This window comes from Muntiacus reevesi, chromosome 3 (genome assembly GCF_963930625.1).
Source record: "Muntiacus reevesi chromosome 3, mMunRee1.1, whole genome shotgun sequence".
Classification (NCBI taxonomy): Eukaryota; Metazoa; Chordata; class Mammalia; order Artiodactyla; family Cervidae; genus Muntiacus; species Muntiacus reevesi.
This window is the reverse complement of record NC_089251.1, coordinates 156605283-156893640: the sequence shown is the minus strand read 5'-3', so window position 1 is coordinate 156893640 and position 288358 is coordinate 156605283. Positions and strand designations below refer to the sequence as shown.

The window sequence follows — 288358 nt, the reverse complement described above, 5'->3', positions numbered from 1 at the left end:
TAGCTGTTCCCTGTGCTGTGCAATGTATTCTTATTGCCTATCTGTTTGATGCACCATAGCTAGCAACTCTTATGCACCACCCCATCTAGTCCCTTCTCCCCGTCTCTCCCCTCTGGTAATCACTAGTTTGTTCTCTATATCTCAGAGTCTGTTTCTATTTTTTTAATTAATTATTTTATTTTGATTGGAGGACAATTACTTTGCAACATTGTGATGGTCTTCGCCACGCATCACTATGAATCAGCCGTAGTTACACATGTGCCCCCTCCATCCTGAACCCCCTCCCACCCACCTCACCGGCCTGTCCCTCCAGGTTGTCACAGAGGACCAGCTTTGGGTGCCACGTTTCATACATCAAACTCACACTGGTTATCTATTTTGCATACAGTGATGCATATATTTCAATGCTCTTCTCTCAAATCATCCCCCCCTGTCCTTCTCCCACTGAGTCCAAAATTCTGTTCTTTACGTCCGCATCTCCTTTGCTGCCCTATACATAGGATCGTTGGTACCATCTTTTTAGATTCTGTATATGTGCATTGATATACAGTATTTGTCTTTCTCTTTCTGAGTTACTTCACTCTGTATAATAGGCTCTAGGTTCATCCACCTCATTAGAACTGACTCAGTTATATACTTTTTTATTTTCATATTTCACACAGAAGTGGTATTATACAGCATTTGTCTTTCTCTGATTTCACTAAGCAAAATACTCTCTAGGTCCATCCACGATGTTGTAAGTAGCAGAATTTGTTCTTTTTTAAGGCTGAGTAATATCTCATTGTGGGGTTCTCAGGTGGTGCTGGTGGTAAGGAACCCACATGCCAGTGCAGGAGACCTAAGAGACACAGGTTCAATCCCTGGGTCAGGATGATCCCCTGGAGAAGGAAATGGCAACCCACTCCAGTACTCTTGCCTGGAGAATTCCATGGACGGAGGAGCCTGGTGGGCTACAGTCCATGGGTTGCAAAGACTCAGACACGACTGAAATGACTTAGCACACTACATGCAGTATCCATTGTATATATGCACCACATCATTTTCCGTTTATCTGTTCATGGACACTTAGGTTGCTCCCATATCTTAGCTTCTGCAAATGATGTTGCTATGAACATTGGGGTGTATGTATATTTTTAAACTAATTTTTGTTTCTTTCAGATACATACCCTGGATTGGAATTGCTAGATCATACAGTAGCTCTAGTCTTAGTTTCTTGAGGAAATTTCATACTGTTTTCCACTGTGGTTGCACTAATTTGCATTCCCATTAACAGTTTGTGAGGGTTCTCTTTTCTCCACATTCTCTCCAACATTTGTTATTTGTGGTCTTTCTGATGATGGCCATAGGTATGAGGTGATACCTCACTGTGGTTTTGATCTGCATTTCTCTGTAATTAGCAAAGCTGAGCATCTTTTCATTTGCCTGTTGGCCATCAGTATGTCTTCTTTGGGACAGTATCTACTCAGGTCTTCTGCTCAATTTAAATCAGATTATTTTCTTGACTTTGAGTTATATGAGCTGTTTATATATTGTGGATATTAACCCCTTATTGGTCATATCATTTGCAAATATTTTCTCCCACTCAGTGGGTTGTCTTTTCTTTTTCTCAATTATTCCCTCTGCTGTGAAAAATCTAAGTTTGATTAGGTCCCATTTGTTTATTTTGGCTTTTGTTTCCTTTGCTTTAGGACACAGATCCAAAGAAATAATGCTACGATTTATTCAGTGAGTGTTCTGCTTATGTTCCTTCCAGGATTTTTATGGTTTCAGGTCTTACGTTTAGGTCTTTAATCCACTTTGAGTTTATTTTTCTATATGGTGCTAGAGAATATTCTCATTCTTTTACATGGAGTTGTCCAGTTTTCCCAGCACCACTTATTAAAGAGACCATCTTTCCTCCACTGTATATTGTTGCTTGCTTTGCTGTAGATTAATTGACCATAAATGCACAGATTTGTTTCTGGGCTCTCACACCTATTATGTTGATCTATGTATCTGTTTGTTTGTTTTATTTGGGGGGCAGTGCCTTACTGTTTTGAATTTTGTAGCTTTGTAGTATAATCTGAAGTCAGAGAGGGTGATGTCTCTAGCTTTGTTTTTTGTTTTGTTTTTTTTTTCCTTCAAGATTGTTTTCACAATTCAGGGCCTTTTGTGATTGCATATAACTTTTAAGATTATTTGTTCTAGTTCTGTTAAAAAAATGTCATGGGTATTTTGATAAGGGGTTAAATAAATCTGTAGAGTGTTTTGGGTAGTATGGACAGTTTAACAATATTATTTCTTTCAATCCAGGAACATGGGACATCTTTCCATTTCTTTACATTATTTCAAATTCCTTCATCCATGTTTTATCATTTTCAGAGTATAAGTATTTTACTCCCTTGGTTAAGGTTATGCATTATTTTATTCCATATTTTATTCTGTATGGTGTAATTTTAAATGAGTTTGTTTCCTTGCCTTCTCTTCCTGTTTGCTTATTATTAATATATAGGAAAGCAAGAGATTACTGTGCATTAATATTGTATCCTTAAACTTTACTGAAGTCTTTTATTAGTTTTAACAGTTTTCCAGCAAGACTTTAGGGTTTTCTGTATATAGTATCATGTCATCTGCAAGCAGTGACACTTTCATTTCTTCCCCTCCAATCTGGATACCTTCTGCCTTTTTTTCTTGTCTGATTACTGTGGTTAGGACTTCTAACAAATAAATCCCAAAGTCAGCAGAAGGAAGAAAATAATAATGATCAGATAGGACACAGATAAAGGAGAGACAAAAAACAGAAAGGATTGATGAAACACAGCACTGTTTTTTTTTTAAGATAAGCAAAATTGATGAACCTTAGCCAAGCTCATGAAAAAAAAGTGAGAGTACCCAAATAAAACAAAAATAAGAAATAAAAGGTGAAATAAAAGCCAATACCACAGATATAGAAAAAATCATAAAAGCATTCTACAGTTTTCTGCCAACAAATTGGACAGCCTGGAAAATGAACAAATTTCTAGAATCATACAACCTTCCAAAACTGAATCAGAAAGAAACAATCTGAACAGAGAAGTCACTAGTAATGAAATACATTTGTAATAAAAGAAAACGAACTCCCTGAAAAAAATAAAAGAAAAAGAACTCCCAGGCAGTTTCACAGGGTAATTCTACCATATGTGTAAAAAGAGCTAACACTTTTCCTTCTCAAACTAGTCCCCAAAAGCTGAAGAGGATGGAACACTCTCAGGTTTATCCTGTGAGTCCACCATTAACCTGATACCAAAACAAAACAAAGACAATACAAAAAAGGAAAATTACAGGTCAATACGTCTGATGACTATGGATACAAAAATTGTCAACAAAATATTAGCAACCTGAATTCAACAATATATAAAAAGCATAATACACATGATCAGGTGGGATTTATTCCAGGGGTTCAAGGATGATTCAGTATTCACAAATCAATTGAAATGATACACCGCATTAACAAAAGGAAGGATAAAAACCACATGATCATCTCAATAGTCTCAGAAAAGATATTTGACAAAAATTCAACATCCATTCATGATTAAAAACTCTCATCAAAGTGGATATACAAGGAACACATCTCAGCATTGACAACCCACAGCCGACACTGTACTCAATGGTGAAAAGTTGAAAGTATTCCTTCTAAATTAGGAAACAAGACAAGGATGCCCACTTGTGCTTGCTAAGCTGCTTTGTGACCAGGCGGAAGGTGGGCTGAGCTGTGTCCCCTGCTCAGGCTGGCCTTCCTCAAGCTGAAGGTCAGAGCAGATCACCTCTTATGATGAACAACTGTCCTCAGCCAATTCAGGGCGTGGTACATGGGAAAGAGCAGAGACCTCATCTCCCCAGTCAAGAAAACCAGACAAAGTTCCAGTCAGATGCTGGTCAGAGGGGTGGGAAGAGAAGAACCAGGAATACAGAGGCCTGGAGTGGGTGCCTAGCTTCATCCACACCTCCCCCATGAAGTGTATCTCATTTTGTTTCCCTTGCATTTTTTATCTATTCATTTTATTGGAGCATAATATCCTCTAGCTTCTTGATAAATGGTGCCTGGGCAGCAAAGTCTTTAAGAGTTGCATATCTTAAAATGTTTTTCTTCTATCCCAACACATGTTGGATCATTTTATTGGGTGTGGAGTTTAATGTTAGAAATTAATTTCCTTCAGAATCATGAAGTTGTTTCTTCATTTTCTTCTTACTTTCAGGTGTTTCTTTTAAGAAGCTCAAAGCTTTTGTGCCTGCTCGTTTTTCTTTGCCATTCCAGCATCTTCCTCTTGCTCCCAGGTGTTCTGAAGTCCAATTACATTTCATCAGTGTGGGCCTGGTCCATCCCCTGTGCTGAGGACGTGGTTAGACAACTTGCTTTCCATGTGGCAACTCCTATCTCACTTGCCTGGGAAACTTCTTCCAATTCCTTTGTTGCTATTTGTTTGTTTGTCTGTTTCCTTATTTTCTCTTTAACTCTTTTGGTTTGGATGTTGAATCTTCTGGGATAGTCTAATAACATTCTAATATTTTGCTCTAATATATCCCATCTTTAGTGATTTTTTTTAATGTTTCAAGTCTTCTGGTAAGTTTTTAATTTCTGCTGGCAATAGAAAGCCTTTTTTTCCTGAGTTTTTTTTTTCTGAATGTTCCTTTTTTATAACACTCTGTTCTTGGTTCAATAATGACAAGTTTCTTTTCCTTGTCTCAGCACAATTCCTGCTCCTTCCAGGTTGTGTTTTTCAACCTGTGCTTTGGGGTCTTGTCTCTCATGCTGAGGCTTCCCTTCAGTGCAATCCATCCTTGAGGTCTGTTCATAATGAGGACCAGGCAATGGAAAAGCTGGTCGGAGGTTCAGGGGGATGAGGGGCATGTACTATGTCTGAATTTACTGTAGGTTGAGCTAGTTGTTGGAAAGCACCTGATGTCACTCCAGTTCTCTATTGCTGGTGAGCAGAAAGCCTCCAAATTCCCTGCTTGTACCTATCAGCTGCCAACCTGGGGAGCTAAGTGGTGAAGGGCTGAGAGAGGAGGAATCCTCACACAGAAACCTCAACATGCAAGTGAGAACAGTTTTCAAAATGGTGATCGTGCCCTCAGTAGAACCTGGTGCCCCTTAGACGTCAAGGTTTCTGACGAGAGAAGGGCAGGGCGGGTGTCCAAAGACAGAGGAGACACAGGGACGTGGAGCAGCCTTTGGTTTTGTCTCAAGCCGTCTTTCCATCTTGCTGTGTTAAGGTGGGAAGCCCCCAGATCCAGAGGAGTCCGATGCTGCCCGGCCTGAGACTTTTGAGGATTCTGCTCCATGACTCACTGCTGCGTCGGGATTCTGTATCTGCTGAACCAGTTACCAACAGCCCAACTTCTCTCCATCTTCCAAAGTCTTATTGCTATTTTATCCACTCCTGTATATTTCATCCTTGTGGATTTTCTTTTTAAACAAAATTCCCATATCTTAGTTTGGTGTATTTTCACAAGGGATGAGACTTGAGATGATGTGTGTTTACAACCAGTCATCTCTAAGCTATAAATTGCTAATTCATATGTTTACATACAACTCTTAATACGTCTGGGGATTATTCTGGTATATATAAGGAAGATAATATTCCAACTTGATACAAACTAAACCTGACTTTCTCAAATCCCAGTTTTTGAAACATTTACCCTTTGCCACAGTAAGAACACGATGCTGCCATTATTATAAATTAAGGTATTAAGTCTGTTTAGGGCAATTTTAAGATTAGGTATCCCTTCATATTGATCTATAAGTCAATTATCACACCAGAGCATCCAGAACACACACACACAAGCTCACAGACGTTTACACACATGTGCACACACACTAGTTGGCTCGTGTGTCTTGGCAGGGTTGTCTGCAGGGAGGAAGGGGAGGTGGCAGGAGGAGCCCCTGTCACCAGAAGGCTATGCTGACCCACAGCTCACGTGGCTGCTCTCAGGAGTCGGCCTGGGTTTCTGAGGAGAGCAGACACAGTCTCCCGAGTATGGAAAAAGCACAGTGTGAACAGACTACCAACTACTGGTTCTCACGTCAGCCTCCAGCTACAGCTAAACAACTCGTGGGACGTCTCCCAGGACTTTGAGCACTGAAAGTGTTTGCAACAGCATGGCGTCTTTGGGCAAATACTCCAAGCCCAAATCCAGCACTTTATCAATGTTCAAGCACAGGCTTTGCCAAGCAAACAAAAAAATAAACACAAACATAAAAAATAAAAGTTAAGATAATTTCTTCTGACTAGACAAATCTGAAGATTCATGTTGTTAATACAGAAATGCTTCTAGTCATGATTAGTTGTAATATATTTTATGGTTTTCTTTGGATCAGAGAGGAGAAAAGAAAACACAAAAGGAACAGGAAATTTAAAATTATTTCCTATGGTCTAGGAGGAAGAAATTGCCTATGGCTGAGTTGGAGAGAAACTTCTCAAAACTGGATTTATTCTGCCAGACAGGGCTTTTGATTCTAAGCTGTCCTAAAGATATGGACAATCCAGAGAAGCACGCAACTCAAAGCAATGATTCAGGATAAGCTGGAAAGAGGCCTTTTAGTGAAGCCTAAAATATATGATTAAAAAGTAATTTAAGATAGTTAAGACCATGAGTAGTTTGGACAAGAGTAGGGAAATTTGAGTTTTAGTCCCAGAATCTGCTTTTAATTAGCTCTGTAACTTAGGGAATTAATTTCTCTTTCAAAGCCTTGGCTTCCTTATCTGAAACACGGAGGCCAATGCATACAATCCCCGAGGCTTCTTACAGCCCTGAATTCTGCAGTGGAAAGTTTAGGTCAGGACACTAAGGACACGCTGTTACAGGGAGGTCCCTGGGGTGAGTAACGGTCCGGAACATGGTACACAACGTGAGTGCACTGTTCTCATCCCTGCCTCGTGGAGCCTTTCCTTCATCCATCAAAGAGCTTCCGAAATGCAGACAGCTGATCCCTGCTTACATTTCTTAATTTTCGAGAGAGAAAGACGGAGAGGCAGCGGGATGGCCAGACCCCTCCCCCAAGTGTGAGGGAACCCAGGCCCTCCTGGAGTCTCCCCTGAGGCTCAGAGACCCTCCCGCTGCGCGCCACCTCCTCCCACTCCCCAGAATGAGGAGTGTGGCCAGAGGGCTGGAGAAGACTCCAGGTTTTATCAGCTGTGAACCCAGTTTGGGGAACTTGCTTATGAATTTCTAACATCGAGTATTTACCAAACAGGGTGAAGGGCATAGCAGGTGCGGCATTGGATTCAGAAGTGTAACCCACTTGTCCTACTATAAAGAATGGGGGCATGTGCTGTAAGGATATCAGGTGGCGCCTGAAGTCAGAGGGATGGAGCTGGGCGCTCTGTTTCCCGCACAGAGCCCGGGCAGACTCCACCCTCTGTCCCGTCTGGACCACTCTGTTCCCCACATGGGCAGACTTTGCCTCTCTTGTCCGTGTGGGAGATGTCAGATGCCACAGCTCCAAGTTTCCTCATCAGCCCTGATTCTCAGTTTCTGGAACCTGCAACCTGATGGGCCCACTTGGGTCAGAGGGCCAGAGCTGGCCCAATCAGCTGTAGCCACTGAGGGGTGGGGAGACCTCTGTTCCCTCAGACACAGCACTAAGATGGGAAGTTCTGAGAACCACAGAGCTCACAGGCCCAGGAAATCTTCCTGCAGAGACTGCCATGCAGAGAAGACTATATTTTACTCTTGAGGGGAAAATTCAACCACTTTTTAAAAAATATTTTCCCTGTTTAAAAGTATTTTTCTTTCCCCCAGGAAAACATTATGATAACTAGGAGAAACAATTCATCTAAAAATTCTCTGTATGCAAATCTTTATCCCAAATGTTTTGGCCACTCCAAAAATGTGTTATCTATTCATAAAACTATTTTGCATTTTCACTTTGGGAACTAGCTCGTGCTGAATGATTCGATGTCAGATTACTGGGAGGAGGGCGTGTGGCGGCTGGACGACAGAGGCAGGTAACCCAGCCTCCAGTCGGGCAAGTGTCCAGCGCTGGGCAGCGGCTGCACGTTCCCCAGGAGCCTGGGTTCTGGCCCCACAGGCAGGCCCACGGGGTCACGACCTGAAGGCGGACAGGCTTGGAAAGGAACAGTCGCTTCTCTCCCCGGTGGCCAGGCAGCGGCCAGCAGTCACCGGTCTAGAGCTGAAGCCCAGGGCCCACTGACGGGAGCTGTGTCAGCCAGCAGGTCACTGCCCAGCAGCAAGGAAGCGCCTCTCACATCAGCATAGGGCCTGCTCCCTCGCAGGTGGGGAGGACTCGCGTGCAGGAGGTCCGGGGCCCCAGGCAGGTCCCGCTCCTTCTCTGCTCAGCCGGGCCTGGAGGATAGCTGTGGCCTGGTGGGCCCTCCCCGAGGAGGCTTCTGGGCCTCCGAGCGGCAGAGACCACCGGATGGACACAGGGTGCCTGCAGACCCCCTCTCTGCTTCCTAAGAGGTCTTGTTCTTGCGTCTATAAGAGGTTTTGTTGCTGTTGTTATTTAGTTGCTCAGTCATGTCCAACTCTTTGTGACCCCATGGACTGTAACCCTCCAGGCTCCTCTGTCCATGGGATTCTCCAGGCAAGAGTACTGGAGTGGGTTGCCACTCCCTTCTCAAGGGGATATTCCCAGCCCAGGGATCGAACTCCTGTCTTCAGCATCTCCTTCACTGGCACTTCACCACTTCACTTCACTTTACCACTCAGATACCTGGGACACCACACAAGATTTTAAAGCACCCCGGATCCAGTGTCAGCCCAGCGACTCAGCCCCTTGAAATAAGGTGCCTCCTTTGTTCACGCTGTCCCCCAGGCACACAGTGGCAGCTGGGACAATCAAACTCAGGGCCTGACACACCAGTGGCCAGCTGGACAAGCGCCCCAGGGTCACGAGAGGAGCATAACCTCTTGTCCATGCTGCCCTGGTGGAGACCTGGGTTTCCCAACTCCACGAATAGCGTGAGACCGTTCTGTCTCCCGATGTTTCACTGACAACGGATGGCAGACACCTTTCTTTGACTGACGCATGTGAGCCCAGCCGGGAGGTGGGCCCGCCCAGCCCTTTTCTTGGTCTGCAGAGGAGCAGCGTGGTTACGAGATGCATTTTCATCCTGTGTCCCCCCACCCCTGGAAGTGGGGCTGCTTGGTGAGGGCATTCAGATCAAAACCATGGGGTGCGGGCTGAGCGTGCTCTGTTCCTGGGGCAGCATCTGTGACTGTCCAGCGGCCACGGGGCCCTCTGTCCAGGAAACGAGGCTGGTGCCTGCTGAAGGGTCATTATGAAGCTTGAGGGACAGTCTCACCCCACTGCAGGCTCAGTCCCCACACCTGAACTCGGCCGATGGGACTGGGGGGTGGAAGAGGCACCCACCACCGCTACGCGCTGTTTATCCATGAGTTAAACGCGTTTCCATGTGGCCCTTCATGTTCTTTCTCCCACGACTCTCAAGAAGCGATGACTTCGTCCAGGGTCAAGTTGGATTTTCTATCAAGGTGTCTGCTGTTTTCTGCCTTCTTTGCTCAAGTTCTCCCTGTAAATTTCTTAACAGGCCGTGCTTGGTGCTCTGCTCTTTTTCACATGAAAACTTGGGACTTGTACATATTCATGCCTAAATCTTCCCCCTGATCACATGACTAATCATGTCAGACACAAGCAACATTTCCCACTCAAGATCAGCTTGTGTTTTCTTCTCCACTTCAGGTTTTATGTGCTAATGTTTGTTTACCTTTCTGGCCCCATGGAATTTAGTCTGGATGTGAGGTTTAAGGACGTCCCTTGTGGCTCAGATGATAAAGAATCTGCCTGCCAATGCACGAGACCCAGGTTGGATCCTCTGAAGACCGGGATGGCTTTAAAACACAAGTCAGTTTTATTACCAACTCTTCAGCCACTTCCATTTTATTAGTGAAAATAAGCCGCTTTTCACTCACTGATCTGCAGTACCACTTCGATTCTATACCAAATCCCTGTATGTTCTGGGTATCTATCGAGACGTGTTTTCTGTTCCTTCAGTCATTGCTCTGGCAGAATCTTGCAGCTCTACTTCAGCACTTCTTAAAACGTGTGGCTGTCTGGCTGAGCCTACATGCCCTTCCATTTCAGGTTCAAGAGTTTAGCATATTTATTCTTCCCTATGAGCTATAGATTAATTTTGTCACCATTGCTTAAAAATTCATTAGGGATTTTATTTGAACTCTATAAAAATGTTATAGCCTCCTTTTAAAAATGCAAATATTTACATATTTTATGTCTTTTCCATTTATTCGGAGCTTCCTGATGAAAAGTTTTATATTTTCTTCCTAAAGAAACCTTACCTTAACACAGTCATTCCTAAGAATCTTTCTTTTTGTGAATAGAATCATTTTTATTATATCTTATGGTTATACAACTCTCTTCAGTTTTCCAATCACCTAATACCATTTTCTTTCTCTTGGGGATAGTCTTCCTCCGTGTCTCCTGTGCAATGTCACAAATCTCTGTCCATAGTTCATCAAGAACTCTATCAGATCTAGTCCCGTAAATCTACTTTTCACTTCCACTGTATAATTTTAAGGGATTTGATTTAGGTCATAACTGAATTGTCTAGTGGTTTTCCCTACTTCCTTCAATTTAAGTCTGAATTTGGCAATAAGAATTTCATGATCTGAACCACAGTCAGCACCTGGTCTTGTTTTTGCTGACTGTATAGAGCTTCTCCATCTTTGACTGCAAAGAATATAATCAATCTGATTCCAGTGTTGACCATCTAGTGATATCCATATGTAGAGTCTTCTCTTGTGTTGTTGGAAGAGGGTGTTTGCTATGACCAGTGCATTCTCTTGGTAGAACTCCATCAGCCTTTGCCCTACTTCATTCCGTACTCCAAGGCCAAATTTGCCTGTTATTCCAGGTGTTTCTTGACTTCCTACTTTTGCATTCCAGTCCCCTATAATGAAAAGGACATCTTTTTTGGGTGGTAATTCTAGAAGGTCTTGTAGGTCTTCATAGAACCATTCAACTTTAGCTTCTTCAGTCTTACTGGTCAGGGCATAGACTTGGATTATTGTGATACTGAATGGTTTGCCTTGGAGACAAACAGAGGTCATTCTGTCATTTTTGAGACTGTATCCAAGTACTGCATTTTGGACTCTTCTGTTGACTATGATGGCTACTCCATTTCTTCTAAGAGATTCCTGCCCACAGTAGTAGATATAGTGGTCATCTGAGTTAAATTCACCCATTCCAGTCCATTTTAGTTCGCTGATTCCTAAAATGTCAATGTTCACTCTTGCCATCTCCTGTTTGATCACTTCTAATTTGCCTTGATTCATGGACCTAATATTCCAGGTTCCTATGAAATATTGCTCTTTACAGCACTGGACCTTGTTTCCATCAGCAGTCACACCACAACTGGACAGAGGTTTGTGACATTGTACATCCCCAAGATGTACCATCCTCAAGAAAAAGAAATGCAAAAAGCAAAATGGCTGTCTGAGAAGGTCTTACAAATAGCTGTGAAAAGAAGAGAAGCCAAAAGCAAAGGAGAAAAGGAAAGATATATCCATTTGAATGCAGAGTTCCAAAGAATAGCAAGGAGAGATAAGAAAGCCTTCCTCAGTGATCAGTGCAAAGAAATAGAGGAAAACAATAGAATGGGAAAGAATAGAGAGGTCTTCAAGAAAATCAGAGTTACAAAGGGAACATTTCATGCAAAGATGGGCTCAATAAAGGAGAGAAATGGCATGGACCTAACAGAAGCAGAAGATATTAAGAAGAGGTAGCAAGAACACAGAAGAACTGTACAAAAAAGATCTTCAGGACCCAGATAATCACGATGGTGTGATCACTCACCTAGCCAGACATCCTGGAAAGGGAAGTCAAGTAGGCCTTAGGAAGCATCACTGTGAACAAAGCTAGTGGAAGTGTTGGAATTCCAGCTGAGTTCTTTCAAATCCTAAAAGATGATGCTGTCAAAGTGCTGCACGCAATATGCCAGCAAATTTGGAAAAGTCAGCAATGACCACAAAACTAGAAAAGGTCAGGTTTCATTCCAACCCTAAAAGGCAATGCCAAAGAATGCTCAAATTACCACACAATTGCACTCATCTCACATGCTAGCAAAGTAATGCTCAAAATTCTCCATGCCAGGCCTCAACAATATGTGAACCATGAACTTCCAGATGTTCAAGCTGGTTTTAGAAAAGGCCGAGGAACCAGAGATCAAATTGCCAGCATCATCTGGATCACTGAAAAAGCAAGAGAGTACCAGGAAAACATCATTTCTGCTTTACTGACTATGCCAAAGCCTTTGACTGTGTGGACCACAACAAACTGTGGAAAATTCTTCAAGAGATGGGAGTAACAGACCACCTGACCTGCCTCTTGAGAAATCTGTATGTAGGTCAGGAAGTAACAGTTAGAACTGGACACAGAACAACAGACTAGTCCCAGATAGGAAAAGGAGTACGTCAAGGCTGTATATTGTCACTCTGCTTATTTAACTTATATGCAGAGTACATCATGAGAAACACTGGGCTGGATGAAGCACAAGCTGGAATCAAGATTGCCAGGAGAAATATCAATAACTTCAGATATGCAGATGACACCACATTTATGGCAGAAAGTAACAACTAAAGAGCCTCTTGATGAAAGTGAAAGAGGAGAGTGAAAAAGTTGGCTTAAAGCTCAACATTCAGAAAACAAATATCGTGGCATCTGGTTCCATGACTTCATGGCAAATAGATGGAGAAACAGAGGAAACAGTGTCAGACTTTATTTTGGGGGGCTCCAAAATCACTGCAGATGGTGATTGCAGCCATGAAATTAAAAGATGCTTACCCCTTGGAAGAAAAGTTATGACCAACCTAGACAGCATATTAAAAAGCAGAGAAGTTACTTTGCCAACAAAGGTCCGTCTAGTCAAGGCTATGGTTTCTCCAGTGGTCATGTGTGGATGTGAGAGTTGAACTATAAAGAAAGCTGAGTGCTGAAGAATTGATGCTTTTGAACTGTGGTGTTGGAGAAGACTCTTGAGAATCCCTTGGACTGCAAGGAGATCCAACCAGTCCATCCTAAAGGAAATCAGTCCTGGTTGTTCATTGGAAGGACTGATGTTGAAGCTGAAACTCCAATACTTTGGCCATCTGATACAAAGAACTGAGTCATCTGAAATGACCCTGATATTGGGAAATAATGAAGGCAGGAAAAGGGGACAACAGATGGTGAGATGGTTGGATGGCATCACCGACTCAATGGACACGAGTTTGAGTAAACTCCAGGAATTGGTGATGGACAGGGAGGCCTGGCGTGCTGCAGTCCATGGGGTTGCAAAGAGTCGGACACGACTAAGCGACTGAACTGAACACCATTTTCAGTGTTGACAGCTTTGCTTTTCTTTTTTCCTGCACATACACATCACCTGCTTCCTTTGTTGGCCCACTGCTCTAAGTAAGTCTGCCTTTATTTCACTGCCTATAAGTGAATCTGCCTCCAGGGTTGCAATGGTAACAATGTCATCTGTGGGGTTCAGACTAATGTTCCCTATCAAGATGGCACCTGTTATTAAAAAGTCATCTAAATAAGAATATAAATATTTTTACAGCTAAATATTTGAGGCATAGAAAGATACTATGACTTTGATGTTCTCCAGAATGCAGAAAATTATTTCAAAAAAGTATTTCAAACTATTAATAAAATATAAAAAGATTCTTCAGCTAAAACAAAAAAACACTGCAATGTAAATGTAGCTAAATAATAAATGGCAGGTTTGGAGCAAAACTAATATTGTCCTGATTTATTATCATATGAGAGGCAGTACAAGCATCATTAGCGATGTTGGAGCCAGTGGGGGACACACTGGGGTCACTCCTCCATGCTGAGCAGGACAGCAGACACCCAAGGGGATGTGCGGCCCAGAGGCAGGGGATGCCCAGCCCGACGCGTGACATGGTGATGGAGCAAGAGCTTGGGCGCCTGTCCCTGGGTGGAGAAGGAGCTTCTCCAAAACTGATAAAAGAACACTTACAGCAAACATATTTTAACAAAAAGAAGGGGAAAAAATGTTTTCAACATCGTGACAAGAGAACAGCTAATTAATTGATTACATCAATCTAGCTGGCCTCCCTGCAGCCATGAATTCCAGGAGATAGAGGAATGACAGAAGCACGTCTAACTGTGGGCTGCCCACCAACTTGCTTCTAGATGGAAAGACAAAGAAAGAATTCACCAGCCATGTGGATGCAGGAAACAGTCACCAAAACATCCTCCCTGAATAAAAATCCTCGAGGAGGTGACTCTACATTGATAACATAACTGAAGGTAATGGAGCGTGAATTGGTGAATCTCTGGAGAGCTGCTGGACAGAATCTTAATGATACAGCACAAACACTTCCTTGGGTTAGCACTTCCACTCCTAACAGGGTCCCACAGGCAACACCTAAATGTATGTAACAGTCTTTCACTCTTGGCCATGGTGGGGGAACCACTGGTTTTTCCCTCCTATTTTTTTTTTTTTTTATTTTTTTTATTTTTTTTTTTTATTATTTTTTTTTTTTTAATATTATTTTATTAGTTGGAGGCCAATCACTTTACAACATTTCAGTGGGTTTTGTCATACATTGACATGAATCAGCCATATAGTTACATGTATTCCCCATCCCGATCCCCCCTCCCACCTCCCTCCCCACCCGACTCCTCAGGGTCCTCCCAGTGCACCAGGCCCGAGCACCTGACTCATGTATCCCACCTGGGCTGGTGGTCCGTTTCACCATAGATAATATACATGCTGTTCTTTCAAAACATCCCACCCTCACGTTCTCCCCCAGAGTTCAAAAGTCTGTTCTGTATTTCTGTGTCTCTTTTTCTGTTTTGCATATAGGGTTATCGCCACCATCTATCTAAATTCCGTATATATGTGTTAGTATACTGTAATGTTCTTTATCTTTCTGACTTACTTCACTCTGTATAATGGGCTCCAGTTTCATCCATCTCATTAGAACTGATTCAAATGAATTCTTTTTAACGGCTGAGTAATATTCCATGGTGTATATGTACCACAGCTTCCTTATCCATTCATCTGCTGATGGGCATCTAGGTTGCTTCCATGTCCTGGCTATTATAAACAGTGCTGCGATGAACATTGGGGTGCACGTGTCTCTTTCAGATCTGGATTCCTCAGTGTGTATGCCCAGAAGTGGTATTGCTGGGTCATATGGCAGTTCTATTTCCAGTTTTTTAAGAAATCTCCACACTGTTTTCCATAGTGGCTGTACTAGTTTGCATTCCCACCAACAGTGTAAGAGGGTTCCCTTTTCTCCACACCCTCTCCAGCATTTATTGCTTGTAGACTTTTGGATAGCAGCCATCCTGACTGGCGTGTAATGGTACCTCATTGTGGTTTTGATTTGCATTTCTCTGATGATGAGTGATGTTGGAAATAAAAGCAAAAACAAACAAATGGGACTTAATGAAAATTAAAAGCTTTTGCACAACAAAGGAAACTATAAGTAAGGTGAAAAGACAGCCCTCAGATTGGGAGAAAATAATAACAAATGAGGAAACAGACAAAGGATTAATCTCAAAAATATACAAGCAACTCCTGAAGCTCAATTCCAGAAAAATAAACGACCCAATCAAAAAATGGGCCAAAGAACTAAACAGACATTTCTCCAAAGAAGACATACAGATGGCTAACAAACACATGAAAAGATTTCCCTCCTATTTTAAATGATTGTAAAACTAGACGAATACTTAAATTATAAACATTATCAAAATCTTGCAAAAATAAACCAATAACCTTGAAGAATTTGGAAGAGTTGACAAAAAATAAAATAAAAACAAAAAACACAATTAGAGTAACAAAATTTCCCACAAAAACAACATTGGAAAGAGACAGCTTTGTGGATAATAGTAAACGCTTAGACTGGACTTCCTGAGGTGACTCTGGTAAAAGAGTCCACCTGCCAATGTAGGAGATGCAGGTTCAGTTCCTGGGTTGAGAAGATCCCCTGGAGAAGGAAATGACAACTCACTCCAGTATTTTTGCCTGGGAAATCCCATGGACAAAGCCTGGTGGTTTTAGTTCATGGGATCCAAAGAGTTGGACATGACTAAGCATGCATGCACACTAATGTTCATACTATTATGAGCATTCCTAGCATTTAGAAAATGTCCACAAAATCACAAAAATCCGTTTTTTGGAGTGAGTGTTACTCAGTTACCAAAACCTAAACAATTGCGAACACATTTAAGACTATTAAGATAATAATTTGAATTGGGGTATCAGTACATGACCAAAATTTATCTATATTAATATAGCAGACATTACTTTGACGACAAAGATCCGTTTTGTCAAAGCTATGGTTTTTCCAGTAGTCATCATGTATGGATGTGAGAGTTGGGACCATGAAGAAAACTGAACGTAAAAAAGTTGATGCTTCTGAGCTGTAGTGTTAGAGAAGACTCTTGAGAGTCCCTTGGTCTGCAAGCAGATCAAACCAGTCAATTCTAAAGAAAATCAATCCTGAATATTCATTAGAAGGACTGATGCTGAAGCTCCAATATTTTGACCACCTGATATGAAGGGCTGACTCCTTAGAAAAGACCCTGATGCCAGGAAAGACTGAAGATAGGAGGAGAAGGGTATGACAGAGGATGGCTGGATAGCATCACCTACACCATGGGCATGAATTTGAGCAAGCTCCAGGAGATGGTGAAGGACAGGGAAGCCTGGCGTGCTGCAGGCCATGGGGTCACAAAGAGTCGGACATGACTGAGCAACTGAAAAGCAACAACAATCTATATTTATACATGAATATCAACACATTAAGACAACGCTGGCCTATTCCGGGAAAAAAGGTGTTTGCTATTTTTAAAGTGTATTTATAGAATTTACAACCTATGATTATCTTGACAGCAAACAAAGAAGCATTTAACAAAATTCAAAATTGTAGTTCATTAAAATTATAAAGAAGGTATACTCCTAAATTGTTATGATTGACTGCCTCCAACAGGAACTTGCAATAGGCACGTGATCAGTTCCTGTTAACATAATTAATAAATTCATGGATATTTCAACGAATGGACAGACCTAGTTTTTTTGTTAATAAAATCTGATTCAAATTGTGGGATACTATCTTTTTTCTTCAAAAGTTTCTTATCCTAATAATCGGTGCCTATAGACCAAAGCTGCATAGTGTTATTTTTCTTAGTCAACACAAAACCATGTTGGTGTCATTTTATGTGGGGGGTGGGGGGGGAGGAAAAAGCAGAATCACTACTGTAAGTAAGTTTTATGTGTAGAGAGGTAGCCCTCTCTACCTCATCCTTCATCCAATTTCAAAACTTGGCCGTGTGTAAAGTTACCAGTCACCTCCTAGGACTCCTGGTGTTGGAAGTGAGATCCTAGCTCTCACTGAATTATGGGCTGGAAAAATCTGGTCTCCTTATGTGTTTTCCATGTGGTTAGCTGAAGCTTTCTCTGCTCCAGCACTGAGAAGGCCAGCACGTCTCCCTGGCGGTTTTAAAGATTTTATAAAGTGGAAAATATTTTGCATCCTGGACTATCAAACTAGAAAGAGTGAAAGATGCTGCTATCATGCTTAATGCTCATTTATTTTTCTGCATGTGGTAACCTCTTAAATTGATATGAATTCAGGGGTGTTGAAGTTTGCAACCTGACCACTTAAAAATAGAAAGGTGTATGTACTTCTTTGTTAATACTTTGAGGAAAATGCCTTCCCAACTTTGTTATAGTGATACCTCTTTCTCTGCATTCCATTATCTTCCCCATATGTTATGTGTCTTTTAGTAGAAAAAAGAAGTAGAAAAATTTAAATTAATCTTTCTCCCTACTGAGAAATAGAAGGAGGATGGAGTCATTCACAAACTGAAACCAAGCATGATAATTGCTGCTCTGGGGCTCTCAGACACAGGGCTTGCTGCTGTACGCTTCTTCACCAGCACCAAGAAAGTAATCAAAAGCTCTTACAGCCAGAGATCCATGAGTTTGTTTTGTTTTTTTTTCTTTTCATTTTTATCTCCAGTAGTTCAGTAACACAGCTAAGAGTTGTTAATAAAATGGTGGAGTAGATGGTCCTAATAATCCACTAAAACTCAAGGCTGAAATTAAATTTTCATCATTTCTAATGGCCTTCCAACTGAACCAAAACTTGGCAGGATTACCAAAACTACCCTTAAATTCTTCACTTCATCATGCTAAAGTTTTATTTTGTTTAATTTACCTTTTGGCCATTAGAAGTATAATTTTATTTTTCCTGAGGTCACTCACATGTTTGCTTAGCCTATTTGACTTGAGAGTTTGCAACAATGAAAACAAATTAAAGATAATAGTATGTTAATTCAGATTTGAATATAGCTTTATTAATATTATTTTACTCTGAGACGTGCACAATGTTTCAAAGATCTGATTTGAGGAAGGGTTCTTTACAATTGTTTTGCCAGATGGCAGCAGACTGAGGCAGAATGTAACGAATCAAGGCAGGTGGGGAGGAAAATTCTACCAAATATGGTTTTGCAAGAGACAGGTTTCAGAAGTGGAATTTATTTTCTAGGAAACTTTTGAGCAAAGTTAAATGAGTAGTAAGGAACTTGAAAATTTATATTTCCAGTCACTCAATCTTACAACATTTTGTTCAAGTAATATTTATTTTTATATCCACAAATACTTTCCGGTAAGGGGAAATTAGGTCCGAGTCCATACAGCCAATGTAATGAATGCATGAGCAATTTGCCAGGAAAGATGAGCACACAACACTGAAGATAGCTAGGCCCCTAAAGTTAGTGTGTTGAAATCAACCTATGACAAAGGAGGCAAGAATATATGATGAGGAAAAGATAGTCTCTTCAAGAAGTGGTGCTGGGGAAACTGGTCAGCTACATACAAAAGAATGAGATTAGAATGTGCTCCAATAGCATATGTAAACACACACATACACAAAAACCCTCAAAAAGAATTAAAGATCTAAATATAAGACTAGAAACCATAAAAAACCTAGAAGAAAACAAGGTAGAATGCTCTTCGACATAAATTATAATATTATTTTGGATCTGTCTCCTAAGGCAAAGGAAACAAAATCAAAAGAAAACAAACGAGACCAGGTTAAACTTGAAAGCTTTTGCACAGCAAAGGGAAACACTGACAAAATGAAAAGACAACACACTAAATGGGAGAAAACACTTGCATATAAATGACAGACAAAGGGTTAATAACCACAATATATAAATGGCTCATACAACTAAACATCAAAAAAAACCCCAAACAACCTGATTAAAAACTGGGCATAAGCTTCAATAGATAGTTTTCCAAAGAAGGCACAAAGATGGCCAACAGGCACATGAAAAGATGCTCAATATCAGTAATCATTAGAAAAATGCAAATCAAAACCACAATGAGATATTACCTCAAACCTGTCTGAATGGCCATCATCAAAAGATCACAAATAATAAGTGCTAGTGAGGATACAGAGAAAATGGAGCCCTTGTGTGTGTTAAAATGAATGTAAACTGGTGTAGCCACTGTGGAAACCAGTATTAAGATTGCTCAAAAGCTAAAAATAGAACTACCATTTGATCTAACAATTATAAACTTGGGTACATATCCAAAGAAACAAAAACACCAATTCAAAAGATACACGCACCCCAATATTTACAGCAGCACCATTTACAATACCCAAGCTATGCAAGCAACTTAAGTGTCCATCAGCAGATGAAAGGATAAAGGAGATGCAGTAAATAATGCTGTTTTTCATTCACTCAGTCATGTCCGACTCTTTGCAAACCCATGGACTACAGCACACCCGGCTTCCCTGTCCTTCACTATCTCCTAAAATTTGCTCAAACTCATGCCCATTGATTCAGTGATGACATCCAACCATCTCATCCTCTGTCGCCCCCTTCTCTTCCTACCCTCAATATTAAAAGCATCAGGGTCTTTCCCAATGAATTGGCTTTTCTTTTTTTTTTTTTGTTTTCCATTTATTTTTATTAGTTGTATATTATCTAGGGTGAAACAGATCACCAGCCCACGTTGGATGCATGAGACAAGTGCTCGGGCCTGGTGCACTTGGAAGACCCAGAGGGATCAGGTAGAGGGGGAGGTGGGAGGGGGGATCGGGTAGAGGGGGAGGTGGGAGGGGGGATCGGGATGGGGAATACATGTAAATCCATGGCTGATTCATGCCAATGAATCAGCTTTTCAAATTACGTGGCCAAAGCACTGGAGCTACTGCTTTAGCATCAGTCCTCCCAATGAATATTAAGGATTGATTTCCTTTAGTATTGACTGGTTCGATCTTGCAGTCCACAGGACTCTCAAGAGTCTTCTTCAGCACAATTCAAAAGCATCAATTCTTTGGCACTCTGCCATCTTTATGGTCCGGCTCTCACATCCGCACATGACCATTGGAAAAACCAATAGCTCTGACTATACAGACCTTGGTCAGCAAAGTAATGCTTTTTAATACATTATCTAAGTTTGTCACAGTACTTCTTCCAAGGAGCAACTGTTTTTTAATTTCATAGCTACAGCCACCATCTGCAGTGATTTTGGAACCCAAGAAAATAAAGTCTCTCACTGTTTCCATTGTTTCCCCATCTATCTGCCATGAAGTGATGGGACCAGAAGCCATGATCTTAGTTTTTTGAATGTTGAGCTTTAAGCCAACCTCTTCACTCTCCTCTTTCACCTTCATCAAGAGGCTCTTCAGTTCTTCTTTCCTTTCTGCTGCATTTTTGGTTCCTCTTTGCTTTTTTAGGCTGGTGTCATCTGCGTATGTGAGGTTACTGATATTTCTCCCAGCAATCTTGATTCCAGCCTATGCTTCATCCAGTGCATTATTTCACATGATGAACTCTACATGTAAGTTAAATAAGCAGGGTGACAACATACAGCCTAGATGTACTCCTTTCCCAATTTGGAACCAATCAGTTGTTCCATGTCCAGTTCTAACTGCTGCTTCTTGACCTGCATACAGGTATCTCAGGAGGCATGTAAGGTAGTCTGGTATTCCCATCTCTTGAAGAATTTTCCACAGTTTGTTGTGATCCACACAGTCAAAGATTTTAGCGTAGTCAATGAAACAAACAGATGTTTTACTGGAATTCCCTTGATTTTTCTATAATCCAACTGATGTTGGCAATTTGATCTCTGGTTCCTCTACCTTTTCTAAACCCAGTTTGAACATCTGGAAGTTCTCAGTTCACATATTGCTGAAGCCTAATTTGAAGGATTTTGAGCATTACCTTGCTAGCATGTGAAATGAGTGCAGTTGTGTTGTAGTTTGAGCATTTAGCATTGCCTTAATTTTGGATTGGAATGAAAACTGACTTTTTCCAGTCCTGTGGCCACTGCTGAATTTTCCAAATTTGCTGGCATATTGAGTGCAGCACTTTCACAGCATCATCTTTTAAAATTTGAAATAGCTCAGCTAGAATGTCATCACCTCCGCTAGCTTTGTTCATAGCGATGCTTCCTAAGGCCCAGTTGACTTTACACTCCAGAATGTCTGGCTCTAGGTTAGTGACCACATCATCATGGTTATATGGGTCATTAAGACCTTTTTTATACAGTTCTTCCATGTATTCTTGCCACCTCTTCTTAATATCTTCCGCTTCTATTAGGTCCATAGTGTTTTTGTCCTTTATTGGGCCCGTCTTTGCATGAAATGCTCCCTCGGTATCTCTAATTTTCTTGAAGAGATCTCTGGTCTTTCCCATTCTATTGTTTCCCCCTATTTCTTTGCATTGCTCACTTAAGGTTTTCTTCTCTCTCCTTGCTTTTCTTTGGGGAAATAAAATAATGTCATGTACAACTACATGCAGGGACCTGGAGGGTACTGTGCTAAATGAAATGTCAGGCAGCGAAAGACAAATACTGTATGATAACACTTATATGTGAAATTTAAAAAATAAAGCAAACAAATGAATATAACAAAACAGAAAGGGACACACAGCTATAGAGAACTAGCAATTTTTAAACAAACTAGAGAAGAGGGGAAGAGCAAGTTGGGGGGATGTGATTAAGAGATACAAAAACCACTATGTATAAGATAGATAAGCAACATGGATGTGTTGTATAGCACCAGGAATATAGCTATTATTCTGTAACATCTTTAAATAAAGTTTAATCTACAAAAACACTGAATCATTATGTTGTACATCTGAAACTAATACTGTAAATCAACTATACTCCAATTAAATAAATAAGTTAATTAATCAAATGTCTGTCAGAATTTTGACCTGAATTAACTGGGTCCAAGCGACTCTGGCTTTTGCAAAGTTAACATATTGTTCAGGGTCAGTGGACAAGGCTTGTCATTACCTCAGTGGAAGAAATGAGCTTTGAATAACTCACCTCTAAGTACAAGATCTGGTGTAGATTTTTAAAAGGTATTCTTTAGGAATTTCCTTACTTTGCAAAGTATATTTATTGTATTTGGTGCAATTTGTTGTTTATCAATTTTACCTAAATAAAGTTGTTGGAAACACAAACTCATTTGCTGAAACTAGTGAGTGGTAAGAAAAATTTTTGTATCTGTAGAACATACACTAGGGGGAAAAGTTGAGAAATAATTGTCTAAGCCTTCAAGTCAAGAACTAGAAAAGCAACACCAAATGAAACTGAAGAAAAGATAAAGGAAATCATAAAGTAAAGAGAAGAAGTCAACATATTATTAAAACATATTTTTGTCTGTGTTTTCACCTGCCTGTGGTCTATAAAACGCCTGAGAGTCTAGAGGACACACAAACTCCCAGAAATGACTGTTCCTTCGTGTTCTCATGGAAAGCTTGCTTTGCCTTCTCTTCTCAGACAGTTGATGCACACTGACCCAACTTGCAGAGTTGTAGCCAATTCCAGGATGTTTGAGCTAAAGACTGGTAATAAAAAAATGTAGGATTCTAGATATTGGGGAAACTTGTAACTAAATGGTTTGCTGACACTATAAATTACGGTACAATTAGTAAATAAAAAGTGGCAACTCTAGAATAAAAGAGCGGGGAAATTGAATTAATAAACTCTGTCATTAGAACAAGGTAAAAGTGGAGTAGGAAAGGGATGGAGGGGGAGTTTGGGGTTAGCAGATGCAAACTATTATATACAGAATGGATAAACAAGGTCCTGCTGGATAGCACAGGGAAGTATACTCAATATTCTGTAATAAAACATAATGGGAAAGAACACTTTTAAAAAAGAAAGTATAATTAACTGAATCACTTTGTTGTATAGCAGAAGTTAATATAACATTGTAAATCAACTATATCTCAGTTAAAAGAAACAAGGTAAAAATATCTTGATAAAGACAGAGCAAAATCAGAAATGTTGACTGAAAGCATGACCTTTCTTAAGAGGGAAATTTTTCTACTTTGTTAAGCAAGTGGCTACTAATCTCTCTCTTGCTCTTTCCACTCCCCTTACACACCATGTGCTCCTAGGACACAGATCTGATGTCTCTATTATTCTTAAATGATCTAATAAGGCCTCTCATGGAGCGACTGGTTCCAAATGTTGAGCAGGAGAATGCAAGATGACCCCAAACAGCCTTCTGTTAATTTTGTTTTGGTTGTTGCCACTGATGCTGAGGGGTAACTTTCAATAAGTCTGGAGATACTAAAGACATCATCTCTTTGAGGCCTTCAGTGACTTGAGGAAAACAAATGTTTACACTCAATTAAGCATTTGTGAAAAGCCATAAATTTGTGGTTATAATAGAAAATTGGTAGGTAATAGAAAATGTGCTAGAGAATGTCCCTTTGTCAAAAAAAATAAAGGATTAATCATGAAAACATATAATAATTAACTAAAGTATTTGGATATGATAGTAAGTCTCAGGAGGTGGGTTATAGGGGAATAGACATGTGATTATGATCCTGGACAAAACAGAACCACCCAGGTGGAGGAGAAACACACCCATCAGGGGAGATGAGGAAAACTGGTTCATTTCGGCCGCAGAAGCCTGGACATTGACACGCTAATGACATCCCAGAGCACAAGCTCCAAGCACTTCCTCCAGATGAAGATCCAGCTTTGCCAACACTGGTGGGGTTCAAACACCAGAAGAAACACATTCTGGCAAATACCCTCCAACCTGTACCTCATCCAAGGTCATCGGGAGGTCATTCAGAATGGTGGGAGGTCATCCGTGAGTATTAATGACAAACTTGTTCTTTTTTGACCTTTTAAACTTAGTCAATTCCCATGGTGATAGTACAGCTGGAGACAGTGGGGTCCTTACAGACATGCTCCTCTCAGTTCAATCAGCTTCTGAGACACTAGGGGCCAGGCAGACATGCTCCTCTCAATTCAGTCACCTTCTGGAGACAGTGGGGGCAATGCAGACATGCTTCACTCAGTCAGTCAGTTTCGGAGATAGTGGGGACCATACAGACATATTCCTCAGTTCAGTCAGCTTCTTCAGACAGTGAAGGCCATGCAGACATGCTCCTCTCAATTCAGTCAGCTTCTGAGACAGTGGGTCCATGCAGACATGATCCTCTCACTTCAGTCAGCTTCTGAGAGAGTAGGGGTCATGTAGACTTGCTCTTCTCAGTTCAGGCTGCTTTAGAGACAATTTGGGCCATGCAGACATGCTCTTCTCAGTTCAGTCAGCTTCTAGAGACAGTGGGTCCATGCAGACATGCTCCTCTCAGCTAAGTCACCTTCAGGAGAGAGTGGGGCCATGCAGACTTGCTCTTCCCAGTTCATTCTGCCTCTGGATACGGTGGGGTCCATGCACACATCCTATTCTCAGTTCAGTCAGCTTCTGGAGACAGGCAGGGCCTTGCAGACATGCCTCTATCAGTTCAGTCACATTCTGAGACAGTGGGGGCCATGCAAACATGCTCTGCTCAGTGCAGTCAGCTTGTGGAGATATTGGCGGGCATGCAGACAGGCTTTGCTCAGTCAGTCAGCTTGAGACAGTGGGGGCCATGAACACATGCTCCTCTCAGCTCAGTCAGGTTCTGGAGACTGTGGAACAGTGCAGACAAGCTCCCCTCAGTTCAGTCACCTTCTGAGACAGTGGGGCCATGAAGAAATGTTCCTCCCAGTTCAGTCAGCTTATGGAGACAGTGGGGGCCATGCAGACATTCTCCTCAGTTCAGTCAGCTTCAGGACAGAGTGGGGTAGTAAATGCAGAGATGCTCCTCTCTGTTCAGTCAGCTTCTGAGACAGTGCAGCCATGCAGACATGCTCCTCTCAGTTCAGTCGGATTCGTGAGACAGTGGGGCCATGCAGACATGCTCCTCTCAGTTCTGTCAGCTTCTATGATGTGGGTCCACGCAGACATACTCCTCTCAGTTCAGTCACCATCTGGAGATAGTGAAGGCCATGCAAATATGCTTGTCTCAGTTCAGTCAGCTTCTGAGAGGATGGGGCCATGCAGACGTGCTCCTCTCAGTTCTGTCAAGCTTCTACGATGGGGGTCCATGCAGACACACTCCTCTCAGTTCAGTCACCATCTGGAGACAGTGAAGGCCATGCAAATATGCTCGTCTCAGTTCAGTCAGCTTCTGAGAGGATGGGGCCATGCAGACATGCTCCTCTATGTTCAGTCACCATCTGGAGACAGTGAAGGCCATGCAAATGTGCTCGTCTCAGTTCAGTCAGCTTCTGAGAGGATGGGGCCATGCAGACATGCTCCTCTCACTTCAGTCAGCTTCTAAGAGGATGGGACCATGCAGACATGCTCCTCTACGTCCAGTAAGCTTCTGGTTACAGTATGGGCCATGCAAACATGCTCCTCTCAGTTCACTCAGGTTCTGAGACAGTGGGGTTGATGAAGACATGCTTCTCTCAGATCAGTCAGCTTCTGAGAGAGTGGGGGCCAAGCAGACAGGTTCCTCTCACTTCAGTCAGCTTCTGAGAATGTGGAGCAATGCAGACATGCTCCCTTCAGTTTAGTCAGCTTCTGGATACAGTGGAGTGATGCAGACATGTTCCTGTCAGTTGAGTCAGCTTCTGGAGACTGTGAGGGCAACACAAACATGATCCCCTCAGTTCAGTCACCTTTGGAGACAGTGGGGCCATGCAGACATGCTCCTCCCAGTTCAGTCAGCTTATGGAGACAGTGAGGCCAGTCTGCTCCTCTCAGTTCCATCAGCTTCTGGATATCGTGGGGGCCAGGCAGACATACTGCTCTCAGTTCAGTCACCTTCTGAGACAGTGGGTCCATGCAGACATGGTCCTCTCAGTTCGATCAGCTTCTGGATATAGTGGGGGCCAGGCAAACATGCTCCTCTTAGTTCAGTCAGCTTCTGAGACAGTGGAAGCCAGGCAGACATGCTCCTCTCCTTTACTCAGTTTTGAAGGCAGTGTGGGCCATGCAGACATGCTCCTCTTAGTTCAGTCAGCTTCTGAGACAGTGAGGGCCATTCAGAAATTCTCAATTCAGTGAAGTCAGGTTCTGGAAACAGAGGGCCATGTAAATATGCTCCTATCAGTTCAATCAGCTTCTGAGACAGTGGGGCCCATGCAGATATGCTCCTCTCAGTTCAGTCAGCTTCTGGATTCTGTGGGGGTGATGCAGAAAAGCTCCCCACAGGTCAGTCACCTTCCAAGTCAGTGGGCCCATGCAGACATGCTCCTCCCAGTTCAGTCAGCTTCTGGACACAGTGGGGGAAATTCAGACACACCCCTCTCAGTTCTGTCAGCTTCTGAGACAGTTGGGCCATGCAGATATGCTCCTCTTAGTTCAGTCAGCTTCTGAGACAAACTCAAACAGATTACATTGTCAAAGGCTTTGCATTTCGTTCACAAGTAACTTACTAGGTTAGCACGGTGGTGGTGTGGTGTTAGTCGCTCAGTTCAACTCTGTGCGACCCCATGAGCCATAGCCCACCAGGCTCCTCTGTCCTTGAAACTCTCCAGGCAAGAATACTGGAGTGATTTGCCATCCCCTTCTCCATGGGACCTTCCCTACCCAGGGATCGATCCCAGGTCTCTCACACTTCAGGCAGATTGTTTACCATCTTAGTCACTAGGGAAGTCCACTAGGTTAGGGTATGATTGTCAAAATGTGCTCCATGAAGACTGATTCTTGGTGATACTGACACATTACCCAAAATATTAATGATGGGCCCTACAGCCAAACATGTATGGGAAATTCTGGTTCAATACAAAAACAAACATGTATCACCTGGTTTCCAGGAAGATTCTTCAGCACTCGACCGTAACAATTTCACCTGAGGACCCAGAACAGGCGCAAGTGTGCAGCACGGGATGCTCTGTCTCTTGACGCATCTTCAGGGACTGCACAGAGTCCTAGTTATCTGCACACTTGGTGACTGTCCTAGACCCCCAACTGGTTCACAAAGTCTTCTCTGGGACTGATCCAAAGTCACTTTCATCCGTGATCAGTAACTCTTCATCACATGCAGAGGAAAGGAATCACCCATGGGTAGTGCTCGTAAGAGATAATCACTTATGATGGGATTACCAGATCTGTAACCCCAGGTTTCACTTACTTCACTCACTGTCAGCTCTGGAATTGCCAAAAACTAGATGATAATCAGGTACTAGTTTTATGATAACTCCAGCAAAGAAGTTTATATTACTACACTGATCTAAATTTAAATTGCCAAGTGTAAAATCCTACCTGCACCACCTCTTCTGTTAAACAGTTGAACAAGTGGCAGCCACAGGGGGGCAGGGTCCGAGAGGTGAACACAGGATAAGTCACAGGACCCACTGATGCTTGTCCAGAAGACCCAGGCATGGAGCCTTTTGGCAAAGGCCAGAGGTCAATGTTCTGAAGGAGAACAAAGTCAGAATGGGGCAGATACACTGTGACATCGATCCAGAGGCCTGATGGACAGCAGAAGATAGGGCGATGGAAGACAAATGGGCAATGACCAGATGAGCTGAGAGGTGGGATGTGGGTGCTGAAAGGACTCGGGATGTGGAATGCACGCACCTGCAATGGCTCTTTGTGTGGCCCTTTGCCAGCTCACACGGGAGTGCCATGTGCCTGAGAGTTCCTGACACTCAGCAGATACACTGGCCAAGGCTCCATAAAGCCACACTGAAATGACATTTTCAGAGAAGAGAGGAAGAAACGCCGCTCACTTTGTTACCAGTCATAATAAATCCACCTTTTCTTTTTTTTAAATCTACCTTTTCTTTTAGAGATTTTGAATTCTTCAAAGGTGTACACGCTGATGTAATTTTTTGGTTCAGTTGCTCAGTCATGTCTGACTCTGCAACCACATGGACTGCATCACACCAGGTTTCCCTGTCTATCACCAACTCCCGGAGCTTACTCAAACTCATGACCATCGAGTCCATGATGCCATCCAACCATCTCATCCTCTGTCGACCCCGTCTCCTCCTGCCTTCAATCTTTCCCAGCATCAGGGTCTTTTCAAATGAGTCAATTCTTCACATCAGGTGGCCAAAGTATTGGAGTTTCAGCTTCAGCATCAGTCCTTCCAATGAATATTCAGGACTAATTTCCTTTAGGATGGACTAGTTGGATCTCCTTGCAGTCCAAGGGACTCTCAAGAGTCTTCTCCAACACCACGGTTCAAAAGCATCAATTCTTTAGTGCTCAGCTTTCTTTATGGTCCAATTCTCATATCCATACACAACTACTGGAAAAACCATACATTTGATTAGGTGGACCTTTGTTGGCAAAATAATGTCTCTGCTTTTTAATATGATGTCTAGGGTGGTCATAGCTTTTCTTCCAAGGAGCAAGCATCTTTTAAAATCTCATGGCTGCAGTCACCATCTGCAGTGATTTTGGAGCCCAATAAAATAAAGTCTCTCACTGTTTCCATTGTTTCGCCATCTATTTGCCATGAAGTGATGGGACCAGATGCCACAATCTTAAATTTTTGAATGTTGAGTTTTAAGTCAAATTTTCACTTTCCTCTTGAGTTGCATCAAGAGGCTCCTTAGTTCTTTTTCACTTTCTGACATAAGCATGGTGTCATCTGCGTATCTGAGGTTATTGATATTTCTCCCAGCAATCTTGATTCCAGTCTGTGCTTCATCCAACCCAGCATTGTGCATGACATACTCTGCATATAAGTTAAATAAGCAGGGTGACTATATACATTAAGGGAAATAACTACCTTTCGTCAAGGAGGCTTGGGGACAAGAAATGCTTGGCCCAGGTGCACACACAAACATTTAGACCCAGGATAGGAGCAATGAGCATGGTTTTCTCTTTTCATGAGAGTGTTTGAGGAAAGGCAGCAAGACAAACCCTGACCAAGAATGAAAGTAAGAGTCAAAGAGCAACAAAATTAATATCTTGGAATACACACAATGGCTATTAAATAGCTATAAAAGTCCATGGAAAATAAATAAATGGAATTAATTAGCCTGTGCCTTTCACTTCGGATTTCATGAATTCCAATGTTCTAAGTTCCCAAGAGGACATGGTTACATACAGGCTCCAGGTTCAAGCAGAACCATGTGTGCCCTGAGTCACTGGGAAGAAGGGTAGACAGAAGTTGTGATTCCAGAGGCCTGCAGCCACCTACCCTCTGCTCCGTTGGAGCCAGCAGAGCACAGGTGGGAAGCGCTGCTGGCAGCCCACCAAGACCCCACCCGGTTCTCCTGGTCCACAGAGATTTTCCCTGATGCCCACACGGCAGAGGTGGTGGCCTCACACTCCAGCCTTGGGGCACATGGTAAGGCTCTGCCCTTGCAGTTGTTGGTGTGGGCAGGAGCATGTGGCCCAACTCCAGCCAATGAGTCATGAGGGAACAGTCCAGCGGAGGGACTTCAGAAGAGAAACACAAACAGAAAGAAACAGTTTTTTCTTCTCTTCTCAGTATTCTCAGGCCTGTGTCTTCTCATGGCTGAACACCACATGCTGCATGTTCCTACACCTGCTTGTTCTTGTGGTGCTTGCATGTGATGTCAAAAACTGCAATCTGTGCAAACTGCAAGCTGTGGAAGAGGAAAGATGAATAGGCAGGCTGGTAGCAGCACAGCAGGAAGCTGGGCAGACCCTGGGCACTGAGTAGGTGGCCGCCAGCTCTGTTCATTCAATTTAAAGCTACTGTACCACTAGGCTTATCGTCATGTGAAATAATGACTTTGATAATTTCTTTAAGTCATTTTTAGTTGTATTATATATTCTGTATTCAAAAACATGCTAACTGCTCAGAGTAAATCCAAGATTATATTTATAGCTGAAGATGAAAAAATTAGAGAGTATCGAAAATTTCTGCCACCACAAACATATGTAAGCCAGAAGCCATCCTTGAAGTAATCTAATAAGCATAAATATAATAAGAATAAATACAATAAAAATCTAGGTACCCATCATTCCACCCACCTCTATTGAATGTCATTTTATAATATTGTTTAGAGGTTTTACTATTGAAATATAAAATATTATAGATAGAACTCACATCCTAAGTTTTCTCTTCCCTGGAAAAGATAATAAAAATTGTATGAACAAGTATAAATAAGCTTTTCAATACAGATATAACTTTGATAAAATAACCTAAAAGAGAACTCCTAAAATCCCTCCAGAAGAGTATAATTATTATCATTCAACTAAGGCTAAAAGAACATAAACCACAAAGAGCAACTTTTTTATTTTTTTGCGTGAGAAATGATTGACATTGTGTTTGGGAGTGATTTTCTTGTTTCCTCTGTTGCTAACTCTAACAAGATCACCTTGACTCTAAGTTGTGCTTCCAAAGAGCTAATATACTCCTTTACCACCATCTGTAAAATATCTAGAATGCTTGAGGAAAGTATAAGTACATATATGGCATTTTTTTGTCATAATGCCATTGATCAACAAGATTAAATTTTGCATTATTTTGGCAAAGAACACTGTTTCAGGACTGGGGTCTAGGCTGTTGGAAGAAAATATGGCATATTATTATCACATTAAAAGTAAGTATAAATAGTTTACAAGAGAAAAAAAAAGCTGTTTAGCTGTTTAGAAATTCAAAAAATTTAAAACTGAACTAATTGAACTTCTAACATCAGATATAATTAACAGGTACTGAGAAACAGTTATTGAAAACCATTTTATGCTCAGATGACGTACGTAGGAATGTGATAACAAGAAATCAGGGAAGAAAATCATGGATGTGTTCAACCTTCAAGTATTATGGGAATAACACCAAGAAATGTTCACCGAACTGACCTTAGGTTTCTAAAGTTAACGCAAATATTTGAATTTGACCATCTCCCAACAATCAGTAGTTAGAAACAAATGTGCAGGCAGATTCTACCACTTCACAAGTGTACTTTCAATTTGTAAACCTTGGAAGTCCGAGAAACAAACAGCTATAGAAGCACAGGATGAACTAAAACCACGTCCGTGCCGCTGAGGACGGCTTCATCCAGCAGGCCTCATAATTCATGACCTGCAGAAGAACCTCCTCTAGCAACATGGTTTTTCTCTAAAGACCCTAACAGGGATTTGAGTGCGATCCCACAGGCTGCAGCTTGCCGAGGCATTACTGAGAACTACATCACACGCAAGTCAGGGCCGAGCTCCACTCCTGAGGATCTGTCCCCACACAGAGGAGGCGGGAGGGCCCGGCTGGAGTCCCTGAGCCAAGAGCCATTTGTGCTCAGGTTGTGGGATTTAGAGACTGCAGGTTGCTTTCCCAGCAAAATGAGGAATTGTTCCCAATTCCTCCATCTGGTGTGGAATTTCCACCATAAATATTGAATCCTCTCCAGCACTGCACATGGATAACACTCTGCTGTCATCAACAGCAGCTTGTCCAGAGGACACCTGGGAGAGGCTGAGTCAGTTGTCCCAGCTCAGCCCACTTTGTTGGTCATTTTATTGTTCAACAGTTTTTGAAGATTCAGGATGAAATACAATAAACTAGGAAACTGGGCAAGAATGAGAAACCATGGGAGGGAAAATGAAGAGAAGAGGGAAGGTCTTCTATTTAGATTCTAATGGAAACAAAGATTGGCTTTAACACACTGTTCCAAATGGCCCACGTGTCTCTCTCAGGCAAACCAATTCTGTGAACAACCTCAGCAGAAGTTACTACAACTTTTACACAAGACTTTTGTTTTAGCTCCCATTTCAGGAGGAACCCAGCAAACACTTTTCCTCTGGACTCTACCAGGCAGGAATCCCCTTTTCACCATCTGAGGTCTCCACTCAGTGAACGCCATGGCCTCTGCCAATTCTGAGCTCAGTGTGTGCATGCGTTACCTATTCTTGATGCGGGTCCGTCTCCCTAGCACACAGGGCCCCCCGTGCTCTGCTCCCTCATAATTACACTCTGGGTCCTGGGATAAGGCACTTCTCTGGAAACAGCCATCACTCACAGCTGATGCTCAAGAGCAACAAAAAACGCTTCTTCTGGCTTTGTTTTTCAAAGTGTTGGTAGTCTTCTCTGGTCTATGCACGCCTGGACGTCAGCAACGTTTGAAGGACTTTTGGAGGCTTCGGTGACCCCAACAGTTCCAGTAGTCTCCAAATACCTGCTATTTGTAACCCAAATGTTTGGAAGACACACAGTGTGGTGAATGCAGACAGGTGTTCAGGTGACCACTCACTAAATGATCAATCACGAGAACAGTCCTCTGCATCTTCCCCTGGACCAAAGAAGTGATGGGGCATCAATAGAATTAATATTTTCCTGTAATAATAACACTGCCAAAGTCTGAGTTAAAATTAATTCTTTAGGAACTGCCTAAACCTTCAATGCTTTGCTTAGTGTTTCTCCAATCAGAGTCAACAAGGGAAGAAGGGCAGTTGATGGAAGTCAAAGGACAGACAAGGACGCAACTTTGGGAACCTGGCTTCTACAGACAGGCTTTACCCAAATTCAACATATTACCAATTAACAGATATATTACCAATGTATAAGAATTCATTTTCCTTCAAGAGAAGTTGAAATGCTTACAGTTTTTGATCTGGCTGAGAAGACATATTTGAGTCAAAGCTTCCGGCATTGCCTGAGATTCAGTAGCCACTAACAGATGAGCAGTGAAGAATCGAACTCTGCCCCTGAAGAAATCTGGTCTTGGTCTTCAACTCCTGAGAGTGATCTGCAACTGTCTGGAGACTTGAGCTACACATGCAGTAACAAGATGGTGAAAGGTATGGGCCCCAGGGACTGCAGCAGGGGATTTATGGACAGATACACTGTGAGGACAGTTAGTCATGCCTATGAAACAGGGTCCCAGGAACAATTCCGCACACCGAGGCTGGGGTACTTCTGGTTGACTGGACATCACACACAGATGCCAGCAGAGTCCTGGTTCCACAGGGAGAAGGCAACAGAGATTCTCCTCAATGGTGCATCTCTTGGAACCCGTCCTACACACACCTTCCTGTGGTGGACCTTGGTCTGTGTTTTCTCTGCATTAAACCATAACTGTAAATATACAATTCTCAGCGAGTCCTTCTAGGGACTTGGTAAGCCTGATGGAGGTTTGTAGGACCTGAACTTGTAGCCAGTGTCAGAAGTGAGGGGACTGTGTCCTCTTGACTTCCTGGCTGTCTAAGCTCTTTGCATCAGGGTAAGGTTTTGGCTAAGTCAAACTGAATCATTTATCTGCTCGAAACCCTCAACGGTCTCCCATGTCACCCGACGTCCTCCCAGAGGCGTCACCACAAGTCCAAGCTACTCCCTTGCTGACAGGTCTTCTCTGAAACCACCCCCAACTCCCACATCTCTCTGCTGCAGCCCCGGGCCTTCCTGCTGCTCACTGACCACACAGAGCATTCCCAACCTGCCTTCTGCCGCAAGAGACAGAGGACGCCGTGACTCCTCCCACAGCATAGTAACACACACAGCTGCACCTGGGGGAAAGGGAGTCCTCGTGGAAACCCGTGAGGCTTGTGACTGGCAGAGAGCAGACTGTGAGAAATACACACTCTTGCCCCATTCCCACGACCCCTTATGCCTGCATCATGCCACATCCAAGGGTCCCCCTGTTCACTTCTGACAGAAGAAAAGTATTTCTCTCTGTGTGGATCTGCTCCGACAGGTAGAGGACAACACCACTTCCAGGCTTCCTACGTGCTTGGCACAGCGATGACCTTCTGGGATGAAAGGGGTATTGTGAATGCTGAGCAGCTGGAGGGGCTGAGAGCAGGGAGACACTGAAAGGGCCAGGTTTGCCACCCACTGATGACCCAAGAGTGGACGCAGCAGGAAAACCAGTGACGACACACCAGTATTTGTGGGGTGACACCCAGGAAGGAGATTTGGGTCAAAAAGGTTAGGAGTGACATCATCACACAGCAGGGCTTCAGTTTAGCTCACTCAGTTGTGTACTTTGCGACCCCATGGACTGCAGCACACCAGGTCTCCCTGTCCGTCACCAACTCCCAGAGTTTACCCAAATCCATGTCCATTGAGTTGGTGATGCCATCTAACCATCTCATCCTCTGTTGTCCCCTTCTCCTCCTGCCTTCAGTCTTTCCCAGCATCAGGGTCTTTTCAAATGAGTCAGTTCTTTGCATCAGGTGGCCAAAGTATTGGGAGTTTCAGCTCAGCATCAGTTCTTCCAATGAATACTCAGGACTGACTTCCTTGAGGATGGACTGGTTGGATCTCCTTGCAGTCCAAGGAACTCTCAAGAGTCTTCTCCAACACCACAGTTCAAAAGCATCAATTCTTCAGCACTCAGCTTTCTTTATAGTTCAACTCTCACATCCATACATGACTACTAGAAAAACCATAGCTTTGACTAGATGGACCTTTGTTGGCAAAGTAATGTCTATGCTTTTTAATATGCATCTAGGTTGGTCATAACTTTCCTTCCAAGAAGCAAGTGTCTTTGAATTTCATGACTGCAATCACCATCTGCAGTTATTTTGGAGCCCCAAAAAATAAAGTCTGTCACTGTTTCCCCATCTATTTGCCATGAAGTGATGGGACCAGATGCCATGATCTTAGTTTTCTGAATGTTGAGTTTTAAGCCAACTTTTTCACTCTTCTCTTTAACCTTCATCAAGAGGCTCTTTAGTTCTTCTTCGCTTTCTCCCATAAGTGTGGTGTCATCTGCATATCTGAGGTTATTGATATTTCTCCCAGCAATCTTGATTCCAGCTTGAGCTTCTTCCAGCTCAGCGTTTCTCATGATGTACTCTGCATATAAGTTAAATAAGCAGGGTGACAATATACAGCCTTGACGTACTCCTTTTCCTATTTGGAACCAGTCTGTTGTTTCATGTCCAGTTCTAACTGTTGCTTCCTGACCTGCATACAGATTTCTCAAGAGGCAGGTCAGCTGGTCTGGTATTCCCATCTCTTGAAGAATTTTACACAGTTCGCTGTGGTCCACACAGTCAAAGGCTTTGGCATAGTCAATAAAGCGGAAGTAGATGTTTTTCTGGAACTCTGTTGCTTTTTCGATGATCCAACAGATGTTGGCAATTTGATCTTTGGTTCCTCTGCCTTTTCTAAATCCAACTTGAACATCTGAAAGTTCATGGTTCACGTACTGCTGAAGCCTGGCTTGGAGAATTTTGAGCATTACTTTATTAGCATGTAAGATGAGTGCAATTGTGATAGTTTGAGCATTCTTTGGCACTGCTTCTCTTTGGGGTTGGAATGAAAACCGACCTTTTCCAGTCCTAGGGCTTAAGCGGGGCTTAAGTCAGAGCATTTATTACTGTGGAATCCAACTGAATGCCCATCATTTAAAGAACACCTGCTGAGGGTGTAAATTGTGAAATACACAGGGTCAGAGGACAATCTTCTAAGGGGCTGGGTACAAACTCCAGTCACACTGAGACAAAAGAAAGAGGAAGAAAGTGCTCTGACCCGTGCACCTCAAGTACAACTGAGTTCCGCATCCTCCTTCTCGAGACACTTTGCGTCTATGTATGTGACGCGTGTGCTGTGAGAACGTGCTAAGACGCTCCCCTTCTCATGCTGTCCTTGCACTGACATTTCCACCAAAACAAGGAGAAGGTGGTGCTCGGCATCTTGCTCTGGGAATGGAGGAGGACAGGAGTTTCTCCAGGCCTTTTTCAGTGTTACTCGACACTGTCATGTATATTACAATGTCATGAGTCACATCTTCACCAGGATTCACAAGACTCACTTCTACAGGCACCTTGTGGTACACTTTCCCCCAAGAGGCCTCCTAGATGAACCCCCCTCAACCATTCATGCACTGTGGGGTGATGAGGCCAAGCTCTGAGGGATTCTTTCTGTGTCACCTTCATCTGTAGGAAGATGATCTCATCAATCCAGGGAGGGCACATATTCCTCTTCTTCGAGTTTCACACAGAGAAGTCACTTACAAGAGTGGTGACCGATTCTAGTGGGTCACAGTGGGTATGGGAACCAACTTCTGAGAGTCTGGGCTATGGAACACTGTCTGTCTCACACATTAGCCTCCCTGCTTCCTCTGGGGACCCATCAGTCATGCTGGAAGCTCCAGCTCATAAGGAAAAGCTTACAGGCCCCTCACATAAACCAGAGGCACAAGGTTGTACATCCCAGGTCCAACTCCAGATACTACCTGATGGAACTATTAGAAGAATAAGGATGCCAGGCTTCCCTTCACCACTGATTCCTCCAAGGGGGTAGAAAATTCTCCTTTAAAAAACTGAAAGTAGCTATAGTCAGTTTGAGTTAAGATCACTTAGTTTTATTGCATAACCAAGCTTTAGAATAATTAAATTTTTGAGCAAATTTCAGCTTTGGAATTTTGACAAGCCTTCTGTTAACTGATTAAATATTAAGATTTGTCTTATTAATTATGTCTGTTTGAGCTGGATTATCAATTTGAAAATCAAGGAAACTGGCTTTGTCCTGAGTATACCAACTGAACTACACGTGAGATGCCCCTGGGAGCTACTGCCACAGAGCTGGAACTCAAACCAGTTTTGAAAACAAGCTTTCTCTGGAAATGCATTATCCTGAAGCATCTGTGGAAATACCTGCTGTAGCAAGGTGGACACGCCCATCCACCCCCGATTCCCATCTGAAAGCTGCATGACACTCTGCCTACTGAGCCTCAGTTTGGCTCCCATCGGTTTATTTTGGATCACAGACCCCTGGGTGAGAAGCCAAGCCCCGTGGTTATCTGTTACCAGATAAAGGTCCAGGTGTCACCAAACAATCCTGAGGAAATGAGAAGGCACATAGAGCTGGCCGCCAGGTGCAGGCCAGGCCAGCCTTACAGACCCAGGCACGCGGACGTTCCCGCGACACTCGGCCCAAACCCTGCAGCCGCGCCCCTGGGTTCCTCTGGCTCGGGGGTGGTCCAGCGGCTGGACCACGGAGGGGCCTGTGCCTGCAGACGCATCTCCTGACTCTCACCCCCATCCCTCTTCAACCCAAGGGAGCTTCCTGACAATTCGGAACCCAAAGCAGGAGAAGCCTGGGTGGGGTCGGGGGGAGAAGCAGGCATTCAACCTGAAGCAGCTGTATGTGGGGGAGTAGGCAGGCGGCCGCTGGGGGAGCTCTGCCCTCGGGGTCCCTTCCCCCGCGGAGGCCAGTGAGGCATTCGCCCGGCGGCTCCCACCCCCACGGCTCTCTGGGTCCTGGTTCTGGCGCGCCCCTCGGACAGCCCAGTGCCAGTGACAGAGTCCGCTCGGCTCCGCCTGAGCCTCCCCAGCGGCCCCACCTCACCGATGCGCCCTCCTCAGAAGCGCCCTTCCTAGACCTCCGGCCTCGCCACGCTCTCCCTGAAGCACTGGCTCCCCGGGGTGCCTGGAGGAGAGCCACCCTCCCGACACAGCACCACCTCCACCGCCACAGGAAGCACCTGCCTGGCTCGCGCCTGAGGTCGGCCTACCTCGCGAGGTGTCCCTGGCTGGACAAGGACGAGGCTGCGACTCCCGCAGCGGCACCGGTCAGAGCGCGCGCCCCAGACGTGCAGCACGTGCCGCGCGCACGCAGGCCCTCCGCCCCGCGCCACCGCATCTCCACTGAGGCCGCACTCCGACGGCCTTCCCACCAACCCCACCGCTTCCGCCCCACCGGGCTCTGCCTCCCACGTCTCGCGGGACCAGCCCTCCCGCCCTTTCCGGGCCCACTTCCGGTCTCTCAGCCGCTTCCGGCCCACAAGGATGTTGCTCTTTCCCGACGAACACCGCGGACGCCTGTGCTGCTCCAGCTCCCCTGGCTCGTTCGCGAGGCCTGGTTGGCGTCTGCCGAGGCCACAGCCCGCCGGCCCACCCGCGCCAGAGGGGCCGGTGGCAGGGTTTGCCCCGTGCCTGGCGGTGTCTGTCACCTGCCCTCAGCCCAGTGCCACGTGGGGCCCGGGTGGACCATCCTTGGACACTGGAGGGTGGTGACGCCAGCCTGCCAAGGGAACCGCCAGGCGCCGTGGGCCTGATGGAGCGGGCATCCAGGGTGGATGGGGCACACGGAGACCTGGATGCCCGGCCTGGAAGGTCGCAGGCCATTCGCACGGTGCCAGGGACAATACCTGGCTCTCCTCCTTCAAGAGTGGACCCTCATTAGAAGCCATTTAGCTCTGGTCTTCTAACAAGTAGCTGTGCAGAACTGCTGCCGTCCAGTTTTGAAGGAAGTTGCAGTGCTGCTGGTGGAAGCAAAGAGGGGTCCCAGAGGACGGGGTTGGGGGGGGCAGTGATAATGGCTCCTCGTCGCGAGCATCTGCACGGAGTGAATGTACAAGGGGCCTGGCGGGGGGTGGGGGGCAACCGCTCTGTGACTAGGAGAAGCAAGGTTCTCCTTCCACTGCAGGAACCTGTGGCTTTAAGTGCAGTCACCGCACTGGGAGGGAGTAGGAGGGCAATAGAGGGCAATGCAGAGGACAAAGGTCTGTGCCCCCAGGGCCTCCACACAGCGAGGAGTGGAGACCAAGGAGGCCCAAAGGGCAGTGCCGACTAAAGTTACTAGATGTTTTCTGGAATATCTGAGTCTAATCCCTGCCTTCAGTCTCTGCAGATACAAAACAGAAGACTGAATCATCTGGGTGAAGTCTTAGGGGAAAAATATAAAGTCATTCAGAAAGCATAACACTCTATTTTTTATTTATTTTTTGCTAAATATTTATATAGTGGAAGCTCCACCCCTTCCAGCATGTATTTTCTCCATCACATGGTGAGGAAGCCTCTCTCTTGCTCCATGTTCTGTCTCCTCTGATGTCCTTTGCACCTTCCCCTCCATGGGCTCATAGTCTATAAATGAACCAAACACAACAAGCCAAGGAAAGAAAGTTAAGTCATGTCAGAAGATTTAGAGAAACGTTTAGACTGCGCGACCATAACACAGTTCTGGACACTCTATACATCACCACCACTAGTGTCGAAGCTCTCAAGAAAGAGATGGGCAGCATGTCCCACACGCATATGATCACAGGGTCTCTTTCCCAAAGCACCTCCTGTGGCCTTTGTGCTATGGACACAGGTCAGGAAATCTGAGCTGCGTGGCTGACGCTCAGGCCTTCTCAGTTCACAGCGTGAGCAGCCGGGATCAGATGAAGCCCTCAGAAGGTGAACACGTTCATAACGTCACTGTTCTGCTCAGTGCTCCCTTAATTTAGCAGAGTGGCTCATGCCCGGCTGTGGGGTGCAGGGAGACAGGGAGGCTGGAAGAAGTCTGGTGTGCTGGCCAAGAGATGAGACAAGTTTCCGTAAGTGCTCCCAAGACTATTCTAGCTGGTATCAGAGCTGAGCAATGGTATGGGGCCAACTGTGTTTATGGGTCAAAACCAGTTTTCCAGACGAGTGACTTTCCTGCAAGTCATGTTTCAGGACCAGGTCCCTTCTGTCGCCTGGGTCCCCTGGTCTGAGTTACAGAAGGGCAGAAACAGGAGTTGTGTCCCTGGGGCTGTAGAAATCAGTCTGGGAGTGCGGTCACCCTACCATATCCTGGCCCAGATGCAGCTATGGGCTGCTCCCACCTTCAGGAGAGCTGGGGCTCAGAAAGGAGCGTGTGCCCAGGAGAACAGGAGGGACGGTGAGCATCAGGCTGTCTGCTGCAGGGCAGGAGCAGCTGAGAGGCCTGGGAAGAGGCTCAGTCACAAGCGTCGGCGTTTGGTTGGCTCACGGCAGTGAGAGGGGCCTGTGAGGCCAGACCGAGGACTCCTGTGGAGGCCACGCCAGCAGGATCTCTGGAGAACCGGATATGTTGTTGTCTGAGAGGAAGAGGGAGTTGAACATGGACCAGCCCTGCATCTGCATCCTCTGGGGCCTGGCAGGGGCTTGTTAAAGACCCACAGAAAGAATGGATGCCTGGGAGACAGTTCCTACAGAAACTCAGAGCTACCACAGGAGCGGGGACAGGAAATAGCTCAACAGCATGGGAGACGCTTGACTGACACTCCCAAACTAGCCTCCCAGCTCACTTCCGCCACAGAGCTGTCCCCATCTGCAGTAATTATTATAGACTCAAAAGAGTAGAAATGAGTCTTGTTAGTAGAACTATGAGCTCCATGATCAGCTGGGACAGTGTTTCTGGGTCCGGGGGAGGCTATTGCTGTGACATCATCGGTGGCTCCCCTGGAATGGGCATTCAGACACAAATGCAGAAGCTGAAGGCTTTGAAGGAGTCAGCCGCATACAAAGCACCAGGTCAGCCTTCCGTCTGTTTCTCCACCTGTGATGAGGACATTTATGCTAACTCTAAACAAAGACGCGGTACTGCATCTGAGCCTTTGCTGTCCCCAGTCACATCTGTCAGCGTGGGTTTCATGGGACGCCATTCTGTGTCCTCACAGTATGCTCTCCTGAGGCTAATAATTTAGATTCAGGTAACTGCCAAGATCACTGGAAAAAAAACACATCCACACGAGTCTGTAAGTATTCTCCACCCACCACCACCACGTCCAAGCCCAGGTTCTACCCTGTTCCCAGGTCACTCAAGATTTCATAACCCGCTGTCCTCCTGGAGCCTTGTTTGTGGCTCTGGGTGTTGGCAGCAGAGATGACCCCGATGGAGGCATCAGGGGCCCCCGGCTATGAATGGGCTTCCTGTGAACCTGGAGAAGCATTTCTGGGTATCCTGTTGGCCACCCAGCCCAGTGATCCTGCCCGAGCCCCAGAGACTGCCTGCGTCCCAGCTGCATTTGGGAAACCCAGGTCTGAGGTCAGGACCCTCAGGGGAGCAGCATATCCTCAGGGGAGGGCAGCCCTTGGTCTGCGGTGGTTTAGACTTTGCAGCTTTGAGGCAACGAGACTACGCCAGAGGTGACATCGAGGTTAAGGACCTGCACAGCAGCAGCCAGCCCTGGAGGGCAGGCGCCTTCCTGGGGTGAGGCCCCAGCACCACTGCCCCACCTTGTCTTCTGCCCCCCCTCCTCCGGGATAGTCGGGGCTAAAGGGAGCCAGAGGCCCCTGGCATCCAGTGGAGCCTGTTGCCTCCCGGCTCGCCCCGGTTCAGTCCTCCCTGTAGCCTCAGGTCAGGATTAGGTGCGTTGCTGCTTAGAAGGGGATTAGGCACCAAGGGAGGCCGGGATTGTCCCCATGAGCATCTTCAGATAGAGAACCCAAGCCTACCACGACTGGCCGGAGCTGGGAGGATGAAACAATGCCAAGTCACCATCAGAAGGGGAGCCATACGCTGACTCTAGCTTTGAGGCCTAGTTCTCAAGTTTCTAATGTTGCTGGCTTTGCCTCAATGCAGAGTGAATGGAAAACCTCAACGTGACTAAAGTGAGCCCATGCCTCCCTCTGCTATCGGGAAATCCCTAATACATGATTGTTGGAGATGTTTCTGGGGTCTCCGCTCTGCCTCATGACTACAAGCCTCAACCCTGGATCTGGGCTGCCCTGGTCCCACGTCCAGGTCTCAGGCCACAAGCCCCATCCTCAGGCTGTCTCCCTGGCTGTAAAATGGGGTCAGTAGCAGGCAGGAGGCCTGGACGAGGTCACTAGTGCACAGAGGCACGTTTTAAGTGGTGCCCAGCACTCGGCAGTACTGTCTGTCTGGTGTTAGGCACTGTTATTATTACAAATGGAAATTTAAAAACAAGCTTAGTCATCGGTGTGGAACCCTCCCTCCGCCACGAGTGAGACTCCAGGGCTGAGGCGGACTGTGCAGAGCGCAGCTCCCACGCCAGCCCCTGCACCTGCCTTTGGAAGCCGCCCTCCAGCCCAGTGGGGGTCTGGCCCAGGGCCTCCTGGCTGCAGCCAGAGGTGGGGCGGTGGACGCTTGCGGCCCCCGGGGCCCCGAGCAGTCCAGCAGTAGCAGGTGATGGCTGAACCCCTGACCTGGGTTGGGCAAGTGGAAAGTTTCACTTCCCTGAACTCATGAGCCCCCAAGTCCTCACACAGCGGGGTGGGTGCAAGGGAGAAGGTGGCAGTGTTGGGGCCCTCTCCCTCTGCTACCCACACTGCTCTCAAGTCCATTTTCATATGTGCGGCTTCACCGCGGGTGTGGTTTACTTATGAGCAGGCCCTGTCGTTTAGGGAAAAACCATGGAGTCTGAAGACCAGAGAGCCGGCCTCGCCCATGTGCGTGGTGGGACTGCGTGGAGTGCCGGGCTCAGGCCCCCGCTACTCAGCAAAGCAGAACTGAACAGCAGGCAGCTGCCCCGTGGAGCAGCCGGAGATGTAGGGTCGTGACGTCCAGCACAGGCCACGGGGGACGGAGCTGATTGAGGCTGTCAGGGTCCCAGGACAGGGAGGGCCTGGGGGCACCGGCTTGGGTGAGCTCTCAAGTGTGGGGCTCTCAGGTGCCGAGGGGCTGTGGGGACAAGGGTGACTGTTCAGGGACGGTGGTTCAGATCCCGGCCAGGCGGGTCAGGTGAGCCGCGAAGGCGGTGGGGAGGCCACAAGGAGGGTCTGGCTTCTGCCAGTGCCTCAGGCCCCCCCAGTTCCCACGCAGCCACAGCACAGAAACACCTGTCCGGTTGGCGTTCGGAGGCGACCCGGGGGACTCAGGAGCATCTACGTGGGCAAGGCGAGCAAAAGCTCGTTCCTCTGTTCTTTATATTCTGTGACCTTGAAAGAAAAGTTAAAACATTCACGATGTTCTTGAATGCTAATGAACGACTCTTCCAAAACTATCTTCTCCAACTTTAATGAAAACTTTAGTGTGTTCTTGTAGATATCACTCTTTTACATCAGGCTTTGTAAATAAATTGGCTATAGTGATCTGTTGACTCAGAATTTGTACTGAATCATTCTGATAATCACCATTGGTTAACAAACAACAGTCCTTGTTCTCCTGAACAGACAATTTATCATTTCCTCTAATTGACTGAATGTCCCATCTTGCCATTAAACAAAATTGGAAAAATTGATCTCATTAAAATAGACTTCAAGACAAAGAAGGACACTACATAATGATCAAAGGATCAATCCAAGAAGAAGATATAACAATTATAAATATATATGCACCCAACATAGGAGCACCGCAATATGTACGGCAAACACTAACGAGTATGAAAGAGGAAATTAATAGTAACACAATAATAGTGGGAGACTTTAATACCCCCACTCACAACCATGGATAGATCAACTAAACAGAAAATCAACAAGGAAACACAAACCTTAAATGATACAATGGACCAGCTAGACCTAATTGATATCTATAGGACATTTCACCCCAAAACAATCAACTTCACCTTTTTCTCAAGTGCACACGGAACCTTCTCCAGAATAGATCACATCCTGGGCCATAAATCTGGTCTTGGAAAATTCAAAAAAATTGACATCATTCCAGTCATCTTTTCTGACCACAGTGCAGTAAGATTAGATCTCAATTACAGGAAAAAAATTGTTAAAAATTCCAACATATGGAGGCTAAATAACACGCTTCTGAATAACCAACAAATCATAGAAGAAATCAAAAAAGAAATCAAAGTATGTATAGAAATAAATGAAAATGAAAACACAACAACCCAAAACCTATGGGACACTGTAAAAGCAGTGCTAAGGGGAAGGTTCATAGCATTACAGGCACACATCAAGAAACAAGAAAAAAGCCAAATAAATAACCTAACTCTACACCTAAAGCAATTAGAGAAGGAAGAAATGAAGAACCCCAGGGTTAGCAGAAGGAAAGAAATCTTAAAAATTAGGGCAGAAATAAATGCGAAAGAAACTAAAGAGACCATAGCAAAAATCAACAAAGCTAAAAGCTGGTTTTTTGAAAAAATAAACAAAATTGACAAACCATTAGCAAGACTCATTAAGAAACAAAGAGAGAAGAACCAAATTAACAAAATAAGAAATGAAAAGGGTGAGATCACAACAGACAACACTGAAATCCAAAGGATCATAAGAGACTACTACCAGCAGCTCTATGCCAATAAAATGGACAACTTGGATGAAATGGACAAATTCTTAGAAAAGTATAACTTTCCAAAACTGAACCAGGAAGAAATAGAAGATCTTAACAGAGTCATCACAAGCAAGGAAATCGAAACTGTAATCAGAAATCTTCCAGCAAACAAAAGCCCAGGACCAGATGGCTTCACAGCTGAATTCTACCAAAAATTTAGAGAAGAGCTAACACCTATCTTACTCAAACTCTTCCAGAAAATTGCAGAAGAAGGTAAACTTCCAAACTCATTCTATGAGGCCACCATCACCCTAATTCCAAAACCAGACAAAGATGCCACAAAAAAAGAAAACTACAGGCCAATATCACTGATGAACATAGATGCAAAAATCCTTAACAAAATTCTAGCAAACAGAATCCAACAACATATTAAAAAAATCATACACCATGACCAAGTGGGCTTTATCCCAGGAATGCAAGGATTCTTTAATATCCGCAAATCAATCAACGTAATACACCACATTAACAAATTGAAAGATAAAAACCATATGATTATCTCAATAGATGCAGAGAAAGCCTTTGACAAAATTCAACACTCATTTATGATTAAAACTCTCCAGAAAGCAGGAATAGAAGGAACATACCTCAACATAATAAAAGCTATATATGACAAACCCACAGCAAGCATCACCCTCAATGGTGAAAAATTGAAAGCATTTCCTCTGAAATCAGGAACAAGACAAGGATGCCCACTCTCACCACTACTATTCAACATAGTGTTGGAAGTTTTGGCCACAGCAATCAGAGCAGAAAAAGACATAAAAGGAATCCAGATAGGAAAAGAAGAAGTGAAACTCTCGCTGTTTGCAGATGACATGATCCTCTATATAGAAAAGCCTAAAGACTCTTCCAGAAAATTACTAGAGCTAATCAATGAATATAGTAAAGTTGCAGGATATAAAATTAACACACAGAAATCCCTTGCATTCCTATACACTAACAATGAAAAAACAGAAAGAGGAATTAAGGAAACAATACCATTCACCATTGCAACAAAAAGAATAAAATACTTAGGAGTATATCTACCTAAAGAAACAAAAGACCTATACATAGAAAACTATAAAACACTGATGAAAGAAATCAAAGAGGACACAAACAGATGGAGAAACATACCGTGCTCATGGATTGGAAGAATCAATATTATCAAAATGGCTATTCTACCCAAAGCAATCTATAGATTCAATGCAATCCCTATCAAGTTACCAACGGTATTTTTCACAGAACTAGAACAAATAATTTCACAATTTGTATGGAAATACAAAAAACCTCGAATAGCCAAAGTAATCTTGAGAAAGAAGAATGGAACTGGAGGAATCAACCTGCCTGACTTCAGACTCTACTACAAAGCCATAGTCATCAAGACAGTATGGTACTGGCACAAAGACAGAAATATGGATCAATGGAATAGAATAGAAAGCCCAGAGATAAATCCACGAACCTATGGACACCTCATCTTTGACAAAGGAGGCAAGGATATACAATGGAAAAAAGACAATCTCTTTAACAAGTGGTGCTGGGAAAACTGGTCAACCACTTGTAAAAGAATGAAACTAGAACACTTTCTAACACCATACACAAAAATAAACTCAAAATGGATTAAAGATCTAAATGTAAGACCAGAAACTATAAAACTCCTAGAGGAGAACATAGGCAAAACACTCTCCGACATAAATCACAGCAAGATCTTCTATGACCCACCTCCCAGAATATTGGAAATAAAAGCAAAAATAAACAAATGGGACCTAATGAAAATTAAAAGCTTTTGCACAACAAAGGAAACTATAAGTAAGGTGAAAAGACAGCCCTCAGATTGGGAGAAAATAATAACAAATGAGGAAACAGACAAAGGATTAATCTCAAAAATATACAAGCAACTCCTGAAGCTCAATTCCAGAAAAATAAACGACCCAATCAAAAAATGGGCCAAAGAACTAAACAGACATTTCTCCAAAGAAGACATACAGATGGCTAACAAACACATGAAAAGATGCTCAACATCACTCATCATCAGAGAAATGCAAATCAAAACCACAATGAGGTACCATTACACGCCAGTCAGGATGGCTGCTATCCAAAAGTCTACAAGCAATAAATGCTGGAGAGGGTGTGGAGAAAAGGGAACCCTCTTGCACTGTTGGTGGGAATGCAAACTAGTACAGCCACTATGGAAAACAGTGTGGAGATTTCTTAAAAAACTGGAAATAGAACTGCCATATGACCCAGCAATACCACTTCTAGGCATACACACTGAGGAATCCAGATCTGAAAGAGACACGTGCACCCCAATGTTCATTGCAGCACTGTTTACAATAGCCAGGACATGGAAGCAACCCAGATGCCCATCAGCAGATGAATGGATAAGGAAGCTGTGGTACATATACACCATGGAATATTACTCAGCCGTTAAAAAGAATTCATTTGAATCAGTTCTAATGAGATGGATGAAACTGGAGCCCATTATACAGAGTGAAGTAAGCCAGAAAGATAAAGATCATTACAGTATACTAACACATATATACGGAATTTAGATAGATGGTGGCGATAACCCTATATGCAAAACAGAAAAAGAGACACAGAAGTACAGAACAGACTTTTGAACTCTGGGGGAGAACGTGAGGGTGGGAGGTTTTGAAAGAAAAGCATGTATATTATCTATGGTGAAACGGACCACCAGCCCAGGTGGGATACATGAGTCAGGTGCTCGGGCCTGGTGCACTGGGAGGACCCTGAGGAGTCGGGTGGGGAGGGAGGTGGGAGGGGGGATCGGGATGGGGAATATGTGTAACTATATGGCTGATTCATGTCAATGTATGACAAAACCCACTGAAATGTTGTAAAGTGATTGGCCTCCAACTAATAAAATAATATTTAAAAAAAAAAAAAATAGACTTCAAATGTGCAATCATTTATGAACCTATCTTACTTTTTTTCTCTCATTGACATAGTTGAAATTTGAAGGTGCAAATGGGTTTCTATAATTCAGTGGATCTTTAAAGTTCAAGGATTTCAAAATAATGAAATTCTTCCCCATGAATACGCAGATGTTTCTCTATGAATTTTGTTCTTTTGGCTTCAAATTGTAACACCAACTACACCTGAGTGCAAAGTCATCTTTAACATTACTTTTCCAAAGCTGGACTTTTGCTTTACATTTGTGAACTTTTTCACTACATGTTAATACATTTCATTATCCACACTTTGAACCTCACATGTGTCAGTTAAGTGAACAATTTTTGTGTAAGACAATACTATCATAAACAAATCTGCAAATGATCTCTCACAAAATGTTGTGGTATTTTTTCCTTAATTCGTTCTTTTGTTTTAAAACATTTGGTTAAACTTCGTTAAGCAGTCAGGCATCTTAGAAATTCTAGAGTGGTCTTCAGATTTGGTTTCTTCTCATAAAGATAAAACTAGATGGACCAGTATGACTTGGATTTTACTAATTCACTATTTAGATAGCACTTGTAGTGTGGGAATTAGAGCTACAGGAATATTTTTTAATATACAGAGCTGCTTTCTGTAATTAAAACTGTGCACTCCTTGAACCTCAGGTTTCCAGAATGAACTCTTGGTTCTCAGCCTCCCACCTCCTCTGACTGCACCCACAGGACTCGTGGTCGGACAGATGCAGGTGGGGTTTCCATCGACCTCATCTGTTTCACACACTGCTTTTGATCCCCATCCAGATACTTGTTACGGTACTGCCTTCAGGACAAATTATGTTCTTCCAAGAATTTCTCTTCAGGGATTCTACTGGGGCTATCAACAATTACTAATGTCTACACACAGAATCATCCATCTGCAATTGGAGCATTTTGACTTGACAGTCATCTGGATTGGTCTTGTCTCCACGTTGTCAGATGTGAGCATCTCGAGAGCACGAAGGAGCCATCTCTTCAATCCCCTTCGCCTCACTGCACCCAATCATGATGACTTCTGCTGTGGCTGCTCAGTGGATAAGCTCGTTTCTAGCTCCTTAAATTCAGTTTGATAATCTTTTAACTAATCTCTTATAATAGGTTTATTTACTGAGACGTGGATGGAGAGGAGGTGAGGCCAAGCACAGAGGTGTCGGAAGGACTTCTCAGTCTGTAGCTAGTGTGAGTGAATGTGTGATGAGGCCACCAACAGAACAGAATCCTGAGAGACGCCAGCTGGAGACGACAGAGAACGAGTCCAGCTTATGATGTCAGTCTGAGTTGCTTCTGGGGTTGACAGATGGAAATATCCAATGGGCATTAAAGAAATGAAAATAAAAAGATCACAGGATATAGGTGATCTCTGAACACATCAGTTGGATATTGCACAAATATGTTATATGTACTTATTTTATATATATATATGTAATGTGCTACACATTTGCTAAAACAGCAAGACAGACTTTATCTGAACTACTGCAGTGGGGAGAGAAACCTCGGTACGGAACTGCATAGCATGGAAACAAAAGCCTTTGGGCCACACTGACCCCTGTGCCTGGCAGCGCCTGCAGGACTGCGGTTCTGAAGGGCCCGTGTAAGCAGCACACTCCTAGGGCCCAGCCCTGCCCCCTCTCACCTGAATGTCGTCCAGTCAGCCCTTTAGCATCAAAGGCTGAAGACATTAGGAAGAACAGGATGCAGGTGGAGGAGGGGAGTTTTCATGTGCAGACAGGAGAGTGGGGGCTAGGAGGATGTGGACAGAAAGGTGGACCCTGCAACCTAGAAAGGCATTCCTGGGACGGAGGAGAGGGACGCACACTCATGTCCATCCAGGACAGTTCTGTAAACGAATTGAGGGGCAGGCGATGTCACATGTGCGCCCATGTACACCCAACAGCCGAGAGGCACTGGGGCAGCGGAGAATGACGCAGATGATGCTGGCGCCAGAATGCCTCCCTGCAGTGCGTGTGCCAGGCCCCAGAGCAGTGTCCGGAGTGCACGGGAGCAGGAGGAGAGCTGCTGAATGAGGCAGCGGGCGACACAGCAGGGAGTCAGACCCAGTTTACTGCTAATACTGTTGTTCTATCACGTCCACTACCCAGCCCTTACTAGAAATAGGCACACACGTCTGCATCTGTCTTTTAAGAAACATTTTATTGAAACACACTATGTACAGTGGCGTGTTCGGTTCTGACAAATGCATTCACTCAAGGAACCCACGTGGGTGACAGAAGGCGTGTCTGCCACCCCAGAAGCTGCCTCTGTCCCTCCCCAGACAGGCCCGGATGCCATCAGACTTCTCCTGTCACAGGCTTCTTTGAATTCTTCTGGAACTTCCTGTAATTTGTCGTACACTGTGTACTCTTTTCTCTCTGGCTTCTTCCACTCCGGATAATAATAGTTGAGGTCCATCAATGTCACTGTGTGTGTCAGAAGTGAGCACCTCTATCAGTGAGAAGCGTGCCCTGTGGACACAGCCAGAGGGCCTCCACAAAGCTTCTGAGACATCCCATGCAAGGCATCCTGCGGACATGTATGTTTTCTCTCTGAGATGAATATCTGGAAGTGGAATTTCTGAGACACAGGGAAAATGTGTGTTTGACTTTTTTAAAAAGTGCCAAATATTTCCCTAAACCATTCCATTTTACACTTGATTGGTCGTATTTGAGAGTTATGGTCAGATCCTTGACAACACTTGTATTGTCAGTCTTTTTAAGTTACTGGCGTTCTAGTCCGTGTCTAGAAGCATCTCATTGCGGTTTTAACTGCTCTTCCCTGATGATTAATGGCATTGAGCAATTTTCCCTTTCACGCTGCCATCCGTGTATCTTCTTGAGGTGACTGTTGAACTACTCTGCCCATTTTTGGCTGTTTATCTCTTGCAATAAATTACAGTAGTTCTTTATGGACATGAATTTGAGCAAACTCCAGGAGATAGTGGATACAGAGGAGCCTGGCATGCTGCAGTCCATGGGGTTCCAGAGTCAGACATGACTTAGCGACTAAACAACACAGAGGTCCATTATGTTATGGAAACACAAGCTTCAGACGCGACTTAGCAACAGCAATGTAGTAATTCTGTGTGTTATGGAGACAAGCTTTTAGTATGATATATGTACTGTATCATATCCCATTCTGTGACTTGCCTATTGATTTTCCTAATGCTGTCTTTTGAAGATAAAATAGTTTTTCTCCATTCAGAAAGAAAAATGGTTACTTAGTTATCTCACCCCCAAATTTTCAAAGTATAGTTTTCTTTAAAACAACTAGAGCATGCTGAATGGATGCATTCCACATCTCTGAAAGAAACATGCTACTTTGCTTGTTTTGCAGTAGAAGGTAAATCAGTGTGGTTTCACTTAGGAAGGTTTCATTTTCATATTTTCTCACCTATCTGAGATGTGTTTCAGCCACCCAGGGCTTATTTACTATAGATGGAATGTTACTTGACACACCTGGGGCCTTGTCACAGCATCATGTCTGGCTCTCCAGGTCCAAAAGCAAAGTTTTGGTTCTTTAGTGGAAAGTTGAGCATTTTCGAGGTGGCTAGCAAATATCTGTAAACTACAAAAGCAGGGTCCTTCCTGGATAAGACGAGGCTGCTGGATGTTTGAGGACCATTCCGTAAAGAAAGGCTACAGCAGGAGGACAGGATACCAGACAGGTGGCGGTGGCAGCTTGAGAGTCGGGGTCAAATCTGAGACATTTCCAGGAAGATGCTTGGACGCAGGCTGTGGGCGCAGACCAGGGGCTGAGCGCTACCAGCAAAACCGCATCAGAGGACGGTGACGCTGAGCCCGCTGTAGGCCAAGCTCCAAGCGTGGAAAAGGTCTTTACTGAGGCTTGCGTTTCAGAGAGAAAAGTGTAGGAGCTGCACAGTCATTCTGTTACATTTTTGTAATTTTCCTTTTCTTCCTGCCAATAGTTTGTTTTGTTATCCAGATGGGTGACTACAAATTTAGTACATAGTGATTCAACTTGGAGCTTCTCTCTATAAACAGTTGCTACTGAAATTCAAGTGACATGCGACAGCCGTTAATGACCTCAGGGCCGTAGCCCGCGATATGCCCACAGCGGCTTGCAGTCTGCAGGCACCCAGGTCCCTGGGTGGACACCCCTGACCACCACGCTCCCTGAGAAAGGGGACAGATGTAGAGAAGAGGTGGTCACTCGGACGAAAAGAGCAGCAACCTCGCACCAATCTAGTCAATGCTGGTAATTTAATATGGTTCCATCTAATAGTACCAGCGCCAAGACTGCTGCCAGACATCTGAAAAGCGGTCCTTTCAAATGTTGAGTTGTCCGCACCCCACTTGAAACTCCCCTTCCAACTGAGGCATTTGTAGGTGTCAGCACGTCCCACAGATTTCATCCTTTCCACTGTTCATCCATCAACTGTTTGCAAAACACTAATAATAGAACCTTTATTATGAAAACACCCAGGCACCTTCCTCTCAAAGTCCAAACTCCAAAGTCACTTCTACTAATGAAAAGGAATGCACTCCCACATCTGAAAAGAATGCCTTTAAACAGAATGTCAAAAATGAGCAGAAACTGTTTATTCCAGAATTTGTTTAGACCACCCCCTCTGCGGCAAGGCTTGGGTGGACCACAATCACATTCTTGCTTTGTTGTTTAGAAAGATATGGTATGCCAAAAGTTGTGCAAACTCATGACATATGCCACATAACATGAGTCATTTTATCTTTCAAATACCGAAAAGGAACCTTAATAGCTATTGTGCACCAGTTCCAGCCTGTCAATAACCAGCACTGTGACTGGACCAGTCCTTGTGGTTCTTATTATGATTGCAAGACACCCCTCAGCACTAGCTATTGGGAAACTCGAAAACTAGAGGTCCGTTACTGATGGGACCTGGAAATTACATGGCATACCTGGTACCACACTGAGAGGTCAGGGCAAGGAGAGACAGACAGAGGGGGGAGGCAGAGAAGGGTCCTGTGGGGCTCTGAGTGGGGACCTGGGGTTTTCCTGGGCTCCCTCTTTAACAGTGGATTTAAACAGAAGAGCAGGAATTTAAAATGCAGGAAGAGAGAATAAATCAAGTGGTCCAATGACCAGTCACTGAAATCAAACAAGATCTTCCAAACAATGGCACCTCAGTGGGGGAGATGAGCTGGCCCTTTTCCCAGGAAGCCTTTCTTGAAGCTTGATGCCCACTTTGAGGTGGGAGTCTTGGCTATCCAAGCTCAAGTCAGGTACTTGCATTACAAAAAAGAAAAATCCAACCTGTTAGGCTCAACCCACCCTGTGATGCCAAGTCATCAGAATGAACTGTGAGGATGTGGAGCATCAGGTAGCTGATGCGTGAAGTCAGGGTTAAGGGGTGTTGCAACTCAGAAAGCATGGATCTGAACAGGACTTTAGTCACAAATCCTGTAATAATTACACACACAGTAGTCTGAAATTCGATCTATAACAACTGTGCCAAACTTGAAGGGTCCTGCAATAAAACTAAGTCAGTGACCTTGGGGGCCCAAGGAATCTGGTCAGAGATTTGGGTGACTTTGTAGAACACTTCACTGTCCTGGCCACCTGGTGCAAGTAGGTTTGAACCTGTTCTGAGTTGTTGGGTTGTCTCACTCTCATTGAACCCTCTCATGGTCCTGAGAGTAGGTCAGTTCAATCAGAGGTTGTGTCTCTTTTCAGGAAGTGGCGATGCAGGTGGATTCCTCACATTGGGCCTATGTGGTGCACATATCTGCCCAAGGTTTTTATTAATAAGTAATAAATTTTGAGTCAACTCTGGGAGTTAGTGATGGACAGGGAGGCCTGGAGTGCTCAGTCTATGTGGTCTCAAAGAGTCGGACACAACTGAGCGACTGAACCAAACTGACCTTAATAAGAAGCGCTTCCATGGAAACAAAGGAAGAACAAGGCTTAGTGACTGGAGCAGACAGCAGTCCCAGTTGTGGAGCTCTGAGGCCGCCAGTCACGGTTTCTAGATGTTGGGTTTGAAGCATCTTCAGACGGAGTGAGGCATGCAGGGGCAATCCGAGAGCCTCTCTCTGTTTGCAGCTTGAATGTCTCCGGGATCCTTCCGAGTGGCCACACAGCGACAGGCGTGGAAGTGCTGTGGCAACATGAGCTGCTGTGAATCCTCTAAGTTTACATCGAATTACCCAGCTTTAGCTTGCATGGCTTCAGGAAAAGCGCAGTTTTGGTTCTTAATGATGCCAAGTCAGAGGGTGGGAGACAAATTCGGAACATTAGTTTGGAGAGCTGAGGCCTGAGATTAGAGGAAACAGGGAGAATTTTGGGTCTAGTCTAGTTTACAGATCCAAAACCAAAACCTCAAATACAATGAACAGAACTAGAATCTGATATCCACAACTGTAGAGTAAACTTTCTACAGAAACACTTTTCCTTTCTATGATTGTCCCCATTTCTATTGAAGAAAAATAGTAAGACTAATTTGTTTACAAATTAAATGTAGTTTCAATAAATTGGCCTGATTATTTATATAAGTGCAGCAAGTATTCCAACTGACCAGTTTGGTTCTTCAAAGTCTGCTTTGCAGACTCTTCTCCAAAGGAATCTCAGATTGAATTTAAAGCCTCTGGAGGCTAGGAAGCCAAGAATTTACAGTTAGATTGTGTCTGTGATACTTACAGATCTGGGTTAATTTCTCTCTTCTCAAGTTCCCCCAAATATCCTGAGCTTCCTGTACCCACCCAGAAGTGACCTCTCTTACTCTCCTGATAAGGCTGCCAGGAACCCAGGAAACAAACTATCAGGCTGGCTTTGCAAACTGTCTGGTCATATCTGGGTCTGCCACATTCTCAACACTTTCTAGTCAGGTTTTGGTAATTAAACAATGCTTCCAAGTGTGTCCTGTTATAAGGAGACCGGGTTTCCCAGGCGGCACTAACAGTAAGGAACTCACCTCCCGATGCAGGAATAAGAGATCGAGGCTTCGATCCCTGGGTCGGGAAGATCACCGGGAAGAGGAAGCAGCAGCCCACTCCAGCATCTCTGCCTGGAGAATCCCAAGGACAGAGGAGCCTAGCAGGCCGGTCCACAGTGTCACAGAGGGTCGGACACGACCGCAGTGACTTAGCACACAAAGAGAACAGATTCTTACTCAACTTAACTATATTGCTGTAAAAATAAGAATACTTACTGAGGGTTTTCTAACTCTGGAGGGATCAGGTAGGGAGAAAAAAAGATAAATGTTTCATCTTTGTTCACAAAGTTATACTTTACCAAATCATTTGCTATAAGTCATAGTTTAAGAGATTTCTTTAAATCTGGAAAAATCAAAAGTTTAAAGAATCAAAAATATTCAAACAAAAAGTCACAAAATTATAATTATCCTCATTAGTTCATTCACTCCTATGTAATTAATTCTTGACACTGTCACCCCTCCATTTGACATGGCCATTATTATCTCAGCAGCAGCTTTTCCAAATTTACATTGTCCTACATTTTCCCTTGATAAATCTCCATGTTAGTGTTTTTCTTTAACATATTATTTAGCTATTACTATTGACATTAAATAATTTAAAATGTATTTTTCTTAAAGTCACATTTGATATACCTGCAATCAGGACTTTTGGAAAACTTTATATAAAAATGAAAGCAATATATAACAGAAACTAACATTTAGTATAAAAAGTCATACACAAAACTGGCATGTCAAAAATAATAGAATCTGGTGCACTATTGGTGGGAATGCAAAATAGTACCTGCTTTGAGGTTCCTCAAAAAATTAAACAAGAATTACCACATGATCCAGCAACTCCACTTCCAGGTGTTTATCCAAAAAAACTGGAAGCAAGATCTTAAACAGATACTTGGAAGCCAGTGTTCATAGCAGTGTGGCTCACGGTAGCTGAAGTGTGGAAGCAACCCACGTGTCCATCGATGGATGAACAAACAAAAAAATGTGGTCCATCCATGCAATGTAACAGTAGCATTCAGCCTTAAAATGGAAGAAACTCCTGACCTGCTACAACACAGATGGACCTTGAGCTCACTATGCTCAGCAGAATAAGCCACTTACAAAGGGGCAGAACTGTCTGATTCTACTTACACAACAAGGTCCCTGGAGGAGTCACATCATGGTTGAATGATAGGAATTGGAATGGTGGGTGCCACGACTGGGGGATGGCGGGAGTCAGAGTTTAGTGGAGACAGGACATCAGTTTTGCAAGAGGAAAAGCTCTGGAGATGGATGCTGGGGACGGCTGCACAGCAACGAGTTTGCAGTTAATACAGTAACTGTGAACTTAAAGATGGTGATTCTTGTTTCATGTATATTTTATCAGAATTAAGGATAATATAAAGAAGTTAAAAATTTAAATGAGGTAGCTGAAATTAAGAATATTAAATAAGATTCCATGAGCTCACTTTCCCATAGACTGCTTCATTTACTTATTTTAAACTAGTTTTAAGGTAATTTTAACAAAGAAGAACAGTATAGTTACCATAAATGGATTAAAATGTCTGGATAACTCTGAATGTTTGAAAAATTCAGATTACTTATTCTAAAATTTTGCTCCTTGGAAACTACAAGAAGCAGCATGTGGTCAATGAAACTGCAGTAGGGAGCCCAGGAAGTGAGCCCCGGGTGTTTCTGAGGAGCTGAGTCTCCAGGAAGCAGGGGGCGTGGGGGTGGGCGGGGGGCTCGGCGGGTTCCCAGCGGGATGGGGAACACTAGAGCTTCCTGGGCATTTCCACGCAGACTGCCTCCTGTGTTGCTGGGCGCTTGTATCTGGAAGAGTTCTAGAAGCATCCTGATTCTTCTGGGGCTCAAGAAAGGCTTGGTTCTGGGGTCTCCAGAGGCAGGCACATCTCTGAGGGATTATGTGAGGGTGACTGGATGCTGTCCCCACTGGACAGTCATCCGGTTGTGGCAGGAGCCCAGAAGCCAAGCTGGGTGTGAGGGTGGAGGCCCCAGCAGAGGTTGGCTCACCCAGCAAAGCTGGGGTGCGTCCACCAGAGGCCAGGGCTGAGGACCAGCACGGCTGCGTTCCCACCGACCCAGTGAAGCCTCCCTCTCCCCCTCCGCATCTGTCTCTCAGTCCCTCTCTCTCTCACCCTCCCCTCTCTGCAGAGACTAAACTATGAAAGAAATACTAGGTTATTTTTTATTGAAGAACATTCTGTTTTAACTTGACCAAATGCTGTGTAGAAGTGCTGGACGCCATTTCCATTTTCCAAGACGGGAAACCCCGTCAGGGAGTGGGCAGGCCGCCGCTGTGAGGGTGGCTCAGAGGGCGGGTGGCGCAGACACTGCCAGCCTCTCTCAGGACGAGGCCCCAGACTCAGGCCACGCTCTGGCCCAGGCGGTGCCCAGCCGTGGGTCAGCATCACTAGGCCTGAAACAGCTGAAGCTTGCCGTCCAAGGTGGCTGTGATGAGCTGCGGTGGAAATAAAACACATGTGACTTCCACCCCTTTTTATTACAAGAGAAACCTGTAGGAGAATCAGCTTATGGGGGACATTTTCCTTATTGATATTTTATAGACCACAGAGCAAAAGCGTCTATGTGTTCAGCACGTTCTGTGCTTAGGCTTGATTAATCCAAACTGCATTGCGGGGCCATTCTAACATTGTGAGTGCTGCAGTCAGAAGCAGTCCATCTATACCACCCAGAGGGGACAGTGCGCCCTGCTCAAGGTCCCATGGTCCCATCCAACCAGGAGAGCTCAGGGACCAGAGGCATCTGGTGGGCGGCCCGAGGTCACTGGGAGGAGGTGGCCCGTGGAGGGGCCGGAACACTATGGGCCGGTGCCCCAGCCCTCACCTGGCCTGCCTGGCACGGGCGGGAGGCTGAGTCAGGACCCAGGGCCGGGTGCCTGGCTGCCCCCTCCCCAAACCCCGCTCCTCCCTGGGGCTGTGTTTCCAGGGACAAATTCAGCAGAGGCCAGCCAGCCTTCTGCCCCGCGCCTGTGGGCTCCAACTGCCCACAGACTAGGGTGGGGCTGGGGGTGGGGTGGGTAACAGCACAGCCGAGGCTCAAGTCCAAGGCCAGGGCGCCGCTGGGGCTGGACTCTGCTGAGGCCACGTCGGTCTGGCCGCGGTGCGCTCACCATGTGCGCTCGCCATGAGCTCACGTGCCCTTCCGCCCCTCGTGCGCCCGGAGGCTCTCTTCCTGCTAGGAGGCCACCCTCACTGGGGTGGACCCCAGCCTGGGGCTCCTTCAGCCATTCCCACAAATTCAGCCACAGCGGGGCAGGGCTTCGCCACATGAACTTGGGGGGCGGGGGGGGCGGGGGGGGGGCGGGCGGAGCAGGGCACTGGGGTGGACCCCCACGCCGGCTTTCCGCTTCCCTTCTCCATCTCCCAACTCCGCGTCCACCCAGCCTGAGCCTCTGCGGAAACGAGTGCTGTGTGCTCTGACGAACCCGGCCGGGCCGACACAGTCAGAACCGAGAGCAAGTTGGACCAGACCGCGCGGGGCCCCGAGCTTCACCAAGGACACCCCCGGGGGTTGGAGCCCCGGTCTCACCGGGACAGCGGTGAGATTGCAGCAACAGGAAACTTGGGGGCCAAACACACGCGCCGGGGTCCCTGCGGAGCCTGAGCGGGGCCCCTGCCGGGAACCGCTGCCCGCCGAGAACCCAGCGCTCTGTCCCCGCTCCACGTGGCGCCGTGAGTCCAGGCCATGAGGCTGCCTGGAGGCCCCGGCCCCTCCCGAGCTCATGGACCCCTCCCAAGGCCCCGGCCCTGCTCCCGAGCTCACATGGCTCCTCCCAAGGTCACGGCCCCCAGGCCACGGCCCCCCTTCCGAGCTCCCGGCCCCCCTCCCGCGGTCAATGCCCACTCCCAGGCCCCGGCCGGCTTAGGTATTCTCATCACACCAGCACAGGCTCATCCCAGACCCCCAACTGTCTCTTTTCCCCAAAGGAAGTGGATTTTGTTATTTTAAACAATACAGTGGGGGGCTTCCCTGGTGGCCCAGGGGCTAAGCCTGCACTCTCAATAGGAGGCCCCTGGTTCAATCCCTGTTCCGAGAGCTAGAGCCCACATGCTGCAACTAAAGATCTCCAGTGTCACAGCTGAGGCCAGCGCAGCCTGAATAAGTACATATTTTAAAAATGACACGCGGATAGGGCTGCTTTCATCAACCTGATTAGAGAACAAATGAGTGAAGCAGTTTCCATGGAAAGGCTGGGGAAGCGCTATCGGTCCATGGCTTGAATACTCTGTCAGTAGAAGCGGATTTCCATGGCAGGGGCAGCAGGGGCCTGACTGGATGACCCTGAATGCATGGGCACTTCTGACCCTGCTGGGTGGGTGTTCCCTTTGCCAAGTGCCTTGACAGAGAACTGTTCTAACACTAGTGACCTCCACCTCGTCCAGCCAACAGTCACTCCCATGCGCATCGTGTATAGGCCTGCTACGCTGGCATTTCTAGGTGCCCTGCTGCTGCTGCTGTCGCTTCAGCCATGTCCGACTCCGTGCGACCCCAAAGACGGAAGCCCACCAGGCTCCCCTGTCCCTGGGATTCTCCAGGCAAGAACACTGGAGTGGGTTGCCATTTCCTTCTCCAGTGCATGAAAGTGAAAAGTGAAAGTGAAGTCGCTCAGTTGTGTCTGATTCTTAGCGACCCCATGGACTGCAGCCCACCAGGCTCCTCCGTCCATGGGATTTTCCAGGCAAGAGCACTGGAGTGGGGTGCCATTGCCTTCTCCGAGGTGCCCTGCAGCGGCCTTGAATCTGCACTGAAATCCTGTATTTAATGCACTGCTGTGTCTAACACCACCTGGATTTCACAGAGTAACTTCAAATCCAACAAAGGCATACTTGTCCTGCTGCAACACCCGTCTGTCTGTCAAGCGACATAAAATCTGGATCAGCCTTGGAGCCTTCTCTTCATCCATACACAAGCTGAGCATCTCACTGTGGCCGCCCTTCCCCCCTGCAGACGCCGCTGTGCTGGGCTGGTCCCGACCACTCCCCCAGCAACCAGGCCACCTGGGCCTCAGCTCGGGCCTCACGCGTCCACCCTGCTCCCGGTCCCTCTTCCTGAGTCAGCACAGCACGCCCTTCAGTGTTATGGTCAAGAATTGGAGCAACTCCACCAGCAGTCTCAAGCTCAAGTTGACTTTGACCTTGGCAAGTGTTCCTTGTGTTTACAGCCGTGTAACAAATACAGTGTCCAGTGTGGTGAGGCAGACGGGCCTTCAGAGTTCCCACAGGCACATGGGGTGCAGAAACTACACAAAACCCCTGATACCCCAGCCCTGGGACCAGAGGTGCTCTGGAGATGGTGCTGTGACCCAGCCCCGGGAGTCCTAGAATCAAAGGCAGGCCCACCAAGAAGCAAAGGCAGGGCCTCGAACCCCTCCTTACAGACACCCCATCTCAGCCAGCTCAGGACTTAAAGCACTGAACACTGAGCGGTGTGTGAAACCGAAACTGAATTCTCGTGGTCTGGAGGCTGGAAGACCAAGGACTGGTGATCGTAATAACCTGAACTGACGCTGACAGTCAGATTTGGGCCTGAGGATGTGAACTCTTTTAGAGGGACAAGTTAGTTCTTACCTCAAATAAAAGCTAAAAGGAAAATTTCACATTGGGGCAGAATTGCTATCATTCACAAGTCCCAAAATAAATTCATACTCGTGAGCATGTGTCAAATTTATTTTAAAATTTCTCTTGAATTGGATTATATCAGAGACAATGGGAAACCACACATATCTGGGATAAAAAAAAAAAAATAACTCAGTCTGCAAAACATGGCTACAAATCTCATACCAACAGCATCTTAGAACATTAATAATCCTTTCTTAGAACTCATCTTGAAACCATATAAACAATTTTCAGATAGCAGTAGCACTGCTATTTCCAGACTCCTGAACCATTAAGAAAAAGGAAAAGCAACAAAATTCAGTGGATAAATGTATGAAATCTTAATCACATGAATGTTGTTCAAGTTTGGCAGGAATTAACCTCTGGGTGTCTTTTTTCAGTAGTCATGGTGAGAGATGGACCATAAAGAAGGCTGAGCACTGAAAAATTGCTGCTTTCAAACTGTGGTGCTGGAGAAGACTCTTGAGAGTCCCTTGGACTGCAAGGAGATCCAACCAGTCCATCCTAAAGGAAATCAACCCTGAATATCCACTGGAAGGACTGATGCTGAAGTTGAAGCTCCAATACTTTGGCCAACTGATGTGAAGAGCTGACTCACTGGAAAAGACTGATGCTGGGAAAGACTGAAGGCAGGAGGAGAAGGGGACGACAGAGCATGAGCTGGCTGGACGGCATCACCGACTCGATGGACATGAGTTTGAGCAAGCTCTGGGAGAGAGTGGAGGACAGGGAAGCCTGGCGTGCGGCAGCCCACGGGGTTGCAAAGAGCAGGGCAGGACTGAGTGACTGACAGCCTCTGAATGTCAGGTCTCCTTGCACGTGGAACACACGCTTCATGAACCCCGGCGCCTGCACCGGTCCCTGAGGAGCAGGTGCCGTCAGGGGCCAAAGAGAGAAGAGGCGGCAGGGTGGGTGCGAGCATCACGGAAAGCAGAGCGACAGGAGGACAGCGCCTGACTGAGCCCCAGAGGACGCAGTTCAAAGGACGTGCGAACATGAGACGAGTCCCCTTGGAGCCAGGTGGCAAAGTGGAACCCAGAGTCAGGGAAAGGAAAACACTCCTGATTCACCTGCAGGGAAGACGGGGAAGTGGCCGTGAGAACTCAGAGGGGACACGAAGGACTCTTCTGGTTGCCAGGGACAGAAAACCAACTTGGACTAGCTCAACAGAAAGGCATTCTATTATGTGTCATGGGGTGTTTGATTTCACCTGAAGCAGGGGTATTGATTCTACCAGTGTGTGTTGCAAACCCGAGGGCAGTTAATGTGAAGGCTGTAACAAGTCTGAGGTTTTCCCAGGATGCATGAATGTATACAGTCGAGCAGGCAAGAAAATAAGGGCAAAAATGAAAAAAAGACAGATAGTCAGGGTGGTTAAGTTCATGAGGCACACTCTGTCAGCCTCAGGAAATCGCTGGTTTCTGCTTTTAAAAGGTGAGGGACTTGGACGGTCATATGGACACAGAAGGCAAGGGCTTGGGATCTCGGGAAGGGAGCTGGGACCGAGGAAGCTGAGTGTTTAAAGCTGAGTGAAGTGTGGACCAGAAAGACCACCCATATGCCCATGGAGACAAGGCTATCTTAGCTTGAGGTAAGGAAATCGCCTCCCAATCCATAACCACAGGGCTGCTCTTGCAGTTTTAGCTTATGCTACCTGACACGGGATGTCCAAGTGAAGACACTTACAAAAAATAAAAAAAGAAAATGTGGTCTTGGCTGGGAAGACCCAGAGCACTTCTCAGGGCAAACCAAGACCCTCTTCAACCATGCCTTCAACAAAACTCATGCAAGACCCTCAAGGATAAACTCTGATCATGGTCATCTTTGAATATTTACTGTCAAGTAGAGTTGGTGGACACAATAACCATCAGAAATGGAGTACAAAAACTTTATAGATAATAGAGTCATATCTTACACAGTCTTTAAGTCAATATGTTTAAAGTGACTAGAAACCTAATAAGGGTATACGGCACTGTAGTAAAGAATGGAAAGATTGAAAAGAACCAAAGTGAAACTAGAAGTAAAAGTAGTTACTGATGAGTTAGAGCTGGTGAGCTCAGTAAACTGGAAAACAGATATGAAGAAATCATTCAGAATGTGGCTCATAGAGTTGAAAGGATGAAAAATAAGAAAGAGTTTAGATGACAGGCTAAGTCTAATATTCATTTAATAGGAATTCCAGAAGAAGGGAACTCAAAGAGAAGGTAGAAGAGGGACTATTTGAAGGGATACTAACTATAATTAACCAGAATTAGGGGAAAATGTAATTGCCATTGATAGAACAAAGTGAGTTCTAAGGAAGTTCAATGATAATAAACCCACAGCTTACATTCAGTCTCCAGGATGGCACACACAATACAACATGCCCATGTCTACTCATAGAGACGTGAGGTCAGTTAGGGTTCAGTTCAGTTCAGTCGCTCAGTCGTGTCCAACTCTTTGCGACCCCATGAACCTCAGCACGCCAGGCCTCCCTGTCCATCACCAACTCCCAGAGTTTACCCAAACCCATGTCCATTGAGTCGGTGATGCCACCCAACCATCTCATCCTCTGTCGTCCCCTTCTCCTCCTGCCCTCAATCTTTTCCAGCATCAGGGTCTTTTCCAGTGAGTCAGCTCTTCACATCAGGTGGCCAAAGTATTGGAATTTCAGCTTCAGCGTCAGTCCTTCCAATGAACACCCAGGACTGATCTCTTCTAGGATGGACTGGTTGGATCTCCTTGCAGTCCAAGGGACTCTCAGGAGTCTTCTCCAACACACCACAGTTCAAAAGCATCAATTCTTTGGCACTCAGCTTTCTTTATAGTCCAACTCTCACATCCATACAGTTAGGGTGGGGTGAGGCAAAATCAAGAACACCAAAACACAGTGCTATGAGATGCAGCTAGAATCAAGCTTCACTTTTTCATATATTACTCATTTTTAAGTTTCAAGTATTACTGTCAGCTATTGGTCATTAATTTTTGTCATGGTGTTCATCACTGAAAATAACTCTTTAACTCTGATGAAAATAAATTCATCAAAATTTTTTGTCTACTGTTTTATATTTTCCAGGTTTTGTTTTAAAAGTCTTTCCCAAGCATAGGCCACAATGCCCTTTTCCTATAATTTATTGTACTTACTTATAGTTTTACCTTTCAAATTTAAATAGTTAAGTCATTAGATGTATGCATGTTTAAACAGAAAAAGCTTAATTTTTCTCAAAATAGGCAGTTTTTCCTTAAACATTGTACCAAATAATCTATCTTTTCCCCATAGTTTTGTGGTGTCATATTTAATAAAATTAAGTTCCCAAATATCTCTGAAATTTCTTATATATTCCTCTGGTTTTATTTCAGTTATTGAGCCAATAACATTGTTTTCATTTTTATGGTTTTGAAGTATTTCTCATTATCTAACAGGGAAAATATGAAGTTGACTGAGCCTTTTATGTGTCTTTTTTTTCCCAGTATATGTGTTTTGGTATAAGCTCATTGAGTGGTACTGGAATTTTGAGGCTGCAATAAATTGATAAATTAGTGAAGAATTGGCAACCTTATAATCTTAGGCTGTAACTTAAATTATGGAAGGATGTAAAATGCTATTTAGATCTTCTATGCAGTTTGTTAGCATTTCTAAATTTCTTCCATGATCATTTTTTTTGTGATTAAGCTCACAGATATTTTCAAGTGTTATCTGCTATATAAAGGAAATCTTATTTATAAGTTTTGTTAGTTATTATTGGTGTTTTGACCGATGTTACTAGTTATTACATTCAATAACCATGAAAAATCATATTAGTTCTAACAGCTTAATGATTCTACTGTATTATTTTTTCCAGTTAAGTGAATGAAATCATCTGCAAATATAAGATTTTTGTCTTTCTTCTTTCAAGCCCTTTCACTCTCATTTATTTGCCTTCCTTGTTTTATAAGACATGATCTCCAACATTATGTTAAAAGTTGTTGGAGTAGTTGCTCTTGTCATGTTCTTCATCATCAAGAGAATGCTTGTAAAATCCGTCCATTATATTTAGTATTTGCTCTGAGTTTTGCCACATAACTGATACTATTCTTACATTGCTAGAGTTCCTTTTAATCTTAAACAGCAGTGGATATAAATGTTCTTTCTGCATCTACTAAGGCAATACAAAATATTTTCTCTTATTCAAGTAGTGAATTAAGACCTTAGACCTTCTAATGTGGAGCCAATCTTGCATTTGGGAATAAATCTTAATCAAATTTTTAAGTTCACAGTGGAATTCAGTGGGTCATGTTTTATTAAGGATTCACAGAGATTTATTCATAACTGAAATGGGTCCATAATCACTTTTTGTTTTATATTCAGCTGGGGCTAAAATAATAAATATCCTACTCTCATTGTGAAACAAGTGGAATTCTTATACATTCATAGCTGCTGGGAATACCAAATTGCAGAGTCATGTGGAAAATGGTTTGGCAGTTTCTTATAAAGTAAAACATACGTTTAATATATGACCCAGAAATCTCAGATATAAGTATGGATCCATCCTAAAGGAAGTAAGTCCTGGGTGTTCATTGGAAGGACTGATGTTGAAGCTATAACTCCAATATTTTGGCCACCTGATGTGAAGAGCTGACTCATTTGAAAAGACCCTGATGTTGGGAAAGATTGAAGGCGGGAGGAGAAGGGGACGACAGAAGATGAGATGGCTGGATGGCATCACTGACTCAATGGACATGAGTTTGGGAAGGCTCAGGGAATTGGTGAGGGAAAGGGAGACCTGGCGTGCTGCGGTTCATGGGGTCACAGAGTCGGACACAACTACTGAAGAAAGATAAAAACATATGCCGGCCCAAAGAGCTGTTCATGAATGTTTCTGCAACTATATTCATAATAGACTAAAATTCAGACAACCAACATATCCACAACTGGTGAATGGGTATACAAAGTGTTTTAACCACACAGTGGAGCTAACTACTGGTAGATGATGCTTCCCTGGCGGCTCAGACGGTAAAGTGTCTGTCTGCAGTGCTGGAGACCCAGGTTCAATCCCTGGATTGGGAAGATCCCCTGGAGAAGGAAATGGCAACCCACTCCAGTATCCTTGCCTGGAAAATCCCATGGGCGGAGGCTCTTGGTAGCCTACAGTCCATGGGGTCACAAAGAGTCGGACATGACTGAGCGACTTCACTTCACTTTACTGGTAGGTGTGACAATATGAAGAAGTCTCAAAAAGCATTAGGCTAAATGGAAGAATCCATACACTGAACACACACTGTACTATTCAGTTTATTTGACTTTCTGAAGAGACACGCAGGGACAGAAGCTAGTGGGCCGGAGGGGAAGAGGGTGCCGGCTGCACAGCGGCTCAGGAGACCCTGAGTGAGAGGAACGTCATCCAACACTGTGTGGTGGGATTTGAGGAGCGAGATATTCTCTAGGCGTTTTAATGCCTGAAACATTAAAAAAGACTGATCTCACACCCTATGTGCATACAAGGGAGCAATCCTGCAAAAGGATAACTAACAACCAGCTGTGAAAAGAGTCGGGGTGCCACTCTCGCACATTCTAGCCGTAACTGGAGAAGACAGGAGCAAGAGGCCAGTGTCCCAGCCTGAAGCGCAGACTCGTGCTCACGCCGGGCACACACAGCTGTGACTGGTTCTCACGGTGCAGGCTGCTGAAATGCTGACGTTTCTACTCAGTACTTTCCCCGTGATCATGACCATCACATAGCCTCCGTGTGCCTCAACATCCCCTGAGGAGACAAGCTTTTCAGTGGTTCCTTTTTGTCACTGTTCCCACAGACTCTGACACTCGTTTCTTCATCCTCTGAGAACCATCTTCCACGTTTGCGACAAGCGGGGCAAATCGCACCACCCTGCCTACAACATTTTATTGTGTAAACGGATCTGAAAATAGCTGCTTTTCCCTAGACTCATGCTTCTCTAGAAGCTTCACTCTCTCCCTGTTCCCACATGAAGCGCACGGCCCGTGGAGGCAGAACGCAGCAGAGCTCGGGTCTGGGCGCAGGCTGGGTCCAGTGGTGGGGCGTGACCCTCGCGCTGTGCCCTCCTAGTGAGGCCACACAAGCTCGCCTGCCTCGGCATTCCCGTCCGGGCAACAGGGTCGTGCTAGCTAAGTCGCTCAGCTGAGTCCGACTCTGTGCAACCCTATGGACTGAAGCCTACTAGGCTCCTCTGTCCATGGGATGCTCCAGGCAGGAATCCTGGAGCGGACTGCCAGGCCCTGCTCCAGGGGATCTTCCCAAGCCAGGGATGGAGCCCGCGTCTCTTAGGTCTCCTGCATTGGCAGGCGGGTTCTTTACCACAAGTGCCACCTGGGAAGCCAGACAAGGACAAGGTTACATCATCCTGTCCACCCTGACTGTTCTGTCCATCACTGGGGGTGAGAACAGCTTCCACGTCAGAGACTCTGAGAACTAGGTATAGCAAAGTCTCTTGCTTTAGAATGTAAGTATCCCCTCCTCTGGGACACCCAGGACTGTCTCCCACACTTTGGTTCGCATGTGAGAGGCGCCATGGTGTGTACTGAGCTCCACGTCATGCCTGAAGGGAAGCATTTCAGAGAGAGGGGACGCCAGACTGCAAGCAGCAGGCGAGGCCTGCTCGGACACACTCTCAGCCCTCTGCTGACCCGTCAGAAGCTGGACGGGCCCTTCCGGCCTTCAGCTGCTGTGAGCGCTGCGATAACAGGGCCAACCTGCTTTTGGGGGGTGAACCCTGTGAGTGAGGTCCTAGGTTGACACTGGAACTAGGAGAAAGTGATGAATGAGAATAACCAAATGCAAGGCATAACCATCATGCCAATAAAATCTACGTTTCCAACGCTCTCTTCTCCTCCATGAATCCAGCCTAAGACACCACCTCTTTATGGTCTGCCTGTGTGGTTATCTACAAACCATCCTTTCGCTGGATGTCTTTCCTAAACATAAATCCCCAACTCTGAGCATCCTTGCAAAAAGAGGAAAAAATAAAAATTATTAAATTTATTCTGAGCAACGAGCATGAGTAAATCTCTGTTTCGATTATGCCTCATAGGTTGGAGTTTTAAGGACAATTAATGGAAAATGCCATAAAAGAAGCACATTTAGTCTAATTTGCTTAAAACTCTTAGATTTGAAAATGGCTCTGACAGCTGAACCCTTTCACTTCCAGAGACCCAAGGTCTGAGCTCCTCAGAAAACCCATCTCCACCTCCCAGCTGGAAGTGAGGGGCCCACAGGAACGCCGAAGCGGAGGTCCACCTTCCACGCCCCATGACGCGGGCCGGGGCGGGGATGTGCGGCTCATCACCACCACAGCTGACAGTGCAGACGCCAAGGGGGAGAGGCCCCAGCTCGTCGCTGGCGTGAGGAGAGGAAGGCATATCACAGTTCCATCGTGGGCCCTGGGTCCCTGCCTAATTGGAGCCCGGGTGTACCCGCGCCAGGATGGATCAGCTGCCAGGCCCTCCGGCACCGCCACTGTTTGTCTTTGGCTGAAGGAAGCCAGAAGGCGCTTGTTTGCATCCTTTGGGAGACCCTGTGGCAGACGAGGGGGCAGGTCTGAAATCTCCACAAAAAGTTTAGTGTTCAGCCTCATCCATCTAAAGAAGAAATTTAAAAATGACAACAGGCTTTCAAATGTTCTCTGAAGCAGAGTTTTAACATTATAGCCAATGATGTGCTATCCAGTTCCTCCAAATAGGACAGCTTACAAGGAGAGAGGAGCAGTGTGTGGAGGGCCTGTTCACAGTCGGCTGACCAGCCTCTCCTTAGGGGGCAGCGTCATGTGTCTGCTTTGATCGTTTCTAATCTAATTATGAGAACCCCCTCGTCCTGTGATATTTCTGGATTTTCTCGGGTAGCCAGCACAGAACCAAAAGGAGATCTCTGCAACTCTCTTCCCCTTTTTTAACCTTGTACAAAACCTTAGTGGCTAATGTAGAATAAAATGATAAGAAGACCAAGAACAAAGCAGTCTAATTGTCCACAGGCAGAGGAATGTGGCACATATATACGATGGAATGGTGCTCAGCCATAATAAAGAATGAAATGACGCCATCTGCAGCAGCATGAATGGACCTAGAATGTTCACTTCACACTAAGGGAAGGAAGTAAGCCAGACGGAGAAAGACGAACATTACACAGTATCACTTAGACAAGCACTCTAATGGGTGCAAACTACCGTCCATGAGACTTTCCTCGTGGCTCAGGCAGTAAAGAATCTGCCTGCAATGCAGGAGACCCGGGTTCAATTCCTGGGTGGGGAAGATGCCCTGGAGGAGAGATAGGCTACCCACTCCAGTGTTCTTGCCTGGAGAATCCCATGGAGAGAGGAGCCTGGCGGGCTACAGTCCAGGGAGTTGCAAGAGTCGGACACGACTGAAGTGACTTAGCATGCTTAAAGGAGACACAAGGAGACACGGGTTCGATCCCTGGGTGGGGAAGATCCCCTGGAGAAGGAAATGGCAACACACTCCAGTTTTCTTGCCTGAGAAATCCCATGGACAGAGGAGCCTGGTGGGCTACAGTCCAGGAGGTTGCAAGAGTCGGACATGACTGAGTGACTAAACCACCACCACCGTTTGTGACACAGGAGACACACACAGATGCAGAGGCACCGATAGCATCTGCTTTTGCATCAGTCCTTAACTTCCCTTCCTCGCCTTCTGAAGGAAGCACTCCAGCAAACTGACCTGGTTCTGGAGCTTAAGGGACGTCAATATCCTGACACTGTAAACTCCTGTTCAGAAGACACCTTTATGCCCATATTATTTTTTGCATCCCCTTAATCAAACCCTCCACAAATCCCTGCCTCTGCTTCTGTTTATACACCATCCTTAAGTTGGGTCACAGGATTTGGGAGGTGAAGGAAACCTTAAAAACACCAACTAGACTTTCCTCCAAGTCCCAAGGAAACTAACACGTCCCGTTTCTGGCACAAGGCATCTCCACCCGCTGTGAAGTCCCAGAGCTGGCCGGGAAAGGGGTCCCGCTGGGGCAGCTCCCCAGGCCTCCACCGCGCTGCTGTGAACCCCGCGACCCTACCCGGCTGGGAGGCTGCAGCCCCCGCCGAAACCTTCAGCAGCATCTCCACACAGGAGCTGTGCCTTCACAGAAGCAGTAAGTGCAAGGATTTCGTTTGGATTAAAGGCCTCAGACTGGCTCACATTTGAAAGTGCTGGCTTCAGGCCCTCTCAGCAGAGAAGAGCTCGAGCGGGCACGGGCGGCCCTCGCTGCCACCTGGATGGCCACCCCTGTGTCACGGGTTTCAGGAAAGCAATCCCCCGGCGGAGCATCGCCCTCTGCGGTGAGTGACCAGCCTCTCCTGCGGGCGCCGCAGCCGTCATCCTGACCATCCAGGCCTCACGCAGGGCCCTTGGCTCAGGTCACACTCCTGGTCGAGGAGCCCGGGGCTCCCGGGGTGGGTCTGGGCGGTGGTTTCTGAAATCTCTGCCGACAGCCCGCAGTGAGCCAGGGCCCAGCTCTGCGAAGGCTTGCATGCTGTCATCTCGTTACTTCTCCAGCGCCTCTAATCCAGGATAAACATTCCCACGTCCTTCCAGTTTGCCGAGGCCCACATGTGGAAATGTTTTGTGTGCGTCCTCTGGCTTCTTCCAGTGAACGTTCCCGTAACTCAGCCCCGGCCCCGCGCACCAGGGAGGGCTCTGACCTGGGGGGCTCCGTGGACAGGTCTGCCCGGGGTGTCTTCGCCCAGACGGCGCGGTGCTGAACGGCCGGCCCAGGGACTAGCTCGTCCTGGGCCGGCCCCTCGGCGCCTTCCGAGACCAGCCTGGAGCAGGGGCCATGAGCCGTGGGGCGCTCCACGGGACAGTCGGCAGCGGGACGTCCCCAGGACTCCAGCGGTCCTGTCCTCCCACCCGAAGCACCCCGGCATGGTTATTAGACCGAGTCTGACCCGGGAGCCAGGGGCTCCGGCGGGCCAGTGACAGTCTCCCTGTGATGGGCCAGGAACCCGCCACTTTCCACCCGGGGAGGCCCCCAGGGAGGGGGGCTATTAACAGGTGGGTTTGTCTCCAAGAGACTTCAGGGTCTGCAGAGCGAGGCCGAGGGGGACAGATCCTGCTGCTCAGGGTTGGCATGGAGGTGAGGGTGTGGAGTGATCTGACTGATTGGGGGGTCCTGCATATAAAGGGGATTAGGGTGCCAATGGGGGTGTGGGTGCAGAGGACCTAGATGTTGGAGGGTCTGGGTGCTGGAGGGGTCTGGGTGTGGGGGGATGGGAGGGGCCTGGGTGTGGGGGTGGGAGGAGTCTGAGTCTGGGGGAGTGGCAGGGGTCTGGGAGGGTTTCGGGTGGGGGCGTGGGAGGGGTCTGGGAGGTGGTCAGGTGTTGGGGTGGTGGGAGGGGTTTGGGGAGGGGGGAGTGAGGGTCTGGGGTGTGGGGTGGTGGAGGCTGCTCTGACTCTCAGGACGCGGGCTCAGGGTGCGCGTGCTTCCTGCTTGGAAGGAAAGGGTGCAGAAGTCTCTGGAGCCCACCCGCGGCGGGGGGTGACTGGCAGCTCAGTAGCCTGTGCAGATCCCGGCCCGTGCACCCACCCCACATCCCACACTTGCAGACGTGGCCACCCTGCGCCCCAGCCTCCCACGCAGATGCACAGACTTGCTTCAGTGTCTAGAAGACCCTGGGATGCCACCTTATCCGATGTCTCCAGAGAAGCAGAACTTCTCTCATGGGCCGGAATCTCCAGAGAGGGGAGCATGGTGACCTTGACCCACCTAAACTTCACCTATGTCAATGACAGGGTCCAAGTTCAGAAGTGGAACTTCCAAGTGGATGATCAACTTTATGGGCTGTTTCAAACTATCCCTACATCACTGGCCACACACACACACACACACAAAATGAACTGCTGCATAAAAACATTGGGCTGAGATAACTACCCACATATTTTAACAAGAGAATCTTCTGTCACACAACCCAAGAATTCTGTTTTTGTTTTGAAAAAACTTACTGAACCAGAGTCACTGGTAGGAGGTCCTGCTCCACAGTCCCGCACTTAGGTCCCAGCAAACATGGAAAGAGGAGAATGCAGAAACCAAACTCAGGGACAGAGCAGTGGAGAGAGAGAAAGGAGAGACTGACCATGCTTCTCAACCAAAAACACATCTGTAAATTAAAATTATAAACACATTTAAATTGAACCCTAAGGCAGAGAGTTGAATAACAGCTGGAAGATAAATGCATTCCAGGTCAATTTGAAATAAATAATAATGACAATTTAAAATATGTATGACTTATAATCCACAAAAAGATGAATGGACAATAGCCAAATGAAAACCAAGAAATCATTTTAAAATTGCAATGTAATATAAGAAGATAGATATACTAAAGAACATACTACAAATTTAAAAACACTAGAAAAAAATACAGAATACTGCCTGCTGAGACAAAACACATTTGAAAGAAGTTCATTAGAATATAATATTCAAGAACCATCCAAAATTCAGCTTAGAGAGACCAATTGATTTAAAAATATAAAAGATCAGTTAAGAATCATGGATAATACTTTAAGAGTTTCAAAAACATATTGTTGAAGTATGACAGAAATCAACACTATGTGTGAAGCAATTCTCCTTCAATTAAAAATAAATAAATTAAAAAAAACACGTCTGAGAGAATCCAGAACAAGCAATAAAGGCAATTTCAGAGAAACAATATTTAAGAGGTAAAAGATGGCAAATTCCTTATCAGCAGCATTAGCTATCCAGAAGCAATAATATTTCAAAGTGCTAATAATAAAATTAATGTTAATACTATATCAATCTAAAAATGCATACCGAGCTAACCTATCATTTAAGACTGATGGCAAAAACGAAGACATTTTCAGATATACAAAGAAAGAGATACTATCACTTTCAATACCTCACTGAAAAAAATGGTATTATGAAAAGCAGTCTTTCAGCAAGAGAAGGTAACCTAGAGGAAGAAATAAGACACAAGAAACAGATAGTCACAGAAAGCAGTCAAACTCGAGACAGCAACACAGCTCTCCACACGGCATCAGCCTCCTGAAATCTTCCTTCCCTTCCATGTAGAAATAGAGATGTGGAACAGCCTCGGACCTCCTCATTAAAGTGTATGCACCGTGTAACCAAGCGTGAAAATCACAGTGTATGCACCATGTAACCAAGCGTGTAAATCACAGTGTATGTACCATGTAACCAAGCGTGTAAATCACAGTGTATGCACCATATAACCAAGCATGTAAATCACAGTGTATGTACCATGTAACCAAGCATGTAAATCACAGTGTATGTACCATGTAACCAAGCATGTAAATCACAGTGTATGTACCATGTAACCAAGCATGTAAATTACAGCATATGTACCGTGTAACCAAGCATGTAAATTACAGTGTATGTACCGTGTAACCAAGCATGTAAATTGCCGGGAGCTGTTGTGGGAGATCCCACCCATGACGAGGTCATGAAGAAAATACCTGACACGCAAGGCCGTTCGGGATACAAGGGACCCTCCAGGTTGGCCCCGGCCTCTACCCCACCCTGTATCCTCCCCCCTTTTCTGCTGTTGTTCTTGTTTGCCCTGCTGCAGATTCTTGTGTTGCCTGCCGAGAGCTCTCCTGGTCCTCTTTTACTAAATAAAGATCAACTTAAAACCCTAATTAATAAATCTCCTGGACGCTGGTACCCTATGAAGGGGCCAGGGATGAAGGAAATGCTTCAGTTCAAACCCTTTTGCTGGCATTCTGGCTTGTTTGATAAATGTGTGCTCTCATTGCAAAAAATGCTCATGATTGTTCTAAACAGCCTAAGCACAGTATGCTAACAAAAGAAACCATTAAGCATAGGTCCCTCCGCAGGGTGAGAAAAGCTCCACAAATATTATAGCCACAAATGTGCCTAATAGAAAATAGTTTAGATAGAGATTAGCTGGAGACTTCCTGCAGGTGGTTAACTTTTAGACTAAGAGCCTGTTTTGTGCCGTATCTGCTGTTCTTGCAATCCTTTGCGTTTCTGTTCGCAATAATGTAATCCTATCTAGTTCCCATAGAGATGACGCCTAATAGAAAGAAAATAGATTAACCACAAAAAAGACAGGGTCGGCTACTGAAGTTGCTTAAAGTTACACCAGGTGTAAGCCATAAATTGTCAACAGGCCTGAAAGCCAAAAGATATTATACATAGAGATTAACCATAAAAAAGGCCCTAATAGGCACAGAGCCCTTTGGGGGGTGAGGAAGCCCTATTAGAGAATACAAAAAATATTGTTTTAAAAGTGGTTATTGGATCAACGTTTGATTGATGTTAATGTGCTGAGGTTGTGCAGTGGAAACTATTGTTAATATAGGTAAAGATCTAGAAAAATAAGAGTTTAGCCCTAGTGTAAAAACAATAAGATAATTGTTAATTTTAACCAGGAGTGCTAAACAGGGGATCCTTCACCAGAGCCACAGTCTTTGTGTGCTAAACTTTTTAGACAAATTTAGCTAAGAACTTCTGCAAAAAGACTGACCTTTGTGTTAACAGGATTGTATTTCTACTATGTTACAACCTGCTCTACCATGAGACTGCCACTTTTCTATTTTCTGCTAAGCTCAAGGCTAGAAGATAATGTACAAAAAAGCTATGGAAAAGACTCATAAACAAAAAAGTATGCAGGGAACACCTGGCTTCATGAAGGACAAGCTGATGTAATGTTAAACTAAGCCTGTATGCTTATCTGCCCCTTAGAAATGTACCAACTTAGGGTATAAAGGCTACGGTGAAAAATAAAGCAGGGCCAGACTGCTGCACATCCCGGTCTGGTGTCTTTCTCTCTCTTTCTCTCTCACTCGCTGACGCCGTCCATCCTGAGGGTTCCCCTGGATCCTGCTGGGGCTGGACCCCAACAGTAAATTACAGTGTATGTACCGTGTAACCAAGCATGTCAATCACAGTGTATGTACTGTGTAACCAAGCATGTAAATTACAGTGTATGTACCGTATAACCATCAGATCTTCTCATTAAAGTGTATGTACCGTGTAACCAAGCATGTAAATTACAGTGTATGTACTGTGTAACCAAGCATGTCAATCACAGTGTATGTACCATGTAACCAAGCATGTCAATCACAGTGTATGTACTGTGTAACCAAGCATGTAAATCACAGTATATGTACCGTGTAACCAAGCATGTAAATTACAGTGTATGTACTGTATAACCATCAGATCTTCTCATTTAAGTGTATGTACCGTGTAACCAAGCGTGTAAATTACAGTGTACGTACCGTATAACCATCAATCTTCTCATTTAAGTGTATGTACCATGTAACCAAGCGTGTAAATTACAGTGTATGTACCGTATAACCATCAGATCTTCTCATTTAAGTGTATGTACTATGTAACCAAGCGTGTAAATCATGGTGTATGTACCATGTAACCAAGCATGTAAATCAGTGTATGTACTGTATAACCATCAGATTTTCTCATTAAAGTGTATGTACCGTGTAACTAAGCAGGTAAATTACAGTGTATGTACCGTGTAACCAAGCATGTAAATAACAGTGTATGTACCATGTAACCAAGCATGTAAATCACAGTGTTGTACCATATAACCATCACATCTTCTCATTTAAGTGTATGTACCGTATAACCAAGCATGTAAATCACAGTGTATGTACAATATAACCAAGCATGTAAATTACAGTGTATGTATCACATAACCAAGCATGTAAATTACAGTTTATGTACAATATAACCATGGAGAAGGAAATGGCAACCCACTCCAGTACTCTTGCCTGGAGAATCCCATGGACAGAGGAGCCTGGTAGGCTACAGTCCACAGGGTTGCAAAGAGTCAGATACGACGGAGCGATTTCACTCACTGTATGCCAAGCATATAAATTACAATGTTAAGGGTAATAGTTAAAACAGGAACTACATCCTTCAGATTCCAACCAACACTGAGAAAAATATTTAAAAGTCAAACTTGCAGAGGCAGAAAGGGAAACAAAAGAATCAAAGTGCGATATGAAAAACAGCAAAATTCACTTGTAGATGGTTTTATATCAGTAGCCCAAAATATCATGAATGTAAATTCTCCAGTTAAAAGGCAGTAACTATGAACTTAAGAAACTCAGCTAGAGAGGTTGAAAGAAAACAGATGAGAAAATTATGCCACATAGTTATTAACGAGTACAAAGTTTGTCTAGTGCTGTTGATGTAAAAGAAAGCTAATTTAACTCCAAAAACATAAGTAGGGAATAAAATTTAATGAAAAATAACAATACAAAGCAAAATCCTTGGGAAGATCACAAGCTTTACATGCAAACTGCATCAGATGCCTAACACAGAAAACTGGAAGGGCTACAAGGAGACACTGAAGCAGCAGATTTTAACTCGCCCCCATCATAAATCCACAGATCAAAGGCAAATATATGTAAGTTTTAGAAGATCTGAAAAGAAGCATCAAATTTGGTCCAAAGGATAGGACGTAACAGATATTAAGCAGAATCCTGTACATATAATTCATGCATATTTCTTCCAGAAACACACGGACATCTTATGAAAACTGACTGGGAAGCCCACTATGCCAGGGGCTAGGTCCATATCAGACAGATCAGACCTTTGGAAATGATTCATTAGAAATCACATTTGGAAACATTAAAAAATGCATTCCTAAGTAATTCATTGACTACAAAGGAAACTGTTATAGAAATTTTTTATATAATTAAAAATTAACTAAAAGAAGTACTTCATGCCAAAACTGAAACAAAACTGGTGTTTGAGAAACCTGTAGCTTTAAATGTAAATGTTAAGAGAGAAAAAAAGTCTGAAATAAATAAGGGAAAGATTCAACACAATAAGCAATAAGCTTAGAAAAGTACAAATGAATGATACTAAACGTAGAAGGACAGGAAAAAAGACAAGAGCAAAAACTAAAGAATAAGTTAAGAAATCCAAGTGCGGCCAAAGGCTGCTCCGCCGAAATGACTAATGTTGCAGCGCCCTTCCCTGCAGCCCCACCTCGGATGGAGCAAGGACAGCGGCAAACATCCCTGAGACAGCAGCAGACGCCCGAGGTCAGCCCAGAAGGATCCGTCCCTCTGCCTCACGGTAGTTCCGTGAACTCCCTCGCTGCGAAGTCCCAAACTCCACCAGGGCTGGACACACTTCCTCTCCCACCAAATCGGAGAGAGTAACCACCACCTGTCTATTCTCGACTATGTCTGTGGTATACAGCATGCAGGTTCCTATGCCTTTAAAAGGAAAGCTTGCTAACAGGTGAGGCAAAATTCCAGGTTAAAATGGTCATAACAGGTTAAAAGTTCAGGTATGGAGGTACTGGCAGAAGTGTACTGATGTATAGATTTATTTTGAAATGCATCAAAAATCAGATGAGTGCACAAAGAGGAAGATAGATGGATAGTTATGAGATAAAGTAAATGTGGTAAAATATCAATCATAGAATCTAAATAGTGGGAATTCAACTGCTTCCTGCAAACTCTCTCAACTTTCATTATGTTAGAATAGATTCATAATAACATTGGACAGTGTAGCAGCCTCCGTCTTTGATGAAGGTATCTGGTTACCCACTCTTAAAATACTCTCAAAGCTTTGATGAAAATCAATTATTTTAGGCTTAGGGTTTCCATAAAAGAAATGAAAACTTTATCTTCTACTTTCTGTGTAATTTGCCACAGATCCTCAGATGGGGTCTGTCAACACAGACAGTATTACTTGGCTGTCACTCATCACAACAGTGCCACAGGGGTTCCATGTGACAATGACCACGCCACAGTGGAGCAGACTGTCCCGCGGCAACAAACAGTGATTATATAAAAGTGCGTCAACATTAGCTTTGTGAGTCAAATCACTGCGGGGGCTTCTTCATGTCCGGATAAGCTCTGGTTAGTTAAAAACCACGTGCTAATAGTCAGGATCCAGTGCCATTCGTGGGGTCTATCTGGAGGGAGGAGGAAGTTAATGTTGAGTGACTTCCCGGTGAACCCGCAGCCACCTGGATAAAATCACCACCCTGCAGGCTGGAGCAGCAGCAGTGACAGCCTCTCCCATAGATGGGCACACATGCTGGCCCCCCGCAGGACAGGGGCAGCTGACCCCCTTCTCAGCTCAGTTCACTTCAGTCGCTCAGTCGTGTCCAACTCTTTGTGACCCCATGGACTGCAGCACGCCAGGCTTCCCTGTCCATCACCAGCTCCTTGGAGCTTGCTCAAACTCATGTCCATCCATTCAGAGATGTCATCCAACCATCTCATCCTGTTGTTCCCTTCTCCTCTCACATTCGATCTTTCCCAGCATCAGGGTCTTTCGATGGGTTGGCTTTCGCATCATGTAGCCAAAGTATTGAAGCTTCAGCATCAATCAATATTCAGGACTGATTTCCTTTAGGACTGACTGCTTCGATTTGCCTGCAGTCCAAGGTACTCTCAAGAGTTTTCTTCAACACCACAGTTCAAAAGCATGAATTCTTCGGCTCTCAGCCTTCTTTATGGTCCAACTTTCACATCCATACATGACTACTGGAAGAACCATAGCCTTGACTAGACAGACCTTTGTTGGCAAAGTAATGGCTCTGTTTTTTAATATGCTGTCTAGGTTGGTCATAGCTTTTCTTCTAAGGAACAAGCGTCTTTTAATTTCATGGCTGCAGTCACCATCTGCAGTGATTTTGGAACCCCCCAAATAGTCTGTCACTGTTTCCACTGTTTCCCCATCTATTTGTCATGAGGTGAGGGGACTGGATGCTATGATCTTAGTTTCTTGAATGTTGAGTTTCAAGCAAGCTTTTTCACTCTCATCTTTCCCTTTCAAGAGGCTCTTTAGTTCCTCTTCACTTTCTGCCTTAAGGATGGCGTCATCTGCCTATCTGAGGTTGTTGATATTTCTCCCAGCAATCTTGTTTCCAGCTTGTGCTTCATCCAAACCAGCATTTCGCATGATGTACTCTGCATAAAAGCTAAATAAGCAGGGTGACAATATACAGCCTTAAATTACTCCTTTCCCAATGTGGAACCAGTTCATTGTTCCATGTCTGGTTCTAACTATTGCTTCTTGACCTGCATACAGATTTCTCAGGAGGCAGGTAAGATGGTCTGGTAGTCCCATCTCTTGAAGAATTTTCCAGTTTGTTGTGACCCACATAGTCAAAGACTTTAAGATAGTCAATGAATCAGAGACAGATGTTTTTTTGGAACTTTCTTGATTTTTCTATGATCCAACGGATGTTTGCAATTTAATCTCTGTTTCCTCTGCCTTTTTTAAATCCAGCTTGAACAGCTGGAAGTTCTTGGTTCATGTACTGTTGAAGCCAAACTTGGAGAATTTTGGGCATTACTTTGCTAGCATGAGAGATGAGTGCAATTGTGTGGTAGTTTGAACATTCTTTGGCATTGCCTTTCTTTGGGATTGAAATGAAAACTGACCTTTTCCAGTATTGTGGCCACTGCTGAGTTTTCCAAATTGGCTGGCATACTGAGTGCAGCACTTTCACAGCATCATCTTTTAGGATTTGAAATAGCTCAACTGGAATTCCATCACCTCCACTAGCTTTGTTCAATGATGTTTCATAAGGTCCACTTGACCTTGTATTCCAGGATGTCTGGCTCTAGGTGAGTGATCACACCATCGTGATTATCTGGGTCATGAAGATCTTTTTTGTACAGTTCTGTGTATTCTTGTCACCTCTTCTTAATATCTTCTGCTTCTGTTAAGTCCATACCGTTTCTGTCCTTTATTGTGCCCATCTTTGCGTGAAATGTTCCCTTGCTATCTCTGATTTTCTTGAAGAGATCTCTAGTCTTTCCCGTTCTGTTGTTTTCCTCTAGTTCCTTGCACTGATCACTGAGGAAGGCTTTCTTATCTCCCCTTGCTATTCTTTGGAATTCTGCATTCAGATGGGAATATCTTTCTTCTCCTCCTTTGCTCTTTGCTTCTCTTCTATTCTCAGCTATTTGTAAGGACTTATCAGACAACCATTTTGCCTTTTCACATTTATTCTTCTTGGAGATGGTCTTGATCACTGCCTCCTGTATGCACCTCCATCCACAGTTCTTCAGGCACTCTGTCTATCAAATCTAATCCTTTGAATCTATTTGTCACTTCCACTGTATAATCGTACGGGATCTGATTTAGGTCATACCCAAATGGTCTAGTGGTTTTCCCTACTTTCTTCAATTTAAGTCTGAATTTGGCAATACGGAGTCCATGATCTGAGCCACGGTCAGCTCCTGGTCTTGTTTTTGCTGACTGTATAGAAATTCTCCATTTTGGGCTGCAAAGAATATAATCAATTTCATTTCGGTGTCGACCATCTGGTGATGTCCATGTAGAGTCTTCTCTTGTGTTGTTGGAAGACGGGGTTGCTATGACCAGTGCGTTCTCTTGGCAGAACTCTGTTAGCCTTTGCCGTGCTTCATTCTGTACTCCAAGGCCAAATTTGCCTGCTACTCCAGGTATTGCCTGACTTCCTTTTTGCATTCCAATCCCCTATAATGAAGAGGACATCCTTTTTGGGTGTTATATCTAGAAGGTCTTATAGTCTTCATAGAACCATTCAACTTCAGCTTCTTCAGCATTACTGGTCGGGGCATAGACTTCGATTACTGTGATATTGAAGGGTTTGCCTTGGAAATGAGCAGAGATCATTCTGTCATTTTTGAGATTACACCCAAGTACTGCATTTCAGACTCTTCTGTTGACTATTAAGGCTACTCCATTTCTTCTAAGGGATTCTTACCCAGAGTAGTAGATGTAATGGTCATCTGAATTAAATTCACCCATTCCAGTCCATTTTAGTTCACTGATTTCTAAAATGTTTATGTTCACTCTTGCCATCTCCTGTTTGACCACTTCCAATATACCTTGATTCACGGACCTAACATTCCAGGTTCGTATGCAATATCGCTCTTTACAGCACTGGACTTCACGTCCACCACCATCGCATGCACAGTGGGTGTTGTTTTTGCTTTGGCTCCACCTCTTCACTCTTTCTGGAGCTCTTTCTCCACTCTGCCCCAGTGGCGTACTGGGCACTTACCAACCTGGGGAGTTCATCTTTCCAGATCATTTTTTTTTTTCCTTTTCATACTGTTCATGGGGTTCTGAAGGCAAGAATACTGAAGTGGTTTGCCATTCCTTTCTCCAGTGGACCTCATTTTGTGAGACCTCTCCACCATGATCCGTCCTTCTTGGGTGGCCCTACACGGCATGGGTCATAGTTTCATTGAGTTAGACAAGGCTGTGGTCCATGTGATCAGTTTGGTTAGTTTTCTGAAATTGTGGTTTTCATTCTGTCTGCCCTTTGATGGATAAGGATAAGAGATTTGTGAAAGCTTCCTGATGGAAGGGACTGCCTGTGGAGGAAACTGGGTCTTGCTCTGATGGGCAGTAAAGTAAATGGTAATCCAATTTCTATTGATGGGTGGGGCTGTGCTTCCTCCCTGTAGTTTGGCCTAAGGCCAGACTATGATGGGCCTAATAAGCCCTCCTTCAAAACTATGGTAGGGGTCATAAGCCCTCCTTATTTTAACACACAGCAGCTCCTAAGATGGTTGTATTCAGTGCCCCGACCCCGCAGCAGGCCACTGTCCACCCACACCTCTGCCGGAGACTCCTGGACACCCACAGGCAAGTCTGGCTCAGTCTCTTGTGGGGTCACTGCTCCTTTCTCCTGGGTCCTCGTGTGCACAAGGGTTTGTTTGTGCCCGCCAAGAGTCTGTTTCCCCAGTCCTGTGGAAGTTCTGTAATCAAATCCCACTGGCCTTCAAAGTCAAATTCCCTGGGGGTTGTCAGTCCCTTTGCAGGATCCCCAGGTTGGGAAATCTGTTGTGGGTCCTAGAATTTTCACAACAGTGCAAGAATTTCTTTGGTATGCTTGTTCTCCAGTTCGTGGGTCATCTGCTCGGTGGCTCTATGGTGGGGTAATGGCAACCTCCTCCAAGAGGACTGATGCCACAAGCCACGCCTCCCAGCTCTGCTGCAGCCAGAGCCCCTGTCCCCATGGAAGGCCACTGCTGACCCATGCCTCCATGGGAGACACTCAAAGGCAGGTCTGGCTCAGTCTTCTTTGAGCCCTCCGAGGATCTCTGGTGGGTATGAGGTCTGATTCTAAATGTGATTTCACCCATCCTACCATCTTGCTGGGGTCTCTCCTCTGGCCTTGGATGTGGGGTATCTTTTTTTGGTGGGATCCCACATTCTCATGTTGATGGTTGTTCAAACCCCCTTCTGGACGCAGGCAAACAGGACTTGGACCATCTGAGTGACTGACGGGTTGTCGGCAGAACTGAGACTCAACCCCAAGTGGACAGCCAGTGTGCCCCGGACCAGAAGCCATGACCATTGCTCATAAGCTTGTAGGAAAGGCAGGTCTCTGGCCCACCCGGAGCCACTGAATTAGAGCTGCCTCTTCCTGATCCCAGGTGCTTGCAAGGTGCTGACATCCGAGAAGTGCTGGCAGACCCAGCCCCTTAACCAAGCCACCAGAAATGGTGTGTGAGCAGAACCAGCTGGCAAAGCTGACTCAATAGGACCGCAGGCCCACCCCCGGAGCCTGGATTCAGGAGGACTGGGTGGGAGAGGTGGGTAGGAAGAGCCTGCATCTAATAAGTTCACTCCCATGGGAACGGCATGCTGTCAAACTGCTGCTCTGCAGCACTGCCTCCCAACACGGCCTCAGGTGCTGTGCGTATGTGTCGGACAAAAGTGCTACTGACAGTGTCCCAACTGTTAAACCGATGGACGATGCTTCCAGAAATTAACTCCATGGTGCACATTTGCACTTGTATATAACACTATCTTGTTTTCAGTGGAATTGCAATTTCTCTGCAAATGTGCGGTATTTCATCTGACCTAAAAATTGAAATGCTGCACCTTTACAAGCTGAACCTGGGGGACATCCAAGCACTAATTTTTCCATTTTAATCAGGATTCCTTTGCTTGGAGAAGACTGGCACACGTCAGGACACGGGTAATCTCCAGGAAGACGACCGTCAGAATGCACGTAATGATCCTGTGTGCTGTCACAACCCTCTGCCTACACAGCACCGAGCAACTGCAAGCTCTCACGGTTCACACGCTGACGGGACCTGAAGGAAGCGATCAGAAGAGAGAGTCCAGGGGCCCTGCTGGTGCCTTGCTGCTGTTCTGTCGCTCAGTCGTGTTTGACTCTTTGCGACCCCGTGAACGGAAGCACGCCAGGCCTCCCTGTCCTTCACCATCTCCTGGAGTTTGCTCAAATCCATGTCCATTGAGTCCGTGATGCCATCCAACCATCTCATCCTCTGTCATCCCTTTCTCCTCCTGCCTTAAAGCTTTCCTAGCATCAGGGTCTTTTCTAATGAGTCAGTTCTTCACATCAGGTGGCCAAAGTGTTGGAGTTTCAGCTTCAGCATCAGTCCTTCCAATGAATATTCAGGACTGATCTCCTTTAGGATGGACTGGTTGGATCTCCTTGCAGTCCAAGGGACTCTCAAGAGTCTTCTCCAACACCACAGTTCAAAAGCACCAGTTCTACAGTGCTCAGCTTTCTTTATGGTCCAGCTCTCACATTCACACATGACTACTGAAAAAACCATAGCTTTGACTAGATGGACCTTTGTTGGCAAAGTAATATCTCTGCTTTTTAATATGCTGCCTAGGCTTGTCATAGCCTTTCTTCCAAGGAGCGAGCGTCTTTTAACTTGGTACCTATCTTAATGGAATTTTAATTTGGAATTAAATGGAATTTTAATTTGGTGCCTATTTTAACAGTAAAGAGTAAGTAACTTTTCCAAGTGTCTGAATTTACCATCTCTAACTCCTGCCTCCCCTTGTAACTACTGAAGCTCAAAGATGACAAAACGTTGTGCCATATGAAGAGCAAGCCTGCCTGAATGAAGGAGAGATGCAGAGATTCCAAGAATTAAAAGAAGCAATAGGATCAGTGAATTTGCAGAATCATGTTCACAGGACAAGAATGCAGCTGGTACAGGTAAAGATAGGCAAAGTAGGTAAAAACACAGCTATTACGGGCTAGCTGTATACCTACAGTTACCATCTTCAAAAAGTACACCTCTTTCATACTAAAGAATCCATCTGCAGTGCAGGAGACCTGGGTTCAGTCCCTGAGTAGGAAGATCCCCTGGAGAAGGGAAAGGCTACCCACTCCAGTATTCTGGCCTGGAGGATTCCACAGACTATACAGTCCATGGGGTCGCAAAGAGTTGGACACTACTGAGTGACTCTCACTTCACTTCACACTAAATCTTGTGGTACCTGCATCAGTTGATTGTTCAGAAGTGGAGTGAATACCATGGGTCAGGGGTGTTCCTTCTACCTGGGACACACCAGGAGAGAACCAGATGCTAGCACACGTGGGATGGCGGGATGAGGAGAGCCATTAACAAACTGAGTTCTTTAGGTCATGGTTGACTGCAGCAGCCGCAGAAACGGGCGCTCAGCAAACAAGCTTGCAGAAGACTGTTAGGTTTGACTCGAGGGTGTTTATAGGTGAGGACGCTGTGGCCACGTCAGCAGGTGACTAACAACAAGGAGGGTGGCCTCGAGACCTTTCCTCAGCTCCTGACGCGTCCACAAGCGCCACTGATGATATCTGCTCAAATGCTGTTGATTTAAGAGGCCAGTAATTCAAAGTGACCCAAGGATTAGTAATTCAAAGTGACTGAAGGGTTAGTCAGTAGTCGGCATGGAACAGCTACAGGTGAGACTATTTCAAAAGAAGTGGAGAGAACACGGATTCAGGACGAGCTGAAGTGGAATCCACAAAGTCGTGTCACAGCTGACGGTGGTGAAACGTGTGGAGGGAAAGACAACACCTCTGAGAACGTGAGGTGTGTGATGCTCGGGGCGCTTTGCCAGCAGGGACTCTGCAAAGGTGCGGCGAGCTACGCCATCTCCGCGAAGTGCGGTGCTGATGGGGGATTTACCAGCCTGGTTTCCTGACCGTCCGCGGGGCGATGGAGTCTGGGGGAGACACAAGCTGAGCACTGACTTCCTCCCGGTAACAGCTCAGCAGCGGAGCTTTGCCTGTGAAGCTTTAGAGCAGCTATTGAGCTCACAGTGCAGACAGTTTTCTGAATGAGAACTGCTTCCCACCATGTTCATCAAACCCTGAAGGACTGTGCAATTAGCTTGATACTGGGTCTTAATAAATCTAGCCTGAAATTACAGGGCAAAACAACACTTACAGGCCAAAGTTATGCTGCGCTAAAGTCATTCTGATGACAACAGACGCCCGCATCAAGTGACAGAGAGCCCGTCTGCTCCCTGCTGTCAGAGTCCCAACACCCACCGAGACAGCGCTCCGCTCCCGTAGGCTTGAAGCAGAGAGACTTCCTAAGCTCAGCCCATAGTAGCAGCCCCAGCACTGTTTTTCAGGCCTCAGTGCCAGGGCAGGAGAAATTTCCACATTTCAAAGTCCATTCAGCTGCATGTGAAGAGTTCCTGCCTAACCTTCAACTGAAGGTGATTAATCTGCTCACTTAATGAAACATTAACAGACAAATATCAAGAGTAAAATCTAATGGAATTCTATGACTACTTGCCAAGCGATGAATATGCTCAATTAAAAGCAAATGCTTGTGGGTTGATATCAGTGTTTGGTAATACCTATCTGGGTGAAAAGACATTTTTAAAGATGAAATACGTAGAATTTCATAATAGATAAGCATTAACAGATGAACATTTGCAATTAATTTTGATATAAGGAATGTTAACTTTGAACTCCACATTAAAAAAAATATTATGCCTCCCCAAAATCTTATTTGATTCTTCTCATCTGCAGATCCTGTATTACAACAAAAACTGCACTCAGTTTTACAATTATATTTTGAAAGTCACTGGTGAAAACACTGCTGAGATCTATTTCCTTTCTTCTTATATAAGTACCTACATAACATCCTCAGTTCTCCTCCTGGCTCACACCTAAAATATTTTCTTTCTGGCCCTTTATCAAAAAAAGTTTTCTAACCTTTGCTCTAGATATCACCTTAGTCCCCAAATTATACTTGGCGTGTTTAGGTAACGCCTCTATCTGTCATCATCATCTGTGTGGATGAATGGATAGATGGATAACTTCCTGTTTTGCAGTCTTAACACAATGATCCATGACTGTTAGTTTACTGCTGTCAGTGAAAGGGACGTGGAGCCGTTCTGAAAGGCCAATGCTGGGAAAAGCAGGCCCTGGTCAGGGTTCCCCACACCCACATGACTACAGGTGGCAGTTTCCATTATTTATTACAAGGGCTTTCCAATCCAAACTACAGCGAAAACAGCTTTGCTGAGCACACACAAAACATTACGCTAGCTCATTCTACACAGAGAAGCAGCAGGAGTAACACAATACACATTGTAAGACTGCCCTTCCAACGGCGGCTCAGATGGTAAAGAATCTGCCTGCAATGCAGGAGACCCAGGTTGGATCTCTGGGTCAGGAAGATCCCCTGGAGAAGGAAATGGCAACCCACTCCAGTGTTCCTGCCTAGAGAATCCCATGGACAGAGGAGCCTGTCTCCTCTGGGGGTCATGGGGTCACGAAGAGTTGGACACGACTGAGCGACTAACACCTGCACTTCACTTTCCAATGGCAACAGCTCGTGGTTTTGTCAAACTGCAATGTCTTCTCATCAAATGTGAAAAATCTACACCCAGAACACTTGAAAATGTAGTTAAGTATGGTTAATCCACCCAAATAACTAAGTCTACTTTTTTCTAACCCAATACTTTGCCTTTAGACAACAGAATGGTATTTCAGCTTAAAATGTAACTGAAGTAAATTCCTAAATAAAATTTAACTGTTGTAATGTTTAAAGAGCTCCTCACCCTGAAGTCAGCAACCCAGCAAAATGTCATTACCCCCAGGTCTACAAAGGGAACTTTTCTTTAAGAAACTGAAAATAGAAATGCAAACACAAGTGGATTCTCTACTCTCAGCTGCTCAAACTTCCAATGGGAGTTTGAGACAACTTTATAAATAGCCATTTCTGCTGTAATATATCATTGTTAAGTTAACAAAGCAAGACACTCTGTTGCTTCAGTCTTTAAAAATTATGACATTATCCAACACTAATTCTTCTACTCCTGGCTGCTTATTTTCCCTGACAGAAGACAAGAGCAAATATCAAGTTTTAGTCATTAGCAGTTCGCACCCAATTTTCAACTGTGGCTTAAACAAAAAACAACAACAACAAAACTAACAGGAAGCTTTCACAATAAAGGAGTTACACTATCTTTCTGAAACCAGCAATTTCACGGAATCACTACCCAAGAGTCAAGCCACTGGGGGTCTTTTAGTTGCTCTGGCCAAGGCGTCTATAAGAAGTATTGTTGTTGTTGTTTAGTCCCTCAGTCATGTCCGACTCTTTGTGACCCCATGGACTGTAGCCCACCAGGCTCCTCTGTCCATGGGATTCTCCAGGCAGAGTACTGGAGTGTGTTGCCATTTACTTCTCCAGGGGATCTTCAACCCAGGGATTGAACCTGCATTTCCTGCATTGGTAGGTGGATACCTTACCTGCTGAGCCACCAGGAGACCCATGAGAGGTTTTATGTAAGGCACTAGCTTTGTGTTCTGCTTCACAAAGTCAATCAATTGTTTAGATTGTTTTAATATAGGAAAGACAGAGTCAAAGAAGAGAAAGTCCACAAAATAGAAGCATAATCACAGATCCCAAAGGAACTTCAAATTGTGTTATTCCTGTTAGCTGCTCTATTTCAGAGGAAGCTAAAATTAGTAAGGCAAAGAAGTGTGTAATATAGCTAACAAGAGACCACCAAGAAATCATACTGGCTTTCCAGACTACACAAAAGCAGATTTTAATTATGTTATTTAAAACTCGTTTAAAGGCAGCAAACATGAGCATTGCAACATTGCAATGCAACAGAACCATCTGTCTATTTTTGCCTTTTTATATACTGGATATAAAGACTCGAACTGCCTTTGATTTTATATTGACAGAAGGTCACATTCACTGTTTCAAGAGAAAATATGGAACAATCAGTGTCTGCCTAGTAAGCCTGATATAGTCTCTTCCTCTTAAAGTACATTATGAGATAGGAACGAGACCATGTAAAGAACTAAGAAACGAGAATGCTAAAATACGGACAAAATCACCACCAACTCTGAAGAAAGTGGAAGAAGACTGAGAAAATATACCTTCACAAAATAAAGAATGTTAATAAATACAAAAAGATGTTCTGATTGTTTACTGTTGTCTTACAAGCTACCCCCAAACTTAGCTGTTTGAAATAATGCCCGCTTTCTCATATTTCATGGTCCTCAGGGCCGATGCGCAGACGCTCCCACAGATGGAGCAGGACGGGATGGGCTTCGCGGGTCTCGGAGAGCACGTGCACCTGGTGCTCACGGCTCGCTGGTGGACACCGCAGTCAGAGCGCACAGATTCGTAAGGAAGGGACGGACACTCACCTCTTCTTGAAAGAGGCATCAAACAACCTGTAGCCATGTTCTACAATTCTAGATTCAGAACCCACTGTTCATTCCCTGATTAGAATTTGTCCACTTTGACATATGCATACATATTCAGAGACAGCAACTTTCAGAAAATAACCAGGCCTAAGTAGGAGTAGGTAAGAATAGAATATTATACTTTGATCAGTACATTACTTATAAATGAGGTTCTAAAGGACTATCTCTAACAGTGAAAGGCAAATGAGAAAAGGAAAGAAATGCCCATCTGAATGCAGACTTCCAAAGAGGAGCAAGGAGAAATAAGAAAGCCTTCCTCAGTGATCAACACAAAGAAATAGAGGAAAACAATAGAATGGGAAAGACTAGGGATCTCTTCAAGATAATTAGAGATACCAAGGAAACATTTCATGCAAAGATGGGCTCAATAAAAGACAGAAATGGTAGGGACCTAACAGAAGCAGAAGATATTAAGAAAAGGTGAGAAGAATGCACAGAAAAACTATACAAAAAAAGATCTTAATGATCCAAATAACCACAATGGTGTGATCACTCACCTAGAGCCAGACATCCTGGAGTCTGAAGTCAAGTGGGCCTTAGGAAGCATCACTACAAAGCTAATGGAGATGATGGAATTCCAGCTGAGCTATTCCAGCTGATCCTAAGATCAGCTGTGAAAGTGCTATACTCAGTATGCCAGCAAATGTGGAAAACTCAGCAATGGCCACAGGACTAGAAAAAGTCAGTTTTCATTCTAATCCCAAAGAAAGGCAATGCCAAAGAATGTTCAAACCACTGCACAATTGCATTCATCTCTCATGCTAGCAAAGTAATGCTCAAAATTCTCCAAGTGAGACTTCAAGAGTATGTGAACCGAGGACTTCCAGATGTTCAACTAGATTTAGAAAAGGCAGAGGAATCAGAGATCAAATTGCAAACATACACTGGATCATAGAAAAAGCAAGAGAATTCCAGAAAAACATCTATTTCTGTTTCATTCACTACACCAAAGCCTTTGACTGTGTGGATCACAACAAACTGTGAAAAATTCTTCAAGAGATGGGACTATCAGACCAGTGTACCTGCCTCCTGAGAAATCTGTATGCAGGTCATGAAGCTACAGTTAGGAAAAAAAAAAAAGAAGAAGAAGCTACAGCTAGAACTGGACATGGAATAACGAACTGGTTCCACACTGGGCTCCAAAATCACTTTACTCTCTTGGGCACTTTACTTTCCTTATGCCTTACATAAAATCAAAATCACTGCAGATGGTGACTGCAGCTGTGAAATTAAAAGATGCTTGCTCCTTGGAAGAAAAGCTATGACCAACCTAGACAGCATATTAAAAAGCAGAGACATTACCAACAAAGGTCCGTCTAGTCAAAGCTATGGTTTTTCCAGTAGTCATGTATGGATGTGAGAGTTGGAATACAAAGAAAGCTGAGCGTTGAAGAATTGATGCTTTTGAACTGTGGTGTTGGAGAAGACTCTTGAGAGTCCCTTGAACTGCAGTGAGAGAAAACCAGTCCATCCTAGAGGAAATCAACCCTGAATATTCATTGGAAGGACTGATGCTGAAGCTGAAACTCCAACACTTTGGCCACCTGATGCAAAGAGCTGACTCATTGGAAAAGACCCTGATGCTGGAAGGGATTGAAGGCAGGAGAAGAAGGGGACGACAGAGGATGAGATGGTTGGATGGCATCACCAACTCAATGGACATGGGTTTGAGAAATCTCCAGGAGTTAGTGATGAACCGGGAGGCCTGGCGTGCTGCAGTCCACGGGGCCACAAAGAGTCGGACACGACTGAGCCACTGAACTGAACTGATCTTTAACAGCCAATGTGGTAGAAACGGAGTCAGTCGTTCATCTGCGGAACTTCTTACCGTACACCAAGGGCCAGTCCCACTTGCTGGTCCTGTCTAGGAGATGCAGACGCAGCAGGAGAGAAGCTGGGCATTGTCTCTGACTCACCTCTGAGGGAAATCAGGAGCCCAAGAGCACCGGGGCGCACCAGCGCCCGCAGAGTCCTGCCCAGGAGCTGCTGACTGCCACCTCGGGTCTCCCTGACAGATATCTGATGAAGACCTGAAGGCCAGCTGGCAATCCACACTCTCTGATAGCTGAAAAATTCCAGGTCTAGATAAGACTCATTTATTTCAGGCTGAATAAAGAGAAAGAACAGTAAAATCAACACCTTCACAAAGAAAAAATTCTATACACACCCACTCAGTTGTGGACATAAAATTTTTAAATGCAAAATAAAAATATAATCCAAATATATTCCTCAGTGTATTAAAAATCAATACATTAAGACCAAGTAGGGTTTAATCTAACAAAACAAAAAGAAATTATCATTTCAATAATGCAGAAAGAGCGTCTGTTAAAATTTAGCATCCAGGTCTTCCCTGGTAGAGCAGTGGATAAGAATCCAACTGCCAATGCAGGGAACGGTTTCAGTCCCTGGTCCAGGGAGATCCCACATGCCACAGAGCAACTACGCCCATGCTTCACCACTACTGAGTCCACTCCTTAGAGCCTTCAGGCCACAACTACTGAGCCCACACACCTAGAGCCTGCGCCCTACAACCAGAGGGGCCGCTGCAGTGAGAAGCCCGTGTGCTGCAATGAAGAGCAGTCCCCACTTGCCACAACTAGAGGAAGCCTAAGCACGGCAATGTACAGAACCCAGTGTAGCCAAAAGAAAATAAACAAAAGAATTTTTTTTTAAGTTAGCATCAGTTCAGTTCAGTTCAATTCAATCGCTCAGTCATGTCCGACTCTGCAACCCCATGGACTGCAGCACGCCAGGCCTCCCTGTCTATCACCAACTCCTGGAGTTTGCTCAAACTCATCTCCATCAAGCTGGTGATGCCATCCAGTCATCTCATTCTCTGTCGTCCCCTTCTCCTCCTGCCCCCAATCCCTCCCAGCATCAGGGTCTTCTCCAATGAGTCAGCTCTTCGCACCAGGTGGCCAAAGTACTGGAGTTTCAGCTTCAGCATCAGTCCTTCCAATGAACACCCAGGACTGATTTCCTTTAGGATGGACTGGTTGGATCTCCTTGCAGTCCAACGGACTCTCAAGAGTCTTCTCCAACACCACAGTTCAAAAGCATCAATTCTTCGGCACTCAGCTTTCTTTATAGTCCACTCTCACATCCATACATAACTACTGGAAAAACCATAGCCTTGACTAGACAGACCTTTGTTGGCAAAGTAATATCTCTGCTTTTTAATATGCTATCTAAGTTGGTCATAACTTTCCTTCCAAGGAGTAAGCGTCTTTTAATTTCATGGCTGCAGTCACCATCTGCAGTGATTTTGGAGCCCAGAAAAATAAAGTTAGCCACTGTTTCCACTGTTTCCCCATCTATTTCCCATGAAGTGATGGGACCGGATGCCATGAACTTAGTTTTCTGAATGTTTAGTTTTAAGCCAACTTTTTCACTCTCCTCTTTCACTTTCATCAAGAGGCTTTTTAGTTCTTCTTCACTTTCTTCTGTCATAAGGGTGGTGTCATCTGCATCTCTGAAGTTATTGATATTTCTCCCAGCAATCTTGATTCCAGCTTGTGCTTCTTCCAGCCCAGTGTTTCTCATGATGTACTCTGCATATAAGTTAAATAAGCAGGGTGACAATATACAGCCTTGACGTACTCCTTTTCCTATTTGGAACCAGTCTGTTGTTCCATGTCCAGTTCTAACTGTTGCTTCCTGACCTGCATACAGGCTTCTCAAGAGGCAGATCAGGTGGTCTGGTATTCCCATCTCTGTCATAATTTTCCACAGTTTACTGTGATCCACACAGTCAAAGGCTTTGGCATAGTCAATAAAGCAGAAATAGATGTTTTTCTGGAGCTCTCCTGCTTTTTCGATGATCCAGTGGATGTTGGAATTTGACCTCTGTTTCCTCTGCCTTTTCTAAAACCAGCTTGAACATCTGGAAGTTCACGGTTCACGTACTGCTGAAGCCTGGCTTGGAGAATTTTGAGCATTGCTTTACTAGTGTGTGAGATGAGTGCAACTGTGCAGTAGTTTGAGCATTTTTTGGCATGGAGCAGTGGCTGCAACTGTGCAGGAGCAGCCGAAAGGAGCTACCCCACGTCCAAGGTCAGGGGCGGTGGCTGAGAAGAGCTACCCCATATCCAAGGACAGGGGCAGCAGCCGAGAGGAGCTACCCCATGTCCAAGGTAAGGAGCAGCAGCTGCGCTTTGCTGGAGCAGCCGTGAAGAGATGCCCCACGTCCAAGGTAAGAGAAACCCAGGTAAGACGGTAGGTGCTGAGAGAGGGCATCAGAGGGCAGACAGACTGAAACCACAATCACAGACAACTAGCCAATCTGATCACATGGACCACAGCTTGTCTAACTCGATGAAACTAAGCCATGCCGTGTGGGGCCACCCAAGACGGTCGGGTCATGGTGGCGAGGTCTGACAGAATGTGGTCCCCTGGAGAAGGGAATGGCAAACCACTTCAGTATTCTTGCCTTGAGAACCCCATGAACAGTACAATTTAGCATCCATTCTTAGCAAACAAGTAAAAGGGAACTTCATTTGACAAAGAGTAATTTTTAAAAGCAAAGATAATTTCAAAAAGCTACAACAAACATCAAACTTGATGAAATGCTGAAAGCTTTCTCTGAAAGATTGGGAAAAAGATCTCACCACTTACATTCAACATTTTGATAGAGGATTTAACCAGTGTAGTAGAAAACAACAATAGATAAAAGTAGTGATGAGATTTTAAAGAAAGAAATAAAACTGTCATCATTCAAACATTATGTGTAATAAGAAATAAAACCCTTATTAGTCATAGATTATATGATGCTGAAGAACAGAATCTACTAATATATTTTATAATAAAATGGTTGCCATGATTTCTGAATATGAAATCAATATAGAAAAATCAATTGTATTTCCACATATGAACAAAAATATTAAAAATAAACTTTTAAAGACGTATTTTGAATAGCATCTGAAATGTCAGGTATCTAAAATAAAGTTAACAAAAAGTATGTAAGACATTTTACACAGAAATTTATAAAACACTGAGATAAAATCTAAATAAATAGAAAGGAATGGCAGGTTCTTGGATCAGAAGAATTAATATTGTCAAGATGTCTCCCCAACTAACCTATTAATTCAATTTCAGTTCAGTTCAATTCAGTCTCTCAGTTGTGTCCAACTCCTTGCAACCCCAAGGACTGCAACACGTCAGGCTTCCCTGTCCATCACCAATTCCCAGAGCTTGCTCAAACTCATGTGTGTTGAGTTGGTGATGCCATCCAACCATCTCATCCTCTGTCATCCCCTTCTCCTCCCGACTTCAATCTTTGCCAGCATCAGGATCTTTTCCAATGAGTTAGTTCTTCACATCAGGTGGCCGAAGTACTGGAGTTTTGGCTTCAGCATCAGTCCTTCCAATGAATATTCAGGACTGATTTCCTTTAGGATTGACTGGTTGGATCTCCTTGCAGTTCAAGGGACTCTCAAGAGTCTTCTCCAACACCACAGTTCAAAAGCATCAATTCTTCAATGCTCAGCTTCCTTTATGGTCCAACTCTCACATCCAGGCAAATTTCCCACAGGCATCTTTTGTGTAGTTTAATAATATAATTTAAAATTCATGTTAAAATGAAAGTGACAAATCATACCCAAGACAGTTTTGGGACTTCCCTGGCAGTCCAGTGGTTAAGACTCTGCACTTTCACTGCAGGGAGTGTGGGTTCAATCCCTGGTCAGGGAACTAAGATCCTCAAGCCCCTTGTCATGGCCCAAACAGTAAAGAAAAAATACAAGCATATGCCCTTCACTTCCTGTCCTAGTTGCCTAAATGCAGAAGTCTGTCCACATGTGTAATGAGAGATGTGTGGCAAGGCAGCCTCATTCGTAATAATCAAAACAAAGGATAAAGACTGCAAGCCGTGTATTTCAGAAACAAGGAATATACATGTTTTGGGGGTGCATGTTTTTAAATCTAAAACTAAATCCAAGGGGGTGATGATCACAAAAGTTAGAATACCAAATATATTTTTGGAGAAACGGACACAGAACCTACTGGCACAGTGGTCAATGGTAAGTCACTGTGGTGCACGCACTTGTTTTATACACAGGGCTTCAATATATTATATTTCACAGCTACAAGAAGAGTGGGAAGAGTAATAAAAATGCAACCAAACCTCTCAGTGAAACGAGACAGTACTTACACACAGCGGGGAAACTCAAGCCAGTAACAGAAAGCTTAGCTTTTATACCTGCAACGCCTCTGTTGTTAGAAACCTATTGTCTTATAGTTCTGCCACATCCCAAATGTCATGCTTTAGTTAAACAAGAATGCTTGCTACCACCACACCGATATGACAGTACTTGGGAATGTTATCTAATAAAATACTGGAATAAAATAAAATAAGGAGCATACATTTGGAAATTAAGTGTCAAAATTATTAGTATTTCCACAAGAGTGTTTACTTAAAAAATCAAGGATGCCATGTGAATAAAAATATTCAGTGAAAGAATCATCTGCAAATTGACAGCTTTTTTCATGCTAACAGTATATTCTTAAGAAATATAATAGAAAAAATAGACTTCATGGACTATTTCAGTATCATAAAATAAACACAAATATGCTTATATGTTTACTATATACTTATCTACGTCTTTGGCCACCTGATGTGAAGAGTCGACTCATTGGAAAAGACCCTGAAGCTGGGGAAGATTGAAGGCAGGAGGAGAAGGGGACGACAGATGATGAGACGGTTGGATGGCATCACCGACTCGATGGACATGAGTCTGAGTAAACTCCAGGAGACGGTGAAGGACAGGGAAACCTGATGTACTGCAGTTCATGGGGTTGCAAAGAGTTGGACATGACTGAGCGACTGAACAAGAAAATTATAAGCATCTTAAATAAATAAAATAAAAGTAAATAAAGAATAAACTTAAAATTTGTGAAAGTGTATATATTTTAAATAACTTACAAAGAGACACAAAAGCAGGAAAGCATATCAAGTTTTTGAATGAAATCTTCAAAATTATACGGTTCTCAGTTCACTGAAAATTGATCTATGAATTGAATGTAATCCAAGTCAAGACCTAAATATGAATAAATAACTCTGACATTCAGCTGAAGAAATAAATCACAAGAGTAACTCAGACGGAGATAGCAAAGAGATAAGAAACTTGAACTTCTGTCCCTCCATAAAGGCAGTGAAAAGTTGGCATGAGAGGACAGAATTAGTTTTTTTTTTTCCAGAAGTCTGAGAATTAATCAGAGGTTGCAGGCACCATAAAAGCATTTACTCAAGAGAAGAGCCAAATCTCAGTAGGAACCACAAGATTTCTGGGGTTTGACTCACCTCAGACCCACTCCCCACCCCTTGCTCAGTGGCAGCCACGACAGTGATCCGCTGCACGTCCTGTACTCGATGGGGCAGAGCAGACCTCGTATGTAAGAATCTGAATCACTTATTTTGACCTATGTGACGTCTCCCTGGAAGCCTGGCTCCAAAGCCTTGCCTCTGCTTTACCGGAGGCAGTCTGATCCAGGGTGGAAGCAGATGTCCACAGCTGACACAGGCCAGCACTTTCATTGCTGCTGCCTGGGCCATAGGTGACATTTGGAGCAAGCATTCACAAACGAAAAGCCTTGGGGGGAAAGGCTGGAAAATGGGACACTGTAGGAGCCGCAGCAGCTCTGCGTGGTCCTGGGGACTGAGCACTCCGTGAGCTCACCCGGCGCCGGGTACAGGCTCAGGAAAGGTTCAGAAAGCACCCAGTTCTCACCCGTGGCTGGCCGTGAGGTTCAGTGAAGGGGTGGTGGGTAGCACAGAGCCGTGTGCTGCTTGGCTGCATGTGGAAGATGTGTACACGTGTACACACACACACACACACACACACACACACACTCCTCCTCTTCAAAGACAGGAAAATCATTTGGTTCCAGACATTTAAGGAAATCCTGTTTAATCATTAGTTGACAACTAGGTCAACTGGCTGGAGACGTCACTGGCCATAAATGACAAATAATACATACATAATTTTCACTCAGAAGGCCAGCAAAAGACAGATAAAGATGCCTGCTGTGAGGAGCAATGTAAAACCATCCCGGGAAATGGAGAGAATCTGGTTTCTAGAGGGATCATGTTACAATGTTCATGTAAGCCATTTTCAACAACAACAAAAGAGTGAGTCTTGCAAGGACACAATAAAGAATGACCTACTCACGGAAAAAGGAGGCGGAGAGAAACTGTCCCCAAGGAAGCACACACGGGACTCTGCAGACAGAGACTTTCAATAGGTCCAAGAAGCAAAAGGAAAAGAAACTATGCCTAAAGGGCTACAGGAAAGTTTGAGGATAGGGTCTCACCAAACAGAGAATATCAATAAAGAGTGAGAAATTGTAAAGAGAAATTCTGATGTTGAAAAGGACAATACCAATATGAAAAACCCAGAGGGACTCAATAGCAACTGACATAGGCAGAAGAAGCCACCAACTTTAAGCTAGGGCACAGCAGACAGAACGTGGACACAACAGAGTGTCCACCCGAGGACTGGAAGGACCAAAGCGAAGAAAAAGGGACAGAGCCTCAGAAACCTGTGGGCACCATCAGGTACACCAACACACACACACACACACACACACACACACACGGAGCCCCAGAGGAGAGGAAAGAAAGAGGCAGAAAGAATATTTCAAGAAATAATGGCTGGAAAATCCCCACATCTGATGAAAACCATTATTCCACATATTCAAGAAGTTCAACAAACTTCACATGGAATAAACTCACATATCCACACCTAGACAGATGAAACTATCCAAAGATAAAAATAAATCTTGAAAGCAGCATGTGAAGACCTACTACACCAAACTGGGCACCCATGTACGGGAAGTTGATGCCAACATCAAAGCTGAATGCCAGAAAAATGAGAGTAAAAGCCAGTATTTGCAACAGGATCTCACTTTCCTGTGTATATGCTCATGTGTATGTGTTACATACACACATGCATGGAAATGACCCCAAACATGCCAACAGCGGTTCGCTTTGGGTGTGAGCACCGAATGACTGAGTTGTTGTTTTTTCCTTTTCTTTGTTCTCTTTGTTTAATTAGTGTATATTTTCTATTTTCCAAAATAATATATATTGTTCCTTTAAAAGTGGAAATGCATTAAGAGGTGATATCAGTTCTTAGGTAAAACAAATAATTCCACCAACATAATATCTCTGGGTATCCGTATGTTAAATGTTTCATAAAATGATTTCATATTCTACAAATTCTGAGAATAGAGCCTTCTATTCATTATGGGCAAACCACACTCGTTAAACCAGAGCAGTGAGCCATCTTTTAATTTCACTCTGGCATGTCCTTCAGTAGGTAAACCAAAGTGGTGAGTTTTGGACAAAGCCTGTTGATATGGGCCCCATAATTCAGGGAGGTTACCACCAGCACATTTTCAATGAAGTCTGCGAGCTTTGTATGTGGAAAATTTTGTTATTATACCTTTTCCTTTGGCATTCTCTGTTCTTAAATAACACTTATCCCTGAATGCAAAAAGAGAGTTGCCATATTTTTATTGTTCACAGACCGTTAGCACCGTGCCATGACTAGTAATAATAGAATTATGTGTAATAGGAATCCTATGTGTTGAGGACAACTGCAGCACTGCAACTTATTTAAAGATAGAGTTTTCAAGCCGGGCTTGTAAATCATTTACAGAGGAGCGGAGCGGGGCTGAAGCTGCCGTCCAACCGCACATTCCTCAGCCGTGAGCGGAGTGGGGGCGGCGCGGAGCGGGCGCAGAGCCCGCCGCCAGAGCGTCAGGAGCTGAGCTCGCCCTCGCCAGATATTAGATCAACAACCATTAAACATAACGCGAACCACCTTCCGCGGCCAGGGCTCAACAGCTGCGCGCACAAACAGCTACAAATACGCCCCGGGAGGCTCGGGCCCAGCCCGCCCCCGGCCCGCAGCAGGGCGCCTCGCCCCGCGCCTCGGGCGCCACGGGGCCGCGTTCCTGCGCCCATGGACGGGCATGTTCGCTCCCCGTGAACCGCACGCACGCTGGTCCCCTCGCCGGCCTCACGGCACACCTCCCCGCGTGGCGTCTGGGGGAAGCAAGTGGCCCAGCGCGGCAGAAGCCCAGGCCGGGCTCTGGGGTGGGGTCTGTGGCTCGCTCGTCCCTCGCGTGGGGACCGGCCCGGCCTGTGTGACCCTGGGGTTCCCTGCTGGCGGAGAGCAGCTCTGTCCTGAAGGAGGCCAGAGGTCACACCTCCCCGGTCCCGTTACCGCCCCTTCCGCCTACTCTGTGAATCCGATAGAAATAATACATCAGTTACTGAAAGGGTGAATTTTAAATTCTATGATTACAGAATTACTTTTCTGAGATGCGTCACAAACCTCCCTAAAGCACATCACACACACACACACACACACACACACACACATGCAGACATACACCCACACATGACCTTTGCAACGCACACCAAATCCCGCTGCGTTCACACACACACACACACACACACACACACACACATGCAGACATACACCCACACATGACCTTTGCAACGCACACCAAATCCCGCTGCGTTCATCAGCGGCCCTGACACTGCCCAGTGTTACCTTGGTTCTTTGACATTTACTGTCTGTGTTTTTCCCTAGATTAAGTTTCAGTGACGACAAGGATCCATCACCCTATCCATTACTGTTCATGACACTCGATAATTCTGATCGAACGAATGCATGACCGGGTTACACCTGATACATAAAATTATGTTCTCTTTACTGTTTCAATAAAAGGGGGTTGCTGCTGGTTCCCTTGGGTCAGTTTTCACACCCTCATCTTTACACATTTATATGAGAGTTAGGAAGCAATGATTTTTTTCTGCAGTTAACAGTGACCTTCAGCCTTCGTACATTTTCCTGCTCAAGCCCATTTTGCCGCTTCCCTCCTTGGATCAACAGAGACCATCTCAACGTTACAGCTTAGCAGGAAGACAAGCATGTAACACACCACGTCGTGAAGCCCTTGGCCCTCCAGTGAGTCTCAGTTCTAACAGAGGCAGACAGAGTAAGATCCCGGGTCACCTCCGAGCTGTGGGAGACACACCAGGGACGCTCTCCGGCCCCCCGTGCAACCCCACGTGCGTGGCATCACGCACACATGCACTCGCTCAGCAGCGACTCTGGTCTGTCTCCCCTGAAGGACCTCTGTCATGTTTCCTCACTGTTAAGCGCCTTCTGAAGACCTTCCCCACCTTGGGGAACCCACCACCTGTCACGTCTCGCATCGGCCGTGAAGCCCAGGAGGCAGGCAGGCCCCCAGCGCCCTGCTCAGGGGGTGCAGCCCTGCCTCGGTGCAGGCGTCACAGGAGACATCAGTCTGGATGTCAGCAGCAGCTGGGAGCAGTGCTCATCACCAAGTCTGGTCTATTTTCCTATTTTTATTCCTATTTTCACGAACTGAGGATTTAACTCCATGGCCAACCCTTCAGCAGAACACCCAAGCTTGCACAGTAATTATACTCAATTACTTTAAATTTTGTCAACTTTAGTGATATGAAATTCACAGCTTTACATGTTTTCAGTTTTTGATGTGATAAATGTGTTTTTGTCAAGGTAGATGAATAGAGTATGTGCTTTTTACAGTTTAACTAAAGTAAGAATTTCAGGCTCTTACTTCTGACAATGCCTTCAACCTAGGCCCCCAGGACCAGGAAACGTCAGGAAAAACAGATGTCAAGGATGAAGGTTCACCTTGAAGGACAGTCATCACTGGATCTGTATCACCACTGGGCCATCTAACTGTTGATACCAATTCAGTAAATATTTTTGAGCATCTGTGTATCTGCCAAATAACATGCTAGAGTCTAGGGCTATAGAGTTCACAGGGGATGACAGCATGGAACAGAAACAGGAAAGGAAGTTCACAGGTCTTTAAAGGATCTGGGAGACAGGGCATAAGCCCCACCCAGGAGAAGATGGGATCCCAGGGGAGGTCGGGTCTTGAAGGACAAGTAAGAATTAGAGGAGGGAGACAAGTGGAGAGAACTTTTCCAGAAAGAAGAGCTGGCCCAGGGCGGGGGCACAGCCGCGTGAGCGCACAGCCTGTGAAAGGGGGCGGGATTCAGCACGCTGGGCAAAGACTTTTGGAGGAAAAGCACATGAGGCTAGAGAAGCAAGTGACAGACATATGCGAGCTTTAGATCCACGCCCAGGAGCAACAGTTGTGGCTAAACAGGAACTCATGGAGAATCCGCCTACATCCAGAGAAAGGTCCCCGAGAGAGTGACGCCAAGTGGAGTCCAGGGGTTTCCTACAGACGGCAGGCTCCCATGCTCAGAGACAGAAAAGCCAGAAGCAAACGGTGTGTGCTGAGATTCCACACCTGGGCATCCCAGAGGGAAGAATGTTCACAGCGCCACATGGGCAGGAGAGGCCTTGGGTCCCGTCTGTTACAATGACACTCGCGGGAGATGACACCCCAGAGCACTGGTAATGGGCCACCCGCTGGCAGTGAGTCTCCAGGTTGACTGTTCACGTGTGCAAGTTTGTGCTTCCCGTCTAACTGCCCCAACGGAACCTCAGGGACAGGATATATCCACGTGCTTCAGGAGAAACATGAACACAGTGTAGGAGTGGGCATCCTTCCCTCTCCCTAATCTTAGGGGGAAGGCATCCCGTCTTTCAAAGCCAGCAGTGATGTTGGCTGGGAGTCTTTCACAGATGGATTTCTATCATTTTGAAGTTCTTCTGTTGCTTGACTCATTCATTAATGGCTGTTACATTTTGTCAAATGATTTTTCTGTGCCTATTGAGATGATCATACATTTTCTTTATTGACATAATGTACTATGATACATTAATTTACTTTTTTTTATTAAGCCAACCTTGCATTCCTGGGATAAATCTCAATTGATAATGGTGTGTAGCTTTTTATGTATATGTCTGGATTTGATTTCCTAGTAATTTGTTGAGAATTTTTGTGTCTATATTCATAACAGATATTGGTCTTAGTTTTCTGTTCTTTTGATTTTTTTTAAATCAGAGTCTAGTACTGATCTCATTGAATGAGTCATGCTGTGTTCCCTGTAATTTCCTGGAAAATTCTGTGAAGAAGTGGCATTAATTCTTCTTTAAATGTCTAGTAAGAGTTACCAGTGAAGCCATCTTGTCCTGGATTTGCTTTGTGGAAAGTTTTAAATCTATTATTATAATTTAATCTTGTTATAAGTCTACTAAAATTTTCTATTTTTTCTTGAGTCACTAATTTGTCTTTTATAGGAATGTTTCCATTTCAACCAAGGTATATACATTAATGATACAGCATCTCATTGTGAGGTAGGCAGAGATGTCTCCAGTTCCACTTCTGATTTCAGTCATTTGAGTCTTCTCTCCTTTTTCTTCATCAGTTTTAGCTCTTATCATAAGTTCAACCCTTGATAATTTCTTGTATTCTAACATCTGGATACATAAATTTCTCATCCAAGTAAAATTTGGAATTATTTGTATTTTCTACTCATCTATAAGAATGTTTTAATGTAAAAGATATCTATTAATATATTTTTAATTTTTGTGAACTATTTAAAGTATAATTTTATAAGATAACTCACCTAAAAATTAAGATAGCTAATCATACACAGGTAAAATTCTAAATTATACTGAAAGGCTACCATACTGTGGGAAAAACATCCATCTAGGATTCTAGAGACCTCTATAACATGTGTTCTGCCATGAACTAGCTCTATAATTTTCAATAAATCACCTCTTTTCTTTAGGCTACAAATGGAATACCATACCTGGCAGGACTGTAGCTAATGCATTCCCATCAGTGGTGGAGAGCTTGAGGTGAGGCAAATAAACCCTGTTCGGAACTGAAGTCTGAGCCCGGGTCCCCTGCATGCCAAGCATGATGGATGCAACAGTGCCCATGTGCCCTTCTCATGGGATTCACAGGTGGCTCAGTGGTAAAGAACTCACCTGCAATGCAGGAGACCTGGGTTCAATCCCTGGGTTGGGAAGTTCCCCTGGAGAAGGGACAGGCTACCCACTCCAGTATTCTGGCCTGGAGAATCCCATGAACAGGGGAGTCTGACAGGCTACAGTCCATGGGGTCGCAAAGAGTCAGACACAACTGAGCAACTAAACCACCACCACCATGCTCTTTTCATTATTTTCTTTAAAGCTCAAAGATTTCTTTTACTTAAAATTAGGTTTCCTTGGGTCTGACAATTAAAAGACATGAGAGTCATACAGGAGACCAAGAACTATTTCAAATTCTTAAATTCAGCAACAGGGGGAAAAAACAGACTCATCCATCAGAAGTTCTTTTTTCTTCCTTTCTTTTATAATCTGACATAAATCACAAAAACCAAAGGCAAAATTTAAAAGCAATACAATATTCTCCAGTAGTTCACCTTATCCTTGGAAATAAGACTTATTAACTGTTATCCAGATGTGTTTAACATAGCTTAAAACAACTGTGCTCTGGTTTTAAACTGTAGGGTAATAATTTAACAATGTTCTATCTGCCTGAAACAAGACCACCCACACTTGAGAAATTTCCATCTTTCTTGAAGTCTGTATAACACAGAACTTGGCAAGCGAGGAAACGGCAGTAAGGAAGGCCAAGGCGAGGTCCGAAGAAGGCACTTTTCTATACAGAGTATGAACTGCTGATGATAAATAGAAGTGACTATTGTTCAGTTTTCATGCCCAGCACATCCACATCGGGACAGCTGCTTCCAGCAGGAAACACGGCACAATTCCAGACCTGTCTCCAGTTAACCCAATACCTTCCCCATACACTTTCAGCTGAGGAGTCGGGACCAACAACCGCACACAAGAGACCACGCGACAGAAGTGCGTCCTGAGGTTGCCAGCGTGCCTGCGAGCCTCCATCTCCGGAAAAGATTAGAGCACCTTTGTGTGCCAGTAACAAAAACAGACTCAAAAGAGTGAAAGTGAAGCCTGCACAAACAGTTCAAATGAGGGTGGACGAGGATTCTTCTCTTGGGAGATTCTCTTGGGTCCTGCATCAGGACCACACCTGCTGTGTGCTCGGGGGACAGCAGAGCAGCCAGGCCCCACACACCCTCTCAAGCCTGCATGTTCGCCATGACCCTGCTCACACCTGCACGGAGCACCTTGGCTCCAGCCGCGGTTGCTATTGATCTGGGTACGTTTCTTTATATCTGAGCATCCTGTTTAAGTGGGCTCCCCAGGTGGCTCAGATGGTAAAGAATCTGCCTGCAATGCAGAAGACCTGTGTTTGATCCCTGGGTCGGGAAGATCCCCTGGAGAAGGGAATGGTAATCCACTCCAGTATCCTGGCCTGGAGAATCCCATGGACAGTGGGGCCTGGCGGGCTACACTCCATGGGGTCGCAAAGAGTCAGACACAAATGAGCAACTAACACTATATCCCATTTTAAGTATGGAACTAATAATGCAGGTGACAGAGACCACTTAAAAATGAAGGAAAATGCTACAGAAAAGACTGCTCTTTCAATTCCAGCTGACCGCCCCAAGATGCTTGATGGCACACATCAGACAGCAAGGATTCATCATGCTCCCGAGACAAGCCACGCGGAGGCCTCTGGACACCGAGGAGTGGCGTGAAGACATTGATCAGATGTTTAAGCTGCGCCCACGGATCGGGGCTCTCCCCTGGGACGAGACTTCACTACGGATGTCAAGGACGCAGCCCTCGGGAGGCGGGAGAGGAGTGGACTTGGGGGCCGAGCCACCCTGACCAGCCCTCCAGTCCCCACCTCCTCTCCTCTCCTCTCCCCGGCTCTCGGCAAAGGCAGGGTCAGGTCACCCAGAGGGGAAAGGAGGGCCTCCGTCTCACGCCTCAGCCCGCAGGCATTTTCTAGGGAGCCGCAGCTCGCTGATCCACAGGGTGGAGATTTAACGAACACGCAGCCCTAACCCAGGGTCATCCTGCTAAATGCACCATAGAGGTCAGGGCTGTCTTCCCAGCAAACAGCGGGAACCTCTGTACCAGGAGGCGGCTGTCACCTTAGTAACAGAGGCTGTCACCTTGGTAATAGAGGCGGTCCAGGTCACCTGCTTCTTTCTCCCCTGTGGCCCCGCGTGATCCTAGTGGCTGAGAGAGAAACACAAACCAGGCCAGCCGCCCCGAAGTCTTCCCCGCCACTACACGAGGCAGGTGAGGCGCAGCCCTCTCCTCCATGTGGCTTGGATTCTGTGCGGAGGGGCAGCCAGAAAGAGCGTGGACATGAGCGTAGACTGTGAAACGGCAAAAGGACTGAGGGCAAGGGCCAAGGTCGTTGGTCAGAGGAAGGCTCTCTGCAGGTGTGACCAGAGAACTGGGGTCCTCGAGACAAGAAGCTGTTGATGGAAAATTCAGGGAAATCACTGTCATCGAGGAGAAAAGCAGGGCCCAAATCCTGAAGCAGAACAGCTCTGAGTGGAACAGAGACATCTGGGGAGAGACACGTGCCTGCAGGGGCGGACCCTGGGCGAGGAGGGTGGGTGCGGCGCCTCGGGCAGAGGTAGGCGCCGTCCTGGGGGCGGGCAGGAAAGTGACCCCGCTGGTCTGTTTCAGGGACATGTCTGGCCGCCAGTGAGAAGGGGTAGAAGAGGGGCGTGGTCCCGGAGAGAGAACAGGGTCTGCATGAAGAGTGGACGGATGTGACTTGTGGGTCAAGACTGTGGCCAGGGTGTGTAATCACACCCCAACAAAGCATGGGGCTAAACACATGGCCAAGAGTCCTCATCTCCTGAGGATGTTATACGTAGTGAGGTGGTCACCACTGAGGCACTCCTTGCCAGAGGCATCCTTCCTGATAAATGGAGAGGATGCTGGGGTCCGGGGCTAAACAAGAGCGTTACAGCTGTTGAAAACAGGAGGACGTGGAGATCCACTATGCACTGAACAGACGCCTGACCTTCTCCACAGGCCTGCGGGCTTGGAACCACTCGCCCACACCGGGCCCCAGAGCCGCTCCAAGTGAGCCCTCTGCCTAGAACAGCAGGAGACTTCTGAACAAAATGTACTCTTTTTAAGACACTTTAATCGGTAGAAAGGATCCATTTATCTGGCAGTTTGGAAGTTCTTTGCTACACTGAGCTAAAAATAAATTTTTCTGAAACTTCCAACCCTGGGACCTGGTTCAGTAACGTGGAAACCGAGAAGCAAGTGGACTCTTCCTACACGAAAACTCTATAAAGACTGAAGGGCAGCTGTCAGCTCAAACTGACCCTTCAAATCGTACCTTAAAACCACAAGGAGATGTTTTCCTCATAACAGTTCTTTTCCTATTCCTCCTCCCCTTTCTTTCCCCAAGTCCAGGTGCTCTTAGCCTCCTTCTGGGCTTGATCACTCAGTCGTGTCCAACTCTTTGCGACCCCGTGGACAGCAGTCCACCAGGCTCCTCTGTCCGTGGGATTCTCTAAGGCAAGAATCCTGCAGTAGGTAGCCATTCCCTCCTCCAGGGGATCTTCCCAACACAGGGATCGAACCCACGGCTCCCACATTGCAGGTGAATTCTTTATTGACTGAGCTACCAAGGAAGCTCTTCTAGGACCTTGCAATTTCAATTGAAGCCCCTCTTCTCACTGGTTTGTTCACACTGTCCACATACTGAATAAGTCCTAAATATATTCAGTAATAGTTCTCAATCTGTTTTCCTCTTCAATATATAGTGAATGACATTATTTCTATCATATGATCCCATTAAATTACAAGTACAAAGTTAATGCTTAGGCTTTGTATGTGAGCTTGTCCCCACCCACTGCCTAAAGGCCAGGCCTGCACTTCATTTGTTCACAGTTAACAGGACAGCAACTGACCCAACAAGAATACTCCATACAGACAGGAAGCAATAATTGAAAATAAAAGTGCTGTGGTCAGTTCTGTCAGTGTTTCATGTTAATTGAAGTGTCCCAAATACTGAACTTCTTTCTTGCTCTAAGAATCATGCTCAACATTTGCCAGAATCCCTTTAACACACACATAAAAATCACATTAATGTGACATTCATGGTGACGATGTACAGGATTCAGTGTCTTTGCTCAAAATCCACAGCTGTTCACCTCAGCTCTCCCCACCCATGGGTATGTATAGGGGGTGTGGGTGTGTCGGAGGTGTGGGTGTGTGAGTGATGGGGGTGTCGGTGTGTGAGTGATGGGGGTAAGGGTGTGTGAGTGACGGAGGTGTGGGTGTGTGTGTGTGTGACGGGGGTGTGTGTGAGTGTGACGATAGGTGTGTGAGTGATAGGGGTGTGTGTGTGATGGGGGTGTGTGTGTGTGACGATAGGTGTGTGAGTGATGGGGGAGTGTGTGTGTGTGTGACGGGGGTGTGGGTGTGTGACGATAGGTGTGTGAGTGATAGGGGTGTGTGTGTGATGGGGGTGTGTGTGTGTGACGATAGGTGTGTGAGTGACGGGGGGTGTGTGTGTGTGACGGGGGGGTGTGTGTGACGATAGGTGTGTGAGTGACGGGGGTTGTGTGTGTGTGACGGGGGTGTGGGTGTGTGAGGATGTGTGTGTGTTTGCTCTCATCTCCTGAGTCCTCTCTGCCCCCAACTTTCTTGATCCCACTCACAACATCAGCGTTAAGGTTTTGGTTAGAAAATAAAAGTATAACTACCAAAAAAGTTGAACAGATAAATTCTTAAAAGTTTAAAATGCTTCTGTTCACTTTATGGGCCAGTACGCTGTCTGTGCAGTATTTTCTGAATGCAATTTTATGTGAAATGAAGTTGACATACAACTTCCTCACAGCGCCACACATCCAGGCAGCAGCTCAATCCTGACCTGGTCCTCAGCCCTGCGGGCCTCAGTAATGTCACCTTCAAGAGCTGTTTCTCAGCAGGAATCCACTGAAACCATGAGTCTGTTTTTTAAGTATCTTAAGACCAGACACGTCCTCAAGCCGCTTGGTAGTGAACGCCCGTGCCTGTGCCCACGGCTGTGTGCTGAAGGTGAGGCGTGGGCACCAGGCCCGCACGTGTCCATCCTGCTCAGCAGGGGCACTGGGAATGAAGCAGGGGAAGAGTTACAACCAATCTAGACAGCATATTAAAAAGCAGAGACATTACTTTGCCAATAAAGGTCTGTCTAATCAAAGCTATGGTCTTTCCAGTAGTCATGTATAGATGTGAGAGATGAACGGTGAAGAAAGCTAAGTGCTGAAGAACTGATGCTTTTGAACTGTGGTGTTGGAGAAGACTCTTGAGAGTCCGTTGGACTGCAAGGAGATCCAACCTGTCCATCCTAAAGGGGATCAGTCCTGGGTGTTCATTGGAAGGACTGATGCTGAAGCTGAAACTCCAATACTTTGGCCACCTCACACAAAGAATTGACTCATTGGAAAAGACCCTGATGCTGGGAAAGATTGAAGGCAGGAGGAGAAGGGGACGAAAGAGGATGAGATGGTTGGATGGCATCACGGACTCAATGGGCAGGTGATGGACAGTTTGAGTAAACTCCGGGAGTTGGTGATGGACAGAGAGGCCTGGCCTGCCATGATTCATGGGGTCACAAAGAGTCAGACACGACTGAGTGACTGAACTGAAGAAAGATCTCACTAAACTCCATGAAGACCTCTTCCCTCCTAGTTCAAACACATCCTATGAAACAAGAAGCGGCTTTGGGCCTCAGGGCCCCAGCACCTCCTCTCCGGCCAGAGCTTCACGGCGGTGGCGCTGTCCCCGTGGGCGCTGAGCAGAGTGCTGAATGCACCCGCGTCTCCTCCGCCCCTGAGAAGCTGGAGAAACGTCCAAACTCACACGGAACCCCTTCTCTTTGGGGATTTCACTGAGCTCCACTACATCTTAAAAAGCAAGACAGCAGGAGTGCTTTCTCAAATCAGAGAATAAAAGGGTTTTTTCCTTCGTTTAAAATTTATTGGCGTGTCACTTATTCACAGTGTTGTGTTAGTTTCAGGCGTACAGCAAGGGAGTCAGTATTACACACACCCGTCTACTCCCTTTCCTAGATAGTCTTGGCAACTTCTAAACTGATTGGAGGAGACTCTGTTTCATGTAAACCAGACTCTGTAACTGGTTTAGGTGCTCACTGAAACATTTACAGAAGGTAAACTTTCAGGTGAGCGCAAAGCCGAGTGGCCGCCGCCCGAGCCTCTGCCCCACTGGCCACTGGAGGAAGACAGGACGCCCACAAGTCTCTTCGCGTTTGCACACAGTCTCCGCTGTTTTTATGTGGGGACAAGTTAAACAGGGCGCATACTAGACAATTCTACACAAAATAAAACAGTGGGGGAAATGGGAAATCCCAGCCGCGCCCGGGCTGGCGTGGCCCTTCACACTGTTGTGGAAGGTCCATGAGGACCCACTTTCCTGCGTGAGGTTATTTCATCAGGAACAAACCAGGACCGCAAACGTCTAAACCACAGGGGCCCACAAGGTTCTCATCCTCCCCGTCATTACTCAGTCAGAGGGCAGGCACCCTGCCTCCACCGCCTACATGCATCTGTGCACCCCACCCCATCTCCCCCTCCTGGAGGGTCTGTGCCCCCAGCCCACCCCCACCTCCTGCATCTGCTTCCCTGCACCTGGCAGTCTATGCCCCCACCCCCACCTCCTGCACCTGGAGGGTCTATGCCCCCAGCCCACCCCCACCTCCTGCACCTGGAGGGTCTGTGCCCCCAGCTCACCCCCACCTCCTGGCGGGTCTGTGCCCCCAGCCCACCCCCACCTCCTGGCGGGTCTGTGCCCCCAGCCCACCCCCACCTCCTGTGACGATCTGCCTCCAGCAGACCAAGTAAGCCCTTCTTCTCTTTCTTATACAAATGTCAGAAGGAAGTGCTGGTGCCAAACTTTCATTGAATCTTTATAATGCACCTTAGAATAGAAATTAGGAATTAATCTTATGGCATGAGTGCGGGCTATAGCGGTGTACATCTGGAAGATATAGCACATCCAACAGCTCACGCAGTGTTAGAGTCACACATCGCAGGCTTGGACGAGCCACAGAAGACCCCTCACTTTACTGGTGCTAATGAAGCTTACAGTCAATAGAAAACGCTTGCTGTTTTAATAAAACACGAGTATTGAAAAACATTAGGAACGAATAGTCACAAAAGGATGAGTAAATATAACAGTAAGTCAGAAAGGCAGGAAAACAGGGATCAGCTAGGCTATCGGGGAGAGTTTCTGGTTGTGGACGCAGGATTTCTCTTCAGAACCCTCTCTCAGCAGCTGTGTGACCCTGGGTCCATCTCAACCTCCCTTGTTTGTTTTTCTGTAAGAAATGATGACACCTTTTAGGATGACTTTGAAGGCTGAATAAATATTTACTTTATGTGAACATGATAACTTGCTATGGAACCATAAGGATGATTCTCAAGGTCAGTCCTCCTAGAAGAAATTGCTCTGAGAACGTGGAGCGCAAACCAGGGCTGTCCCTGCTAGCGTGCCAGGGCTGGGTTAGGACCGGGGACGGGAACACAGCTGAGCTGCAGCCCAGGTTCCACACCAAGGCTGTGCCCGGGAGCCCCGTGGCCCGGCTCCTCTCTGGGGGCGGGGTGTATTTTATCAAAAATGTAAAATAAGGAGAGTGTTCTCTATGATCTCTCAAGTTACTTCTAGCTCTAAAGTACAACTATTCTAGCTCTGCTAAAACGGACCATGAGCAAACAGACTAACAAACAAGTCGTAATCATCTGAACCAGCAAAGTAAGAACCAAACCGCATGGGAGGTGCCTTCCAATTTAAGGCAACTGTGGAAACTTGATTCCGAACTGCGTTTCCAAGCTGAGAACTGTAGGCCCGCAGTCCCCTCGGCCTCGAGATCTGAAAGAACTTAGTGGCTTGGCAGGACGGCACGGCAGCTGAGCGCAGAGGCACACAGCCTCCCGATGGTAAAGCTGACGGCTGTGCAGGCCGGGGGTCCAGTGACCAAGGTCCCCCTCTGCTCCAGAGCCGCGGGGAAGCGCCGCGCACGCAGGGGAGGGCAGAACGCCCCCGGCCTGCTGAGACTGGAGGCCCTTCATTACCCCTCTCGTGTTCCTGCGTGTCATTCCTGGAAAGCGCAGGCTTAGATCTGAACCAGCACAGGTGTGAACAAACAAAAATACCAACGCAGTGGATCCTGAGACAAAAATAAACAACTTAGGCTCCCAGATATCCAACTTCTGAAGCCACAAAACAGACGTTCCGTGTGTAGCCCCTTTGCCATCTCACTCCAGGGCGGCAGGACCAGCGGCCTTCGATGGATTCATAGGCAACACTGGAAGGGGCCCCTCTTTCTAAGCCGGTTTGGGGTTGTACGAAAGTCTACATTTTACACGTAAACTCACTCTGTGTTTCTGCCGATCCATCACTTTAAATGCTTGCAGAGCAGACCAGAGCACAGCTGTGTCGTGGACCCTGGGTCTCATATGTGTGTCTCTGCCGCCACAGGAGGGAATCGCCCTCAGGGAAGACTGTGACTCCTGGTCCACGTGGGGGCAAGTGAGCGCAGCAGTCAGCAGTGATGACGGGATCGTGACATGCACGTGCGTGCACACACACATGAACACACACATGTACACACACGCACGTACACACCCACGATCCACTCCCCAAGAGACACTGAGCTTCTGCTCTGCTGGTGACAGGTCTGCCTCTCAGGTATAAAAATGAAAGTGAAGAAGAAAAACCATCCTCCCAAGGAACACAGATTCCAGTGGAGAAGCCGACGCTAAACTGAGAATTAAGAAGGTAACGCTCCGTGAGCCGCTCACTGCTGTGCCGTGTCCAGCCGCTCATCACGTCCGACGCTTTGACCCCACGGACAGCCAGCCCACCAGGCTCCTCTGTCCACGGGGCTCCCCAGCAAGGATGCTGGATCGGGCTGCCATTTCCTTCTCCAGAGTGCTCTTTACATCAGGATCTGAAGCTGTTATCCAAAGGCCGAGATCTGAAGCTGGCTTTATTTTAGGGGAAGGTCAGAGAAGACAGCGTCGAGGCCCCAAGCTGAGCAGGAGTCTGACAGGATCACACCGAGGGCAGCAGTGATGCGGGGCCGGCACGGGACTCCCGTGAACGGTGCGGGAGACAGAGCTGGTAAGCAGGCTGGCTAGACCTTGTGGGACAACATCCTGGAGGTCGTGCTGAGGACTTAGATTTACAGTTTCATTTATGCTTTTTCACCAAAATCCTACAGGGAAAATTATGCAGCAGTGAGGCAAAATGGTGACCGTGAGGTCACCTAAGGTCAATTACGGTGTTATAGTGAGCATTTTCCAGAATAACATTGAGCCTTCAGTTTTATAATGGAGCTACAAGCAGTCAAACATTTCAAACATGTTATCAGACACGCCCAGAACTTTTGCCACAAGCACCTTTGCCACAGCATTTTCAGTGCGTGACTAACTGGCCATAAACCAATCATGCAGGAGAGACTGAAGCGCTGGTGGCCTCTGTCTGACTCTCTGGTTTCGCTTCTCCATCGACACACTGCCTTGTTTCCACACGACACAAGCCAAAGCCCTCATATCAGCCTACACCATGACAAACAGGCGAGGCAGCCCTGAGACAGTGGACGATAACCATGCACGTCAGCCGGGCAGAAAACGGGGGAGCAAAATTACCGGAAGTCAGAGTGCAGAGCCGCATTGCCTCCTCTACCAGAAAACGACAACACGTCACTCTGCAAATCCGCTGCTGAGCTGAAGGAGCAGACTTGTCACGGGGATGCGTGACAAGCGAGAGTGAACCAAGAGCGCACAGCAGGGCTCGGGTACAAACCACGTCCCGGTCCTGGGAAACCGATATCCCTCCTAGTAAAGAGAGAATGTTAGCAAAAGAAGAAAAAGTGCAACGCTGAATGAGAAGATGAACCAACAAGTAAAAAAAAGTATAAAACACTACAAAGGAAAGACGTGGAAGGCAACCCACAAAATAAAATCCATCATTTATACATGATTGCCATGACTCTACATGCATTTTAAATTATTCAAATATTTTGTATTTCACAATAAAAACTTTTTATTTTTTGTTATTCATTTCACATTATGTGCTTTTAAATGTAACTTTTAATTTTTGGTTATTTAATCTTTTATGCCAAATTGCCTTATAGTCAATTAGGTATGCAAAATGATTGTCGCAAAAACACTAACAGCAAAAGTTCATAGAACCACCAATAGGAGACTATGGTGTAAAGTGTACAGATGTCCTTTCAGTGCTCCCAGAAACCTTAATATCTATAAAAACCCTTCTAACTTTATAGTAATCCATGATTTCTTAAAACTGTGAGTACTGAGTAAATTATGTCATCATATTTCCCCACATGATTTAGTGCTTTCTGGGTTCAAACTAGCAAGTGTGACCTGCGTTTCATCAGAAATTGGTGTAAATCCAGCATTTTTCTGGACTTGCCATTTCCTACAAATTAGCAATGGCTTCTGGACATCAAACGCCTTCCTCACTGAAGAACTCTGTTTTAGGTCTGCTAACCAGTGATCTGGGAGCATACCTGTGGTTAGAACTTTCTCTCTGCTTTTTTTAATCAGGTCTGTGCACCGTGGCCTGGGGCGGTACTGATTTCACGCAGGTAAAGGCGCCTGCGCTGTCTCTGGCCAGGTTGCAGATGGAGCATCTAGACCACTGAGGCGCAACACCAGCCCTGGGGTCAGGTTCCAGCGGGCGCTTGCTACTGAGCGATGGATGTGGGCCTTCCTAGAAAAGTGGGCAGGAGGCAGGGCTGAAACCTCGAGTTTGGCCAGCCAAGTGCTGGCAGGCCCCCAGGAGGACAGTGCATGTGGAGGCGGCCTGTGCACCGCCGTCTAGGTCACTTAACATAGAAGCTCCTAGAGCGGGCTCTGACACCCATCCCGATGCTCCAGTGGGAGATTCAAACGTCCAGTCTCTTATGGACCTATGCAAACAGCACGCATGGGACAGGGCACAGATATCCCTACTCTCCTAGCAACACGCCAGGAGACTTTGATGAAAGTGCACCTCGTGAACTGTGCATGACTCTCCAACTCGAGTTCCTGCTGCTGAGCTAAAATAGACCCCACACCTCTCCAGAGCACAAGAGCCATAAATCTATAGCAAAACAGACTTCAGTTGACTGACGTTGGCAACTTGAGCCCTGGAATAAACTCTGCTGTGAACAGTTCAAACTGGAAACCCTGCCTCGTGCTGGGGAACACGACGCCCTCTCCATGTGGCCGTTACAACCTCACCCACTCGGGTGGTTTCCAGCACAAACAATGGCTCCTACCAGTTTCAGAAGTTCAGTTTCCTTCCTCTTCTGTTGAAGAAATTCTGTCAGAAACCTTGAGGTCAACACCTTATTTGTTTCATCTTCATAAATAATCATCTGGACAGGTTATGCTTATGCTACAGTGAAAGATCAATTTGTGGTCCTTTTTCTGGCCATCATAGGAAATTGCTTGAATATTAAAATAAATTACGTGACAGTAGCAGGCTTCCTACTCCTCAAGTCTGCACTACATTTAAATTTATGGTTTGGCTGTTGACTTTGCTAAGATCTGCAGAACATTTTCCAAAAGGGAGATACTGTAGATTTTTTAGAAGTGAAATTAACTTTTATGATGTGGGCATGATGAGAAAGTCAGGAGCTATCTGGGAATAAAACAGTCTTCAGAACCAGAGCACTGCATGTGAAAACACACGTTTCAAAGCACTGGACGTCTGAGAGCAAACAGCATTAATGCCACGTTCACGGGATGTGCAGTGCCTCTCACAACATGGAAACAGGCCAAGCAGCTCTTTCGCAATCTTGATGCAGAATTCATCTCTGGTCAGAGAATCTACAATGGAGAACATGCTGCTGGCCCACAGGTCTCTGTGAGCAAGAGGTGGTCTCCCGTCTCGTCCTGTGCGTTTCAGACCCCGTTTCTCCTGGGAGCCTTCCCACACTCACAGGGCACTTAGGACCCCTCTCCTGTTCTTACACAGCTCCTTGGGTGTGCAGTGTGGGCACAGTGCTCCAGAAGGCGGGACCTGAAGTCAGCTGGATGGAAAACAAACCTTAGCATGACTACTCGCCAACCACATGGGTTTGTTCAAGTATGCTAACTTTTCCATGCCTCAGTTTCCCCATCTGTAGTATGAGGATAATTAAGTATCCACTTATCCAGGATGTGATAATCAAATAAATAAATGTTTATTAATAAATATCACTTAGAATAGTGATATTACATAGTACATATTAATATCTAATGAACATAAGAAAATTTCTAAATTGAACTCAAACCATTTTGTCTTTGGCTACAAATAAGAAATTAGGCTTGGGTATGTGGCCAGGAAGAGAAACTCTAAATGGGACTCATTTAACACAGCGCACACGGAGGCTGGCAGCTACTTGACAGAAAACTCAAGAGGCATCAGAGGCAAAACCAAAAGTGAGAGTTGGTGCCTCTTGGGTTTGAATCCAGACAAAGACAGGCTCAGTACCGGCTCTGCCACACGTTGGGTGTCAGACCTTGGCCAACGGACCCCTACGCTCCTCAGTGACCATCCGGTACAGATAGTAATTGTTAAGATCAGTTCACTATGTGATGTATATAATTATATGGGGGTATAAAGTAAAGAAGGTAAAGAATACATATCTACATAGATACAAGAGGAAAAACACACAGGGAATTCCCTGGCGGTCCAGTGGCTAAGACTCCACAATTCCACTGCAGGAGGCATGGGTTCAATTCCTGGTCAGGGAACAAGATCCCACATGCCACATGGCAAAAAAATAATAAAAAAAATAAAGATAATATTTAAAGACACCATACACACATGTGCACCTACACACAGAATTCAACACTGTAACAACCCTCTTAGCTGTTCTAGAATCACAGAGATTATATAATTCAACAACCCAATTTTAGAGATAAGAAAATCAAATCTCAAGAGGTTTAGTAAAGAACTGCATGGCAAATATATAAAATTTCATTGCTATGGTTTAAATCTGCTTAAAGATAATGTTTGAACAAAACTTATAATAATATAATGTGAATTTATAGCATATTGAAAAGTGAAACACATCATTATCAGAGATTAAAGGCCTGGAGAGGAGAAGTGGAGATGCACTTACATATATCTACAAGGTTTTTACTACAGATAAAAGGCTTCCCTGGTGGCTCAGACGGTAAAGAATTCACCTGCAATGCATGAGACTCAGGTTCGATTCCCAGGTCGGTAAGATCACCTGGAAAAGGGAGTGTTAAACCACTCCAAAATTCTTGCCTGGAGAATCCCATGGACAGAGGAGCCTGGTGGGCTACAGTTCATGCAGTCACAAAGAGTTGGACATGATTGAGTGACTAACACTTTCAGTTTTCATAGATAAAGTGGGATAATATAACCTGAAGGCATGCTGCCATAAATTAAAGTATACACTTCGAAACTTCAAGCAACTTCAGATTGCTAAAATAGCATGCTACAGCTAGAATCCAGAAAAAGTCACAAAATAGCAGTACAAAAAAAATCCAACTGAGCCAAAAGAAGACAGAAAAAGAAATATAGCATATGAACAAGTAGAAAACAAATAAACAAAGTGACAGTCTTAAACATGATCATATCAATAATCACATTAAATGTAAATGGCCTAAATATACCAATTAAACAACAGAGAACATCAGATTGGATAAGAGTAGGACAAAGCTGAGTACCACTTATAAGAAACATACTTTCAATATAAAGACCAAGCAGGTTGAAGAAAAAAATGAAGATATACTATTGTAATGCCAATTAAAAAGCTGGAGTGGCCATATTAATATCAAATATATTTCAAAGGAAATAAAGAAAAAGACACCATTTCACAAAAGTAAAGGGATCTAACCACCAAAACGACATAACAATCCTAAACGTAATACAGGCACTTCAAAACACACAAAGCAAAAGCTGACAGAATTATAAGGAAAGAGAGTCTCTTAGTGGAGGATCCTCAGAGAAGAGTCCCTTACTCAGGATCATAGTCAGACTTTTCAATGCCACTTTCAGTATTGATAGAACATGTAGACAATTATTATGGATAAAGACGATCTGAAGAATGCTTTTGCCCATTTGTCTTAGTTCATACTTATAGAAGGCTCCAGACTACACATTCTTTTCAAGTGAACACAGAACATGAAACAATGTTCATTAAATTCAAATCATGCAAAAAATGTGTTGTAACCAAGTGGAATTAAATCAGAAATCAATAAAGATCTTGGGAAAGTTCCCAAGGGTTTGCAAGCAGAACACATTTTTAGATAACCCAGTGAAGAACCAGCAAAGAAACCAAAAGGGAAATTTGGAGGTCTTCTGGACTAAATGAACATGAAAAGGTGGCATCAAAATCAGGGGGAGTTGGTTTTCTCCATACCCTCTCCAGCATTTATTGTTTGTAGACTTTTTGATGATTGCCATTCTGACCAATGTGGGATGGTAACTCATTGTGATGTTGAGCATCTTTACATGTGTTTATTAGCCATCTGTATGTCTTCTTTGGAGAAATGTCTGTTTATCCTCCAATTAAAATAAGTAACTGAATAAATCAGGCGGATGCTACTAAGAAGCAGTGCAAGGAGGGGACTTACGGCCCTGAGCTCCAACACCAGGGCCCTTCTGAACATGAAGAGCTCTGACTCTCGGGGCAGCGGGCATGTGGCAGGACCACCGGGGAAACCCGGAGTTGCGCGCCTGTTATGTCCTGGCACAGGGCTCTCACAGTCCAGGGGGAGGAAGGCTGTGACTAAAGGGGGTTGAGGGTCAGGGGTGGGGTGGGATCTGCTGCAGAATGGAAGACCAGGTGAGGGGAAGGTGGGTAAGAAGTGTCTGTAAAACCTGCTACAAGTGAGAGGGGGGCAGAGGGGACGGGTGGAGGGAAAATCACAAGTAATGCGATAATTGGTTGGGTTATGTTCAACAGCAAGTAGACGAGGTGGGGGTGGAGACCCAGGACACAGGCTGCCAGTGGGTGGCGGTCAGACAGTCAAACAAGGGAGGACCCACCAGGCAGGCCCTGTAACGAGGAGCACCCGGCCTGGAGGTGTAACGTAGAGCTGGAAGCGGAACGTAGGTCTAAAGGAGAGGAGCCGGGCATCTGCAGAAGCCCAGACACGGAGGCTCAAGATGAGGAAAAGAACGCTGCACTCAGAGGCTGCCCACAGACCGAGAAAGGACGGACCTACCTGCCCGAGAAGGCAGGCTCCGCCCCGAAAGTCTCACACCTCCTGGCCCCCAGCACCCCCAGGACTCCCACAACACGGACTAGACTTTGACTAAATCGGCTCATTGCTCCTGCAGTGAGCGAACATCCAGTGTGGAGAATCACTCACTCAAGGAGGAAAAGGAGCCCATTTTCAAAAAGGAAAAAAGTTGAAAAGTGACAGTGAAACCCTGAGCGAGCAGCTGCGGTGGTCCAGGTCTGACAGGAGCCAGGAGTCAGCATTTCTGACGAAAAGCGACCCCGGCCTCTCGGGCTCAGTGGCCCTGGTCAGACTAAACTGGCCTCGACAACCTCTGCTGACCTCAATCCGTCTCCAACCACAGGGTGCTTCCTGCTCAGTACTGAGCTTCATTTTTGTCTAAATGTTGTAATCAAGAGAAGAGTCTGTGAGGCTCCGTTTTCTCACAAGAGACAAAGACACAGGAGTAACGGTTCAGACAGACATGGTAGCATAAGTCTTTTCTCTGCCAACATAATTTTTAAAGACTAGGGTTAATCAAAATAGAATTCTCTCGATTATTTTAAAAGTTAAAATGCAAACCGTGAAAATAATAAAACTTTTTTCCCAAGTTCACAGACTGCCTTGACTTTCTGATCCTGATGGCAGGAGGGCTACAGGGAGCTTTAAAATGAAGGGTCAGCATTTCTGGGGCTTCTCAGAAGAGCCAGGCAGGCACCCAAAGTGCATCTACATGACATGAGTTAACCTTCCCGACCCGAGGGCAGCGTCCCTCGTGAGGACTGTTTTTCCGACCCCAGGAGGCCCTTCCGGCCTCACTGCATCACCCTTTGGGGGTGACGCGCCACCCCCCCCCAGGTGCCCGACACCCACACGGCAGGTGGCAGCCCCCTGCCGGCTCAGGCCACGCCACCCATGGCAAGGGAACCACTGTCAGGTGCAGTCCAGGCAGCTGCACGCCTGCTTCCATCTGACTGCAGTAGAAGGGCTCGGGTGGAACCCACCCGGCTGGTGCAAGGCCCTGACCAAACTCTCCCAGCTTCCGGAAAGTTCTCTGGCCCCTGCCTCCCAGCCTGTGTGCTAGCCGGGCTTGGGCACTGCTGCCATCCTGTGAGCTCTTGAAATAGTTCCAGTAAATGAACAGATACACCTGGTGTCACTTAAGTCGGCAGCACAAGGCCACTGCTCAGAGCCGAGGCCGTGGACACCCAGGCGCCTGACAGGCTGGAGGACACACACCGTCCGCCGCTGTCCACGCCCATGGACGAGATCAGAGCCTCTCGGGAGTCCCACACTCTGCCTCACAGCAGAGTCCCCACTCCCACCTCGAACCTGGCAGGTCTGGGTACTTCCTGACTAAAGTCACACATAGGAAGCACAGCAGTCTGTCGAAATCCACATTCAAAAAAAAAGAAAAAAAAACCAGAGACCCATTCTCCGGGACGCTGCTTTGCCAGAAGGCACTATCCTGGAGAGTCACTACAGTTAGAAAAATTACAGCCAACGTGTCAGCCAGGTTCACTGTACCCTCTGAGGTTTCAGAAGACTGAGGTCTGGGAGAGGGACCCTCACGTTACTTGAATGGCTACATTTGGACTGACGTACCTTGCCCGCTGGCAGCTAACTGATGGTGAAACGCAGGCCGCGACGTTAGTTCCATTTTATGTATCGTTGCTTGGACTTTGAGGCCAATTGCTAAATGCAGAGCCTAACTTTCTTTGGTAAAATTTTAGAACAAGATGAAGTTTTATCTTAAATCAAGTCAGAAGACTGAATATTAATATTGATTCTCCAAAATATTCAAAAGTAGAAACACCCCGGGAAATTGACTCTCTATTCCAGGTAAGACAGAATGTTGCCTGCCCTGATCTATGACTTGGCTGATATTTTAAGAGGATCATGAAGTCCCACCCACCAAGAACACTTTCCCCAGACCGTCAAGCGCCAGGGCTGTACCTGGGGGCTGCCTTCCTCCCTTACCCCTGCTGCTTCGGATGTGGACCTGCCCACCACGGGGATGCCAGCGGGGCTGGGAGCACCCGGAGACCCTCTCTCCGCCTGGGATCTGCCCGCTGCTAAAAAGCTGAGTCCTAAGAAAGGGGTTTTGTACACCAGGCACCAGTTTCTCATTAACTGACTTTATAAGTGCAAGTCTTACTTTTCATTATTAAGTGTCTCCAACGGCTCAGGTTTTGTCTGTGAACGACTATGTATCACAAAGAAGCCTTAGGTCAGTTACGTAACACAGAAAGAAGCATTTGTGGTGAACACTCAATAGCACCACTTACCAAAGCCCTGTTCTTGGTTTCCGGAAATCCTCGGGTTAATTCCAAGAGTCAGCGGTGAGGCCCTTAACCATTTTCTCCAGCGTGAGGGCCCCAGAGGAGGACAGGGATCAAGTCACCCGCAGGCCGGCAGCCCCGCACCCCACAGAGCCAAGGAGAGCTGGCGTCTGTCCGCGTGGGCCCAGACAAGACCTTCACGGTGTTCTTGCCCCCAAACCATGCCGCTGCATTCGAAGAAAAACAGGAAGCTTTGAGCGGGAAGGCTGACAACTTTTCACCGAGGCCGCTGTGACGTTTGAACCTCCAGGAGGGGAAACTCACGCGCGCGCCACGCACGCGCCACGTCCTGGGGGCGGAGCTCCGCCTGGGGGCCCCCTCCGCACTCAAGCGAGGAGACAGGTACACACGGCCCAGAGAGAGAGCACGCCCTGATGAGGCCGCGCCGGCAAGCCCCAGCCTCGTCGAGATAACATCAAATGGCTGGACTGTAGCGCCATTATCACACAAGGCAGGCGACGTCTGCACCCAAGGTCCTCACTGAGAAAAAACAGAAGCACAACACTCCCACCGCTCACTCTCCTGGGACTTTAGATCCCCTCCTGGAGCCAACCACCTGCCCAGCTCAGAGCCTGGCGCTTGACAAGCAGTTGCGGGGGAGGAGGGTAAATCAGGGGCTCGGGTGAACAGACGCACACGCGACCCGATGTAAAACGGATAACCAGCGAGGACCTGCCGTACGGCACAGGAACTCTGCCCAATACTCTGTGCTCACCTACATGAGAGAAGAGTCTGAAAAAGGATGAAAATACGTATCTGTATAACTGAAGCGAGCAGGAACTAAACAGCTTATTGATGAGGGTGAAAGAGGAGAGTTAAAAAGCTGGCTTGACACTCAACATTCTAAAAACTAAGATCAACTAAGATCATGGCATCCGGTCTCATCACTTCATGACATACAGATGGGCGAAAAATGGAAACAGTGACAGATTTTATTTTCTAGGGCTCCAAAATCATTGCAGACAGTGACTGCAGCCATGAAATTAAGACAGTTGCACCTTGGAAGAAAAGCCATGACCAACCTAGACAGCATATTAAAAAGCACAGACATTACTTTGCAGGCACAGGTCCATATGGTCAAAGCTATGGTTTTCCCAGTAGGCATGCACAGATGTGAGAGTTGAACCATAAAGAAGACTGAGCACCAAATAATTGATGCTTTTGAACTGTGGTGCCAGAGAAGACTCTTGACAGTCACTTGGACTGCAAGGAAATGAAACCAGTCAATTCTAAAGGAAATCAACCCTGAATATTCATTGGAAGGACTGATTCTGAAGCTGAAGCTCCAATATTTTGGCCACCTGATGAGAAGAACTGACTTATTGGGAAAGACCCTGATGCTGGGAAAGATTGAAGGTGGGAAAAGAAGAGGACAACAGAGGATGAGATGGTTGGATGGCACCACCGACTCAATGGACATGAGTTTGAGTAAACTCCAGGAGATAGTGAAGGACAGGAGGCCTGGCATGCTGCAGTCTCAGTTCAATTCAGTCGCTCAGTCGTGTCTGACTGTTTGTGACCCCGTGGACTGTAGCCCGCCAGGTATCTCTGTCCATGGGGATTCTCCAGGCAAGAATACTGGAGTGGGCTGCCATGCCCTCTTCCATGGGATCTTCCCAACCCAGGGATTGAACCCAGGTCCGCCACATTGCAGGAGGATTCTTTACCATCTGAGCCACAAGGGAAACCCAAGAATACTGGAGCAGGTAGCCTATCCCTTTCTCCAGGGGATCTTCTTGACCCAGGAATCGAACCAGGGTCTCCTGCATTGCAGGCACATTCTTTACTAGCTGAAGCCCCAGGGAAGCTCCAAATCAACTATACTTCAATAATTTTTTAAAAAGCAGTTGATAAATATTACTGTTACAAGATTTGCCAGCTGGTTCTTGTCCTAACACTTTCCTCCTATCTCTTTCCTCTTTAGAGAGTGGCATATAAGAAGCAAAATGAAACTGGAGAAATGCTTTCTTTAAAAAAAGGTCATCAGATTTCTGTTTGGAGAGTTTAGGAGAAATATCTCAGCCACAGTCTGTGTGCTAACAGTGTGGACACTCAATGCTGGGAGCTCCAATGACAAAATAATATTGAATATACTTGGTCTTACTTTGAATCTTTAAAAAAGGCCCACAGTGGCCCAGGCAGAGGCGAGGCAGTCGGCATGGACATGAGGCAATTGCTGGGCTCCTTCCCAGCCCCCGGACAGAGCAGGAACCGGGGGAACTGGGAGAGGCTGGGACAGGGCTTCACCCGGGTGGGCTCGGATTGGGCAGCTCTGCAGCCCAGGGGCATCTGGAAATGTCAGCACCGCTAGGGGCTCCCAGCATCAGTGTGAAGGGACCGGGGATGTGAGTCTGGCTGCAAGTGGACAGTTGTGCATGTTTTGGGACAGGGACCTGAGGAACCATTCAAATGCCTTTCCCTACAAGACAAGAAGTCCAGGTGCAGGAGCTACGGCCCAGCGCACCCTGACAAGACTGTCTCTGTGAGAGGACAGGGCAGGTTTCTATCCCAGTACCAAGAGCATGTGAACTTCAGAGTAACAATTAGGAATAAGGAGATGTGCTAGGTTCTACAGAGAAACAGAACCAGCAGGACAGATAAGGACACGTTATAATGAGATTTATTCCAGGAGATGGGCCACGTGGAGGTGGAGGCTGAGAGATCCAGGATGGCTGGAGAGGTCACTCAGTCCAGCCTGAGGGCCAGGGGGCTGATGTCTGAGGCAGGAGCAGGCGGACGCCCTGCTTAAGCGAAGGGAGGAATTCACCCTTCCTTCCACCGTGCGCGGTTCCAGGCCCTCGGCAGTGGAGTGAGGCCCCCACTGTGGGAGGGCAGTCCTTCCACAGTTCACCAGCACCAGAGATGCCCCGCTCCTTGGAGACCCTCCCAGACAGGCACAGAAACAGTGCTTTGCCAGGCGTCTGGCCTCCCTCGCCAGCCATGAGGACATAAAATTAATTATCACAGGAACTGTCCTAAGCTCTTCCTAAATATATAGTTTTACTTCTACGGCGACTTCTGGAAGTCGGCACAGAAATGAAAATGGAATAAAATGGAATCAGCTCAGAACACTCTCCAACCAAAAATGAAAATTATAACATCACAAAAAAGCATCAGCCACAGACATTCGACTGCAAAAATCTGGAAGATATTTTCCTGTAACCACAAGACTAAAGGACATAGATTGAGAAACAAATGTTGGCGTAAACACACAACACCCTCTGAAACAATGCAACTGTACGGGGCAGGACGAAATCCCGGGCAGCCCCCCGAGCCGCACAGGCCCCCCCAGCTTGGAAACGCAGGACACGGGGCGGCCACCGGATCTTCAGGGCCGTCTCCCGACCAGGACCTCGCTTCCCACGTCAGTGTGAGGCTGCAACTCCATCAGTAAACGGGTAGCTTGACAAAGACAAGACAAGCAACGGGCGCGGCTGATCCAGGAGACGTCAACATACAAACTGCAGGGAGGGGAAGCGGTACGCAGAGAACAAGGCGGCCGTGTACAGACTGAAAACACAAAGGCACCAGCCCGCTGAAATCGGTGGGCCTGAGGCCATGCAAAACCCATCTTCAGGGCGCCGAAGAGAGAACAGAGGACTGGAAAAGACTGCTTTCTTTTTTCCAGGAAAACAAGATCAAGATGGCTAAGAGACAGAGAGGACTGGACTTCTCAATAGTGCACGTTCCCGAGGAGAAACAGGGCGGGGTGATTTCAGGATTCCTTGTGATTCCTGATGATCTGCAGTAGCTGACGGGGAATGAACTGTGCTGTTCAATATTTATGCTTTGCTGTTTCATTTAGGATTTCGAGCCTTATCAAAAAGCGAAGCTGAGAGTAAACACAGTGGTTTCATGTCAGGTCCCAAATATGCAAACATGTCTGTGTGGGACAAGGCCCCACGCTGTGCTCAGGCACTCAGTCGTGTCCCACTCTTTGCGACCCCATGGACTGCAGCCCACCAGGCTCCTCTGTCCATGAAATTCTCCAGGCAAGAACACTGGAGTGGGTTGCCATGCCCTCCTCCAGGGGATCTTTCCGACCCAGGAATCGAACGCGGGTCTCCTGAATTGCAGGCGGATTCTTTACCAGCTGAGCTACCAGGGAAGTCCGTGGCCCCTTGACTTGGGTGTAAATCCAGGCTGGAGGCAGGCAGGATGCCCCTGCCCAGGGCCATGGATGCTCACGCAGGAAAGCCTCTTCCCAGCACTTGCTGGGGAGCAGAGGCTCTGTCACGCTGCGGCCTCTTCCACCAGCGCAGTCCCTCAGAGGAGACACTGATGCGCAAGGACCAGCCACGCAAACAGGGCGCTTCGTGCTGGACACCACGGCAACGGCGGTCTCGATGCACCATGACGATCTCATGCAGAAGAAAATGACCTACAGCTCATTTTCATTTGTAAATTTTCATCCAACCTATTAATGTTTAAATTGTAAGACCTAGTTTCCTTAAGTCTTTCAATATCACATGTAGAACTCGAGTAGATTTTGACCATCACATGCAGAGTGGCCTTCAATTTGTGTTGACTCCACTCATGATGAACAGATTGAAATCCCTTAGTCAATGATTTAATATAATTTAAATTCTCTTAAAATTATTGATTCTTTTCGAATGTAATATATTACATTTCTTTAAATGACGAAAATAAAAAACCAAAATGCTCCCAAGATTTTAATTCTCAAAAATCTAATAAACTAAACTGTATCAATATGATGACTGTCCGTTCAGTTCAGTTGCTCAGTCGTGTCCGACTCTTTACAACCTCATGGACAAAATGCTGGGCTGGATAAAGCACAAGCTGGAATCAAGATTGCCGGGAGAAATATCAATAATCTCAGATATGCAGATGACACCACCCTTATGGCAGAAAGTGAAGAGGAACTAAAGAGCCTCTTGATGAAAGTGAAAGAGGAGAGTGAAAAAATTGACTTAAAACTCAACATTCAGAAAACTAAGATCATGGCATCCAGTCCCATCACTTCATGGCAAATAGATGGGGAAACAGTGGAAACTGTGACAAATTTTATTTTGGGGGGCTCCAAAAATCACTGCAGAGTTGGCAAAGTAATGTCTCTGCTTTTTAATATGCTGTCTAGGTTGGTCATAGCTTTTCTTCCAAGGAGCAAGCGTCTTGGAAATTTCTGGCTACAGTCACCATCTGCAGTGATTTTGGAGCCCCCAAAATAAAATTTGCCACTGTTTCCACTGTTTCCCCATCTATTTGCCATGAAGTGATGGGACCAGATGCCATGATCTTAGTTGTCTGAATGTTGAGCTTTAAGTCAACTTTTTCACTCTCCTCTTTCACTTTCATCAAGAGGCTCTTTAGTTTCTCTTCACTTTCTGCCATAAGGGTGGTGTCATCTGCATATCTGAGATTATTGATATTTCTCCCGGCAATCTTGATTCCAGCTTGTGCTTCATTTAACCCAGGGTTTCTCATGATGTACTCTACATACAAACACCTTAAATACCACTTATTTTCTGATTATTCCTAAACTTATGAAAGTCTATTAAGAGTGCAGGCATATGTACTTATCTCTATATTGAACTATGATCACTGAAGAAACACTTTCTGATCTACAGTGAGTTGGAGCCGCATTCCGGGAGAGCCAGCACACACATCATCACAGTCAATTTTAAATTAAAAGCTGCAACAATCAGTAAGCAAAAAGATAAAGATATGAAGGAGACAAACAAGTAATTTACAAATGAGAAGAAAAAAACTGAATACGTGATAGCATATGAAATAATGGGTAGTCTCCCTAATATTCAAAGAAATTCAAATCAAAATAACGGGACACTGTTTCTTGATATTGAATAACAAGATAATCAAAGTGTTAACAGCTGATGCTGGTGGGGAAGCAAGCAGCACTTGGAAAACTGTTTGTCTGTGTTTATCAGAATCCTTTCAAAGTTTCACTATTTTGCTCGGCACTACTGCTCCTGATAAACCTAGTTAGAGAAAACGCTGTGTACACAGAGATGTACATCAACACGACAACATCAAGAACAATTCAAATGTCCATTATCAAAGTATCACTATCTGAAAGAAAAATAAGAATTTTCCAGGTTTCCATCCCTTTACTCCCCCTTTCCCCAGACGCCAGCTGGCCCGAGGCAGGGAGGACAGAGGTCACGGCCCCGCACACACATCCCGTCCCTGCTCCTGGTTTCTCCTCCGCCGGGTCTAAGCCACACCTGGAGCTGGCCTCCACCTGTGTCCCGTCTGTTTGCATAAACAGTCTGAGGTCTCTCGTATTCCTAGTCTATTTCTTGGGTAATGTTAGCGACGTAGTTAAATGAAACCCTGTAAAGGTGGAAAGACCAAAGCAGAATTTTCCATAAAAACCCCACATGGCACAGAAATGGAAAACGGAAAATAAATGCCTACTAATATCCTAAATATCCACTGTCAGTAAGAAAGGGCTTTTATGTCACCTTTCATCTATGCTGTATTTCGTTAATTATTTTATAACTGACATCTGGTAAAATGGACGCTGTGATATCAACGAAGATTCCTTTGAACACGTGAAGTCAGTTGTATCTGTGACCGCTGAGCATTCCAACAAACGTCCCCCACCTCTGTCTTCGCGTGCTGCGGCTCTCCTCTGCGGCTCACTCGCAGTTTCCTCGCCTTCCTCCCTGCGGGGCCGCGGACCCGCTCCCCGCAGCCTGCATGCTCACTCTCCTGACTTCTTTTGACCTCCGGTTTGAATACCCTGCATCATTTTGCTAGAAATTACAGCCTTGCTTGGCTACCATCGCAGCCGGGATAGATTAACTGTGAAGCTAATCTCCACCTCAACAGTGAGGTATCTTAAGACAAACACACCACCTTCTCTAGACCAAGGCTGACCACCCGCCCTCCAGACCACACTGGGCCTGGCCACCCACACAGCTGCGCGTCCTGGCAGGACCGCAGGGAGCAGCGTCCTCATGGACCCTCAGGCCTCGGCCGCCCCGTGGAGGTCCCGCTCCCCAGCAGCCGCTAGGGCCCCTCATCACTGCCAGAGCCCTTTCCTCTGAGCCACATGCACTGCTGGAATCATTCTATCAGTACAAGTATAAGCTTCTTCCAAAAGACTCACAAGTGCTACTCTGACACCTGAGCAGCATCAATAATGAAAAGTCTACTCTGGGGCCATATCTAACAACTTATTCCAAGGGACTCAAACCTTTAATTTTTGAAAGGGGATAATATCTCTCTCAATTAAAATTAATTTACAAAGAAGAAAAACTACCATGGGATCTGCCTCCTGGCTTCCCCCAAAGCTATGCAGCGTCCCTGGAACAAAGTTGGCACCACCCCGGGAGTCCTTGTCTCCTTCCCGACCAGGAGGTGCGGCGGCTAGTGCCCACGTTGCCAATCCTCATGAATGCGCCCTTAGATGAGGTCTGGACTGCGGGAACACGGCCAGGAGGTCTGCGGAGCCTGCCAGCTGCCCCCTCAAGTCCAGCACCAGAGCCACCACGGGGCAGCCAGTGTTGACCAGACAACCAGAGACACAAACTGAGGGGGATCTGGGGTAAAAGATGTAAGCAGTATGAAATACTAATGAAAATTGAGTATTTGGGGATTCTGATCTCCCTCTGTATTTGAAAAACAAGATCATTCACTTCTCTGGGTTGATTTGCAACAGATGTTACTTTATCTTAATCCTTTCTCCTAATTAAGATTCTTTAAATTTTGTGGCTCTCCTTCTCCCTCCAAATTCTTTTCTGGGGAATTTCGAAACCCGTTCCTTACTTCACTGTACTTGCTTTCCTCCTTCCATCTTCCTGTCCACGAAGATCTCCTTATTATTCTACATTTCTGTTGAAGCCAATATCTATTGGCACAGAATGACAAATACTTTCATTGTAAAATGAAGAACCCTCTATTCCTCTTCCTCCCCAGTAAAGGTAGCTTTTCGAAGTTCATCTTCTTGCGCTCAATGGAAACTAGCATGTAAACTTAAATATGATAAAATTCTACCCAAACTCAGTCTGACAGATACAACAGCTGTGACACGAGACTTGTCTGAAACAGAGGAACCCTACCTGAGCGGCAACCGGGCTGAAGGCCACAGCGGTGACCGTGCTGGTGTGCCCTGCGAGTCTGCGGCAGAAAGTGCTGGAGCTGGCCTCGTACACGTACGCCTGGAAGACAGAATGCACAGAAGCTGTGCTGCAGACTCGAATAATCTGCAAGGAATCGTGCAAAGTGGAAGCAAGTGCCCCAGCTGACCAAGCGTCAGAGCCGCATCGGGGCAGCTGACGACACACCGCCTGAGCCACAGAAGCAACGTCGTGAAACATGCCTTTCCTTTTCCCTCTGAGACAGTTTGTCTTCTTCACGAATTTACATCATACTTTCTATTTTCTGCCATGAGCCTCCACAGAACCCTGTGAACAGATTTAAATATATGCTCATGTGTGAGGATTAATTTTCAGTAAAGGGTTTTCTATTTCAACCTTCTCTGGAAGTCCTAAATTGAGTGGGAAAATCTGTTTTATTGCCCTTTCCCATAAACTTGAGAGAGAAATGTCTATACTTTGCTTCCTACTAATCAGCTTGGAGTTGGAGCGATTCAAACATTTAGAATTTTCTCCAAGCAGTTGATGAAATGAAAAGTAAAAACACACATTCCTCTCTAATTGTATTATTATATTAAAAGATATATGTGTGGAGTCACTAATGAATGCTTCATCTTACGGATAAACTCTGGCTCCCAGGGGTGGGAGAACAATTCTAATTATTAAGTAACAAAATGTGCCAACAAGTGTTATCTAAATTCCACTGATAATTAAGACAAGTGCCATATTGCAGGAGAAAGACCTCAAATTTGATTCCATTTCTCCAAAAAAATCAACTTTAATGTACCAATGAGTCCTTCACATTTAGACTTTCCAAGTGATTGTGTCATTGGCTAAACAGTAGAAGGACTGATGCTGAAGCTGAAACTTCAATACTTTGGCCACCTGATGTAAAGAAGTGACTCACTGGAAAAGACCCTGATGCTGGGAAAGATTGAGGGCAGAAGGAGAAGGGGACGACAGAGGATGAGATGGTTGGATGGCATCACCGACTCAATGGACATGAGTTTGAGCAAGCTCTGGGAATTGGTGATGGGACAAGGAAGGCTGGCATGCTGCAGTCTATGGGGTTGCAAAGAGTCAGACATGAATGAATGACTGAACTGAACTGAAACAGTGGCGTTAGGATAAAGTCTACACATAGATGTTTTATATATTCTGAACTAAAGTGGAAAAGTAAAATGTCTGCCTTTTCCTCCTGGCCCAAAGATGCATTTATTTGAAATGAATATGTTTACTTGACTCTGAGACTTCTCATCCAGCTCCTGGGGTGAGACCCAAAGACAACTTGAGACTATGTGTTTCTAACAGTTCCCAGGGGAGACCGCACTCTGAGACCCACAGGGCTAGAGTAACCATGACACTTGTACAGTGTATCTCTGTCTGCAAAACACCTCACAGCTGTCACATCGACCACAGCTGGCCAGGGAGTGAGTGTGTGAGACGGCTAACACTCCACACGCTGCTGAGGGGACCAGTCGTGAAGGGAGCAAGCCACTACCAGAGCCATCAGGCGTCCACACTGAGATTTCTGACCGGTTTTTCTGACAACACCCTTCCTAAAGGGCTCGGGCCTCCAGAGTCCCTCTTGCCCCACACATGCTTCAAAACCATCCTTGCTGTTTCTTGCCCACATGGTGAGGGGTGCTCTCATTAATTCCACAGGCTTCTCAGAATCAGGGCTCTCCTCTTGTCTGCTATTCAGATTGAGTGGATAAGGGAAACGACAATGACCACACCTCTGCTGCATCTATTATTTCCAACTATAAGATACTGAGATTAATGATGAAGGCAAACACTCAATGAACCTAACTTGGATATCAATTTCCTCATGCAATCCTCTCTCAGTTCAGTTCAGTCGCTCAGCCGTGTCTGACTCTTTGCGACCCCACGAATCACAGCACGCCAGGCCTCCCTGTCCATCACCAACTCCCGGAGTTTACTCAGACTCATGTCCATCGAGTCAGTGATGCCATCCAATCATCTCATCCTCTGTCGTCCCCTTCTCCTCCTGCCCCCGACCCTGCCAGCATCAGGGTCTTTTCCAATGAGTCAACTCTTCACATGAGGTGACCAAAGTACTGGAGTTTCAGCTTCAGCATCAGTCCTTCCAACAAACACCCAGGACTGATCTCCTTTAGGATGGACTGGTTGGATCTCCTTGCAGTCCAAGGGACTCTCAAGAGTCTTCTCCAGCACCACAGTTCAAAAGCATCAATTCTTCGGCACTCAGCTTTCTTCACAGTCCAACTCTCACATCCATACATGACCACTGCAAAAACCATAGCCTTGACTAGACGGACCTTTGTTGGCAAAGTAATGTCTCTGCTTTTTAATATGCTATCTAGGTTGGTCATAACTTTCCTTCCAAGGAGTAAGCATCTTTTAATTTCATGGCTGCAATCACCATCTGCAGTGATTTTGGAGCCCCAAAAAATAAACTCTGACACTGTTTCCACTGTTTCCCCATCTATTTCCCATGAAGTGATGGGACCGGATTGCATGATCTTAGTTTTCTGAATGTTGAGCTTTAAGCCAACTTTTTCACTCTCCTCTTTCACTTTCATCAAGAGGCTCTTTAATTCCTCTTCACTTTCTGCCATAAGGGTGATGTCATCTGCATATCTGAGGTTATTGATATTTCTCCCGGCAATCTTAATTCCAGCTTTTCTCATGATGTACTCTGCATATAAGTTAAATAAGCAGGGTGACAATATACAGTCTTGACGTACTCCTTTTCCTTGAACATCTGGAAGTTGACAGTTCATGTATTGCTGAAGCCTGGCTTGGAGAATTTTGAGCATTACTTTACTAGCATGTGAGATGAGTGCAATTGTGCAGTAGTTTGAGCATTCTTTGGCATTGCCTTTCTTTGGGATTGGAATGAAAACTGACCTTTTCCAGGCCTGTGGCCACTGCTGAGTTTTCCAAATTTGCTGGCATATTGAGTGCAGTACTTTCATAGCATCATCTTTCAGGATTTGAAATAGCTCAACTGGAATTCCATCACATCCACTAGCTTTGTTCATAGTGATGCTTTCTAAGGTCCACCTGATTTCACATTCCAGGATATCTGGCTCTATGTGACTGATCACACCATTGTGATTATCTGGGTCATGAAGATCTTTTTTGTACAGTTCTTCTGTGTATTCTTGCCACCTCTTCTTAATATCTTCTGCTTCTGTTAGGTCCATACCATTTCTGTCCTTTATTGAACCCATCTTTGCATGAAATGTTCCCTTGGTATCTCTAATTTTCTTGAAGAGACCTCTAGTCTTTCCCATTCTATTATTTTCCTGTATTTCTTTGCATTGATCACTGAGGAAGGCTTTCTTATTTCTCCTTGCTATTCTTTGGAACTCTGCATTCAAATGGGAATATCTTTCCTTTTCTCCTTTGTTTTTCGCTTCTCTTCTTTTCACAGCTATTTGTAAGGCCTCCTCAGACAACGATTTTGCCTTTTTGCATTTCTTTTCCATGGGGATGGTCTTGATCCCTGTCTCCTGTACAATGTCACAGACCTCCACCCATAGTTCATCAGGCACTCTGTCTATCAGATCCTCTCTAGAGTCTTACAAAAAAACACAATTATTGTCCCAATTCTACAGGTATGGAAACTGGAGTTCGAGGTGGGTGCTCTTCCCAGATCTTGCAGCTGCAGGAACTGAAACCAAGTTGGACACCATAGCTGCCTCACTCCAGCATCTGAGCTCCTCGCCAATAAACTGCGCAGGTCTTCTGGGGCCTTCACCTCCTTCTGCATGTTCCATATCATGTGTCAGCTTTGATGTATCATTTGTCACCCTAACTGTAGGTTGTGTGCACATGTGTGCATGTGTGTGATTATGTGTTTATATCTGTGCGCACATCTGTGTATTTGCTGTGTGTGTGCATGTGTGCATGTGTATATGTGTGTATGTGTAGACACGTGTGCACATCTGTGTGCCTCAGTGCTTACATGTGTGCATGTGGGTGAACATTTGTGTGCATGTGTGTACATCTGTGTGCACATATGTACACATGGGTATGCATGTGTGTGTACATATGGGTGCACTGTGTGCATGTGTGTACATATGGGTTCATGTGTGTGTGTGTGTGTCTGGTGGAAATCTGGGTCCATGTGTGTGTACATCTGGCTGTACATATGTACATGTGCACATGGGTACATCTGTGTGCACGTGTGTGTGTATGGGTACATGAGTACATCTATGTGTGTTTGGTGTAAATGCATATGCATGCACATGTGTGTGCACATGTACATCTGGGTCCACATGTGTGTACATCTGGCTGCACATATGTACGTGTGCACATGTGTACATCTGTGTGCATGAGTGCATCTGGGTGTGTGTGTGCATGTCTGTATATTCTGTGTGCTCATGTGCATGCATGTCTGTGTGCACATCTGTGTTCATGTGCATGTGTGTGTACAGCTGAGTGCGCGTGTACGGGTGCACATGTGTGCATGTGTGTGTGTGTGTGTCTGTGTGTGTCTGTGTGTGTACATCTGGGTGCATTTGTGTGCATGTGTATGCATGTTTACGCACATCTGGATGCACATATGTGCATATATATGCACGCCTGGTTGCATGTGTGTGTACATCTGGGTGCATTGTGTGTTCGTGTATGTGCCTGTGTGTGTGTGTGTGCATGTGTGTATGTCTGGGTGCATGTGTGCACACCAAACATTTGGTGCTCAATTGTTCAAATGGTACAGCTGAACTTTGGAAGCTTCCAACAAAGTTAAACCTACACCAGCCTTCTGACCCAGCAATCTCATGGCTCTGTACACACCCAAAAGAAATGAAAACAGATGTCCGTAACTGCTGCTAGCAACTTTCTTCAGAAAAGTTAACCGTACAACTACTTTATGACCTGCCTATAAATATGTCAATAAAATTATAATTTTTGGAGGAATATACACGACATCCCCTACATACAAATGAATTCCATTCCAAGAGTGCATTCATAAGTTCAATTTGTTCATAAGTCCCACAGTCAGCAAAGATACGCAACTAACACAATCAGCTATACAGTACTGTACTGTAATAGGTTTATAATACTTTTCACACATATAATACATAAAAGCAAATAAGAATAAAATATTTTTAATCTTACAGAATAGTATCTGAAAAAGTACAGTAGTACCAGCTACACTGCCACTGCTTTCACACTTGCTTCTGGACATTCTGGACTTGAAATAAAAATAATGTACCACTGTATTCTATACAAAACACACGCAAGCACAGCCACTTGCAGAAGATGCACTCACATGACAGTGTACACCTGACATGTGACCCAGTCTGTGTGACAGGACATGCCAGTGCACACTCACATCTTTCAAAGTCCACAACTTGAAGGTTTGTGTATAAGGCACTTGCTGTATTGCATATTTCTATACATACGCTGCCCGTGTGCACGCACACACACACCCTCTAGATTCCAGGCTCTGGAGGAAGGGAGAAGCAGGTCTCTAGTCACCAAGGACATCTCCATGATGCAGTTTAAGGGACTGAAAATCACTAGAACCAAACTGAAGTGAGACTGGGGCTTCAGGTAGCAGGTGTTCAAGGGAAACGAGTCACTGTTTAAGTTTCTGAGGTTAAGACAGCCAGGCCTTCAGGTGACGCCATGCAGCTGCCACACTCAGGAAGCAGGAAGAGGCTGGCATCAGAGACTGACTTGCGATGCATGAACAGCTCAAATCATGGTTGAATTTACGACAGAAGATGCGAGAAGAAGAGTCAGAGAACAGCTGGACAAGTGTCTGAAGAGAAGCAACCAGAGCGAGAGATTCCACGAGATAAGAAAAGGGCGGGGAAAGGAGGCCTGGAGGTAACGGGGCTAACGCTAGAAGGAGTCTCAGTGCGGTGAGTGACAGACACAATTACAAAAGTAAGTGAAGTGCACGCTTATGGCTTACGTTAGTATTTCTAAGGCCCAGAGAACTCACCTGTGGGCTGATGGAAAACAGGCTGAGAAAGACACAGAAAGTTCTCTGACGTAACAAACAGTGCCTGGAAGGTCAAGAGTGGATGCGTGCAGGCAGCTGCAGCAGCAGCCAGCAGAGACAGAGGCAGCCCCGGCGAGCTCCCTGCCCCGACGGCCCTCGGACCAGGGCGGGCGCAGACACGCAGCTGGGGGGCCGACAGGCGAAGGGCAGCTCCCCGCACTCGCAGGCGGGGCTCGAGGCTTGAGCGTCTGCCTCCGTCAGCTTCTGTCACAGGATTATCTCCTGTTGAGAAGTCCTTCCTGAGACTCCTCATTTTTACCTAAATCCAAACACTGGCCTCTGTCTACCTGGAATCTCAAAATGCACGGAAGACGACACAATGGTACTCGTTGTGAAGCAATTCTAAGAAGAGTCATCTAAGAAACGGGCTTCTGTGTTCTACATGAAAACGGTACGAAACGAAACATATCTTTTTGGACTTTCCTGTGGATAACAGTCCACCTGCCAATGCAGGGGGCCGGGCTCGGTCCCTGGTGTGGGAGGACTCGCACGCCACCCGTGTACCACAACGGCCAACAGCGGTGCGCCCAGAGCCTGCGCCTGCAAAGGAGCGGCCGCTGCCGTGAGGAGCCGCGCGGCAGAAGGAAGAGCAGCCCCACTCACCGCAACCAGGGGAGCCCGCGCGCAGCGACAGAGACCCAGCACCATCAAAAACACAAACAAACTTAAACAAGCATGAACAAAGGGAACAAACAGAAAAAAAAAAATTGATAAATAAATGGAACATATCTTTTCACCCAGAAGGTTCCTGAGTCAATGAAAACAGCAGTTTGCAGTTCCCAATATCAGAAATATTTTATTAGATACGTACTTATCACAAGCTAAACTTCCACACAGTGGCAACGACCCATCCAAAAGGACAAAGTGTACTTTATGTAAAGAGTGGAAAAGTTAACAAGGAATTCTGCAACTGACTCAATTTTATTACAATCCATGGCAAGAACAAAATGTCTTAATTAGAGGTAATAAGTTATTGATTCATGAAGCAACTTCTCCCCATTAAACAGAAATAAGTGTTAACTAAAATGTGCTAAGAAAATAAAAGAAACTGAAAGAAAACCTGTATAGAATAAATGTTACTCTGAAACTAAATCAATCCCTGGGAAGAGGGGTGAGGAAAAGCGCAGCAACATTTTTCAGGCAAAAGATGAGGATGTGGCAGAAACCACAAGGGTGCTGGAATAACACTGCTCAAAAATATTTTCACAAAAAGTGTAAGGGACTGAATGTACTACTGAAAAAGATCAGGGTTTTGCAAACAGGACTAGACCAATTCATTACAACTGTTTTGTAATTCTGTTGAACCGTATCCGTGAAGATGAAGTGTCTTTCATTTTTCATCTCACAGGATTCTAACATGTGTCCTTCATTTTCCCTTTCCCCGAATTAACCCCACAGAAGAGAAAAGAATTGCAAACAGAAGTGAATTCTGTATTTCTGAAGCTTCATAATAATTATATGGTCCATGGGGGAATCAACTGTCAAACTAAGGACACTTACTTTGCTTTTTAAAATATTTCCAAAGATGACATTTCTCAGAACTGTGCACATTTCTTCAGATCACTGACTTTTTATTTAAAAAAAAAAATCTTTTCTCAGAAGACCAAAATAGTCAAGGTTTAATACAGAGTGCTATTTAAAATCTCACTGAGGCAGAAACACTGCCTGCGTCCAGGAAGAAGCAGAGAGTCTGTTAGAAAATGTTGGTGACACTGCTCTGGGCTCTCCCATCAGACCTGAGGTAGACACACAACGTCCCTCTTCTCTCATGGATCCCCACCAAGCCCGGACAACAAGAACTGTGACAAGCAAGGTGACAAGCTCCTCCCACAGAGAGAGAGCACGCGGATCACCGGACGGCCCTGACTGCGGGTCTAACCGTCGGTGTCGCCCGCCCAAGGGGGAAGCAGCCCCATTGATCTGGAAGCAAATCCTGATCAACCTGGTTTCCAATAACGGCTTGGTCTTTCTCAGCATCTGTGGACCTAGGATCAAATATGCAACTAATTATCTGCAAGTGTCCTTTAGTTTATTCCTTCATTTTGATTTCTCTGAAAAGGTGATCCTACAATGAAATAGAGGGACCATGGTTTTAGTGTGATCCCGAAGAAGTCATCATGGTACAGCCACAGCTTTCTGCATAGTAAGATTCCAGCGACATTTCTGAAACACAACCACGCACATGTATTATCTCCTCTTCCCTACAGTAGGCATCTCCGTGCGCTAGGGCAGGTAGAAACACCACGGATCAGGGAGCGGTGGTTCCCGTTGGTACGGAGAAGAACAGCACACAGACGCAGGCTCCCGAGCCGAGCGCCCCCTTCAGTGCCTGGCCTGGCCCGCAAGGAGGTCATGAAGGGGCTCCTGCAAAGGTGAACTCAAGCTCGTCCACGTCAAGGATTGCTCCCGATGCCCGTGTGTGGCCTGGCATTTGGAAATTTTTCAAATGCGTGCAAAAGTACAGAGAATTACACAAGTAGTTACACACACACACAACCCAAATACAACATTATCAAGACTTGCTATGCTTGCTCCAAGTATCGTATCTGTTTTCTTTTCCTTTCTAGTTTTTGGGGTTAAAAAGTATGGAGTATTTTGAAGCGAACTGCAAAAATGAGTCCTATGTATTTTGTAGGTATTTAAAAACATGGGCATTTTACACCTAACTGCACTGCCATTTTTACATCTAAAAGAATAATAATTCACCGATATTTACTACCCAGTAAATATCAAACCTTACCCAAGTATTCTCAAATGTCTTTTAACAATTATGTGGGGTCAATCAGGATCCAGTTGAGATCTGTACGTTGCTCTTATGTCTCTCTATTTTGGAGCAATCCTTCCTCTGCCTGCCTCTTTTTCATGCCATATTGTTGTTGAAGGAACTGGACCAGTGTCCTGAAGGATGCTCTGTATCTAGGATCTGTCTGTCTGCTTCTTTGGGCGCCCTTTCAATTTCTTCCATTATCCTGTGTGTTTTCTCTTAAGCCAGAAGTTACCTTCAAAGACTCAGTTAGCTTCTGGCTCCCCTGTTATCACAGGACTACCTCCTGGTGAAGACTAATGAGGTAGATTCCTTAAAACAGCATTGGTGACACACACTAACATCTCAACGGTTCCGTACTTAATGACGTTAATGGTGGCCAGAGGTCCAGGCTGTGACAGCAAGATGCCCCCGGGAGAGTGTCCCATCAACCTTGTTTTAAATCATCCTGATGACCTTTAACACGGCTAATGTGCGCATGCAGTACTGCTGGCCCCAGACGCCCTGCTGACAGAAGAGTCCACGCTTGCTCGTCCTGCGAAACTAGCCCCTGCGTTCCCTGCCCAGCATCTCCCATCCCCTGCCCGAGCTCCCGGCCCCACTTTCCACCGCCTGCCTCTATGAGTCTGCTTTAGGTTCCTCATATAAGCAGGCTCACACGGTACCTGTCCTTCTATGGCTGGCCTGTCATACCTTGTATGTGATTGCTATTTAATACCATGAGGACGTCGCAGCCTCAGAGCACGGGCCCATAGTCAAGATTCTGTCCTAACAGGCAGCAGTATTAACTGTCTCCCCAAGAATGAGTGCAGAATCTTCGCCTGAAGACCAACACACTACCACGGCAGCACGTACGTGTCTGTCTTCAGCGCCGCAAGCCACGAATCGGCCACAAGGGCTAAAGGCAATTCCACACGGGTAGCTGCGGTTTGGATGTCCTTCAAAACGGCGCTCACACCTACAAGGAAAAAAAACACCAAGAGAAAAAAGGATTTCTCTATTTTTAACATAAGTTAGGAGGAAGATACTGACTTGTCTTCACAAAAATGAGCAAACTAACAGTGAAACAACATCTTTATGTGTGAGGATTACTGATCATAAACGGTGAGGCAGGTTATTCTGGACACCCTTTAAAAATAATGAACACTCTTTTAAAATCATAAATTCACAAAAACAATAAAACTAACATTAAATAAACTTTTTATACATGAAAAGTATACAAAAGTCACACAGGATAGAAACAGAGGGTTTATACTTGATGAGTGAATGAAGAAGAAAACAGAGGCAGTCTGCTACTATTGTCCTTACGAATATCTGTCTGTCACACCCACAGATACGGAGACAGATGTAAGTAGTTATTCTATTTTGTTAGAGACATTATATACTCACTGTCCATCTGCCATAACTATCAGGACATTTTAAGGAATAGAATTATGTGCGTGCGTATAAATATATATATATATATGTATGTGTGTATATCACTGTGTGTATATATATTTGTGTACACAAATATATATATACATCTCACTGTTACATGTATGCACCCATGTGCACATGTATATACATATATATACACGCATATTTTTGTATACATACACACACACATCTAACTGTAATATGTATGTATCACTGTGTGTATATATATTTGTATACATATATATGTACATCTCAACATTCAGAAAACTAAGATCATGGCATCTGGTCCCATCACTTCATGGGAAATAGATGGGGAGACAGTGGAAACAGTGTCAGACTTTATTTTTCTGGGCTCCAAAATCACTGCAGATGGTGACTGTTGCCATGAAATTAAAAGACGCTTACTCCTTGTAAGGAAAGTTATGATCAACCTAGATAGCATATTAAAAACCAGAGACATTACTTTGCCAACAAAGGTCTGTCTAGACAAGGCTATGGTTTTTCCAGTAGTCATGTATGGATGTGAGAGTTGGACTGTGAAGAAAGCTGAGTGCCGAAGAATTGAAGCATTTGAACTGGGGTGTTGGAGAAGACTCTTGAGAGTCCCTTGAACTGCAAGGAGATCAAACCAGTCCATCCTAAAGGAAATCAGTCCTGAATATTCATTGGAAGGAATGATGCTGAAGCTGAAACTCCAATGCTTTGGCCACTTGATGGGAAGAACTGACTCACTGGAAAAGACCCTGATGCTGGGAGGGATTGGGGGCAGGAGGAGAAGGGGATGACAGAGGATGAGATGGCTGGATGGCATCACCAACTCGATGGACATGGGTTTGAGTGAACTCCTGGAGTTGATGATGGACAGGGAGGCCTGGCGTGCTGTGATTCATGGGGTCACAAAGAGTTGGACACGACTGAGCGACTGAACTGAACTGATACGTACATCTCACTGGCACATGGTCATATCACTATGTGTGTATTTGTATACATACATATGCATCTCACTGTTACATGTATGTACCCCTGTGTGTGTATATTCATATATATATATACACACATATTTTGTGCACACATCTAACTGTAATATGTATGTATCACTGTGTATACATATATGTATGTACAAATATATGTACACCTCACTGTTACATGCGCATCTTACTGTGTGTGCACATGCTTGCATACATACATATACATCTCACTGTTACATACATGCTCACTGAAGTCCAACAGTGAAGTGATCATTTAACTGCCTGTGCATTTCCAGCAATCAGAGGTCACATGTGACACGTAGCAGAGGAAAGACCAGGATCTGCTTTTTTATCATAAACTGTGTGACCCTTTCTGCGTATAAACCAGACTTTCCTTAGTCAGTGTGAATAGATGCACCACAACTTTGTCATACTTGGAAAAACAAGCTCAAGTGGAGCTTACCATGAGCTTTAATTAAAATACACCCTATGGGGTCTGTCCAGCCTCGCCCCCAACTGCAACCCGAAAAGCAGAGGGAGCCGCACCTCAGGGTCCTCAGGTCCCAAAGCTTTATCCCATCACCAGTGGCTGCGGTCGCAAAGAGATTATAAGCCTGGGATTGCTGGGTCGCAAATGATGACCCCTGTAATTATAAGGGGAAAATCAAGGCATATTTTTTACAGGTTGAATTAATAAACATTACACTATTCATATCTAACAACACTGAATCTAAAGAAAGAAATTAATGAATAGCTTTTTTATTTATAAAAATATTAGAATTGGACTCCAAAAACTTCCTGTGAATAATTGCTAATGGAACATTTTGATCTTAAGAACTACCGATGTACGTTTTCTCTATATATAATGCCACGGAAGTTACAGAACTACAAATGGCAAAAGATCAAAAGACTGATAATAATACACCAAACTTTTTAAAGTGTAGGTCATAAGCCATAGTCAATAAATTATCTGAAAGATGGTCTTAATAAGGCTTTTAAAGCTTGAGGTCAGTTATTAGTTTCCTGCTTATCAAACTCTGCTTATCAATCCCTGAGCAGGTACCTGTGACGCTGACCTGGGTGAAATCCAGCTCGTGTCCCAGCAGACGCTAACGCTTCCAAGGACCTGCCTCTGATCTGGTCACTGGGCCCTTGAGACCCTTACCTTCTCCAAGCTGCTGTCAGAAGTGTTGCTATGATTTTCAGTGTCTAGTGGACTGAAACTGAACTCCATCTACAGAGCCATCTGGCCCCAAACATTACTTATATATAATGTGGTTTATAATAATTTCCATCTCCCTACTATGTCAAGAATATCCAAACATTAATGTTAAGACAAATCTAATAAAGTGTGTCCACAAGCATTTATGCTTAAAATACCTGCAAGTGATTCTTCATTTACAAACAGGAAACAAAGGCTTATATAAATTCAATGACTAGAAAAACAAACAAATATGCATTGAGTCTTAACTGTGCACCCACAGCATTCTGAACACTTCACATTTCCTCCTCTTGGCAAACCTGTGAAGTGTCAGCTACGTTACTCCCTTTTTCATATGTGAAACCTAACACACAGAGGGGTCCCTTCACTGCCTCCCAGTTACTGAGATGAGCATAGCACCGTGATCCACAGGCTGGAACTGGGTTAAGACAGCTTGACAACTCATAACACAGAAACAACAGATGCTCAGCAAATATTTAGAGGTCACCTACTAAATGTTGGGTGCTCTGCAACACCCTGAATGCAAAAAGAACAAAACAGGGATCTAGTTTAACAGAGAGATGGGTGTAAAGTTACAAGAGCTTACAATGTTGCTAGTTTCTAGAAATTGACCAGTAAAAAATGGGGGAAAAATAAAAAACAGAAATAATATACAGAGGTCAAACCTTTCAAGGGGAAAAAAAGAATTTAGAAAAATATCTGATCAAGCCAGTAGAGACTGAAGGAAAAAATGAAGCCAAGAAATATGATAAATAGAAAGTGAAGAGTTCTTTTTAAAGATTGAAGAGAAAAACAAAATAAGATCAACTGATGAGTCATCATAATAATTTCTAACAGAGTAAGCCCAACAAATAAAAGAAAGATTCCTAGTTGGATTTCAATAAAAACACTTAAAATATATTAGTTTTAACAGTTGAAAGTAAAGGGTGAGGGAAAATAGCATATGCTAAGTAAAAGGAGGAAAGATTGATTGTAAAAATATTAAGCAAAATTAGAAATAAGGCAAAGTACACCTTACTAGACTAGAGCGCTCCTCAAGAAAATTAGAGATACCAAGGGAACATTTCATGCAAAGATGGGCTCAATAAAGGAGAGAAATGGTATGGACCTAACAGAAGCAGAAGACATTAAGAAGAGGTGGCAAGAATACACAAAAGATCTATGCAAAAAAGATCTTGAGGACGCAGATAACCACGATGGTGTGATCACTTACCTAGAACTAGACATCCTGGAATACAAAGTCAAGTGGGCCTTAGGAAGCACCACTATAAACAAAGCTAGTGGAGGCGATGGAAATCCAGTTGAGCTATTTCAAATCCTAAAACATGATGCTGAAAGTGAAAGTACTGCACTCACTATGCCACCATATTTGGAAAACTCAGCAGTGGCCACAGGCCTGGAAAAGGTCAGTTTTGATTCCAATCCCAAAGAAAGGCAATGCCAAAGAATGCTCAAACTACTGCACAATTATACTCATCTCATACGCTAGCAAAGTAATGCTCAAAATTCTCCAAGCCAGGCTTCAACAGTACATGAACCATGAACTTCCAGCTATTCAAGCTGCATTTAAAAAAGGCTGAGGAACCAGAGATCAAATTGCCAACATCCACTGGATCATCAAAAAAGCAAGAGAGTTCCAGAAAAACATCTACTTCTGATTTATTGACTATGCTAAAGTCTTTGACTATGTGGATCACAACAAACTGTGGAAAATTTTTTAGAGAGATGGGAATACCAGACCACCTTAGCTGCCTCCTGAGAAATCTGTATGCAGGTCAAGAAGCAACAGTTAGAACTGGACATGGAACAACAGACTGGTTCCAAATCAGGAAAGGAGTATGTCAAGGCTGTATATTGTCACACTGCTTATTTACCTTATATGTAGAGTACATCATGAGAAATCTTGGCCTGGATGAAGCACAAGCTGTAATCAAGATTGCTGGGAGAAATATCAATAACCTCAGATATGCAGATGACATCACACTTATGGAAGAAAGTGAAGAAGAACTAAAGAGCATCTTGATGAAAGTGAAAGAGAAGAGTAAAACGTCAGCTTAAACTCAACATTCAGAAAAGTAAGATCATGGGGAAAAAATGGAAACAGTAATAGACTTTATTTTGGGGGGATCCAAAATCACTGCAGATGGTGACTGCAGTCATAAAATTAAAAGACACTTGCTCCTTGGAAGAAAAGTTATGACCAACCTAGACAGCATATTAAAAAGCAGAGACATTACTTTGCCATCAAAGGTCCATCTAGTCAAAGCTACGGTTTTTCCAGTAGTCATGCATGGATGTGTGAGTTAGACTATAAAGAAAGCTGAGCACCAAAGAATTGATGCTTTTGAACTGTGGTGTTGGAGAAGACTCTTGAGAGTCCCTTGGACTGCAAGGAATACAACCAGTTCATCCTAAAGAAAATCAGCTCTGAATATTCATTGAAAGGACTGATGCTGAAGCTGAAACTCCAATACTTTGACCACCTGATGCGAAGAACTGACTCATTGGAAAGACCCTGATGCTTGGAAGTATTGAAGGCAGGAGGAGAAGGGGACGACAGAGAATGAGATGGTTGGGTGGCATCACCGACTCGACAGACATGAGTTTGAGTATGCTTGGAGAGTTGGTGATGGACAAGGAGGCCTGGCAAGCTGCAGTCCATGGTGTCTCAAAGAGTTGGACACGACTGAACAACTTAACTGAACTGAAAGTACACCTAATTAGTAATCGTTTCTGAATGTGATAAAAACAACTAAATCTGAAAATATAAGATATTGTTCAGTCAGCCAGTCATGTCTGACTCTTGGCGACCCCAGGGACTGCAGCACTCCGGCCTCCCCATCCCTCACCATCACCCAAGGTTTGCCCAAGTTCACGTCCACTGCATTGGCGATGCCGTCCAGCCGTCTCATCCTCTGATGCCCTCTTCTCCTTCTGCCCTCAATCTTTCCCAGCATCAGGGACTTTTCCAATGAGTCGGCTCCTTGCATCAGATGACTGAAATACTGGAGGCTTCAGCTTTGGCGTCAGTCCTTCCAGTGAACATTCAGGGTTGATCTCCCCTAAGATTGACTGATTTGATCTTGCAGTACCAGGGACTTTCAGGAGTCTTCTCCAGGACCACAGTTCAAAGGCATCAATTCTTAGGTGTTCTGCCAAATTTACAGTCCAGCTCTCACAACTGTTGTCAGCAGAGTAATGTCTCTGCTTTTCAACACGCTCTCTAGGTTTGTCATCACTTTCCTGCCAAGAAGCAATCGTCTTTTGATTTCATGGCTGCAGTCAGCATCTGCAGTGATTTTGGAACCCAAGAAGAGGGAATCTGTCACTACCTCCACCTTTTCTCCTTCTATTTGCCATGCAGTAATGGGGCCAGATGCCACGATCTTAGTTTTTTTAAATATTAATCTTAAGCTGCCTCTTTTTTTTTTTCATGTATTTATATTAGTTGGAGGCTAATTACTTTACAATATTGTAGTGGTTTTTGCCATACATTGATATGAAGCAGCCATGGATTTACATGTGTTCCCCATCCCGATCCCCCATCCCACCTCCCTCCCCATCCCATCCCTCTGGGTCATCCCAGTGCACCAGCCCCGAGCACTTGTCTCATGCATCCAACCTGGGCTGTGATCTGTTTCACAATTGATAATATACATGTTTCAATGCTGTTCTCTCAGATCATCCCACCCTCGCCTTCTCCCACAGAGTCCCAAAGTCTGTTCTATACATCTGTGTCTCCTTTTCTGTCTTGCATATAGGGTTATCATACCATCTTTCTAAATTCCATCTGTATGTGTTAGTATAGTGTATTGGTGTTTTTCTTTCTGGCTTACTTCACTCTGTATAATGGGCTCCAGTTTCATCCATCTCATTAGAACTGATTCAAACGTATTTTTTTTAAAGGCCGAGTAATATTCCATGGTGTATATGTACCACAGTTTCCTTATCCATTCGTCTGCTGATGGGCATGGAGGCTGCTCCCACGTCCTGGCTTTATAAACAGTGCTGCTGCCTGTTTGACTCTTCTCCTTCACCCTCATCAAAAGGCCGTTATTTCCTCTTCGCTTTCTGCCATTAGAGTGCTATCAGCCGCATATCTGAGCCTGTTGATGACTCTCCCGCCTATCTTGGTTCCAGCTTGTAACTCACACAGCCTGGCATTTCTCATGACGTGCTCAGCATACAGCTTAAGCAAACAGGGAGACACCACCCTTATGGCAGAAAGCAAAGAGGAACTAAAGAGCCTCTTGATAAAGGTGAAAGAGGAGAGTGAAAAAAGTTGGCTTAAAACTAAACATTCAAAAAACAAAGACCATGGCTTCTGGTCCCATCACTTCATGGCAAATAGATGGGGAAACAATGAAAGCAGTGACAGACTTTATTTTCTTGGGCTCCAAACCACTGCGCATTGTGACTGCGGTCATGAAATTAAAAGACGCTTGCTTCTTGGAACAAAAGCTACGACAAACCTAAACAGAATATTAAAAAGCAGAGACATAACTTTACTAAAAAAGGTCTGTATAGTCAAAGCTACGGTTTTTCCAATAGCCATGTATGGGTGTGAGAGTTGGACTCTATAAATAGAAAGCTGAGCGCCGAAGAACTGATGTTTTTGAACTGTGGAGAAGTTTCCTGAGAGTCTCTTGGGCTGTAAGGAGGTCAAACCAGTCAATCCTAAAGGAAATCAACCCTGAATATTCATTGGAAGGACTAGTGTTGAAGCTGAAATTCCAATACTTTGACCACCTGATGTGAAGAACTGACTCATTGGAAAAGACCCTGATGCTGGGAAAGATTGAAGGCAGGAGGAGAAGGGGACAACAGATGATGAGATGGTTGGATGGCATCACCGACTCAATGGACATGAGTTTGAGAAATCTCCAGGAGATGGTGAAGGACAGGGAAGCCTGGCATGCTGCAATCCATGGGGTCACAGTTGGATACAACTGAGCGGCCAAACAACAAATTAGTTTATGTATGTGGAAAACTCCTTGGAAGGAAAGTTATGACCAAACTAGACAGCATATTAAAAAGCAGAGACATTACTTTGCCAACAAAGGTCTGTCTAGTCAAGGCTATGGTTTTTCCAGTGGTCATGTATGGATGTGAGAGTTGGACTATAAAGAAAGCTGAATGCCGAAGAATTGATGCTTTTGAACTGTGGTGTTGGAGAAGACTCTTGAGAGTCCCTTGGACTGCAAGGATATCCAACCAGTCCATCCTAAAGGAAATCAGTCCTGGGTGTTCACTGGAAGGACTGATGTTGAAGCTGAAACTCCAATACTTTGGCCACCTCATGCGAAGAGTTGACTTATTTGAAAAGACCCTGATGCTGGGGAAGATTGAAGGCGGGAGGAGTTGGGGATGACATAGGATGAGATGGCTGGATGGCATCACCGACTCAATGGACATGGGTTTGGGTGGACTCCGGGAGTTGGTGATGGACAGGGAGGCCTGGTGGGCTGGGGTTCATGGGGTCGCAAAGAGTCAGACACGACTGAGCAACTGAACTGAACTGAACTGAACTGATGTGGAAAACTGAAAGCTCATATGTAAATAAAGACTAGGTTGAAAAAAATCAGAAAATATTTACTGCTAAGTCAAAAGGTCATTTGCTAAACTGGCAAATTACAACCAAAGCGGCATTCAGAGAGAAATTTATAGGCTTAAATGCACACGTAAGAAATGCACGAAAATGGGTAAAATCCATGGCCATGGTGCAGTGAGGATGAGGATGAGTGCCCCCGGGGCACACAGGGCTCGGCACTGTGACAGGAAGGCGCACACTCGCTGCAGAAGGCGCCTGTGCTCTGAGCTCACACTGGGGGAGAGTCACGGGGGTTCAGCAGGGCCAGCAAACAGGAACGCTTTCCTGTAGCAAAAATCATGGCATTTCTCTAAAAAAGAGAAAAAAGGAAGACCTAGAGCTAATGAAGTATCTATTTTAAAGCAAATTGTATCAATTTGAGTGGCTATTATTTCTGAAAATCTAAAGTTCGGGTGTGACAAGATAGTTTCATTAAACTATTTAAAATTTTACATATTTTTTTGCTTTTCAATTCAAATTAGCTGTCTATTATTATACATTTGGGCTCCCCCAGTGACTAAGCGGTAAATAATCTGCATGCAGTGCAGGAGACCTGGGTTCAGTCCCTGGGTTGGAAAGACCCCCTTGATGAGGGAAAGACAGCCCCCTCCAGTAGTCTTGCCTGGAGAATCCCATGGACAGAGGAGCCTGGTGGGCTACAGTCCATGGGGTCGCAAAGAGCTGGACACGATTGAAGTGACTTAGCACACAGCACTCCAGTATTCTCGCCTAGGAAATCCCATGGACACAGGGGCCTGGCAGGCTACAGTCCAGGGGGTCGAAAAGAGCTGGACACGACTGAAGAGGCTGACCACACATGCACATTACAGATTTACATCACAAAAAATGCAAGTATCTCATTCAGACACAAAAAAGAGTAATAGCCAATTAGATTTTTTTTAAATATATAAAGAAAAGATATCTGCTGTGATTCTTAAAGATATCAATAAATCATACAAAATATTTATGCACTTTTGTTCTAAAAATTAACCATTTAATGATATAAAATAGAAATTAAAAATAGGAACACAAGGCCCTCACTTTTTGTGACTGGAGGATCCAATGTGTTAAATTCTGCTTGTGCAACACAAGACAGCTGCAGGTGATGCTCAGACGAGGTCATCACAGGAACTCAGACACTCACAAAAGAGCTCCACGGCGCCTGCAGATGCGGCTGCACTTGTCACCAAGCCGAAAGGAAATCAGAAACGACATATTTTTTCATCTGAGTGGAAATGGGACGTTTGGGCCAACTGTGACTTGTGCGTCCCCTGAGTGGACTTGCAGGACGACAGTTCCTGCAGGGCTGTGGTTAGTCGGAACACTTTGATGCCCAGTGAGTAACTGAGCAGAAATTTAAGGGAAGTTTAAGAAAACTATTAAGCCATGGTGTAAACCTGTAACCTTATACCCTCATCTTTTCATCCCATCATATACCATTCAGATGTTTATTTTCAGGAAGTAAAACCGGTTCTTTCCCCATCAAACACCTCAGAACTCCCTTTAACGCCTCTCATCCGACTGCACAGCGCCAGCTGCTCTGCCCTGCTTCCCCCGCCCCCCACGATACGGGAACAGCTCAGGATGGACCAGCTCCCAGGCCCCAGGGCGGGGTGGGAGCCTCGTGTGAACTGGCCTGGGGGTCACATGCACTCTGCTCCGCTGAGGCCTGGGGGAGAGTGATGGGACCAACGACACCACAGGCACAGGAGCCCAAGGAACCTGCCCCTGGTGAGCGGGTACCCTCAGCCCTGGGAACTGCCACACGCGCCCTGGTGAGCGGGTACACTCAGCCCTGGGAACCTGTACACACCCGCCCCTGGTGAGCGTGTACACTCAGCCTTGGGAACCTGCCGCACCCGCCCTGCCTCAGCCCTGGGAACCTGCACGCACCCGCCCCGGTGAGCGGGTACACTCAGCCCTGGGAACCTGCACGCACCTGCCCCCGGTGAGCGGGTACACTCAGCCCTGGGAACCTGCCGCACCTGCCCCCGGTGAGCGGGTACACTCAGCCCTGGGAACCTGCACGCACCCGCCCCGGTGAGCGGGTACACTCAGCCCTGGGAACCTGCACGCACCCGCCCCGGTGAGCGGGTACACTCAGCCCTGGGAACTTGCACACACCTGCCCTGGTGATAGCAGGTGAGCCCCCTGGAGGAAGTGACACCACGTCTGTGCTGCTGGCGTGGGGCATCCCACACCAGTGCCCCTGTGCAGGAGAGCGGCCCTGGCCTCGTGGATGCCCGACCTCCTCACCCGAGACCACAGGGTCCACACCCCACTGAGGACAGCAGGCAGAGATGCACAAGAGCAGCGGCAAGAGGCTGCCTGCAAAGCTGACTCTATCTCGGAAGCTGCGGGGCCCTTGAGGAACCGAAGGCCAGACTCGAAGTTGGGGGTGTGTGTCAGCAGGGCCCCTGAGGAACCAAAGGCTGGACACAGAGTTGGGGGTGTGTGTCAGGGGGCCCCTGAGGAACTGAGGCCGGACGTGGAGTCGGGGTTGTGTTTTAGCAGCAGGCTGGGTGGGCAGGGCTCCTGGAAGGGCGGGAGGCCCAGGCTGACCAGGAGCTGGACTCGCACCTACAGCCTCTGGAGGTTTGCGTTCGTGGCATTAACCCCCTACTGGGATTTTATATTTGAATCAGCCTAAGAACAGAGGAACCTGAGACCCAGGGACCCGTCCAGACCCTCAGGCAGGACCCAGGTCGACCTGCTTCTCTCTTTCCTACCACCTTCAAAGGCCCCATAAAGTCAAGCTCTGTCTGAAGACGTGGAAGGACGTGCGACTCCAGCCGAATGCCATCTGCTCCGACCTTCCAGAACAGCATGAGCATCCTGTTCTCATCACTGGGGGGGCACTCTTTTCTCTCGCCTTACAGAGCTTAAGTGGACTTCCCTGGTGGCTTAGATGGTAAAGAATCACCGGCAATGCAAGAGACCCGGGTTTGATCCCTGGGTTGGGCAGAGCCCCTGGAGAACAGAATGGCAACCTACTCCAGTATTCTCGCCTGGAGAATCCGAGGGACAGTGGAGCCTGTTGGGCCACAGTCCATGGGGTCACGAGAGTCGGACACGACTGAGCGACTAACACACCTCATGGAGCTTCAAGACTCAGATGTGCATGAGTGAGGGTTACTCACACCCACATCTCCCACCTTCCAGTCTGCAGTTTCTTTGAAAGCAGACATCATTTCTGTAATAATTCAGCCTGACTTTCAACTTCAGGGAGCAAAATCCGATGCGTTTCTGCTTAACACTCGTGGGAACGAAGGAATTGTGTGAAATCAGGTGCATGTGAAGATTCAGAGTTTCCTAAGGCAATGTCCACCAGGCCTCATAAGTTTATATTTTTAAAAATAGCTTCCATTTATGCATGAGACAAGTGCTCAGGACTGGTGCACTAGGAAGACCCAGAGGGATCGGATGGGGAGGGAGGCGGGAGGGGGGATCGGGATGGGGAACACATGTAAATCCATGGCTGATTCACGTCAATGTATGACAAAAACCACTAAAATACTGTAAAGTAGTTAGCCTCCAAGTAATAAAAATAAATGAAAAAAAAATAGCTTCCATTTAGTGAATTTAGCATATGCTAAGAAATCAATATACATTGTATTATTTAATCCTTATAACAGAGAAAAGCGTTATACGCAAAAGATTAAAATATCTTCTTTTATAAAATAGAAACAGAGAGGAAGATATCAGTCAAAACAGCAACATGTTACTTTTCAAAAGGAAATAACTTCTCTGAAAATATGACAAAATCTGGTTAGCTAAGTTTAAAAGAATTGCCTTTACAATTATTTTAAAGCCAAGGGTTTATTTTTATGTTATAAGTAAAAGAGCATCAAAACACCAAAATTATACTTTGCATTTTCAACTTAAACAGTTTTGGGAACCAAACCGAAGAAAAACCTTATACTGACTCTAACATATCAACTTTCAATCAAGTTTTTATGACTGTATGGTAAAGTCCAGAAAAAAATAAAGATTAGAATATTAAAAAAAAATAGGATTTATAATAGATTTATAATGGAAAAGATATATGAGTCTATTATCAAATTCATTGAAAAGTCCAGAACTCTACCAGGTCTAATAAATAATCTGGAACACCACCTTGGCAGATCTTATTCTGAAAAAACCAGTGTGAGATCATCGTTCCTCAACTCAAACCGAATTCCCACCCTAAAAGAACCCACCCCCACAGCCCTCCCAGGGGCTGCGCCGGTAGGGGGCGTCAACACGCCACACAGCCTGACACCTCCGCTGGGTCCGATGCTGCTGTCAGCAGTGCCAGGACGTCACTGCGTTCTTCAGAAGGTGCCTCCATTCGTCTGGGGGACCTACTGCACAGAGTTTAAAATATTCTTGCTCTGTTTTTTTATGCAGTTAAGATCCTGTTCCCAAAAAAAGATGCAGAAAAATAATCTTTTCTTCAATAACTCTCAGCTGAAAAGATCATACAAACCAGAAAAGCCTCCTCTTAATTGGAAATGTCCTCCTTAATGAACCCCTAAGGGTAAACTGGGGGAAACATCAGGTCGGACCCAGTCTGAGCCTCGAGGAGCCCGTCCAAGACCAGGATCCCCCCCGGGAGGAGCAGACGCTTGCTGCCCAGGGGAGGCGACTCCCCTCCTCCGTGGCCCCAGTCCCTGCCCACCAAGGCCAGAAGCCCGGACTCTGGACAGGCCGTCTAGACAGACCTCCCAGGACACGGACGTGGAGCCTCAGGCCACTGCCCTGCACATCGGGGGTCTCCCACTGCCCCCAACACAGTCTGACTCTGGGTCCAGCACCCCTGGCTCCCACTCCCCCAGGACAACACCAAAGTCCATTCATGAGGATTCAGCTCCACGGTCCTGGATCTGTGATCTCCTCCCACTCAGCCACTTACAGAACCTCACCGACTTATCAGACCACACACGCCGCCACACGGAGACTTAAACCTGAATAACATCTTGAAACTGTGGATAAGAGTCTTCTCTGAGCAATATAGTAAGACTTCATTTAAAAAAGGAGAATATCCTTGAACTATAATGTATATTTCTGCAGGCATTATAAAGTAAACCCTTAATTTGGAAAGCGATTCCAAATCTATCAAAAATCAAAGTTGTAGTCCTGAAAGCAAAAGTTCTGTTCACAAGTTTCTTGGTTGTTCTTTTGGGCAACAAAGCATCTTTTGAACTAAACTGTGAGACAATGAACTCATCAGAATGGCCACCTCCTCAGTCCCTGACCTTCAATGCCCAGTTGTGTGTTATTTGAACTCTTCCTCTGTCGAAACAGACCAGCTGCACCCGACAGAGAGGCCCGCAAATCCACAAAGGCTACCTCACATCCCTGCAGAATCCTCCCAGCACTGGAAACGCCCAAAACCACCGCCAAGTGGTAAATGAAAATGGGACTGTTTTCATTTGAAAGTGGTAAAATCAAAAACTGGGACCACAAAATCATCAGAGAGAAAGGTACAAACATCCACATTCGAAACAGCATCCAAATGCCTTCTAACATCAAATATCAAGGCTTACAGTAGCTTCATGACCAATAAAAATCACTGTTGCTTCTGGCAGCAAACTGCTGTAAGATTGCATCGTAAGTTTGTTAAACACTTAAACACAAAGTTTACAAAGGCTGTGCGCTGTCAGATGCTCACTCACTTTATTCTGACAGATCTGGTGGACAGGCCGAGAATGGGCTCCCGTGATGACGGCTGCACTGCAGCCCACGTTGAGGTCGAAAATCTCCAAGGTCCGGTTCCGCCCAGCAGTGAGCACGAGGTCTGGGGTTTGGTTAGGGAACTTCTCTCTGCAGACGGTGGCACGGACAGGTGACCAGCTATGATCTCCTGAGGCTCCACAGGACAGTCCTGACCACAACCCGCTCCCCACCTGATCCCGGTTGCCTGGCCAGAGCTGCTGGGAGGATGGGGAGGCCAGGCATGTGGATTTCCATACAGGAGGCAGAGGTCCACTGAGAGTTAAGCGAGGTTTGAGATGTCAGGAAACACCCAAATCAAGAGGTGGAATGGCTGTCCTGCATGTAGGCACTGAGCTCGAAGACAGGTCTGAGCCAGAGATTAGACGAGGAGGCCGTGGAAGTGAACGGTGCCCCCTCCCACCAGGTCAGGCTGCCTGCATGGAGGACAAGCCTTGAACGCAGCACTTGGCAAGGACGTTTCGTCCACGTGAACCAGGAGGGACAGTGGATAAGTTGGCAGCCCAGTGGTTAAGAATCCACGCTTCCACTGCAGGGGTCACGGGTTCAATCCCAGGTCAGGGAACTAAGCCCTCAGCTGCCACTTGGTGTGGCCAAAAAAAAAAATGTATATGCACTAGAAAAGTACAGATTAGAAAAAGTACTAGATCGAATAATAAACGCAACGCTAAAGCCAAAATACTCAAGGATCCGCACTCAAGGACAGAATAACCAGAACACCACATTTCTGCTAAATGTTTTTGTGTTTTTAGCAAAAGGTTCTAGCATAAAAAAATTACCTAACTAAAATATACTAGAATCTCTAATACCTTGTATCACTCCTTCTGAAATTTCAAGAATAAAACTTTTCAAAAGTTTTTTGACTTTTGTCAAAAACTGACTTTTGTAAAGTAATTAGCCTCCAACTAATAAAAATAAATGAAAAAAAAAAAGAATCTTAGACCTTTGAATAAGTCTATAAGATGACTCCCTAAAGATCAGAGCTTTGTTTATAAATAAAGTCAATGCTCTTTAATTTAAAATGATGATGCAACCACAAAAACTCAAAACATTTTGGGATCAATTTGCTGTTCAACAGCACCGCTGTAACTTTGCCATCTTCCACATGAGATGGGGAACACCATTCAGTTCACCAAAGGATGCACATGGTAAGTGTAGCCGCGTTCTGTTTAAATGCACTAAATCACCATTACCCAAGAAGCGAGCAGACCAGGAAACTCAGATCCTGTCACTCCTCTACCTCACAGGCTCCCCGCGCCCTCCTTTCCCTTCCCTCCGGGGCTCTTCTCATTATTGAGATGAAGCTGTTACACAGGGCCTCTGAGTTCCACGAGGTCTGAGTGCTGAGCCCACGCCTGGAGCCTGGACCCTCAGCACAAGCCTTTGCCGGAAGGATGACAGTCAGGATGTGGAAACATCGGACGCACAGCAGGAGAAAGGATACAGGAGTGGAAATCATTCACCGCGGACAAGCTGGTGATCTCCACGGCGTCGGTCGTGAGGAGCCTGCACACAGGTGTGCACCAGCTCTTCTGTCTGTACCTGCGAGAGGGTGGAGGACGATCAATCCCCTTGTTCCCCTTTTGCCACACCCAAGATTCTACCTTCAAAAACTTGAAAATAAAAGTTTTCATGTCACTTAATATTAACAATCATATTTCATTAATAAATGCTAATAATAAATAAATTTTATTAGGTGCAAGTTGACTATCCAAGTTATCCTTTAGGTAACTCTAGCTTTTCCTTTAGTAAAACTTCATGAAAAAAATTACTATATATAAAGCCAAGTGCAATTCAACCCTATCCATGAGAAAACAAATTTTTCTCCTAATTTTAAAATAACTGTATACTTAGCAAGACTCCACAGATCAAACCCGGGTCTGCTGCATTACAGGCAGATTCTTTACAATCTGAGCCACCAGGGAAGCTCTACATACTTAAGATGCCCAATGAGCTATAAGTTATCTGTTGCTGTTCAGCTGCCCAGTCGTGCCTGACTCTTTGTGACTCAGCACCCCAAGCCTCCCTGTCCCTCACTATCTCCTGAACTTTGCCCAAATTTATGTTTATTGCATCGGTGATGCCATCCAACTATCTCATCCTCTAATGCCCTCTTCTCCTTCTGCGCTCAATCTTTCCCAGCATCAGAGACTTATCCAATGAGTCGGCTCTTTGCATCAGATGATCAAAATACTGGAGCTTCGGCTTCAGCATCAGTCCTTCCAATGAATATTCACGGCTGATTTCCCTTAAGATGGACTGGTTTGATCTCCTTGCTGTCCAAGGGACTTTCAGGAGCCTTCTCCAGCACCACAGTTCGAAGGCATCAATTCTTTGGCACTCTGCCCTCTTTATGGTCCACTCTTACATCCATACGTGACGACTAAAAAACCATGACTTTGACTAAACAGACCTTTGTTGGCAAAGTGGTGCACAGGTGGGCAATGGCCAAAGCCATTAGGGCTTAGAGTCCGAACCTCTCAGACACTCGAGGTGCGGATGAAACTGGTTGTCAGCCTGTCCCGTCCACAGGGAAGTAACTGCTGGGCAGGGGTCTGATGCAGAGAGCCGGGCGCAGAGTGGTGCCCAGAGGGGTGACTCGGAGTGCAGGGAAAGGCCTCACGTCCCGGGAGAAGAGGCCACACGCATACTCAGGCCAGGCCAAGTCTCGGGAAGTTTGGGAATGAAGCTTAAGGATCAGCAGAGATTTCACAGACCCCTGTGTATCCTGCTGAGACTGCCCAAAGCCACACAGCGGGATGGCTAAAGAGGCGGCAGGAGCAACTTGATGTGGACAGGACAGCCCAGGAAAGGGTCTCAGAGAGGAGAGTCATGTGCGTAAAGGGGCTGCAGGCACCCCTGCAGTGGGGAGGGCCCGGAGTGCCTCACGGATAAGGTGTAGGGATCCTGACCCAACCCCACACCTGCCCAGGGCGCAGGAGTCCCCAGTGCTGGAGGCTGGCAGGTGCCCATCGAGGTGAGGCCGTCAGCACCACGGGGACTCTGGGTCAGAGGTGAGGGATGTGGGAGGGGGCCAAGACAAGAGGCAAACAGCTTGTCCATGAGATCAGCCCCACCCAACACCCAGGGTGCTCCTGGGGCCCTGAGGCATGCAGGCCTAAACAGGTCTCCCTTTCATCTTGCCATGAGAAACACAGGCGTGATGCCTGGAGCTACAGCAGCCACCTTGTTCTGCAGAGTGACAAACAGTGGGACAGAGCCACCCAGAAGAGGGTGGTGGGCAGGACCTGATGGAAACACCAATGCCGCGGTGTGAACAAGTGAGCGGCGGGTCGGCTACAGGAAGGAAGCTGGCTGATGGGCCCCCACTCTGCAGGACGCAGGAGGGGGAGACTGCGGGCACCGCCTGCAGAGAAGTGCGAGCCCACCACCATGTTGCCGGGCGCCACCTACGCCCCCCTGGGCTGGCCGGAGAAGGGAGTCCAGAGACGCCCACCAGGCCCACCAGGCCCACCGCCCAGGGCGGCCCCACTGGAACAAGCGAGGTGTCTGTATGAGGGAGCCAGGAAGAGCTGCGGCCGCCTCCTGTCGCCCGACACATCCCGACAGGCAGACCCACAGAGAGTAGCCATGCTCGTGAGCATGGTCGTGATCAAAGGCGTGTCACACATGAACCGCCCATCGAGCCACACGGACGGACACCTGCGGGGCAGCACCTACAGGCCAGCGACGGGGTCCTGGGAGGGGAGCGAGGGGCGGGGCTCAGAGGGGAGGCCTCTGGTTCTCTCTGCAGGTTCCATTTTCTTAAACGCTTTGAAAACAAAGACGGCCAAGCATCAGTGTCTGCCAGCGCCAGGTGTGCCCTGCAGGGGTTTAGCAGACCACACACGCACATCTGTGGATGCGTATGAAAAGCATGCCATGCACGCGTGCTCAGTCACATCAGACCCTTTGCTACCCGTGGACTGTAGCCCACCAGGCTCCTCTGTCCATGGGGTTTTTCCGGCAAGAATACTGGAGTGGGTAGCTATTTCCTCCTCCAGGCAATCTTCCCAGCCCATGGATGGAATTCCTATCTCCAGCATTGGCAGGCTGATTCTTTAACACCTTAACTTACTATAAACAGTAACTGTCTCACATACAGAATGTGTTAATCATGTTGCTAAATGAGGGCAGTGGCCCCCTTTCCTGAGTCCCGGCCACTGGTGAGCCCTCCGAGGCCCAGACCTGACCCCCAGGGAAGCTCTATGTGAGGAGAAGGGACTTCTGCTCAAAGGAGGGTGTGATCACATCCTGGACCGCATTACTTTATTTACATCCGACACACGGTTGAGATGCAGGGTCCCGGACCGCAGGGGCACTACCTCCGTAAGTCGTCCTTGCAGGTGTCGATGTGATGCTTGAGCAGCTGGACCTCGGGGCCCGAGGACGACAAGATAAACGCATCGATATAATAAAACTGTGCGGACTGGACAGGCTTAGGGAACATGTCTTTGCCCTGCAATGCACATCAGTCATCATCACTAATAAATAAGTGTCAGTAAAAACTCTACAGCTGTAAACGTGAAACCCTTTCATCCTAACACAAACATCCACTTATTCTAAATGTACAGACTGTGTCTTGGTAGAACCAGCGTACAACCTTCCGGTCTTCTTCCTTTCTAAACAATGCTACGTAATTAAAATGTTGCTGTAATGACTAAAATTCGGAATTCTGGCCATTTAAAAACTCTAAAATGAAAGAAAGTGGGAACCTGACCATTGAAGCCAAAGTTCTACACGTGTTTTAAGCCCAGTTCTGAGTGTCTGCTCCTCCGACGACACGGCACAGCCCATGCAGGGTGCAGAAGTCGCCAGGACTCTGGGCCCCAAGGCCACCCCGCTCTCCCCTCTCGGCCTCTGAGGCCCCACCTGGGAGTGCCCAGCCTCCCTCAAGGAGGGCCCCAGGACTCAGTCCCCTTTTACAACCAGACTCACAGGATGAGTGCTAACAGTGTCCTTGAAACCGCTTCCTGCCAGCGAGGAGCCTGGTGACTTAGAGCCGTGTCTCCTGTCCCCCCCGCACCCGTCTTCCTGACCCCCTTTCCTCCGTTTCCAAACAATCTCCCATGAAGTCACCAAAAGAAGGCATCTTTCTCCCCCAAACACACTTCCCCCACATAGTGTCCTGTGGGCATTATTATCGCCTCTACTGTAGCATCACGTGCATTTTTATCTTTAAATTATTCCCATATGTTACTATTGTTCTGCCATTTCCAAGCCATGCAAATGTCAGGCTTATTTAACTGTGTGTATGTGCGTATGTGTGCACGTGTGCGTGCGTGTTACGTGTCACGTATGCGTGTAAACACACGGTGCTGCCCGCCTGCCCCCAACCCCCGGCTGCAGCGGGAGAAGCTGGGCGGCCCCGACCGCCCCCGTCTGCACCCCGGTACCCCCGTTACCAGACGCAGCACTGGCTCCGGGCCGCGCACCGACCACACCCGCAGCGTCCCGTCCTGGGAGGCAGACAGCACCCAGTGGCCGTCGTGGCTCCAGCACACGCTGCCCACCGCGCCGTCGTGACCTGAGGGCAGAGCAGGAAGAGCGGGCCTTGAGCCTCCCCAGAGCAGAAGAGCCGCCGCGTCCAGAAGGGAGTGACCCCGCGAGCGGAGGCGTCTCCCAGCCAAGCGCCCCAGCGAGCCGACGCCCAAGCAGGTGGGCCTTGCTTCATTTAAAGACCAAACACAGTCTGCGAAGAAGGTGGTAGGCGATGACACTGGCCGGCCGATGGCTACAGTGTCTGAGCAATTAGACCTGCAGATAACGGACCGCTTATCCTTAGCACGTCCCCTCCTTTCCCGGGGAATAAGCGGGTGCTCGGGAAGGGTGAGGAAACGCCCAGATCAGGTGGTAACACCAGGGGCAACCCCACAGCCGCTCGTGGGGGTCCCCGGCTCCTGCCGGCACCGGCTGCCCGGCTGGTCCGCTCGGTCCGACGAAGCGCAGGACCCGCTGTGGCTTCTGTCTTGGCCCCTCCGACTCCCGGCACGCACCGGCCAGCCCCGGCCTCTCTGCTTGGCGTCAGCCACCTCCGGCTCTGAGCCCACACACGGCCTGATTTTTGGACCTGTTTTGCCCTCACGACCCCTTAGAAAGGCCATCGCGGCCGGGAGACAACCTTAGAATCAGCCAGCAGCGCCCCCACGGCCACCGAGAAGCGGAGCCCGTGCGGGGAAGGGTTCTCGGAGGCCGACACTTAGAGTTTGGAAAGAGAAAACCGTGGTCCTGCGAGAGGAGATTCAGAACCAAGACGGCCGGGCCGGGCTGTCCATGGGCCACAGCGCGCGCACGTGGGCGAGAAAACCGGCGACGCCTCCGTGCAGAGCAAGGCTGCACCTGAGCCCTGCGCTGCCCCGGGGCGGGCTCCACGCGCCTCCGCGGCTCGGACTTCCCCTATGGATGCTTTGTGACAAACCGCAGAGAAAGAACAGCCAAGGAGGGGACACTCTTGTCTCGGCGAGCTCACCCCAGACGGCCGCGCGCACCCGGGGCTCAGCGTGTGAACTACACTCGGGAACTTGAGATCGGACAGAGAGGTGTAGCATCACACATCACCCCGGTCAGAGAGCCCCTGGGAAGAAGTGGGGACGCCATCATGGGAGGACGGACAAGCGTAAACACGACTTGGAGCAAACGGAGAGCCAGGACCGCCGCGGAGAGACACCAGAAATGGCTTTGCTGCCCTCTGCTGGGAGCTGCAGCGAAGGCACCATCGCGTCCCCAGGACGGCCTCCCCGCAGAGCCAGAGCCGCCGGCCTGCGTGGACCGGCGGGAGCTGAACACCCTGAGCTCCAGACAGACCAGCTCACCCCGAGCAACTCCCCTCCCTCCCGCCTCAAACGAGGCTGCTCGGGGCCACCACCTCCCCAGGCGGCCAGAGGCCTCAAGGCCACATAAGGTGGATTCACCGGGGCTCCCTCGCCCCGCCACGCGGAGCAGACCCCTGCTTCCGGTCCCCCACACGCCCACCGCTGACGAGCACCGCCCCGCCCCAGGAGCAGATCAGACAGGAGGCTGCCCACTCCCGCCCGAGGGTCAGGAAAAGACCGCGACTCCCAGGGACCCCAGGACCCCAACGGCACCTTCTCCTCCAAGCTCCGCCCTGGACACCGGAAGCGCCTGGACCCCAAGGCCTGTGCAGACACTGGCCTCAGGGTGAGCGCCGAGACCCCCAGCCCTGCAGAGCCACGTGCCCATGGGGACCCCGCCAGACCCCCTTTCCTCAAGGTCTTCTCCCCACAGCCACAGCGGACGGCTCCTGCCTCTGATGACTGACGCCCCGGGTGTGGACAGCAGGACACGCTCAAGAAAAACAGCAACAGGACACACAGCCCTGACCCCAGCCTCCCCCAGGACACACAGCCTTGACCCCAGACTCCCCCAGGACACACAGCCCTGACCCCAGCCTCCCCCAGGACACACAACCCTGACCCCAGTCTCCCCCAGGACACACAACCCTGACCCCAGCCCTCCCCCAGGACACACAGCCCTGACCCCAGTCTCCCCCAGGACAGACAACCCTCACCCCAGCCCTCCCCCAGTACACACAACCCTCACCCCAGCCTCCCCCAGGACACACAGCCCTGACCCCAGCCTCCCCCAGGACACACAGCCCTGACCCCAGCCCTCCCCCAGGACACACAACCCTCACCCCAGCCCTCCCCCAGGACATACAGCCCTGACCCCAGCCTCCCCCAGGACACACAACCCTCACCCCAGCCCTCCCCCAGGACACACAACCCTCACCCCAGCCCTCCCCCAGGACACACAACCCTCACCCCAGCCCTCCCCCAGGACACACAACCCTCACCCCAGCCTCCCCCAGGACACACAACCCTCACCCCAGCCCTCCCCCAGGACACACAGCCCTGACCCCAGCCTCCCCCAGGACACACAACCCTCACCCCAGCCCTCCCCCAGGACACACAACCCTCACCCCAGCCCTCCCCCAGGACACACAACCCTCACCCCAGCCTCCCCCAGGACACACAACCCTGACCCCAGCCTCCCCCAGGACACACAGCCCTGACCGCAGCCTCCCCCCAGGACACACACAACCCTGACCCCAGCCCTCCCCCATAGGATACACACAGCCCTGACCCCAGCCTCCCCCAGGACACAAAACCCTCACCCCAGCCTCCCCCAGGACACACAGCCCTGACCCCAGCCTCCCCCAGGACACACAGCCCTGACCCCAGCCTCCCCCAGGACACACAGCCCTGACCCCAGCCTCCCCCAGGACACACAACCCTGACCCCAGCCTCCCCCAGGACACACAACCCTGACCCCAGCCTCCCCCAGGACACACAGCCCTGACCCCAGCCTCCCCCCAGGACACACAACCCTCACCCCAGCCTCCCCCAGGACACACAGCCCTGACCCCAGCCTCCCCCCGAGGACACACACAACCCTGATCCCAGCCCTCCCCCCCAGGACACACAGCCCTGACCCCAGCCTCCCCCAGGACACACAAACCTGACCGCAGCCTCCCCCAGGACTCACAACCCTGACCCCAGCCTCCCCCAGGACACACAACCCTCACCCCAGCCTCCCCCCCAGGACACACAACCCTGAGCCCAGCCCTCCCCCAGGACACACAACCCTGACCCCAGCCTCCCCCAGGACTCACAACCCTGACCCCAGCCTCCCCCAGGACACACAACCCTGACCCCAGCCTCCCCCAGGACACACAGCCCTGACCCCAGCCTCCCCCAGGACACACAACCCTGACCCCAGCCCTCCCCCAGGACACACAGTCCTCACCCCAGCCCTCCCCCAGGACACAGAGCCCTCACCCCAGCCCTCCCCCAGGACACACATCCCTCACCCCAGCCTCCCCCAGGACACACAACCCTGACCCCAGCCTCCCCCAGGGCACACAACCCTGACCCCAGCCCTCCCCCAGGACACACAGCCTTGACCCCAGCCTCCCCCCCAGGATACACACAACCCTGACCCCAGCCTCCCCCAGGACACACAACTCTGACCCCAGCCTCCCCCCCAGGATACACACAAATCTGACCCCAGCCCTCCCCCATAGGATACACACAACCCTGACCGCAGCCTCCCCCATAGGATACACACAACCCTGACTGCAGCCTCCCCAGAACCACAGGGACAGGAGCAATGGTGGAGGCTGGGGACCAGGCTGCAGGTGCCCACCAACAGGAAGGACCCTGGCATGGGGCCAGCGGGCCTCAGACAGACGCCGATCTCGAGAGACAGCAGGAGTTCCAGGCTCAGTGCCACCCCTTCACAGGACTTTGTGTGTCCACAACTCCATCGCACTTAATGAAATCTTAATCAGCTTGACCTTCTGAAGTGACTGACCCCAGGGTTTAGCTGACACACCCCTTGCCCTCCGCCCAGCATGAGGGGCGGTCCTCCCAGGCGGCACTCAGACCCGTCCAGCCGTGACCGCCAGGTGCACCCTCAGGAGAGGGTCAGCTCCGGCCCCCGGCATCCACGGACTAGACAGGCATGTTGGACGGGAAACGCTGTCAAGTCTAAAGCATGAACACAGACCCTGCCAGTGGATGACACCCACTGGGATCCATGGTCATCACACTGCGATGCATCACCGGCTAGTGCTCTCAGAAGTGGAGACCTCCAAGACGGATTTTAACTGAGCACCACGGGGCCCCTTCCACGAACATGCCTCCAGGTCTGGCCCCACAAGCGATGCTCACCCTGCTCGGCTCAGCAGGGTTCGGCGGAATCCGGTCATTTCGTTCCCCAAGTCAGCCACAGCTCTAGTCTGTTCTTTGAAAGGAACGAGTGTGGCGCTTGCAGATTAACAACAGGACCATAATGAGGCTGAATCTGTGCCCCAGAGGATTAAAAAAGTCATGCTGAAGCTACGCCCACAGGGCAAACAGGAACCGCGACCTTCAGAAATCTGTGAGCTCGTCGGACAGAACAGCAGGTGAGGGATGTGCGTCAGAAACCCTCCACCAGTTACCACCCTCACTGAGCAAGCTCACCCTATAACCACCCCAACAGAAAATGCCTCTGACACATGGGTCCCTATAGTTACAGGGACTTAAGCTGGTTTTCAGGAATGTGGAATCAGCTGTGTGCAGCCAGCCAAGCCTGTTGGGACCACTGACCCTAAAACGAGGCCTGTGCAGGTGTCTGATGGACGACCTCCTGACATCAGGGGCCCAGAGCGCCGCCCTCGCCTCGTGCCTGGCGCCTCTGCTTCTGAACGTGTGTCCCACGAAGCAGCATGCAGCCCTAAGCTGTCTGTGCGGCACCAACTGCCTCGCCCGGTCCCTACCTCCCACCCCGGCCCCCGCTCCGAAGACCACCCTGCCTCTCGGTCCCATAAGTGCCCGGCCCGCCTCGGGGGGCAGGGCTGAGCTCTGCCCTCCCAGCTCCATGCTTGGATGCCTTGTGTAAACCCTTCCTCTGCTGCAAACCTTGGCATCTCAGCGTTTGCCTCAGTGTCTGGCAAAAGGACTTGACTTGGTAACAAGAGAAAAACACTCACAAATCCACATTAACTAAAATTCTACATCTTACCTGACAAAACAACAGGTGTCCCAGTAAGATCAGCATTGCAGACCAGGGACAAGTGGCTGGCTAAGCCACAGGCCAGCCGCTGTCCATCTCCTGCTTGAGAAAGTAAGAGAAGCTCCTTATAAGCCGTAACTCAGAGGCACCACGCTTGCAACAGGTGAAATTATAGAATTTTTCAGTTAACCTGATGTCCGTTTTCTCAGGAAGTGAGGAAACCTGAAACAGGGAACGGAGTTTCCTCGACTCCCAGTCCCTGGGTGTGCAGGGCCCACCGGGGGCTCACGTCAGGCCCAGCTTCTACGGACAGGAGCCGAGGGCTGGGGCTGAGGGGCCTGCCCAGGACGTGGGGCTGGTCAGAGGCGGCAATGGGGTTTGAACCTGAACCTGCTGGGACGCCCCGAGCAGCCAGCCTCCCCGCCTCCCAGCCTCTTCTCAGGGGCCTATCTGCCTCAGCCATTCCATCAAACACTGCCCTAAAGTAAGGCATCATAAATTATACATTTCCCCCATAATATTCAAACCTGAGGATCCCACTTTTATGGTCACATGCTTGGTAAGCATATAAAATATCACATAAATATTTACTGATAATACTACATGTCTAATTTCCCAAAATTATTCAAAAAATTCTTTGGCTGGCTGGAATTCTATGAAAAAAACAAAAGGAAGTCAGTAACCTTTCAGATTTGGGCAGATGGCGGATTTGGGCCGACGGCTGGTCAAACACTCAAGGAGGTGGGGGTGGGGGCTGGTGCACAGACAGACCCTGGACTTGGGCAAAGGCATATTCTCACCTGTAAGTAAATCTAGAAACCAGAAATGATGTTTAACTCTGAAAAGAGCTTAAACAGTGGAGCTACCTGGATGAGAGCTGCCTCCTGGCTTCTTTGAGTTCACAGAAAGGAAGTAAAGGTGTCCGGTTGCCCTTGAGAGGGAGTGGTTGCCAGGGGCCAAGTGTGCGCGGAGAGAGGCTCCACCCACCGAAGAACCAGGAGACCAGGTCTCCAGGGGGCAGTGGCGGCCCTTCTATAGCCTCTCTTTGGATGAACCAGCCTCTGTATGCAGCGCTCCTGCCAGGCTCCCTTGGGGCTCTTGGAGGAGACGGCCACGTACTCAGAGCACAGACCTGGAACAGCTAATAACCAAACCAGAGCTCCTGCTGCCAGGAGCTGCAGGGCATGCATGGACGCCCTGGGCTAATCCTAGTGACTTTCCGGGAAGCAAGCTTTGACTTTAATCTAGACTCAAACAATGTCATATGACTTCAAACAACCAAGATTTAAAAAACCTATTTAAAATGGAACAACGGGCAAAACAAGAAACTTGCAGTGAAGCACAGCTCTGGCTGGAGCGGCATACCTGAATACTGAATACAGAGCAGGGCAGCCTGGTCATGGGCCATGGACAGCTGCTTGCTCAGCTTGCTGGGTGGAGGACTCTCCAAAGGGTACTCCTTACTTCAAGGAAGATCAGAGAAAATAATTGAGAAAGTCCAAAGTAACATTAGAAATAAAAAATATACTAGAAATAAGGTGAGTGTTTCCCTATTTACATGTATAATTTTATTCCACAACATTTATATGTGTGTGTGTGTGTATATATAAACTCTTATATAAACTCTTCAGAACCATGAAATAATATGTATATGCTGCCTCCAGGAGACTCATTTCAGAGCTAAAGACATACACAGACTTAAAATGAGGGGATAGAAAAACATATTTCATGAAAATGGAAACAAGATCATAGTAGCAATACTCAAATCAGACCAAACAGACTTTAAAATAAAGGTTATTAAAAAATAAACAATGGCATTATATAATGATAAAGGAATCAATACAAGAAGATATTATACTCATTAACATATATGAACTCAATAAAACAGCACCTAAATATATAAAGCAAATATTAACAGGCATAAGGGAGAAATTAACAGCAATACAATAATAGGAGGAGACTTTACCACCCCACTGCCATCAAAGCAGAAAGCATCCAGAAAGAAGGTCGATAAGGAAGCGTGTTTTAAATGACACCGTAGACCAGCTGGACTTAACAGATACCTACAGGACATTCCCCATCCAAAAACAGCAGAATACACATCCTTTTCAAGTACACATGGAACATTCTCCAGGATAGATCATATGCTGGGCTACAAAACAAGTCTCAACAAAAGACAGGGGACAGAAACTACATCAAGCATTTTTTCAAAACATAATATTATGAAACTGGAAATCAATTACAGGGAAAAAAATGTGAGAAGCACAAACACTAAATAATAAGTTACTAAAAAACAAATGGGCCAACAAATAAATCAAAGAAAAAATCAGAAAATACCTCAAGACAAACCAAAGTGGAAACACAACTTTCCAAAAATTTATGGGATGCAGCAAAATAAGTAATAAAAGGGGAAGTTTTATAGTGCCACAGGCCTTCCTCAAGAAACAAGAAAAATCTCAAAAAAAAAAACCTAATCTTTCACCTAAAGGAACCAGAAACAGAAGAATAAACAAAGCCTAAAGTCAGCAAAAGAAAGGAAACAATAAAGATCAGAGAGGAAATAAAATAGAAACCAAAAAACAATAGAAAAGATCAGCAAAACAAGAATTGTTTTTTGAAAAGACAAAACAAAACTGAGAAATCTTTACCCACGCTATCAAGAAGAAAAGAGAGAGGCCCAAATGAATTAAAGAAGAAGTGAAAGGGGAGAACTAAAAACCAATACCACAAAGGTAGAAAATGTCATTAGAGAATACTGCGAACAGTTATATGCCAATATATGGACCATCTAGAAGAAATGGATGAACTTCTGGAATCATGCAACCTTCCAAAACTAAATCAGGAAGAAATACACAATCTGAATAGATGGGTTACTAGTAGTAAAATTTTATTAGTGATTTAAAAACTCCTAGCAAACAGAAAGTCCAGAACTGAACAACTTCATGGGGAAATTCTACCAAACACATAAAGATGAGCTAATTCCTATCCTCAAACTATTACAAAAACTTGATGAGATGAAACACTCCCAAATTTACCTATAACACCACCATCACCCTGATACCCAAACCGGACAAAGATGCTACAAAAAAATTATAGGCCAATATCATTGATGAATATAGACACAAAAATCCTCAACAAAATATTACAAACTTGAATTTAACAATGTATATAAAGGATCATACATGATAAAGTGGGATTCATTCCAGAGATGCAAAGATGGTTTGGTACTCACAAATCAATCAATGTGATATACCACATTAAAAAAAGAGATGATGAAAACAACACAATCACCTCAATAGATGCATAAAAAGCATTTGACAAAATTCAACATCCTTTATCATAAAAAAAAATTTTTTTTTTTAACTCCCTGGAAAAACCACCACAGGAAACCCAAGCTCAGCAGAGCCCAGGGCTGCAGTCCATCCTCGACCACGGATGCTTGAGAGGGCCTGATGGGGCGTGAGGGCATCTGGTGGAGACGCCTACTCAGCAGCACTAACCTGCTGACATGGGAACAGCAGACAGCGGCAGGAAGAGGACCAAATCACGCGACTAAACATGGGCAAGTCAGGCCCAGCAGCATCTCGTGAGCCAGCGACAGCAGGCGCAGCGGTAACGCTCACTGGAGTGAGGAGCAGCTCAAGCGCCACAGCCCACCATCTCTGCATAGATGGTGTCACCTCTAACAGCAGAACCGGGGGCCCCCGGGCCCCCAAATACCTTCCTGCCTAGAGAAACGGACCCAGGGAATCTGCAGAACTCGTCCACCATCATGGGACACGGGGACAGGTGTGGACGCAGAGCCGGGCAGCCAGCCCTGGGCTGAGGGCTGCAGGATGAAGGAAGCATTTCCAAGCCAATGAGCCCATCGCAGGCCACCCAGAATGGCACTGAGCACCGTGCATACTCAGACTTCCTGCCCAGCTACGACCTAAGACGCTTATCAGGATAGTCGTTAGCTATGAGGCTCTCCAAAATGAAACTTAAAACAAAAATTAAATGCTTCTAAATAGTTAAGGTGATAAAAACAGCAGCATGTCTGAAAAATGATTAATATGAATTAAATTTAACTAAAAGAATAGACAGATACAAAAATAATATATACATATATGTATGTGACATGTACATACTTACACATATGTACTTAAAAGGTCTTATATCTGTTTGAAAAGAATTAAGTATCTAAAGAGTTCCTCCAAATTATCTCAAATTTACTTGGAATGCACAAACTAGGTTACATACCACCTGTAACTGTTTTTGCATTTTGAAGCTCTTTTACCATCATTTTTGACATTAGTCTTTGGTGAAAACATAGTTGCGCTGTGGAAAGAAGAACTCTATGTCACTCAAAGATTAAAACTTCTAAGCTTAAGCGACCTATTCTGCAGTGAAAAAATAAACATAAATACATAAATGCTTCCCATGTCCCAAGTTAGTAATAAACTAAACATTTAATCACTTTAATTTTGACAGCATTCCTCTAATTCTATATCCATATCAGCTATTTCACTAATGGGGACATAAGTGCATTTGTGTATTGAAATTCTGGAGAATCCTGTGCTATTTACATACAGATTCTGGGCTCCTAGACAAAAACTAAGATAATCGCTTTGCAGCCAGGCATGCAGGGCGACCCCACGTCAGCTTCAGGTCTGGAGCCCTGGGAGAGAGACAGGTCGGGGGGAGGGGCTACATGTGCTGCAGAACCTGCAAGCCCCCTGGGCAACGACCCAGAGCAGACCCGGATGAGGCAGGTGAGGACACGGACACCTGACTGCGAGGACTGGGCTGGAGCGGGGGGCTCACCCACCCAGAGCACAGGGTCCAGGGAGGCTAGGTGAGGGCGGTGGGAGCTGGGTGAGGTCTCAGGAGGAGGAAGCACCAGGCAGGGAGGCAGGCAGTCCGTCAGCCTCACCACCTCCCCGTCTGTCCTCACGACCTCCAGGATGTCACAGTGAAACACATCCTCACCCCATGACCCCATCTAGAGTCTCCCTGTACTTTTCCTAGAAAGTTCAAACCCTGGGGCTAGTACTTAGGACTGACTGACTGGTTCCTCCTCCCCCTGGACTCCCTCACAGGCCCCACATGCAAGACCCAGCCAAGTACAGTGAACCCGAGGAGTCCACACTTAGCAGATGGCACCACCGTGGAGCTAGCACACAGGCTCGGGGCCTGGACTAGTGTGCAGTTGTACGGAGGCATGAATCCAGGTTCTATCCATGCACCACCCACCCATCCACCCATTGATCCACTCATCCATCCATCCACCCACCCACCCACTGATCCATCCACCCATTCATCCATCCATCTATATATCCACCCATCCATTCATCCATCCACTCATCCATCCATCCATCTATCCACCCACCCACCCATCCATCCATCTAACCATCCACCCATCCATCTACCCACCCATACATCCATCCATTCATCCATCCATCCATCCACCCACCCACTGATCCAAACACCCATTCATCCATCCATCCAGCCACCCATCCACCTCCTGCGTTGCAGGTGGATTCTTTGCCAACTGAGCTATCAGGAAAGCCCCAAAGTACATAGCAAGCACTCAATAAACGCTTGCTACTGCTGCTTCTGTTCTGCGATGGTGACATGCTGGGGTCCACACACCCACCTCCATCCATACCAGCACCTGTGCCCGGAGGCCATGGTCTGTCTCTGGGTGGTCCACTCACCACGGGGCAGCTGTGTAGCCCGACGACCGAATCTTGCTGTGGAAAACCAGTGGGTGGTCCTTCACGACACTCTGAGCAGCTGCGGGAAACATGGTTACAGAAGAAGCAAGTCATTAACACAGCTGCTTCATCACGGATAAGGACAAAGCTCTGCAGAGACAGCCAGGTTCACACAAGAGGAGTCAGTGCACACCCAACAGACAGAAGAGGCTTCATACCTGATGACAAACCAACACCACCAGCAGAGAGGGAGACCAAGGGCATGAAAAGTACAAGAAAACAACGACAAGGTGATTTTCCTCCTTAAATGACCTGAATCTCAGTGTTGAGTACTGTGTGTTTCAGATATTCAAGGGCTAAAACGTCAGCCTTTCCCACAGCGCAGCCCCTCCTGGCACATCTAGAAGAGGCTGTCCACTCTGGGCTGAGACAGGCCACACAGAAGCCGGCCGGTGGGCTTCTGTCCACGGGACCCTGAAACCCGCAGCATGGAGCAAGAGCCTCTGCCAGTGCCAGGTACAGCTCCCCTACAATAGGAGTGCAAGTCTCTTAAGCCAACCAAGTGTCTCTCTCATGCCTGTGTTTATCACGACACAACAGTAAGAAAGACCAGCCTTCAGAGTATTTTAATGGCAAGGAAACACCTTTCCCTATTTTTAACACACTGTAAGTTTCCAAGGCCCAGCTGGCTGGTTAGAGCTCTGAAACCTCAGGAACTTACCACCGACACGGACATGTCCCACGGGTGCTTTCAGACAGAATAAAGTCCTACCAGAATTATTCATTTTTATGTATATATGATACTTGCTATTCAATATTAATATTCTGTACAATATTATAAAACAGCTTTAGAAAATGGATAATTACATAATACTAAATAGTCCTAAAAATAGTTCTCTTTTTTTTAAAAACAAAGAAATTCAGCTCTGCTTTTGGAACTATTTCAAACGTGATAAACTGAGACACATTCCCATCCAAAGCTCAGGGAACCCCACTGGGCATGGAGGCCCCAAGGAGGGAGCTGGGCCCCTGGAGGCCCTTGGGAGGGACTGGAAATCAAGAAGCACCGAGAGGGACCAGGAAACCTTGCTATTTCTATTATGCTTTTTTTTTCACTTATTTTTATTAGTTGGAGGCTAATTACTTCACAATATTATAGTGGTTTTTGCCATACATTGACATGAATCAGCCATGGATTTACATGTGTTCCCCATCCTGAACCCCACTCCCGCCTCCCTCCCCATCCCTTCCCTCTGGGTCTTCCCAGTGCACCAGCCCCGAGCACTTGTCTCATGCATCCAACCTGGGCTGTGATCTGTTTCACCCTTGATAGTATAACTGTTTCAGTGCTGTTCTCTCTGAACATCCCACCCTCGCCTTCTCCCACAGAGTCCCAAAGTCTGTTCTATACATCTGTGTCTCCTTTTCTGTTTTGAGTATAGGGTTATCGTTACCATGTTTTTAAATTCCATTTATATGAGTTAGTATAATGTATTGGTCTTTATCTTTTTGGCTTACTTCACTCTGTATAATGGGCTCCAGTTTCATCCATCTCATTAGAACAGATTCAAATGAATTCTTTTAACGGCTGAGTAATATTCCATGGTGTATATGTACCACAGCTTCCTTATCCATTCGTCTGCTGATGGGCATCTAGGCTGCTTCCATGTCATGGCTATTATAAACAGTGCTGCGATGAACACTGGGGTGCACGTGTCTCTTTCAGATCTGGTTTCCTTGGTGTGTATGCCCAGAAGTGGGATTGCTGGGTCATATGGCAGTTCTATTTCCAGTTTTTAAAGAAATCTCCACACTGTTTTCCATAGTGGCTGTACTAGTTTGCATTCCCAACAACAGTGTAAGAGGGTTCCCTTTTCTCCACACCCTCTCCAGCATTTATTGCTTGTAGACTTTTGGATAGCAGCCATCCTGACTGGCGAGAGATGGTACCTCATTGTGGTTTTGATTTGCATTTCTCTGATAATGAGTGATGTTGAGCATCTTTTCATGTGTTTGTTAGCCATCTGTATGTCTTCTTTGGGGAAATGTCTGTTTAGTTCTTTGGCCCATTTTTTGATTGGGTCATTTATTTTTCTGGAATTGAGCTGCAGGAGTTGCTTGTATATTTTTGAGATTAATCCTTTGTCTGTTGCTTCGTTTGCTATTATTTTCTCCCATTCTGATGGCTGTCTTTTCACCTTGCTTATAGTTTCCTTTGTTGTGCAAAAGCTTTTAAAGTTAAATTAGGTCCCATTTGTTTATTTTTGCTTTAATTTCCAATATTCTGGGAGGTGGGTCATAGAGGATCCTGCTGTGATTTATGTCGGAGAGTGTTTTGCCTATGTTCTCCTCTAGGAGTTTTAAAGTTTCTGGTCTTACATTTAGATCTTTAATCCATTTTGAGTTTATTTTTGTGTATGGTGTTAGAAAGTGTTCTAGTTTCATTCTTTTACAAGTGGTTGACCGGTTTTCCCAGCACCACTTGTTAAAGAGGTTGTCTTTTTTCCATTGTATATCCTTGCCTCCTTTGTCAAAGATAAGGTGTCCATAGGTTTGTGGATTTATCTCTGGGCTTTCTATTCTGTTCCATTGATCTATATTTCTGTCTTTGTGCCAGTACCATACTGTCTTGATGACTGTGGCTTTGTAGTAGAGCCTGAAGTCAGGCAGGTTGATTCCTCCAGTTCCATTCTTCTTTCTCAAGATTACTTTGGCTATTCGAGGTTTTTTGTATTTCTATGCAAATTGTGAAATTATTTGTTCTAGTTCTCTGAAAAATACAGTTGGTAGCTTGATAGGGATTGCATTGAATCTATAGATTGCTTTGGGTAGTATAACCATTTTCACAATATTGATTCTTCCAATCCATGAACATGGTATATTTCTCCATCTATTTGTGTCCTCTTTGATTTCTTTCATCAGTGTTTTATAGTTTTCTATATATAGGTCTTTCATTTCTTTAGATAGATATACTCATAAGTATTTTATTCTTTTTGTTGCAATGGTGAATGGTATTGTTTCCTTAATTTCTCTGTTTTCTCATTGTTCGCATATAGGAATGCAAGGGATTTCTGTGTGTTAATTTTACATCCTGCAACATTACTGTATTTATTGATTAGCTGTAGTAATTTTCTGGTAGAGTCTTTAGGGTTTTCTATGTAGAGGATCATGTCATCTGCAAACAGTGAGAGTTTTACTTCTTCTTTTCCTATCTGGATTCCTTTTATTTCTTTTTCTGCTCTAATTGCTGTGGCCAACACTTCCAAAACTATGTTGAGTAGTAGTGGTGAGAGTGGACACCCTTGTCCTGTTCCTGACTTTAAGGGAAATGCTTTCAATTTTTCACCATTGAGGATAATGTTTGCTGTGGGTTTGTCATAGAGAGTCCCAAACAGGATAAACCCAAGGCGAAACACCCCAAGACACATATTAGTCAAATTAACAAAGATCAAGCACAAAGAACAAATATTAAAAGCAGCAAGGGAGAAACAACAAATAACGCACAAGGGGATTCCTATAAGGATAACAGCTGATCTTTCAATAGAAACTCTTCAGGCCAGAAGGGAATGGCAGGACATACTTAAAGTAATTAAAGAGAATAACCTACAACCCAGATTACTGTACCCAGCAAGGATCTCATTCAGATATGAAGGAGAATTCAAAAGCTTCACAGACAAGCAAAAGTTGAGAGAATTCAGCACCACCAAACCAGCTCCTCAACAAATGCTAAAGGATCTTCCCTAGACAGGAAACACAGAAAGGCTGTATGAACGTGAACCCCAAACAACAAACCAAATGGCAACAGGACCATTCTTATCAATAATTACCTTAAATGTAAATGGGTTGAATGCCCCAACCAAAAGACAAAGACTGGCTGAATGGATACAAAAGCAAGACCCCTATATATGCTGTCTACAGGAGACCTACCTCAAAGCAACGGACACATACAGACTGAAAGTGAAGGGCTAGAAAAAAATATTCCACGCAAACAGAGACCAAAAGAAAGCAGGAGTCACAATACTTATATCAGATAAAATAGACTTCAAAATAAAGGCTGTGAAAAGAGACAAAGAAGGACACTACATAATGATCAAAGGATCAATCCAAGAAGAAGATGTAACAATTATAAATAAATATGCACCCAACATAGGAGCACCACAATATGTAAGGCAAACGCTAACAAGTATGAAAGAGGAAATTAACAATAACACAATAATAGTGGGAGACTTTAATACCCCACTCACACCTATGGACAGATCAACTGAACAGAAAATTAACAAGGAAACACAAACTTTAAATGACACAATGGTTCAGCTAGATCTAATTGACATCTATAGGACATTTGAGCCCAAAACAATCAATTTCACCTTTTTCTCAAGTGCACACAGAACCTTCTCCAGAATAGATCACATCCTAGGCCATAAATCTAGCCTTGGTAAATTCAAAAAAATTGAAATCATTACAGTCATCTTTTCTGACCACAATGCAGTAAGATTAGATCTCAATTACAGGAAAAAAAAAAAACTATTAAAAATTCTATTATGCTTTTATAAGAGGAGGGGTGCAAATTTTTAGATTACAGAATCACCATAAATCAGTCATCTTCTGTAATATTATATATGAATATTTTCTAAGCAACACATAAAGCTATCATAAAAAGTCCCTGGATACAGAGAAATTATAATCTCTGTAATAAACCTTACTGTTTATACGACTGTTCTCACTAAAATTTTGTTCTACAATCTACATGTTACTTAGCTGGGAAGCATAGCACAGCCTGTACGGGCATCTGGAACAAAATGATACACCCTAGTAGGGCATTCCCTGTCAGTCCAGTGGTGAGAACTCAGTACTTTCACTTCCAGGGCCCAGGTTCAAATCCTGGTCGAGGAGCTAAGATCCCACAAGATCCTTGCCATGCAACCAAAAAAATTAAAAAACCTGGACAAAACTATCATTCAAAAAGATAAACACACCCCTATGTCCCCAGCAGCACTGTTCACAACAGCCAAGACAAGAAAACGACCTAAATGTGCATGGACAGATGAATGGATAAAGAAAATGTGGTGCTTTTATACAGTGGGATATCACTCAGCCATGAAAAGAATGAAATCATGCCATTTGCAGCAACACAGATGGACCTGGAGATGACAGTAAATGAAGCAGGTCAGACAGAGACAATATCATATGGCATCACTTCTATTTGGAGTCTAAAATATGACACAAATGAACCTAATCTCAAAACAGAAACAGACTCACTGACACAGAGATCAGAATGGCGGTTACCAAGAGGGGTGCAGGGGGGGTAGACTGAGAATTTGGGATTAGCAGAAAGGATATTACACTTGGGGGACTTCCCTGATGGTTCAAGCAGTAAAGAAACTATAATTCAGGAGACTTGGGTTTGATCCCGAGGTTGGAAAGATTCCCTGGAGAAGGGAATGACAACCCACTCAGTATTCTTGTCTGGAGAATTCCATGGACAGAGGAGCCTGGTGGGCTACAGTCCGTGCAATAGCAAAGACTAGGACATGACTCACACACACACACACACACACACACACACACACACACACACCATTCAGAATGGATAAACAACAAGGTCCTACTGTGTAGCACAAAGAACAACTACACCCAATCTCCTGGGATAAACCATAACAGAAAAGAGCATTTTTAAATATATATATATACATATATATATATCTGTGTAAAACTGAGCCACTCTGTGGAACAGCAGGGCTTGGTACGTTATAAATCAACTAACACTTCAACTAAAAATAAATTTAAAATAATAAAATTTAAAAAGTCTTAAATTCCATTTTGAGGGGCAATCTAAGTAAAACATATCTAAGAACAAAACGTAAATGAATTTGGTTAAAAAAGAAAGACAATCCCAAGTCTCGTTTCACAGCTGGTCTCCACACAGAGGTCTGCTATCAGCTCACACTGGGGAACCTGGTCCTCAGTGCAGCTGACAAAACAAGCTGAGCTTCTAGGGTATAAGGGACGGCATCGCTTCTAACAGAGTTCACCCTGCAAGTAAGTTGCTTCGAGTGAAAACATGGTTAGCATTTTGGAATATTCTCTGAACAACCTAGCATTATTCCAACGAGTAGCAATTTTAATTAATATTTGTTAGTCCACAAGTTTTCCCAAAGAATGTCAAAAGAAATCTACACATAACATAACATTATTTGGGGTATTGTTTAAGAAAATGATTCAAAAAGACTTTCTGTTGCCCAAAGTTATAGAGTTACTTATTGCCACTGAACTGTACACAGAAATATGGTTAAGATGGTACATTTTATATAATTTATATTTTACTACAATAAGAAATATACACAAGAAATAAGTGAAGAAATGCACACTGCCATATATAAAATAGATAAAAACGGAAAGCATCAGTCACTCAGTTGTGTCCGACTCTTTTTGACCCCATGGACTGTAGCCCACCAGGCTCCTCTGTCCATGAAATTCTTCAGGCAAGAACACTGGAGTGGGTTGCCATTCCCTTCTCCAGAGGATCTTCCTGACCCAGGAATTGAACCTGTATCTCCTGCATTGCAGGTGGACTCTTCACTGTCTGAGCCACCAGGGAAGCCCCTAAAATAGATAAACAACAGGCATTTACTGAATAGCACAGTGACAGACTTTGTTTTCTTCAGCTCCAAAATCATTGCAGATGGTACCTGCAGCCATGAAATTAAAAGATGCCTGCTCCTTGGAACAAAAGCTATCACCAATCTAGACAGCATATTAAAAATCAGAGATACCACTTTGCCAACAAAGGTCCACATGGCCGAAGCTATAGTTCTTCCAGTAGTCATGTACAGGTGTGAGACTTGGACCATAAAGAAGGCTGAATGCCAAAGAATTAACGCTTTTGAACTATGGTGCTGGAGAGGACTCTTGAGAGTCCCTTGGACTGCAAAGAGATCAAACTAGACAACATAAAGGCGATCAACCCAGAGAAACCACTGCCAGTATTTCTCATGTTTTGAATTCCTATGAATTATACCCAAGTCACGAAGAAACGCCCAACATATTCCCCACCACAAAAACAGTGTCAGAACATGTGAGAGGCAGAGAAAGGAAGGAGCAACGGAAGGAGCAACGCAAGAAGCAAGCCCTGAATCGTCACCTCGATGGACGTGAATCCGCAAAGCGACGAGCGAAGCTGAACAAACGTGACTCAGACAGGGAGCCGCCCTACACCCTGCATTTCAGACCACGGGAGCTCACCCGCTTGTTTCTGAGCAGCCGGCTTGGTTCTTTTCTCCTTAAGTCCCAAGTACAGCGGGGAGGTCGGTGAGACACAGGAGCTGGAACAAAAACACGGCCCTGGTCTGTGCCAGCAAACTTGCCCGGCGGACTTGTTTCAGGGAAGCGCGCATCTTAAAGACAGGCTGGCCCGGCTCCGCACCTGGGCAGCGCCGACAGGTCCGGCCCGCGGCGGGGCCGCTGCTGGGAGCTCAGCAGCGCCGCAGGGTCCACCTCCAGCAGCGCCGTCTCGCTGCCGAACATGGACGTGAGCAAGCAGAGGGCCTGCGGGGAAGGGTTCAGGGAACCGGCCGTGGTTGCGGGCAGACTTCAGTCGTGCTGATGGGTGTGCTGTGCAGACGCGTGTGAGCCCTAACCTTCACACACAGCCTCACACTGAGCAGCCGCGAGAGCACTGCGGAAGAAGGGGATAAACCGCCCAGCAGAGGCGCACCGCCCAGGCCCGGCTCACGGCTCACCTCGCGCCCGCAGGGTCTGCTCGCCACGGCGCACGATCCAGCTACCTGAACGCTGAGGCTCCGGAAGTCTTCATTCCCGGCAAGGAGAAGGCAGGCCACGCATAAGGCCACGAGGTGCTGCCCGCACACGGGCCGGGGCCGCGAGGGCAGGGCGCACAGGCCGCTGCCCCTGCGAGCCCGCAGACCGAACCCCACACAGGGCCGCGAGTGCGGAAGGTGCGGCGTCCCCATGAGGACCCCGAGCCAGGCCGGCGCACGGCGTGGGGCCTTAACGGACAGAAAGCCAGCCGGGAGCGGGCAGGCACGGGCGCCGGGCCCGCGGAGGCCACTGCACAGACCGGCACACCTGGGGAGGTGGCTCCCCAGGAGGGGGGCCCAGTGCGGCGCGGCGCGGGCCGGCCAGAAGCAGCGCAGACACGGCCAGGCCATGTGCGCACGTGGCAGCGGGCAGCAGTCCCTCGTCTCCGCGCATCCCAGGGGCCGGTGGGACCGAGCCTGCGGGCCTGCGGACGCCGGGATGGGCGAGGAGACTGTCACTCAGCCCAACAGCTGTGGCGGCGACCAGGCGCGGACACACGGGGCCAACTTCAGGTCCTGGAGGTGGGTGGGCCCCAGGAGGAGGGGGTGGGGGCCTGATACACACGGGAGACAGAGGACCAGGGGTAACGGGCTGCAGGCGGGTCTGGGGGGCGGGGGGGGGGGGGGGGGGGGGGGGGGGGGGGCGGTGCGCCAGGACAGCCAGCGTGGCACATGATGACCCGGGAGCCTGGTCCCTGGGGGTCAGTGACGGGCACCCACCATGTCCCCCGAATGTCAGACAAAAGAAAACGTTCAAGTTACATAATGTCTGTATCAAGGATTCTCTGAACCTAGGTCTTACCCTTGTAATGTAAAACGCCCTCCAGTTCAAAGCTTGCCAGGTTAAATATGAGCAAACCAGCGGAGCTTCCAATCCACAAGCAGCTGCCGGTCTCAGACAGGCTGATTTCAAAAGGAAGAGAGAAAAGCGTGTGCTGACCGTCCCCCCTCAGCCAGGGCGGCAGAGACCCCGGGCCTTGGGGAACCTGAAGGTGCCCTGCCTGAGTCTTGGGTGCCGCCGCCATCTCAGACGACATCTAGCACGTCCCCCGGGCGGGCTTCCTAGGCCCTACTGTCCAGGGAAGGTGGAACGCAGAGGGCCACAAGCTGGGCCCGACTCAGCTCTGACCTGAGGCTTTCCTCTCCTCTAAGGTCTCCAGAGGTAGGCACCTGCGGCCTCCGCGAGAGCCCCGCACAGGTGGGCATCCCTGCCACAGCCCCATGCCTGCGCCATGACTGTGCCTGAAGACGCTGCCGAGTGGAGCCTGACCAACAATGGCGTTCATGTCAGGACAGACAGATCTGCCGCTGCTGCTTTGTTTTCCGGTTTACAAACTAGACACAGGCAGTAAGCTGACTGGCCGGCCTCCTCTGGCTTCGCAGACCTGGACCCAGAGCAGCATCTTCAGGCACGTCCCTCCCACGCACACCTTGGCCACCCAGCCTGCAACAGCCCCCGCTCTCTGGGCTGCTCATGGGTCCTCAGCCTCCAACACCAGCCCCAGGGAGACCACGTGAGCCTGAGCAGAAACAGGGTCACTCTCCCTGAGCAAAGGTGGGGATCCAAGGCCTCAGACCCCCAGTCAGCTCAAGTCCAGGCCAGGCAGGGGCCCTGTGCAGGCCCGGCTGCCGGATGGGAAGCACAGCAGGGCTGCAACCGCACCAGCCGCCGCCTCAGGTTTCCCACCCCAGCAGGACCAAAGGTCGACGCCAGAGCTCTCCACAGTCTATGTGGAGCCAAGGGGAATGAAATCATGACATATTTGCTTAGTCAGAGTAAAACAGTGCCTCACTTATGTTGCCAAATATTTAAAATATTTCTATAAAACAAGATATAACTAAAATTCATTTGGGGTCAAATTTAAAGGTATGAAATATGGCACAGATGATGGAAGTTTAGAATGAGTTATGATAATGTTACCATTTCCCTTATTACAGAAGTCAAGATCTGCATCGATGAAAATTAAAGTGAAGAAAATTAAAATAATCTCATTTCCTTTATTAAATAGAGTTAAAAATAACTGATCAAGATTATCAACCTTAAGGCTTAAAATATGCAACTCTAAGAACACTTAACACTTATTATAACTCATACAGACAAAAATAATTTGGTTTTATTTTAATTATTCTAGAAAAAATGACCTTAATCTAGGAGGCTTTCTCCATAAGGGCTTGGTGGAGTTCACAGTACTTACAATCCACAGTTGCAGGCTGCCAGGCTCAGGACAGGAAGGGCCACTTCAGTCTCTTCTCCTGTTTCTGGGGCCTTCGTGGACGGAGGCTGACCACCTTCTAAGGACAGAATTACTGACAATCTTAGATGCTACATTAAAACGACTGGTCACAGTAAAGGCTAACAGCTGACCCCGTGGGGCACTGTGGGAGATGCATGTTGTTGGAGTAACTCAGATCATGAATCAAGAAAAACCCTTGGTCTTGTACATTATAAAGCACAAGGCTGGAAATACAACTCAGACCCTGTGTCATGAGTGTGCCAGGGAGGGAGATGGAGTTTGAAGGACAGACCTGCAGAAAGGGGGCATGAGGAAACGGCTTAGATTAACTGTGGGTTCCGAAAGTGGGCTCAAGATCCATTGTGTGTGCTAGTCACTCAGCCGTGTCCGACTCTTTTCGACCCCAAGGACTGTAGCCTACCAGGCTTCTTGGTCCATGGGATTTTCAGGCAAGAATACTGGTGTGGGTTGCCATTCCCTTCTCCAGGGGATCTTCCCAACCCAGGAATCGAAGCTGGGTCTCCTGCATTGCAGGTGGATTCTTTACCATCTGAGCCACCAGGAGAAGCCTAAGATCCACTAGATAAGGGCAATTTCTGACCCACTTTAAGAAGAAATAGCTTAAAGTCATTTACTAATATACATGTTATATGTATCTCACACACTAAAAGAAAGAGCACAACTATGATGAATGTGAAGGGGAGCGGAGCAGAGAGACATTTGGTGCAACATGAAAATGAACGGATGTGGGTACCCATGACAGAGAGCCTGCAGCCCAATTAAACAGTAAAACCAACAGCTTTCCCAGCACGTCGGCACCTCCTGGGGTGGTGGCAGATATTCAAGTACCTGACCAGGGGGACGGGTGGAGGGTGACAAGCAGGAGGTGGGGCCGGGCCAGCCAAAAAGACTCAGCTGAGGACCCCGGGCTCCTGGGTGCCCTGCTGCAACACCACCCGTGGAAGCCAGGAAGCCAGGGATGCGGGAGGGACAGGAGCCCACTGTGCAGCAAGACAAGCCTCCACCACCCCCACCCCGTCTGCTCCCCACGCCCTGCCTGGTTCCAGGTCCCCGGCTTCCCCTCTCCCCCCACCCCTGTTCACAGGGGCTGTGGGCATGAACCCCATGAGAGGGTCTGCAGGGCATCACCTGGTCGCGTACCTGGCTTGGACTCTGCCCTCCTAGTGGAGAAACTCTCTCTCTTTTTCCTGAGGTCAACATGCGTCACACAGCGGTAATGGTGCCCCTCAACCAAACTGAAGATCCAAAGCTGGAAAAGCAAAACACATCTAGATAGACGAGATGACGTCTACAAACACAGGAATAGGTCTAGACTCACAGGAACAGGTCTAGACACACAGGAACATGTCTAGACAGGCGGGAGCACATCTAGACGCACAGGAACAGGTCTAGACAGGAGGGAACACATTTAGACACACAGGAACACGCCTAGGCAGGCAGGAGCACATCTAGACGCATGGGAACAGGTCTAGACAGGAGGAAACATATCTAGACACACAGGAACACGTCTAGACAGGCGGGAACACATCTAGACTCACAGGAACACGTCTAGACAGGCGGGAGCACATCTAGACACACAGGAACACGTCTAGACAGGCGGGAACACATCTAGACTCACAGGAACACGTCTAGACAGGTGGGAGCACATCTAGACACACAGGAACACGTCTAGACAGGCAGGAACACATCTAGACTCACAGGAACAGGTCTAGACAGAAGGGAACACATCTAGACACACAGGAACACGTCTAGACAGGCGGGAACACATCTAGACACACAGGAACACGTCCAGACGTGAGACTCTCACCAGATATGACGATGAAGAACAGGCAGGCAGTGAGAAGAGTGAGCAGAGAGCTGACAGGATGAGACATGGCCCTTCAGAGGCCCCTAGCTCTTCCTTTCTGACCTCCGTACCCTCCCCATCCCCTGACCCGGGAGGCGTCCTCCTAAGGGCACAGAAGTGGGTGACATGACCCAGAGGCCACACGTCTTACACACGGCATGGGCGGAGAGCAGGTGTGCTCTGTGCCCAGCACTGCACGCCCGGCCTCTCCAAATACAGCATCGCGAGCACAGCTGACACGTCCTGCAGACAGCTCAAACAGGTGATGGCGGCTGTCCTGCTGAATCTCACTGTTCACTGAACCCAGGGCAGGCAAGGTGCGAGCTTTCTGGGAGAATTCTCAAGGCATCACAGGAACTGTAAACATGTTTGTTCTCTCCGGACTGGTGCAGCAGCCATAACGCAGCCTCAAGCGCTTTCCAGACGGAGCTTACATGTGCTTACATGACAGAGGTGGCCCAAGGCCAAGCGGGTACTTGATGACGTGCATGCACAGTGCTGCAAGTGAGCTCGGCTGTTACATAATCATTATTTACAACACGTGGGGTGAGAGAGCCTGACCACTGCCATCTTGGGTAATTTTGCTCTTTCCCTTTAGCAGTCAGCTTTGTCAGAAAGGAAACAACTATCTCAGCTGATGCAGTAATGTAACAAGAAGCAGACATTTGATCTTGGACCCGGCCCGGCCCAGGCGCAGAGCTCCTAAAACCCTGGGGGTTTCCTGATCACGGAGGGCCCATGGGGCTGCTATCAGGTTGATGAGTGCCTAAGCAATGAGGCTTCCATAAAAATCCCCGAAGTCCAGGTTCAGGAGCTCCAGGTGGATCAAAACACTTCCCTGGGGAGCGGAGCCCCCTCCCTACGTCCTGGGAACTGAAGCTCCTGTGCTGAGACCCTCCCGACCTCACCCCTGCTGCTCTTCATCTGGCCGCTCACCTGTGTTAACAGAACCGAGGGAGGAAGGGGTTGTGGGAACCTCCAGTTTGCACCTAAGTCAGACTAAAGTGGTGGGTGACCTGGAGACCCACTCCCTGGGACTGGCGGGGCGTGGAGAGGATGCAGGCTCGTGGGCCAAGCCCCCGACTGCCTCCAGGCAGATGGTGCCAGACCAGGTCAAGGCAGGACCCTGCTGGGGTCGTGGTAACACGTTACTGTTGGGGGGGCCCCCACACCGGGGGACGGGGCGCCAGCAGAGCTCAGTGTGAAAGCAGAGGCGCACAGGGGAGGCCGGGTGACGGCCTAACACAGCGTCCTCCCGGTCACACCAGCATTCACTCTCTTTACACGCTGCTTGCTTGCTGTGGCCGCGCTGGGTCTCCAGTGCCCCGTGGGCTTTTCTCTGGTTGTGGAGAACAGGGGCTGCCCTCTAGCTGTGATGTGCGGGGTTCTCACTGGGGGCGTCTCTATTTATGGAGAACAGGCGCTGCCCTCTAGCTGTGATGTGCGGGCTTCTCACTGGGGGCGTCTCTATTCATGGAGAACAGGGGCTGCCCTCTAGCTGTGATGTGCGGGGTTCTCACTGGGGGCGTCTCTATTCATGGAGAACAGGCGCTGCCCTCTAGCTGTGATGTGCGGGGTTCTCACTGGGGGGCGTCTCTATTCATGGAGAACAGGCGCTGCCCTCTAGTTGTGATGTGCGGGGTTCTCACTGGGGGCATCTCTATTTATGGAGAACAGGCGCTGCCCTCTAGCTGTGATGAGCGGGGTTCTCACTGGGGGCGTCTCTATTCATGGAGAACAGGCACTGCCCTCTAGCTGTGATGTGCGGGCTTCTCACTGGGGGCGTCTCTATTTATGGAGAACAGGGGCTGCCCTCTAGCTGTGATGTGCGGGGTTCTCACTGGGGGCATCTCTATTTATGGAGAACAGGGGCTGCCCTCTAGCTGTGATGTGCGGGGTTCTCACTGGGGGCGTCTCTATTCATGGAGAACAGGCGCTGCCCTCTAGCTGTGATGTGCGGGGTTCTCACTGGGGGGCGTCTCTATTTATGGAGAACAGGGGCTGCCCTCTAGCTGTGATGTGCGGGCTTCTCACTGGGGGCGTCTCTATTTATGGAGAACAGGTGCTGCCCTCTAGCTGTGATGTGCGGGCTTCTCACTGGGGGCGTCTCTACTTATGGAGAACAGGGGCTGCCCTCTAGCTGTGATGTGCGGGGTTCTCACTGCAGCGCCTTCTCCTGTTTCGAAGCACAGTCTCGAGGGTGTACAGGCCTCAGGACTTGCACCCGTGGGCTCAGTAGTTGCAGCTCCCAGGCTCCAGAGCACAGGCTCAGAAGTTTTGACTCATGGACTTAGTTGCTCTGTGGCATGTGGGATCTTCCCATATCAGGGATCAAACCCCCGTCCTCTGCATTGCCAGGCAGATTCTTTACCACTGAGCTACCAGGGAAGTCCAACAGCCACTTTTAAAAAGAGAACCGTATCCATAGCTTGCAAAGCCAACTTCAATTGCTCACCTAAAAACTAAGTTTTAAAAAAGACCAAGTACCTTCAAACCCTTCAAAAGGTATAAAGCTGACACTAAGGGCTGTACCAGCCTTTACAGAAGGTCTCACTTCCTGCCGACACCAGCAGTTCTGGCCTCAGCCACGGAGAAAAGCAGCCTTGAAATAGGCATCTTTGCGCACACGTTCACCCGTCACAATAATGTCTGAAAGCTAGAGTTGCGCAGTGGCTCTCACCTGGCCGTCCGTGCACCCGGCCACCAGCTGCTGACTCCGCGGATCCAAGAGGAGGCTCAGGAGGGGGGAGGCTGCGGAAGGGAGCACAGAGCCCTCAGCTTGGACGCCTGCTGGCCCTGCTCAGCACCGAGCCCACCCGTGTGATCACATTCTGGGGTCACGGGCACCAGGAAGAGCGTGGGGAAAGAGCACGGCCACCCAAAAGGGCTCAGGAGCGGTACACGGCCCACCCAGGCTGGCCCCTCACTCCTAGCCGCGGCCACTGGCTCTGTCGGCAGAGGCCGCAGCGCTGGGCCTTGCTTCCATGCAACAGCGGAGGCGGACAGCACTTTTCTTAGGGCCGCCAACATGATTTCCCAATTTTCTGAGACAGAGAGGCTCTGACCCCAAGCATATGCTTATTTTAAGTTAAAAGTTTCAAAAAGATTAACTGTTATGTGAATTCTTTCAACATGTGGATAGACAGTAGATGGGTGTGAAACACCCTCCATGAGTGACACTGAGACCCTACGGACGGTGCAGCTCTGGCTTCAAGATCAACATGTGAACTAGGACAGACTGTGCGCACATAGCCTACAGACAGAAAACACGTTCCAAGTTACCTGTTAACACTGATGAGCTGTGTATCAATGATCCCATACGGTGGTCCCAAACCTTTGGACAGACACACATTCTTTAGAAGAAGCACAAGCATTACCATTGTTGTTACAGCTAGAATGAACACTTCTACCCAACTACCAATTAATTCACGTGAACGGTTATCTAAAGGAGAAAATAATAAGGACATAAATCACAAAACTATAGAAACACAACAGAAGATATCAGAATCATACAGGAAATAAACATTTCCAGAAATATCAACCTATGGGTTTGGAAGACGCAGACAAGGTTGAGAACATTTCCAGCCCTTCAGCAACATTGCGAGATGAGGTGGGAAGACTGGAAAGGACCAGTTACGTGGAGACGGGCTCACACTCCTCTTCTCCAAAGAGCAGCTCCAGCCCTCACACACCCTGCAGGCGAGGTTGCCAGCACCTCACCTCACAGAGAAGCGAGGCTCAGCACAGCCAGCCCTCTGCAGCAGGGAGCCGGGGTTCCAGCCCCAACCACTGCCTCAGAGCAGGGAGGGGACCTTTGTCAATTCGGTGGCAGAAACTCCAAGGGGACAAGGGAAGCATTTACAGTCTCCTCCTCTGTCTCCAGATGCCTGCTACTCACCCTCAGTTCCTTTCAGTCACAACACAACATCCTCACATCTCAGCCAGGTGATGACCACAATGAACGGACTGGGAGGTGGGTGGGACCTGAGCTTGCATTTTGAGTTACTCTCCTCTCAAGCCCAATTGAGTTCTGACTGAATCTTCGGCTACTGGAAAGCGGCCCCAGGGAACACCATGGAGGTGAGTTAAGGTGCCAGTCCCCGCAAGGCCCCAGGTCCAGGAGGAAGGTCCCGCGCCAGACAGTACCCCCTGGAACGCCGGGTCAGCACAGGGTGCTGTGGGCCCCGGCTCCCCACACCCGCCTGGTGACAGGCCAAAACATCAGACTCAGGTTGAGGGCAGTCGTCCCTCGGATGTTTCACGTGTGGCAGCGGCCAGGAACCAGAAGCACAGCGCAAAGCGTCCACACGCCCCAACAGCCTGACACCCGCCCCGTACCTTGAAGCTTCTGTCTTCGGACGCTGAGATAAGAATGTGTGTCTGCCAAGCACAAAACTCGGCCACGGTCACTGGGCCGTGGTGACCATCCAGCTCAGCCAGCGTGGATCGGCTCTGGGGGTTGGTGAAGGAAGGTCAGTCACTATTGTTATTAAGAAGTTATATGAATCTCACAGAAAACAGTTTCTACATAATCCCCTTGCCCAAATGTGAAACTTCCTGCATATAAACCTGGAAGGTAAAACTCAGACACCCAGCCAAGAGGGAGCCCGGGCAGCCCCGGGCCAACACCCTCACAGAAGCTGCCCAGTAAGACGCTCTGGAGAGAAGTGGCAGGAAGGGCCCAAGCCTGGGGGCCTCTGGCCGTGGGGCTGGGATCTCACCTCAAGGTCCAGCATGAGTACTCTGTTCCCTGCACACACCGCCACCACTCGATCGTCAGGACTAAGCCTCAGACACAGCACCCTTCCCAGGAGGGTGCCGAGAACGGTCCCCCGCGGAAGTCGCCCTGCGGGGAGTTTGATCATCTGTGTCTGTCTGTCAAGGCCACTCAGCGACTCCCGCAACGACCTCTGGGAAGTGCTGACAGCAAAACCCTCTGCTCTAGGACTGGGTGCAGAAGAGTATGAGCTTTGGTCTGATTTTGACTCTTCAAGAGAATTGGAAACATTGGAAAGTTCTTCTGGAAATACATGGAACTCAGGGACAGGCCACAGGGAAGTGACCCCACATCAGGAAGGAAAACGTGTCTTGGGGAACCGCCCACGCGCACACCCTGGGCGAGTCGTGGGTCCCAATCCTCCCTCCTCCTCCCTGCGGCCACCCTGGCTCCAGACCGAGCCAATGACCGGCCATGGCCTGTGTCAAGCAGGCAGAAGGGCGCTGTGCCCATCTAAGCCTCAGCCTCCAGCCCAGAGCCTCTCCACTGCCAAGAAGAGGAGGTATATCAGGCCAGCCTGCAAGCCCCACAATGATGCTGCAAGCCAGCCTGCAGCCTTACCTTCAAGTGAGGTCACTGGGCCAGCCTGCCACGGGGCCGCAAAGGCGCGGTGCCCACCGCGGTCTGGCCCAGAGACTGAAGCCGCTTGTCAGGACAAGAGCCCACAGAGAGGAAAACGTGCATCTCTCACACACAGTTCCGCTCTGGGGCCGTCACGGACCTGCCGCGTCGCGCTCAGCGAGTGCCTGTACCTCCCCAGGCACCCTCAGGCCTAGGACACATCCAGGAACCAGACAGAGAAACCCTGCCTCTGGGGAAATCCTACAGGGTGGGCAGGCAGGAGGCATTTAGATGCCAGTAAGCAAAACAAATAAGCCAGCTCCCCGTTTGTTCCACTGATCGATGTGTCTGCTTCTGTGCTAGCGCCACGCTGCTTTGAAGACTGTAGCTCTGCGGCACAGTCTGAAGTCAGGGAACCTGATTCCTCCAGCTCCATCCTTATTTCTCAAGGTTTTCTCCATATCTCTCGTTGTTTCCATACAAATTTTTTAATTATTTGTTCTAGTTCTGGGACCCACCCAACTCTTTGACTTCACCTGATAAAAGTCTCCTAACATCACTGAGCTTCAACCACATGGGCTGGTTCTCAGCTCTTCAATCAGCGGCTCCTGCTCTGACCCTCCTCCTCCAGCCCAAACCCCGCCCCTGCAGAACCTGAAGCCCTGAGCAGGTCCTGCCGCATTCCCTGCCCTCACTGAGGTTCCTTTCCCTACTCACTGCCCACAGCTGTCTGCTGGTTCACACATTCCAGTCTGTCTCCCACACTAAGCTGTAGATTCACTACTGTCTCAGTAAGGGAAGAATATTTCAACTTGTCAAGCTGCTTTTAGAGTTCCATAAAAATCACCAATTTCAGAAGCAGACAGTCTTAAGATGAAAACTAATGAACCTATGGTGTAAGCCAAGGTCAGCAGTTCTGAGTGGCCCTGTCTACTTCCCACACAGAACATCCAGCTTAGACACCAAGTTTCAAGGTTAAAGGCATCAAAAATGATCCCAAAACACCTTGTGTCACCAAGTGCATTTAAAACAAGTCATTCCCTTAGTGCATTTTAGATGTGTTTAAAGCCCCGTCACCTTGAAGCTCTTCCTGTCTGCACTCATCCAGGCCCCACATCATGACACAATCTAGTGATGCAGAACAGACCAGAAGCGGGCTCTCTCTGCTCCCAAATGTCACGGCGGTGATGGGCTGACAGTGTCCTTTTAGGATCATCAGCTGAAGAGAGTAACAAAAACCAAAAAGACCATAGATTATAGAAAACATTTTTTTAATAAAAAAGAATATAACATAGCCTCAATCCTAATAAATTAAACGGATTGAGTTCTTCCAACATGTATTTCATATATTCATTTCTACTTCATCTATGTAAATCACTGTTCATATACCATTTAATTACTTTCTTGGGTTAAGTATTTCCCTGTTACTCAGCATCACTAATGGCACACAAATCAAATGATTACCTCTTCCTTCTGTTTCTTCCCTACTTATTAATTAGCAATCCACACGGCATCCCCACTCCAGGCCAGAGGGGCAATCAGCTGTGCTAAATACTGAAGGATAAGGACAGTACCAAGGATTTGGCAAGAGGAGCTGAGAAAGCAACACGTGTTTACAGAACAGCTGGTATGAACAAAGCAAGAAGGTGAAGCTGAAGGGAGTCTAGGCCACGTACTAACGCTCTGACCACCACGTAGGGTGCTAGGACGGAGCTGCAGAAAACCACAGGCCAGCACCATGCATGTAAAAGAATGCAGAGACCATTCCTGGCTTTTCAGGAACACACATTTCTGAAGGTTCAGAAGAGAGCTGAGGGTGGGGGCACAGAGAAAACCAAAACACTCCAAAGGAGACAGGACAGAGGCTTGAGCCAAGGAGGCAGAGTGGGAGGAGGGAGGGGGTGACCAGCAGCCTGAAGAGATGAAGAAAAGACAAGAAGAGACAGTCAGCAATACGCTGAGGCCCTGTGTGGCCACAGCACAGGGAGAGAGGACACAGGCGGGGAGGCTGGGGGAGCCGGGGTGGACCACTGTGATCGCCCCGGAGGCAGGGGTTCTCTCAAGCCAGCCTCAGGTGGACGGCATGCCTTCTGCCGCGAGAGCTCTGCCTCCGGCGGGAGGCCCAGCGGAGTCCCTCCTATGCCCATGGCCGGTGGGTTCATCTGCTCCAACCTTCCCATGAGAAGGACAAGGTAAAAAAGACACACTTTGCTAAAAAAAAAAAAAAAAGAAAAGAAAACATTTTCTCAGACATCAGAGAATAATGAAGGCAACAAAGAATTCAGGTCAGAGAAGGCTGAGAGGAAGGATCCCAGCAACAAGGCTGCTTCTCCGGTGAAGACAGCCACATTCCTGACTAATGCAGTGAAGCACTTGAGAAGCAAGGCATTTATGGGGCTGGGGCACAAAAATGGTGCAACTAAATGCATTACTGTCTGGGCATAAACGGAACAGTCTTACTGGGAGAAGAGCAAAGAATCCCATCCTGCTACAAAGAGCTTCTGAGAATAGACTCAAAAGCCATAAGGCTGACACTCTGCACTTCTTCCCCTAAAATGCAATGAGTGGACTTTAACAAATTCCTGCTTTAAAAAGGAAATACAGCCTACCAAGGCGGGAGGGAAGGGCATGTTGCCAATTCTACCAAATGTCTTTTAGAAAACAGAAGAAAAATTAGAGGAAACACTTCTTTTCAGAAGAAACAGAAGGACTACACCCTTGCTCATACTCTGAGGTCAGCACTATCTGGATACCAAAACCACACAAAGTCATGACAAGAGAAGAAAATCATTGATCAGCATCTCTCATGAACAGAGATGCAAAAATCCTCACCAAATATTTAAAATATTGCCAAATCAAACCAAACTATTTATAAAAGGAATTATAACCGTGGCCAAGTGGGGTTTATTCCATGTACACAAGGTTGGAAAATAATAAAACTCTGTGGAAAGAAATAAATGAAGAACTAAATTAATGGAGAGATAGTCGATGTTCATGAAGACTCAATATTATTAACATGTCAACTGTTCCCAGCTTGATCTATAGATTCAGTATAATCCAAAAGAAATCACCAAACTTACTCTGAAGTTTATCTTGGTGGGGGCAAGAGACACAACAGCCACATAATATTGTAAAATAACACAGGTGGAGGACTGACCTATTTGAGTTCAAGGCTTACTCTAAAGCTCCACTGATCAAGACTGTGCGATGTTGGCAAAAGAAAGGACAAACAGATCACTGGGAGAGAAGAAAGAGCCAGAAATAGTCAGCAGACCATTCATAAAGAAACAAAGGCAATACAGTGGCAAAAACCATATACTTCCACAAGGCAACACAGACAAACTCTAGATGACTTGAGTTTGGCAGTGACTTTTTAGATGAGAGATGAAAGACATGACCCATGAAAGTAAGAATTGATAAGCTGGACGTCTTTAACTTTAAAATTTTCTGCTCCATGAAAGACACTATCATTGGCTGGGAGAAAATATTTGCAAAAGACGTATCTGATGGACTGTTATCCAAAATATACAAAGACTTCTTAAGACACAAGAAAATAAACCACTCAATTAAAAATGGACAAAAGACCTTAACAGACACCTCACCAAAGAAGATACGCAGGTGGCAAGTATGGAATGTAAGTCGTCAGGGAAATTCAAATTAAGCAGCAATAAGATACTACTGCACACTTGTCAAAATGGCTAAAATCCAGAATAGACAATACCAAATGCTGACAAGGACGTGCAGCAAGAGGAACTCTCATCCTTTGCTAGAGCCACTTTCTTACAAAGTGAAATATACTCTCATCATATAACTCAGCAATCCTACATCTTCGTATTTACCAAAGGAGTTGGCTTCCCTCATAGCTCAGTTGGTAAAGAATCTGCCTGCAATGCAGGAGATCCCAGATTGATTCGTAGGTCGGGAAGATCTGCAGGAGAAGGGATAGGCTACCCACTCCAGTATTCTTGGGCTTCCCTTGTGGCTCAGCTGGTAAAGAATCTAACTGCAATGCAGGAGACCTGGGTTCTATCCCTGGGTTGGGAAGATCCTCTGAAGAAGGGAAAGGCTACCCGTTCCAATACTCTGGCCTGGAGAATTCCATGAACTATACAGTCCATGGAGTCACAAAGAGTCAGACACGACTGAGTGACTTTCACTTCACTTCACTTTGAAAATTTATGTTTGCACAAAAATTGATGTTTACCACAGCTTTATTCATAATTGCAAAAACTTGAATGCAACTTCAGTAGGTGAATGAATAAATAAAATCTGGCCCATCCAGACAAGAAAATATTCTGCACTGGAAAGAAATCAGCTATTGAGCCAAGAAAAGACATGGAGAAAACTTCAATGCAAATGACTAGTGAAAGAAGTCAATCTGAAAAGGCTACATACTGTATGATTCCAACATACAGCATTCTGGAGAAGACAAAACTAGGGAGACAGTGAAAGATCGGTGGCTTCCAGGGTGAGGGGGTCAGGGGGAGGAACGAGCAGGCAGAGCCCAGAGGACTTTCAGCAGGGAAAGGACTCTGTGAGATGCTATGATGGTGAGCACATGTCACGGGACACCTCTCCAAACCCACAGAGTGCACACGTCAACTCTAAGGCAAACCATGGGCTTCAGGTAAAAACAACATCGACACAGGCTCATCACCTGTAACAGATGTACCATGGAGGGGCGCTGACCTGGGGGAGGAAATGCATGTTTGGGGGCAAAGAGATAAAGAAAATCTCTACTTTCCCCTCAATTTCGCTGCAAACCTAAAACTACTCTTAAAAAATAATAGTCTTAAAATACAAAAAAACAAAAAACAAGTAAAAAGAAAAGTGTACCAAAATTCCAGAGTAAGAAATATTAAGAGGGACAGAGCGCGTCTGCCATGTTAATGGAGTCACATCATCAAGAAGATATAAAGATACCGAACATTTACTGCTTACGGCGCTTCAAAACACATGGAGCAGAACTGGCGGGAGAGAAACAGGCAAGCACGCTTTTGGTCACAGGCTCCAGGATGCCTCAATAACTGAAGGAACAGGTGGTCATAAAGAGAGAACCGAAAGAACACACTGGCAACCAACTTGACCTGACTGACACCTAACTGACATTGATAAAACAAAAGACACGGAAGCATTCACAGCAACTTCCTTTATAATAGACAAAGTTATATTGTCTATTATGGAATAGCCTCAATGTGCATCAACAGGAGAATGGACAAAAACAGATTACAGTATATCCACATGGTGGAATACTACTCAATAACAAAAAAAGAACTGTTGACACATGCAGCAATGTACATAAATCTCAGAACAATTACTCTGAGCGAAAGAAGTCAGATGAAAAGAGTTAAAACTGCCTGATTCTATTCACATAAAACTCTAGAAAATGCAAAGTAAAATAAAGCTTATATTTAGAATACATAAAAAACTCTTTCAAATCAATAAGACAGATAATTGAGTAGGAAAAAAAATGGCAAGAGACTGAACACATATATCACAAAAGAGAATGGCCAAATGAGTACATCCACAATAAATGTGCTCAAAGGGTGTTGAAGCTCACTAATCGTCAGGGAACTTCAAATCATAACTAAATGCCAGTACACCCACAAGGAGGGACAAAGTTAAAAGAACCAAGTGTGGGTGAGGGTGTGGATCAACTGGAAGTCTCATCCACCATGTGAAGGACAACAGGCTGGAACAATCACTTTAGAAATCTTGGCATTAACTTTTAGACTAAATATACGCACTCCTTAAGACTCAGAAATTGTATACACATGTGTATCAAAAGATATATAAAAGAATGTTTGTAGCAATCAAATATGGAAACAAACCAAATCTCCAACAATAGCAGAGCAATAAAGTGTGGTCTAGCCACAAAACAACCCTGCACAGTGATGAAAGTGAACGTGGATGAACCTCAGAAACACAAACTCGGCGAATCAAAGAAAGCGGCAAAAAGGAATGCGCAACGCACCACACCATTTATACTAAGCTCAAACGTTAGCAAAACTCACCTGATGTCTTTAAAACTCTGGCAGTTTGATGTTAAAGATTCACCAACAAACACAACAAACTCCCTTAAATGCAGTATTACAAATACGCAAAATTAAAAATTAAAACATGAAGTGAAGTCATTCAGTCGTATTCGACTCTTTGTGACCCCAGGGACTGTAGCCTGCCAGGCTCCCCTGTCCATGGGATTCTCCAGGCAAGAATGCTGGAGTGGGTTGCCATTTCCTTCTCCAGGGGATCTTCCCGACCCAGGGATCGAACCCTGGTCTCCCACACTGCAGGAAGACTTCTTACCCTCTGAACCACCAGGGAAGTGGTGGAAGTTTATTTAAAAAAATAAAAAATTTTTAAAAATCTAAAAATCCAAAAGTTCGACTTGTCTTGATAGTGTTAAGATGAACTTTTCCTTGCTTATACTCTTATTCAAGAAGAAATTTTAGATAATTTAAATTTATTTTTTCTAATTTATTTTTAAATAAAGTGATTCCAGATAGTTTATTTCCTAAAAATCAAATCTCAGTAGGTTCTGTTTTGTTAGCATTTCCCTCCCAGAGCTGGTAGCTGAATCCACAAAGGGCAAAACCACGCCAGCAGCATCAGAGAAACAGAGCAGCAATGGCGAGTCTCTGTGACGCAACAAGACACACGTGTAACTTTCACACCTGCTGAGGAGGGTCCCTGGTGTCCCAGATGCAAAGTTCGTTTCCATCTAAAGGGAAAGCACAGGACCGCCCACTGCAGGCAAGCTGAACGTGGGCTGCAGGCTTCATGGAATCCACCAGGAACTTTTCCACCACGATGTCACCCGCACGGCCATCATTCCTGGAGAAAATCTCTTGTGGTTCTTCCATCTTCCACCTGGAGCCCGAAGAACATATGAACGACCATGGGCACGATGCTTAATGAAGACCACAGTCTGTTGTTTATGCCCAATTACCAGTACAATCATACACACACACACGTCACACCTCCTGACTCATCTCCCCTCTTCTCCCCCAAGAATGAGAAAACAGAAGTCATGACCTCTCCAGAGGTTCCCTGCCATGACTGCTCATTGATCCCACAGGTTTTCAAGTCATGCAGACCTGGGCTCCAGTCCTGTGGCTCCTACAGAGCAGACCCACCGAGACGTGGGGTGTCTGCAGCTCCCCACCCTCGCAGAGGCCTGGTGATCACCAGTCCCGAGCCGCACCTCCAGATCACGGCCAGAGTTCCCAGCTGACCCCAACGATGAGGATACAAAGTCACCTCCTACACTGGTCGGTGGAAAACTACAAAATACATTGCTATCTACTGCTCATCTGGGATCCAGTCAACTATTCTACAACATTCTGTCATCCGAGTTGACTATCTCAGATAACGTAACCACTGGTTCACTGGTCGTGTCTTAGAAACCACAAATCAACGAGACACGGGCAGAAACAGAAAGCTTCAGGCCCTGTCCCACCTCACAGTTAACAACTCCCTGTCACCAGCTTACACACAAGGCAGCAGCTCCAGGTTACCCAGCTTCCGCTCTGCCTCACAAGCCATCACAGGCTCCCGGTGCGCCTGAAACCTAGGGACAAAACCACCAACAAAGCTAAGAGCAAGGGCCTGACCGCCCGACACCAGGCTGGTCGGATGGACTCAGAGAACCCAGCCCTGTGGTCACCAGGCTGGAGGCTGTGGACTCAGAGATCCCAGCCCTGTGGTCACCAGGCTGGTGGCTGTGGACTCGGCCTGGACAGGCCTCGTGGGGAAGCAGCAGCCAGGGCAGAAGAGGGCTACGTGGACAGTGACCAGCAGAGACAGAGAGGGAGCAGGAGGTGGGAAGCTGATGCTCTTGAGGGCGGTCATGGCATGGTGGCCACTGAACTTCCCATGGAGCGGGGTTATCCTGACGCTCAGATGACCCTGGGGCACTTCTGGTGGTTGCTAAACAAAGAAGTGAGGCAAGAAGGGTTGGCGTTCAGGAGATACATGGTCATCTGGCAGCAGCGTGTGAGGGTGAGAGTCAAGAGCGGCCAGGAGGGAGTGACGGGCTGATCCCAAGTCCAGACGGGGATCTGGCCCAGAGAGCCTGGATGGCAGCCCTGTGAGCACAACAGGTCAGCAGCACACAGTCCACGTGCCCCCCTCCGTGAAGCCCTTTCTGCCCCAGCCCACTTCTCACTGCTGCACGGCTGTTGTCCTAGCTTCCAGGCTTCCAGGTGCGAAGCCTAAGTGAATGCTAACGCTCCCTGTCTCTGTCCTCATGGCCAGCCCACGGCCGGCCCTTTACTTCTTCATGGGGACTTTCAGATTTTCCCCCAGACTGGTGTGGGGCTGGTGGCCAGTGGAGGGCCATGACAATCCTAAACTGTAATCTGCCGTGGGGGGACACTTGGTGGATTGTCAGCCAAAGCTGCAAGGGTTCTCTCTTTGAGCGACAGAATCCCATGAGAACATGGGTGCTGCGCCGGGGTACAGACACCCTTTGTAGGAGGAACCGGACCCGGTCTGGGCCACGGGGCCCCAGCATCGGGGTCTGCTCCCTCTGTTTCAGACTTGGTGAGGTTTCCCTCCGTCTCAGCAGCCGTAATGGACTGAGACATACAGTGTGCAGGGTCCCACGCCAAGGCCTGCAGGCCCACCTGTAGCTCAGGAGGCAGGTGAGGGCGGAGTGGGACAGGGGGTGAAGGCACCTGGGAGCCGGGCTCAATGGCCAAGAACCAGGGCAGCCCAGCTGCACACCCTCCCCACCAGCATTTCAGGCAACTGGGGTCCTACTCTGCCCACTGTCACAGCAAGACGGCAGCTCTTCTCATCTGCCTTTCAGAGGGGCGGAATCTGAGGTCCAGACAAAGTTCCTCCGACCCTGGGTGACATCAGGACTGCACACACCAGAGCAGGATATACTCTCCTAGAGGCATATTCATTTCCTCTTGGATGAGGAACCAGCATGGTGGCTATTGCCTACAAGTCAGATATTCTGCCTGGAAGAACCCTGCCTGCACTGGATGAAAACAGAACAGTTCTTACGTGAACCTATAAGGTAAACACAATTAAAATGGGACAAATGTTCAGGTGAAAACTATCCTCATTTAACTTTTCTGTTAGCAAATTAAAACAATCAAATAAAAGTTTCCTAGAAAATGGATTTTTCTCAACCATCTCTAGAACAATCCAGCTGTCAGGAATATCTTTATTTTCAAGAGGCTATATCAACCAAAGAACACATGAGAGAAAACTACACACACACACACACACACACACACACACGCGCGCGCGCGCGCGCGCACATGCACACACATGCTCACGCACACACACGCGCACATGCACACACACACACCCACATTTACATGCACACATGCAGAGCTAGTGTAAGCTGCACAGCTACACATCCCAGAAGAGGCCTGTCCTCAGGATGGGCCCAGGGTGGCTCCTGGGAGACACGCTGGACAGGAGTGAGTCTGCAATCTGAGACCAGTCTGACTGAAGAAGCTCCCCCTGAGGTGGTTTCCAGCGAAGCCGCTCCCCCAGGGCGGCCTCAGGAGCTGAGGTGGTCCGGGGAGTAGTGTCAGCTTGCACGGCTGGCCGCCGTAACCCTGGACTCCAGGCCCGCCGTCCCTGGTCTCACAGTAGCTGGGAGAACTAGTCTGCCTGACTTCCCGGGGGTGGCGGGGGGAGAGGACGCTCAGAGCACCTGCTCTGGACCCGCCCACTCACCTCTGCCCACCGTCCTTTCACGGGGAGAAACCCGAACACAGCGTCTCCTCTGAGCTGCGCATGGCCTGGGACCTGCCTCAGAGCGCTTACTTAACACTGGACATACTCCTCACACCTGTTAGAACATCTGCCTCCCTGTTTCCGAGGCGTGGCACCTCCTGTTAGGTTTTCACCAAGCCCTTTCCACTTTCTCCCCAGAGCCACAGGAATGCCGCCAAACCACACTTGCCAGCTGCAGGGAGAAGCCACAGCCTGAGGTACAGGAGGTGCAGCAAGGCTGGGAAGACCAAGAGGGCGGGCGCTCGCGGGAGGCACACCTGAGCTGCTGCTCCGTAGGCTCACCTGGCCAGCAGCACCGGGCTGCCTGCTGTGGGACCAGTACATGGACCGCCACTGTGTGAAGCCCTGAAATGTGAGATTACTGGTGGCAGCTGCCCTGACGCCAGCAGAAGCCGGCACCCGAGGGCGGACGGCAGTGAGCCTGCGGGACGGTGCTTAGTGACGGTGGCAGGCAGGGCGCGGGGACAGAGCGAAGGCTCATGGTCAGCAGTGACTGAGCCTGTGGCCTTGGAGGAAATGATGGGGGTGTCTGTAGCCCACGCATAAAGTTGGCTTAAGCGAACAGACACGAGTGGAACAGAAAGTAACCAGAGGCCCGGGGACCCTGGGAGACAAACTGCAGCCCCCCGCCCCCGCTCCCCAAAGCAGGGCCATCCAGACTCCTTCCAGGGAAGGTCAGGTCGGGCACGGCCACCTTCCTTCCCAAGCCTTTTAGCTCCACAAACCCCAGGTCTAAGTCCCTCAGGTCCAAGACAGAGGAGCGAGCAAGTGCGTGGAAAGGAAAAGCAAGGCCGGGCCGGTGGAGCTGGCGGCTGGCAGGCAGAGGGCACACAGACAGGAGCCCCGGCACTCCTGGGAGAGCCAAGAGGACAGACGCGGCGGAGCGGGCACGACGACAGCCGGCTGCTTGGGACTGCGTGTCTCTGGGCGCCCCCTCCTCAGCGCTGCAGGAGGGGGGCCGCGGCAGCCCCTCCTCACAGGCCGCAGGAGATCACAGAGGGGAAGCGCTGAGGGGCGGACCTAGGGCGTCACGCCCCGGGCAGCAGTCAGGGTCCACCAGGAAGCTCTTCCCACACCCCCGCCCAATTCCAGCTCTGCTGGGACCCGGCTCCCTTAGGACGGGGAGCGGCTCTGGTGGGGAGCAGTTCATGGTCGCGGGACCTCGAGGAGCCATGCCGGGGCCCCACGGGAGAGCCGTGCATGCTGGGAGTGCTCTGTGTCCGGCTGTGCCGGGGGTGTGAGGGGCTCGCCTGTGCTTCCAGGCCCGAAGCGGAAGCCCAGCCACCAGAACGGAAGCAGCAACAGGGGCTGCCCGTTCCCCAAACCACTCCCTTCCCTTCTGGAAACTACACTGCTAGCTTCCCTAGCAGTCAGGTGCCACCACGTGGCTGAGTTCTGGCGTGGAAGGAGCGGGGAGTCTAGGGCACAGTGAACCTAAGCCACTTAGGAGCCCAGAAAACCCTCCGCCCGACTCTCTTCTCCCCGCACCCCTGGCTGGCTGGAGGGGTTTTGGGGGGCCTAGTGAGAAGGAGACTGCGAGACGGAGAGGACCTGTGGGCAGGAAACAGGTTGTCACCCATCAGAACTCTGCTCCTGCACGAGCCTATCCCTGCTGACAGAAATCCTTTAACTTTTTTCATTTACACGAGCAATACAATGCAAAATATTTAAACAGCACAGAAATAATACAGTTGGCCTTTCCCCTCCCTACGTCACCTCCTTGCTGTGTCTTCCCAGAGATAATCAGTTTGAGAGTCCCATACGTGCATCACAGGAAAAGTCAGAGAAGACACACTGCAGTCAGCTTCTGATGCGGTTCCTGTGTATCTGAGGCTGCATGAGCACTTTAAGAACACGTGGTGACAAATGACCACTAAAGAGGCCATTGCTCTAAAGTCACGTCGGTAAACATGGAGCAGAAAGCAATCTCAGATGGGGGTAGGCTGTACATTCAAGCCCCTTTAGTTACACAAAAGAACACAAGTTGCACAAAATTAGAAAATCCATACAAGAGAAATAAACATCATTATTCTCTACTTTTCAAGTAGAGAATCTCCTGCATCTCCTCCTGTTTTTTTTTTTTCTTTTGTATAAATGTGTATATTTTTAGAGAAAGAAAATTACTCCCTTTTATAAAAAGATTATAATCTTTCTCTTTTAATGACTAACCCAGCCAGAAATGTGCCAATTTATTCTTGAGTTTGGAAAATACAGTGTGGCAATCAGACACTAGGTTGAGTGCCCAAAGTAAAATGATATATGGCACCATAATTAATGTATCCTTGATGGCTTGCTTAGTAGCTAAAGAAAATATAAAGTTCTCTGCATTCACCAGAATAGGAGACAGGTTCTAATTCTAGGTCCATGGAGAACAGAACTAGTATAAGATGAAGCAATGGTTCATAAAGGTATGAAAGCACCAAATTATACTCTGGCCGCCCTGTGTCTTTAAGTCCTTTCCTAAGTTAATAAACTTTAAAAGGTTATATTTAGCTGCTTTAATGAAGAAAAAAAAAAAAGATATCTTCTTTCTATTGTCCCAGCTGAGAGAAGCCTGATTTTACAAACCATTGGTTCTTAAAACACAAATTTTGTACTTTTATGCCACAAAATGAAAGAGAACAAAAAATGTTGCTGCCATATCAGCAAACTAAGGACTCTGTCGCCATCAAGCCATCACATCACAACCTCCCACTGGGGCACCCTGAGGAGACTCAGGAGGAGAAAGCACAGGATACTGGCCTGAGACAGCTGAGGTGCATACTAAAGGAATGATTTCAATAAGCCCAGATTCTTGCATCTTCTCATACATAGAAAAGTGCTAGATTCCTTTAATGGAGATATCTGGTTTTCTTTGTTGTTGTTAATCAGTCGTCCAGTTGTGTCCAGCTCTTCGAAACCCCTGGTTTTAATTAACAGTAATCTTTTGATGTTCCGACTACCAGGTCTTTGTTACAAAATCTCCTATATATATCCTGGCTCCCCCCTTGCCTCTCCAAAGCAGTCTCTCAGAGCCATCTGAGATGCTGTGTTACAGGCTTGAAGTCCTCAGAATAAAACATAATCCCAGCTTTTCGGTTGTGCATTTTTTTCAGTCCATACCATGACTTGCTGCTGCTACCGCTGCTAAGTCGCTTCAGTCGTGTCCGACTCTGTGTGACCCCATAGACGGCAGCCCACCAGGCTCCCCAGTCCCTGGGATTCTCCAGGCAAGAACACAGGAGTGGGTTGCCATTTCCCCTCTCACTTGTTAGGCAAGCACAAATCACTGACTACCGATAACAGTAATGATGCTTAAGTTTTAAAGTCATTTCTTGATGCATCTCGATGTATCTCTATACACTCCCCTGTATTCCAGTCTGATATGCTTTTTTTACCTGAAAATGTTAAACTTGGAAATGGCCCAGGTTGAGCAGAATGTCACAGGTACCAGATACTTCTTGCAGGAGGAGGTGTGGAGGTCCACAAGTGCTACCGCCATCATCAGCCCAAACCAGTGACTCCCCACCTGGATGCAGCTTGCCCTAACTTCACGCAAATCAACGCCACTCCCCTCAGATAATCAGTCTTAAGTCTCTCAAGCCTCTTTTACACGCCTATAGGTGACATAGATGTAACACTTCAAAGCGGCAACGGACACATTTTTTAACCCAACACATGACAGTCTCCTCAGCAACCCGACCAACCCACACCGTGTATCTACTTGGCAGAGCTCGGGTTCTACGAAAAGGGGCACAAGAGTCACTGCCTGCTTTTACTATTTACACTGCACCTGTTTCCACAAAAGGGATTGAGCACGTTCCAAAATGAAACACGGGGACTGGGATCAACACAAAAGTATGATACTAAAATGAACATAATCTTTCTTGGGAAAGTGTTTTTCAGTGGCCAATAGGCGCCCATTAACACCATATCCCAAGTTTAACAAAATAAACCCTGAATATAAACATAACAGCATTTTAAAGCCTCTCTCAGGAGTAGTTCGTGAAGTAACACGCTTTTAAGAGAGAACAGGTAACGGGCGCACCTGCGTCTCACCTGGGCCCCTCAAACCTATCCCTGAGTCAGCCCGGTGGCCAAGTGTACTCACAATCCGGCTGCACACCAGGCAGTTTAGGCCCAGCGCCCCGCCCCCGTCGTCATGGTTACGAACCCTGGTCTGCGTCCTCACCCCTTCGCCATTCTCGCGATAACCCAGAGTCAACGCAGTACCCCTATCCGGCCTCTGCCTCACTTCCGGGCGCTTGGTCAAGTTCTAGCCTTCCTAACTTCCGAGCGCCGGTCAACTTCCGGGCACCGCCCTCCTCCGAAAGCCTCACTTCCGGGCGCGCCTCCCTTCCGGCTCATCCGGCGCGGACGCCCGGCCCGGAGGCTCCCGGCGCGGCGCCTGCGGGGAGAGGAGGTGAGTCCAGGGGCGGACACCCGCCCCCGCCGCCCGCTCTGTGCGACCGCGGCGTGCTCCCCTCCTCTGCCCCTCCCGCCCCCGCGACTCCCCTCGGGGCGGCCGGGACGCGCTCAGCGCCCCCCGTGGTCTGTCTGCAGGACGCTCGCGGATGAGCACGGCCCCCGCCTGGCGCCCCCGCCATGGCCGCTCCGTGGAAGGGCGCGCTTCTACTGCTCCTGGCGTCGCAGGCCGTCTCCTCGGCGCAGGCCTCGGACGAGGAGGAGGTGCCCGAGGGCTGGGTCCTCCTGCACGTTGTGCAGGGTCAGGTAGGAGCCGGGAACTACAGCTACCTGAGGTTAAACCACGAGGGGAAGATCGTCCTCAGGATGCGCAGCCTGCGGGGCGACGCGGACCTGTACGTGTCCGACAGCACCCTGCACCCCAGCTTCGACGAGTACGAGCTGCAGTCGGCCACGTGCGGCGCCGACGCCGTCTCCATCCCTGCGCACTTCCGGCGCCCGGTGGGCATCGGTGTCTACGGGCACCCGTCCCACCTCGAGAGCGAGTTCGAGATGAAGGTCTACTACGACGCGACGTTCGAGCCGCATCCGTTCGGTGAGACCGCCTACTCGGACGGTACTGATGCGAGTCGCAAGCACGCCTATGCCCCGGAAGACGCGTCTCAAGAAGAGGAGTCTGTGCTTTGGACGATATTAATTAGTATTTTGAAGTTGGTACTTGAGATTCTTTTTTGACTCGCTTAACATACTCTTTTGAGTATAATACTTGTAATCTGCGAAGCTGAGTGCACTTCGCTGTGAACCTAGCTACTCTGACCTGGTTGGCATTCTGGTTACCTTTTCTGAGTGGGGGATGAAAGGATAAAGCCATACAGTTTAGTTACCTCAGTCACTCCAAAAGTACTCAAAGCAGCAAGCACGATATGTTTTCTTTTAATAAAGCATCAAAATTCCTGTAAAAGGAATATGCACAATAAAATGTTTAAACCCCACTTTGATTAGTTTGTCAGGTGACTAGATGATTGCAGTGACTTAGGTTTTTACTCTAGAGACAAATAAATTAGTGTGTTAGCTTTAAAGAATTACTAAAAATAAGTCTGAAATGGAATCATCTCTCCACACTTGCCTGACCGTGAACTAAAGTCCCTTGTCTGTCTGCACCCGAAGTAGAGACAGCACCTGCTGTCCCAACAGGATTTCCTGGTAGGCGGGTGGTGTTCTCATGCCGGTTAATGATGGTTCTTAACTCAGCTGCGCCAGATCTCCTCAGGTGGTAGTTTTATTATCTTGGGCCCCTATGGAGATTCTTTCGTTATTAAATAACTGCTCTGCTACCCGTGGTAGTAGACCAGAAAGGATACAAATTAGTAAAATTTCATTAAACTAATAGTAACTTTTAGGTTAATGGAGTAATAGTTAAGTATTTCTAATTAAGCTGCATGTTACCACTGAATTTCTGGAGAAAGCCAAAGTACTAAGAAATAAAGACTTTTTGCAAGATGGAACTATTTTTCTACTTGGTTTCCAGGGTGAGAGTGGCTTATAAATAAATTTGCAGATTTTAAGCAAGTAATTTAAAAATCTTTTATTGGCATAAAAATGAGAATGTTGTAAATAAATTGGCACCAAATACTTCATTTAAATGCATATTACAGTACTGGGGTCAAAAAAACTACCCCTCTTTGCTGTTTTTCCCCCTTCTGCCCACTTTCCTGGGTGTTGGGGGTGCTCGCTGACAACAGTCACAAATCCAGCGACCTAGGAGAAAAATTGTTAGTTAATACAGGATGAGACTTAACTTTCAAGGACTGAGTTTTAAAACCATTTAGCTCTCCTCCCTTAGCTAAGGCTACTGATAATCCTCAACTGGATTTCTGGTGGCACAGGCACTAACTTCCCTTAAGGTCATCAGTGTCATAAATGCCCTGTGAAATGCACAGGGGGAGGGAAGGGGTCATGGAAGAGCTAAATAAAGACAGGCCCCTTGAAAAAATTATAATCCTTTCTGAAATTCAAATACTACAAGTTCAATCATACAAATCCTTATATAAAACCTATTAGCTGACTTTGGCTTATTTTTAGGCGTCTCAGCATCCCCTCAAGTCCTCATGTACTATGCCCACATAGCACTTTAAAATGTATTAAGTATTTGATAAGCATTATGATAAACTATACCACATACTTGACCTGAATACTATAGAATTCTAAATAATTATTTAAGTTGCTTACATCTCAATGATTCCCAGGAAACCTAGGCATATATTTTATAAAGTATCAGACAGTGTTAACTATGCAAATCAGTTCTGAAATTACATAATTATTTGGATAATGTTTTAGTCAAATTACTGTGATTTATTCTTTGATTCTGTGATCATTCTGAAGTTATCTGGAATTGTTATGTTGCCTCAATTTACAAAAATCTGGTTTAGTATGTATAAAGGCATATAAGTCATTTTGTTAAATTTCTAAATGACATATAAAAATAAAATCAAGGCTTTGAAACAAATCGATGCTACTGCCTTGGCTGTTTCAGTAGAACAACACTAGCTCATCTGCACACACTGAACTCTACTTCCAAAACCTACAGGCAATCTGCTATCTCACTTGTCCTTTAGTCGGCTTGTCTAGAGAGGAAAAACAGGTAGACATGACCATAGCTTTGGTCACTTCTCATGAATGGAAGTGTCTCCAGGCCCTTCAAGTCATTACGGTATTTATGCAGCCTTCAAAAAAAAAGAAGTGCTAGAAGAGTCCCTTCACTCAAAGATAACGTTCCTTCTTTTTCAATCTTTACCTGATGGGATAGCACCAAGGCCCACACAAAAAGTATGATAACCTCTGTCACACACATCACAGAACATCATTTCTTCTTCATGGTGGGGTTGTCCACATATAATGCAAGTCTTACACTCCATACACTGCCATGGGTAGGTCTTAATCATAGAAACAAGCTCCATGGTCATATCCAGGCAAGAAGGATGGCCTAAACCAAAACCAGTATTAGTTGTATTTCACACAAGGATTTTTCACTTAACATGGCACAGTAATCGCTGGCTTGACCTGCTCAAGAATGGCTACAACGTTTTAACTGCCAGAGAAATGGAAACAATGTAGAAGAAAATACAGGGACTTTTTCTGTATCTGATGACTGGGTCAAGCCTAGCTGACAACTGAGGAGGATAGTTTTCGAAGCAACAATCAGAGCTTAAAATGTGAAGCCGGGTCAGTACTTACCACTGTTGTCACACTGGGAGCAGTGTACAAGTGGCTCGGCCTTCCCTCTCTTGTTGGACTCCTTACCCTTCAGACAAATTCCACATAGAGCATTTGGAATGACCTTTGGCTGGAAGGGTAGAAGAGGGCTATAAATTCATGCCAGAAGAACCTACTATGGGTTCAAAAGGAATTATTACTGTATTGCCTTATTTTACTTCCAGTAACTTGTTAATGAGGACCTAACTTGCTAATGAGGACCTTGAAAGACACCTGACACCAATCTGCCTTCGACATACAACGGCCTACCAACTATAAAGCCTTCGGCTTCATTTTTAAATTCTGTCAAAGGCATGATCTCATGTTAGGATTAGATATATCATTCCACACTTCCTACATACCAGTAAGATCTGTACAAATGACCTGGAGGGAAGACTAATACACTGTAAAACTGCACTGTTAACTGAAAGAAAAATGCAAGTACCAAGAGACTACTACAAGGGAGTTAGGCTTATTCCCAACCAGAGGGCTCCATTGTAAGCAGCTTATATGCTTATTTTGTTTAAAAGCTGATGTTCTTCAAAGTTGTGAGACTACATCTATAAAATCTTAGTTACAAAATCAATTTTTTAACATTGTTAACTGAAAGAGGTTTCAGGCATACATTGTCGTGTGGAGAAAGGTTTGTGGGAAGCCGAGTTGTGTAACTTGTTCCCTCTGCATATTTCATACATTAATAGAGGAGCCTATGCTTAAGAGAAAAAGTATTCACTATGACTTTATAAAACATAAAAAAGTAGTTCTCAGATGTGCAAAATATAAAATGATGACTTTAAAAATATGCAGACACCCCCTATATTTCAAGTACCATTCATTTTTCAGATGAAAACCACAAACAATCCAATGAAGGCATTTGGACTTTAAAAAACACTTGGCAAAACGTGGGAAAGAACAAAGGTTCATAACACCTAAAATTTGGAGGGGAGGGGCGGGGAGGGGAATGGAACAACATCATAGCCTTGACCGTGATAACGTGATGCTCACTCACTACACGAACATGGAGCAGTGCCAGGAGAGCCAAGCAGGGGTCAAGGATGAAATGAAATGGGGGCGGAGGGCATGTTCACTCACTCATTCAATCACTCATTCATTTATATAAAAACTGGGAGAAAAAGTATTTTAAGTAGAAACATTGTGTCTGTTTTATTACAACCCAGTCAAAACATCTTACATTTCCATTCCCTAAGTTACTGAACCAAGGAGGATCCTAAACAGAATTCCAATTTTGCATACTGTTACTCCAGCTTTGAAATGTCTTGCTGCCACCTTCAAAACCTGTACAGCCTAAACAATATGTTCTTAATCCTTTAGGTTTTTTTTTTCTTTTTAATTATCTTTCTTTACAAAAGATGACAGAGGCATTCAAAAATAATTTTTGGCTTATTTATTTAGAAAAAGTCAACCTTATACATAAATATAATAAAAACAATAACTCTAAACAATCACAAACGTCTCTACAAAATAATAAATATGGAAGTTAAAACATACATATAAAACTTTACTGTTAACTATTCTATATCTCCTGTATATCTTTATACCCTGCTCCCCAACAAAAGGATAGTGTCACATGCTCAAACTTCTTAAGTCTTGCAGTGTAGTTACCCTCTGTTGTAACTGCTACATTCTACCCATAAGGTTCTCACTGTGTTTTCTTACACCTAAATAAAAAATAGCTAGGAAGTGCACTTCTATGATCCAAATTCTGGTTCAGTTATGATCAAATCTGTAACTGCCATAATATACAGCAGAAAGCTACCTCTCAAACCACCAAAATAAGAAACATCTTTTGGTTACGGTACCTGCACTAAATGTATAAGATATTTAATACTTACAGTTCAAGTTAGATACTGGCATACTAAGTACTTTAATATTTTTTCAGTAAAGTCAGGGAAGTAACCACACAATATTAAAATCTAAATTGAGAACTCCTCATAGGAGATCCTTTACACAAATCAAAAGGAATAAAACACAAAGCTAGTCATTCACATTCTAGAGCAGTTCAAGTTCTACAATCATTAAAATATACATTGAACACCTATAATAAAAGGACACCAAGAAAATTCTAGGTTTACTTCTGAACTTAAAATCATAATGTTCTTGTTAAACCACTTAAAGTTTTTCTTACCCAATAGTCTTCATCTTGATGGAAAGAGGGAGAGATGGGTGGAGAGGGAGGGACGCAGACAGACAGAGCTTTGCAGCATGTTTATGATGGTGCCACAGCTCAGTATGAAAAAACACTTTGTTCACTCAAGCACTCTGAGCGCTCTCAGAAGCCACACTGCTCACATCCAGGACTGTACACGCCTAGTGTCTCAGGGTTTGCAGAGGTGATGGAAGAGGAAGGGACCAGCATGGGGAACTCCCTGAAGGTTAATGAACGGAACCCCACGAATGTCTGACAGAGACAGTCCTACTCCGTAACAGCAACAACATCAAAGTTTCACTATTGACAAGAAAATTAAAAATATTCTGCCTAAGAGTTCTCAGCATCTCATATAAAAGGCTCGCGATATACAATTTTCCTCCTTGAACACAATCAAAGATAGACTTTCATGACAGCACTAATACAGTATAGATTTTAATTATATACTTATAACACAGGCCTGAACCCTAACAATGACACTTTAATTTCAGGTTAATGTAACCTAACAACACCGTCCTACACATTAAAGGCAAGCTCTAGTGAATCCTATTAAGCGAGACATCAGAGACATCACAGTCTTTCTTAACTGATGCATTTTAAAACACATTTATATGTATGACCTTCAGCTTGGAGTACCCTAATAATCAGGCACATCTTGGCTTATTAATACTTTTCGTAGAGAGGTTAACTTTTAATAAACATGTTCACATTAATGTATGAAGTCTAGATACTGGTTGTTCCAAACTGTGAAATACCTGAAACATTTTTAGTTACTAAAAACGTTCACAGAAGATTATAAAACACTCATTCTGCACACCCAGCTTTCTTGAGTACTATCAATTTAGGTTAATCTATTTGATTTTTTCTATCTTAAATCAATGATAGTACTGAATAGTTCTTCATTTTCAACCTCTATTAAAATGTCTATTTTAATATTCTTCCTTGTTTAACCCATGATTAATCCAGGCTCACGCTCTGGAGGCCCACTTAACACTGACAGTGTGCTCGGGGCTCCAGCTCCCAGCCCAAGCCCGTCGCAGGTCAGGACACACTGCAGCGTGCAGCGCGCACCACACCAACTTTCCAGAATTTCATCTTTGAGTTCCTTTGCTTTCAGTTACCAAGCGTTAATGTAAACCTTTAGTTTAAAATCTTAGATAAGCTCTCTGTGTAAAAACAAGAACAAAATCCCATGGTTGCAGCCTACTGCACCATCCTTGTTGAATGGAGCTGGGCTGAAAAAATATGCACTTGAAAGCTGATGATTTAATACGGAATACAGTAACTTATTAAGCTGCTTTCTTACTGTAGGAAAAGGAGGCCACAGACTCTAAGAAGGGCTCTGTTTAGGCTTAGGGGACACTGGTCAGCACCCACTAGAACCTGTGCTTCCGGACAACACTCCGCAACCCTGGCCTGACATACGCAAGTGTTCAGCAACTCTGCTCAGCACAACTTTTTGATCATCTTACTCTAAAATGCTCCTTCAAAACACCTTCATAATCCCTTAAAAAGCAGACTGATACACACCAGACTGAAAACTGTGTATTTTACTATTACCATTCAAAACATAAACTTGCAGCTAATTCTACTCCTTTTATGATAATCTTAAATCCCCACATATGAACGAGGCTACTCACCTCTCAGCCAACCCTCTGAAGGAGAAGGGGCTGACAGCAGAAAGAAACACCTAAAATAATACTATTGCTGATAGTATGCTACCTGACCAAGAATAATCTGATCAAAAAGTTAATAAATTATAGCTAAGCCAAATCACCTTACCAGATAATGTGTAAATCCTTGTCACAGAACTGCACAGGCTACTCACCAAGGTGAGGCTACAAAATCACTACATTCTACTACTTTCCATCGCAGTTAGCTGAATTTGGCAAATGGATCAAATGATTCTCAGACTGAACCCAGATCATTCTTAATGAAAGGCACAGAAATGCAACTTTTCTATGAGGACTTCCTCCCCACTGCACTGCTCAGCTTTGCTAAACACCAGGAAGCTTTCAATGTCAGACAACAACGATTTTCACACTGAGGAAACAAAGTATTAAGTTCTGCCTACTGGATCACATTTTTAAAACTCATACTTGCCTGGTTAGTACTTAAAAAAAAATATTCTCTTATCAATTTTACATATACAGAAAACAGACGCTAACCCATAGCCAAAGTGACAGAAAAGCCACCAGGAAAATAGAGCAAGAAGGAAGAAGGCTGACAGAGGGCACACACCACAGAACAGCTAGTGAAGGGCAGCAGCAGGAGCTCCACAACTTTGAAATTCAAAGTTAAAATATTTCAGGGAGAGAGGCTGGTCAGGAAGGAAGCTGAGTCAGGGGCTTTTTTCTTCTACCTTGTACCCAGGAACTGACTTGGACAGTACAGAACGTTTGGAAGCATCTTTGCGTGGAGGGGCAGCCTTGTCCCTGGACCTCTGTCTTCCTTGCAAAGGCTCCTCCTGGCCTTCGGGAAGGCCTTCCCCCTCGGACACGTTGCCAGAGGAGCTGTCCTGCAAATCAAAGGCACAAACACAGATCCCTTGGAATTCATGCAGATTTGAGTCTGAATTCTGAAAACTACAGAAAACATCCAAAAAAAGTTTTAAAGTTCCATCAATTTCAAAATAAAAAGATAATTCTGATCTAAAAAAACATTTCCAGTGGAGAATAAAATAAGATGTTAAGAATCATTTCTCCATCCTATAAATACATTATAGCTAATTCCATTTATATCAGCTAGTACCTTAACTAACTTTGCTTTCTGACTGAATTTGACAAGAACAAAATTACTACTTTAGTTATTAGTACACCACACAGCTTCAACACCATTTTACCATGTCACAAGGGAGCATACTTGTTTCATACAAAAATATTCTTTAAAAAACTGCTTGAAATAAGTGTGGGCATTTTTACTAAGTAATAAAGGTCATTAAAGAAGTTCAAGCCCAGAACTGTGTCTTCATAATGTTAAACTATGCAGAGCAAATTATCATCAAGTATTTACAACAGTATCAGACATATTAGGTTGGTACAAAAGTAACTGCATCATTGAAATTTGCCTTTGATATTGGAATACATTCTTAAATAAATGTGGTTATGTAACACATCGCTGTAATGTGCATTTCGTGCTTTATGTCTTTTGCTAACGACATTCCTTACTGTTTAGTTTATGTTTGTTGTAGACGGAGGGCTTCCCTGGGGGCTCACACAGTAAACCGTCATCCCCTGCAATGCAGGAGGCCTGGGCTCCATCCCTGGGTCAGGAAGATCTCCTGGAGAAGGGCATGGGAACCCACTCTAGCACTCTTGCCTGGAGTATCCCATGGAGAGAGGAGCCTGGAGAGCTATAGTTCATGGGGTTGCAAAGAGTCGGACACAACTGAGCAACAAATACTTAAGACTACGGAAATGATTTTAGACAAAAACCAAATTTAAGTGATTTTCTTATTTGAGTTCAAAATGGGTCGTAAAGCAGAGGAGAAAACTCATAACATCAACAATAGGTTTGGCCCAGGAACTACTAACGAATATACAGTGCAGTGGTGGTTCAAGAAGTTTTGCAAAGGAGACTAAAGGTTTGAAGATGAGGAATGTAGCGGCCAGCCATCGGAAGCTGACAACAACCAACTGAGGGCCATCATCAAAGCCAATCCTCTCATGTCGTTTCAACCACACAAGAAGTTGCCAAAGAACTCAGCATCGACCATTCTACCATCATTTGGCATTTGAAGCAAATCCATTTCAGTTCAGTTCAGTTGCTGCTCAGTCTTGTCCGACTCTTTGTGGCTGCAGCACACCAGGCTTCCCTGTCCATCACCAACTCCCAGAGCTTGCTCAAACTCATGTCCATCGAGTACGTGATGCCATCCAACCATCTCATCCTCTGTCGTCCCCTTCTCCTCCTGTTGTCAATCCTTCCCAGCATCAGGGTCTTCCCAAATGAGTCAGTTCTTCACATCAGGTGGCCAAAGTGTTGGAGTTTCAGCATCAGTCTTTCCAATGAATATTCAGGACTGATTTCCTTTAGGATGGACTGGTTTCATCTCCTTGCAGTCCAAAAGACTCTCAAAAGTCTTCTCCAACACCACAGTTCAAAAGCATCAATTCTTTGGTGCTCAGCCTTTTAAAGTCCAACTCTCACATCCATACAGATGAAGCAGGTTGGAAAGGTGAAAAAGTTTGGTGAGTGGGTGCCTCATGAGCTGACCCAAAATGAAAAAACATTGTTTTGACATCATCTTCTCTTATTCTAAGCAACAACAATGAACCATTTCTCGATCGGATTGTGATGGGCCACAAAAAGCGGATTTTATACAACAAACAGCAACAACCAGCTAAGTGGCTTGACTGAGAACCTCCAAAGCACTTCCAAAGCCAAACTTGTATCAAAAAGGTCATGGTCACTGTTTGGTAGTCTGCTGCTGGTCTAATCCACTACAGCTTTCTGAATCCCAGCGAAACCACTACATCTTGAGAAGTATACTCAGCAAGTCGATGAGAGGCAGTGAAACTGCAATGCCTGCAGCCGGCACAGTCAACAGAGAGGCTCTGTTTCTCCACGCAGTGTCCGACCGCATGTCGCAACCAGCACTTCAAAAGCTGAATAAATTGGACTACGAAGTTTTGCCTTATCTGTCATTTTCACCTGATCTCTCACCAACAAACTACCACTTCTTTAAGCATCTTGACAACTTTTCGCAGGGAACCCTTCCACAAGCAGCAGGAGGCAGAAAATGCTTTCCAAGAGTTCATCGAATCCTAAAGCATGGATTTTTACACTAGAGAAATAAACTTATTTCTTGTTGATAAGAATGTGCTGCTTGTAACGGTTCCTAATTTTATTAATAAAGATGTGTCTGAATCTACTCATAATGACTTAAAATTCACGGTCCAAAATTGCAATTACATTTGCACCAACCTAAATATTTCACATGCTCCAAACTTAGGAGTTCAATAATAATCTAATTCCTCATTTTTTAATTAAAAAATTACTAATTAGAATAAAAATGTCACATTCATCTAAATTATGAAAATTAAAAAAGATTAGGTTATCCTAAACCACCTGACAGACACTGAGAAAACTCCTGGGAGGATGATGTACCTCATTTTCTCTAGTGATGTGTTTTGTATAGGTGCCCAGATTCACACACACACATCCATCCTACACATACACCCTCATTCTTTCAATGCAAAACTGAATAATGTTGTGTGTGTGTGTTTTAATATTTTTAAGTATTACGTGCATTTCATCACATTATTCTTTGAAGTGCATTTCTACCATGTAAATGTAATATACCACCCATTGTGGACATTAGATTTACCTCTAATTTTTGCTATATTAAATATTATTAACACTCCAATGGGCATCTTTTTCCTAAATAAATTTGCTATCTTATCAGGTTCTTTGGATAAATTCTATTACTGTATTTGCCAAGTCAAATTCGGTGGAAGTTAAAAAACTTGCTGTGTACTATGAAAATGCCTTCCCAGTCCAGTTTTTCCCAGAAAAAAACTGGACTAACTGACGCTCCCACTAGCAGCACAGGAGTCACCCCCATCACCCCCTCATCACAACACAGAATCTGAAACGCGCCTTTCTTTATGCAACAGGTAACACTAACTGTGCTTTAGATGCTGTCAGGGACAGTGAATGCAGTGCCCATGCAACGCCAGCACAACCCCAGGTTCCGGCGGGCTACAGTGGAAAGTGTGAAACGGCCCACTGCTGATGATGCCATGCTGATAAAATCCACCCTGTAAACCTGTCTTCTCTGCTCTCCTTCAGCTCCACAGAGCACACCACGTCCCCACGGTCCTGCAACAGCATTTTGCTGTTAAAAAAAAGTCACGCAGGACAAGCTAACAGCACAACATGTTGGTAACCTTAACATTTTCCTAGAAGAGGCCAAAGACTGTGAAATACATAGTCTTCCAGGGAAGCAATCAGCAAAGCTCAAAGGGAAAGGAAACACCTCCTACTGAAGACAAATGCTCTCACCGAAGTGCCTTTGTTTTTCCGTTTCTCATCACCTCGACCATCTTCGGCATCATCTGAGTCACCATCACTCTCAAGAGCAGGGAGCTCAGGGTCAAGGGGGGGCTCGTAAAGCGCTGTGTTTAGTGGCAAATACCGCAGCTCATCCGGTGAGTACCTAGGGTTCAGAGAGAGGGTTTTCAGTTTTCCTCTATTATTAAATACAAATGCACTAATTCTGAACTATGATAATAGCCTTAATATTAACCCCAAATACTTCTGAAAAATGATTACAGGCAATAAATATTTTTTTCAGTTTGGTGCTCAAATAGGGACATGTAACCTAAAAAGCCTAAACATGTTTTCACCTAACAGTGTAAAATATACATTTGATTCTTATTATCAAAAGATAATGTCTCTCTCCTTTACCCTCCACACCCCCGTCAAAGAAACGTCAGTAGTGAAGGATGAAACTGTGGCCACACAGAACCGTGCACAAAATCCCGCTGCCTGAGCCCCTCGCCTCCACACGTACAGCAGGCAGGACAGCAAGTCCATCTCACAGAGCAAATGTGAGCACCCAATAAACTGGCACAGGACAGTGGCGGCGGGGCGCGGCACAGACGCTGTTTCAGAGACAAAATTCCCAGGAACAGAGTATTTGAAACCAACTTGTGAAGCGTATATTCCAACTAAGGTGATCACCTCTTTCCTCTGAAACTAGGGACTGGCAACCCCTTCCCCAGGCAGCCGGCACATGGCCTGCTGACAATGTCCGCGTTGTCACCACAGGACCACACCGCAGCTACATCCTGGAGCCTCAGTCGGGAGTGGACACGGACCAGCATCGTCCCCAGCCAGGACATCACACCAGAAAGCATGGGGGGCAGGGGCACACAGGCCTGTCACCCAGGAATCTGCTTCGTCCAAAATGAGAAATGATAAATTTGTTGACTCACTGCTGCAGTGAAGAAGCCAACTCTGACTCCATGTTGAACTGTTTCTTTGACTAGCTTTTCGTTCCTTTTGTTATTATAATCAAACAGAATGGCCTATCTCAGAGGACCCTAACCCTCTTCCAGACTGAAGTACCTTTATTCAGAACCCAGGGTCCACCCATAGATGGCAGGAGGGAAGAAATTAACACATTCTCTGCCTGAGGCTTGACATTTAGGTGTTTGCAAGATTAATTAATGGTCTTTTTTACTTTGCTTCCACACCTCCCTCCATCTCTGATGTATAAAAGAACCTGGCATCCAGACCCCATAAGATGGTTATTTTGAGGCACTAGCCTGCCATCTACTCGGTCAGCCAGCTCCCCAAATAAAGTCACTTCCTTGCCTCAACCCCTTATCTCTCAGATTCACCGGCCTGCCATGTGGTGAGCTGAGTAAGCTTGGACTCCATAACATCACGATTTAAGTCTGACTTTCAAAAGTATGATCCTATGGTCTATTTTAACTACTACTGTCTAAAGAATATTCTCTGTCCTAAAAACGTAAGGGTTCTCAAGAGGCAAAGGCTGAGACTGACAAAAGAAGCTGGTTCCATCCAGGTTGGGAAGAAGACACGCAGCACCCTCACTGTCGGAGCAAAACAGCAGCCAGGCCGGGACAGCAGGAGCCCTGGGCCACCCGCCCGCCTCCACGAGGGCCACGCCTGCCTCTCCAACTCCCCCCGCTTCTGTGACCACAGACACCACGACTGCGGGAGGAGCGTGGGGGAGAGTCAGCATTTCCAACCAGTGCTGCTGGGCCCTGGACCATGCTTTCAAAACAGCGGCCAGGCCCCGGACCGCTTTCAGGACGGCGGTCTGCAGCTCCCCCTGGTTCCCGTCCAAGGAAGCACGGACAGGTGAGCGAGGAGGCAGCGTCCCAGGCTTTAGCAGCAGACACTCACTTCCAGTAAGAGCATTCCTCACCACAGAACCGCAGAAGACAAAAACACCGACACAAACCTCAAGCCTTTTACAGTAATGCTTACAGAGCTAAACACTTACAGGAGACAAACACAAGGCTTTGAAGTCTCTCAAAGAGAGACACCAATACTAACAGCAAAAAAAAAAAAACAACAACAACCCACCATGTACCTTTTGTAGTATTCCTGGAACTGTCCGGGAATGAGGGCCACTGGGTAAGAACTGACCTTGGTTCGATCTGTTGGTAGCACTTTGTACTTCCCTTGAGGCACCTGGATAACCTGGATTAACACAAAGAGAAATACAAACCTGATTCCATGCATGGAATTGAGACTTTGGGAAAATATTCCCCCCCGCCCTGCACTGCACCTCTGCCCCAACGAGTTATAAGGTGCGGGACATTAGGAGCTGTGACCCAGGGAACGGCTGGCATTTCTGGTTCTACAGGTGCATGTGTCTGGCTGTTTACCATGGCCATCGTTTCTAAGGAAAGGCAGTATGTCTGCTCACCACGTACGGGCCACTTAAGAAACCTTTGGAGCTCAACTGCCTCGTCTGTGAAACAGAGTACTAGTTTCGTCTCCCACAGGAAGGGCGAGAAGGGCATGAGCTACTAAGCAAACCCCTTCCGTCTACCCCAGCACACAGGAAGCTATTCAGCTACCAGACTCCCTCAGCAGCGTGCCCACCACAAAGCAAGGGACACATCACACACACAGAAGACAAGCAGACACCATCAGGCACATTGAAACGACAGCCTCGGTTCAGGAGAAGAAAAGGACATACTGCTGGTACAAAACATTACGACAGAGGCACTGAACAGCCCACGGTAACAAACAGCTAGTGGAGTTCAGGGACTAATAAACATTAGCAATCCTACGTGTGTCTGTAAGTCAAAATAAGCTCTCCTCTCTTCCATTCGCTCCCGGTTTAAGTTGCTGTTAAATTCAGCTGCTTTTTTGGCAGCTTTCTTGATGTACTCAGGCACTTTGCTGGCTTCAACTTTCTGAGTATTCTGTTGTTGCATTTGCTGAAATAAAAATATTACAGTTGGAAGTCACATCTAACTTTATAAAATGTAATTTCCCAAACCAAAGTCCTAGTTACCTCAATACTTACAGAATACTCTTTATAGTGGTCTGTAATGCGTTGGCGTTCTTTTTCCTGTAGAATAACAGAATATTCAGCATGTTTGGCTGGATATTCTTTTATCATTAAATCAATTACTTCATCACTGCGCAATGCTGTTAAACCTATTTCAGACAAAAAAAAAAAAAAAGCAAAGAAGCTCTTTTAAGGCTAACTGAACATACTGATTTTCAATACTGACTTTCCTTCAAACTACTCAACATAAAAGAAGCTTTCCAATATTGAAAGCAAAATATTTTAATACACTAAAAAATAAGAAAAAATACTACTCATAATATAAAATCAAACAGTTAAAAAGAAAGAGATTACCAAAGTTGCAGTGGCAAAGAAATCAATTTTTTAACCAAACTTTTTTAAGATTCCATGTACTATATACAAACATATATCCCTTTACTATAAACAATGGCTAAATAATAACGCACACTAACCACTAGCAATTAACACAGGGTATTAGGTGAGAAAAACAAAGACTTTATCAATATACTTCCATTCTTAGCCTTCAAATTTGATTTACTAGCAATATTACAGAACCAATCAAATTTCACCAAAAGCATCAGCACACACGTGAGTCATACGAACACTTTTTTAAACTCACAGTATGAGATTATACCAACTGTTGAGATGAACTCCCATGGTTTTATATTAAAAAGTTGTTACTAATATATTTATGAAATAAAAAGTACAAATAAAGCACAGAGACAATTACACATAACTAAAAACTGAACTTTTTAAGTGTTTAACTAATACTTTTAAAAAGTGCTTTACAAATTTTGCACATAAAACATACATACACTTTGACAACTATGTGAAGGTTATTAGAAAATGATAGTTGTAAAATGTCAGTCTCCTCTGTATTTAAAAGAATCAAAAATGAAGTCAACAATTTAGCATCTAAATAATTCAATCTATTTATTATTAGTTTTGGTTAAGTATTTAGGGGAAGCAGACAGTGCTCATCCGACACTGCTTCACACACGCCCACTACCTAGAGTGCACTGTGTCTCTGTGATGACGTTCAGCTCTCTCAGGTACAGCTTCTCCTTATGAGACAAATCTCGTCGCTCTAAATCTCCAAAAAAAAAGAACAAAAGACTATTACAAATAGTCTTTTGCATTTGCAACGTTATGTGTTTATAAAACTTTTAAAACCTTAAGAAACTTAGAAAAAAAATTTTTAAGTTAAAATCTTCATGGATTTTAAAAGTACTTCCTGTTCATATTCCAAATATTACTAAAAGAACACACAAAACAATCTTATGAATCAAAAAAATGAAAGTTAAAATAAAACTGAGAACAGAATAATCCAAAGCAAGAATTTAAGACAAAGAACTATATTAAAATAGTTGATGAAATACAGCCTTTTCAAGTTCAGGTACAGCTTAAGTAGCTACTCCATTCCTAAGGTCAAGGAGCAAGTCAAGAATCAAAACCCCTGATTCATTAATGTGGTTACAAATTGATTTTTCCCTGCAATTTTTTTCCAGGAAATTCACCTTCCTCATTTTGCTTGTAAATACATTTTTAAGGCATAAGAACGAATGGATAGTAGAGAGAGATGTCGAATGAGAGCTGTAAATAAAATCAGCCAGCAGAAAAATATAAAATACGTTATAATCTATACTCAAATACTTAGAATTTGACAACCCCTCAAAAACAATTACTATTAGTTAAAGTTAGATTTAATTTGTTATATAAACTAAGACTTAATACCTGGATATTTCCGTTTAAAGGAGGTCACACCCAAATATTCGCTGACTTGTTCTTGAAGCATATAGTATTCTCCTGTTTCATCAGGGGGCCACTTGTACTCTATCAAATTTTCTGCTGGATAGTAGCTAAAGCTAAAGCACAGAAATATATATTATGCCTTAAATGTGGCATTTATAAAATTTTAATCATTTTATTTTAAAGGATTATTCTTTTTTAAAGATTTTTGAGAATATGTATTTCTAAGGATTTGGAAAAACTGTTTTAATTATCTGAATTCTCAACCAGTCTCAATTATCTGAATTACAAAAAAGTTCCCGTAATTTCATGTGCATCCAAGAAATTACAGAAGAGGTAGAAAAGAAACAACCATCTGGAATACCAAAGCAAAAGAGCACACTGGAAATAACATTTTCTATGTATCACAAAGAACAAAGATCACAACTTCAGGAACAAAGGCAGCATTTTTAGCTTTTGCAAATCAGGGTAGTGATACCAGGTCTGAATTCTTTCTTGTGGGCCTAGCATTCAGAGCCACGATCTCATGCATCCAAAGTGTAAAGTAATCAACTTCTGTTTTCCATCTGCTCTTCAATGAGTCACAAACAGCTGAGAAAGCAAAACTCTAAAATCCTATTTCTCAATAAACTAAACTCTAAACCACAGACTCCAAATACCCAGGAGCAAAACATGGACCGAGTCTGATGGTGCCAGTGCACTGCAGATCAGTCCCAGTCCTGAAGAGCAAAGACTACAGATGTCTGGACCTACACTACTCAACCTCTAGATTTCATCAGTGGATAATATAGGTAGAATATAACATGATTTTATGCATCTATCCAATTAAGGCTTCCCTGGTGGCTCAGACGGTAAGGAATCTGCCTCCAATGTGGGAGACCCGGGTTTGATCCCTGGGTCAGGAAGATCCTGTGGAGAAGGCAATCTTACCTGGAGAATCCCATGGACAGAGGAGCCTGGCGGGCTACTGAGCGACACACACACACACACACACACACACACCACCCCCCACCCCTGAGCGACACACACACACACACACACACACACACACACACACACACACACCACCCCCCACCCCTGAGCGACACACACACACACACACACACACACACACACACACACACACACACCACCCCCCACCCCTGAGCGACACACACACACACACACACACACACACACACCACCCCCCACCCCACCACCCCCACCCCCAGTTAAAAGACAAAAGAAGAGTTTTCTCAAAAGTGGTCCTGGGAAACTGTACATCCAAATGGACATGTATGAAACAGAACCCTTGTACTTGATGTCGCCTAGAAAAAATGAATTTTAAAATGGACAGATGACCTAAATATAATAACTAAAACTAGGAGTCTCTTAGAAGAAAACATGGGGGTAAATCTTCATGATCTCAGATTTAGCAAAGGATTCTAGATATGACAGCAAAAGAAAGAGTAAATAATTTGGACTTGAGCAAAACTTAAAATGTTGTATATCAACAGAGTGAAAAATCAACAGAATGGGAGAAAATATTTGCAAATCCTATCTCTGGTAAGAAATTAGTATCTAAAATATATAAAGAATTCCTACAACTCAACAACAAAAACAATTTAAATATGGGCAGAAAACCTGAATAGACATTTCTCCAATAATAAACTAATGGACAGTAAGTACATGAAAAGATGTTCAATCTGACTAGTCATTATGGAAATTCAAATCAAAATTGCAATAGATTTCACTTCACACCTTTTAGAATGGCTATTATTAAAAATAAAATGGGAAATAAAATACGCTGGTGAGGATGTGAAGAAATTAGAAATTTTGTACATTGCTGGTGGGAATATAAAATGGTGCATCCACTATGCAAAACAGTTTGGCAGTTCCTCAAAAAGTTAAACATAGAGTTGTCATATGACCCACCTATTTTACTCCTAGGTATATATCCAAAGAAGTTGAAAACGGGGCCTCTGAACAAATATATTTATACACCAATGTTCAAGGCAGCATTATCCACACCCCCCAAAATATGGAAATAACCCAAGTGTCCATCAACAGATGAAAAGATAACAGAGTATAATTACAACAATGGAGTACAATTTAGCCTTAAAGAAATTCTAACACAAGCTACAACCTGGATGAACTTTGAAGAAATTATGCTAACCAAAATAAACCAGACACAAAAAGACAAATATTGTATGATTCCACCTACATGAGGTACCTAGAATAGGCGAACTCATAATGACAGAACGGCTGCAAATGGGGGAAATGGGAATCTTATTATGTAAAAGTTTTGGAAATGGATGGTGGTGACGGTTGCACAACACTGTGAATGTAACTTATGCCACTAAATTATACACTTAAAGGTAGTTAAAATGGTGAATTCTGTGTGTATTCTACCACAATAAAAGTTTTTTTCTTTGAATTGCACGAAGTAGCAAAAACCAACTTTGGTGTCACTTTGTAAAACACAATAAAAACATTCTCAATCCTTTGCCAGGGCCGGGGGAGGCAGAGGAGAGAGCTAACACACAGAAAAGACACATAACACAGAAAACATTAAAAGCAATAAAATGACAGTACCCAAGATCCTGGCTGGAAGTGTCGCAGCTCCTGGAGCTGTCTCCAGAGCCCATTCGCCTCCTTTTGGACGGCTGGGTCCCATCATTTGAATTATCTTCATTATCATCCTATACATTCAAAAGATGCAAAAAATAACAGGACAAAGAACAGTAAGTAAGGAAAGATTATGTAATCCTCCCAAACTTGCCAAATGGCTCAACTTAAAGGCTTCCTAGAGATTATACAAATGATACCTTCCTATTATAATTAACCAGGGACAAGAATTTGGCCTTGGCAAGACCTGGAAAAAGCCAAAACTAATCTTCAATACAAATCGAAGTAGAAAATTCTCAACAAGCCTGCAGGTCCAAATCTACCTTTCCTTTCTCACCAAGAGGTCAAAAAGCCTTCTGCTTTGAAGAAACACATCAAACTGCTGCAACACTCTGAAATTAAAATAAACATCCCTACTCTAGCTGGGATAAAAATGCATGAATCAGTTACTGTTTAACTCAACTTAGAGCAGGCTTATTCTAATTGGCCATTTCAGATACTTATATCCCTGTGAAAAGAGGACACAAAGGAACAAAAACAGATGACCAATTCTGTTATTGTTTTTCTTATACTGCAAAAATATACCAGAATAAGAGTCATTAATCAATACAACACACACTACCTCCCCAAAAGAAGAGGTTTAAAAAATTTTTAAGTGGCATTTTCCATTATGTGACTTTATCAAGGTTGTAAGTTAGACCATTTCATTAAGGAAATGAATGATGGATCAAGTATCAGGAAATTAATTTAATCACATTGTTGTTGTTCCTAAGGCAAACATAGGGGTAAATCTATGTTTATCGGACTCTCTTGTGACCCCATAGACTAGAGTCCCCCAGGCTCCTCTGTCCATGGTATTTCCCAGGCAAGAATACTGGAATGTGTTGCCATTTCCTGACCCAAGATCAAACCCAAGTTTCCTGCATTGGCAGGTGGGTTCTTTACCACTAAGCTACCCAGGAAGCCCAACCACATATTAGCCAAGGCTTAAATAAAAAAGATTAAAAACAAACAAAAAAAATCAAGGTAATCTAGCCTCCTAAGACAATACAATTTTGTTAAATATCATGAATCCAAGAACACAGAGGTAGTGAGTCTGTCGGTCAGGCACATCAAGGCTGGACCGCCCCTCACCAGCTGAGAGGCTATCCGCTCAGTGTGAGCCGCTCCTTACCTGTAAAACTGACAATAGCACTCCCTCTATTACTTGGCCAATGCAGGGATTAGAGTTAATACATGAAATAATTAGAGCAAGGGCTTGCAAATAGTTAAGTGCACAGGAGAACTTAGCTAATATGATTGCATTGATGATCAAGTCTCAAAAGGCTCCCTGTTAGGAATTTACTCAGATTCTTTACCAAACAGCAAAAACCGTGGAATATTCTCCTTTGCAATTCTTAGAAAATAAGTATTCAGTTGACGAGTTCTGTATATTCCTATTAAGCAAAAAGGTAGGAGATGGAGAACAGCATAAATCTATTAAATATTCTCCAAAAACTTACATTTAACAATGTCTCCCAATTGAAACATTTCATAGTCAACAAGCATTCAAGTGTCATTTCTACTTTACTTGCTTCTGAGCACTTTAAGGATTTTTATCTCCAATGATTTAAATACCTTTGCCTTAGCTAAAAAAATGTATACATTTAAAAAGTGTTAAAAAGTTAAAAATGGAACGTCCTCAAAAAAGCTGAACGCACAATTCCACATGTAGTGTTTGAATTTGCTATTATGAATTCTAGGCAAAAGTGTTATTCCATACAATGAATATTAGAGAGGGATAAAAGCAACATATTTCCTAACAATATGATGGAATATGATTAAAACAATTTGCCTGCAACCTGGCTATTGACAGAGAAGTCTGGGTTTTAAGGCTTCCCACCTCTGAAGTCAGCAATATGCATTTCAGAGTACTGGGTGGCTCTCACCTTGGGATTCAACACACTTCTGAAGGTCACTGGACAGGAATGTGAGCAAACTCGGGAAAACGGTGAAGGACAGGGAAGCCTGGCGCGCAGCAGTCACTAAGGTCGCAAAGAGTTCGACACGACTAAGCGACTGACTGAAGCACCGCCACAACGGCAAGTCACAGGTTCAGGACAAGCCTCCCGGGCTGGCCAGGGCTCCGGAAGCCCGGCCTAGAGGAGCCCCGGCGCCCGGCCGCGCTCCTGGGGCCCCCTGCGCTCCCCCGGGAAGGAAAGGCCGGGTGGCCCGGGGACCGAGCGGGAGGGGCCGCAGGCTCGCCGGCGCCCAAGGCCCGGCCCCACGGCCACCACCGACATGGCACCCCGGAGGGGCCCCACTACCGTCCAACTTCAACTTTCCGGTTACAACTAAAACGCGGACGTTTTAAAAGTCGTTCTGTCACAAACTAGTAAACTAACTGAACACAGGGTGGTTTACTAAACGCTCATCTTGACTCTTCACTCATCTTTGACTTTCAAACACGAAGTCCGCCTCACTTCCTTAAAACCACACAAACGACGAAACAAACTCGGCCTGAAGAGAACAGGGCGGTTTTTGTTGATTTAGCTCAAGTTCATTAACGGGCTAACTCGTTTCCCACTTTTACACATTCCTACTCTTTAAGAAGAGCCCAAACATTTCAGAAGGACACTCCTCAGACGAAGGCGCGCCTCAAAACACGCAGCGGCCCAGACCAACGTGAGGAGCGCGCCCTCCGCGTCGGAGGAAAACTTTTATTTCTTCGGAGAGCCGGCTGCCCCGGGGGGACGCGCTCAGGGGCGTCTTCGGGCGAAAACCGCCGAGAACACTCGGGACCGAGGCCGAGCGGACCCCGACCCGGCGGGGCCCCGAGGCGGCGCCGGCCCGGCGCGGGTCCCGCCGCCCCTCGGGCCTCCTCACGGCCGCCCCCAGGCCCCGGCCCGCTCCTCACCTTCGGGGACTGGGCTCCGGGGGTGGCCGGGTCGCTGTCGCACGGCCGCGGAGACAGCGCCGTCCCGGGGCCGCCCGCCGCCGCCATCAGCCCGAGCGCCCCGCGCCGCCGCCTCCGCCGCCGTCGCCGCCTCGTCCCGGCCGCCGCCGCCGCCGCCGCCACCGCCGCCGCCGCGCGGGCCGCCCGCCGCCCGGGCCCCGCCCCCTCCGCCCGCCCGCCGCCCGGGGGCCGGCCCCTGCCTCCGCGCGCCCCGCGGCCCGCCAGCGCCGCCGCCACCGCCATGGCCGCCGCCAGCGCGCCGCCCGCCGCTGCCGAAGACGCTGCCCGCCGCCCGCCGCCCGCCGGGCCCGCCGCCGTGCGCGCCCGCGGGGCCCTCCGCGCCCTCGGCCGCCGCCGCCGCCCGCTGCGCTCGCCGCCGCCGCTGCCGCCCCCCGGCCGCCGCCCTCGGCCGCACGCAGCCCCGGCCAGCCGCCACCCCGCCTCCCGGCCGCCGCCGCAGCCCGGCGCGCTCCGCGGCCCCACCTCCCGCCGCTCCCCTCAGCCCCCAGCCCCGCCCCGGCCCGCCGCCCAGGGCGCGCTCGCCGCCACCGCCCCCTCCCCGCCGCCCCCGGCCCGGCCCCTCACACGTCAGCCCTCTCCTCCCACCGCGCCCCGCCCGGGCTCCCCGCCTCTCCCCTCCGCCGCCTGCCTGAGGGCCCCTCCCCGCCCCTTCCTCCCAGGTGTCAGCGCCCGCGGCCCCGCGCTCGCTCCTGGGGGTCCCCGGCCCTCCCCTACCCCTCCATCCCAGGTGTCCCTCCCTCTCCAGGGTCCGCGCGCGCGTCCCCTCTCTCCCTGCTGGGGTCCCCGCCCCCGCCCCTCCCCCTCCGCCTCCATCCTGAGGGGCCCCTCCCCGCCCCCTCCCTCCCCGGGGTCCGCTCCCCCGTCCCCTCCCCTCCATCCCAGGGGTCCCACCCCACCCCGCCCCCCGGTGTCCACGCCCACGTCCCCTCTCTCCCTCCTGGAGGTCCCCGCCCCTCCATCCCAGGTGTCCCTCCCCTCCCCCTTCCTCCCAGGTGTCCGCGCTCCCGCCCCCTCTCCCCCTCCTGGAGTCCCCGCCCCTGCCTCCCCGGCGTCCGCGCCCGCGTGCCCAGACCTGGCGGTCCTCGCTGCCCTTCCCTTCCACCTAAATCCCGAGGGGCCCGCCCCCTCGCCCTCCCTGCAGGGTCCCTCCCCTCCTCTCCCCGCCCGCTCCTGCCCGGGGTCCTCGTCGCCCCGCCCCCTCCTCCACCTTCTCGGGGGTCTCCCCGGCACCCTCTCCCTACCCTGGGGGCTGCGTTGCTGGAGGCTCTGAGGGCCCCGGCTCGTCTCCTCGCGTTCCCGGTTCCCAGTTGATGCTCGCCGTCCGCCTTTGTTCTTTGCTGGCGACCTCGAGCTCTCCGGCGCTCCCGAACCACCTGCTAGGGAGCGTGTCCTTTCCAAAGGCATCCTCAGCTTGCTTTCACTTGAAAAGTTGATCCACATCGACCTTGGTTCGTGCGGGAGTTCTCAAACTTAGGTGAAATTTAGGACTTTGCTGGGATGCTGCGGATGCAGAAGCTCCCATTCAGGACGTGAGATCGCGTTCGGAGAGGAAGGTCAGAGCTTCGCAGCGGAGCATTTCGGGACCATACGGCCCTCATCAGATTCCCGCTCCGCTTTTTCTGTCTGCGTAGTCATAACCCGTCGTTTATCGAACATTCAGTATTGTTGTAAAGTGCTTAGGCCCGTAAAAGTCAGGAAGAAATTGACTGCTATTATTAATACTGGTTCTTAGGCTTCACTTGGTCACTTTTGGACTTAATCAAAAATTAAAAGAAAAAAAAAAAAAGCTAACAGAACCTTAAAAGAACACATGAGAGACAGCCGAGATAGGATGACAGTGGTGCCAGAAATGTTAAATTTGACCTCTCAGAAGACACCTTGTACCTGAGTGTAGATGACTTGGTTCCTGGCAAAAGAAAAGATTCCTGGATTTGGAATACAATATGGCTTCCCTTTCCTGCATTATTTTTGCTTACTCCCAGCAGACAAGTTTGGGAAGGTAAGGCAGGGATTGTTTCTAGCCGGTCAGTTTGATACAAAGGACCTCCTTTGACTCTCCCAGCCCACCCTTTCCTGACTTCCCCATTTGCATCCGATCAGAGATGGCATCACCTAGGACTCAACACTGGCAAACTGCTCCTAATCCAGCCTCCATTTTATCTGCACAACCTGGTCAGAGCAGCGCCCATTTCCCTGTCAAAAGCCCACTGAAGAAAACGGCCTAAGTGTCTGAATGACTCAAGGAGAACCAACATCTTTCCCCCAAAGTCCCTCAACTGATCAAGACCCTCAGTCAGACTCTCTGGATAGAGTTTAATGTTTATATATATATATATATTTAGTTACTTGGCTCTAGTCTTGTTCCTTGGGTTATTTTGTCTCTGGATCAAATTCAAATTTAAAATCTTCATTCTAAGCCAATAAGTACTGATTCAGCTTTCATCCTGCAAGGCATAATATCAAGGCTGTGCAGATACAATCCCTGCACACGGGTTGCTTCAACACTGAAAGAATTAGTGTGTGTTGAAACCTGAAAGCTGAGGCTTGTATTTTATTCAGGCATACTAAGGACTTCGAGTTCCAGAGACAGGACCCTCAGATCATTCTGAGCTAACTGCTCCAAAGAAGCAAGGTGGGGAACCAGGATATATAGGGGTTTTTGCAATAAAGACCTAGTTAGAACATCAGAAGATTACTGTTAGTTAAAGAAAATCAGACATCTCAAGCTAAGGAATCTAGTGCTTTTCTCAGCGTGAGAAGATCCAAGAACCTGGACTCACTGAAACCATTCCTTTGATGTGCACATCGGCTACTGGGGCCAGGATCCCGTTTTCCCACCCTGAGATTCTTCAGGCTGCACTGAGGGGTGGGGAGTGGTGGCTGCAGCGCCTGGCCTCTGGATAGCCAGGCGTCCTGCCTCCTTCCTGAGCTCCCTTCAGGGCTTATCGTCGTCATCCTATGGCTGTAACATGATGGCCTGATGGCTGCAACATCCTTTGTTTACTGATATTCTGGGCAATAATTTTCATTCACAGATGGGTGAAAATTTACTTGCAACCAGAAAAATTAAGATTTTAAGCTTGAGATAGAATTTGAAAAGTAACTTGAGATACTGATAGAACTACTGGTAAATGTACCTGTTCAGTTGCTAAATTGTGTCCAACCCTTTGTGACGTCATGGACTGCAGCCGCCAGGCTCCTCTGTCCATGGGATTTTTCCAGGCAAGAGTACTGGAGTGGGTTGCCCTTTCCTTCTCGAGGGCATCTTCCCAAGCCAGAGACCAAACCTGAGTATCCTGCATTGCAGGAGAATTCTTTACCACTGAGCCTCAAATGTACAACTAGAAGTATATATATGGGTTCAAACCCAAAAAAGACGGAGAAGTGGGAAAGTAGGAGGGATATTCAAGTATGACACTCATTCCAGTCTGGCGTGAGGATCGGGTAAGTGAAGGCAGAGTCTCAGAGTTAGGAGTGAAATATGCAGGAAGGCTGTTGATATAAAGGTGAGAACAAAGATTTGGAGTTAAGACTTTGGTGTGATACCAGCTGTGCCACTTATTAGCTATGTGATCATGGATAAACTAATCTTTCTGACCCTCCAGTTCCTCATTTGCAGGATTAGAATAATAATGTCCATTGATTTATTTCACAAAGGTTTTATGGAAACCAACTAGGAACTATGTTAGGTGATAGAAATATAAGGAATCATGTATTCATCAAATACTACCTTACTATTTATTGTTAGATCCTGAGTTAGGCACTGGCAATAGAGTGCTGAAGAGAAAAAGCAATAAAACTGTATAAAACCATTAGAATATGTAGTTATAGGTGAGAAAAAAGCTCAAGTCAAGAATTCCTGAGATATTGGTGAAAATAGAGAAAAAGGAAGAAAACTATCAAGTACTGTAAACTGAGAGTATTGATCAACATGTCATTTGAGAACCTGAGTAAGATAAAGACCGAAAAATGTCCATTGTATTTAGAAATTTGGTAATAACTAACCATATTATTTGCTGCAAGCTATTTTAATGGTGTGGCAGTGTCAGAAGCTAAACTGAAGTTGATTAAGGAAGGAATTAAAAGATGATTACTCCTTGGAAGAAAAACAGACAAACCTAAAGCATAGACATCACTTTGCCGAAAAAGTTTTCTCTAGTCAAAGCTATGGTTTTTCCAGTGGTCATGTATGGATGTGAGAGTTGGACTATAAAGAAAGCTGAGCGCCGAAGAATTGATGCTTTTGAACTGTGGTGTTGGAGAAGATTCTTGGACAGCAAGGAGATCGAATAAGTCAATCCTAAAGGAAATCAGTCCTGAATATTCAATGGAAGGACTGATGCTGAAGTTGAGGCTCCCAAGACTTTGGCCACCTGATGCAAAGAACTGACTCACTGGAAAAGACCCTGATGCTAGAAAAGATTGAAGGCAGGAGGAGAAGGGGATGACAGAGGATGAGATGGTTGGATGGCATCACGGACTCAATGGACATGAGCTTGAGCAAGCTGTAGGAGTTGGTGATGGACAGGGAGGCCTGGCATGCTGCAGTCCATGGGGTTGCAAGGAGTCGGACACAACTAAGTGATTGAACTGAACTGACTGATGCTGAAGCTGAAGCTCCAATACTTTGGTCACCTGATTCAAAGAACCAACTCACTGGAAAAGACCCTGATGCTGGAAAAGATTGAGGACAGGAGGAGAAGTGGGCCACAGAAGATGAGATGGTTACATAGCATCACCGATTCAATGGACATGACTGCGCAAACTCCAGGAGATGGTGGAGGACAGGCGAGCCTGGTGCCCTGCAGTCCACAGGGTTGCAAAAAGTCAGACACGACTTAGCAACGGAACTGGCTTTGATAATAACAAGCATGAACCACGGAGCAGATGACCAGCATGTGCTCGATGAAAAGGTCCTTGAGTTTGAGTTGGTCAAAGAACTGGGAACCTGGAGTACAGAAGCCCTAGTTGCACAATAGCACAGGGTGATTAAAAAAAAAAAAAAAAAAAAAAGACCATGAAGCAGAAATCATGCAAAGTGATCTTATTAAAAAGTACAGTTCTTCTATGACTGTAAAAACTTTTTGTTAAAACATTGAAAACTCCCTTATTGCCAGTTATACATGTATATAGAATTTTCATTGCAAAAGTAGTATTTATTTAGTACACTATAATTTGAAACATGAGAGACACTCAGTTCAGTCCAGGTGCTCAGTCCTGTCTGACTCTTTGCAACCCCATGAACCGCAGCACGCCAGGCCTCCCTGTCCATCACCAACTCCCGGAGTCCACCCAAACCCATGTCCATTGAGTCAGTAATGCCATCCAACCATCTCATCCTCTGTCATCCCCTTCTCCTCCTGCCCTCAATCTTTCCCAGCATCAGGGTCTTTTCCAGTGAGTCAGTTCTTATCAGGTTGCCAAAGTATTGGAGTTTCAGCTTCAACATCAGAATTACTATTTTCTTTTTAATAACTTTGCCAAGAGAAATTTAAATTGTGCTTGCCTTTTTCTATGCCTTTTTCTATGCCTTGATAAATTTTCATACTTATTTTGAAGTTTGGATTGGCTTCCAACATTTTATCTTTTGTATTTTCAGTGTTGTAAATTATCTCCGAGAGTTTCTTCAACATGAAGTTTTAAATCAGTCTCACTTCCTCTCAACATCTTCATCTTTTTGTCATGATCAGTTGCTGTAACTGACCAACGAAATCTGGGTGCATATTTCACAGCACTGAGCCACCAGCTAGCTCAGTGTGAATCAGTTCTTGTAGTTGTCTAAAATGATGGAACCAGTCTTCACTGGCAGAAAAGTTTGCATTTCTGTCTCTTTGTAATTACAGTTTCCTTTTAACATAGTAACTAACTTTGACATTTTGGCCTGAATGCTAGTCTAACTGATTGAGATTTTTATTATTATTATTACAGTTGACACGTGCCCTGTGCAGGTCCACTTACACAGATTTTCTCATTAAATACATCCTACACTACCTTGCCTCCTGCGGTTGGCCGAATCTGCTGATGTGGAACAGAAGATACTGTATCCAAAGTAGAAGACAGTCTTTCTCAACCAAAAACAGCTTTCTGTTCCAAAAGCAACTCAAACTGAAAGATGTCCACACAACTTTACTTCGTTTTTCCTGCTTCCTGGACTCTCTCCCCACAGTTCCTCCTTCCAGGCAGGCTGAGGTCTCATCTTATCTTGATTTTGCTGTTGTCATTTTCAAGTTTCCTAGCCAATTTCATTTCTAGCATCATCACTTCTTTGCTGCACTTTCACCTTTTTGGCCAATTTCCTCTTTAGGCTGTCCATTTTTGTAAAACATCACACGGGTTCATCACAGGGAGGCAAGCAGGTAACATGAGTACATGCTTTGCTGTCTTGTGACCGGAAGCGCTGAAGAAGAGAAGTGCAGTGATCAGTGACTAAAGGGCTTCGACAGAAAGCTCGTGACGCCCATCTGCTGTTTACATAATGACTTGGGGACTGCAGAGCTGGATGAGGAATTTGTACTTCATGCAGTTCCTCACGGGCAATCCACCGTGGTCAGTGAGAGATGAACCATGCTATTCGGGGACTGGTGTAATTTAACTACACTGTAGTAAAAAACGTGCAAAGTGAGAACTGCCATACTGGATGATTATCTCTGTGGATACTGAAGTCACAAAGAACGATGGCAGGAGTTGAGTGGAGATGAAGCTTGTGATCCAGCAGCTCAGGTTTTCAAGTAATGAGAAGGAACACCCCAGGGGACTCGCAGGCAACAATCACACACAGAGGTGACAAATTATACATATATCCAGATGGCGTGGATCTGCAGGAGCTGGAGCTTTTCACAGTCGGGGGTTGCCTGCCCTACCTCCTGGCTCTGAGGAATGAGGCATTATGGATGAGAGAAACACCAGCTTTTACTTGAGAGGGTTGCAGTGAGACTCCTCCTCAGGGAGAAGTCAGGTCACTGTTTTAAGGAGAGAAACTCAAAACTCATCTGGAGCAGAGGCTGGGAGAATAGAGGAACCATGTAAATGAAGGTCAATAACTGGCTATAAAGTTTTGAGAAGCAGGGACTCGGACGAGTGGGTGTCCAGAGTTCCGCAGGGACTAAAGGAAACACATACATGCCATTTGACGTGGTTGATCCTTACGGTTCCTTAATGGCAGAAGGAAAGTGGCCCAGAAGTTATGGTTTTCAATGTATGGCATGCTGCTTTGGTGGCTTCAGTTACTTCACACTTCCATGGGTGGAGTGGGCAGAGTTTTGACCGCAGGGCAGCGGTTTTCTTGGTACAGACACAGCTCTGAGGAGGGGGCAAGGGAAGGAGTCTGTGGTGCGAGGGAGACAGGAATGCATGCACGATCTCAGGAGCACACAAAGGAGCGTGTCTAATGCAGGTGGGATTAGAAGTGAGACGTGGGTTGGCAGTGTTGCTAGGATTAGAGGTGTTTATGATGCACCTGGAATCCACTAAATCCTGAGAAATGGAGAATTTTATATTCTGGAGACTCTAGAACTTAAGAGTTCGTATTCACTCCAAGAATGACAGGGGTTCTGAGACAGGGAGTGACATAACCAAAGTCATGCTTCCACCACGGTTACCTCTTCAGTCTTACAGATGGAGACGAGACTGGCAGCAACGAGAGGTCATTGGATCTCCTCCCTGGTTCATCCTTAGAAGCACTGCCTCGATTTACAGAGGTACACTTATTTAATACTAGCGTCCCGGTACAATAAACACGCAGGGGAGGCAAGGGCCCTGTCCATTATGTTCACTGCTCACACTATGCATTTCACCCAGTGCCTGGCACATGGCAGACCAGTGACATGTTGAACAGAACAATCAACACACGAATGAATAAAAGGAAGGGACTACTGAAATGTGAGAGAAGTGAAGACCCAGGCAAGAGATGTCACAGTCGGGGCGGGGGGGGGGGGGGGGGGAGAGGAATGATCTGAATCACTTCAGAGAAACAGAATCCACAGAATTTAACAATTAAGTACGAATGGGGTTGAGGGAAGGGCAAGAGGAAGCAGAGTTGAAGGCCATCTGAACTGTCAAACCAAATGCTAACAGGAAACATCTCAAGACTTGGTACCCTCCAGGGTTATGCTAAGTGCTGGGCCCAAGAGCCTGACTGTATATTCCCTCACTCAATTCACAAACTAACCCTCAGAGAAAGGTATAATTCTCACTTTACAAAATCACATTTATAAGTGGTTGGCTCGATACCAGGAAGCATGTGTTCCCTAATAAGCTCACCAGGAAAGAACACTGACTAACATGAGCTCCTTCTTAGGTTTGTTAGTACTGATTTCTCTGTGGCCAAAGTTATAACACACAAGTGAAAAGAAAACTCTCATCTTTCTGTTTTCCTGTTTATACATTATTCAAATAACCTGTATTTTTACTGTCCATTAAATTTGACATGGATTTTCTTTTTTTTTTTATTTATTTATTAGTTGGAGGTTGACATGGATTTTCAAGTTCTGATTATCACTGTGAAAACAGAATGAATTATCACAGACATTACTGGCTGCCTCCCCGAAGCCCACCCCCTGCTTCTTTCTAGAGGAACTCCCACTGACAGTGGTGTCCACTCTGCACGTGGCCATGTGCTTCAGGGGGGGTGAGCTCCAGTCGCACCCCAGGAGTGAGTCATATGACTGAGCCATGGGAAGGCGATTAAATTCTATCAAGGTAAAAAGGAAGCTGAGCACTGAAGAACTGATGCTTTTGAACTGTGGTGTTGGAAAAGACTCTTGAGAGTCCCTTGGACTGCAAGGAGATCCAACCAGTCCATCCTAAAGCAGATCAGTCCTGGGTGTTCATTGGAAGGACTGATGTTGAAGCTGAAACTCCAATACTTTGACCACCTGATGCGGAGAGCTGACTCATCTGAATAAGACCCTGATGCTGGGAAAGATTGAGGGCAGGAGGAGAAGGGGAAAATACAGGATGAGATGGCTGGATGGCATCACCAGCACAACAGATATGGGTTTGGGTGGACTCTGGGAGATGGTGATGGACAGGGAGACATGGCGTGCTGCAGTTCATGGGGGTTGCAAAGAGTCGGACACGACTGAGCGACTGAACTGAACCGAAGGTAAACAACTGCGCATGGATGTCCAAGGGGAGAGGAGGAAGACAAAAAGAACCTGGATCCTTGATCAAAGGCCTGGGAAATACAATTTCGCTTTTTAAAGATGATTGTGTTACATTTTTTGGTTCTTGCAACTAAAAATAGCCTGAGAACAGACTAACAAACTGCACACTTGCAAGTGTTTTGCTTGGAGGGAGACGTAGTACTTAGGGAAGTATTAAACATCTCAACATCTTTCTTTCAAACTTGGTAATTTCTTTAAAAAGGATGCATGCAGTATATTAAGATAGCATACAAAATATATCTTCCTTTGGAAGTTTTCCAAAATCTATTGTAACATTCAGTTAATTTGACATTTTACAAGGTTGTGTCCTAATTTCCCACAGCAAATTCTAATTTTCTTAAATCTAACAAGAATGAAGGCAGAACGGGACAATAGAGGATGTGACAGTGGGGTGGCATGACCGACTCATGATATGAGCCTGAGCAAACTCCAGGAGAGAGTGAAGAGACAGGAAGCCTGGTGTGTTGTAGTCCAGGGGGTTGCAGAGTCAGACATGACTGAGTGACTGCACAACAACAAAACAAGAATGATAATGTCTCCATAAATCCACCATAAACATTCATGTATATGAAAAAGGCATATACATACACTTCTTATACTTTGGGGAAATACAATGTTAACAAATATAACTAAGTATAAAGGCAAAAATTCAGCTTTTACTTGTTTGTTGTTAAAAGAATATAATTAAGAAGCTTCAATTGGAGATATAAGAATATAGTTAATCAAAACTACTCTGAAGTTCACAAGTCTATAAATTTTCATGTATTTTAGAAAAGTTTAGCAGTAAACACTCTGGTCCATGGAACAAGCTATTCACAGTAAAGCGCAAACACTAAGACCAACGCCACGAACGTTTCAGTTTCATGTTTCGCGGAAACCCAGCTGTCCCACGCCACATCCCAGATCCATCTGCTGGCAATCTAGGACAGAAATGTTCAGAAGGCCCACTTTAGATCAAACATGTTAAAAAATAATTTTTTAATCTATACAAGTTTGGTTTTTTCAGAAGTTGCATCACTATCTTAGGAAGTTTTATTTTAAAAGTAATTTGTCCAATTTTCCCTTTGCTGAAAAGACTTAATAGAGATGCTTCCTGGACCCATCTTCTCTTTACTGCAGAGGGTAAGTTGTCTAACACAGAGACCGACCTTAGCAGTGAGTCCCGGGGCAGAATGGGAGGGACTCTGTAACTCGGGTCTAGGAGTTCTGCAAGCAAGACTAACTGTGCTGTCACAGTCCAGAGTAAGGCATTATCCTTCCTACCCGCAAATTTTCAACTAAAAGCTTGTTAGGGTCTTGTCTTGAAATGAAGAAATGGTACTGATCCTATAAGCAGGCTGTTAGAGAAATCCTAACTCCTTTGCTTCATGTACAAAGCCACACAAAATCTGAGCTTTCTGTGGTGAGCTTCTCCCATCAGGAGGTTGAGTCTGCTTTTCCACCCCATGAATATGAACTGACCTTGGGATTTGCCCTGAGCAAAATAATGTGACACTGTGCAGCTTCCAAGAGAGGCCTTAGGAAGTCTTCTGCTTTCACCTCTGGAATGCTTCGAGGAGCCCCATGTAAGGACACCATTCCTCCTCTGGAGGACAATAGCGTCTGTGCAGCAGAACCAACGGTCACAACTGTGAGCAAGGCTGCCTGGGACCTCTGGGTCAGCTGAATCACCAGATGGCTGAAAGTGTACCAGTGAGGCCAGAAGAAAGTCCACCCAGCCCATCCAGACTGAGCTGACCCACAAGACAATAAGCAAGCACATGACTTGCTTATTGTGTCCTAAGCTGCTCACTTCTGGGATGGGGCTGCCTAAATACACCCATCTCTCTGGGTACCAGCCAAGCCCATGTCTTTGCGCTCCATGTTTTCTCTGCTGGGACTTTCTCCCTGATCTTTAGCACAGCTGGTTCCTTCTTCTTGTTCAGGCATCAGAGGATAACCTCCCCTTCTCCAGACCATCCCAAGGAGCCACTTGTCCACCTGGAAGCTCCCCATTCCCTGAGTGTGCAGGTGGATGTGATAGAATTCTCTCCTCCCTGCAAGCCTGGCGACTGCCCTGTGGGCGGCAGCCTTCCCTGGGGCCAAGTCCTCCCGCCATGCTCCCACGTGGAGGTACTTACATTGATTGCCTGACCCGTCTTTTGAATAAATAATACTTTTATAATGAACTTATAACGGTGGTACCCAAATTCTTTGACCGATGACAATATGCGGTCTGCTAATTCAAGTGACAAATGAGAAAAGACTTTGTCGTCATATTTGACATCTTGAAGACTTTCCTTTAAAAAAATTAAGAAAGATATTTTAATTTTCAAATTTTAAATAAAAATTGAAGTAGAAAATTAATATTTAATTATTGGTCATTATTATTATTATTACTAATTAATATATGCAGCTTTTGGAAACATACACATATCTCTAACCAAATGATATTAAATGGTTGATATGCTTACCAACTTATTTCAATAACAATTTTGAAAACAATTTGATTTGGTTTTAAAATTATGTTCAATTGCTCTTCATTAGCAATCCTTAAGCTTAAGTTTTCCTTTGCTAGATTACTCTGCCATTTATTAGGGAGAAGCAAGATTTTTTTTTTTGCCACTCGGCCTGTGGAATCTTAGCTCCCTGATCAGGAACTGAACTCACACCCCCTGCACTGGGAGCACGGAGTCTTAGCCACTGGACCTCCACGGGAGTCCCTATTCCTGTCTTCTTGTCTCCTTCAGTTAAAGGCCACGTCTTTCCAATACTGCCCCTGTAGCTTCTCACTCTACCGCTTTTACCTCCAGAAGAGCAATATGGAAGTCAAAGACTGCTCATCGTGTTTGTCACTAAACTAATAGGTAGCTGGGAGTGGGTAGACAGATGTGGACCATGAAACACTGCATTTTTCTACAGACCATAAGCAGACCTGGACCAGCTGGCGAGCAGGTGGCACCTGCCTTTGATTAACTGACTCAGATCAATGACAAACTAACCAATGTTCTAGGTTCTAATGATAACAAATGGATACCTACCTGCCAATTTTACAGGATAAAACCAAATACATTACCCATTTTTTGGTTGTGCCTCCCGTCTAGAAGGCTTTTGGATCTGAACTGGGTCTAGAAGCATTTAGTTCCCTCAGGCATTTAGCTCAATTTTTTGTACACTTAGCAACATCCATTCTCTCTTCTGAATCTGCCTAAGAGATCCCAGGCTTTATCCATTAATACATACATGTTCCATTTTAAGAATTAATGACTAGTTACTATAGGAAGATACCTACAAGCTCCAGCAGTATATATTATTTCTGTGTCTAGAATGGTGATAATGTTCCCTAAATACAAAGGAAAATCCCCAGACTCTTAGTGACCCCTGCCTTCCCCCTACATATCCAATAAACTGTTCCAAGCCCCTTATGCTCAATGCAATTCTATAAATGATCACATGTAAATACACCTTGAAATTCTGCTATACCCAATGAACTTGAACTCAGTCAATGTCGTAGGGCCAAGTGAGAGACACATCAAAATGCTTGCTATTAGGCAATCGCTATTAGGGTTAATAATTATTTTATTATATTGAGTTGAATTTATTTCCAAGTTATGAGCCATAATATAGTTTCTGAATATTATCTGGTAATTATTACTTCAGTTTAGAAATGTATCTATGTTGATGGTGGTGGAGGGAGGTAGGGGAAATGGGTTTCCTAAATATTCTTCTGTATTAACATATTCATTTAAGAATTAACTCTGATACAATTAAAGGGATGTAAATCAAGGAAATGGCAACCCACTGCAATATTCTCGCCTGGAGAATCCCACGGACAGAGGAGCCTGGCGAGCTGTCATCCATGGGGTCGCAAACAGTTGGACATGACTAAGCAACTAAGCACACAGCAAAAATTATACAAAAGAAGTTAAACGTACGCTTTCTTCCCAGTAGCCAGCTTACATCAGCTGTTGCTGAAGGAATGCATCTTGCAGATTTGAGGTGGGGGAGGCAATATTAAAAGAAGGAGTACTCCTGGAGGGGATGAGGCAGGGTGGAGTCCCACAGACGGAACCTGGTGGCCAGAAATCTCCTGGCTGCCTGACGCCCAAAAGTGAAAAGGGGATTCAGAAAGGTGGCCCCTTGAAGAAACAGTCTATGATTTGCAAGTTTTTAATTTGGCCCTTTATTAGGGAAGATGGTGAAGGGGATTCTTTCCATCTGAACAATGTAGCCTTCAGACACAAACACTAGTATAATTAATATTGGTATTACAGTATTAACTGTAAAATTGAAGAAGCTTTGTTGGACTAGCCTGAAAACATGTGTCTGAGTTTCAAACAACTGTCTTGAATGAACTTCAGATTCCAGCTTGTTTAATGAAGAAGAAAATCCACACATAAGTTGGGGATGGCCTGTTCTTAGGATGTTTAGTGTAGTCATGAAATCAGTTTTTCACACATATTCAATATGGGTTTTATTTTTTACTCATTCCTTCAAATATGGGAGAAACATGGAACCTGCAGGATAAGTAATTTATGGATAATTAAGCATTAAATGAAATACCAAAAAATTCTTTGTGATTTAGTTTTAATCATAGCATCAACATGAAGATTATTCAGTATGACTACAAAGTATTTTCAGAGATAAATGCTACAAAAAGATCAGTCAGGGTAATTATAATGCCATAAATCTTAATATGGTTTATCACATCCCCAAAATTAAGATATTGGTATCATATATACCTATCAACCTACCTTTAGTATCTGCTGGACTTTTGTTTCTACTGAATGAGCCTGGAATTTTTTCAATGGCTCCATTCTATATGAATTAGCAAACTTTAGTTTTGCCAGGGCACTCTTCCATTCTTTACCTAGATCAGCAATTGAGTCATCAAATGGAGGCTCTACATACTGAACATCATGGACTGAGTCTCTCAGTCTTTCTCTTAAAATTTGTGCATACTGAAAGGAGAGAAGAGAGACAGAGAGAGACGACTTTTTAAATTCCATAATGAAATTTCAGTTTTAAGGACCCTGGGGCAGTGGGACAGGGCTGACACAAAGCTTGGAAATCCATTATAACAGACTTCTATGATTATGTGGTTGCTAAATCCTAGAGTCAATCCTGGCTATCAACTTGGACAAGGAGAAAAAAAATATAGGTATCATCTATCTATCTATAAACACACAAACACAAATTTGAATGCATAGATTTAGAACATCCATGGAAGATGCAGAACTAGAAATAAGATGGCCATTGAGAGGGCAACTGAATGGCTGACAGGGATGTAGGGAAAACCTTTCATGTTCCCTACTCTGACACTGGGGCTTCCCTGGTGGCTCAGAGGGTAAAGCATCTGCCTGCAATGGGGGAGACCTGGGTTCAATTCCTGGGTTGGGAAGAGCCCCTGGAGAAGGGAATGGCACCCCACTCCAGTACCCTTGCCGGGAAAATCCCATGGACAGAGAAGCCTGGTAGGCCCCAGTCCAGGGGGTCGCAAAGAGTTGGACACTACTGAGCAACTTCACTTTCACTTTTCACTCTGACATTATGAAAATATTATCTTTTATGGTCTTCTTATAATTTTAATTATTTTATCTTTGAATAAATAATACAATTATTTGTTAACTCATTCATAAGTTTTAATTGAAAAGATAACAAAAGTGATATATTTGGTATATGTCATTCCATGCTTTTGACATTCAACATTTATTTGATAACATTCAACCTGCCTTAAAGAACTTTTTATTTAGTGGCTACTATGGTTAAGTATGGGGTTCCCAGGTGGCACTAACGGTAAAGAATCTGCCTGCCAATGCAGGAGATGTAAGAGACATGGGTTTGATCCCTGGGATGGGAAGATCTCCTGGAATGGCTACCAACTCCAATATTCCGGCCTGGGAAATCCCATGGACAGAGGGAGCCTGGTGGGCTACAGTCCATGGGGTCACAAAGAGTAGGACAAGACTGAGCAATTAACACTTCTTTTTCAATTAAGAATGGGGGCTTCCCAGGTGGTACTAGTGGTGAAGAACCTGCCTGCAGATCCAGGAAACGTAAGAGACGTGGGTTCGATCCCTGGGTTGGGAAGAGTCAGACACAACTGAAGTGACTTAGCATGCACACACAGTTAAGTACTCTATGCTCTGAAGTTACAGTGGTGAACTTCATTATAATAACCAGGAATTGTTTCACTTGTATTAACTCATAATAAAGAGTCTGAATCCACGGAGTTATCCTTCTAGTGGAAAAGGAACTGAAATCATTCAGTCGTGTCCGACTCTTTGCAACACCATGGACTGTAGCCTGCCAGGCTCCTCCGTCCTTGAGATTCTCCAAGCAAGAATACTGGAGTGGGTTGCCATTTCCTTCTCCAAAATAGTGGTAATTGCTACACAAATCAAATCACATGACTTGATAGAAACTCACCATGAGGGTCTAATTTTGACTGAATAATTGGAGAAGTCCCTTCTGAAATAAAGTTTGGGCTGATGTCTGAAAGGAATGGGAAACAGGCAGGACAAAGTACTTAATATGTTCTGAGAATAAACATGTATTTGGCATGTATGAATTATCTAGAGTGGGGAAAATAGTAGTAGTAGAATAAGGTTTAAAAGGCATCGTGTAGGACTAAGTAGAACTTGAAAGGGAAGTTGAAACTTATTCCCAGAACAGTGAGGAACCACTGAAGGATTTGAACAGGAAAATGGAACTTATTCCAGGTATGCCTGTTTATTCCAGGAATGCAAGGATGGCTCAGATAACCTCCATGATGTGATAACTCAACTGGAGCCAGACATCCTAGAGTGCAAAACGGGCCTCAGGATGCGTGACTACAAACAAAGTTAGTGGAGGTGATTGAATTCCAGCTGAACTATTTCAAATTCTAAAAGATGATGCTTTTCAAGTGCTGCATTCAATATACCAGCACATTTGGAAAACTCAGCAATGGCCACAGAACTGGAAAAGGTCAATTTTCACTGCAATCCCAAAAAAGGCAATGCCAAAGAAATCTCAAACTACTGCACAATTGCACTCATCTCACATCCTAGCAAAGTAACACTCAAAATTCTCCAAGCTAGGCTTCGACAGTACGTGAACCAAGAACTTCCAGATGTTCAAGGTGGATTTAGAAAAGGCAGAGGAACCAGAGATCAAATTACCAACATCTGCTGGATCACAGAAAAAGCAAGAGAATTCCAGAAAAACATCTACTTCTGCTTCACTGACTACACTAAAGCCTTCAAATGTATGAATCACAACAAACTAGAAAATTTTTCAAGAGATGGGAATACTAGACCACCTTACCTGCCTCCTAAGAAATTTGCTCAGTTCAGTCGCTCAGTCGTGTCTGACTCTTTGCAACCCAATGAACTACAGCACACCAGGCCTCCCTGTCCATCACCAACTCCCGGAGTCCACCCAAACCCATGTCTGAGTTGGTGATGCTGTCCAACCATCTCATCCTCTGTCGTCCCCTTCTCCTCCTGCCCTCAATCCTTCCCAGGATCAGGGTATTTTCAAATGAGTCAGCTCTTTGCATCAGGTGGCCAAAGAATCGGAGTTTTAGCTTCGACATCAGTCCTTCCAAGAACACCCAGGACTGATCTTTAGGATGGGCTGGTTGGATCTGCTTGCAGTCCAAGGGACTCTCAAGAGTCTTCTCCAACACCACAGCTCAAAAGCATCAATTTTTCAGCATGCAGCTCTCTTTATAGCCCAACTCTCACATCCATACATGACCACTGGTTTAAAAACCATAGCCTTGACTAGATGGACCTTTGTTGGCAAAGTAATGTCTCTGCTTTTTAATATGCTGTCTAGGTTGGTCATAACTTTCCTTCCAAGGAGTAAGCGTCTTTTAATTTCATGGCTGCAATCACCATCTGCAGTGATTTTGGAGCCCGAAAAATAAAGTCAGACAGTTTCCACTGTTTCCCCATCTATTTGCCATGAAGTGATGGGACCGGGTGCCATGATCTTAGTTTTCTGAATGTTGAACTTTAAGTCAACTTTTTCACTCTCCTCTTTCACTTTCATCAAGAGGCTCTTTAGTTCCTCTTCACTCTCTGCCATAAGGGTGGTGTTATCTGCATATCTGAAGTTATTGCTGTTTCTCCTGGCAATTCTGATTCCAGCTTGTGCTTCCTCCAGCACAGCGTTTCTCATGATGTACTCTGCATATAAGTTAAATAAGCAGGGTGACAATATATAGCCTTGACGTACTCCTTTTCCTATTTGGAACCAGCCTGTTGTTCCATGTCCGGTTCTAATTGTTGCTTCCTGACCTTGCAGGCAACAGTTAGAACCAGACATGGAACAACAGACTGGCTCAAAACTGGGAAAGGAGTATGTTAAGGCTGCACATCGTCACCCTGATTATTTAACTTATATGCACAGTACATCATGCAAAATGCTGGGCTGCATGAAGCACAAGCTAGAATCAAGACTGCCGGGAGAAATAGCAATAACCTCAGATATGAAGATGACATCACTCTTATGGCAGAAAGCGAAGAGGAACTAAAGAGCCTCTTGATTAAAGTCAAAGAGGAGAGTGAAAAGCTGGCTTAAAACTCAACATTCAAAAAACTAAGATCATGGCACCTGGTCTCATCACTTCATGGCAAATAGGGAAACAATGGAAACAGTGACAGACTTTGTTTTCGTGGGCTCCAAAATCACTGCAGATGGTGACTGCAACCATCAGATTAAATGATGCTTGCTCCTTGCAAGAAATCAAATCTAGATAGCATATTAAAAAGAGGAGACATTACTTTGCTGACAAAAGTCCATCTAGTCAAAGCTATGGTTTTCCCAGTAGTCATGTATGGATGTGAGAACTGGACCATAAGAAAGCTGAGCACTGAAGAAGTGATGCTTTTAAACTGTGGTGTTGAAGACGACTCGAGTCCCTTGGACTGCAAGGAGTTCAAACCAGTCAATCCTAAAGAAAATCAGTCCTGAATATTCATTAGAAGAACTGATGCTGAAGCTAAAGCTCTTAATTAAAAGACACTTACTCCTTGGAAGGGAAGTTATGACCAACCTAGACAGCATATTAAAGAGCAGAAACATTACTTTGTCAACAAAGGTCTGTCTAGTCAAGGCTATGGTTTTTCCAGTGGTCATGTATGGATGTGAGATTTGGACTATAAAGAGAGCTGCACGCCAAAGAATTGATGCTTTTGAACTGTGGTGTTGGAGAACTCTTGAGAGTCCCTTGGACTGCAAGCAGATCCAACCAGCCCATCCTAAAGGAGATCAGTCCTGGGTGTTCCTTGGAAGGACTGATGTTGAAGTTGAAATTGCAATACTTTGGCCACCTGATGCAAAGAGCTGACTCATTGGAAATGACCCTGATGCTGGGAGGGATTGGGGGCAGGAGAAGGGGACGATAGAGGATGAGATGGCTGGATGGCATTACTGACTCGATGGACATGTGTTTGAGTAAACTCCAGGAGTTGGTGATAGACAGGGAGGCCTGGCGTGCTGTGATTCATGGGGTCACAGAGTCAGACATGACCAAGCGAATGAACTGACTGCCATCTCTAATTCACTAATACTGTTCTACTGTGTCAAATCTGCTGTTGATTCCACTCATTTTACATTTTTAACACTATATTTAGATTTTCAAATGTATGTAGACATGTGAGACTAACCAAGTTTTCAATTAACAGTAATTGAAGGTTTTGGAATCGTTGGTGGCAAGCAACAGGAACTGATTCTTGTTAACCAGTTAACCACATACATAACTAACTGGAAAGACATGAAGTAACTCACAGAGTGGAAGAGAAGGCTAAAGCACCAGGCACTTAAGGCACTTCAGTATGCCACTTCAATTTAAATTAATCTCGGTCATTTTCCTGAATTATTCCAGGGAGAGTTCATCTAATCAGCTTAGTCTTGGTCTCATCCTCACTATAAAGTTAAGGAGGGTGATAGACAGTCCCACCAAAACTCTATTCAATGGGGAATGAGTTCATTCTCCAAAGAAAACTGAGGTGCTACTATGAAAGAAAATAAATGGACACAGGAGAGAAAAAATCAAAAGATATTTATAATGATTAAATTGTGTGTCCTAATTTTTCTTATGCTCAGGATCATGAGAGTCATCAGCTACCTAAGTTAGGAATGATAATTAGTAACTCATTGTCCTCAGGCACACTTAATGAGAATTTGTGAAGCCTTTTCTTAGTCTCTTCCCATTTATCCGTCTTTTCAAATTTCTGACCTGTAAAAGCTCAGACTTTAGAGACAACTATAATTAATCCCATTCATTATCAAATAAGAAAGCACTGCCTTGTCCATGTCCCCTTCTCCCCAGATTCTGGCATGTACACCAAATGTATGTGTCTGTCGTCCCCTCCTTTTGGATTCAAACTTACTTTCCAAGACTTCAAATCTTTAGTAGTAGACAGTAAGTTTATAAAGGGCAGCTCAAAATAGAAATACTTTTCATTACTGTAGGTGACCTATGGTTACTCAGACTTTTATACAGTATGGTTTTCGGGAGCATGAGTTTTAAGTCCAATACATTAAGCAGTCAGCCTTGCTGTGCTCTTAGTTTTGTGAACGTGCCCTTCTTACTTTTCCTCCTTTTCTCTTTCCTCTGTAAAACGTAGACAGCAAAAAGCACTCATTAGAACCTGAAATGTTACCAAGACTTTTGGGGGAGGGGTGGGGGTGGAGAGGGAATCAAGATCTTCAAAAATTCTCTCTCCTCCATCGTGTTGATTATGGGTCCCATTAAGTAGGCATGAAAACCGTCACACAAGTGGACCAGAAGCCCCAGCTTTGTTACTACAATTCTGTACCCTTGGACAAATTATTTTCTCTCTTAAAAGACTCAATAAAATATGGAGTATTGATCACTAATGGTTTCCAGATTACGGTCACATAGAAATCTGGTGCTATACCACCAATAAAACTGAATGACATTATTCATGAATTTCAGATAGTAAGTTAATGGGAAGAATTATTTTCAATTTAACTTTCTCCTTTTTATGTTCTCCAAATACTCAAGACTGCTGCTGTTAACAAAAACTCAAAACATCTCATTGTTCTGCTTGGTATATCCAAACATTCTTGTTTTAAGAAAACACGCATACACCGGCTTCTGGTTAATAAATCTGCCCCTGGTTTCAGTAATGACATTAAACACACTAAAATTACGCATTTCTGGAAAAAGTTCCTCTCGGGAAACCTGGAGCTGAGTAAATTTGAAGAGAAGTGAAGCAGTTGTTTTGGTTTACGCGGTGCTCGAGGGTCTACACCACAAAGGCGGGAGAGTCCTGCAGCCCAAGGTCGGCCCGTGCCCCGTCTTCGCACTCACTGCCTCCTTCTCGAACATGCTAGGCCTCCTCTCTCTGCGAGGCGTCACCGGCGGCTGCTGAGGCGCCGACACCGAGGGCGCCTTCGCGCCCCTACCCCGCTTCTCCATCCCGCCGGCGCCCCGGGTGGCCTTCGCGGCCGCCCCAACGCCTCTGCCGCTTTCCGCTCGAGTTCCAGTCTCGCGCGTGCGTCGCGCCAGGCGGAAATGCGCCTCAAGGAGGGGCGTGGCGTGAGTGCGTCATCCCTCGGCGCCGCGGCCGGGAGCCGGAAGTCATGGAGGAAGAGTCCAGGTAGCGGCAGTCCCAGAGAACACCTGAGTTCGTCCATCAGGCTGCGACGCGGGAAGCATCGTCTTGACTGCAGCCAGTGCCGCGGCTGAGGAGGGCGGGCCGTGTCCGTCCACGTGGGCGTCTGCTGGACTCCCTTCCGCCCTCGTGCTCTCTGGTGTCGCCGACCTCGCGTTCGGGGGCGCAGGTCCCGGCTGAAGTCTGCGAGGACGTGACGTGGGGACCGAGCCTGCGCCCTGGGCGCGCGGCGGCGGGGGTGGGAGAGCTCTGCTGCCGCGACCGCCAAGTCCAGGAGCTGTTCCCGGGACCGCGGACGGGCACGCGCAGCGCGCCGTGGCTTTTAGCCTTTGTTCTGACTGCCCTTCGTCCCTAAAGGAAGTGTCCTCTACGTGGTCCCTTAGCGATGTGGGAAGTATGTATGGTGATCTCGCTTCTGGTTCACACTTGCAAATAAGAATTGTAGTTGACGTCTTTAGGCCACTTTGATAACGTAAAACTAAGTCAAAGGGTCTCATTAACTGGCTGCCTCAGTGCGGTTGCCTCACAATAAAGATTTTACTTTCCTCTCGGAGGGATTTCAGTGTCAATCGATTATCTGAGCAGTTTTTAGCACTAGCTGCTACTTGCTGAGTACGGTGTGCTAGGTGCTTCTCAAGTATTATCTCTGATTACTGCAATCATAGGAGGTGGTCATGTTTTGCCCCGCTTTACACTTAAAAGTCTCAGGTATGTTAGCGGTTCCAAGGCAAGAAGTAGAAAAGAGTCTGAGGAAGAATTCAAATTCAGATCATTCTAGCTCTCAAGCACAGATCATTTGCACTATCCCACGCTGCTCTGGGCAAGACACTGAAGTACTAAAGATGACACGGAGGGGTACACACACACACAAAAATTCAGGCTTTGGGGCTTCTAGTGGGAGGACAGACATGTCCCTGGGTGTAACACACAGAGGAGAGATTTATTGTCTTGAGTGGCAGTTAAAGCGTTGCAGCATGTATTATTTGTTGATTTGAGGTTGAATTTTATTTCTCGATTAACAGCAGACTCTCTTCTTGTCTAAGAGAATATGAGCTTAAAAAGTTAACCTAGAAGCCAGCTTCTAGAATTGCATGTCTATTTGTAGGAGTAGAATGTAGCCATTCTCCAAATCTGAAGGTCTTGGAGCCTTAGAGAGGTCCATTTCAACTCAGGGTGAAAGTGTTAACTGCCCAGTTATATAGGACTCTCTGCAATCCCATGGACTGTAGCCCATCAGGCTCCTCTGTCCATGGGATTCTCCAGGCAAGAGTACTGGAGTGGGTTGCCGTTCCCTTCTCCAGGGGATCTTCCCAACCCAAGGATTGAACCCCAGTCTCCTGCATTGCAGGCAGATTCTTTACCCTCTGACCCACCGACGGGATAGGAGGAGCCAATAATTCATTTAACTCTTGTTTTTCATTTATCATGTTCCAGCATCTGCTGTGTCCTGGGCATACAATGTTATGTAAGACCTGGTCTCTCTGCTCCGGGATCTTACTGTTTGGTTGAGTCTGAGGGACGATTGTGTTGATCCAGTGTCTACAACCAAAAGAGACTTTACTTACAACCTCAGTTGTGAGATTCCAGGGCCCACTTTACTAGTCGAGTAGATGAGTTTTTGTGCAGAAATATCATTTCTGCACGTCTCCTGTCACTCCAGAACTTCAGCTCATTCCTTTAGAGTTGAAATGCTTTTAAAAAATGCAAGGAGTCCCTTTTGTTGTGGATGTAATCTTTTTGAGTTATATTTGTGTATTTGTCCAGAGACAGACCACAGGAGTTTTCACACTGTGATCATTTGATATAAAGCGTTAACTAGAAATAAAATTGTTAACTAGTTATGTGAAAGGATAAAGTGAGATCTCTGAAAGTGTGGTTGAGACGGCAGCTGCAGGAAGCAGTCACTCCAGAGGACTGAGGGAGCTGAGGGAAGTGGTTGGCATTTTAAAGCTTAGACACTTAGAGGAGGGTCCCTGCACGGTTGAAACTCAGGTCTCTGAGGAGGAAATTGTGCTACAGAGCTGCATGGAAGAGCCTGGCAAGTAGGATGCAGAGTTCTGAAGGGAAGTCACCGGATCCGTGGTGTGTGTTTCTGGTGAGCGTTCTCTGGTGAAGCTGGTCCTGCAAGTGTTGGAACGACTGCAGACTGGATTCAGCTGCTGCAGCAGGAGGCACTGCAGCTGCAGGGCAGTGCTCAAAGGAGTGGGAATTCTGCGCCCAGAAAGGCTGCAGGCGGGAGAAGCAAGCGCCCCCTCCATGCTGTCTCGCAGTGTTCCAAGAAGGATGTGCTGACGGGCTGAGCGGGTGTCACACAGGATTGCTGAATATTCCACACACATCTCTCAGGGAGTACCTCAATTGCTGGGGCCTGAAAGCATTGGTTGACTGCAAGACTGAGAGCGGGAATGAAGCTTTTGGGGATAAGAAGAGTGGACAGCATAATGGGTGATACTGACGGGGATGGAGGAACTGAAGCCAGCTGGCTTCCAAATTAGGGAGCTGCCAAGACTTACTAATGTTGGAAAATGCACACCCCTTAACACATCACATAAAGACACCAGGTCCTTTTCAGACCTGGAATATGATCTCTCTGCAGATTTATTGGGCGATCATAGTGTAATGTCAGGAGAATTATGAAAAATTGGTTTTATTTAATTTTTTATGAAAAAGCAGCATGGTTTGCTGCTTTTTACACTATGTAGGGAGTCAGAATTATGCATTTTGCTCTGTTTTAACATTATTTAATGTTTAATTCACTTAGTAGCTTGAGTTTATATTTTTCTCAGCCCTCATTTAAAAATGCTTATTCTGATAACTTTGGGATAATTTGTGAATCCTGAAAGGAATAATGCACTATCCATAAAATCTTCTGAGCTTCTGTAAATTCTTATGTTAAAAATATTATGTTTCATAAACTTAACTTAAAATCTTTAAACATTTACTTGAAAATATTTACATAAGTAATCTTTAGTTGATATTTAATCACAATGTTTTAATCATATAGTTCTTCTGACATCCAGAAAGTGTGTTAACACACTAACTATTCCTGAGTGTATTTTATACTTAAGACATGATAGAGTTTTCCTATGACTTAAATATATTATAAAATTAATATTTTCTGTTAAAGAGTGTGTTTTATGTTTTATATTTCAGATATTAATTGGGGAGCCAGTTGCCACCTGTCTTTCTCCTTCGGTGTATGACATGATCTGTAAACTTGGGTTTGAAGTCAGAGAAAATTGTGACATCAGTAGTATTGTAACTCAAAATGGTGACGTATGCTGGAAGAAAATTACAGACTGCATGGTTTATACAGAATCAGGTTTGTACTTTGCCTGCAGCCCAAATGCCCGTCAATACTATTCTCTAAAATGTCTTAACCTATAAACTTTCCCTTTCTGGCCACCGCTTTTGGGGTTAGGAGATGTTATATTAATAGTACAGGCTTAACTCAAAGAGAAAAAGAATCGGTGTGAAAAGAGAGGGAGTGAGACCAGAGAGGCGCAGGGGAGTGAAGGAAGCCGCGGGTGAGGAGGAGGGGTCAGAGGCTGCGCGGGCCGAGGGCTCTCGGCCTGCAGTCCAGGTGGAAAAGGGAAGCAGACAGAAAGTCATGACTTAAGGGTGTGGGATGACCAGTGGTACATGCAGTTATTTTACATGTGTTCTAGGCATTCTTGTACCTTTTTTAAGTAGGGATGGATTGGAATATTTTTAAATAGTTGTAAAAATTATAAGCAAACATGCTCCGGCCCCGCAGTTCCATCCAGGAACAGACAGACAGGTCCAGTCACAGGTGTGAAGGTGTGCCTTTGCCGGGTTACTCCTTGCAGCAGTTTGCAATAGAGAAAGAAAGAAGGAGAGAAAACTGGAAATAGCCAGATGTCAAGCACTACAGGGTTGTTCGGTCAGATTATGAAAAATGCGCGCAAGGGAACGTTATGCAGCCGTGAGAGAGTAAGGAGGCCCGTCTTCCTGGCCCAGAAATCTCTCTGAGCTATGTGGCTGAGTGAGACAATAGGGGGAACATGTAATATTTGCTTGTGTATGTATGAATATTTCTAAATGCACTCAAGAAATGTATAGCATTTCTTGAAATGTGAAAGCTGCCATAGGAAGGAGAACTGGTGGCAGGAGAGAGACTTCCACCCTTTTATATTTTTGGGTTGTGAGCCATGTAAATGTTCAGCCGGAACTTATGGAAAAAACCCTCAAAGCAAAAATTCGTCTTAAAATACGTCCCAGAATAATAATAATTATTATCAATTAATGTCATTGGAAATCTCCTAGTCTAATAATGTTACATTAAAAAGTCAGGTTAAAGTATTGTATATACAAGTTTACATACAGGCAAAGAAATTAAAAAAATATTTTTTGTCTTATTTGAACCTTTCTGTATTTTTCAGACTCTCTGTTTTTCTTTTATAATCAGGTAAACACATGTGTAACGTATTTTCCACAACATGAGTATCTTTGTTTTAAGTTCAGTTTAACCTGGTTCTCAATTTTGTGGAAATTTCGTCATTGAAGCACTTTGGCAACGTAGTCGTTGTCATCACACGATGCGGAGCTCACTTGCTTTCTCACCCTTGCAGCCCAGGATCTGGACCACCGGGAAAGCGTGCGGCTGCTGGGCCCCGTGTGCCAGGCCGTCCACCTGCATCTGTCGTCTCTGCCCGAGGGGCAGTTTGAAATGCGATACGCACCGGCGCTCCAGTGGACAGGTGTTCCAGAGGTTTGACTTTTGAACAACCACAAAGTCTTAGAAATGAAGGACTGCAGATTGCCCTTAGAGGCCTTTGCTCCTTGCTGATTTTAAAGGGGTCTCCTCTGTCCTCCGGGCCCTGGGTTGTGAGAAGGCTGGAGTGTTGTGAGGGAAAGTTGGAGCTGTTTGCAAAGCCTGAGCTGAGAGACATCCTTTGCCCAAAGGAAGTTTCTGGATGCGGTGTCAGGATCGGGGTTCGGGGAGGTGGTTTGGTGCATGGGTGCTGCTGGTCCCAGGACAGAAGAACTGGACAGCTTCAAAAAACGAAAAAGACCTTCCAGACTGATTGGAAGATGTTCTTACAATTGGGGCCAGGGGACTCGAGGCAGGGACGCTTGTTGAGAGCAGCAGAAGGGAGGTGGGGTAGTTCAAGGTTCAAACCAACCATTTCCGTTGGCACATTAAGTGATTACAGTAGAGTAGTAACTATAGAAATCTAACTCTAAAGTACTTTGACTTTCCTCATACAGAGTGGCAGGGCCTTCCCTTCTCCCTGTGTAGTAGCTTCCTTAAATGGCAGGGTGAGCTGCCTTATTTATCTTTTTAAGAAGTAATCAAAATGAGATAAAAGATTTAGGTCAAAGTATTTGACTTTCCAGTTTACAGTTATGCCAGATTTATTGCTTTTAATAAACATTTACATAAAGAACTTCCCAAAACTTCCTTAGGTATTCAAACGTTTTTCTTAATTCTTTGTATCTTGTTATATTTATATAAAAAATGTTTACCTACACCAAAACAGTCATTAAAATATGCTAATTGAAATCTTTAGAGGTTTGAATTTCATTAATAGAATTGTGACTTTGAGAAATAATGCTTATTGAACACGAATTCTAACATGTGTCTTATTCTAAACAGTTATTTCCTGAAATACTTGATGCCTTGAGAAGTCTTGAATCCCCCAGTATTTCTCTCAGCCTCATGAAGCTCACGTCATGTCTGGAGCGAGCCCTGGGTGATGTAAGTGTGAGGACTCTTTCACTGTTGGCTGTGTAAAGTGTCTGAATGAACAGTAAACTGTTTTGCAGTTTCACTGACATTTCTAGATTTTAATTATTGTTTTCCTGTATAATCACTTGGCACAGATTTTTGAAATATTTTTCTTTTTGAATGATTGTGAGATCAGAAACATCAGTGTCTCCAGTTCTTTCCTCCCTTCATCTGTATAGACATTTGCTTTGTGGGTGATATTCTGGTTAATGTGATTTGGCTCATTGTAATACAGTTGTTACACAAGTTTGTTTGAATTTCAGGTATATTTACTGATTGGGAAGGACTGCCCCTTTCTTTTAAGAGATCTGCTCGCATCTGAGGAACTTGCTCAAGTCTTCGGGCAGCCTGTGGTGAGCTTGTCCAGTTAAAACCGATGGAGGAAAAAGGGCCCAAAACAATCAATGATAGCTCAATTTTTATTTCTCAAAAATTGATGCTATGTTAGGAAAAAATTAATTATTTCAGGGATTCAAGCTTACTTTCCTTTCCCACAGACCCTTTCTGCCAAAATTGCCATGCTTCCAGCCAAAAGACACACCTCTCTCTTGTCCTGGTTAATGTGCTTTGATGATAGCCTCCGATGTGATGACCTCAGGTGTAGGAGCCTCTGATGTAAGAGCTTCTGGTGTGATGAGCAGGTGTGATGACCTCAGGTGTGGAGCTTCTGGTGTGATGAGCAAGTGTGGAGCCTCTGGTGTGATAACCCATTTGATGACCTCATGTGTAGAGCCTCTGGTGTGATGAGCAGGTGTGATATCCTCAGGTGTGGAGCTTCTGGTGTGATGAGCAGGTGTGGAGCCTCTGGTGTGATTACCCATTTGATGACCTCATGTGTAGAGCCTCTGGTGTGATATCCTCAGGTGTGGAGCCTCTGGTGTGATTACCCATTTGATGACCTCATGTGTAGAGCCTCTGGTGTGATATCCTCAGGTGTGGAGCCTGTGGTGTGATGAGCAGTTGTGATGACCTCAGGTGCAAGAACCTCTGGTGTGATGAACCCATTTGAGGACCTCATGTGTGGAGCGTCTGGTGTAATGACGCTGGAGGAATAGCCTCTGATATAGTAACCTCTGGGGGCCAGGCAGATAAGCAATTTTTTGAAGTCTGTTTATCTCATCGATTGTGTATTATAATAGTAATTCCAGAAGATATAATACTAACTTATTCAGGAGTAAAATTTTAACCCTTTAAAGAGTGATATTACAATTTTATTATTAAAAAAATCAATATTTTTAATATGTGAGAAAGTATACCTTTTGCAGCTACTGAAACTTAAGTTGAAAAAAAATTTAGATGCCAGTTTAAAAATGGGTACTTTTTCAGAATCTTCTTGAGGCCACGTGATCATAATTTTTTAAGACCAGTGAGTAACCTTCAGGCAACTGAATAAGTCAGGTCAAGGTGAAGAAGCAAGCCAGGGTGGTGCCCACTGGGAGGGCGTTCACAGACCGGGCTCACTGAGAAACTGTTGTCGGTGAGGCTTTCCCTCGCTTCCTGGTGGTTCCTTACGCCTTGCCAGCTTAGAGTCATTTCGTTTGGTGGAGCGTGTGAAGTACAGAATGCTTATAGTCACACTGAACTCTTAAATCCCTTGTTTTGCTGTGTCCTCTGTTTTCTGCCTGTGTTGTGTAGTGAGCTTTCTGTCCACCCGAAGCCTTTTCAGCTAGCTCCCAGGTAATTTTCCTAGTTCCTTGGCTTATATACTTGTAATTTCCCAGATGGTATGAACAATTAATTTAAAATAATAGTAAATTTAAGGCAAGTAATATTTAATTATTAATGTTGTTAAGTTAAAGGTCATGTTAAAAGTATTTTAAGTTAGTGTGAGCGCCAGGACTTCCTGGAGTAGCACGGAAGGACTGGCTGTCAGACGTTCTGGGGCTCAGTCGAAACCCCTTGTGTGAGTTCACGCCCATGAGGGCATGCAGAGTACCATCCCCTCTTCCCTCCGAGTCTGCAGATGGATGAAGCAGCTTCAGTCCTTTCCCGAGTCTCTGGGAGGCTCAGCTCCTCTTTCCTAGACATGGGCTTGAGTCCTCTTAGTCTCTGAGCAGCTTCCCGTGTGTCGTGAATCTCCTGTAACGCGTGGTGCTCCACGCCCGGGGGATGCCAGGGAAGGTGTAAGTGTTGCGGTTGAACAGGTAGGATCCTTGATTCGGGAGGGTCTTCACATTTGATGACAGGTAGGAGGATGGAGCGGGTGAACCGAGAGCTTCAGGTCAGGCAGGAGGCCGAGCCTCGGCGCTCAGCTGCCCGCTGTGGGGCCTAGTCTGTCGTCTGCTGTGGAGTTGTTTCATCTACAGACCAGGCCTCTCCACGCGTGGCCTGGACGCAGTGTGTCCCGGGGGCTCCGTCCCCTGTGGCTTCGGGGCCTCTCCCCGCGTGGTGCCACCCTCCTCGCTCGTATGCTTCCCGCGTGTGTAGTGTGAGTGCAGCGTCTCCTCAGAGGTCGCCCCGGGTGAGCGAGAGGAACGCGGGCAGAAGGCGTCTGACAGGCTGTGGGCGGGAGCGCTCGCGGCCCCCGCAGCGCCGGGGGAGGCCCCGCGGCCCAGCCGGGCGGGCTGCTCGGCAACCCCGCGGCCTGCCCCCTCCCAGATGGACGTGCTCCGGGTCTTCGTGGGCTCCCCGCGCGGGCTGAACCTCCGCAACGTCCTGTGGCACGGCTTCGCGGCCCCTCGGGAGGTCCCGCCCAAGTGAGTGCCGCGGCGCGCTTTCTCACCTGCTGAGAAGCTTGCTTTAGTTTGAGTTTCACGTCAAGAAAAGATGCATTTTGAGATAAATAAGAGAGTTTGGGTTCAGGATGTTGAGGACGAAACTGGACACTAGTGGCCGAATGGCCGCCGCGGTGACCGGGTTAGGATTTCACTGCACGCTCAGCGGCAGAATGGTGAGGTGCGCAGCCCCGGGGGCGGGGTCCTAGGTTCCAGCTCGCGGTTCCTGAGGTCACTGGTCCTGTGGACCACTGCAGTTTCATCCCCACAGCCAGTGGGGTTTTCTGCAGTTTGATACTGTTTTGCTTTCTTAATTTTACTTTTTTTTTTTAAGTAGAGCTTTTTATATATGTGCTGGGTTTGTGTTTCTAACAGATTGCTATGGTATTTCCCACCAGATACTGCTCAATGTTGGTGTTGTTGACAGTAGGACTGGGTCAACTACTGAAGGGTTACCTTCAACAGACTAACTTCACGTTGGCACATCGACCTTTTGTAACTCTTACGAGCATAGAGGATTTGATCATTTTTCCTGGCAAGTACCACACTTCACGTTTTTCTTTGACTCTATCTTTATAAAGGTATTTATAACGTTATTAAGCAGCACTGACACTCAAGCTCTGTGGGAAGAATAGTTACTCTCCAGGGGCAACGTGCCTTTGAAAGTTTCATGAGGAACCTGTTAAATTTTGCCACATAAATCCTCACCCCTTCCCATGGTGCCCCCAGGTGCCCCCAGGGTTGGCGCTGGGAGTCTGAGAGCCACAGCTACGTGAATCAGTGTTAATATTATTGGTCAATAATGTTAATAATGTTGATCAATATTAATAATACCAGTTGACATGAATCAGTATTAATGATAAAGTTAGTTTATCATGCAGATGTGTGGCTTGGACCAGTCTATGACACGCATTCCCTTCTCCTCTCTGCTCTCTTTCTCTGTTCTCTTAATGGTGATGCCAGAAGCGCCAGTAGTATAAGTGTTCTCCTGTGTCATCTTTGGACTTCCCCGATGGCTAGCAGAGTAGAACCCATCTGCCAACCCAGGAGACGAGGGTTCAATCCCTGGGTTGGGAAGATCCTCCAGAAAAGGAAATGGCAACCCACTCCAGTATTCTTGCCTGGGAAATCCCATGGTCAGAGGAGCCTGGGGCTACAGTCCATGGGGTCACAAAGAGCTGGGCACGATTTAGCAACTAAACAACAATAAATATCATCTTTTGTGTTTTGTTTTTTTTTTGTCGAAGTCTTACCAGACTGATGAGGTTTAGGACACAGGACTTCAAGAAAACAGATAAACCCTGTGTTTGCTCCAGCCCCACCCCTTTTCCTGTTTGGTGGTAGACAGGCCATGTCTGCTTTTGCCAATGAAAACCCTGGAAGGGAGAGTACAGAGCATCTTGGCCCCAGCGGTCTTAGCGTTTTGGTATTATGGAATCTTTTGCTAGTCTGGTGACTGCCAGTAGCATATATCTTTTGAGACTTTACTTTTGTAGAGCAGTTTTAAGTTTACAGCAGAACCAGGAAGGCGGTGCAGAGGCTCCCAGCCGCCCGCCTCCCTTGTCAGCATCTCTCACCAGGTGGGACGTCGGTTGCCATGGATGGATGAGCCTACATGCACACAGCATGCTCACCTTAAGTCCAGAGCTTACCTTTGGGTTCACTCTCGCTTCCCGCATCTTTGGAAGATGTATTTTCTTGGTCCGTGTGGCCAGCCAGTTGCCCCTGAACTCCTCTTCTCACATAGTTGCAGCCTCTGTCACTGGTGCAGTCGCCCTGAGCCCCCACGGGTTGCCTGTGGTCACCTACAGCCTGGCCTCATTCAGGTGGCCTTACTCTTAGACGGCACGCGTTACACACGGTCCATCTTCTTAAAGAGGTTGGCCCAGTGGCATCACTCCCTAAGTGTGTTCACACCTTTTTTCAGTTGATCAGTGTGATTGTGCTTAAAAATATTTGCTATTTTACAGATGTTACAACTGAGGTGCTTTCAGTATTAGAAGAAGTGATGAAGAAGTCCACTTTTATACTGAAAGTCATGTTGCCATATTGGGAAGTTGCATTAACCAAGTTAAAATCTCACAGGTACCTGCAGTGTGGCTTTACAGATTGGGCACTGTTGGTCTGCAGGCCAGGCCTTCCTAGAAGCCTCTGCTTTCCGTACTATGTTGCTGTAAAAGCAAACAGGAGTCGACCCGAGCATAAATTATCTTCCTGCAATTAATTAAAAGGCATCTTGTAATTGTGTTTTAAGCATTTTTTTGTTTTGTTTTTTGGTACAGTTTTATATAGTTAATAATGATAATTATTTTAATTTTTATTTTAGAAATTAAGAAATCATTTTGGCCACACTGCACACCTTGCAGGCCCCAGTTCCCTGATCAGGGATTGAGCTCGGGCCACAGCTGTGGAAACCCAGGGTCCTAACCATTTGGCCACCAGGGAGTGCCGCAGTAATTACTTTTTTGAAGCAACTTATTATATTTTTCAAGCTCTTACTGTGACTGAAACACGGTGTGCAGTGTTAGAGAGTCAGGAGAGACAGAAGCTGTCAGTCGCCTCTGTTCCCCAGGGAGCAGGCCCCGGGTATTGCCCTGGGTGGTCAGTGGGCTCCACTTCTCTTCCCATTACTCTGTCCTGATGCAGACACTTGACTGGAAACCGTGAGAGCCCACCGACACCCTGGCGTCTGAGTACTTTTTAGATGAAACAAGTTTGGCAGGTATTTGGTGACATTTTAATCTACTACAGCTACTAAAATTGTCTCACCGTACATTAAAACACCAGAAAACAGTTTTATTGTCACTTGTCTTCTGAGACCTTGATTCTGTTTTTGTTTCTCATGTTAGTGAGTAATCAGCCCTCACTGCTTTGGACACTCGTTGGTAACCTCTGGAAAACAGCACCCTTATTATGGTGTTGGTGCCAGAGTTTACCTTTAGAGCATGAAGTTTTATGATTTCCTTCAATTTCACAGGTTTGCTGACTGTGCCATATTGTTGCTGGTGCAGCTAGAGACTGGACTTAGGAAGGTTTTTGCTGAAGTTAATGAATGTCCAAAGAGACTTCTAACTGCTGAGGTACACTTCTGACTGCTCTAGTGGCTGGTGGTGGTGGTTGCTACTGTATTGACAGTTTTCTGTCCGTAATTAAAGCTTTTACTATCTTGTTTTTGTTTATTGTTGAATGAATTTTCTTGTAAGAACTTTCTTTGGAAGGCTTGACTTATCATTTTTTGTGGTTTCCTATTTTGATTTTGTATGACTTCTATTTATCTGTGATTCTTCCCTTGTGGCTCAGCTCATAAAGAATCTGACTGCAGTGTGGGAGGCCTGGGTTGGGAAGATCCCCTGGAAAAGGGAAAAGCTACCCACTCCAGTATTCTGGCTTGGAAAATTGCATGGACTGTATAGTCCATGAGGTTGCAAAGAGTCAGACTCGACTGGGCGGGATAAAAATGGGAAAAAAAATTCTAAGTCGTTTTTTATGTCGTTAGTGATGTCATAAAAGTGGTGGATGCTCATGCTTTCTCTGTAGCCATAGTTACTGCTGTACTATTGTAACCCCACGAGGTGGGCACGGGTGGTCTGCAGCTTGCCTTCTCTAAAGAGACTGCTTCCTTTTGGCCAGAGCTGCCGGTGGAGCTTAGAGAGACCTTTGAGTGGCCATGTCCTAGTGGGTTATGGAAGAATCCATTAGGTAGGGGAAAGGGGGAATATATATCATGGGATGAACACAAGCATCTGCTGTAATGGTGTTCTTGTTTTTTCCTAGTTCATCGTCCTATTTTTGCCCCTTAAATCAGTTCAGTTCAGTCGCTCAGTCGTGTCCGACTCTGCGACCCCATAAATCGCAGCACGCCAGGCCTCCCTGTCCATCACAAACTCCCGGAGTTTACCCAGACTCATTCATGCCCATCGAGTCGGTGATGCCATCCAGCCATCTCATCCTCTGTTACCCCCTTCTCCTCCTGCCCCCAATCCCTCCCAGCATCAGGGTCTTTTCCAATGACTCAACTCTTCTCATGAGGTGGCCAAAGTACTGGAGTTTCAGCTTCCACATCAGTCCTTCCAATGAACACTCAGGACTGATCTCCTTTTGGATGGGCTGGTTGGATCTCCTTGCAGTCCAAGGGACTCTCAAGAGTCTTCTCCAACACCGCAGTTCAAAAGCATAAATTCTTCGGTGCTCAGCTTTCTTCACAGTCCAACTCTCACATCCATACATAGCTACTGGAAAAACTATAGCCTTGACCAGACGGACCTTTGTTGGCAAAGTAATGTCTCTGCTTTTTAATATGCTATCTAGGTTGGTCATAACTTTCCTTTCAAGGAGTAAGCGTCTTTTAATTTCATCGCTGCAGTCACCATCCACAGTGACTTTGGAGCCCCCAAAAATAAAGCCCGACACTGTTTCCACTGTCTCCCCATCTATTTCCCATGAGGTGATGGGACCAGATGCCATGATCTTAGTTTTCTGAATGTTAAGCTCTAAGCCAACTTTTTCACTCTCCTCTTTCACTTTCATCAAGAGGCTATTCAGTTCCTCTTCACTCTTTGCCATAAGGGTGGTGTCATCTGCATCTCTGAGGTTATTGATATTTCTCCCAGCAATCTTGATTCCAGCTTGTGCTTCTTCCAGACCAGCGTTTCTCATGATGGACTCTGCATATAAGTTAAATAAGCAGGGTGACAATATACAGCCTTGACGTACTCCTTTTCCTATTTGGAACCAGTCTGTTGTTCCATGTCCAGTTCTAACTTGCTTCCTGACCTGCATACAGGTTTCTCAAGAGGCAAGTCAGGTGGTCTGGTGTTCCCATCTCTTTCAGAATTTTCCACAGTTTATTGTGATCCACACAGTCAAAGGCTTTGTCGTAGTCAATAAAGCAGAAATAGATGTTTTTCTGGAACTCTCTTGCTTTTTCAATGATCCAGCGGATATTGCAATTTGATCTCTGGTTCCTCTGCCTTTTCTAAAACCAGCTTGAACATCTGGAAGTTCACGGTTCATGTATTGCTGAAGCCTGGCTTGGAGAATTTTGAGCATTGCTTTACTAGCGTGTGAGATGAGTGCAATTGTGCAGTAGTTTGAGCATTCTTTGGGATTGCGTTTCTTAGGGATTGGGATGAAAACTGACCTTTTCCAGTCCTGTGGCCACTGCTGAGTTTTCCAAATTTGCTGGCATATTGAGTGCAGCACTTTCACAGCATCATCTTTCAGGATTTGAAATAGCTCAACTGGAATTCCATCACATCCACTAGCTTTGTTCGTAGTGATGCTTTCTAAGGCCCCACATTCCAGGATGTCTGGCTCTAGGTGAGTGATCACACCATTATGATTATCTGGCTCGTGAAGATCTTTTTTGTACAGTTCTTCTGTGTATTCTTGCCACCTCTTCTTAATATCTTCTGCTCTGTTAGGTCCATACCATTTCTGTCCTTTATTAAGCCCCTCTTTGCCTGAAATGTTCCCTTGATATCTCTAATTTTCTTGAAGAGATCTCTAGTATTTCCCATTCTGTTGTTTTCCTCTATTTCTTTGCACTTATCGCTGAGGAAGGCTTTCTTATCTCTCCTGGCTATTCTTTGGAACTCTGCATTCAAATGGGAATATCTTTCCTTTTCTCCTTTGTTTTTCACTTCTCTTCTTTTCACAACTATTTGTAAGGCCTCCTCAGACAACCGTTTTGCCTTTTTACTTTTCTTTTCCATGGGGATGGTCTTGATCCCTGTCTCCTGTACAATGTCACGAACCTCTGTCCATAGTTCATCAGGCTCTCTGTCTATCAGATCTAGGCCCTTAAATCTATTTCTCACTTCCACTGTATAGTCATAAGGGATTTGATTTAGGTCATACCTGAATGGTCTAGTGGTTTTCCTATTTTCTTCAGTTTAAGTCTGAATTTGGCAATAAGGAGTTCATGATCTGAGCCACAGTCAGCTCCTGGTCTTGTTTTTGCTGACTGTATAGAGCTTCTCCATCTTTGGCTGCAAAGAGTATAATCAGTCTGATTTTGGTGTTGACCATCTGGTGATGTCCTTAAATAGACATTCCTCAAAAAATCCTGTCTTCAACCTTCTACTCCTTATATGCATCCCCTGGGAGAGCTCACATAATCCAGTGCCTGAAGCTGTTACCTCTGTGGGAGCAACACCAATCAAAATACTCCGAAACTAATGAAAATGAAAGCCCCACATGGCACAAGTTGTTGATACAGTTAAAGCAGTGCTAAGAGGGTGGTTTAGAGCATTAAGTTCTAGCCGTCTTCAAGGCATTCTTTCTAACTCACAGTTCTTTGATCTCCTGTGTTAGGTTTACACCTGTTTGTTGAGTATGTTCGTAGGAGCTTTCCCCAGCATCCAGATTTACTTTACTTCAATAAAGGCAATTTTTTTTCTTCCACAAATTTGTTCTCTGATGTTCCTTACTATCCTTATTCTAAATGTGATTTTGCCCCTCCTGCCGTCTTGTTGGGGCTTCTCTTTTGTTCTTGACGTGGGTATCTTTTTTTGGTGGGATCCAATGTTCTCCTGTTGATGGTGGTTCAGCAGTGAGCTGCAATTTTGGAGTTCTCGCAGGAGAAAATGAGCGCGCGTCCTTCTACTCCATCATCTTCTGACGTGCAAGAAACTAAGATCATGGCATCTGGTCCCATCACTTCATGGCAAATAGATAAGGAAACAATGGAAACAGTGACGGACTTCATTTTCTTGGGCTCCAAAATCACTGCAGATGGTGACTGCAGCCATGAAATTGAAAGACGCTTGCTCCTTGGAACAAAAGCTATGACCAACATTGACAGCCTATTAAAAAGCAAAGACATTACTTAGCTGACAAAGGTCCGTCTAGTCAAAGTTATGATTTTTTCAGTAGTCATGTATGGATGTGAGAGTTGGCCCATAAAGAAGGCTGAGCCCCGAAGAATTGATGCTTTTGAACTGTAGTGTTGGAGAAGGCTCTGGAGAGTTCCTTGGACTGCAAGGAGATCCAGCCAGTCCATCCTAAAGGAAATCAGTCCTGAATATTCATTGGAAGGACTGATGCTGAGCTGAAACTCCATTGGAAGGACTGATGCTGAGCTGAAACTCCAATACTTTGGCCACCTGATGCGAAGAACTGACTGATTTGAAAAGACCCTGATGCTGGGAAAGATTGAAGGTGGGAGGAGAAGGGGACGACAGAGGATGAGATAGTTGCATGGCATCACTGGCTGGATGGACATGAGTTTGAGAAAGCTCCGGGAGTTGGTGATGGACAGGGAGGCTTGGCGTGTTGCAGTCCACGGGTCACAGAGAGTCAGACAGGGCCTGTCCTCTTCGTGGCCATACATCCAGCTTCAGCGCCGTGTGTGCTCCACCTGCCCTCATCCTCCCGTGCATCACCCTCCTGGTGGGTCGTGCCCCTGATTGACCCCGTGGTCTATCAGTGCTTGGCTTCACTGGCTCATATCTTGCTCACCTGAACTTGTCCCTCACAAGTCTTCGTGCTTCTCCTCCTCCTCCCATCCATTCTCACGCTGCCACTGATTATTTGCTAAGTTTATGAGTATTCCTGTGTCTTCTATGAACCCGTCTGCTTAAAAGCCTTTCATGACTTCCAGTGCCTGATTGCACTGCTCACGTTTCTGGTTTAAAGGATCTCAGAGTCTGGCCTCAGCCTTTCTGCACTTTGTTCTCCACCTGATTTCACCAGCATCGTTTAGACTCCTTGCCAGTTCCTGGACATGCATACCTCTCTTCTTCCTTGCCCGCTCTTCCCTGCCTGGCCACTTGCGGCCACAGGGGGGACCTCACAGAGCCTTGTCTACTCAGACCTAACACTGCTTTCCTCTGTATCCTGTTTCTGTCTTATCTGGAGGTGGTTCTGCACTGTACTTTTGTAGAGGTCTCTGGTGCAGCCCTGGGGACTGGGATGTCCATACTTGGGTCTGCTGGCGTCACATCCAGTGTGTTTCACTGGGCTCTGCCCAGTCCAGTGTTATGGAGTGAAGCCTGGCCTTCCAGTGGAAAGAGCTGGAGCCCCAGGGTCAGCTCTCGTTCAGGTGTTCTTAGAATTGACTTAACGGTGTCCTGGCCACTCAGTGCATGGCTCTGTGGTTCATGAATTTGATCATTTAGTTGTCATTTCACTGCACAAGTGGACACAGTGACTGTTTCTGCAGAGGATAGTTTATCAGATAATATCTTAAATTTTAGCCAGAATAAACCTAACACCAGTTTACTTATGAGTGAGTGATAGTCACTCAGTCGTATCTGACTGTTCATGACCCCATGGGCTGCAGCCTGCTGGCTCCTCTGTCCTTGGAATTCTCCAGGCAAGAATACTGCAGTGGGTTGCCATTTCCTTCTCCAGGGGATCTTCCCGCCCCAGGGATTGAACCCAGGTCTGCTGCATTGCAGACAATTTCTTAACCATCTAAGCCACCAGGGAAAGCTACTTTTAAGACATTTCTAAGTATAAAGACAGGTCAACTTAAAAAGTATCAGCAAATACATGCTTGACTTTATCTTATAATCTGTAGATAGTACATTAGAATTTGTAATGAATCCATATACCTTTTCCAAACATCTGAGACAGAAGTAGCAATAAAGTTATAAATGACAGTCATCAAACAGATGAAATCAGTTAAATGAAGCTTCTCTCTCAAAGAGATGGGGACTGGGCAAGTGGTCAGGAAGGAAATACAGTGTGCTTTTAACTTTGTACTAAAAATAATGTTCATACAGTTTACTTATAAGGTGATATACAAATGAAAATACTTTGTAAAACTGTAAACTGCTTCTGCAAATTCTATGATTATTTTATGGCATAAGATCTCTTCAGAGTCAATGGAGGCTGTGAAGATGAGTGAAACTTTGTGACTTTTTAGAAGCTTATGTGTTTTAGGGGTGCAAGAGAAGGTATTTATACCAATTCTGTAAAACAAGATAGAAGTTTATTTCCATCATTTATGGAGATGAGTGAAAAGTTAAGTCTTTGAGGAAGTGGTGGGGATATTTAGTAGGCAGTTGAATACTTAGAATAGAGCTCAGGAGAGATTTTAGCATTGGCAGAACAGGTTTGGCAGTATATGGGCTTTAGAGCCATCTTCACAGCAATATATGTTGAAGAATGTGTGATAATAAATATTAAAATGAAAGTCTGTTAGTGAGCATTAATAAGTGCAACATGTTTCTTCGGTGCTCAGCCTCCTCACAATACCGATTTTGACACGCTGTGTGTAAAATCGTGCTGACTTCCCCAGGAGCCTTTGAGATGGGCATTCCTCACTTCTGGTTTAGCAAAGAAACGGGGGTGTGTGAAGGTGCTCAGGGCTTCATGTGCAGAAGGTGCTGAAGTTGGGATTGGAACGTCGAGGCAGTCTGGTCCCGAGCCACATCTGTAAACCCTGCACCAGTTACTCAAGAAGTATGAAAGGCACCAGATGCTTGTTGGAGAAAATACTCAGTTGTGCGCGCTTGCACACAGATACCAGTCATCAGTAGAGGTGCTCTGTGTGTGTGAGTAGTGATTTGTGAAGTTGTGGGATTGTGAGTGTCAGATGCACCTGAATTGCTGTACGTGTGAGGGTGATAGTCTTACGCGGCTTGTCCGCCAGGATCACTGTATCTTCATGCCTTGTGTATCATATTTATGTAGTCAGCAACATCCTTCCCAAAGTGTTGCTAGATGAAGTTTTATTTACAAAAGAAGGCCTCATATTTGTGACCCTATGCTAGAATTGTTTCCTGCTTTGAATAATGTCACACTACTTGTATTTTGCTTTAATTATTTCTTTTCTTTCCTTTTTTAAAGTCAACAGCTCTTTATACTACCTTCGATGAAGTAAGTAAACTTCTAAGATATCTTGAGACAAGCAGAACATTGTATTTGTTTAAAATAAAAATTAAAATGTAAAATTAAAAATCAGCCATAAATCATATGCTTGCAGGAAAATATTGCAGAAAAACAAAGAAAAAACTGATGATAGTGTTGAGTATAACTTTCAGGCTAATTATTAACCTAGTTTCTAAAGTTATGGAAAGGCCATAACATACACGTACACACATGTATATATGTATAAACCCACCATGTACAGTGTTTGCACATATACATAAACACATATAAACATACACATAAACACATATGTACACATACACATGCACAAACTGTGCATAAACACACACACGCATATATATATACGCACATGTGAGTATGTGTTAGTCGCTCAGTCGTGTCCGACTCTTTGTGACTCCATGGACTGTAGCCCACCAGGCCGCAGGCTTGTCTGTCCATGGACTTCTCCAGGCAAGAGTTCTGGAGTGGGTTGCCATTCCCTTCTCCAGGGGATCTTCCTGACCCGGGTATTGGACCTGGGTCTCCTGCATTGCAGGCAGATTCTTTACCATCTGAGCCAGCAGGGAAGCCCATATGTGCACATACATATATCTGAATATATATTAGCACATGCACACCTCTATACATGGAGATGCATGAAGCACACACGTCACACAATTAAGAATACATATATATCTTCTTAAACTCATTATATTGGTTAAGAAAACCTTTCCTAAATAGGTGGTTGCTACTTTCCTAAGACTGTCCTCATTTAATCTGTTTTGGACTTAACACATGTCACACCACATGTCTAGTATCTTTTGACAATGAAAGTTCTATGTATGTATACTTGTATACCACTTGATCAACTTATTTCTTCTTGCTGTTTTAGATATTGGCAAAACACTTGAATGATGGTAAAATCAACCAGCTTCCTGTTTTCCTGGGAGAGCCTGCAATGGTAAAGTGTCAGGCATTTATAATGTAATACCCTGCTATTTACCAATATGATTAGCTTTTCTCAAAAATGACATTAGTTTTGTCTTGTTGCCTGCCCAGAAGTGCTCCTGAAGCATTTGCTTGTCTGTCTCCACTGTCTTTGCAGCTGACACTGGCTGAGCTCTGAGCAAGCTCAGGCCCGGTGCTTCCTGCTGATCATCCAGACGTCCTTTCCCGAGGACCTGAGGACTTAGTCACCCTGGTCCTAACAGGGTTTGAATTTGTGGGTTATATGAATTTAGTGATGAAATGTGTGAAGCTGTTAGTCGTTGAGTCACGTCCATCTCTTTGCGATCCCAGGGACTGTATATAGCCCCCAGGCTCCTCTGTCCATGGGATTCTCCCGGCAAGAATACTGGAGTGGGTAGCCATGTCCTTCTCTAGAGGATATTCCTGACTCAACGACAGAACCCAGGTCTCCTGCGTTGCAGGCAGATTCTTTCCCATCTGAGCCACCAGGGAAGCCCATATGTGCTGGTAGCAGAGACTGTATTTGCTTTACGAACAACAACAAAGTCAGATGTGACTAGTAAGATAGAGTGTTGGATGAGAAGATAATTATTTAGATCTGTTTTCTGTTTGTCAAATTTTTGTATGTTATGAGGATATTGCAGTGACTTCTTTGGACTGTAAATAGGATTTTTATATTTTTTAACTGGGAGCCAGCATCCTGGGTTCCAGTTCCCGCTGTGTGACATCAGTCACTCCTTTCTGCTACCAGGAAGTTAGCATGATTAAACTCGTTTATCTAAAGCTCTTTTTCATCTTGAATCTCTGTGACTCCTCTGTCCAACGGCAGTTTGCTTGAATCAGCAAATGTGGTTTTCTGACTCTTTTTCCTCTGCCTGTGGAAGAGTCCTTGAAGATTTGTGATTAAGAAAACAGCCGTGTCTTCACAGGGCTTCAAAATAAAGGGATGATCTGAGAAAGGACACGGAGAAAGAGGCATGAGGGGAAAGAAAACCGGTGCGGTCCATGTGGGCACAGCTGCGGATTCCAGGTGTGGCCAGCACAGTCCTCCTCCTCCAGGGGTCGAGGCTGGGAACGGTGCGGCTCCCAAGCACGGGAGCCGTGCAGGCAGCTCTGCAGCCCCGGTGCAGTCCTCCGGACTCGCCAGCTTCTTGTGAGTCCGCAAGGAACAGGCGCAGAAACGCGGCTCCCCGGGAGAGCCAGCCTGAGCCTCGGGGCTCCTGCCTGAGGTCGTGGGGTGCAGTTCCAGAGGACAGGGCTCCCCAGCAGCATCCTGCCCCGGGCAGCAGGGTGCCGTTACACAGAAGAGAGGTCCTGCAGGAGAACGCAGCGGCGGCGGCAGGTGCAGTGAGAAGCCGAGGGATCCCGGGTGACTTGGTGCTTGTCTGCTCTGTGACTGTGACTGACTCTTCCAGGCTCACTTTTCCGTAATGAACATTGCTGCTCCAGCTTGCCCTTTCTGGGCCTTCAGGCTTCCTTCTTTCTGCTGAGAATACTAACCACACATTTTTTTTGTCCTTTTTTTTGATAGGAATTTCTCTGGGATTTCCTAAACCATCAGGAGGGTCCCCGTCTAAGAGATCGGTTAAGCCATGGGGAAGTCAGTTTACCTGAATTTCCGAAAGCAGCAGCCAATCAGCTGCTTGCGTTTTCCTTTGTCCTTTTACTCAGATTTATTGATGAAGATCTGTTATCAGTGTTCAAGGTAACGTGTAGGGAAGAAGACATTTCATTAGATTCACTTCTTTCAGTTGAGAAGGAATGGAGTTATTTTCAAATGTAATTAATTATATTTTAAGTATCTTTTAATTTATTTGAGTTACAGTGTGCCTCTGTCTGAACAGATTACTTGTGGACATGTATTCTCTATAACATAAATTAATATTACTTGATCTCACCTAAAATAATTCATCCTATTTTTTTTACTCTAAATCTGTATTTATTTACTTAAACCTTTTAGATGGAGCCCGGTTGATTTTTGTGTGTTAGTCTCAGGTGTACAGCACCGTGGATCAGTCACACACACACATTCCCACTGCTTGGGGTTCCTCTCCCGTACCGCCCACGACAGACGACTGGGTGGAGCTCCCTGCGTGGGCAGTAGGTCCTTACTAGTCACGGTGTTATGTACAGTAGTGTCTACGTGTCAGTCCAACCCCCAGTTCATCCTCCACTCCCTCATCCCCTGAGAGCCCTGAGGCGGATAAGCCAAGAACACAAACGGCCATTGTTTTCTACTGCTGTGACTCTCTTTCTGTTTTGTAAATAGGTTATTTGTACCACTTTTTTGTATTCCACGTATGAGCAATATCATATGCTATTTGTCCTTCTCAGTATGAGAGTCTCTCTATCTGTGTTGCTGTTACCTGTCTTTAGGTTTTTCCTCTCTGGCTTATGCATTTGGAGTTCTTCTTAAAAGACCCTTTTAAGGTTTTTGTTTTCCGAAATTATAGAAGTATTCATATGCTTTCAATTACAGTTGCATAGCTTTCTTTCCATTTACATCTTTTGATCCAGCAGGAATTTATTTCACCTGGGAATCTAGCTTTTTTTTCCTTTAGCAAATTGCTTGCAAGCTGGCCCACCCCATTTAGAGAATAAACATCTCTGTGCAGGGAGCCCTGAACTCCAGACCTGGACTCCCTTTTCCTGTCTTTACTGAGTGTCACAACACATTAGTTGGTGTTGACATTAACACTCACATTAGTGTCTGACATCATGGTCCTGTTTCTCTTCTTCTTCAGAATGCCCCGCCTCTTCTCTGATTGTTATTATTCCAGTGAACCTGTGCAGTTAAACACAAACCCACAGGGATGAGCTCCTGATGGATCAATGTGGGGATAATTGACGAGAGTGGCTGCTCAGGCACCAAGGCCGGTCCCCCACCTCACTCTCCAGGTTCCGTGCTCCCCCTCACGACTGAGCCCCAGGTCCGCGCCCCCTCCCCTGCCGCCCCCGCACTGAGCCCCCAGGCGTCCCCAGGGCTCAGGCCCTCCCACGGCTCCTGCCAGGGGGAAGCCCTGTGTGCTGTGGTGGCCACTGGCTCATTGCTGGCTTCAGGTGTGAGTCCTGGTGACCCTACCAGGTACCAACCGCCCCGTGAGCCTCATGGCTGTCTGATCTGTAGATGTCGGAGTAAATGGAACTTAACTGCATTTCTTCTCCAAGTAACAGCTAGTCATTTCAGTGGTTTTGTGCTGTTGAGAGTTCTAGGTAGTTACTGCTTATACATAGGGAAGCTTTTGACTTCCATGTATTAAATTTGTTGGCTATCAACTCACTGACTTTCCTGTTCTTCAGTGGCAATTCATGTCCGACTCTGCAACCTCATGGACTACAGCACGCCAGGCTTCCCTGTTCTTCACCACCTCCTGGAGTTTGCTCAAACTCATGTCTGTTGATTCAGTGATACCTTTGAACCATCTCATCCTCTGTCACCCCCTTCTCCTCCTACCCTCAGTCTTACCCAGCATAGGGTCTTTTCCAATGAGTTGGCTCTTTCCATGAGGTGGCCAAAGGATTGGAGCTTCAGCTTCAGCATCAGTCCTTCCGATGAATATTCAGGACTGATTTCCTTTAGGATTGATTTGTTTGATATCCTTGCAGTCCGGGGGACTCTCAAGAGTCTTCTTCAGCACAGTTCAAAAGCATCAGTTCTTTGGCACCAGCCTTCTTTATGATCCAACTCTCACATCTGTACGTGATTACTTGAAAAACCATAGCTTTGGAAAAACCATAGATGGATGCAAAGTGATGCGTGTGGTTTTTAATATGCTGTCTAGGTTGGTCACAGTTTTTCTTCTGAGGAGTAAACGTCTTTTAATTTCATGGCTGCAGTCACCATCTGCAGTGATTTTGGAGACCAAGAAAATAAAGTCAGCCACTGTTTCCACTGTTTTCCCATCTATTTGCCATGAAGTGGTGGGACCGGATGTCATGATCTTAGTTTTTCAAATGTTGAGTGTTAAGCCAGCTTTTTCACTCTCCTCTTTGACTTTCATCAAGAGGCTCTTTAGTTCCTCTTCACTTTATCTCATTAGAGTGGTGTCATCTGCACATCTGGGGTTGTTGCTATTTCTCTCCAGCCTGTGCTTCCTCCAGCCCGGCATTTCACATGATGCACTCTGCACAGAAGTTAAATAACTGGGGTGACAATATACAGCCTTGACTTACCCCTTTCCTAATTTTGAACCAGTCCATTGTCCTGTGTCTGTTTCTAACTGTTGCTTCTTGACCTGCATACAGATTTCTCAGGAGGCAGGTAAGGTGGTCTGGTATTCCCATCTCTTGAAGAATTTTCTGCAGTTTGTTGTGATCCACACAGTTGAAGGCTTTAGTGTGTAGTCAGTGAAGCAGAAGTAGATGTTTTTCTGGAATTCTCTTGCTTTTTCTATGATCCAAAGGATGTTGGCAATTTGATCTGTGGTTCCCCTGCCTTTTCTAAATCCAGCTTGAACATCTAGAAGTTCTCAGTTCACATGCTATTAATGGCTAGCTTGAATGACTTTGGGCATTACCTTGCTGGCATGTGAAATGAGTGCCATTGTGCAGTAATTTGAACATTCTTTGGCATTACCCTTCTTTGGGATTGGAATGAAGACTGTCCTGTGGCCACTGCTGAGTTTTCCAAATTTGCTGGCATATTCAGTGCAGCATTTTAAGAGCATCATCTTTTATTTTATTTTATTTTATTTTAATTTTTTTTTTATTAGTTGGAGGCTAATTACTTCACAACATTTCAGTGGGTTTTGTCATACATTGACATGAATCAGCCATGGAGTTACACGTATTCCCCATCCCGATCCCCCCTCCCACCTCCCTCCCCACCCGACTCCTCAGGGTCCTCCCAGTGCACCAGGCCCGAGCACTTGTCTCATGCATCCCACCTGGGCTGGTGATCTGTTTCACCATAGATAATATACATGCTGTTCTTTTGAAACATCCCACCCTCACCTTCTCCCACAGAGTTCAAAAGTCTGTTCTGTACTTCTGTGTCTCTTTTTCTGTTTTGCATATAGGGTTATCGTTACCATCTTTCTAAATTCCATATATATGTGTTAGTATGCTGTAATGTTCTTTATCTTTCTGGCTTACCTCACTCTGTATAATGGGCTCCAGTTTCATCCATCTCATTAGAACTGATTCAAATGAATTCTTTTTAACAGCTGAGTAATATTCCATGGTGTATATGTACCACAGCTTTCTTATCCATTCGTCTGCTGATGGGCATCTAGGTTGCTTCCATGTCCTGGCTATTATAAACAGTGCTGCGATGAACATTGGGGTGCATGTGTCTCTTTCAGATCTGGTTTCCTCAGTGTGTATGCCCAGAAGTGGTATTGCTGGGTCATACGGCAGTTCTATTTCCAGTTTTTTAAGAAATCTCCACACTGTTTTCCATAGCGACTGTACTAGTTTGCATTCCCACCAACAGTGTAAGAGGGTTCCCTTTTCTCCACACCCTCTCCAGCATTTATTGTTTGTAGACTTTTGGATAGCAGCCATCCTGACTGGCGTGTAATGGTACCTCATTGTGGTTTTGATTTGCATTTCTCTAATAATGAGTGATGTTGAGCATCTTTTCATGTGTTTGTTAGCCATCTGTATGTCTTCTTTGGGGAAATGTCTGTTTAGTTCTTTGGCCCATTTTTTGATTGGGTCAGTTATTTTTCTGGAATTGAGCTTCAGGAGTTGCTTGTATATTTTTGAGATTAATCCTTTGTCTGTCTCTTCATTTGCTATTATTTTCTCCCAATCTGAGGGCTGTCTTTTCACCTTACTTATAGTTTTCTTTGTAGTGCAGAAGCTTTTAAGTTTCATTAGGTCCCATTTGTTTAGTTTTGCTTTTATTTCCAATATTCTGGGAGGTGGGTCATAGAGGATCTTGCTGAGATTTATGTCGGAGAGTGTAGAGCATCATCTTTTAGAATTTGAAATAGCTCAGCTGGGATTCCATCACCTCGACTAACTTTATTTGTAGTAATGCTTCCTAAGGCCCACTTGACTTTACACCCCAGAATGTCTGGCTCTAGATGAGTGATCACACCATCATGGTTATCTGGGTCATTAAGACCTTTTCTTATATAGTTCTTCTGTGTATTCTTGCCACCTTTTCTTAATATCTTCTGCTTCTTTTAGGACCAAAGCATTTCTGTCCTTTATTGTGCCCATCTTTGCATGAAATGTTCCCTTGGTGTATCTGATTTTCTTGAAGAGATCTCTATTGTTTTCCTCTGTTTCTTTGCATTGTTCAGTTCAGTTCAGTCACTCAGTCGTGTCCGACTCTTTGTGACCCCATGAATCACAGCAGGCCAGGCCTCCCTGTCCATCACCAACTCCCAGAGTCCACCCAAACCCATGTCCATTGAGTTGGTGTTGCCATCCAACCATCTCCTCCTCTGTCGTCCCCTTCTCTTCCTGCCCTCAATCTTTCCCAGCATCAGGGTCTTTTCAAATGTGTCAACTTTTCGCATCAGGTGGCCAAAGTATTGGAGTTTCAGCTTCAGTGTCAGTTCTTCCAATGAACACCCAGGACTGACCTCCTTTGGAATGGACTGGTTGGATCTCCTTGCAGTCCAAGGGACTCTCAAGAGTCTTCTCAACACCACAGTTCAAAAGCATCAATTCTTCGATGCTCAGCTTTCTTTATATTCCAACTCTCACATCCATACGTGACCACTGGAAAAACCACAGCCTTGACTAGATGGACCTTTGTTGACAAAGTAATATCTTTGCTTTTTAATATGCTATCTAGGTTGGTCATAACTTTCCTTCCATGGAGTAAGCGTCTTTCAATTTCATGGCTGCAGTCATCATCTGCAGTGATTTTAGAGCCCAAGAGAATAAAGTCAGCATTGGTCACTTAAGGCTTTCTTATCTCTCCTTGCTATTCGTTGGAATTCTGCATTCAGATGGGTATATATTACCTTTTCTCCTTTGTCTTTCACTTCTCTTCTTTTCTCAGCTATTTGTAAAGCCTCCTCAGACAACCAGTTTGCCTTATTGCATTTCTTTTTCTTGGGGATGGTTTTGGTCACTGCTTCTTGCATAGTGTTATGAACTTCCTTCCATAGTTATTCAGGCACTCTGTGTCTACTAGATCTAATCCCTTGAATCTGTTCGTCACCTCCACTGTGTAATAATAAGGGATTTGATTAGGTCAGTTGTGAATGACCTAGTGGCTTTTACTCGGAGAAGGCAATGGCACCCCACTCCAGTACTCTCACCTGGAGAATCCCATGGAAGGAGGAGCCTGGTAGGCTGCAGTCCATGGGGTTGCTGAGAGTCGGACACGACTGAGCGACTTCACTTTCATTTTTCACTTTCATGCATTGGAGAAGGAAATGGCAACCCACTCCAGTGTTGTTGCCTGGAGAATCCCAGGGACGGCGGAGCCTGGGGGCTGCCGTCTGTGGGGTCGCACAGGGTCAGACACGACTGAAGCGACTTCGCAGCAGCAGCAACAGTGGCTTTTCCTACTGTCTTCAATGTAAGTCTGAATTTGACAACAAGGAGATTATGCTCTGAGCCACAGTCAGCTCCCAGTCTTGTTTTTGCTGACTATATAGAGCTTCTCTATCTTTGGCTGCAAGGATATAATCAATCTTATTTCGGTATTGACCATCTGGTGATGTCCACATGTAGAGTCATCTCTGTGTTTTTGGAAGAGGGTGTTTGCTCTGACCAGTGTGTTCTCTTGGCAAAACTCTGTTAGCCTTTGCCCTGCTTCATTCTGTACTCCAAGGCCAAACTTGTTACTCCACGTATCTCTTGACTTCTTACTTTTGCATTCCAGTCCCTTAGGATGAAAAGGACATCTTTTTTTGGTGTTAGTTCTAGAAGGTTGCCTAGATCTTCATAGAACCATTCAACTTCAGCTTCTTCGACACTAGTGGTTGGGGCAGAGATTTGGATTACTGTGATGTTGAATAGTTTGCTTTAGAATCAAACTGAGATCATTCTGTCATTTTTGAGACTGACCCAAGTACTGCATTTCAGACGCATTTGTTGACTGTGAGGACTACTCTATTTCTCCTAAGGGATTCGCCTACAGTAGTAGGTATAATGATCATCTGAATTAAATTCACCCATTTCTGTCCATTTTAGTTCACTGATTCCTAAAATGTCGATGTTCACTCTTGCCATCTCCTACTTGACCACTTCCAATTTACCTTGACTCATGAACCTAACATTCCAGGTTCCTATGCAGTGTTCTTTACAGCATTGGACTTTACTTTCACCACCAGACACATCCACAATTGGGCATCTTTTCTGCTTTGGCTCAGCCTCATCATTCTTTCTGAAGCTGTTTATCTGTTCTTCCTCAGTAGCAAATTGGACACCTACTGACCTATGGGTTCATCTTCCAATGTCATATTTTTTGCCTTTTCATCCTGTTCATGGGGTTCTCAAGGCAAGAAAACTGGAGTTGTTTGCCATTCCCTTCTCCAGTTGACCACATTTTGTAATAGTCCACAGACTTGGGTTTGCCAGTTATACAGGTATGTCAGCTGTAAATACTGTAATTTTTTTACTCTTTTAGAAATACTTATATGTCTGGCAGTTGAATGTTTATAGTATGTATTCTGCTTCTAGTTATATTTATTTTTAATGTTTAAATTCTTATTGTGTCCTAGTTTTTTAGGAGAATCTCTTAAATTTTCCAATTGTTTGAACTCTTTTTCTCATTTATTTCTGGTTTTGCTGTGTTGTGGACAGATTGGCATTTGTAATTGATCACTATTAATCAGCCTTATTTAAGATAATTTTGTTGGTTATGGCTTGACTACTATGTCAAAGCTATTTTAATGAAGAGTTTTCCTTCTTTTAGCTGAGAGAATTATGTGTAGGGAGCTAACGAGAAGTCAGGACTCTTATGTGACCTCAGATGCAATAGCAGAGAAACAGAAGCCTGACCAAAGTTGTAGTAACAATGGTCTGTTTTCTCTAAACCAGGAAAAACCCGCGGTGAGGTCATTGATTAACCTTGCAGTAGCCTACGTTTCTCGCTGCCACCCAGCTTCTAAGCTTAAAAAACAGGTATGTGGGGAGAGGCGTGGTCCACAGCTGTAGAAATTTGAAGGGTGGAGGCCGCCGCCTCCAGCCGGCTTCGCGTCCCCAGACCTGGCTCTGTGGCTTGTGTGCCTCCCAGATGTCTGACCTTGGCCTGGCCACTGCATCATTCTGGGGTCCAGCAGTTGAGGTGATGGTGGGTTTGCGTCCTCGGTGTTTTTAGTACTCTGTGGGTGACTGCATGCCATTAACCCAGGACCTGTCACAGGCATTGCTTGGCAGTGGTGAGGGATGTTAGCTTCATCAGACCAGCTTTTGTTAACCTGTAGCTTAAACAAGCAATAAGCTTGTGAACATTTCTACCCGGATATTGTGATTGGAGAGTGTCTCAGAAACTTTATTTTACATATGGCAGGCAGTACCAAGGAGCAAGGTGGGGTCGTGTCCAAGAATACAATCATCACAATAGTTGTTAGAGAAATTCTGAAAGGAAGCTGTGTAATCAGTGCAGGCTGGCTTGGGGAGATTTGCAGAGGTGTAGCAGAGAAGCCCAGCCCGCAGGGGGCGGTCCCCAGGCGCGTTGGGTGGGAGGGGCTGTTGACACTTCCTAGGGATCTCGTTTTCACCTGCCTCCCTTTACCTGTGTGGCCTGAATAACAGATGCCCACCTGGTTTTCAGATGTAGCCTCTGAAGCAGTTTTACACACATGTCGTGTAGGTGCTGAGCTGTGGGGGGAGCATTGGAGCTTGGCCTCTGCTGCCTTTGCCCGAAGAAGCCGAAAGGGAGGCTGTGCGGTGAGTCCTCACAGGAGCTTCGCAAGGCTCCGTGAACCTCAGCTCCAGAGTCTTCTCTGGCAAGGCTGTCAGGAGACAGGTCCCAAGGAGGGGTTACTGGGGCTTGGTGCTGGGGGGCCGAGACTGGGGGCTCAGGGCGCAGTCATGGGGGAAGCGTTTGCAGAGACCGAGGGCCCGAGCATGAAGGAATGCCTCCTGGGGAGGTGGGTGGCGTCTGGCAGAACAGTCGGTGGTGCCTCTGTCATTTACCTTTAACTTGGCCTCCGATGTGGCTTTTTCATTTTGTTTTGGGGAAAGCAAGTTGCCCAGTGAACCACTGAAATAAACATCAGTTTGCACTGGTCCTAATTGGGCAACTGCTCCTTGTCACATGTCTTTAAATGTTTCCTGTCTTCAGGTCAGAAGGTGATTCTGAAACAGATGCCTGCAGCTCTTTAATCACAGAAATCGCGGCTGAGCTGTGTTGCCATGTGCCTGAGACACACCGCGCTGCCCACCTCTCTGGGCGCCTTCCTCCTGAGGAGTGAGTCCCGGGCGTCCTGGGTGCTTGGGCCTGGGGGAGGTGTGTTGCGTTGCAGACTTCAAGGAGGAGCCGTTAGATAAGCCCTGACGGTGCGTGTGGCGACAGACGTTCTCACACAGGCTCGGCCGAGTCTGACGCTTGTGATGAGGCCGCGGCAGTTGTGCAGGCCACCGGCCCAGGGCGGACAGGCCCTCAGGACCTGCTCTCCGCCCCGCAGGTGGCCCCGGCTGCTCCCTGCGCTCTGCAGCATCCCCGTGCGGACCCTCTTCTGCCCCCGAGCTGTCCTGGAGGTGCTGGCTGTGCTCCGGAGGGTCAGCAGCCACTGTCGCCGCGTTTGTGACCAGGTAGCCAAGTGCGTGGAGCTGAGGCGCCGGCAGTGGGAGGACCGAAGCCTGCGCTCACGGCAGAGGCGGAACTACCTGCGTCTGGTGCGCAGGTGCGTGCTGCTTGCTCTGCTGGGTGGAGCTATGGTGGGCGGAGCTCTGGTGCCCAGGTGCGTGCTCTGTGGCCTGGTGCGCAGGTGCACGGTCTGCTGGGCGGAGCTATCATGGGCGGAGCTCTGCTGGGCGGAGCTATGGTGGGCGGAGCTCCACTGGGCGGCTCTCACCTGATGGGCTTCTGCTCCCACTTCAGAGAATACTTATTTTCGAGAAAAATTGCAATGGGTATCACTGTGAATACCACCTGTAACTTTAGAATATGGGTTCTACAGACCCAGCGAATCTTTGGATTTTAAAGGTAACAGCAGATTTACCCGGCAGTGCTGGCACTGTGTATCTAGACTGCTCTGCATCCTCATGAAGGCACCTTATAAAGGTGATAAATACTTAACACTTACTAAGTTTTAACTGATTTTATGTTTTTAGTATGAAGCTTCTGTCTCCGATGCTTTACCTGATTTTATTGCTGATTGTGCTAGAATTGATCAACATTCACATGGTTCTTGGGAAGAGTGCTTCCGAATACCAGCAGTACCTGAGGTCAGTGTGTAACAGTTCAGAACACCAGCGATATCTGATTCAGTGTGCACACTTCAGAATACCAGTGGTACCTGAGTCAGTGTGCAGTTCAGAACACCCTCAGTACCTGAGTCAGTGTGTAACACTTCAGAATACCAGCAGTACATGAGGTGAGTGTGTAACACTTCAGAATACCAGGAGTACCTGAGGTCAGTGTATAACACTTCAGAATACCAGCAGTACATGAGTCAGTGAGTAACACTTCAGAATACCAGCAGTACGAGGTGAGTGTGTAACACTTCAGAACACCTGCAGTACATGAGGTGAGTGTGTAACACTTCAGAACACCTGCAGTACATGAGGAGAGTGTGTAACACTTCAGAACACCTGCAGTACATGAGGTGAGTAACACTTCAGAACACCTGCAGTACATGAGGTGAGTGTGTAACACTTCAGAACACCTGCAGTACATGAGGTGAGTGTGTAACACTTCAGAATACCAGCAGTACCTGAGTCAGTGTGTAACACTTCAGAACACCAGGAGTACATGAGGTGAGTGTGTAACACTTCAGAATGCCAGCAGTATATGAGGTGAGTGTATAACACTTCAGAATACCAGCAGTACCTGAGGTCAGTGTATAACACTTCAGAATACTAGCAGTACGAGGTGAGTGTGTAACACTTCAGAACACCTGCAGTACATGAGGTGAGTGTGTAACACTTCAGAATACCAGCAGTACATGAGGTGAGTAACACCTCAGAATACCAGCAGTACCTGAGTCAGTGTGTAACACTTCAGAATACCAGCGGTACATGAGGTGAGTAACACCTCAGAATACCAGCGGTACATGAGGTGAGTGTGTAACACTTCAGAATACCAGCGGTACATGAGGTGAGTGTGTAACACTTCAGAATACCCACAGTACATGAGTCAGTGTGTAACACTTCAGAATACCAGCGGTACATGAGGGGAGTGTGTAACACTTCAGAATACCAGCAGTACCTGAGTCAGTGTGTAACACTTCAGAATACCGGCAGTACATGAGGTGAGTGTGTAACACTTCAGAATACCAGCAGTACATGAGTCAGTGTGTGACACTTCAGAACACCAGCGGTATCTGGGTCAGTGTGCACACTGCAGATGAAGCTGCGTGTCAGTGATTTTGAGTCGTGTTCCCTCCTGTCTGGCCCTGAACTGCTCTTCTCTGTGGGTTTCAGTGCAAGTCAGTGAGCCTTTAGAGTTGACACAGCTCAGAAAGCTGAGTGATCTACATGTGAGTGATTTTGGAATCCCTCCTGACAGCGATAGTGGGAGGAGGCTGGTGAAGCTGCAGCACCCTCAGCTGCGTGGACGCCCAGAGCCTGGTCCGGCTCTAATCCGCAGACCATCTGCCGCAGGGCCATGCACGCACCGTAGCGCAGTGCCCCCCCGCCCACTGGATGCCGGCAGCCCCAGCTGTGACAGCCACACAGGGCTCAGACGCCCCCAGTTCCTTTGGGGGCACAGTCACCTCATCTGAAAGCCACGGTCTAGACAGGGGTTGTGGGTTTTTGCTGTGTTAACTTCTCCCTAAGTGTGAAAATTTCAAAAATCCTTAGTTGGAGAAAATTTCGGGCTACTTGAGAAACTTTAAGGAGAACTTGGGAAATGTGGGCATGGCCCTTCTTCCCACCAGTCAGAGGGCACTCGTGGGCTCCCTGGTGGGTCATCTTCCAGCAGAAGCCTTTTGGCAGCGATGGCTGCTCCCAGCGGCACGTATCTACTGTTGGGGGGGGGGTGCGGGTGGCCCCTCCATGGGGCGTGAGGCTAGTGGGGTGGAAACAGGAGGCACAGCCCCTGAGGGTCCAGTGTCTTGTGGTCCAGGCGGCCCCTAAGGTTCCATCAGCAGAGCGTCCTGCATGGACCTGGGAGCGGGTGAGCTGTGTGGCGCGTGGACATCCACCCTGTAACGCTGACATTCTTGCCTTCATTCAGTTGGCATTCTCTCATTTCCATTTTGAATGTATTTCCTTTTCTTGAATCTTCAGATGAAAATTAGCTAGAGTACTTCAATTGTGATTCCAAAGTGAAGGGAATACACGTAAATCCTTGTTGCATTTTACAGTAGGATAGATAAATTACTTTCTTTTAAACAGGTTCTTAAAGTGTGTCTTGCAGTACACAGAGAACCTGGCAGCTTACACCAGCCAAGACAAGAACAAGTGGGACGAAGCTGTCCATCTCACACATGCAGCCTTGTTGAAGATTTGGACTTTTACTGAGAAGAAACAGATGTTAACACATTTAGCCAAGAAATCCACAAGTAAAGTCATTTGATAAGTCAGGATGCCTTGGGCTCTGTCAGAAACCCGACCGACCATGTGGACTTCATAGCCTATGAATTGAGGACCCAAGGGCCAGGTGGGTGTCCAAGGGCATAGCATCTGAGGGCAGGTGGGTTCGGCACTCTGATCCATCAGGGCCCCAAGCCTCCTGCCCTTCAGTTCTCCAGTCGCTTTCCAGCTGCTGGTGTGAGCCTCAGGTGGATCACTTGGAAGCAGTGGCCGCAGCAGTTTGGGGCCTCGTCTCCCAACGTGTCCTGTCCAGAGGAGAGACTTCTAGCTTAGCTGTCACCCAGGCGTGGCTGGCTACATTTTACTGACCATAGCGCAAATCTTGAAATGATGGCTGTGACCAGCACCCTGCCTTGCATTCACGGGTCAGGCTGGGCAGACGTCCACCCCTGGACCAGCCACTGGAGCATGGTGGGAGGTGTTGGGCCAGTCACCCCCGTCCTTGGAGCAGAGGGTGAGGTGGATGGGCTGCAGATCTCGCTGGAGAGAGGTGGGAAGGCCCCTGGGCAAGCCTGCCAGTCAGCCTGTCCCTGGGGGTCCAGGTCTGGCAGGTTAGTGCAGCCCCTGGGAGGACAGATTGAGATGGGCCGTGGACACCCCCAGGTCAGGCTCGTGGGAAGCCCAGGCAGCCACCGCAGGAGGCTCCTCATCTGCTCCGGTAGCAGCAGCAAGGCCCATGGTTCTCCAAGAGCCCCTGCAGGGCTGCCCTGAACCCAGAGTCTGGGTGCACTCGCCTGTGCCCCTCCTCCGCTGGCCACACAGCCTCCTCCTGGCCTTGCTGGCGGGTCGGTCTCCCAGGAAGGGTGTCCTGCCGTGTGCTCCAGCTTCTCTGCCCTCGGAGGTCGACAGGGAGGCCGCCGTGGGGCGGTGGGGCAGTGTGACCACAGACTTTCCTGGTCCAGCTGTCACTTCTCCAGTTCAACAGCGGCCACCCCTCTGTAACTGAACTTGTGGGTAAAGACGGGGATGCCTCCCGCTTCTGTCTGCTGTGATGCAAGCCCCCCACGCCATTGCCCCCCCCTCCCAGGCTAGACTCAAGTTACAATTATGATTTGGAGGATAACCACTCGTAACCCTGCTGGTGTTGGCGCTGGAATGGGGTGGGGGGCAGGGAAGAAGCAGCTGGGGCTGCGTGGTGACCGCGGGACCCGAGGCTGGGCTGGCCGCTGGGCTGAGGAGGCTTCCTGTCTCGTCGCCGCCTCCTCCCTCAGCCACTGGCCTCTGGTCGCCGGCCCTCACCTGGTAAGTCGACCCAAACCTCACTCCTCAAAGAGCTTTCCCGCTAGAAACCTCCTAGTTATGGGAACTAGTTGTCCATTGCCTTTTACCCCTGGAGATGGGAATGCTGAGAGTTTTCCCAAGGCCCCCGCCTGAGCTGCAGCTGTCCCCAGGTGCATGGGGAGCAGGCCCCCAGTCATAGCCCTTTGTCCTTTGCTTCCCTGGCAAGGCTGCTAGGAGGGCCCGTCTGTGGCAGCGTTTTCTTGAGAACAGAAGCCTCCAGGCCAGCGGGCAGCCAGTGCACCGCCCCTGGCCATGGCTCCAGCAGGCCAGAGGTTGCCCCCACACCTGCCTCCGGGACTGTGGACCTCTCAGCGGGGATGCAGCTGTGAGCACCGCCGTCCCTGTTGCATCATCCAAGGGCTGGAGCGTGTGCTGAGTGGGTGCTGCCCTACTCGCTGAGCGCCAGTGGCTGATGTGACGGGCTGGGAGGTACCTGCGTCACCTGATGCCGGGGGCGGGCCCTTATCTCTTCCTCACGCCCCTGCACCCCTCCAATCCCCATGTGTCGGTCCCCAGGCTCGTTCCCCTGGGCCCCTGAGTGCTGACCTCACTGACCCGGCATGCTTCCCATGGGTGTCCCCTCACCACGTGGTCCTTCGTGGCGCTTGACCGAGAGCAGTCCCCGTCCCTGCTGTCCTGTGGCCGCCCTGCGGCTGGGCACTGCAGCTCTGCCCTGCAGGTGGTGTCTGTGGACTCTGCAGAAATCACAGAAACTCTTCATGCTTTGGCAGCCATTACAGTAGGCACACAGGAGGAGGAGTGAGCCTGTGGCTCTGTGACCCCCATCTCCCAGCGAGCAGAGCCGGCTGCTGCGCAGTGGGGGCGTCGGCAGCTGGAGAAGGGGTTTCTCGAGGGGGGCCACCTGATGGCCGAAGGCTCAGAGGCGCCTCGACTGGCTCCATGAGGAGGAAACTCGGAGCTCCGGGCAGAGGTGGAGTCCTGGTCTGTGTGGGGGTCCCTGGGTCCTGGGGGGCGGGTCCTGGCCTATGTGGGGTCCGAGAGCAGCAGGGAGCTGGCTCTCACAAGGACAGGAACTGCGAGGCTTTGCCTGGGAGCCTCGGTCTGTGCTGTGGGCCTGTGTGTGGCTCCACCTGGCTCCCGTGTCCACACGGATGCATGTCCACCAGGCCTGGTGGCACCCAGACCACAGGGTGAGAGCCGCCTTTGTGTCCACCTGCAGGTCTTACTCTGGGTCTCGTGCGAAACCGGCCACTTGGCAGGTGAACTGGTTAGCGGCCCCAAAGCCGGGGTCAGGACGCAGAGGCCCCTTGGGTGTCTCCTCTGCCCGGGTGGCAAGTGAGGTGCCTGCCTGCCCGTCCCCGGGGAGGGTGTCCGGGTCTGCTGACTGGAGACCCGGGCTGCGACGATCTGTCCCGGAGCAGCGTCGCATCTGATTATGTCAGCGCGTACGTCGCGTCTGATTACGTAGGCTCCCGTCCGCGCTTTCCTGCCGCCACCCCTCTGCTCCGCAGGCCCCGTGACTCCCTGTGGCTTTCAGCGCGCTACCGGCTTCAGGGTCGTGGGGAGTTCATTCTGCCTGCTTCTACTCGCCCTTTCCGCCACGGCCGAGGGCTGGGGGACCCACCGTCCTTCACGGCGAGGTCCAGGTCTGAGCTGGGGCCGGGGCCACGGAAGGGCCGGGTCGCTCTGCTGCCTGTCTGCTCGCAGCCAGACCCCCAGCCCTTCCACAGGTCAAGGGCGGCCTCAGCGGCGGCCCTGCCTACCTGTCTAAGGGGCGCTGGGACGAGGTAGCCACCAGAGGCCTCTCGGCTGTGTCTCTCTGACCGGCTCTGCCTGCAACCGTCACAGGACCAGGCGGGCGAGCAGGCCCAGAGAGACCCCTGCCTTTGCTTCCTGAGCAGACCAGCTACTCCTGCCTCGGGGCTTCCTCGTGGGCTGATGGGGATTCTGACGCCAGTGCGCTTGCTCCGTGGGCTGCTTTCTCTCCCTGATCCAGCTTCTCACTCGCTGTCCCCTGACTGTTCAAGGAGACGCAGAGGTTCCCTCATTTTATTAACCCCAGCCCCTGAACGGTATCTCAGTGTTGGTGTGTCTTCTCCCCAAGTCTCTCCCGTCTTAGTAAACAACCTCCACCTACTGATCAGACCCCAAGGATTTCTCCCATTTGAACTGTTCCAGGAGGTCTCGTTTCTGTCAACCCAGAAAGCGAAAGTGTTAGTCACTCAGTCGTGCGGACTCTGTGACCCCATGGGCTGCAGCCCGCCAGGCTCCTCTGTCCACGGGATTCTCCAGGCAAGAATACTGGAGTGGGTAGCCTATCCCTTCTCCAGGGGATCTTCCTGACCCAGGAATCGAACCTGGGTCTCTTGCATTGCAGGCAGATTCTCTGGTGAGCCACCGGGGAAGCCCCTGTCACCCTAGATGTCTGACCAAATGGCTTCTCTTTAGGGAAGTTCTGTGGACCCACAAGGGGAGCAGCCCCGCACTTGAGAGGCACAGAGGGCGCAGTGGGCTCTGCTCTGAATTACAGGCTGTTTTTCTCTTCCTTTTACGCTGATGGTTCCCAGACCCTGGTCCCCTGGACGGCTCAGCACCAGCACCACACAGGCCGTGTCCACTCACCAAAACCCTCCCAAATGTCCAACCCCAGCCCCTCAGAGTCAGTCCTCCACCCGATCCCCTGGAGATGGTCTCCTGCCTGCCCGCCACCCTCACGTGTCCCACCTGGCCTTCCAAGTGGGCAGAGTTCCCACGGGAGAGTGTGGCCAGATGCCCACCTCCAGGGGTGCTGTCCACGTGTCCCAGGGTTGCAGCCTGGGCCTCCCGCAGAGAGCGGCATGGGTCCTTGGTGTCACCGTGTCTGCAGGCCTTTCCCACGGGTCCTGGGCAGCAGATGGCAGCCGCACGACGCCTATGACGAGTGCTCCACTGGCTGGGGGCCGGGCACTGGGCACATGGCTGCTGCCCGTCTGCCCACCCTCGGGAGGCCGCATCGCTCCTGCCTGACGCAGGCCGGGCCCTGTCCGCAGCATCCACCCCTCACTGCAGCCTGTGTCCTGCCAACCACCTGCTCCTGGAGGGAAGACCCTGCCTCTGTCAGATGCATCCCTGCGTTCCCCCGGGCAGCAGCCACAGCCAAGGGGCTAAGGTCCTTGTTCTCAGAGGAGGTCCCAAGTGGGCTCTGACCCTTGGGCGGGGGTTGGGGGCAGGAGGAGGAGGCCAGCTGAGCACTGTTCCACCGGCAGGAGTCGCGGTGAAGCTGGGGCTGGCTCTGAGGGGCCGTGGTGTGACGTTGACAGTCACGGTTGAGAAGTGGCCAGAGGCTCCTGATGCCTGGGAGTCTGCGCCAGGCTCCCCAGACTCTCTACATCCTCTGCCTGCCCAGTACGTCCCTCCGACGGAATTGCTGGGGAAAGGAAGGAGGTGAAGGTTAGCTAGATCTGGTCCCCACTCAAGGCAGCAAGCTCTCCGAGCTGTTCAGAATGAGGCCGCGATGGAGCGGCTGATGCTGCCGTGGGGGCCCGGCAGAGGCCCCGGGCTCGATGCCGGACACGCCCAGACTAGAGCCTGGCCCTGTCTACCAGTCACGGGCTCGGTCCTTTGCCCCGAGCTTTCTCCCGGGAGGCGTGTGGAGAGGAGCACCCCTCCCGGCTAGGGTGCTGCGTTGAGCACGTGCGAGGCGCGCCAGCCCCTCCTGACCTGGGCGACGGTCCGTCAGTCCTGCCGGCCTTCCCTGAGGCCCGGAGGAACGACGGTGCGGAGACTCGGAGGCAGTCACGCCCCGCGCGTGTGGAGAAGGCCCCCACCCCCACCCCGAGTCTCAGCAGACGTTTCTGTGCACGAGGGGGACAGGACACAGCTGCCGCCTCTTAAGTCCTCATCCTTCTGCTGAGCTAAGAATAGCCCTGCCCGGCCCGGGCGGTGCCCTCGGGAAGATCTGCCAACAGAGCTGGAGCCGACTGCGAGGAGGCCCCGCCTGTGCTGGCCCTCAACGTGGGACGCGGGGTGGAGGGGGTCGGGGGACCCTTTCCCAGGGATTCCGTGGGGAATCTGCTCCTGTGAATGAACATTGGGTTTCTCACGTCAGAGATGCTCTAAGCGCTGTTGGTGACCTGCTGGGCCTGTTTCGTGGAGTTGTGCTTCTTCTGTGTGGACGCGGGGTGGCGCTCTTTAGCAAAGCCAGGCCGAGGCGCCTGCGGAAGGCAGAGAAGGACTCCAGGAGAGAAGGGGCCGGAGTCTTTGATCCAGGGGGACCTGCCCCGTCCTCTCCTCCTGCCTTGCCTGTCCCCGGCCGTGAGTTTCCATCAGCCAGGCAGGTTCCAGTGGAGACAGGCGCTCCATCCCTGGGAGGACAGCCCAGCAGGCTGAGAGCAGTCTGCCCGGGAGAAGCTTTGTGTGCAGATCGGTTGACTTCCTACAGAGGACCGCGTTCAGGATTTGCTGTGGGAAAGGTCTCCTAAGCTCACCTTTATTATGAGGTGCAGAGACCAACCCCCACCTCGCATTGCGGGGTGGTTGGGATGCTGAGAGGAGCCCGCAGGGTTGCAGGCTTCCCGAGAGCATGGCCACAGCCAGTTTACAGCCGCACTAAGTAATTCCAGCCAAACTGCATCCCCAGGCGGTGTGCATGCCCCAGTGTTAGAGTCAAGCTTCACCTCCAGGGAATGAACATTGTCAGGGCCCCAGGACCCGGGAATGGGGCACCAGAGTGAGTTAATTCGGGACCCATAAAGGGTCCAAGATCAGATTTGAAATCTTTCCCAAGAGCCTGGTTGAAGCAGAAAGTTCTGATGTGTCATTCGATTCCTTTAAAGAAAGAGTGTTTTAGATTATGTTCGTAAAAGCCACCTTTGCGCAGCCCTGACGCATGGATTACAGCCGGGTGGCCCAGTACGGGTGTAAGGACTGGGGTGGTGTTCCTTCCAGGGCGCCTCGTGGTCCTCACGCGTCCACGTCCATGCCCTCCCCTCCCCTGGGTAGGACTGCTCCTTCAGGACTGAGGAGGCCTGGGGAAGTTGTCTCCAGCGGGAGGGAGCATCTCAGTGGGGCTGGTCCTTCCCCGCAGGGTGCACGGCCCTGGCCAGTGTGGCCCTATGATGTGAACTCTCGTCTCCATCAGACAGTAACTCTGTTTCTAGAGGGCTTCACAAGTGGATTATCTCGAACAAATTCCCCCAGCAGCCCTGTGAAGTCTCAGCCCCGCTGCTTTACAAGTAGAGAATGCACCCGGAGGTCCCGGTTCTTACTGAGTCAGATTCCTGTGTTTCCGCTCATTTCCTTCTCTTCTTCCTTGTTCAGTTCAGTCGCTCAGTCATGTCCGACTCTTTGCAACCCCATGGACTGCAGCACGCCAGGCCTCCCTGTCCATCACCAACTCCCGGAGTTTGCTCAAACTCATGTCCATTGAGTCGGTGATGCCATCCAACCATCTCATCCTCTGTCATCCCCTTCTCCTCCTGTCTTCAATCTTTCCCAGCATCAAGATCTTTTCCAATGAGTCAGTTCTTCAAATCAGGTGGTCAAAGTATTGGAGTTTTAACTTCAGCGTCAGTTCTTCCAGTGAATACTCAGGACTGATTTCCTTTAGGATGGACTGGCTGCATCTCCTTGCAGTCCAAGGGACTCTCAAGTGTCTTCTCCAGCACCACAACTCAAAAGCATCAATTCTTCAGTGCTCAGCTGTCTTTATGGTCCAACTTTCACATCCATACCTAACTACAGGAAAAACCATAGCTTTGACTAGACTAACCTTTGTCAGCAAAGTAACGTTTCTGCTTTTTAATATGCTGTCTAGGTTTGTCATAGCTTTTGTTCCAAGCAGCAAGCGTCTTTTAATTTCATGGCTGCAGTCACCATCTGCAGTGATTTTGGAGCCCAGGAAAATAAAGACTCTCATTGTTTCCATTGTTTCCCCATCTATTTGCCCTGAAGTGATGGAACCAGATGCCATGATCTTAGTTTTCTGAATGTTGAGTTTTAAGTCAACTTTTTCACTCTCTTCTTTCACCTTCATCAAGAGGCTCTTTAGTTCTTCCTTGCCTTCTGCCATTAGAGTGTTGTCGTCTGCATATCTAAGGTTATTGCTAGTTCTCCTGGCAATATTGATTCCAGCTTGTGCTTCATCCAACCTGGTGTTTCTCATGATGTACTCAGCATATAAGTTAAATAAGCAGGGTGACAATATGTAGCCTTGACATACTCCTTTCCCAATTTGGAACCAGTCTGTTGTTCCATGTCTGGTTCTAACTGTTGCTTCTTGACCTGCATACAGTTTTCTCAGGAGGCAGGTGAGCTGGTCTGGTATTCCCATTTCTTTCATAATTTTCCACAGTTTGTTGTGATCCACACAATCAAAGTCTTTGGCATAGTCAATAAGGCATAAATAGATGTTTTTCTGGAACTCTCTTGCTTTTTCTCTTCCTTGTAGTAGTTGAAAATTCTGATTTCTCTGGCTTAGATGAAAGTGAAAGTCTCTCAGTTGTGTCCAACTCTTTGCAACCCCATGGAATTCTCCAAGGCAGAATACTGGAGTGGTTTGCCTTTCCCTTCTCCAGGAGACCTTCCCAACCCAGGAGTTGAACCAGAGTCTCCTGCATTGCAGGTGGATTCTTTACCAACTGAGCTATCAGGGAAGCCCCCTAGATGAAAGTTACATACTAAAATGACATAACTAATTAAAAAGTATTTCATTCCACTATGGGGAAGACATTCTACCAGGGAGACTGAAGAATCCCGAAAGGCCACAGAGACAAAGGCACGAAGTGCTTCCGAAAGACACTGAGTCTGCAGTGAGCAGGATCCCCGGATTTCCTAAGCTCCCGCTGTCTCCCTCTCCTCCACCTGTAGTCTGGGCTGGAGTCATCACATTGGCCCTGGGGGCTGCTGAGTGAGGAGAGGGGCGAGGACAGGCCCTGAGAGGAATGACAGATAGAACAAAGCAGAGCCAGGAAGGTTGAGGAGGACCAGCTGAGGCAGCGGGGAGGCTGGGGGTTCAAGGAAGACACGGCCCAGAAATGTCCCTTGAAGTGGCCCAGGCGCATCCACGGCCCCGGCAGTCACGGTCAGGTGGGTGGGAGGGTGCGGGAGGCAGGAAGCACGGACTGTGCCTTGGGGGTTCAGTGGAGAAGGGGAGGGGTTGGCAGGGGCTCTGGGGAGAGCTCAGTGAGGGTCCAAGGGGACCGCTGCAACTCGGGGCTCAGCATGTCTGCGGGAGAAGCTGCATATTCAGGAAGGGGGTGCTGGAGCAGGTGAGAGGGACGGGGGTGTGGAGCCCCAGGCGAGACTCCTGGTCTCAGAGGAGGGAGGGAAAGCACGGTGCAGAGGGTTCCCAGGAGGAAGAAGGCTGGTGAAACGGGTGCAAACAGCTGAGTGCAGCGGACGCAGCAGGAAGGGAACGGAGAGAGATGGGAGGGGAGGCTGAGCGTGGGGACGTGCAGGTGGGGCTGGGGGCCATGAGGGCCATGGTCAGCAGAGGACGGCGCTGCCGGGAACCTTGGGGGCATGCCCCTCAGGGTGAGGCGCGAGCTGGCTCCGTCCTCCCTCTAAGGGAGGGTCGGCCTCGCTTACCTATAAATGGGGAACCCGAGTCTGAGTCTGACCGTCGCATCTGGGGCGGGGACTCAGGACAGCTGCTGGGAGCACCTGGGGCCAGTAGGAGGCCCGTTAGCTTCGTGCTGTTTGTCCCCGCGCAGCAGGAACGCAGGGGGTGTGAGAGTGGACGCCGGCAGGACAAACGCGGGGGTGTTGCTGCCTGCGGAGCTTGTGCAGGCCACTGGGTCCAGATGGCCGCTGCACGTCCAGCCCGGTTGCTGTGCCTGTCACACACCCTTGGGGGCCCCTCCCCTCTGCACCCCCAGCCCTCTGGCCGCCCGGGGACCCCTGAGGGCCCATGTGCCCGGCTCTGTCGGCTGAATCCCCAAGGTTCCTCCACCTTCTGCAGGCACCTGAGGGCCGAGGCCCCAGGACATCTCCACCCTGAGGAGGATGCCCACCCCCATGGGAGGCCCACGCCGGCACGCTGCTCCATGGTTTGTCACCCCCAAGGCCCCCACGTTCTCACCGTCACTTCACGTGGGTCAGCGGCTCTGTGAACCCGGCGGGTCTGCCGCTGTGGCCACCAGGACCTGCCCCATGGGTCTGAGAGGAAGCGGGCAACTTGTTCCCGCCAGCCCCTCTCTTCTAGGACATTCAGGACGGGAGGTCTGTTTCCTGAGGATGTAGTGGGGCGCATGGTTTTCAGACCAACTGGCTGCTGGCGAGGCAGCGTCTGCCTGACTCCCTCACTCACCGGTGACCACCTTCGGGCCCATCACATGCTTGGGTCCCAGTGGGCACTGAGGTGAAGGGAGCAGGTCAAAACCCACAGCTCCCTCTGTGCTGGGGCAGCAAACACACAGGCTCCAGACAGGGGAATCCGAGCGTGGCCGGGCTGCAGGGTTTGGGTGTGAGCCTCCACAGAAGCAGCACAAAGTCCCCATGTCTACTCACTTTGACTGACAGCTCTGATCTCTTCTCTGGTTGATTCCAGGAAAGGACTTTTGCCAATCTAATAGGTTTCCTATTATAATATGGTGGAGCTTCTGTTTATATTTTCCCCCTGACTATCTAGTTAAAGGTTTTTGCCCACTTACCTATTGGGTTATAGATCTTTACCTTTCTCATTGATTTCTAGAAGCTCTTTATATACTAAGGATGTAGTTTGTGATAGGAGAATACACACACACACACACACACATTTTCTCATTGTTTTTCTTACTTCTTAATTTGCTGATGTTAGATTTTATGAAGAAGCTTTTATCTTGGTGTAGTTGAATTTATAAATCTCTCTTTTGTTTAATTTGGATTTTCAGTTTTAATTAGAAGAGTCTTTCCTTGACTACAAGATTATATAGGAACTTGCCCATGCCCATGATTTCTGTTAGTACTTTTATGATTTTATGTTTAAATATCTGACTCATTTAGAATCAGTTTTGATGTACAGTGTGAGACGTGGGTGTGGCTTTTGTCTTTTATTATTCACTTTGTTGGAGAGTTGCCCAGCTGTTTTAAAGCCATTTACCCCAGTCCGTTTTTCACTACTGAACTGAGATGTCACCATAACTATATACTAATTTACCACATTTTCAGCACAGCAGTGGTCTAATAACTAACACGATTTTTCTACCTCTACTTGTTACTTTTTCTATTTGAACTTTAGAATCAAATTGTCTAGTTATATTCTCCAATATGCTATTGGAGAGGAGCAGAGAAATAGCTCCAGAAAAAAATGAAGAGACTGAAATACAGTATATTAACACATATATATGGAATTTAGAAAGATGGTAATGATGACACTATATGCAAGACAGCAAAAGAGACACAGATGTAAAGAACAGACTCTGGACTCTGGGAGAAGGTGACGGTGGGATGATTTGAGAGAATAGCATTGAAACATGTATATTAGCACATGTGAAACAGATGACCAGTGCAAGTTCAATGCATGAAGCGGGGCACTCAAAGTTGGTGCTCTGGGGCAACCCAGAGGGGTGGGGTGGGGAGGGAGGTAGGAGGGGGGTTCAGGATGGGGGGACACATGTGCACCCATGGGTGATTCATGTCAGTGTCCAGCAAAAACCACCACAATATTGTAAAGTAATTAGCCTCCAATTAAAATTAATTAATTAATTTAAAAAAAGAATAAAGAGGCTGAGCCAAAGCAAAAGCAGCACCCAGTTGTGGATGTGACTGGTGTTGGAAGTAAAATCTGATGCTGTAAAGAACAATATTGCCCAGAAACCTGGAATGTTAGGTCTATGAATCAAGGTATATTTGAAGTGGTCAAACAGGAGATGGCAAGAGACATTTTAGGAATCAGTGAAATAAAATAGACAGGAATGGGCAAATTTAATTCAGATGACAATTACATCTATACTGTGGGCAAGAATCCCTTCGAAGAAATGGAGAAGCCCCCATAGTCAACAGAAGAGTCTGAAATGCAGTACTTGGGTGCTGTCTCAAATGACAGAATGATCTCTGTTTGTTTTCAAGGCAAACCATTCAGTTTCACAGTAATCCAAGTCTATGTCCCAACCACTAATTCTCCAAGAAGCTGAAGTTGAACGGTTCTATGAAGACCTATAAGACCTCCCAGAACTAACACCAAAAAAGATGTCCTTTTCATCCTAGGGGACTGGAATGCAAAAGTAGGAAGTCAAGAGATACCTAGAGTAATAGACAAATTTGGTCTTATAGTACAGAATGAAGCAGGGCAAAGGCTAACAGAGTTTTGCCAAGAGAATGCACTGGTCATAGCAAACACCCTCTTCCAACAACACAAGAGAAGACTCTACACATGGACATCACCAGATGGTCAATACTGAAATCAGATTGATTATATTCTTCACAGCCAAAGATGGAGACGCTCTATGCAGTCAGCGAAAACAAGACCGGGAGCTGATTGTGGCTCAGATCATGAACTCCTTACTGCCAAATTCAGACTTAAATTGAAGGAAGTAGGGAAAACCACTAGACCATTCAGGTATGACCTAAATCAAATCCTTTATGATAATACAGTGGAAGTGATAAACAGATTCAAGAGATTAGATTTGTTAGAGTGCCTGAAGAGCTATGGATGAAGGTTCGTAATACTGTACAGGAGACAGTGATCAAAAGCATCCCCAAGAAAAAGAAATGCAAAAAGGCAAAGTGGTTGTCTGAGGAGGCCTTACACATAGCTGAGAAAAGATGAGAAGCAAAAGGCAAAGGAGAAAAGGAAAGATATACCCATCTTAATGCAGAGTTCCAAAGAATAGCAAGGAGAGATAAGAAGGCATTCCTCAGTGATCAATGCAAATAAATAGAGGAAAACAACAGAATGGGAAAGACTAGAGATCTCTTCTAGAGAAGGCAATGGCAACCCACCCCAGTGTTCTTGCCTGGAGAATCCCAGGGACAGAGGGGCCTGGTGGGTTGCCATCTATGGCGTTGCACAGAGTCAGACGTGACTGAAGCGACTTAGCAGCAGCAGCAGAGATCTCGTCAAGAAAATTAAAGATACCAAGGGGAACATTTCATGCAAAGATGGTCATAATAAAGGACAGAAACAGTATGGACCTAACAGAAGCAGAAGATATAAGAAGAGGTGGCAAGAATATACAGAAGAACTATATAAAAAATATCTTAATGACCCAGATAACCATGATGGTGCAATCACTTACCTAGAGCCAGGCATCCTGGAGTGTGAAATCAAGTGGGTCTTAGGAAGCATCACTACAAACAAAGCTAATGGAGGTGATGGAATTCCAGTTGAGCTCTTTCAAATCCTAAAAGATGATGCTGTTAAGTGCAGCACTCAATATGCCAGCTCATTTGGAAAACTCAGCATTGACCACAGGACTTGAAAGGTCAGTTTTTATTCCAATCCCAAAGAAAGGCAATGCCAAAGAATGTTCAAACTGCCACACAATTGCACTCATCTCACATGCTAGCAAAGTAATGCTCAAAATTCTTCAGGCTAGGCTTCAACAGTATGTGAACCGAGAACTTCCAAATGTTGAAGCTGGATTTAGAAAAGGCAGAGGAACCACAGATCAAATTGCAAACATCCATTGGTTCATAGAAAAAATGAGAGAGTTCCAGCAAAACATCTACTTCTGTTTCACTGATTATTCTAAAACCTTTGACTGTGTGGATCACAACAAACTGTGGAAAATTATTCAATAGATGGGAAAACCAGACCCCCTCACCTGCCTCCTGAGAAATCTGTATGCAGGTCAAGAAGCAACAGTTAGAACTGGACATGGAACCACAGACTGGTTGCAAATTGGGAAAGAAGTAAGTCAAAGCTGTAAATTGTCACCCTGCTTATTTAACTTCTATGCAGAGTACATCATGGGAAATGCCAGGCTGGATGAAGCACAGGCTGGAATCAATATTGTCAGTAGAGATATCAATAACCTCAGGTATGCTGATGACACCACCCTTATGGCAGAAAGTGATGAGGAACTAAAGAGCCTCTTGATGAAGGTGAAAGAGGAGAGTGAAAAAGCTGGCTTAAAACTCAAAATTCAAAAAATTAAAATCATGGCATCTGGTCCCATTACTTCATGGCAAATAGATGGGGAAGCAATGGAAACAGTGACAGACTTTATTTTCTTGGTCTCCAAAATCACTGCAGATGGTGACTGGAGTCATGAAATTAAAAGATGCTTTCCCCTTGGAACAAAAGCTATGGCCAATCTAGACAGAATATTAAAAAGCAGATATATTACTTTGCCAACAAACGTCTGCATAGTCATAGCTATGGTTTTTCCAGTAGTCATGTATGGATGTGAGAGTTGGACCATAAAGAAGGCTGATCACTGACCAATTGATGCTTTTGAACTGTGGTGTTGGAGAAGACTCTTGAGAGTCCCTTGGACTGCAAGGAGGTCAAATCAGTCCATCCTAAAGGAGATCAGTCTTGAATATTCATTGGAAGGACTGATGCTGAAGCTGAAACTCCAATGACTTTGGCCACCTGATGCGAAGAACTGAGACCTTAGAAAAGACCCTGATGCTGGGAAAGACTGAAGGCGGGAGGAGAAGGGGGTGACAGAGGATGAGATGGTTGGATGGTATCACTTACCCAATGGACATGAGCTTGAGCAAGCTCTGAGAGCTGGTGATGAACAGGGAGGCCTAGGGTGCTGCAGTCCATGGGGTTGCAGATTTGGACACAACTGAAGTGACCTGAATTGAGTCAGCTTCTCATGATAAAAAATTCAAAATCAAATATTCAGAAAAACCTGAATCCATCCTTATTTTTGTGGCTATTGCATTAATTTATAGAACAGGTGTGGAGACTGCAGCCTGTGTTGCCGAGTCCTCCTGTGAGGACGATGGGAAGCCTCTCCACTTGTCATGTTTTCTTGTATGAATTCTTTAGGACATTTAAAAGTGTTTCTCATCTCTTAACTTCTTAGGTTTATTCTGAGAAACTTTGTCTTTGAATAATTAAATGGGAGGTTAACTTCTTTCATTATATCTTTTAAAGCTATTAACTTATCTCTTTTAATTTTATACCCTGATATCTTGTTAAATGTTCTTTTTTTTTTTTTTTTTTTAGTTTGGTTGGTCATTATTTTCTCCTTTTTTAAAAAACAAATATGCCCCACAGTGTTTCATGTAAGCTGAATGCCATGAATATGAAACTTGCAGTTTGCAGTATCTAGAATCCAGGGGAGGTGAGTTAGACAGAAGTGATAGTTATTCCAATCAAACAGATAACATCATTACAAGCTGGTTTGTAGCATTTAAGTTTCTTTTTTTCTTAATGATTAGAGGTCCCATGTTGTCTCTTTATCATTATCATTATTTTCTCTTCATAATGTCTTTGGGCTGAGATAGATATATTTTGCTATGTTAAGAAAATATTTATATAATCCTATTTTATAACAGTTTTTAATACCAAATTTTATCAAATACTGTTTCAGCTTCACTGAAGATGACTATTATTTTTTTTAAATCTCTGTATCAGTTAAGAGGTAAAGCAAATACCTACTTTTGAAACCAGCTTTTTAAAAGATTTTGAATTTTATTTTGATATGTAATTAGTTTGGTTGAGCTCTGTAGCATGTATTATTGAGAATCTAATGTTCCGTAAGGACATAGTGTTTTTTCAAGCATTTGAAGTTCAACAGCCTCTTGAATTCACTTAACAAAACTTCATGGCAAAAAGCACAGAGATGTGAAGGCATGCCATTATTTAAAAGTGGACATTTGTTCTCTGGGTTTTAATGAAGGAAGTGACATGCAGTATGTTCATCTTAAACAAAGCGAGCGTCTTAAAGCGACAGGGCACAGAGGCTGGTATGTAG

General features: G+C 46.3%; 5 protein-coding genes across 7 annotated transcripts; 2 read left to right on the top strand and 3 right to left on the bottom strand.

Annotated features, from left to right (window-relative positions):
* Positions 1-56404: 56404 nt before the first annotated feature.
* Positions 56405-197685, bottom strand: WDR27 (WD repeat domain 27). The gene is made up of 26 exons (XM_065930967.1): positions 197637-197685; positions 190378-190573; positions 184781-184922; positions 183087-183211; positions 182704-182817; positions 181648-181699; positions 181046-181116; positions 177660-177768; positions 176460-176556; positions 175067-175167; positions 174187-174254; positions 173871-173992; positions 173690-173769; positions 166448-166526; positions 164991-165068; positions 162114-162211; positions 161432-161560; positions 160758-160847; positions 155636-155757; positions 154556-154689; positions 151675-151772; positions 150173-150294; positions 138250-138347; positions 136175-136277; positions 126510-126608; positions 56405-56462 (listed from the first exon to the last, which is right to left on the bottom strand). The coding sequence occupies exons 1-26, from the start codon at positions 197645-197647 to the stop codon at positions 56415-56417; spliced, it is 2586 nt and encodes an 861-aa protein (XP_065787039.1). The 5' UTR covers positions 197648-197685; the 3' UTR covers positions 56405-56414.
* Positions 197686-197788: 103 nt separating this feature from the next.
* On the top strand, positions 197789-200375 carry C3H6orf120 (chromosome 3 C6orf120 homolog). The gene is made up of 2 exons (XM_065930966.1): positions 197789-197867; positions 198008-200375. The coding sequence occupies exon 2, from the start codon at positions 198050-198052 to the stop codon at positions 198602-198604; it is 555 nt and encodes a 184-aa protein (XP_065787038.1). The 5' UTR covers positions 197789-197867; positions 198008-198049; the 3' UTR covers positions 198605-200375.
* On the bottom strand, positions 199440-219731 carry PHF10 (PHD finger protein 10). 3 transcript variants are annotated; one of them, XM_065930963.1, is made up of 12 exons: positions 219566-219730; positions 216637-216743; positions 214048-214178; positions 213323-213406; positions 212308-212441; positions 212069-212218; positions 211360-211469; positions 209295-209448; positions 205651-205806; positions 201104-201212; positions 200664-200852; positions 199440-199627 (listed from the first exon to the last, which is right to left on the bottom strand). In XM_065930963.1, exons 1-12 carry the CDS (start codon positions 219650-219652, stop codon positions 199542-199544), a joined length of 1497 nt encoding a protein of 498 aa, XP_065787035.1. In that variant the 5' UTR covers positions 219653-219730; the 3' UTR covers positions 199440-199541. The 3 variants fall into 3 exon arrangements, with proteins under 3 accessions (XP_065787035.1, XP_065787036.1, XP_065787037.1); XM_065930964.1 differs by having other exon boundaries at positions 213323-213400; XM_065930965.1 differs by lacking the exon at positions 213323-213406 and having other exon boundaries at positions 219566-219731.
* An 8880-nt stretch (positions 219732-228611) lies between these two features.
* DYNLT2 (dynein light chain Tctex-type 2) lies at positions 228612-240343 on the bottom strand. The gene is made up of 4 exons (XM_065930961.1): positions 240101-240343; positions 233523-233729; positions 230910-231068; positions 228612-229709 (listed from the first exon to the last, which is right to left on the bottom strand). Exons 1-4 carry the CDS (start codon positions 240206-240208, stop codon positions 229599-229601), a joined length of 585 nt encoding a protein of 194 aa, XP_065787033.1. The 5' UTR covers positions 240209-240343; the 3' UTR covers positions 228612-229598.
* A 19-nt stretch (positions 240344-240362) lies between these two features.
* On the top strand, positions 240363-274284 carry ERMARD (ER membrane associated RNA degradation). Its single transcript, XM_065930962.1, has 18 exons — positions 240363-240798; positions 243558-243726; positions 244997-245136; positions 246025-246126; positions 246420-246509; positions 248755-248852; positions 249269-249405; positions 250841-250955; positions 251848-251950; positions 258669-258698; positions 259582-259650; positions 261190-261363; positions 268614-268697; positions 269389-269465; positions 269863-269988; positions 270206-270424; positions 270855-270968; positions 273084-274284. The coding sequence occupies exons 1-18, from the start codon at positions 240790-240792 to the stop codon at positions 273262-273264; spliced, it is 2037 nt and encodes a 678-aa protein (XP_065787034.1). The 5' UTR covers positions 240363-240789; the 3' UTR covers positions 273265-274284.
* The last annotated feature ends 14074 nt before the right edge of the window (positions 274285-288358 follow it).

What these genes read in the sequence shown, in the direction of transcription:
- DYNLT2 (XM_065930961.1), bottom strand. Translation starts at nt 240,208, where the DNA reads ATGGAGAAGCGGGGTAGGGGCGCGAAGGCGCCCTCGGTGTCGGCGCCT. An exon ending in AAGTCCAGCAGATACTAAAG is followed by an intron (nt 231,069 to 233,522) that starts GTAGGTTGATAG and finishes ATTTTTTTAAAG; the next exon opens with GAAAGTCTTCAAGATGTCAA. An exon ending in AGACGGGTCAGGCAATCAAT is followed by an intron (nt 229,710 to 230,909) that starts GTAAGTACCTCC and finishes TTTCTGTCCTAG; the next exon opens with ATTGCCAGCAGATGGATCTG.
- ERMARD (XM_065930962.1), top strand. An exon ending in GGATTTGATCATTTTTCCTG is followed by an intron (nt 249,406 to 250,840) that starts GCAAGTACCACA and finishes GCTATTTTACAG; the next exon opens with ATGTTACAACTGAGGTGCTT. An exon ending in GAATACCAGCAGTACCTGAG is followed by an intron (nt 270,969 to 273,083) that starts GTCAGTGTGTAA and finishes TCTTTTAAACAG; the next exon opens with GTTCTTAAAGTGTGTCTTGC.
- PHF10 (XM_065930963.1), bottom strand. Translation starts at nt 219,652, where the DNA reads ATGGCGGCGGCGGGCGGCCCCGGGACGGCGCTGTCTCCGCGGCCGTGC. An exon ending in AGAGACACAGTGCACTCTAG is followed by an intron (nt 212,442 to 213,322) that starts GTAGTGGGCGTG and finishes TGTCTGAAATAG; the next exon opens with GTTTAACAGCATTGCGCAGT. An exon ending in CTCCCAGTGTGACAACAGTG is followed by an intron (nt 200,853 to 201,103) that starts GTAAGTACTGAC and finishes GTTTTGGTTTAG; the next exon opens with GCCATCCTTCTTGCCTGGAT.
- WDR27 (XM_065930967.1), bottom strand. An exon ending in GCGGCGCTGAAGACAGACAC is followed by an intron (nt 126,609 to 136,174) that starts GTACGTGCTGCC and finishes TCTGTCTTCCAG; the next exon opens with GCGTACGTGTACGAGGCCAG. An exon ending in TCAGCCCGGTTGCCGCTCAG is followed by an intron (nt 56,463 to 126,509) that starts GTAGGGTTCCTC and finishes TTTCCACCGCAG; the next exon opens with CTCATCACAGCCACCTTGGA.
- C3H6orf120 (XM_065930966.1), top strand. Translation starts at nt 198,050, where the DNA reads ATGGCCGCTCCGTGGAAGGGCGCGCTTCTACTGCTCCTGGCGTCGCAG.